General features: G+C 44.5%; 6 protein-coding genes and 1 long non-coding RNA gene across 13 annotated transcripts; 4 read left to right on the plus strand and 3 right to left on the minus strand.

Moving 5' to 3' along the window:
• Window positions 1–1,557: 1,557 nt before the first annotated feature.
• On the plus strand, window positions 1,558–36,530 carry mapre2 (microtubule-associated protein, RP/EB family, member 2). Of its 3 annotated transcripts, XM_049011473.1 has the most exons (9): window positions 1,558–1,633; window positions 9,495–9,551; window positions 9,669–9,795; window positions 28,853–28,980; window positions 30,088–30,233; window positions 30,547–30,763; window positions 33,791–33,948; window positions 34,104–34,262; window positions 35,385–36,530. In XM_049011473.1, the coding sequence occupies exons 4-9, from the start codon at window positions 28,860–28,862 to the stop codon at window positions 35,460–35,462; spliced, it is 879 nt and encodes a 292-aa protein (XP_048867430.1). In that variant the 5' UTR covers window positions 1,558–1,633; window positions 9,495–9,551; window positions 9,669–9,795; window positions 28,853–28,859; the 3' UTR covers window positions 35,463–36,530. The 3 variants fall into 3 exon arrangements, with proteins under 3 accessions (XP_048867430.1, XP_048867429.1, XP_048867428.1); XM_049011472.1 differs by lacking the exon at window positions 9,669–9,795; XM_049011471.1 differs by lacking the exons at window positions 1,558–1,633; window positions 9,495–9,551; window positions 9,669–9,795 and adding an exon at window positions 13,625–13,888.
• Window positions 36,531–39,697: 3,167 nt separating this feature from the next.
• Window positions 39,698–61,775, minus strand: LOC125740407 (ethanolaminephosphotransferase 1-like). The gene is made up of 10 exons (XM_049011414.1): window positions 61,603–61,775; window positions 59,146–59,214; window positions 55,945–56,053; window positions 55,505–55,579; window positions 54,157–54,422; window positions 51,025–51,133; window positions 44,004–44,052; window positions 43,558–43,738; window positions 42,976–43,158; window positions 39,698–42,285 (listed from the first exon to the last, which is right to left on the minus strand). Exons 1-10 carry the CDS (start codon window positions 61,657–61,659, stop codon window positions 42,220–42,222), a joined length of 1,164 nt encoding a protein of 387 aa, XP_048867371.1. The 5' UTR covers window positions 61,660–61,775; the 3' UTR covers window positions 39,698–42,219.
• A 7,212-nt stretch (window positions 61,776–68,987) lies between these two features.
• Window positions 68,988–139,141, plus strand: spidr (scaffold protein involved in DNA repair). Of its 3 annotated transcripts, none has more exons than XM_049010743.1 (20): window positions 68,988–69,141; window positions 69,417–69,554; window positions 70,241–70,304; window positions 72,796–72,990; window positions 73,454–73,575; window positions 87,045–87,274; window positions 93,126–93,226; window positions 103,016–103,217; window positions 110,400–110,589; window positions 110,691–110,908; window positions 126,906–127,067; window positions 128,816–128,903; window positions 129,350–129,493; window positions 129,645–129,704; window positions 131,469–131,661; window positions 133,878–134,003; window positions 134,863–134,956; window positions 135,493–135,610; window positions 137,735–137,788; window positions 138,269–139,141. In XM_049010743.1, the coding sequence occupies exons 1-20, from the start codon at window positions 69,124–69,126 to the stop codon at window positions 138,494–138,496; spliced, it is 2,745 nt and encodes a 914-aa protein (XP_048866700.1). In that variant the 5' UTR covers window positions 68,988–69,123; the 3' UTR covers window positions 138,497–139,141. The 3 variants fall into 3 exon arrangements, with proteins under 3 accessions (XP_048866700.1, XP_048866701.1, XP_048866702.1); XM_049010744.1 differs by having other exon boundaries at window positions 135,496–135,610; XM_049010745.1 differs by having other exon boundaries at window positions 73,457–73,575.
• On the minus strand, window positions 139,064–140,678 carry cebpd (CCAAT enhancer binding protein delta). Its single transcript, XM_049010746.1, has one exon. The coding sequence runs from the start codon at window positions 140,283–140,285 to the stop codon at window positions 139,431–139,433; it is 855 nt and encodes a 284-aa protein (XP_048866703.1). The 5' UTR covers window positions 140,286–140,678; the 3' UTR covers window positions 139,064–139,430.
• A 7,044-nt stretch (window positions 140,679–147,722) lies between these two features.
• mcm4 (minichromosome maintenance complex component 4) lies at window positions 147,723–158,965 on the plus strand. 2 transcript variants are annotated; one of them, XM_049010615.1, is made up of 17 exons: window positions 147,723–147,819; window positions 148,237–148,308; window positions 148,427–148,591; window positions 149,029–149,192; window positions 149,307–149,408; window positions 149,583–149,678; window positions 149,768–149,863; window positions 150,411–150,549; window positions 150,736–150,956; window positions 151,352–151,472; window positions 151,901–152,160; window positions 153,883–154,248; window positions 154,344–154,471; window positions 154,729–154,936; window positions 155,665–155,893; window positions 156,579–156,712; window positions 157,465–158,965. In XM_049010615.1, the coding sequence occupies exons 2-17, from the start codon at window positions 148,245–148,247 to the stop codon at window positions 157,555–157,557; spliced, it is 2,586 nt and encodes an 861-aa protein (XP_048866572.1). In that variant the 5' UTR covers window positions 147,723–147,819; window positions 148,237–148,244; the 3' UTR covers window positions 157,558–158,965. The 2 variants fall into 2 exon arrangements, with proteins under 2 accessions (XP_048866572.1, XP_048866573.1); XM_049010616.1 differs by lacking the exon at window positions 147,723–147,819 and adding an exon at window positions 147,836–147,859.
• A 1,483-nt stretch (window positions 158,966–160,448) lies between these two features.
• ube2v2 (ubiquitin-conjugating enzyme E2 variant 2) lies at window positions 160,449–167,800 on the plus strand. 2 transcript variants are annotated; one of them, XM_049010617.1, is made up of 5 exons: window positions 160,518–160,570; window positions 163,781–163,814; window positions 164,145–164,293; window positions 165,477–165,602; window positions 166,147–167,800. In XM_049010617.1, the coding sequence occupies exons 2-5, from the start codon at window positions 163,787–163,789 to the stop codon at window positions 166,291–166,293; spliced, it is 450 nt and encodes a 149-aa protein (XP_048866574.1). In that variant the 5' UTR covers window positions 160,518–160,570; window positions 163,781–163,786; the 3' UTR covers window positions 166,294–167,800. The 2 variants fall into 2 exon arrangements, with proteins under 2 accessions (XP_048866575.1, XP_048866574.1); XM_049010618.1 differs by lacking the exon at window positions 163,781–163,814 and having other exon boundaries at window positions 160,449–160,570.
• A 76,696-nt stretch (window positions 167,801–244,496) lies between these two features.
• LOC125739809 (uncharacterized) lies at window positions 244,497–249,377 on the minus strand. The gene is made up of 3 exons (XR_007397319.1): window positions 249,220–249,377; window positions 245,200–245,387; window positions 244,497–244,787 (listed from the first exon to the last, which is right to left on the minus strand). It is a non-coding gene; the product is annotated as an uncharacterized LOC125739809 (long non-coding RNA).
• Between the last annotated feature and the right edge of the window lie 35,547 nt (window positions 249,378–284,924).

The raw sequence follows: 284,924 nt of genomic DNA on the forward strand, positions 1-284,924 counted from the left end.
GGAGTATTACGTTACTCTGATTGTGGCAGAGGCAGAGTACTTCCTGTGTCTCAGACATGGCCTTAGTATGGCTTATTCCAGCTGGAGTATTACATTACTCTGATTGGAGCAGAGGCAGGGTACTTCCTGTGTCTCAGACATGGCCTTAGTATGGCTTGTTCCAGCTGGAGTATTACATTACTCTGACTGGAGCAGAGGCAGGGTACTTACTGTGACTCAGACATGGCCTTACTATGGCTTATTCCAGCTGGAGTATTACATTACTCTGACTGGGGCAGAGGCAGGGTACTTACTGTGACTCAGACATGGCCTTAGTATGGCTTATTCCAGCTGGAGTATTACATTACTCTGATTGTGGCAGAGGCAGAGTACTTCCTGTGTCTCAGACATGGCCTTAGTATGGCTTATTCCAGCTGGAGTATTACATTACTCTGATTGGAGCAGAGGCAGGGTACTTCCTGTGTCTCAGACATGGCCTTAGTATGGCTTGTTCCAGCTGGAGTATTACATTACTCTGACTGGAGCAGAGGCAGGGTACTTACTGTGACTCAGACATGGCCTTACTATGGCTTATTCCAGCTGGAGTATTACATTACTCTGACTGGGGCAGAGGCAGGGTACTTACTGTGACTCAGACATGGCCTTAGTATGGCTTATTCCAGCTGGAGTATTACGTTACTCTGACTTCAGCAGAGACTGAGCATTTCCAGTGTCTCAGACATGGCCTTACTATGCCTTATTCCAACTGGAGTATTAAATTCCCCTATAGTTTGGTAGAGTTTGCTGTATGCCAAGACATTAGAAGTAGACATTACAAACAGATTATTTTTGTAAGAGTGATGCACAAAATATTGCGAAGTGCTGAAGTCACACCCAACTATAACCACATCATCAACAGACCAGGGCTCCAGGGACACTGCTATTTCTACAGTAAATTTGCCTCCTGGCAGATATCTTTAATAATAAATGGGAACTACATCAATCCAATGTGCGCTTCTATAAAGCCCATTAGAAAACTGATTTGTGACTTGGTATCTGACATAGAACCCTTTGATCCAGCGATTCAACGCTTTAGTAATAATAACGCTATATCGGTATCAGCGACGTTTATATATGTGACTTTTGTTTGCGTACTATAAATGAATACATTTATTGCAGGTAGTGAAGAAAGCTGATGATGGAGGAACTGGTTTAAGGCATGGTTTTAAAAATGAATAGGGAAAACAATAGCAAGAAAAGAGGCTATGTATTCCATACTGTGTTAATGCCTTGCAAATAATTACAAAAAATGCAAGGCGTTATAAAAATATTAGATGTTCAGCTTTTATCTCTACTTTAAATATTAACAACAGAAAGTGAAACAATCTGGGGTGAAAGATACAATTGTTATACTATGTATGTACACAGTATCAGCGACTCATTCAAATGAACTTACAATCAGCGCTTTGGGCTCTGATACGTCGGAAAAGCACCGATTTTGAAATGAACCAATCAGAGTAAGCAGCGTTTATGATACGCTGAATAAAACGCCGCTCCGTGTTCACGTGATAGAGCGCAGATCGATGGTGAGGGTGGGGTGAGTGGGGAAAACGCCTGTGCAATCGGCATAAAAGGAAGCGCTGGCGACTGCGTGGTGAGTCACCTTCCTTTTCCTATCTATATTTCTAGTTATTTTCCCCGCAGTGTTTTGCTGTCACGTTGAGCCAGTGTGCGGTCCCGGGAACGATTCAGGATCTAAAAGCAGCGAAAGTATGAAAGTGGTGAGGAACTTAAGCAGACCCGTCCGCTGGCTGCTCGCAAATAACTGCGCGATGGTCATGCTTGTGGTTCTGAATCTTAATGCCATACACACTAAGTTACCAGGGGAGGGGGGAAAACTTTGTAACCGTGGGGTATAATGTCGGATTGCCGGACATTAGTTCCCGAGCCGCTGTGCATGTAACCTGCACTGCGTGCCGTTCGGTCTCGCATGCAGCTGCATCGCCGCTTCCGGTTACTGTGAGGCAACTTCGCGTCTTTTACTAACTGTTAAGCCAGTAAAAGCAAAAAAAAAAAACACTTATGTGTTTTAATTTCATATTCTGCGTTCAGCAACACTGACTGGACAGACTCGAACCCATGTCTCACGTAAATATACTACCCTCCGCCCTACCGACTAGGGTCCACAGATATATTTTTGTCATATCGCACAGGTGCTCTTCTCTCATCATTCCTGTTTGTACGAGTTCGTCAGTCAATTTGTTCCTAATGACGTCTCATCGTTGTTTTCTATTTCTGCTTTGATTTTTTTTTAATACAAACGTGTTCAATACGTACAAAGAAGTTCCACCTATGCAGTTTTAATACATTGAATTATTTATTCAGATAATGTTTGCTATGGGTCCTAATGTAAAGGGGGGGACACTCTGTCATTTTGAAGAAGACAGACACAGATGTCGCTCTTTCGACAGCTTGAAATACTGCTGTTCCTAAGGTAAGATATGTCCGGTCAGGAATACAATACATAACTTCATCATGAAATGTTGTATAACTATCGGATTTAGTTTAAGGTTTATGGTCTATTATGCAAGATAAGGTTGTAAAATAGGGGAAAAAAGACAAATGTGAATTTTGGGGAGCGACAGAGGGGGAGGGTGCGAAGGAGGGATATGTAAGGAGGAGTAGGTTTCTCAGTGCACCAAGATATGTTTAAAAAATCCATTCAATAAGTATATAATATAGTTTAACATCAGTGTTTGTTTTTTTAGGCAGAAATGGCAAGCAGATCGAAACAGGTCAGATTTGGCATTGAAGTTTGGAGATAAATTCCAGATGCGGAGAGTGACGATTCAGGGACTGGTTATGAGGATCGTGTTCCAGTGGTTTCTGAATGCAGTGATACTGAAAATGTACCTGAAGCTCACCCAGACGCTGAGACTGGCCCTAACCCTGCCGGATCCTCAAGAGTTCACAGTACCACCTAGGCACTGCTGGTTGAAGGGAGACGAAGAAGGGGATGGGCCAGAACCAGGGGTTATGCTAGGAGTAAGAGCAGAGCTGTAAGCCATGCATGTGGGCAGAATTATGGCATGGAGCATAATGACGCAGTCGGTGCAAGAGAGAATGCCAGTGACGGACCATGTTTTTGCAAAAACGGGACAGTTTGGGAGAAAAATTCTCCATCAGTAGAGTGAAGACTTGCAGCTAGCGCCGTCAGAAATCACCCAGATGTAACAAAGGCAGCAGAGCGCACAAAAGTGGAAGAATCTTAAAAAAACAAATTCCAGACCCCAGAGATGATTAATGTTATTGCAACGTTATTGATAAATGGAAAACGGTAGATGACATGGAAATAAAAGCACCCATTGGCCTTTTGATCATAGCAGGGGATAACCATGAGTCAGTAGATTCCCTTTGGTCATAGATTGAGTGGAAACCTGTCTTTACTGCATCTATATCCAGAACAAAATTCCAACAAATTTTGAGGTGCGGTGGAGGCATGGTGGTGCAGTGGTTAGCACTGTTGCCTCATACCTCTGGGACCCGGGTTCGAGTCTCTGCCTGGGTCACATGTGTGTGGAGTTTGCATGTTCTCCCCATGTCGTCGTGGGGTTTCCTCCGGGTACTCCGGTTTCCCCCCACAGTCCAAAAACATGCTTAGGCTAATTGGAGTTGCTAAATTGCCCGTAGGTGTGCATGTGTGAGTGACTGGTGTGTGAATGTGCCCTGCGATGGGCTGGCCCCCCATCCTGGGTTGTTCCCTGCCTCGTGCCCATTGCTTCCGGGATAGGCCCCGGCCCCCCCCGCGACCCAGTAGGATAAGCGGTTTGGAAAATGGATGGATGGATGGATTTTGAGATGCATGAGATTCGGCAACAAAGTAACAAGAGAGCAAATGGCGACAGACAAGCATGCACCTTTCAGAGATATATGGACAATGTTTGTAGCCCAGCTCCCAAAGTACTTCTTTCCAGGCAGAGACGTGTGTAGATGAGCAACTTGTTGGTTTCAGAGGCTAGTGTAGTTTCCGACAATACATTGCATCCAAGCCTAACAAATGGGATAAAGATCTGGTGGAATTGTGATGCAGAGACCAGCTACCCTCTCAGAGGTGAAGCAGACCTTGGCAGACAATCTGCACGGGAATTAGAAGTAAATCAAAGGTCAAAGAGCTTGCGGGGACTTGATGCAAGAGTGGCAGAAATTTCACAGCCAACAATATCTTCATGCGTGTTCCCTTAAATGAAGCCTTACTAGAAGATGGACTGACACATGTGGCCACCATCAGATCAAACAAGCTAGATATCGCAGAGGAGATGAAGGCTAACAATGAAGGTTTAGTTGTTTCTCATTGAAAGACAAAATAAAGTGTTGAAGATTTAATGACTTCAGGTAGGGCTGCACAATATCACATTGTGACTTAATCGCGATTATATGACACACAAAAAGTCGGCACCCAGGCAAATGTTTCACCTGTCATCTAAAGCCCTGCTGATTATTGAGCACGCATCATATAATAGCGATTAAATTGCAGTGTGATGTTGTGCAGTCCTAACTTCAGCTTTAGTTGCTCCTGTATCGAAAGACAAAATAAGGCAAAGTAAAGAATGAGATTATTTTTCTGTTGAAAGATAAAAGAAAATGAAATTAAAAAAATTGCTGACGTTTGAATGACTGTGGATTGAGCTGGTTTTGTATCAAAAGACAAAAAACGTGTTGGAGTTTGAACGACTGTTTGTTTCAACTATTTTATATTGGGGTCAAAAAGACCCCAAATGGTTTTTTTTTAATCATATACATGCAACACAAATAATGTTATTTGAAATTACTGAAGTGTAAGTGATAACAGAATTAAAGGATGGTAAATAAGCTTTTAGGTAATAATGTGGATTGTACTTGGGATAAGAGCCGCAAGATGTATTAGCCATTAGAACCTGACAAGCGCAAAATGCATTGATCTTTTCAATTAATCTTAGGCTCATAACTTTGGATAAGTATAATGCACAGTCATGAACTGTGTATTGGTGGAATCAAGAGAACTTGATCTAGTCATCCAACATTGTGTGCTAAAGTATTCCGCATACATTTTCTACCAAAACGCACCCCTAATAATCCATAAAACATCGATATTACTCACATTACCCAGACAACAAAGAGCATATTTGCCTCCATAGTGATCCATGTAATACTGTTCTGGGGGGAAAAAAAACTATATCGTAAGCCTATAAATAAATAAATAGAAAAATACTCAAATTAGATGGAGTTCTACTAGAAATAACAGCATTATATTTAATAGGAAGACAATTATTGATGCAGAACTCCGTTAAAACAAATGAAATAGAAGGCACACATTGTGTAAGTGGAACACCTCCCACATGTAAACACAATGACATGCTGCAGCGTTGGTTTGTTGTTTGAGGCTAAAATGCCGACTAAAAGTTTCATTCTAAAATTTCACTTTACCAGTCATAGTGTGTGTATATATGGAGAAAAACAATAGCGGTAAACATTCAGCATTAGACACTAAAACTCTGATATGTCTGTGTTTATCTCATCTATCATAAACTACACAATGCTTTTCTATTTCAGTGTCTTTCAATTGTTATAATGTAATTAAAAATACAGATATAACCATGCATTCCTCTAACCTCCACATTTATAAGATTATATTTGTGGTGCCTCCAAATTTTTATATTATATATAGAAAAATTTGGGATTGCTAAAGTGCAAGTAGTTTTTTTTCCTCATAAAAAAGGATATCATGACTGTCAGCATCCATCCATTTTCCAAACTGCTTATCCTATTGGGTCCGGAGCCTATCCCGGAAGCAATGGGCACGAGGCAGGGAACAACCCAGGATGGGGGGCCAGCCCATCGCAGGGCACACTCACACACCATTCACTCACACATGCACACCTACGGGCAATTTAGCAACTCCAATTAGCCTCAGCATGTTTTTGGACTGTGTGGGGAAACTGGAGTACCCGGAGTAAACCCCACAACGACATGGGGAGAACATGCAAGCTCCACACACATGTGACCCAGGCGGAGACTCGAACCCGGGTCCCAGAGGTATGAGGCAACAGGGCTAACCACTGCACCACCATGCCTCCCCGACTGTTAGCATTTATACATCAAATTATGACGTAACTGAGTAGCCAAGGATGTGCTGAGAACGCAAACATGCAGCATATATGGCTAACTCATGTACATGCCATGTAATAAACACAAAATCAATGGGATTGAAAAATGCTCAAAAAATGGATTAGATTTTTGTTTTACAAATTTTGCAAACTAATTGTAAGTGCAAAAATAATCTCTTTCTTTAGATGCCATCAGTTGCATAACTAATAATGCTTTGATATGAAATATTTTGCCATTATTATTTTGCTATAAAGCCTCCATAGTGATGGCCTTCAGACACTAAATGATTAAATGCCCATGTATATGTTGGTAGAATAAGGGCTAAATGCATAATTATTGGTTCTTGGTGGGGCACTGTTGTTGTTGTTATTATTATTGTTATTATTAGTATTAAATGTTTAAAGCATCAGTGGGTTGGAATTGAGGAGTTTTTTTTAATTGTATTTTAAAATAGTTACGTGGATACAATAAATCCTTAACGGAAAAGGTAAAACTCCTCAAGGCAAAATTCCCGTTTGAGAGAAGAATAATTGATTTGGCAGCTTTGTCAAAAGCTTATGTGCAGGGTGTGTACTGTGTGCTGTAATTTCAGGTTCTTCATACCAGGAAAAAGATCAGTTGCCTGAATGGTGTCTAGTTTAATGGAACCTACCATCTTTTGGTGACAGCAATGATAAAAATCATGGTTTTGTTAAAACGGGTAATTTGCCGATTGACAGACGGACACATTGATATGTTCCTGCAGGTCTTCACAGGTTGTGGCGGTTTTTAAGACGTTCCTTCTCGAAGTTAGTTATTCCAGCTGATTTCAAAACGGTATAGAGGCTTGTGGCATGATTCACTCATTGTAATCCAAATAGAGCACTGTTTATAAGCCGGAGGAGTAATTTATTTGTCTTATTTGGGTTCAGTATCTGGTGTTTTGAATGTGAACCATGTCTGAGACCAGCTAAAGCCATAAGTGCTCCAGGTGTTAAGCCATAAACAAGCAGGAATTGCACATGAACTTAACAGCAGTGTGAATCCCTGTAGTGGAACCATATATGGGATTATTATGGGCAGGTGACATGTATGAATGTGTGCTTGAAGGGTTAGTGTGGGTAGCGGTGTATGCCTCAGTGGGATAAGCCTTTGTATCTGTGATCAGAAGGTCACCGGTTCAAACCCTGCCTTGGGGAAAATAGGTACATGTCAGTGGGCCCTTAACCCCCAGCTTTCCCAAGCCTGCTCTTACCTGTATGGAGAGCAAGATGGAGCAAAGCACAAAAAAGAATTTCCCCATGGGGATTAATGAAGAAGCACTATGCTGTTGTATTCTGTTCTAGAAAACATGGGTGACTTGAATTAACATTTCAATGGCGGTAATTTTAAATTATGCCGGCTGCCTACCACAGGATATGGCCTGCCTGGAATATGCTTTGGATCTATATATATATATATTTTTTTTTTGCTTTTGTCTCATCCTTGTCTCATTAAATGCACGTTTGAATTGCATAGCGCATGCAGCTACGGGGAGTGGAAAAGTGCTAAAGGTTTTGACAATGTGCCTGCCAGGGAAGAACAGGCTGACAGTGATTCATCAACACTTTCACCAGATTGATCGCAAAGCATAAAATAATTGAATAACTAAGATGGTACTACGCGGTGAGTTTGAGCGAGGCTGCGCTGTTTGATAGTGAGGTTCTGTGTCATTCCTCCTGGATACCACGTGAGCGTTGGTTATGTAAGGAATGCCTGGCCTCAGGATGGCGTGCCAAACCATCGCAGGACACACGCACCATTCACACACAGTTAACTTCCTAGTAGCTTCATTTGACACAGAAGAACGGTATGTCATTTGCTAGCCTACCTTTCTGTTTGTTCGATTTCCTGTTTGACCACAAACAGGCATGCGCATGATCAAAGAGAAGGTGTCCGTCAATATGTCATGCACTTTCTAAAAGGTAAAATTAATCGATGCAGACCTTTTTGTATAATTGCGTTGTCTGTGAGAATACAACTGTCTGGTAGACAGAGGCAAACCAACAGTTTACTTCTTTTTCTTTAAACATGTTTGTTAATGAACTTAATGTTTAAGTGAACTTTCTCTTTCATAAGCTGCTTATAGACCAAGGAAAAGGAAAGTAGGCCTCAAAACAGTCAAGTTATTATACAACATGACAAGTGCACAGACCCTTAGCTTGGCAGATGCATGGGGCCCAATGAGTCCCCACAAACACGGGCTTTAGTGCTTCGCTGTGAATTGATAACCAGGTGGTTGGCGTTCTAACGAGGGTGCCAAAGAAACGCCTGGCACTTCCAAATTTACTTAGAATGTGCAAATGTTTTTTGCTGAGCAAATTAACTTTATATATACAGACATTCCTCTACCTCAGAGTTGTGACGACAAAGTCAAGTAGCACGTCAAACCTGGCGAAGCATCTTAAAGATCGACATCCCGGTCTTTATGAGAAATTTTCGCGAGGGTCAGTAAAGCTCGGCTCTAATCTCAACCCAGTCCTTGGGCACCGCCGGACAGTCCGTGTTTATGCTTCCTCCCAACTCCCAGCACACCTGAACCAATCAATCGAGTGATCAAGAACACTAATTACCTAGTAAGGGTTTGTTGGGAACTGGGAGGGAGCAAATATGAGGACTGTCTGGGGGACCTCAAGGGCTGGCCTGAGAAACTCCAGCATCTTCACAGTTTGACACACTGTTGATCACAGATAAAAATTATATATCTACAATAATAAATATATATGCATATTACTACAATAACAAAAAAATACAATAGCGATGAATCATCCAAAAGTCTTCAGCTGTCCCGAAGCAGTCTGACCTATACAAGACTAATAGGCCTAGATATCAGCCATGAAACTCGATCAAGGAATCAAATGGGGATCTAATTGACTGGTTTCTAAATGATCATTTGGTTTTCTGATACACAAAACACTGGATCTGAATAGTGTGTTCCCAGTAGGACTGTGTTTGGCAGATAGGGTTGTAAAGGCTCCTGGTTAAATCCCAGTCAGATGTTAGTCCTCAGCCGTTTGTTCAGTTTCCGCAAACCGCTCACATCTGTCTAAGCACCTTACAGATCCAGAGAACCACAGTTGTACAGATTTGACCACGATGGGGCGGTCCCATAGCTCGTCTGTAGGGCGTCTGTAGTAAATGTGTAGCTGCATGAAGAGAGTGTATCCCGAAGAAGATCACAGTCAATCGTGCTGCTGCCGCAGTGGTACCATCGCATCTGCTGAGCACAGAGATGCCACAACAGATTGCCATTGTGCCCTGTGAATGCAGCTATTGTGTCCCCCTAACACATTCCCATTCGCCCTTACTGTCCTGACGCTCAGCTGAACGAAAGGTCACACCTTGTCTTTCAGATCAGCACAGTGGAGGAGAGGACAGGCTGTGGGGTGGCTGGAGACTGGATGAAAGAGGTGAGTTTTCGAAAACTTTATTATTATTATTATTATTATTATTATTATTTTATTTTTTTATTTTTTTATTTTTTTGTATGTCACTTAAAATCTTACTTAGCAGCGTCTGGCTTATAGATTCTTGTAGAAGTGCATGTGGAAAATGTGGAAATTTTACATCTGGAGTGCAAAACCAGAAGATGCAGGACTTGTTGAAACCAGTTTCAAAACACCACTGCACCTGAATGTGAAATGAGATATGAAGGTCAGTGATGGTCCTTTGACAGTCTTTAGTTTAACATATTAAGCTTTGGTAGCTCATTGCATGCTGGTAACTTGGGCTCTTTCTCGCTTTCTCATTTGTATTAGTGCTTTCCAGAGATTCAATTTCGATTAACAGTGTTGCCAGTGCATGCTACCAATTGTCGTAATGTGACTCTTGTTTTTATAGCTCACTGTTGTTCACTTTTCGTTGAAATGTACCTATGCCTAGACGACGCCTTGACGGCATGCATGTTGATTAACGTACTTTTTGCCTCGGTTGTACATCACTTTGGACAAAGGCGCCTGCTAAATAAAAATGTGTGTAAATGTAAAATGTTAAGCTCATAATCTGGATTAGTCAGCAACAGCAGCTCACTGTAATAATCACTGTATCTGGCTGAATGTAGGCAGCTCTTTTGTAGAACATCCAATGTCCTTTGGTTTTCTATACTGTATGAACAATTTGTTTAAAAAAAAATAATAAAAGTGCACTTTTTCTAGAATAATTAACAAAATGGCTAGTATGCATATTCATTTAAATTTTAATGAGATGTTAATGAAAGCATAAATTTTATATCTTACTTATTTAACTCATAATGCCCTGTAACTTTTCAGCTCTCTACCACCTTTAGTAAAATCTAGTGACCCTAACCCTTTGGTTTTAACCTCCAGTTGCTTTATCCTGGGTAGGATGTTAATCTACATCCAGCCCTGCAAGCAGGTCTTCAAATGTACAGGGGAATTTTGAGAGTTGGTGGCAGGGTTGGCACTCCAGCCACTGGAAAAAACCTCTCACTGGTCCATTTAGACTAGTGTGGTGCTGAGGTATCGCCCACTGCAGAGCTGCACTTGGGTTCTCATCCCTACTAGTAATGCTACCCTTTGGTTTTTGTCCAATATATACATTATATGGGCAAAAGTATTAGAATACCCGTCCATGGCACCTACAGGAACTTTTACGACATCCCATTCTATATCCATAGGCATCAATATGGAGTTTGTAGCTATAACAGCTGCCACTCTTCTGGGAAGGCTTTCCACGAGTTTATGGAGTGTGTCTTGGGTGATTATTGCATTTTCATCCAGAAGAGCATTTGTGAGGTTAGGCACTGATATTGGACATGAAGGCCTGGCTCACAATCTCCATTCTAATTCGTCCCAAAGGTGTTCAATGGGGTTGAGATCAGGGCTCTGTGTGGGGCAGTCAAGTTCTTCAACACCAAATTCACTCAATCAACAAGTTTATTTTGTGCACTGGGGCATAATCATACTGGAACAGAAACAGCCTTCCCCAAAGGTGGAATCATACAATTGTCTAAAATGTCTTGGCATGCCGAAGCATTAAGGGTTCCTACACAACCCCTGAAAAACAACCCCAAACCATTAGCCCTCCTCCACCAAACTTTAGAGTTGGCACAATACAGAGCAGTGTGATTTGTCACGCCAAAGAACACATTTCCGCTGTTCCAGAGTCCAGTGGCAGCATGCTTTACACCACTGCATCCAACACCTGGCATTGCACTTTGTGATGTGAGGCTTGCACGCAGCTGCTCGGCCATGGAAGCCCTTTCCAAGAAGCTCCCAGCATACAGTTTTTGCGTTGGGGTTAATGCCAGGGGAAGTCTGGAACTCTTCAGTTATTGAGTAAACGGACTGCTGGTATCTTTTACGCAGTGGTCTGCCACTTTATATACAGTGGCTGAATTTCTGTTGTTCCTAAATGCTTATACTTAGCAATAATGCTACTTTTGTCCATATAGTGTATGTACTGCAGGGTACCGTACTGTTATATCTAAGTTATTCCATTTTTATATAGAGTTTTTCCTGACATGGTTTGCCAGAGAGCTTAACACGGACTTGAACAACAGTCTGGCACTTCTGTGTCAGGGGGGTGCTGTTTCAGCTTTCCTGTCTCTGACATCCTAGGGATGGACCTTTCCGCTTCCCTGGGATACCGAAATGCAGACTTCTGTCTGATCTGACTCTAGGGTTTACTCTTGTTTTGTTAAGGCTGCTTGGAGTCAAAGTTCATGATTTATTCTCCATTTCCTCCTGTTGCGGGCGGAATGGTGGCTCTGAGGTTAGGGATCTGTACCAGCAGTCGGAAGGTTGCTCGTTCGAATCCTGTGAATTCCAGGAGTGATCCTACTCTGTTGGGCCCTTGAGTAAAGGCCCTTAATCTGCAGTTGCTTTGTCCTGGGTATGATGTTATTCTACATCCAGCCCTGCAAGCAGGTCCTCTGACTTACAGGGGATTTTTGGGAGTTGGTGGCAAGATTGGCATTCCAGCCCCTGGAAAAAACCTCTCACTGGTCCATTTAAACTAGTGTGGTGCTGAGGTATCACCCGCTGCAGTGCTACACTTAGGTTCTCATCCCTGAGGTGGTTCGTATGATGGGTGCAGCAACACATTGTAATTAACTTGTGCTCCTTACCTCTCTGTCTCCCGTTGCATCATAGTGCTTCCTTTAGTTCAATTAATACTGGCAAAAGGAGATGGTGAATAATAATAATAGTTAGTCGGTGGGATGTGTAATTCTGCCTGCAAATCTAAAATCTTCCTAGTAACGACAAAACTTCCAGTCTGACTTGTTTTTCTAAGCTGTAGAAAACTACTGGGACTGCCTGGCATAGGGTGGCAAATGCTGAATTGCTGGATAACCGTATAATGCGATAGTGTTACGTATTTGCGTGCGTGTATTTATGACTTCCACGGATACTTTTAAATAGCATAATTAAGAATTCAATCTGGCATTGAAAGCCTTTTAGTGTGAAGTATTAAATTTGTTCTTTTGGATGGGCCAGGAAGACGTACTATATTGGGTTTGCCTGAAGCGCAATGGAAGTTTCTGAACACTTGGTGGTGCTAATTAACTTAAATTACTAACTTAAATTTTCGTTACTGCATATATAATTTTTGTCTTTCTTAATTTGTAATAGCTTTTACCGTGCTGAATCTGAACTGTAAATTCAAATCCTGAAATTAAGGGTTTAAATATTACTATCACTGTATATAAAGAGCTGGCCGCTAAAACATGCTAAACTAATGTTAAGATAACTATCAGCTCTGTGGACATGATTTTCTATTAATCATTTATAATGAACAGAAATGTATCGTATGCTTACGGTACACAGTGATTACATACAAAGCCATACTTCCTCCTGTGGTCTACAGACCAGCGCAGACTGTATGTTTGTACAATAAAATGTAAATATATCGTACAAACCTAAGTACGTTTTTATCACGGTGGATATAAACGTGTTAGCGAAAAGGGTTTGATTGGGTGTGTATTTCGCGTGACTAAAAGATGTATTTTCGGCCAGAGGTCCGTTAGGTGGCACAGTTATTGACAGGAATGCAATTTGCATTGCTTTATTTTGCATACTTGAATTTTCTTTACACTCAGATATGTACTGTGATGCACTATTGCCTCTGCCGAAAATGAAAATGATATTGTTTTGATTTTTACTACTGCTGGGCCGGATTTTGGTTCCAATGGATTTAGTAAACGCAATCTTTGGGGTCGGGATAATCGGTTTAGCATTTGGCGCTTGTAGGCTTGCCTAAAATTCAACAACTCGGAAATTCTTGTCTTGAACAGGAATTTGTCGTTAACAAAGGTGATGTTAGGACTCTGGATACGCGATGGATTTTTGGCTTATAAGACGGCGAAACTGGACGAGCGCCATTGCTATTTCGGCATATTTGGCGAGTACGATCAGGAAGGGCTGGACTCTCCCTCGCTCTCATTGGCTGGATTCGCCCGTTGCCATGGAGATCCCCACCCCCGCGGTCACATGACCGCTGCTGCGCGTGACGTCGCGGCGCACCGAGCGGCTGTGAGGAGCTGGTGAAGTGGAGAGAGAGAGAGAGCGAACAACAGCAGCAGCAACGGCAGCAGCGGCTGAGGCGCTCATACGTAGCCTGCTTTGCGCACTCACAGGATTCTGTCCCGCTTTTGGAGAGCCCCAATGCCCGGTCCCACCCAAGCATTGTCCCCAAATGGAGAGAATAACAACGACATCATCCAAGATAACGGAACGAACATCATTCCGTACAGGAAGAACACCGTGAGAGGCGAGCGCGCCTACAGGTAATCTGGCGGCTGTGGAGCGGCCGGCCGGCCGGCGGCCAAGCGGGCTGCAGGGAGCGGCGAATGCGGGCGTCGGCGAATGGGGATGCTCGGCGATTACTTGTCACGTTTTATCGCATGCGGCTGGCTGTATTAATAAGCGTGGCTGTAAGGCTCGCCCAGCCCCGTTTTTCTTCCAAAAGCCCGGCTTACGCAATGGGCGTATTTCCTTCTCCTTTCCATCCTTCTCTTCCTCCTCCTTTCCATCCGTCTCTTCCTCCTCCGGCCGTGTTCCCATCATTTCCCACGGAGGTGTCTGCTCCTGCCTTCACATTAATGGCGGTGGTCCTCGAAAAGGCCGCGAATGGCGTGAAATCACTACTGGGCTTTATAACCGTAACCCTATCCCATTTTTAGGAAAAGGAAACCCCCTTTTTGTAACTGCACCGTCGGTATGTAATAACGGGGGGATCAGTAGCATGCGCTCACCCTGAAATGCGTGTTGTAACCGTTTTTTTGTTCTGCATCAATGCAAGTGATTGTTTAATTTCTGTCACTATTTGGTAGATACCTTTTTGATGGGTCATGCATGGCATTGGGTTCCTATATGTGTCAGCTGTTTTAGAAAGGGAAATAAAAACATTATGAAGCGTGCATGCGTTTGATCGCCGCTTTCCCCTGCTGCTGCACTGGAAGACGCGCCTTCATACTTATTTAAATATTTACACTGCCATTTTGTAAACAGTGATGGCGGAAATAAGGCTATCCATCCCCCAAAACGCCAGTCTGTTCATCTGCAGTCGTGGTCAAGCGTATGATTGCAGTGCCTGGAATTAAATGGGAATAGATGAAGCTGTCAGGGGTGTTTGATCTCTTCTTCTTCTTTTTTTTTTTTTGCTTATTGAAATGCGCCAAGGTGCTGAAGAGTGCAGGCTTGTGTTTTTGGCGCATTTCATTGAGCAGTGATTTGCAGAAAATCTCGCCCAAACCAGTATTAAATCGATACATGCACGGTGAATTACCACACGCCATTATTACAATTGAGATGATATTTGCGTTCTTGTGCTGATAGTGGCGCCTTTGCAGTATAATAGGTCTGTCCTAATAGTGTCGCGTCAAAACATAACTCAGCATCGCATGCAATAACGTGTACATCTTTTTTTTATCATATGCACGTCGTTCTCCCTCTGTAGGAAAATAAGCAGTGATTGCTACTTTGTTGTATATAATTCCCTACATTGCAAGTGATACAAATGATACAATGATACAATCAAAATATGTTGAAATTCTTGGCGTTCTGTAACCTTTGTCCATTGACTGCACTGGGATGTTCCCCAGCATATAATCGTTGATTTTTGGAAACCTCCCTTGCAAGTTTTAAGAGCTTTTCTTGTCATTTGCTTTGGATTTAACATTCATATTGCTTGTCTGTGCCTACTGTTTTATTGTAGCATTAGTACATAAATCTGGCTAACCCATATTCTTTATTTAGTCTTGGCCATTAATGAAGTTTGAGAATGAGTAAGAATAAAAGAGGCTGGTAATTCTGGCTGAGGTTGTGTGAGCACTGTAAGCTGAGTAAATAGCTCCTAACGAGGCTGTCTGCCAAGCCATTTAATAATAAATGCACTTTTCTTATTCCTAAGGCTGGCTTTTTGATGCCTTTGCACTGGACTCCCTGTTTGTAGAATGGAATTTACTGTAAACCTCAGTTTTGGCATTGCCACTGGTGTACATGTAAATATTCATTAAAGGAAGGAAGTGAATGCTTAAAATTTGCAACTTTCCAATTATATTTATTGGCTCATTTGTTCTGTTGGTTACTCACAATTATTAGACGAACCACTTCTTTCTAGAATATTTTTTCAAGCTCCGCTTTCTGGGGGAACCAAAATCTGTATTTTGACCTTAAGTTGACACTGATTTTTTTTCATTTTATTTTTTTGCTATTGCCACATTGTGATAATGAATGTACAGGCTTGCATAATGAAATCCGTCCATTCATGTGGAGTTCAGCACACACAGACACACACACATCTGTCACTGATTGCTAGCAGGGGCCCTACTGAAGACAAAGAATAATCCACTAAATTAACGAGCAACCCACGTGCAACTAGTGCAAGTGACAAGATGCTGTGAATTTATGGTTATATGGCCTAGTTTAATATTGCGCACTTTGAATTACAAGGTAGTAACCACGCATATCTGAGCTGCTGCTTTAATGGCAATTTTAATGTGATACCTTCTAATGCCGCAAGTAAAACATACTGATTTCCATGTTTAGACAGGCCTGTACCGTTAATGGATAATTGTAACTTTTGTAACCACAATCCTCATTATTAAATTAAATGCATGTGCATATCTTCAGATTGTAAAAAAAATTTGGTTAAAAATACTTTTAAAGCATAAATTACAATCATTATGCCTGCTCAACACAACAGATTCATTTGTCAAATTAAATGCCAAACTGGCTTGCATAAATCAATTTTTGCTTTTTTGCATTGATCTAAAACTGAATTTTTAAGTTTTTTTTTTTGCCTTGCAAATTCTTTTGGGTTGTTAATTTTTATTATGCCTTATGAATCTTGTTTGAAAGGATCACATATAGAATGTCATCCATCCACTGTAAGTGCATACTTGATCTACCTAGAAAAATGACTACAGAAAAGAACATTAAACATTTTTTTTTTGTACCCATGCATCTCTGCTTCACTCAACATGAATTTCTTTGATTTGTTCAGCGATTTGCTAGCGCGTTTGTTTTTGTTCTTGAGGTTAAGGACTCTCTCCAGCCATCTTCCCTACATGTGGCCCATGCATCCTGCCTGCTGTCACCAGAGCTTAGCTACTTTCATTATCGGTCTTCCCACCTGCGTCTGAGTTGTACTGGGATTCACTTGTCCTTATGGCTTTGTGTAAATGGTAGCTTGTAATTCAGAGCTGATTCTTTTGTTGGTAGCAGTAGTTTAACTGGTTTCCGAAGATACAGCCTACCTTTGTATCTTTTGTCTGTTTAATTTTAAAGCTCATTGTGACATCTTAATTATTAAAGAGGCATGGTTATTTATTTATTTTTTAAATGGAATATAAGTATTACTAAAAGACACCAGTACTAAAACTGTAGTGTAGATCATTTGGGATGACCGTTTGCATTTATTTAGTAGACACATTTGTGTGACTACATTAAGTAACCATGTCTATTGTCTGCATTTTCCATAATTAATGCTTTATATTAAGCTTGCAGTAAATAACTTGTGTTCAGAATCTTTCTTTAAGTAGAGTATGTCTCAATGCAAGTGTAATGCCTTTTCAGGCTCCCACAGGCTTTCCTGTAACTTCTCCTACTTTATTTTCTCTCAAAGGTCCATCACATCTGTAAGACTACATCTGTGTTACTGTCGCTATGAATACCACTCATAGAAGGAGATTCAAAAGGAAGTTAAAGAGCATTCCGTCTTCCAAATGCTTCTCTACTAGAGGGTCATGATTTTAGCCTAGGGCAGTGTTTCTCAACTTAGTCTTTAGGAACTCCCAGACAGTTCGCAGTTCATCTGCACCAGTTATTTGGTGTTCATGATTGCCTGATTGTTTAGGTGTGCTGGGAGGGAGCAGAAATTTGGATCGTTGGGGAGGGGTCCTCAAGGACTCATCTCAGGAAGCATATGCAAGAGAAACAACCAGGGCAGAAAGAAACTCTTTTGCAGGGTACACATGCAGTTGTATTGAAATTAAGTGTCTGCATCTTGATATCTGAAGCACATGTCCCTTAATGCAATGAATATGAGATTTTAAACCTGCAATTATTAGTTTGGCATGCAGTAAGGTATGTCTGAACAAATAAGTGCATCCAGCAAGAAACGAACACAAACATTGCCAAGTGCCCAGCAATGCTCTCCTTGTGAAATATGAGACGTCTCATTGTTTAACTCCAGAATATGGATGCAGAATACTGTTGTAAAATAGTGACAATAGGTGTTTACTCAGTTCATGCCATAGGACAACATTTACAAATGAATACAACACACACAAAAAAAACTTTTAATCAAGAAAGCAATGATACGCCTCTTCTCTCGAATGTAGTGACAAATGTGGCAACAAATAAAGCGATGAAGATTTTGACTCCATCCTTGAAGAGCTGTCCTCAGACTTGAGGGAAGCTCTTTCCACCACAGAGGGGCCAGTGTCATAACTTTCAGTTTCTGTTATGCTGAAGCTTGGATGACACGTTTCTGAACAAGTTAGAGCGGTCTGATCTGGCAGGCCAGAAGCCCAGCTAGGAGGATGGGATTACAAGTAGGGGTAACCTTAGAAAGTGGTCACCATATCCCAGCCTGAGGCTTTTGACACTTGTTAATGACGCTGTTGCATTTTGTGTGTCGGTGTGGATATTGGTTTTATGATGTATCCTGTAGGGATATGGTGGGTCCTTCAGGCATGTTAACTTGGAGGTCAGGGATGAATAGATTGTGTTGTAGTTGCCAGGGCTTCCTGGCTTAGCAGGGGATGTGAGCAGGATCTTAGGATTGGTTGAGCCTTATCTATTTACATGTGTGCGTGTTTGGAATGCCAGGACATTGCAGCTAGTGAAGTGTGGCGCTACATATTCCTGATGTCAGAATGTGTTAAAGTGAGGAAGTCAATAAGTACTGTAAAAATGGAATGTTTTATATGCTTTCATTGTGTCATGGCTGATTCTGAACCTGCTTCTGAGTTTAACCAGTATATTCCATTCACACGTATCATTTTCAGCTCAATAAATGAAGAAGTAAACCTTTGTGCTACTGATTTATCAAAATACGGGAATGAGGTCACATACCTCAGCTGCTTTGTTTTAATAAAATAGAATTAGTTGAGCAATAAATACTGGTAGACTAAAAGTGGTTTTTTTTCAACTAATTATATCTTTCAGTTTAGGATTTATATTTGCAGTTTCAAATGGTCTTTCAAACTCAATTATGACTCAGAAGAATTCAGCTGTATAAGTAGGTATTATTGGCTCTAAATGTGATAATTAGTTTAAGTATTTTATTAAGAATGTGGTGGTGGAAAAACTAGATTGACAAGCGAAAGCTTTCTCCGTTATTCTCTTTGTAAGTATTTTCTGGTCAGCTATGCGTGTGTGTGCGCACATGTTAGCTGGCTCACACATGCTTCCAGACGTGTTTCATTTTGCGAACAGTCTGTGGACAACTTGCAATCCGGCTTGGCCGCGATCATAATTGCTTACAGAGTTCAGACGGCCAATCTGTATAGCTGCGTCTAGGATGCAAAATGCGATATGTAGATACCTCCAGACCTGCCTGCGGTGGTTGTTTCCACTTGGTTTTGTCTTGGAATACTACTTCTGAGAGGTAGCAATCCTCCTCCTTTGTAAAAGCGTCCAATGAAAAGTCCATAGTGAACATGTATTCAGAGAGTACACCTGATCCAGCCTCCCAGGGTTTTGGGTTGTGGCACAAAGTACCTACAAAGATCTCTAAGATCTCTCTCTGTTTGTATTGCTGACATGTTTTCGCTATTGCTTGTCAAGGGACAGGCCTAAACACAAAGGAGAAGAGACAATGTATGACCTTACAATTCAAACTTTTGATGATGCTTTAATGGATTGTCGAGATGCGTGGTAATCCATGGATGGATGGATGAGGTCACAGACAAGAATTTAACAAATACAAATCACTAAATAGATGGTATAATGTATAATCATGTGGGCTGATGTGTGTGTGCAGACTGAAGATTAAAGCAAGGTAACTATATACAAAATAAGTACTGTATAAGCACTGTATACAAAAAACAACAATCTAAGGGCACTTTTCTACTGCACCAGTGACAATACTTTTGGTACGTCAAGAAAATACCAAAAGTATAGTACTTCAAGGTGTTGGTTTCCTACTGGTGTAAAAACTAGTACCTTCGCTGCTTTGCATGATCACTGCATGCAGTGTTTCCCCTAGGTTTACAGCTTTAGGGGGTGGCCAGGAGAGCGAGTGTTGCAATCTTCACCACCCTGGGAGCGTTTAGAAAACGCAGATATTTTTGTCTGCTTTTCAGGTGGTTGACGGGACATATTTTCCGACGCGCGCGCTCTGTCCGCTGGTGGGAGCGTGCTCACCTGAATGTATGTGCACATGTCTGTGTGCGCGCATCGGGACGGAACTCCACCATGCGCCATACAGAGAGCAGAGGAGAATTGTAAACGCGCGACCGTGTAGAGACAAAAATGACAAGCTGTTGTGTAAATAAGATAAATAACATAAGGCTATATTGTTTGTTTAATAAAAGGGCAATGTATAGACCTGTTCTATAGGAAAGGTAACTTTAAATGACTTCTATTGTGATCTGGCGCTATATAGAAAATAACATTTAATAAAATTAACTTGACCGTCAAGGGGGGCCGGGAGGTGCCGTTGGGGGGGGGCGGGGCGCCCCCCTAATATAATGACAGGGGAAACACTGCTGCATGCATTCTCAGGGACAGTCATCATTTTCATCCTTGCTGTTTAAATCACTACTAGACTGGATTATGAGAAATCTATGTATTTCTTGTCATGCCATCCTGATATTTTTGTTTCTGTTCTTCCAACCAGATCGCAATTTAAGCTCGGGTCTTTCATTTGTCTTTGCATCCATTATTATTATTATTATTATTATTATTATTATTATTTCAAATTTTCTTTTAGCTTTTACCTTTTTTTCTGTGTTCATCTTATTTTAAGATGGCAGTTACATTGTGTTTGAGGCAGGCTATTTGCATAACCAATTGACAAGAAAAGCGTTTCAAGTCCCACCCCAAACTACCAAAGTACCAAAAAAGTACCCCAATTGGTTTGACACATTAAATAATGGTCCTTTTTGGTGCTGGTCCTTGACCGGAAGTCAATGAAGTGGAAAAGCGCCCAAACTCTGCTAATGAAACCTGGGAACGGACACTAACTACATTAATGAATGGAGCTCAGCTCTTGCTCATGTGTCACATCACCCTCTTAAAAAGACGACGTGGATGACGTGCACTTCCGAACGCAAGATCCTCAGCGACCGCACCAAGAAGACTAGCATCTGCACAAATAATACAATTGAAGGTCGTACCGGTGTTATAGCAGAACCTTAAAAAAATGTCACGAGAGAGTTGACGATTTTGATTCTGCAGCTATCAAATGCGCCCCTGAATCATTTTGCTCTGAGTAAGCAAACATCTTACTGTCAGTCTTGTGGTGGCTGCATTTAAATCTGTCACTGTTGGAATTAAATATACTCATTTGACAAATAAACCTCGTAATTAGCAGAAAACCTTCTGCCTGGTATGACTGCTTGTAACTTCAGTGACAATTCCAAGCTAACTAGCTAATTTGAAGTAAAGCAAGCAGTGTTTTTCCTGGTCTGGCAGTAGACTAAGGCTTGACACAGGATGCTCTATGTCATTCTGTTTTCTGGCTGCTTTTGAGTGCTCCTCATACAGGGAGGGTAAATAAAAGGAAAATGGCCAGCTGTTTGCCATCCTGGGAGACCTTCCAGTCCAGTATGTAATATAAACTGTCGTTGACCATAGTATTCTGTTCAGCTGTTTCTTAATGCATAACTTGCGTGCCCTGTTAAACTTGGTGATCTGTTTGCAATTACTGTGACCCCGACAGTGTGAGGAAACCACGCTTACCCTAATCTCTCACACTTACGAAATACATTGCTACCCTAGCGTAGATCCCACTTCATTTGAGAATTCTGATTATGAACTTCGCGTTCCAGGCTTCATTATTTCCATGATTAAATTGGTTCAATGTGTGTTCGTTTTAGAAAGTTGTTTGGTTTGACTTGTGAAACGATGGCCTGTGTGTCCTGGTAAGGATTTGTTGACTTCTAATTCTGCCCTCTGGTTAATTTGCCCTGGTGCGTAGGGCCAGAATCTTCTCACAGCACTCTGGTGGTTTCCTCTGTGTTCTTGCCAAACTGAAATTAACTGTGAATTTTGTGTCCTACACAACACTTTGCTGTGGTCTTTTACTAGGTGATGCTGATGCTGCATTCTGTTTTTTTGTAGACCAGTTGGTAGAAGATGATGGTAGACTATGGAGATCGCTACGTCTAAAGTGATTTGTATGTAAAAAAAAAAATAAAAATAAAAAAGCCAACACCTTATGTATGTGTCTAACTTTACTAATAGGAAAAGATTTCGCAAGTACACATCTACTGTGACATTTCCAATGAGATTCACACATTCAGTTCGCACTGTACCTGTTGCACTCTAGGTTTACAGTTTCTCATTTTATGTAGAGTAGTTTAGACACTTTGTAGCCACTAATGTGCTATCATTTAGTCGGTGTAGGTAAATTTGCATAAGTAATCGTAAGTAAATGTCACAACGATCTTGTATTTTTATGAAATCCAGATTCATATTCAGACTTGCAAACTGTGTACCTGTGCCCCCCCGCCTAAGTTTCATCAGTACAGTCCTCATTTTACCATTACAAATCTTTATGAGTTTACGATGGTCTGGCTGTGATAAGTCACTGTTTATGCATTCGCACCAGTACTTTGACGAATCACTAGTTATCTGGGGAAATTTATGTTGCCAATGGGTTTTGACCAAAAAATCTCGCTGTGATTTCGGATCTGCAATTCATTTTTTACTTTAGACATAGATCTTCTTCCCCTTTCAGCCCAGCCCAGCCCCTCAGTTTTCTGGAGCTCTCCATTTGGTTTTTGCTCATCAGAAATTGATGACAGAATTTATTTATTTATTTATTTTTTTGTCAAAACCCATTTGCCACTGGCAGCATAACTTTCCCCACATAACTAGTGATCCGTAGATGTAGCGCTGAAGGTGTATTTTTTAATTATTTTGGCACAACTCCAGGGATTGGCTGCTTAATTTAAATGTTACCCAGTTAAACGTATTGGTATTAGTGCGAGCGTCTGTCCTTTTACTGGTGCATTCAGATTCTAACTTATTTTGACTTGCATGATCTTCTATTAGTCGCTTTACCGCCAACCAATAGCCTTATTTTAAATGACCGATGTCCAGCTTTCCAGAGAAGCCCTCCATTTTTTTTGTGTTGCTATCGCCTAAAAAATCAATTCCTAGAAATGTTTGGGTATAAAGTTCACTCCTGCTTGAATTTATGAATTTATGTACTACGTGAGAGTATGCGTGCATCATAAACCCTTTAATGTTACTAGCTTCTCAGGAGACATGGGGCATTAAGCAGGATGCAACCCAGCACCAAGCAATGCTTCTACACAAAGAACATGCACAGACCCTCATATTTACTCACCCGTTCATCTGAACAGCTTGTCTTGAGGTTGTGGGCGGACCCTAAAGTGGCTGCGGGGAGTCATGTTGAAGGTACTTAAAAAGCTGTTCTTGGCTTACAGGTATGGGGCAACAGCAAGGCAGTGACCCCCCCCCCCCCAATCTGCTTATCCACCAGCGACCTGTTATCTATCAATCATCCCAGCCATGGAGCCGTTTTCTGTTTATGGTGAAGGAGCTGTGTCCAGGGGTTTAATCAGAAATGCATCTCTGGGCCACAGCAAAGCAGCTTAAGAATGTTGGTCTTGAAGCCTTTAGGGACAGATCATGTACAGTGTGTGTGTTTGTGTGTGTGTGTGAGAGAGAGAGAAAGGGGGGGAGAGAGAGAAAAACAGGTCATTTGGCCGGGATGTGCCTTTGTACGTGCACATAGACGACTCAGGCGGGGGTTTAAGTGTGGCTGGGAATGAGCTACTACTGACCTTTGCTCTGTTATCTGAAATGAAGAAAAATAGTGGGGGTGTTTTAAGGTATTGGGCTGTATTGGCTTCCATCTGCTCTGCAGTCCATCACTGATTCACTGCAGCGTAAGTATCTGCTGTCTGTGGCATATCAGGACCTGGCTAATCTCTTTGCCGTGAGTCAGTGCTTCATCTCAAGCAGGGGACTGACCGGCTCTTGTTACTCACACTGGCAAATGGCCAAGGGGACATGAGGATGTTGTGCTCATTCGTCTGACTGACATTAGACCCCAACAATGTCGGACGCTGGATTCAGAAACAGTTACTACCAAGTTTTAGCTTGAATATTTAAAACCACAAGAACTGAGGTCTAGTAAGCAAACAATAATCTAACAGTGAAACAATAGCATCATCTCGCTGAGAAGGGTTTCTGATAATATGGTATGTGGCTCAGCAGGTTAGGGCCCTATTAATGTGATCGTAAGGTCATTGGTTCAAATCCCCTGGCCGTCATATTAATGCTATTGTGGGGCCCTTGAGAGCAAGGGCCCTAATCCACGGTTACTCTAGGGACTGTCTGACCCTGCTTTCTCGATTGTACGTCGTTTTGGGTAAGTGTCTGCTAAACGTTTTCGTCTAAAGTAATGTCTAGGTGTATTGCTTAATGCATGGACTACCTGCTTAATTTCTCTTGCCTCTGCTGGAAAGGCTTTGTATTTTTTCACTGTATATAGATGCATGTTATAAATGGCTGTTAACTGCAAGCACTTTTTAAATTCTTAACATTTTTGGCCCACATTCAGTGCGCCAAAATGGGTCTTTTTTTTTTTTTTTTTCTTGCTTTTTCCATGCCCATCCTCGGAGTGACACTGGAACTTTCCGTTTTTGGCGCCAATCCGGACCAGGAAAGCATAGCTAGAACCTGCCTCCAAGGTCATGTCCTTGCCCTATGGATACGAGTTGTCTGAAGGCTTGTTTTGCACAGTGGTTTTTAATTTCCTCGGTACTATGGCGGTTTTAGATAATTTAATGGAAATACTAATTTGTCCTTGGTTCATGCTCCTTTGGCACAGTACTGGGTACTGTTTTTTTTTTTTCCCAGGAGAGAGAATTGGAATTGTGTACTTCTGTACTGCTTTGGCTTAAAGTACTCACCTGGAAAACATTAGTGTTTAAAATTTGTGAGTAGTACCCACCACTACCTTATAATGTATGGCAAAGCCTGTAATGATCCGGTCGTCAAGTACCCTGTCAGAACCCGGCCTCTGGTGTCCGTCTCCGCTGACTTGGATCTTGGCGATACGGGTCAATGCGCAATGTTCAGTTCCTTTCTGCACGATGTGGCGAAGAGGTTACTTCCCAAATCGGCTTGGATCTGTTGCCTGTTAGCTTTCAGTTAAGATGAGGAGAAAGATTGTCTTCTATTTTTAAGCTGAAGGGGATTTCCTGTCGATTGTCAGTCGTTTTCTTGCTATATTGTCCTTCGCGACTCTGGCTCTAGCTTCTAAGATCCTTACCTTCGGTTTTATTTTGAAGAAAGGGACTGGACAAAGCGAATGTATTGAATTGAAATACGTTTCTGACAACCAAAATGTAAAGGGTACCAGTGTTTACTGGAAAATGTTCACTGTAACCTGGTGCTTCCAGGGCTGTGAATTTGCTTCCTGCCCCCACTCTACGGGTGGGGCTCGTGTGTGTTCTCCTCCTTTTCATGCGTTTCACCTACTCAGGGTTTTCTTACTATTTTATTTTTTTGAGAGCTTGGTGTCTGTTCTCTGTGGTCTCTGCCTGTCTCTGTCTTTCTGTCTCTATCTCTTTACGTCTCTGACTCTCTCTGTCTCCATCTCTTTACGTCTCTGACTCTCTCTGTCTCCATCTCTTTACGTCTCTGACTCTCTCTGTCTCCATCTCTTTACGTCTCTGACTCTCTCTGTCTCCATCTCTTTACGTCTCTGACTCTCTCTGTCTCTCTTTCTGTCCCTCTGTGTCTCTGACTCTGTTTTCCTTCCTTCCTGAACTGGTGTCTTATCCACAGTGTCTTGATTTGTGTCCTGTGCTTCTTGGGATAAGCTCCAGGCTCCCCCCGTAGCCTTGTACTGGAAAAACTATTATGGACGGACGGATGGATGGATGGATGGATGTCCAGATGGCAGTATTTAAAAAAATCGGGGGGTGCTTTGTCCAAACATGATGCACAATTATGAGCATGGCACGGTAAGTTGTGGATGCATTGTGTATCTGGCAGGCTGGCTGTAGAGTAGAGCAGGGTGAGTCTCGAGTGTAGTGAACAGGCAGGTACCTTCAGGGTGAGTCGCGAGTGCAGTAAACAGGTGCCTTGAAAGGAGCTTAAAAGCACTTAATGAAACAAAACACTGTCATATCTGTCTTTGCCAAGGCCCAGGGTAACCGTTAAGACAAACGTCGTTACCTTATAATACATGTATTTGTAACATGGTAACTAACGTCTGCCTCCTCCACATGTCGGTTCTCAATGATGGCTCCCCCCACCTCCCCCCAATGTGAATGTAAGGAGTTCTCTATTGCCATAGGCATGTTAGGCATGCTGTGATTTATAGCCCATTTCATTTTTGTGTGCGAGCGTAGCGTAACCCTGAAATCTGTGTCACATGGTGAACATAAGGGAGAGAATTAACTTCGCATCCAACTGATTATCCTGTTCAGGGTTGCGGTGGAGCCTGGAGTCTCCCGGACAACACAGGGCACAAGACTGGATGAGGGGACACACACACACACACACACACACACACACACACACACGTTGATGTACCTATGTAAATGGGGACTGTCCATTCATTCCTATGGGAAAAACCCTAATCCCAATCACGACACCCTTAACCTCTACCCACCCTAACCTTAACCATAAGTAACCAACCAAAATAAGTTTTTTTTTTTTTTAAACTTTTTTTTTTTTTTTTTTATACACTTTTTTGATTGCATTCACAGATTTTTATAAAACTGAGGTTATCTAAGTGGGGACCTTAAAAGATGTCCCCAAAAGTAGGGAAATTTCAGGTTTTACTACACTTTGGTCCTCAAATGTGATCTTTGCAAACACACGCACAGTGATATATCCATCCATTTCCTATACCCACTTGTCCTATGCAGGGTCGGGGGGGGGGGGGGGGGGGGGGTATTCTGGAAGCTATGGGTATAAGGCAGGAAACAACCCAGGATGGAGCTTACGCCCATCACACACTTAGTAATACGCTATGGGCAGTTTCGAAATCCAGGTGCAAACTCCCCATGTAGAAATTGGAGGAGGGATTTGAACCCCCAACCCTGAGCCACCATACTGCCCCTTCTGGCTGCATGACATGCACTGTATGTCAAAAGCCTGAGGGAGACATGAAGGACCTTAATCCCTGTAATATTATATCGCAGCAGCAATATTCCAGCATCATTCCTGATGGTCGTGTCACAGCCTGCTGCCTCCATGCTCCCATCCAGCATATCGTCATTGTTTTTTACTTTTGTCTTTCTCCAGTATGGCCCTTCTAATTAATGGACTGATTGATGCACATGTGCCGGGGCAGTATGACCTTCATTAAAATACAGGTTTGGTAGATGGCTCTTCAAATGCTGTTCGGGATAATGCTTCAGAGGAATTCCTTTTTATTCGGTACAGTGGTTTAATGCAGTGGTTCTGCATTTGTAAAAGGGATACAGGGCAGTGCTGCTGAATAATTCATTCTTGGCCGTGTTGGATGGCCTTTTGTGTAAATCCCCTTCCAATGGGTAAATCCTGTGCTGTGGTGTAATGTTTGGCTCTGCTGCTAAACCCTTTAATTAGTTCTTATAACGACTTAATGGTGCTTTCAAGGGGGTTAGAAGGAGAATGGGGAATCTGACAAGGGACCAGAGGAACTGCAGCTTTGGACTGATGGGTTCCATGACCGCCGCTTCCACAGACATTTGCCATGTTGAGCAAGCACCCAGGAGCAGAGCTCCAACCTGCAAGCCGCCGTCTTTGGGGAATGATGACGGCTCCGACGGTGACAGCTGTAGATGCTACATGTTTGCTCTCGTGCTTGAATGCATTCCAGCTCTCGCGACATTAGTAAGGTATTAGTAATGTGAGGTTATAATGTACATGTGTGCTTCAGTCTCCCAAGCCTGGTGCAGCAGAGCCTCTAGCTGTTCAGTTTGCTGCACTTGGCTCTGAGGTAGCGGGTGCTGAGCAGTCATTTTTCTGCTATGCATTTTCCTTGCCATCCACCGGCATGTGGGGGTGGTTTGTTTTCATGAGGTTTCATTACATGTCCTGGCAAAATCACTGCAAATCCATGCAGCAATCTTGTTTGTCACGCTCCTTGCGGAGATGACTGTTATTGATTATTTTATTTATTGATTCATTTATTTGATCCATTTTCAATATCGCTGTGTCCTCCGTACTGTCTGTGGGAAATTAATCAAATTTTAATATCAGTATCGATTTTGGCTTCCATCAATTATCAAAACAAAATAATGGAGATAAAACTATTATTGTGCGGCATTTTGTTTCGCAGTGATACTTGTTTTGTCTTGTGTTATAAATCCAGAGCACCCCTTTCAAAGCCCCTTTTTATTTGTTTCTCTCCAAATATAAGAGTTCAAGGAATTCCACTATTAAAAGTCCACTGCTTTTTTTTAAAAAAAGTTCAATAAATGCATATTTTCAAAGTCACTGACTACTCATGTCAAATAATCATGATCTGAGTTCACCAAAATAATCGTGATTCTGATTTTTCCATAATCAAGCAGCCGTACAATCTGTCTTGTGGGTCAGAACATGAAGGAGGTCTTTCCAGATGCAGTACCAGTGCAGCACAATGTATTCTAGGTCTCTGTCAACCCCTGTATTGCTCCTAAGCACTTATGAAGATGGGTGGACATGTTACCATTTGAGTTCTCATTTGCGGTTTTTGCATTTATGTTTCGCTAAGAAGCTGAGCAGTAGGTGGGATGTTACTTCTCTGGGTAAACACATGGGAATGGTGTGATGTGGAAAAGCACGGGGCCGAAAGGCTGCCTGAGGTGCCAGCATGTTTGCTTCATTCTGCCTGTTGTTCTCCTTCCTGAAGCACTATGTATGCCCTTTGCTTTTCCTACATTTTCCCTGTCATTTGATCGGAAGATGATGGCAGGCTTGAGCGCACGTCTGCCATGCCGTTTGTTCTAGAGCAATGGAGGATACCACACAGTCTTTCAGTGTATCTGTTTATTGTCTCTGCCCACACTGGACGCTCTTCTGATCATGGGCTGCTGTGCTGTGCTTGCTTGCAGCTGGGGGATGGCGGTCAACGTGTATTCTACCTCAATAACCCAGGAGACTATGAGCAGACATGACATCACTGCCTGGGTCAACGACATCCTCTGCTTAAACTACACAAAGGTGGAGCAGCTGTCCTCAGGTGAGCCCGTGTATGTGCCTGCGTGTGTCTTTGTCTGCGTGTCTATGTGGGTGTGTCTGTCTGCGATGGTGATGGGAAAGCCAGTAGAACCACCACAGTGACTGTGATTTACCCAGGGCAGGGTCCTGGTGTGAAGCTCAAGATGTATTCACCGCCACTGACACTGCACATCACCCAGCCAGGGAATCTCTGGGCATTATGGATTATAGTACCCCTCATTTATGTATCAGCATGTATTGATACTGTGTAGTACAGGTACTGTGTGTCCAATGTGTTCTTTCATGGGAAAGGACTGTAGGTTTTGGGAATGAGTGTTCAAAAGACTTTTTTTTACATTGACCTCTTAAAAACTAGATTAGTAAGAGTGAAAATAAGATGTAGTCCTGTTCTGTAGTCCCACTATTTAGCCTAGATGCTGCTACCCAAATGATAAGGTCTAATTTGTCATGATGTTCATTGGATATGTACTCGGGCTCGATTGGCTACTTATTATGCTATGTCTGTTCTGATTTGTGTTTGAGGATTAGATGTGTTATTGTAAACGATCCTGGTTTTGGTTGAATAAATCTAAACATGAAGAATTGGTCTTATGAGGAATTAGATTGTTGTCTACATAGAAAGCTTTTTTACAATATAACTTAAGGCAGAATTTTTCAATTTTTTTTTCTTCTGAAAAATTGCCCAGATGAATTCTTTTGTGACTTCACTAACCACCTTATTAAAAGTTCTCATTTAAAAATTTTTATAAATTATTGAATGCAGCATTTTGTATCTACTGATAGCCGAATATTTAGAGCACATTGAAATTGGAGCTCTTGTCCAGTTATACATGCATATTAATAGCTTAGTGAACTCCGCATTAGGCTTTGTTGGACCATTTAGTGATGGCAGTGCAGGTGCTGTGTTAAGGACCCCCCATCGGTGCCCTCAGAGCAGTGACTGATTCCAGCTCCCCTGCAGGCACTCACTGCTCAGGGCTCCCTACTGCCAGTTTATAGATATGCAGTTTTCCTTTTAGTTAAAGCAATGCAGGTGCTGTGTTAGGGACCCCTGATTGGTGCCTGCAGAGCAGTGACTGATTCCAGCTCCCCTGCCCTTGTTCCTCAGGGGCGGCTTACTGCCAGTTCATGGATTTGCTGTTTCCTGGGTGCATCAGCCTGAAAAAGGTGAAGTTTCAGGCGAAGCTGGAGCACGAATACATCCACAATTTCAAACTGCTGCAGGCCTCCTTCAAGAGGATGAACGTGGACAAGGTGAGCGGGCTGGACAGCATCACCACATGGGGCTGGATCCTGCAGTGTTTCCATTTAGAGCAGTGATTCTCATCCCACTCCACAAGGCCCCCTATACAGTCCACATTTTTGCTCCTGTCCAGCATTACTGGTTCTTGATTATCTGGTTTGCTCTTAATTGTTTGGTTCAAATGTGTTGGGAGGAAGCAAAAATGTAGACTGTATAGGGGTTCTTGAGGGAATGGGAACATTCCCCTGACACTGATTATGTACAAAAGAATAATCTGGTGGAATGTGAGAGATCTTTTCAGAGTAGACTTTATGGTCGTTCCAGATTATTCCAGTGGAGAAACTGGTCAAAGGCCGGTTTCAGGACAACCTGGACTTTATCCAGTGGTTCAAGAAATTTTTCGATGCCAACTATGATGGCAAGGAGTACAACCCAGTGCAAGCGCGGCAGGGGCAGGATGCCATCCCTCCACCTGACCCTGGAGAGCAGATCTTCAACCTGCCCAAGAAGTCGCACCATGCCGCCAGCTCACCCACTGCAGGTGAGTTTCCTGCCAGGGCGCCGGGACCCATATGCTGGCTGTATGCTAGCTCTGTGCTCTTTCTGCATATCAGGTAATCGCTGACCATTGTGCCTCTTATCTGTGGTGTCTAATGGGGTTCAGTGTCTCCAGAACCTTCAGGTATCTGCTGCTTATATAAAGTAATGTGAAAAAGAAAGTACGCAGTCTTTTAGTTCTAAGGTTTTATGTGTCATCTGGTCCTTAGCTGGTTCTAAAATTGTATCAGTTTAACCTCAGGTGTAAAACACACAACAGATTCCACCGTGTCGTCATTTAGTTAGCAAAAATGAAGCCAAAATGGAGAAGCCGTGTGTGGAAAAACAAAGTACTCCCCATGATTCAATAGGCTGTAGGCCCACCTTTAGCAACAATAACGTGAAGCATTATTGTCAGTCTCACATGGTTGTGGTGGACTTTTGGCCCAGTCTTCTTTACAATATTGCGTCTGTTCATTGAGGTTTGCAGGCATTTCTTTATGTACAGTCCTCCGCCGCAGCATTTCAGTCGGGTTGAGGTCTGGACTCTGGGCCATTGAAACACAGCGATTCTTTTCTTTTTCAGCAGTTCTGTTGTAGAATTGCTGGTGTGCTTGGGATCATTGTCTTGTTGCGTGACCCAGTTTTGGCCAAGCTTCAGCTGTCGGACAGATGGCCTCTACAATACTTTGGTATACAGAGGAGTTCATGGTCGACTCATTGACTGCAAGGTGCCCAGGGCCCATAGCTGAACTCACCTTGAACCTTAACATTTAGCATGCTAACTGAAGCCTGTAGAGTCTGAGACGTAGCTCGTGCATTTTTTATTTTTTTTTTGCAATTTCTCTGAGCATTGTATAGACCTTAGGGTGAATCCGCTGGGACGTTGCTAGCTGTCTTAAATGTTGTCCGCTTGTGATTAATCTTTCTCACTGTAGAATGATGGGCATTATTTGGAAATGGCCTTATAACCCTTCCCAGACTGACGGACAGCCACAATGTCTTCTCTAAGATCACTGCTGATGTCTTTCCTCCTTGCCATTGTGTTAACACACACCTGAATGCCCCAGACCAGCAAACTGCCAAAACTTCTGCTTTTATAGAGTTGGTCACACTTGCAGATGATCAAGGGCATTTGATTAGCAGCACCTGGCTGCTACCTATCCTCCTAATTCCAATGGAAGCAGTTACTTAATTTTTCACACACTGATTCTGCATTTTTAGCTTAGCTTTGTTAAATAAATAATGACATGGTGTAATATGCCATGTGTTGTTCATCTGAAGTTATATTTACCTAATTGTACGACCTACTAAGGACCATATCATTTTGTATTATGTCCTGATATGTAAAACCCGAGGACGTACCTCTTTTTCATATGACTGAGCTGTGTACAGTCATATGTACTCTGCAAGATCAGTATAGAGTAGATGATAGAGACGGCTTTCGCAGCTATCTGGCAGAAACCCTAATCCTGCTGGATTGGGGATATTCGAGGGATGCTACATCACACCAATATAAACTTGTATCGACATCTAGTTAACCCTTTAATGCATCATCTGTTTCAGTGGATTTAGAATAAACAGGTCCCGTATTTGTTGTCGTGTGGATGGTTTCGTTGGGGTATCGATTTGAGCTGGGCAATCGAATTTTGATTTCAATTACGATTTTTGCTTCCAATGATTATCAAAACAAAAGTGAGAGAAAACAATTATTGTGCCACATTTCAGTAATGCTCCAGTTTTGTGTAATGTTTTAAATCCAGGGGACCCCTTTTCAGCCACTTTTTATGTTTCTCAGATTAATTATATGGAAGAGACCACTTCATACTTCATTTTTTTTTTTTTTTTTTTTGTCTGTCTTAATCCTGGTTCTGCTGCCGAAAAGCTACACTGAATGGCAGGTTGCTTTCAGGCTCATCATTTCTAAGATCGCAGCACACAAGAACAATTTGAAGCAGGAGACACTGGAAACTGGACCAAATACTAGCCAGGTAGAGGGCGGAAGCGACTTTGTAGTAGCAGAGGTGACCGTCAACTTATCCGAGAATCCCTCATGAAAATCACAGGATGACCTCGAGTGACCGTCCGAAAGAATGGGAAACATTAAGCGGTATGACGTGCACTGCTAGGACAGTTCACAACTGGCTCCTGGAAGCAGGACTGCAGATCCATAAAGCAAGGAAGAAGCCCTTCATCAATGAGAAACGGAGAAGAGCCATTTCCTCATTTACACAGAAGCATACCCATAAATCGAGAATTGAATGAAGCTGTGGTTTCTTAATTTTTTTTTCTTACCAGAGCTGTATTTGTGTTCAAATCTTTTTAAAGTTCAAGAAATACATATTTCCAAAGTCAATAAGTAATCATGTTAATTAATCGTGATCTCAATATCAACCAAAATAATTCTGCAGTCCTAGTATTGATGCACTGCACCTGTAACCCTTCTCCTCTTTTGTCAAAGTGCTGATGGAAGCAGATGGGAGGCAGTGTTGTAGACTGAGGGCTCTGTTTTGTGGTCCTTTACACTGCAATGCACGCGAATGATGACCACTGCTTTTTCTCGTTCACATACTAACCAGAGTAGTCCCCCATCAGGGCAGTGATGACCTGCTTATAACCCATCTGCTAGCACAGTCTCAACACCGTAATGGGACGGACTGTCTGACAGGAACATGGACAGTGACCTCCATACCTCATGGACCGTGACCTGTATTACCATTTTGGGTAATTGTGCAAGAGAAGAGAAGGATGCATAATGTTAAGGTGTTTTCCTGGAGTTTGTCAGGGTGATATTAGCAGTGCTGTTTTTTTTTTATAGTATTAATACTGTGCTTTTGTGGCAACGGATTATTTTTGCGGTTATGTTTCGGGAATGAAGCCTGTTAGCTGCAGGTCTGAAAAGTGCTACAGAATGTAGAGAACTGCTGGGAATGAGCCCAGATGCAGGGTAGAAGCTCTGCCGCGTCTCCCGTGGATGCCGCTTACACCCCGCTCCGCTCCACCGACACTTTTCTATTGGACCGTCTTTCAGGTGCCACGCGGGCAGCTGCAGCTCCGAAGCCCTCCACACCGACATCCCGACCATCCTCCGCCAAGAAGATCCCACCGCCAGCAGCAGCAGGGGCGATGGCAGCCCCGGCCAAGGGCGAGAAAGAGCTGGAGGCTCAGGTGGTGCAGCTTAACGAGGAGGTAAGCGTTTGGGTACTAGCAAAAACGTGGACTGTCTGTGGGTCCCCAAGGATCGGATTGGGAAACGGTGTGCTAAATGAAAGTAAAGGAAGCTGAGGGAGGAGCCGCCTGCCTTGCTGCTGGCTGACGCTCACGTCCCACTCCGCTCCTGGCAGGTCAACACGCTGAAGCTCGCCCTGGAAGGCATGGAGAAGGAGAGAGACTTTTACTTTGGCAAGCTGCGAGAGATCGAGCTGCTGTGCCAGGAGCAGGGCCAGGATAGCGCTCAGTTTGTGGACCGGCTAATGGAGGTCCTCTACTCCACGGAAGAGCAGGTGAGCCCGCTGAGTGTTGTCCCACCCCTCGCTTCTCACTGGTTCAAAATGTTCGGTAATGCTTTACTTGAAGCACTCATGTTTTATAGACATTGTAGACACCTTCGTAATGCATTATAATGCAGTCATAAAGTATGATAAACATGGCTGTAACTATATTTTAGTGCACTACAAATATCTTCATGATGCATTATAGTGACTTAGACTTATCCATCCATTTTCCAAACCGCTTATCCTACTGGGTCAGGGGGGGTCTGGAGCCTATCCCGGAAGCAATGGGCACGAGGCAGGGAACAACCCAGGATGGGGGGCCAGCCCATCGCAGGGCACACTCTCACACCATTCACTCACACATGCACTCCTACGGGCAATTTAGTAACTCCAGTTAGCCTCAGCACATCTTTGGAACGTGGGGGGAAACCGGAGTACCCGGAGGAAACTCCCACACATGTAACCCAGGCGGAGACTCGAACCTGGGTCCTCTAAGACAACAGTGCTAACCACTGCACCACCATGCCGCCCTCATGACGATATCTATAGTGCATTATAGATGAGAGCTTCACAGAGCATTCATAATGCATAATAAACATGGCTGTAATGTGTTGCTACAACTCTTTATAAAGAGGTATAACACATTACAGCCATGTTTATTATACTTTATGAATGCATTATAATGCATTATGATGAGTGCTTTAAGTAAAGTCTTACGGAATGTTCTCTCTCTGTTGTTGTTTGAGGCTCTTTGTTGAGGACATTCGTAGTTGGTGTCAGTACAGGTGACCTGGGTTAAATCCCACTCTGCACTGCATTAGTAAGCTGTGCTCCTCAGGCCCCAAGAATGCAGAGTTGGCTGGCTGAACCGCCGTTCTCCTGGACAGCTACGGGCGCTGTGTTCCTCTTTATCATAGCCGTGCAGCATCATCACTCAACTGGACGTCATCTTGGTTATGGATGCAATCTATAGAATGGCGTCTCCCTGCAGGTCTCGCAGAGTGTAGATACCAGTCGCTGCCTGTCAACCAGTCTAGGTGTCGTGAATCAAGGGGGAGACACTTATGAGCGGCTGATTGGGTGCAAAGCAGGAGGAATGAGACTGACATCTGCTGTCGTCTGTGTGTGCAGGAGGGGGCAGCAGATCCTGGGGAGGAAGCTGCCCATGCAGCTCAGGAGGAAGAGGAGCCCCAACAGGAGGAGTACTGACTCCTCCACACCCCCCTCCCCCACCGTCCTTTGTTTTTGTGAGGACTGTTTTAAGCTTTTATTTCACCACCCCTATGCCCCCCCCCCCCCCCATGATCCATCCCCAGCCGATTTTTTTTCCTCTGAGGATTGTACACGTAGAGTGGCTTGTCACGTGTGACCCCCCCCACCCCCCAGTGCAGCGTTTGTGTGCTCTTGTGCCTATCGTTGGAGTACCCCCTGGTGTCCCCCTATCATTGGCCTCCAGGGGACAGAGGACAGTGTGGCTGCGTTCTGACCTGCAGTGCGTCACTCCACCTGTGACCTGTAGGGTTCTCGCGTGTCACAGAGACGTTCCCAGCTCATCCCCATCCTCTCGTTTTCACGACGTCTTGCATAACGGTTCTGTTCATCATGTATGAACGCAATAAGTGTGGCCCTCGAAGGCCCCCTTCCCACCCCCCTCCCTCAGTGTCATCATGTTAGTGTATCTTGTAGAACAATGAGAAATGAATGATTTGACTTTTTTACTTTAAGTATACTGAATGAGGAAGGCTGTGTGTACACTAGGCATGCTCATTTTCATGTAAATGGGGGATTATTTTGCAGCAGTTGAGGTAACAATTCAACTTAGCTCGTAAGTTAGGTTTTGTTTTTTTTTTGTGACAGTTATTACGAATTCCAAGGAATTGAAGTATCAGTGAAGTCAATGTATAAGAGTTGCTTATTTAATTTTTAACAAGTCCAGGGAACGCTCACTGGGTACTGTAATATAAGTACAGTACAGCAGCATGATGCTGTTCCTCCGTACATTTCCTATAATTAAACTCCATTGCTCATGTACCGCTTTATTCATATATTACTTGTAAAATGGAAAGGAATGTAAACAAATGTACTGTTTATAGGTATAAATAGCAAAAGAAAAAAATATTGGGGATTTCCTTAGATGCAAAACATTTTCCTCGCAATGTGCCAGTCATTGCACCTTCCCCGCAATCTGCTGCATGTTAGTATTTTATTTTTTTGTCTTTGTGAATAACGACCTGCTTTTATCTTTTTACATATTTAATAAAAAAACCGTTAAGTGAATTGTGTTTTTGTACGTTTAACCTGCCATTTCAAAGCTAAGGAGATTTGGATGGATTTGCTACAATAAAAAGTACAACTTTGAATGAAAAATAAAGCAGTGGCTTCACATGCTGTACACACGCTCGGCCTGTCTGTCTAGTCCTGTCTGTCTGTCTGTCTGTCTCTCTTCAAAGGCTGTACACACGCTCGGCCTGTCTGTCTAGTCCTGTCTGTCTCTTCACAGGCTGTACACACGCTCGGCCTGTCTGTCTAGTCCTGTCTGTCTCTCTTCAAAGGCTGTACACACGCTCGGCCTGTCTGTCTAGTCCTGTCTGTCTGTCTCTCTTCACATGCTGTACACACACTCGACCTGTGTGTCTAGTCCTGTCTGTCTGTCTCTCTCTTCACATGCTGTACACACACTTGACCTGTCTGTCTAGTCCTGTCTGTCTCTCTTCACATGCTGTAAACACACTTGACCTGTCTAGTCATGTCTGTCTGTGTCTCTTCACAGGCTGTACACATGCTCAGCCTGTCTGTCCTGTTTATCCGGCCCTGTGCATCTCTCTTCACATGCTGTACACATGCTCAGCCTGCCTGACTCTCTCTCCACATTTTGTTTCATCAGCTCTTTCATACTCTGTACCTTCTATGTAAATGACGCTTTCAGTTCATGAAGGATTCCAGCATTGAGTATCCCCTTCATTTTTTATACAAATTACAATGGGGTTACGTTCCGATAAACCTATTGTAAGGGGAAAATACAGTATTGCTAACTTTACAAGCATTATAGCCTAGCCTACCTTAAACATGCTTAGAACACTTACATTAGCCTACAGTTGGGCAAAGTCATTAACACAGTCTATTTTATAATAAAATGTTGAATATCTCATGTAATTTACTGAATAATGTACCGAAAGTCAAGAACCGTCACCCTTCGAAATATCGTAACAGAGACCATTGTAACTCCGGGGAGTGTCTGCATATATTCCCAGATGTCTGGATAGATGCATATAAATGCTGTCTGAGGAGATGGAAAAGAGAATAGAAGCTCCTCAACAGGAATACCAAAATGCAAATGTGAAAGCTAGGTTGGTGGTTGGATGAATACATAGGATAAACAAGTAACAGATGCATTTTCCAGCCCAAAATTGTTAATTCTGGCACCTGACTAATCTACCTGTCTGACTAATAAATGCAGACTAACCTTGCTAACCTGAGGTGCATCATAGAGGTGGAAGTTTTGCCGAGTTGAACTGTGTAGCTATCAAGATAGAAGACAAAGATGGCTACTTCGCCAAATCACTGCCGACTGCTTTGAATTTAGCTATTAGTAATTCTGTCCGTGCTGCTGATTGGATGGGCTGGGGCTCAGTCATTTCTCTGATGCAGCTTTTCCGGTCGATGCAAACTCCATGTTTGTCATGAAGTGGCCCAGACCGGCAGCAAGCAAGAGGAAAAGCAGGAAGCCACAATCCGTCAGCCTGTTCTGTGCTTTGCTGCTTGTCTTGAGACAAAAAGTGGCACATTCTTCTCAAGCATGTTGCAAGTTTATCGTCGCTTCTCAACGAACACTAGCCTGAAGGCATCTTAGCGCTGTGATTATAAAGCCAAATAATGTGATGTTTGGACAAATACGGGAAGACACTGATACCAACCTAAATTTCGCTTCAAATGGAGCATACGGATTAGTGTCTACAGGTCCATCTGCCCTATAAATCACTAGACTTAAATAGTGTGAGCTAAATTAGCTTAACTGCCCTAATAATTTCAATACTCAAACTGGTGACCTGCACATGCTGTAGCATGCCAGGATACTTTTTCAAACCCACTGATAGACCAGTATCAATTGTTTATCACGCTTACTGCTTTCTTGGGGAGCGTAGCAAAAAAGAAACCTCATTTGCAGTACTGTTACGTGGCAGTATTATGCTTTATGTTAAGTGCTAGATGTTGCATTTACCATTTTCTTACTATGTTGTTTTTTCTGTCTTCTGTTGATTATTTTGCATTGAATTCATTTTACAATATGAAGTGTGTGTTTGCACTCTGTGTTGTGCATGGATTGTGTGATTTTTCTCTGAAATGTCATTTAGCTTTCTATTAATATGCTAGATGAGTATTAACCCAGGTATCCTTCGTTATAGTCAACCTCAGCTAAATAATAAAAAAAAGCTAGCCATTTTTTCATGGTAGTAAATTTAGGCCATATGCCATAAATACGGGAAGGTTTAAAGTTAAAATTCCCATGCCGTCTTGAGTGAATTTAGGACATCTTAAACGTGTGCTTCTCTGAACTCCGCCTTCTCTGAAATAACGCAGCGTGTGGCTAATTTGCCCACCCGTGTCAGAAAGCAGCGGTGAGTCTAAGGCAAATGAGAGAATCCCGCTGATTCAAGGTTCACAGGCAGAGGGAAAACGTTTGCAAAATGAGAAAATCACACCAAATGTCAAGCGTATTGCAATATTCTGTAAAGATAAATCTTGAAAACTCCATTGTAACATCCGCCCCCCACAAGTGCTGATCTAGGCCTCCAGCATGGGCTCATAGTAAAGCTGAAGGCGCCAAACTGAGCTGGTACCCCACCCAGGCTGGTCCCCTGCAGCCTGGGCTCAGATCACTGGCACACTGGAGAAGCGCTCAAGGGTGATGCACAACATCTAAAATCTAACTTCTCATTTATGGATTTTAGCATAAAGGTCACAAACAGGTCCTTTTTACATTTGTCCTCTAGCCAAAAAAATAAGAAAGCTCAGCACTGAACTGAATGTTCAGTGACCATTAAATGGTGGAATCACTTCAAATAATGGACATTAAGTCCAGAAAAGGGGGACATTATAGACAGGAAACAAGGTCATCACTGTGTTTCCTGGCCTAAACCGGGTGTTAGTCGTCTGACAGATGATCAGCCTGCACTGTAACGTGTGTGGGGGGGACTTACCGGGGAGCCAGAGCCCCTTCCATAACCCCCATCAATTCACAATAAACTGAAACACTCTCACAGTGTTTCCCAATCCAGTCCTCAGGAACCTACAGTCGGTCCATGTCTTCGCTCCCTCCCAGATCACTTCCTGGTACCCTGGGGGTCCCCGAGCACCAGATTGGGAAATACTGACGTAGATTAATATCCAACGGGCAAAGCTCAAAAAATGTGATACTGACATACAGTGCCCACTGCATCAGTATGTTACACTGCAAACTTTGTTTATTCAATAAGCAATTACAGGGGGATTAAGGCATGGACTTACAAATGCAACGTGTCCATTTTCTCATGCTGATTTTATAAGTTATTAGAATTATTAAAATGTTACAGGATCTGTAATTTTTAAGTATACAAGCCAAAGATCTGCTTTTCAAGTGTAACTTTCTATCTATCCAGACCAGTGTCTCTCAACACAGGCCTTGCGCACCCCCGGACAGTCTACATTTTTGCTACCGGGAACTGGGAGGGAGCAAAAACATGGACTATCTTGGGGTCCCCAAGGATCAGGCTAGGGAACACTGATCTAGACTGTGAAGAAAAGCCAGACAAACATGAAGAGATCATGCAAACTTCACACTCCGACTCTGGGGCAGGAATCGAACCACTATGGCCCTGTCCAAATAAGTGGTGCAGTTGTCCAACCTCAATTCCCATTAATTTATTGAGCTTCATTCTCCATTAATACAAATCTTTCTTTTTATTTTGCATTCTGAGCAAAGAAACTTCTGTAATTAATTTAACATCCAAACATGATGTCCAGCTTCTAGCAGGAACTGTAGTGATCATCTACCGACCAAAACCGAAGTCTGAAGTTTGCTCTTTACACAGTGTTGTTTTTCCAGGAACAACCACGTACAGGGAGAGTTGCACAAATCACCCCACAAATAATATTTGATTCAAGAAAATGGCAACTCTTTAGAAATGCAATATTTATACAAATTTACCATTAGATATTTATGATGAAATAGAACCAAAAAGTGAGACATACTAGGAACAAGTAGTGCATACATAAAAACATGAGAAAGTTCATATGCATACTATATCCATACTGTTCTAAAACAAAATCTAACAATAAATACTTTAATATGATTCATTTTTTTAAAAACTAACATTATGCATCATTAAACCTTTGATACATTCAGAATCATTCAACATTTAGAACAATGTGCTTTGATTTATTCCATTCAGAGCATCTCATTCGTTAGTATATTATAAGAAACTGTCCCAGTTCACATCCAGTGCTTTGATGTCATTAACACAATAAAGCAAGAATCACTGGCAATGCGATTCCAACATTTTCGAAAAAGCTGGAAACTTGCGAGCATCCAGTGTCCTTGTTCTCTGATCCAGAGGTATTAGTGTAGAGTAAAATGCACTGCATTTTGTTCCAGAGGGAGTAGTCTGCTGTACTGATCTCCCTTTGGGTGTTTATGTACCGTGGCAGAGTGCCTCCCGTACCCCCTTAAAAAGAAATGTAGTACTTTTCTGTCCATTTAAGAGACAAAGCTACAAGAATCATTATATAAAAAACACAGGGCTTCATCCTGACAAAGATTAAAAAGATCGCAGTTGAGGGCAGCACTGCGTTTCAGAGACGCTCAGTGATGCCGACACATATTTACACACTTTCATGAGATTAATACCTAACAAAACAAGCTAAGAAACATAGTCGGGTTCTGGGCTAAACCTGTAACTGCTGGGTCAGCCACAGACCTCTGGAAACCGTATGACGTGTAGAAATGAAGGTATGCGAATGCAGTCTAAAGAGTGTCTCTGTCAAAATGCTCCACCCTATTCCTGGGGTCCCTCCTTCCCCCTTGTGTCTTGTTAAGCTGGAATATCAAGCTGCAGTTACATTTCTGCAAAGGGCGATAAACTGCACCAAGGTTGATGAAACCCCCGTTCACTGCTGTAGGTCACGTTTCCATGCTTTATCCTTTCGTTGCTAACAGTTTGCATTATTAAATTGTCAATAATTTCTTTCTATGCGAAAATATGATACTGGAGAAGAACAAATCACTTTCAATGCCTATATGTTTTTATACTTTTTTTTTTTTTGCAAACGGAGTACATCTTCTTAAAACTTCAAAGCTTGTCACATGAGAATGGAAGACGTAAAAAAAAATCGAATTCAAGTTAAAATTCTCGTTTATACGACCCATTTTCATGTTGACTAAAGGAGAATTTTGGGAAAACTATGCTAACACTGCCTGCTAGGATGAAATATGTTGTCTTTAAAGTAATACACCAATGTGCCCCATTTCGGTCTACTCTCTGACACATTCCATAACAGTCCAGTTCATACACAGCAAATAGTAGAAACCTTTAAACTGTAATGCATATAGTATAGTATTGTGGTGAATTAAAATTAAGCAGTTTTTTTTCCCCACACCCTTAAAAGGAGACTTTTCTTGGAATTTCTTGGGTTGCTATGGTTGCAACCCTTGCTCCATGACCATGTGACCGTGTGCCATGGCCTTTAACCACAGGTCCATCTGTAATGCCAGGTTTGCTGCCAGTATCATATACCATGACATATTTACCAGAATGCATTTCTGCAGCTGTCCCATCCCTCCTCCTGATTGGTTACCTGAGAGGGGCTCTAATGCTTTTCTCGGGCAGTGCGTGTCTCTGCCTCTGATTGTCTCCGTCTCTGAGGTGCCGCTCCTCAGCCACACCGTTGGACAGGTCCAGTCTCTGGACAGTCAGCGGCACGGGGGCCTGCGTTAGTGCTGGTGCTTCTTGTCCAGGGAGAATATGTAAATATTCAGATGTTCACTCAGCTGTTTTCCCTGGAGAACAAAACAGGGAAGGGAGCAGACAGATATGAATTTTTTTCAGAGCTTGGAACAGAGATGCGTAAAGATACATCAAGCACAATTTTCTCTTGACATTCTATCGTTCATTTCTGACTGTCAATCCAGGCCCTGCATCATCCTCTGTCATCACAGCCTCTGGGGCCAATCAGGTTTAAGCATGGATGCCTAGGCAACCGTTTCCTTAATTTATTCTTGGTATGAATGTGGTTGCGAAATAGAGCACATGGAAGCGGCCAAACTGAAATTGGGGAGGAGGCACAGACTGGGCGTCAGGAACACAGCCACAGGAAATGCTCAGGCAGTGAAGCCATCTGCTTCCTCCTGTCCCGAGGGCACATTAACCAGGTGAAGCATCACATCTTATGGTACAACAGAAGTTCCCCTGAAGGAATACACAAGCACTGAGCCGTGGCACGTACTCCAAGGTAAGGAAAGGTTTTCAGATATATGACCTGAGACTTTGTACCTCTGTAGGCCGCCAAATGACTCTTCCTGAAAGACTTTACCATCACTGTATATCACATATACCACTACTCTATATCACAAACGTCACTATTCTATTCCCAACTATCGTCTACATTCAGGCAGACCTGCCACATTCACTTCTGACAGAAAAGCGCAGGGGGGGGGGACAATGGGGTGGGGGAGGGCACACACACTCACCACACAGACCCCGTAGTGCAGGTGGGCCAGCGTCACCAGGGCGCAAAAGGCCAGGAGCCCCAGGAACTCGTGGTGGGTCAGAAGCCCAGAGAGGATGGCCCCCACCATGACAGCCAGAGGCAGCAGCAGCCAGTGCAGAGCTTCAGACCGGGTGTTAGTCATCTGGCAGATGATCAGCCTGCACTGTAACGGCAGACAAGGCGTGGGGAGGCTTACTGGGGGGTCAGAGAGCCTTCTGTAACCCCCATCAACTCACAATAAACTGAAACTGACTCACATCCTGTTATGTAGAGCGGTGTTTCCCAATCCGGTCCTCTGGGACCCACAGCCAGTCCATGTTTTTGCTCCCTCCCAGCTCCAAGAGCAAAAACGTAAACTGTATGGTAAGGAGCTGGGAGGGAGCAAAAACATGGACTGGCTGTGGGTCCCCGAGGACTGGATTGGGAAACACTGACATTCAACAGGCAAAGTTAAAAAAAATGTGCTACTGGCATACAGTGCCCACTGCATCAGTACCCTTACACTGGTAAGTGTTAGCGACACAGAAATAGGTAGGAAAAAGGGAGAGGAAAGGCTTCTTACAGACACGTTGGAAAAGGCCACGCCCGTCATCCACAGGAAGGTGCGGGGGTGCTGCGCCAGCACGTTGCTGGGCGAGGCGAGGGCCCAGGTGGTGAGCAAGGCGAACAGGAGGCAGGGGGAGAGAAGCGGGAGGATGCCCTCGTACAGGGAGCTCCTCTGCAGGGTGCCATCGCGGTGCCCCCTACAGGCAGAACAGTAACACTTCACACTTCACACCTACGCCCCAGATGTTAAAAACCTCTAATGATCATTAAAAGTGTGATGTGTTCAGGGATCCATTTGTAAAACATTATATCATCATCCTGATTGTGACAGCTCCACGGTTACTGATTGGTTAACTGAGAGGGGCTCTAATGCTTTTCTTAACTCTGATTGGATGAAACATCTTTGTAGCATCTGGAGTGTGACTGTGGCTTCTGACTGTCAGTGTGAGAGACGCCACTCACTTGTAGATGTTGTAGAGAGTCTGCGGCAGGGACAGAAAGGCAATGCACCCTGGAGAGAGAGACATCATCTAAACACACTCACTCAGTGCTGATTCTGGTGCTGATTCTTATCACAGCAAACGCTATCACACAATGACAATAAGACAATGTTACAGCCCACAATATCCCTCATTATAGTCCTGAATGATCGCATCTTCACTTCATTGATAAATCACACAGTTCTCTTATCTATCGGCACATCACCCGAAATCACACGTGTGTGTGCCTCTTTTGTTCACATGCATTATTCTTCCTTTTTAATATGTTTGCCAAAAGTTCTTTTTTTAATTCTCTCTGTGATTGGATACTAATGCTAAGCTTCCTGTCATGGGACCACAAAAAAAAACTGGCTTCGTTCGTGAGCCTCACTTCCTGATTGTCCATATGACTGCCTGCCTGCTTTCCTTTCCAGCCGTTTCCTCTCTCTCTCTCTCTCTCTCTCTCTCTCTCCTGCGCGGCTTGTTTTCTATTCCATAAATATGAATGAAAAAAAAAATACAGAAGTCATGCACACAAAGCAAACAGATCATTACTTTTCTCCTTTCTGTACACTTACTTCACTTTCCCTTTCTTTAATAATGAATGTTTATATCTATGATTAATTCATATGTAGCACAAGCATTCCCATTCACAGAACAAGCACCTGAACCACAGTGTGTCTCAAACTAGGGGTGTTGGTGATTTTATAACTATGCTTAGACAGACAGACAGACAGACAGACAGACAGACAGAGGCCCATCACTCAATCCTGCACATAAATCCCACTGTCAGTCATTAGGCTCATTCACACTTAATCATGTCAATTCCTGCTTCTAGAGGCACAAAATATACTCAACTCAAGCAACCAGTCTCAAATAAACCAGCACGACACACATCACTGCATACAGGCTCTTCTGATGGGCTTGGGAGTGACCCTAAACGAAACCATCGAGATGATCAGCATGAACTTCACTGCTAATAATAATTACTGAAATGCAGTGTTATGAAAACGCGCTATACAAAAATAAATTTGTTGCTGTTGTTGTTGTTGGAAGGACGTCAAGCGCCTTCAAGCAGCATCAGCCCATACAGAACACGGTACTAAAAATACCTAATGGGCGAAAACCAACGTCATCATATTCCTACATAAAGAGATGGCTTGTGCAAGTCATTATGGGAGCGAAAGGTCTCTGTGAAATGATCATGAGCCTTGACATGCGGGAGCTGAGAACTATAGACACCGTGAAGCAGAAAAGCACTGGCTCTTCATAAGCGGTTTATGTCCTGATATATCAGTCTTCAGCAGTGGGGGAGCCAGATGACGGTTCACAGAAATGCCCACATCAGTCGTATTCAGTTCTATTCTGTTGCCTAATAATAATTTTATCATACAAGCCAAACAATCAGGTATTGTTCTCATTCAGAAAGCTGAAAATAGATGTGCTCTGTCATGTATTGACATTTAAATGCCCATCAATCTGGGTAACTGGCTTACTCAGTCAGTGCGGTGTGCAAAGCTGACAATAGAGAGGAAAATGCATATATTTACGTGGTATATATTGGAATGCAGTCAGGACCATAGACTGGGTGCAGAAAAGAGTGAGGTCTAGGTTCGGGGCGGGAGGTGGGGGGACTCATCAAACACATTTTTATTGGTGCTAATAATCTGAAAAATACCAATTCTGAAAAATGCACCATACATCCTGCATGTGCCAAGAGTAAGAGTAATTTTAAACTTAAACAGTTCACCATGGGTGACCTTGCCAGAGCAAAGAGTAAAAATATACTCTACTAACCCTACAGTGTCCCTAGCTGAGTGAATTAAGGTCTATGCTATAGACCTGTATCAATAGCGTTTGATAGTAAGACACCGTTATAAGCTAACATCAAATACACTTGTTTTGATATCCAAATTTGGCTTTGAAACGGTTCTGTGGACACTGTTATTGATACTGTCATCTGCATAATAAGCCTTTTATTATTATTTTTTATTAATGACGTTAGCCTAATCTAGCTCATCAGGCGCGATGTGAAAGAAACCCAGCCTTTAATATGGGCAGAGTAGCCCAGCCTACACTTGTATTTAACATGCTTCATACAAGTACCTTTACTCCGAATGCCATAGCAGGTTGCAATATTGGAACATTTTTTACAGATAATGGCATCCTCTGTCGTGCTGATACTGAATGCTCTAGCTACCTCGCTCTCTTTCACACACACATACACACACACACACACACACACACACACACACCAGACATTATTAATAACACATTCAAACTGAATTAATGCACTTGGCACGCAGACATTTTCAACTGCTGATTTCTTTTATTCTGTTGAATACTTAGCTTCAAATTGTATTTTTAGCTCTTAAACATATTAGCGTGGTCCGGAGCTCGACGCCATCACAGCTGGCTACGGCCGTGCATTTATTTGACACGGACCAGCACACTATGCTTTTCAATGATCGATTTAGGATTTAGGTATTTAGAGGCTCTCAGCGAACCGCAAAGATGTTTATTCGCTACTGCAGTTTAAATCGTATACGTGACTCAACCATATGACACTCTGCCATCACACACTGAAGCAGAAGAAGGGATTATTACTGCGATTAGCAGCATCTATGTGGCCAACAAAGCAGAAGGATGCTACAGGCCATTTCATGATTATTGATAAGTGGCGCCCTCTGGTGCGCATGAATGTAACTGACCTGCTCTTCGATTGTTTTCTCAATGGTATCCTGAGCTTTTTGATCTTGATAACGAAATGCAGTTTTCACCCATTAGTCATCTTAGATCCATTGATTTAAAAATGACTTTAATTATGGTTAGAATTTTTTCCTGCTTTGAACCAATAGGATCAGAGCACACCGGGGGCCATAATCTTCCACGCTATTTGTAGAACTGAGGAATCCGTGATGAAAAAAAACATCGTGATTTAGCCCTATTAGTGGATGTTATTCGAAATATTAAAACATGCAGACTAACTAGCTGGCCACGATTATCTGAATTTAGCCACTGCATTTAGGCAAATTAAGTTTATCACAAAAAAGAAACTGATACAAGACTGGTGAGTACATGAGCACAGACAACAAAACACGATGTCAGGACCGGATGCTTATTGGATGTTTCTGCGAAAGCTGAAATTCTTGAAAGGAGGGTTAAATTAAAAAAAAAAAAAAAACAAGTCTTCTTTACTTGTTTTACTAGCAGTAATAATTGCAGGGTTAGGACACCACTCCCAGGATCAGGTGCTTACGGGTTCAAATCCCATGCCTGACACAGTGATGTCACCACTGCACCCCTTGGGGAAGCCTCTTAACCCCGACTGCTTCAGGGACACTGTCTCCAACTGCTCTCTGATCCTTACTGCCTGTTGCCTTGGAAAAAGGCATCTGCTAAATAAATGTAAAAGTGTGGATAATGTATAATAATTTAACTTCAACCACTGGATTATTACGAACAATCTTCATAGCTAGCTAACTAAACACCGACAAGCCTCAGCCTGTCTAAAGCAGGTGGCTATAACAGAGCTTTTCTTTAACTGGTCGGTTTTCCTCTGTGCCTAGAGGAGATACGTACCTGAAGACACAGGGTGTGGTTGAGCTAAGACTTAGTCAGCTCCAAAACAAAGGGGTTCGTAAAGGCCTACTTTTACTCATCACTACCCACTGATTCCCCATTTTCCTTAGATGCTTGCATGTCCATCATTTTATAGTATTTAAATGACGTCATCCTTGCGGGAAAAGGAGACGGGAATGGTTCTTAGAAGTAGGTCACAGGGAACAGAGAGGGCCAGACTAGTGGCAGAAGGGCAGCTTAACGTTAATTACTTTGACAAAGCCACATGCGACCAATAAAATAAAGAGTACAAATATAACGGTACCTGATACATCCACCATTCAACCACTTATCGGATACCACCAGGCCAAGGACGCCCGGGATGGGATGTCAGCCCAACGCATGACACACACATCAGACACTATGGACGATTCAAACATGGCAGCTCACCTAATCACATGCCTTTGGACTGCAGGTCTAGAATGCCTGAAGGAGACCCATGCAGACTGCATGCACAGAAAGGGGCTACAATTCAATCCTGCTACCCAATGAAGTGTATCCCCCCCCCTCCCCCCAAAAAAAAGCGTGGTAAAGTCACCATGTTGTTAAAATCGAGGTCACCTTTATCTCCCCTGCATCTGATACACACATATCGGAGATATCGTTACTATTTTGCGTAACTATTATTAATAATTGCTGGCATCACGGCTCGGTGTGTAGCATCCCTTTGTACCTGATAGGTTGTGGGTTCGAATCCCACCTCTGCTCTGTCTGTGTGGATTTGCACACTCTCCCCATGTGCTGCTACTACTGGAGTATGTGCACTATTGTCATCCTCACGCACCAATTATATGCAGTATTTTATATTAACCACACGTCAACCAACACCACTAACTCACTTTCATTCTGTATCTGTGACGGAGCCATACTGCAGCACTGCTGCCGATGATTTCGCAGTACGGTGATTATCTGTGTTTATATATCGCCTGTAAATTGTATTTATTACTCAGAATTTGTACCTTTACAGTACTGTTCTTTTATATTTTGACACCTCTTAATTATTCTTTGTATTGTGTTTTAAATGTAACGTGCCATTTGAGGCTGACAATTGCAATTTCGTTGTGCTTGCGCAGTGACAATAAAGTTCTTCAATCTTGGATGTTTCGCATGTTTTATCTGAGAACTCTGCTTACCATCCTCAGTCTATTAGCGTACAGCAGCGTTCTCCATTTCCGATCTTGGAGGGCCAGACTGCAACACAGTGTGCAGATTTCTCTAGTCACACACACATACTAAGCCTGGTAATTAGCTGGTGAGCAGAATAAGGTGTTTCTATGCAGGCTGGCCCTCCAGGACCGTGACTGGGGAACCCTGACATACCGTTTGACTACTTACAAATGTGTGTGCATGTGGTGTATGTGCATCGTGTCCATGGTGTACTCCAGCCTTGTACCCTGTGGTGTATGTGCATCGTGTCCATGGTGTACCCCAGCCTTGTACCCTGTGGTGTATGTGCATCGTGTCCATGGTGTACCCCAGCCTTGTACCCTGTGGTGTATGTGCATCGTGTCCATGGTGTACCCCAGCCTTGTACCCTGTGGTGTATGTGCATCGTGTCCATGGTGTAACCCAGCCTTGTACCCTGTGGTGTATGTGCATCGTGTCCATGGTGTAACCCAGCCTTGTACCCTGTGGTGTATGTGCATCGTGTCCATGGTGTAACCCAGCCTTGTACCCTGTGGTGTATCTGCATCGTGTCCATGGTGTACCCCAGCCTTGTACCCTGTGGTGTATGTGCATCGTGTCCATGGTGTACTCCAGCCTTGTACCCTGTGGTGTATGTGCATTGTGTCCATGGTGTACCCCAGCCTTGTACCCTGTGGTGTATGTGCATCGTGTCCATGGTGTACCCCAGCCTTGTACCCTGTGGTGTATGTGCATCGTGTCCATGGTGTAACCCAGCCTTGTACCCTGTGGTGTATGTGCATCGTGTCCATGGTGTAACCCAGCCTTGTACCCTGTGGTGTATCTGCATCGTGTCCATGGTGTACCCCAGCCTTGTACCAGCCTTGCCTGTGATGTCTCACATGTCCCAGTCCTGCAAAAGCAGTTGGAAGATGAATGTCTGTAATAATTACAGCAAAAAGAAAAGAATCCCAAATCACTGAGCATTCTGACAGAGAATAAGCATATGATGTCAGCGGCACCATAATGGCCAGTCAAGTATGAGGCTTACAAGATAAATGAGTGCTAATGACTCTACGCAAAGCAGTCAACCCTTTGTTATGTCACTGGAATGAACAGGACAAAAGGTTCCAGAACATGGAACCTCAATCATCTGTCATATTAGACCTTGCTAAGCATAATAAAATATTACCAGTACCAAATCACAGGTCATTTGGTGTGGTAACCTTCAAGCACAGCAAAAAAATAAAAACTCCCTCATTATCTAGTTACACCTCATTAGCAGAGGAGTGACACACAATGCAGGAACATGTTTAAGCTTTAACCCTAGTGAATCATTAAGTGTACGCCTCTAAGTTAAGCCACATGAACTGGGGCAGAGGTGGAAAATTGACATTGGGAAAGTACAAATCTAGACTGCAGTTTTGTTTCAACCAACCAGTTGAGTATAAAGAGTCACAGTCACAGAGTACTCAACTGGTTGGTTGAAACAAAACCATGGTCTGGGTTAATTTTTTCTGGACCAGAACTTTCTACCACTGAACTGGAGTGCATTACATCCCTCATCAAAACCATAGTTCCCCAAAAAACTGCATCCCACTGTACTTGCAGCTGCTAGTACAGCGTCCCAGCTAACAAGGAACGTTCCCACAACTTTAGCTAATGGTAAGTGAGGGTCTTATCGAAGTTGGCAGAGGACGTCCTTAATGTAAATGTTAATTTGCATGTTTTGCATTTTAATAAAGGTTTTGTCGATATCAGCACAACAACATTATTACCTGAATATCCTTTTAACGAGAATAATGTTGAAAAGCATTGTTTTATAATCAAATATCATGTTATAAAAGTGCTACATGCGTATACTGCACAGATGCCATCCAACCTTAAACCACCGACCATTGAGGAGGAAAGCGGCGGTGTTACTCAGTACCCTACCATGCTTTCCTTTGTTTTTATATTATTAGTCTTAATCATGGTAGTAGGCTAAAGTTCTGGGAACATCAGAAAGACTGGACACTTTGAACGTTTCCATACCTTAATCACAACGTTCAGTAAACATTCCTAGAACAAATAGTTGTTAGCGGTGGTTAAGAGTGATTTGTGCTGCATCTAGTAAGCGCACGAAAGCCAAGGAGATCCTTTCAACTGTAGCACAATAATAAAGTGAGGTAGACAGAGAGGTGAGGTGAGGAACGGGATGAGCAGGACAAGGCTTTGGGACAGACATGTGATCCACGTGACGGGTTTAGGACACTTACCGATCGCCACGGCTATTAGAATATCCGTAAAGAAATAACCGAAGGCCACAGGCTGATACCAAACTTCGACTCCCAATACAGCTGTCAGCAGATACACCGCTGTCATTGTCTACAGGTGGAGAAAACAGATTTCACAGAGCGTCACATGCATCTCACTGGTGCATATTTTAGCATTTAAGGTCAGGGGGCACGTATAGTATAAAGATCATTTACACTGCTAACAAAAAAAAGGATTCAAACCTGAAGGATTTTCAGCTAGGAAATGTTATTCCTCTGCTGTTGCAGTGAAGGGGATCGCGTGAGGCTTACTTGCAGCCAGCAGGTTTGGGTTCATAACGAACCCCGTGACTGCAAAAGGCTGCACACTTTCACTCTGATACTGCTGACGAGGAGGAAGAGGAAGGAGCCGAGCTATGCCGAGGCAATGAAAGGGAGCCGTCTAGGCCAGACCGTCCACTATAAACTCGAGAAGACAGCTGACGTGCCACTTTTCCCCACTCCACGCCCCTGCTGATTCGTACTCCGTATCACAGGCAGACTTTCCGGGAGAAGGAGAGAATCCCCCCCCCCCCAGTGCCGAGATCCAGCAACAGAACGGGACAGGCACGCTGAGACACCCCAGCCAATAGAAAATTACCTTCCTGTGGCAGCAATTTGTACCACAAGGGATGACTCATGCTCTCTGCTTTAGAAATGCCATAGAACACGCCTGAGTACAAAGTAAGAGAGAAGCTTGGCTGCAGATTGAATTATACCCCGAAGGTGTCTAAGCAGGTGTAATATCACTAAGGATTTTTTCTGTGAAATTGAACACAGAATAACACTACTACCATTGTATGTGTATTTTACAAAAAGCAAGCTGGAAATTTTACTGAAGTCTTTCTTCTTTCTTTTGTACTATTCTATGAGTTTACCTCGCAGAAGCACGTACTTGTCAAGCACAGCGCTAAATATATAGTGAATAATCGTCATGCACGTGAATTCCTGCACACCGATGTCTGATAGAACGCAGCGTCCGGCCTTATCTACCTCCTCTCCTTCTCCGAGACGCTCAGGATCGCCGAAACGCGCCGCGTTCGGCAGGTCGGACTCCGCCTGGACCCGCGCAGAGATGATAAACCGCGTGAACAATTACAGGCAGCTCAGCCCCGCGTGTTTCTGCTCCCCCCCCACCTCCCAGAGCCGGGTTTCAAGCTGAGAAGCTGTTTTTCCTGCATCGAGGGGGCCAAGATGGTTGAAGAAAGCCCCCCTGCGGTGCACCCATCTATTCCGATTGGAGAACTCCCCCCCCCATTTTGTCATATGCAACTAGGGCAACCTATACATGCTGTGTATAAATAGCCTGCAGAAAACTTACATTTATCATTATCCGTTTCCTAATTACTGCCCCTGAATTTTAAAGCTGGAGATGACAATAAGGACACTATGATTTTCGGCATACTAAACAATAAAAAAAAAATAATACGTCACTGGATCGCTACTCAGATAGTGAACAGGATCCGAAGCTGTTCCCACTATTAGGAAACGTAACGTTTGCCTGAAAAAGCATCTGTGCCATATGTTGGTGGATCCATTACATTACTGCTGAACTGTGCCGTCGTTTGGAGATTCAGACCGACACCACCGGCTGTTTTGCCGAGAGCCAATCTGCTGGGTGACACGGTGAACCGATATAATTTCATGCATTTAACTCTAGACTGAGAAGGACTTGTTCAAACAAGCCAGGCAGTGAAGTACCTGATTTCATCAATCGCCGCAGTGACCGAACTGGTTCAGATGAGTTTGCAGTGCTCTCCCAACAATTCAGAGAGCAGCGCAGTGCCGGCTGTTACGCAGCCCCCCCCCAGCACAGGGGGCTCATTAACCATCCACTCACTATCCCCTTTACACCACCAGCTCCACTGCATATGCATATCGCGCATATACAAAGACCAACTAAAGACCCTCAAAACAGTATTCCGCTTGCATCATTTGATGTTTCACGCTGCTCCTTAAACTTGTAAAAAGGAACAAAAAACGCCCACCAAATAAACAGCGTTCAAACAAGACCCCTGGCAAGCATACAGTGGAAGCACTTAATGCCTTTAAGCTGAATCCTGTGTCTTTAGAGAAGACCGCCTCGACATCCTGTTTACAGACTAGATACCGACTCTGTCCTGCGTATGCTGTAGGGCTCTCTTTGATTCTTCGTGAAGAAGATGAAGAAAGGAGACTTCCAAAGCATACTGTCACTACACCACCCCCAAGAAACAGAACTTCACCATTTTGCCCACCTTTGTTTTATAAAAATCTGTTACTGGGACTTTTCTGTTAAGGTTGCTCAGCGGTGAGCAGCGTCCAGCCAACTCAGGCAGCGCTGCTGAAAAGTACTAAAAGCTTATTGGAGGAGAACAAACCAGAACATTCTAACTCACACTAGCTCCGTTCAATATCTTCTGAGTATCACTGTTGAAACTGTCACACAGCCCAAGCCCCGACCATTCAGCCAGACCCAGGATAGCAAAAAGAAGTGAATGAAAGAGAGAGCACTTACAAAGAAAGCATATCTAATAAAAGACAGAATTACTGATCATTTTATACTTAGAATTTAGTGACTAATCGTCATTGTTGACACACCACAGCGAAATGTGTCCTCTGCATTTAACCCATATGTGACAATGTGACATAGCAGGGGGCAGCTAATTCAGTGCCCAGGGAGCAGTGCTTGGGGGGCGGTACCCTGCTCAGGGTACCTCAGTGGTGCCTTGCTGGTCGGGGACTCGAACCTGCAATCTTTCAATTACAAAGTGCGCTTCCCTAACCATTAAGCCACCACTGCCCACAACACAAATAATTGCAAAGCATGATTGCATTTCATCAGATTTTTTTTTAACAAAATGCATTTAGCGCAATGATCACCATGCTGTTCCGGTGTGGGATTTTCATGGCCTCTGTAATGAATCCTTGCCATGCTAGAAATCGTTTGTCGAAATCTTTATATTGCCCATCATACAACATACTTTTCCAGTCTGAGGGCACTGCAAAGGTTTTGATAACCTGTGCTTGCTATTGAATCGTCAAGCCAATCGACCAGTGTTATTCCTCAGTACATATTTTATCTCACCAGCCCAGTGACAGGATTCCAGTACTGACCACTTGACTGAAGTCATATCCCCAGGGCAGAAACAGGACTCCAGTGTTGTACTTCTCCCAGTGAGAGAGCACAAACGTGACCAGGACGATGCACAGGATGCAGTAGAGGGTGTAGGCTGAAACAGCCCTGGCCTTGCACATGCCGAACACTGAGAAGAATGACAAGCTGAAAATGGAGGTGGCCCAGCTGTCCAGGCCATGGTCAAAGAGCTCCCCTAGAGGGCTGGAGGACTGCGTGCGGCGAGCGTGCTTCCCATCAATGGAGTCTGTGGGGCATCACAACGACAGTCCAAGTCAAGCCCATGTAGTATCTTTGCCATTATAAATAGACAGTCTCAACCTTCAAACAAGCTCAGGATAGATGTACTTGCTGAAGGTTAGTCTATCAGTATATCTCACAGTATATGCAGATGGTATGTAAAGCAGATGCAGGACCCCGGCTCTTAATGGTCAGCATATTATAATATTACATATAGATAGGAGATAAAATAAAAGGTACATTTTTTCATTAATCTCAAATTATGTCAAATAATTCCTCATGCCAATATACAGCCATGGAAAAAAAATAAGAGACCACTCTATATTTTTAAACAAATCTGTATTTTTAAATCCTGGTTTAATCCTGGTTCTACTGTCAGAAGGTTACACTGAGCAGCAGGATGTTTCCAGGTTCAACATTTCTAAAACAGCAGCACACAAGAACAGGGTGAAGCAGGAGACACTGGGAACGACCAGAAACCACCCAGGTAAAGGGCGGAATCGACTTTCTAATGCCAGAGATAACCATCAACATATCAGTCCCTCATGAATAGAAGGATGACATCAAGTGACCTTCACAAGGAAACATTAAGTGGTATGAAGTGCACTGCTAGGACAGTTCACAACTGTCTCCTAGAATCAGGACTGAGTCTCATAAAGCAAGGAAGAAGCCCTTCATTAATGAGAAACTGCATTAATGAGGCTGCATTTTGCAACAAAAAAAAATCTATTCACAGACACACAGCCATAAATTGAGAAATGAGTGGAACAAATATTGTGCTATGGTCTCAATTTTTCCATGGCTGTAGCCTCGCCTATTAACCAGCCACCCAAAACTTTTCTTCTTCCTCCTAAGAGGCATCCTGCCTCTTAACTAGCTGCATTCACCCACACTCGCCCCTCCCTCCCTCTTAAATAAAACCACACCCACTCCAAGCCTCACCCACACCTCCCTCTCACACTTACCCCTCCCTCTTAATGAAAGCCACACCTATACCAAGCCACACCCACACTGCCCTCTCACTTACCCCTCCCTCTTAACCAAAGCCACACCCACCCTAAGCCACACCCACAGCCCTCTTACACTTACCCAGAGCATATGCCGAGAATGTGGCCAGGCCGGACACAGTCCAAACCCAGTTTGGGACATGCTGAGAGCCGGGACCTGCACAGCAGCATTGACAGCACACTCAATTACTTCTTTAAATATGTGCAAACATACCTCTAAATTCTATATAAATTTACAAGTTCATATATAATTATGCATTTATACATTTTCGGACAGAGTGGGCCTGAAACCAATCCCCAAACCAAGTACCCGGAAAAAAACAGTCAGATAAAATAATCTTTTTTCCAAAGGTTTCATGTCTTTCCTGACAGAATGAAAACTTGCTGCTATACACGCAGAGTATACAAACATATATAAATTTACATAAACATCTCAGGGTGCTGACGTGGACTATCAGACAGGTGATCTAACCCATATAGCAGACGGCGGCAGGGGGGCACATGGACCCCTGTGGAAAATACCTGAGGCCGTGTAATCCCAGTCATAGAACGACAACAGGAGGTAGTTCATTAAAATGAGCAGGAAGCCGGTGAATGTCAATAGGTTGGGAGCAACCCACAGAGGCACTACCTGCAAGACAAGGCACACGCAGTACATCAGCGAAGCGTCGCGCCAGGAGCCCGGGGGCGGCTGGGGGGGGGGGGGGAGTGGCGCTAACCTAGACCCTGCCACAAGCACCAGACAACCTCTGTACGGCGCTGGAAATGAGGTTAGTGTAAGGTTACTGAGTGCATAAGAAAGCCTATATGGAACTAAATTTAGCATAGTGGATTATGCCACAAATTCGGTCTGTAATTTTAGAGCATCTACTCCTTATTTGACTTGCAAACACACCTGTGTCATGAGAAAATAAAATAAAATAAAAACGACTATAGGAAGCAGTATTATGCAAGGATCCTGTTTTCTCTTTTTCTCCTGGTGCTGTTTTCTACACATATTACACACATTCGGCCAAGAAAAAAACACTCTGGGGAGCGACCGCAGAGACAAAGACATTGTCTGCTGGGAGAGACAAAAAGAACATGACGTGTGGGTTAGCTTTTTGACGGCGTGCTGAAATTAGACCTGTATTTATTCACAGCAAAAAAAAGTGAAACTGGATCACAGACCTTGAAACGGCCATTTGTTTACAGGAAACAATCACCTGCATTATCGTTTTGATTACTTACTATTCATATTGCAGTTGTGCTTCACACAACGTACCTTACAGGTCTTCCACTTTGGACACGGTCCCTTACAAGCCAAGACAAACAAGCGAAAGGCAGCCTAATGAAGCGTGTTGCCTCTCCTCTGGCTTTATTATTAATAGAGCAGCTGAATTGCTTTGCTGCTGCCTTTCTGACGGCAAACACTCCAAGGAGACTACAGCAAACACCAGAGTGATGTTCAGGGTGACCAAAAATCTGGCCTAAAGCCTGCAAATGTCCTCAATAAAGCCAGCGTGAGATTGAAAATGTGCCCCTAAGGTGTCTCTCCCACGTGAAGGACAGACGCTCCTCTTCTTACGCATGAGATACGTTCCGAATGGCCGTTCATAACTTGAAACGTTCGTAAGTCGTTATTCGACATCATTTTAAGGGTATACGCAAGTACAAAGAACTAGGATGCTGGGAGTTCGCACGCTACGCTGCTGTGCGGCGGGAGTAGCGGCCAGAAGTCGTACGAGGTGGAATTGGCGCGTAGAAAAAAAAAATTGATGTTGCAGACAGGAAACAGGAGCCCAAAGAACACAATTTGAAGATTCGGTCCTTTTCGTTCGTATATCCGAAAGTTCATTAGTTGAGAGTTCGTAAGTTGAGGAGCGTCTATATTTGCTATAACTCAAAATGGCACCATCCAGCCGTTACAGTGGGTTTCAACCGGACAACCAGACAGTGTATCGCGGTGTGATGCACTAAGGAGACAGTACGTGCGGTGTGATGCACTAAGGAGATGAGCCTTCCGAAAAAGCTACGGCCAAGATGAAGATCTTTCCAGTAAATGATGGAGAAATGATGGAGGTGCAGATCCTGAGATACTTAAGCAGTTAATATGCCGCCACTCTCAATATGCCATCATGCTTAATATCCCATCATGCATAAGGGGGTCGTATAAAATCTTCTGGGCAAGCACAGCATCCCAGTTATTTTGAGCACCATAACTTGAAGTGATCTCAAAGACTTCGAAGAGGGGTGATTCTTTAGCTATACGGCCGGGCTAAAATGACAATGTCATTAAAAAAGGATAATTTGGCAAAAAACAATTTGCATGCGTGGTGTCTGCTGATGTTCATGCATCAGTATGAGATACAAGACGAAACATAAAAGTGTCTCCGATTGACATGCGTACTCACTAAGACATACGTTTCAGGCACGTGAGAATGTCACAAAGAGAGATACGATGATGTGGTTGCAGTGCGTAAACCCCTTATTACACCTGAAAAAGCAACCACAGCACGCAGTGCAGGCAGTGTCTGCAGAGCAGCGGAAAAACAAGTCATGTGGTCACACTGACTGCTCCTAAACATGTCGGGAACGTGCCAAGAGTTGCCTAAGTGAAAAGTTCTTGCAGCTCTTTTGTACTAAAGTGCTTTTTCCTGGCCTGACTGTGGTCCACTTAACTCTTGGAGAGCGACGCAGCTGTCAATAAATACAAAGCCGTGCCGAGCGACGTCTTCTCTATTCTGATGGGAGTGGAATTTTCCAGAATGCCTCTGCTCCCATCCACCAGCATGGATGGCCCCAAATGATATGACGAGCGCAAAAGGCAGACAAACCGCATCCCTTCCACATTCACAGATCAGGGTCACCCACTGACCTAAACGTTAGCAGGAGAACTCTCACTAAACTAAAAGCAAAAAAAAGTTTAAACAACAAAAAACCTAAAGCGTTGTTCCGGTGTGAATAAAACGAGCAGGACTATCTCTTATTCTTATTAACAAGAATAAACAAATAGGTGATGTAATAAGAATGAATAAATAACAACGACAATGTCACAATGCAGACACGCTGCACCAGATTTGCCTCCGAAAATGAAATGAAATAAGGAAACAAGCATGTTAAAGACACCTGAGGAAGAGACTTGCTTCAAAAATGATCAGGAACAGTAGAGATGAACAAGAGAAAGATAGCATTTAGTGTAGAAAAATGTCTCCCCAGAAATCTATAATGAGGAATAATTAATTTTGGCAAGTCTTTCAGATTTAAAGGTAGATACTTTGTAATTCCTACAAATGGAGAAAAAATGTCATGCAACGGATCAAAAGATATTAAAATATGATTCACAGCGAAAATGAATATTCTCATCTTTTTCATACTTCCTATGAAAAGCAGAAGAATGAACTTAATTCAGTTAAAATAGTGTAAAGTTATATAGCTTTTATTTGAGTTTTTTGGGCACATTCCTAAACATGTCATTTATTTTCAAGCAGCAGTTCTTCTACTGTTGGCAACTGGTACAGCCCAGTATCTCCCTGTGTTTACTCAGATAGCTCACTACTGCAGTGCCATAAAACACTGCACAATGCAGTGCCCTCTTTTCTGGGAGGGGTCTCCCCAGGGGGTGGCCAGACAGCTTCACACTTACCTGTGGCAGTAAAACTCCAGGCTTATCATTATCTGAGCATTGTTAACTGAGCACGTTGAATTACAATCGGTGGTGATTATTGGCTGACGGGGACCCACCTTGACCAGCTTGTTCCACAGATGCTGCATGACATACACTGAAAGCGGGTTGGTGTCCACTGCACTGTACTGAAATAGAACCAGAGAACAAATGCTAGCTTTGGAGAACCTTATATCATACAGTTATGATATATTCTTTATCATAATTCACATTTAATGCAGAACTGAACACTCAATTCTAATACAGGCAGGCCCGAGGTTACGGACAATTTCTGTTCCTAAGTCGAATTTGTAGATAAGTTGAAAAATAATAATACCGTACATCATAAAAATAAATATAATACAGTAATAATAAAAGTAACTACATAGGGTACTGCGCTGTACCTTGAGCCAACAAATTGTTGCAGCCGTCAAATGTTTTCACGAGCATTAAAAAGTAGTGCGCGCGTTCATTATGAACCATCGTATTTAAGCCAAATTTTTTTTATATAGTACGCTATATGGCAGTCTGCTGGTAAGTATCAGCTGCCCGTAAGTCAGACGTTCTAGGTACTATTTTGTGCTACGCGAATGTGGGTGATTAACTTATCTTGGGGCGCTAGGCTGACACCAGCATGGATGCTAAGGTGCTGCCCATGTAAACAGCTGGTCTGTTTTGCCCAAGGTGGGCCAGGGCCCCAATGTTTGCTAGGTCCCTCGGCTATAGCTTAGGATAGCCTGTGAATAGAGATCCCACCCCCCCTGGAGGGGTGACCAGCCCCTTATTCGTCACCACATCCAGCTGGCTTGATGTTTTCCTCGCAGACAGAAACAGACCAAACCCCGGTACCTGACCCAGACTCCAAGACCTGAGACTCCCTCTGCGCTCTCATCCTCTGTTCATTCCTTTCCTCAGCGCCGGTTGATTTATGCCGACTCCACTCCCTTAACCAAATAACACCACCATGCCTACCCCGCACCCCAAAGGCACATGGGCTCTGACCACCCAGCGCGGGTCCCACAGCCTGTTTACCATTCAAACATGCCTGAACAGCATATATTCAAAGCAAACTGATGCTGCATCATAGTCCACTCTGAGCAAACAGTGAGCAGCGCTGAATGTATGTGAGCATTTATATACCATGCAGACAACGACAATTCCCTAACGACAGGATGAGACCTCTGATCGTAAGTGAAAACCCTACAAATTGTTCCCTGTTTAATGCTATTTAAACGACACAAAGCATATTAGTTTAATTTCAGATGTACGTTTCAGCGCCAGTATTTGAGAGTAAGAGTGTGTCCAGCAATCACGTCATGAGGCAGCAATCGCTACGGCCAGGTTACGAATTAAACCAGTGTCATTCACACTTATAGTAGGGTTCCGACAATGGGAGACTTAAAACAGTGAAAGCAAATGGAAAAATAAATGCTTTTAAAAAGGGATAGATGACCTGAGCCAAAAGTGGCGCAGAAACGGTTCCCTGAGAGGACGGCGAAACAGTATAGAAAAGGCATTTCTGGAGACATAAGCGTTGATTAATGGCATCAGAGAAGGAAATGAAGGAAGATGACAGACAGCAGATCAAGAAAAAAAGAGTTATAAATATTCTGCTCTAATAAATAACGTACATCGGATATTGTATCAATAAAATATCCAGCCAATGGGAAAAATCGAAATCACAGTCGGGATCAGTAAAGGCTTTGAAATGCAAAGCGGGCTGCAGAGGATGACAAAGTATCCAAACGACTACAAAATCAGAAGCATTCCTGCAATTAAGATTTTATCATTTCAATGTTTTTTTGTTTTTTTGCATTTTAAGTAGATAATATGAAAGGCCAAAAGATTTAGTTTAATAACATTGGTATTGATCGTACGGAAAAATGAGCGAGTCTCCGGAGTGTGAGAGGCGCTTCTGGTGGGGAGACATCGCCTAACCGCACGGCGCTGTCTTCATGAAGAAACCGCAACTTTGAAACGCAACATCTCACATAAACCACCGTCATCAAGCTCGCATTTTTAAATATGATTTCATTTTATTTTATTTTATTTTATTTTGACTACTTCATGAAGGCTTTCGTTCGTAGTTAACTAATGCCTTCAAGATATATATTTCATTTTTTTGCAAATCAGTTTACTACAGTTCAGAACAATAGACATGTATTTAATTCACCATGAATCGTTATATCACAGCACGGAAATTAATATATTAATTAAAAAAAAATCTGAATACAAAAAAACCCCTGGAGTGCATTGTACGATCAGCTAAACGTCAGCAGACTCGGAGCACAGGCTGCCTAAATGCACGAGCTTAATATCGATAAATGATAATAAACCTTAACAGGCGTTTGTTTCATATCTGTTTATATTTTACATCCGAGCTGTGCTCTGAATGTTAATTGCATAATCCGAAGCAATAGCTACAATTACACCATTCAGCAGTGTCTGAGCTGCGTGGTTCTTTCAGCACCCACAAATAATGACTTACGGGGCAAAAATAATCTAGCAAAAAATTGCATATAATATTTCCGTTTTACCTTGTAATTGTCGAAGCCCGCAAGCTGCTGCTGCGTAACATAATGGTAGTGAAACATATTGGCCCGCCAGAAGATGTAAGATGTGTGTATTTTTCCCCGGTGCTGGTGGGCTGTGCCATGGGCTGGTGTCAGGACCGCATCTGCCCCGCTCCTCCGCCGCGGCTCGCAGCCTGCGCGGCGGCTGCGTCACTTCCCGCCCAGCCTCGCTCATTCAGCCCCTGGCTAGTAGCATAGAATTAACGGAAAGGCGGCTGGATCCCTTAATCTGCTGGGTGCTGCTAGATATGCGATATGCCTCTCAAATGACTAAATTGCTTGTCTCGGTTTTGGCCTCAGCGCGACATTTGGTGTCTGTATGCATTTATAGCCTTAATTTGCACATACTTTCTTCATAATAGAAACGTATATCGTATTGTTTTAAATCTTACATTCAAATTGCATTTAATATTGGCAATGAGGACAACATGCGTGTTTTAATATGATCAACAATAAATGCTATGATATATTTAAATATATATATATGTATATATATATATGTGTGTATATATGATGTATATATCATATATATGTGTGTGTGTGTGTGTATATATATATATATATATATATATATATATATATATATATATATATATATAATATTCATTTCGCATCAAATTCAGTGGTAAGCTACTACAATGCGCGCCTTGTAAAACGCGCTTTTTTTATTTGCTGTTGACGCATGCAAATGCTTACAGCCTGAGGAATTCACTACCGTTCATGTGCCAGTGTTCATCGCCAATGTATTCTTCGTCTTGTAATTCCAATAGCTTCCCCACTACACTACCTACAGTATAATCCAATGCTTGCAATATATACATGACAATGAGGAATCTTGTTTCTTTATCTTTTTTTTTTTTAAAATCAATTTCTGAAACATACTACATTACAATTATTTTCTTAGCATTCTGACTATATAACTATCCATCCAGCCATCCATCCATTTTCTGAAACCGCTTGCTCTATTCAGGGCAGCAATAACTTAATATGCTAGCCTACTTATAGCCTAGTACATGTTTTGAATGCGCGGTTTGAAGGGATGTGTACGGCATCGGAATTTTTTTTTTTCAGTTTTACGCATTTTGGACCAGGAGAAAATAAAAGAAATACCACGTGATGAAATAATTAAGTCTGAAGTCGCTAAATCAGAATTACAAATGCAGCTGCAAAGGTAAGCCATTTCAGGTTCGATGTTGGCTGTAAAAGCAGACTGACCCTCTGCAGGCTGATATGTGATACACAAATTGCGTATATATACTGGTAACAAAACTGCAAAATTTATTCTATGTCTGGTGGAGTACAGTCTCAAAAAACATCCAACTAATTGCACTAGCAAAGAACAGTCGTTGCTGGTGGAAGTACATCTACGGAGTAGACAGGTACTTCACAAGATATCTGCTAAAAGATTAATATGTGACAATGGCCTAAAACCAGCCACTGCTGAATCTGTTTCATTGTGTTGGGCCAGTGTGCATTACTTGGTGTAAGGACCTCTCAGGAACACTAAAATAGAGTTTTCTCATTCTCCTGCCACTTCTCCTGGTGATGTTCTCGGTGGCAGCATACAGCCCAGACCTCTGTTTTCCATAGTTATTGTGAGGGATCCCTGGATGTTCCCAGGTCAGCTGGGAAATGCAAAGCATCTTGCATGTTCTGGGTCATCCCTGGGGCCTCTGCCTAGTAGGGCGTGCCAGGAACATCTCCCTTGGGAACCATCCAGATGACAGCCTTATGCAGTGTCCAGACCATCTTAACTGGTTCTTCTTGGATCAGTGGAGCAGCAGCAGCATTTCAAAATCCTTTTGGATCTCCGGACTCATCAGGAATCTCTGGTCTCACCTTAAAGGAGAAATCCTTTCTTCTGCTAGAGGACACCATGTAGGTGCTGACTGTCATCCTCTTTACACTCATGGTGGATACAACTTTTACTGCATTCATACAAGGAACAGAATGTATTCAGTAGCTGTTCCTATATTCCATACTACTGCAGCACTTCTTATGGTTTGTGCTGGGGCATTTGGTCACATGCCTTCTCCAAATCCACAAAGCACATGGCGGCTTTGTTAGTGTATGTCCACCAACTCCAGCCAGCCACAATCCACATTGTTCCTTCAGAAGCCTAGATTTGACCATTAGGTTGCGTTATCTCTAGTTCCCTGACATGGAGTTTGACCATATGCTCTGGTATGTTCTTTTTCAGAATAGGGACCACCACTTTTGTTTTCCGTCCAGTGGTATTTTACCCACTTTCCATGCAACACTGAAACGAAGACTCCTTTGCAGGTATTGCACTGAAAACCTCCTTTTTCTTTACTTAATAGCTTCCCTACAGATGTCCACGCTGGGGTTTTTGGGGTCCTGCCATAAATGATGCTGACTGCTTTCTGCCTGTAACAAAGATGGAAACCTCGGTCATGATCCATTCATCCCCAGTTTCCCAGAACTCATTAGGTATTTGTTTGTCTGGGAGCGCCAGTTTACCAGCTCGTCACCGAGTGATAATGATTAGTTCATAGCCCCCTGCTCCCCCGTGTTTGAATGTGGTTTTCACTTTGGACAATCTATATCTTGCATAGGCTTATAATACCTAATCCAGCACTTTGGCTTAGATCCAGGAAGCTGTTCCTCAGATCATGCCCCTTCAGGTATCTCCATCATTCTCTAGGTGAGCGTTGATATCTCCTAGTAGCACCACAGAGCCGGTACACTTCCGAGCACCTTACTCAGGGACCTTTGAATTTTTCAGAGCTTTCTCTTTACAATTCGCCATCCTATAGAGGCAACCGCCAGGTCTACCAGGAAAAACTCAAGCTGGATGGTCCTCAGCATGCAATTTGTGAATATTCCCACATGTCCATGAGATCTTTCACCGTGGGGAACACCAGAGTTGGAGAGACCCCCCCCCCCAAATCATGAGCCCATGCTATATGTAGAGGTAAGGTTAAGTCCATTCAAGTAAAACCTTCCTATCTTCTGTACTAGCTCTGGCCATTTCCCAGCAGAGAGACAACCTTCCATATTTACAAAGGCAGTGTTCACTCCCAATCCACTTGATGAGTCGTCATTCACCATCAGTCAGGTGGGTTTATATTTTGAGAAAGTTAATGGATGCCTTCAACCTGCAATGTCTGTTGGAAAGGGCTGTCGTCTCATTGGCATCATTACTTATGCTAAATGCTTTACGTGACAGCTAAAGAATATTGAGCCATTGTAGAGTATCAAGTGCACCGTTTGGCGCAAACGCTGTTCCCTCATGATGTTCGGATATTTCAAAGTGATGGTGCCCCTCATACTCACTGCTACATGAATTCCAGATTGGCATCATAAACACCAGGATGGATTAAAATGTCTTCCCTGGCCTCCCCAGTCTGTAGAACTAAACATCAGTGAAACTTGGTGGCAGCCTGGTCCTTGGAGACCCCCCCACACAATCCAATTTTTTTTCTCCCTCCCAGCTCCCTACGAGCAGCAGAACATTTCAGTATGATTTGTCTCTTCCGGGAGCTGGGATGGAGCAAAAATCCACAGTCTGGGGGTCCTCAAGGACCGGTCTGAGAAAGACTGCTTTATGGGAACTTGTGGACTGCATATTGTGAGGCTAATCGCCACCTCCTTTGTCCTGTAAAGACTTGGGAGGCTTTTCTCTTTTTTCCCCAGCTTACAGTACGTGCCAGCGTTCCAAGAATGATTGAAGCTCTTCTGCATGCAAAGGATGATCTTACTCCTGCTAGATCCTTCAAACCAACTGAATTTGGAGTTCCTCCATAATCACATCATATTTAAATGTACCGCTGCCTGGACTTATAACCTAAGAACCATTTCACAGCCATCTTGGTGTTTACATCAGCGATGATTTTTCCTGGTTTCACAACACCACTCAACTGATAAAGAGGTTTCATCAGCATCTGAACTACCTGAAAAGGCTGAAGTTGTTTGGCATGTCAGGCAGAATCCCTGGCAACTTCTGTAGGGGTATTTTCAAGAGCCATTCTACCAGTATCATCACGGTCTGGTTTGGAAACTGCTCTTTACTGTATCACAAATCCCTATAGCATGTAGGTAGAACTGCCAAAGACACCTCAGGTGCAACTGTACCAGCTCTGGGGAACATTTAGTAGTAGTTGAAGTAGTAGTAGTAGTAGTAGTAGTACTTTATTGATCCCGAAGTAAATTCCAAAAAAGCTACAGCAACAGACACAAAAGTGACTGCAAACTAAACATATACAGTAGAAAAAGACACGATGCTATATAAAAGATACAATGCAATACGAAATTTTAGTATACACAATGTGTAGTATGCAACATTTAAAAATGCGACGACAATCCAGAGGGCTGGTGACTGTGTGGGGTGAGGGTCACGGGGGATACTTATTGTAGCATTTGATGACTGCTGGGAGAAGACCTCAGATGGCACTCACTGGAGCAGCGCAGCTGTGTGAGTCTGCTGCTGAATGTGCTTCTCTGTTTGACCGGGGTGTGATGTTGAGGCTGTAAGGCATTGTCCAGTATGGAGCAAATCTTCTTAATTATTCTCATTTGGACAGTTGTTTCAAAGGAATCCAGCCTTTTTAATGTGCTTATTGAGCCTCTTCGAGTCCCTACTTGTAGCTTTGTTTCCCCAACACACCCCATGCAGCGGAGAAGATTGGAATCTCACACTGACTTTATTTATCACTCAAATTTATCACTCCAGTTTCGTTAGGAGGGCCCACAGCATCGTAATGGACAGTACCCACCCCCAGTACAGCCTATTTACACTCCTACGATCAGCTAAGTACTACGAGAGTATGAAATAAAGCACCACACACACACAATGGACAATGGTGCACATGAACTTCTGTACACTTTGCACAACAACCTGGTCACTTTCTCACACTTTTGCACAACATCCTGGCAACACAGCACTGGCCAATTATCGAACTCAAACTTATCCAAACCTTTGCAATGCAACTTTTGCATTAGATTTACATTGCACTCTATGTTTACATTGCACTCTATGTTTACATTGCACTCTATGTTTACATTGCACTCTATGTTTACATTGCACAGTGTTCACATATTTATTGTCATGGATGCACTCGTATTTATGTTCTTACCGTAAGAACTTTACTTTCTATTTATGCTTTTGCATTTAATTTGTGTTTACCAGCAGCCAGAAGGGTAAGAGCAAGATTTCCATCACATGGTGTAACTGACCGTTTACTGTTTATTCTTAAATCTTGAGCAAGTGTGGCCGTATCCACTTAAACAGAGGGTTAGCCAGATGGAGGATGGAGGGCTGTATGAGCAATAAGCCATTTTAGTGGCACATTTGATGTATTATTGTGATAGCCTTACCTTGGCCTGAACTCACTAAACCTCTAGGGCTCCACTGCAAGACCCCATGCCACCTGCACACAATAGTAATCTTTCTTTTGTTCCTAATGAAGCATCTTTCACTTGGGTCTAACCACCCCTTCCCACATCTTTCAAGTCTCTCATCCCATCACAAATACCTGTATATTAATAATACTCTCATAAGGACAAAATTCTCCAAAAGTAATTTTCTCTTAATTGTCTTTGTGAGACATCTGGTACTATATACCAAAAGATAATTGAGAGGTGAATTGTACTGTATGGCATCATGCAATATATGACCAAGGCAATGTGAGGATTAGGTAGCAAAAATGCAAGGTGAGGCGTGTTTAGCTGGGGTTCAGAGTATTAATTATGCTGCTCTGAGGTGCTGGGATCTCAAAGAAAACTTAAAAGCCAGAAAAGGTAATGGAAAGATAGATCATGTGCATGCATGGTGCAGATAAGAAACAGGCAAGAGCACCCAGAGATTCGTGGTAGATGAGCAGATGAACATTGAGTTATCCATCCATCCATCCTGGAAAACAAGCAGGGCAGTGGGGCCCGAGGACCGACTTTGAGAACCACTGTGTTAACAACTTGGAGCTGAACACACAAAAAACCGTGGAAATGATCATCGACTTCTGGAACCCTAGTCACCATCCCCACCAATCATACAGAACACCGTATTCAGCAGAACTGAGACCTTCACATTTCTAGGCACCATCATTCAACGAAACCTCAAGTGGGGCACAAACATCACCCATCTCACTAATAAAAAGGCCCGACAGCAACTATACTTCTTGTGACAGCTGAGAAATTCCAGCTGACTTAGATGGCTCAGTTTTACGCAGCTGCAGTAAAATCCAGTGTTACCTCTTTCATTTCTGTTTAGCTCTACATCTTCACACTCTAAGCAGAGATCACAGCGAATTGTGCTATGTGCAGAGGAGATCATAATTGACACTTTTATTGAAATTGTCTTTTACGCCTCCCACAACTTGCTCTTTTTTCATAGAGGAAGTTGTCTGCGAAGGGCTGCCACCCGTAGCGGCGCCCAGGGAGCTGGGGGTTAAGGGCCTTGCTCAAGGACCCACAGGCTGAGGCTGGGTTTGAACCTGCGACCTTCTGATTACAGGCACACAGGCTTAGCCAACTGAGCCCCCTTTTGGGGGATCATTTGGCAGATCATTGGCTACAGAGGAGATCCTTGGCTGCCAACTCCCTGGAAGCCCTGAGGAACAGGGCCGAGGGAATGATATCTGACCTGTCTCTCCCTAGTTTGCCCCTTGTCCAGCATCTCCCTTCTTAGTGAAAACCATGAATGCAAGGACTTGCCATCTGAACAGCTTCTTCCCCCAGGTCATTGCCCTCCTAACCAAGGTCCTGTGAGAAGCATACTAGCCCCTATGGGAATTGAACACTTGTGCTGCCACCAAAACAAACTGAATAGGTGTTGGTGTGGCCAGCAGGTTAGCCAATCCTGTGGTCTGTGTGGCCCCCAGAGCAGCAATGGAGACACAGTGCTGTAAAAATGGTGCAGTCCTTCAGGTGAGACGTAAAACTGAGGTCCAAAACACTCAGAGGTCATAAAACATCCCTGGGCATCTTTCAAAGAGTACCACGACTCAATGTCGTGGATAAAATTGTCCATTGTGGCCATATCAAATCTGGCCTCCTAATCATCCCCGATATCTAACCTGTGAATTTTCTCCTTCCCTTTCTCTACCTTAGCTATCGTGTGGTGAGCATACGGGCGCAGAATAGCTGCCGTCGCGTCATCCAGATGAGTGCTACGCAGTGGTGGTCTTGAAAATTCCTTGAAAATTTCAAATTCCTTGTACTTTTTTGTTCGTGGCGAATAAAAAGACTGATTCTGATTCAGACCATCAGTCGGTGAGTTCCACCCCTTAACGCATGGTGGCAGTAGTCAGTCTCAACAAATGATGGATTAGCCGCAGAGGAAGCCGCTTCAGCCAATCGGAAAGCTGACAGAAAGGCGCGCGGCTCGGCAAACTCAATATATACACAACACTACCGACTCCGCTATGCTATTCATTACTACTCTTCTCGTTATGTTGTAATAATATTATTTAGTGGCTCGTTCTGTCGACAAATTCACATTATTAATCGACCTGCTGCAAGACTGACATGTTACGCTTTAATAAGGTAAGATATAATGCCAATTAGGGGGTGATTTTTAGACGTTCACTTCGCCCGTAATATAGGAAATAAGCCGTAGAGCATTTTCCCACTGACACATAACGTTCACGTTAATGTCCTCAACGCACAGGAACAGATACAACTTTTGTGTTGAACGAACTGTTTAGCTGCTGTAAGAGTCGCTTCAGTGGAGGTGATTTAATGTTGTCTGTCAGTAATATCGGTAATAGGGTGAATGTCTTTGCTTGCTATAGTAATGTAACTGGCGCCTCATCCCGTAGAGAAAGCGAGGCTCCTTGGCCGTGAAGCGCTCCATCCTCCGCGACGAGGGCAGCAGGCAGAGGGAGGACCCGGCCGAGTGTGTGCGCAGGTCGTGGGAGCGCTGCGGGGATGCTTTCGCCGAAACGCCGGCGGTCAAGGTGCGGGGGACGCTACGTTCCGCTCGCCGGCTGCTCTCCCACTCAAGCAGTCGGGATTTCTGGAGGACATCATTCGGCATGAGCTTCTTTTTAAAATAAAAGATGAACGGAGCTGAATTTATAAGTTGGTTAAACTTACGTAGTTAATATAAGGGCCGCCGTCAGAGATTTTGGGCCCCATGAAATTAGATCATATTGGGCCCCTTGGTCACACCAATCCAATTATGTTCCAAGTGACTTAGGGCCCATGTCACACACTTTATTTATTTATTTTTAATCCAAGCATGTTGCTGGGTTGTGAAGACCCATCAATTGTCCCACAACTTTTTACCCACAGAGTAGAGAGAGAGTGTTTTATTAATGACCTATGAGAATTTCCCTTTAAAGGATTATTGAAGTTCTCTTTCTAAAAGGTAGAGTTCTTTAGGTTGATCCAGACTTCACTGCCTGTCATTCAGTGACCTCTTCAGTAGCTGAGGGAAGCCTGGGTGCTATTTTAAATCTGCCAGAATAGCTGTAAAGAGAGCTTGTTTTTACTTAACAATTGTGCTTTCTTACATTTTTACTGCTTGCATGAGTGATGATGGAATGTGTTAAAAGACTTTCAATTCTGACTAGGTGATGTTCCAAAAGAGGGGATTTTCATGGGTTGGTCCTTCATTTTATTTATTCATTTTATTTTTCAGGATGATTTCTCCTCTCTGGAAAAGAAAAGTACAAAGCAGGCAGTTCCTTATGTGTCAAGTGCTGGTGAGTAAAATGGTGTTTTATATAGAAAGGCATATAATCAAAATTGTATCTATTTCCCAAATGAGACATCACTCATTGCTGCAAAATCCATCCATCCATCCATCCATTTTCCAAACCGCTTATCCTACTGGGTCGCGGGAGGTCCGGAGCCTATCCCGGAAGCAATGGGCACGAGGCTGGGAACAACCCAGGATGGGGGGCCAGCCCATCGCAGGGCACACTCACAAACCATTCAGTCACACATGCACACCTACGGGCAATTTAGCAACTCCAATTAGCCTCAGCATGTTTTTGGACTGTGGGGGGAAACCGGAGTTTCCGGAGGAAACCTTGCTGCAAAATAACAATGTTAAAAGTAGCATTGAAACTAGAGTTGAACAGCATTGTTAAAAATCACAAATGAAAAGTAGAGACAAAGCAATTCCAACATATCATGCCTTTGCTCAGTGGTACCTCTGTGGAACTCATGTTTCCATACAGCGAAAGTCAAATGTCTTTTGAGGGTCACTTCTTGCTTGCTTGTTCTCCTCCCTTGTTTTTGTTAAATTTCTCAAAATGTGCCACACTGTGTGAGCAAGGACTTGAATGATTATGATTAGCTAGGAGATTGCATGCAGAAGTGCTTCAGAACGAATAAACCACAAACTTATTAAAGAATGGGCAAAGACAACTAGTTATATTGTTACTAAATCATTTTAAAAAAAGGCTTATTTTTTATTCTATTTCAAGATTTAATTTTAGATTTTGTACACCTCAGATATTCAAATGTTTCACAATACTGACTCATTGCTAGCAGTTTTCCACGTGTTGTCATTGACTTCTACTCTGAGAGTCTGTGCTGCCACCTACTGGAAATGCCTAGTAAATTTTCCTTGCACATGTGCAATTGACATGCATTATGCCCCCCCCCCCCCCCACATAAAAATCTGAGCTGCAGCCAGTGGACAGCTGTAATGATAAAATTTACGTCTCTGTGTGCAGACTATAAATGCATGCAAAAGGTTGAAGCTTGAATTGCTCTTAAGTTGAGTGTGAGCACTTTGAACGGGTTTGTGTTGGTATTTACCCTATCCGTAATTTTTACATAATTATTAAATAGCTGCCGGTCCCCTTCTCATAACCCTCACTGGAATATGTTGCATATGTATGCAAACTGCTTCTTGAGATGCATATGAAGTTTTCCCATCCGTTTTCTAATCGCCTATTCTGGTCTTGGTGGCAAGCATATGAAGCTCTAACCATTACACATTAGATAACTATCTATTCTGTGCACCATTTTACCCACAAATGCACATTTTTAATTGTTAATATAGAATGACCACCATAGTCATTAATTTAACATCCCGTCATGCTTAGAGTCACACACAAATTTAGACAGGTCCAGTCGCATGACTTCAAACGTACCATAGAATCCTGGCTATAACAGCCTCTGCTCTTTCAGGAGAGCTTCCCATTCGATGTTGTGAGGTTTCAGGTGAGATTTACTGCCATTCAGGTTGGGTTCTGATTATGTCATGATTCATGCAGTGAACAGTTCGATTCACAATATTGGCTTCACAATTTGAGCTTCCCATGATATTTAAAGAAATAATTTTATCAAAATGAAAATGTTTATCAAATAAAATATAAAAAAAAAAAAAAAAAAAATGTTTAATTTCTTAACCAATAATTATTTACAAGCATTGTAATGGTTGGAGTGAAATATAGTAGCTGATTAGCTAAAATAGTTCTTTTACTAAACATGAAAAGTTAAGGGGAGGCATGGTGGTGCAGTGGTTAGCACTGTTGCCTCACACCTCTTGGACCCGGGTTCGAGTCTCCGCCTGGGTCTCGTGTGCAGATCCAGCCCAAAGTCACGCTGAGGTTAACTGGGTTTACCAAATAGTGTGTACGTGCACATATACACGCACGCCCTGTGATGGGTTGGTGGCCCATCCTGGGATGTTCCCTGCCATGCGGCCATAGACCCCAGACACCGTGACACTGAACAGGATGAGCAGTCACAGAAAATGGATGGATATCGTAGTTTCTCCTAGCAGTAATTGCTTTGTTTATACAGTTGAAGGCACCCCATATATTTGTCCATATAATGTATATGGTGAACTGCCTGCTCTTGCCTGAATTGTTAAGGTGTTTTTTGTCCACAGTTGTCTTTAGCTAATGATGTCTTTCCCTCAGACTTTCATGCTCACATTATTTTAGCCACTGTTCCGCTCAAAAGCTTAGCAAGTTGTGCCGTGTCCTTTATTAAAGTTTCTGTTAAACGTTTCATAACACTTAAGTCACAGATCTTTTTCTAGTCATGCGGCTGGACCTGTCTAAATTATGTGACTCTAAGCATGATGGGATGTTAAATTAAGGGCACCTGCTTCCAGTTGATTTGATGACCCTCAAAGTCCTTCCTTTTATTTTGGTCCGATCCCTCCTCCCATCCCACACCTGGTCCAATTCCTTTTCACTGGAGTTCTGCTTCTTTCGTAATCCATATCAGCTGAGTGCCACCAGTTGGAGGGACAGGATGTGCACATCGCTTGGAGCTCCAGTGAGAGTGACGTGTCAGACAGTGAAGCCAAACGTCCTGCTGCCAGGGGAGCCTCGGTTGGGGGGGGGCCACGCCTGCAGGCTGTGCGAGACTCCTACAACGCATATCTCCGCATGATCACCACCATCACCCAACCCCAGCAAGGTGTGAGCATGTTCCTCCCCTGAATGCTGTAGCATTATGACTGCAGGATGATGTATGCACAGACTGTGGAATACTGGACTGTTGCGGAGGTCCAGCACCATTGCATTTACTGCATTGTAGCATTCTGGGTGTTATGATTGTTCTGTGTATAACTCACCTGTAAATCTTATAAAGTCTGATGGACGCTTGTGGATGTGTTAATACTGCTTGTGTGTGTTTGTTCCTCTGGGGTTGTGGGAGGGATTGGCATTCTTAAATTGCCCTTTGGCAGTGTATGACACCCAATCCAAGGTGTTCTCTGCCCTGAATGGATGTATTGCATGTATTGTGTATGGAGCTGCCAAGGAGCGGCAGGCTGCATTTCTGCAAACTTTCTAGAAACTTTCCATTCCATTAATGGAAAATTCCTAGAATTTTGTAATCCTAATTGTGTGTGTGTGTGTGTGTGTGTGTGCTTTTCTAGAAGAACAGCAGGAGATTGAGTGGGAGAGCGACTGCACAGAGAAGGGAGGCGACAGCGAGGTGGAAATCTCAGACTGTGAGTCTGTGTCACAGCATGGGGATGATTCTCCGAAAGGCTCTGCGGTAAGTGCACAGATTTCATCCTTCTCCTGAACACATTCAGTGCTGCCTGCTTTTTGCACTAATGGTTTATTACTGGTCTGTTCACTTTTTTTTTTTATTTATAATGAAAGATTTGGGGGCGGCATGGTGGTGCAGTGGTTAGTACTGTCGCCTCACACCTCTGGGACCCGGGTTCGAGTCTCCGCCTGGGTCACATGTGTGCGGAGTTTGCATGTTCTCCCCATGTCGTCCTGGGTTTCCTCCGGGTACTCCGGTTTTCCCCCACAGTCCAAAAACATGCTGAGGCTAACTGGAGTTGCTAAATTGCCCATAGGAGTGCATGCGTGAGTGAATGGTGTGTGAGTGTGCCCTGCGATGGGCTGGCCCCCCCATCCTGGGTTGTTCCCTGCCTCGTGCCCATTGCTTTCGGGGTAGTCTCCGGACCCCCCGCGACCCAGTAGGATAAGTGGTTTGGAAAATGGATGGATGGATAATGAAAGATTTGTGTAGTAATTTGTGCTATCTGAAATTTAATGTCCTGTTTTTAGGGGCCTGTTTTATATATTTAGTAAGACTAGTAATGGTGCCTACTGTGGCATTAATTTATAATTATTATAAAATTATTATAAAACACGTTATTTCTTTGATCATGCCATATGGGAGAGTAGTACGAGCATAGATTTCAATAGAGCTACATTATTTCTTCCTGATTGTATTTATGACGCTGCACAGAATCTGAGAATTCAGAACTAAAGTAGAAACATTCAGTTGGTGTCATGGGGAAGGTGATGTTACCTTGTTTTGTTTTAAAAAATACTAAACAGGACCATGTGAGATTAAGTATCGCAATTTTTGCAGTATCTTTTTTTTATTTTGGCTTATACCTGCTTTTGCCCACTGAGTATATGTACATGCGGTACACGCAATTAATGGCTAAGGTACAAAAAATAATAATAATCATCCCTTGTAATGCAATGTCCCCCTTTTTATTGCTTGTTGAGCCTTTTTGAAAGTATTGAAAGTCAGCTTACGCTTGTTTTTAAACCTTTCAGTTTAATTGCATGTGATCCACGATAAACTCTGTTTGTATGACAAGATGCATATTGTTACTCATGTTTTGTTAGTGGCGCGATCGTCAAGTGAGAGAGCGGGCGATCGTTCGGGCAGGCAACGAGCAGGAAGCAGGCGAGCAGGCAAAAGGGGGATTTATTTTGGACACGGGTTGCGGGGAACATCAGACAAAGACTAACGTCACCAAACCACATTGACGGACAAGGGCAACAGGCAAGACCAGGACTTAAATAGGACAGGACCAATCAAAATAAGCGGACACAGATGGAGATGATCAGGGAATCACACGTGGGAACTTAGGGGGCGTGGCACACACGAGGAGCGTACGAGCCGGGCATGACAGTTAGTGTTTTTTTTTTTCTTCATTTTTTTCTGATCTCAGTAATGCTTGCTCTTACTTTGAAGAAATATTTCTGTTTATTATGGAAATTAATGGTAACAAAACTGCAACTCCCCCGGAGGCAAAATCGACAGTTTAGATAATGATGATGCATGATTTGAAGTCAGACATGAGTTCAAGACAATGACCTATATACTACCCTTCATGTTGATTTTCCATTAATCTCAAGATTAGATATTTATTGTCCTATGCATTAAGTACAGGATGTACTAAGATTCAATGAAATTCTTACGTGCATGTCTCCTCGCAGCCTGACTCACTTAAATGATAATAAAATACAAATGAGAATGTATAAATATTTATGGTAAGTTTTAATATTAATGTGGTATTAATATCACAGCCTTAGTGCCTACAAAAGAATTTGTAATGATGTGGATTTCTGGTCATTGTTGTTTGCTTTCTTCTGTAAGACCAATTTTTGCCAGTAGAGGGAGCCAGTGCTGTGTTTTGTCATGGTGGGCCATGATCCTCAAACAAGTTCTGCTGAAAGAAAGATATTGATGCCCTGCTAGTGGTTTGATCTGGTTGTTATTGGACAGGGCAGCACTTGCTATGAAATCCCGGCTGAAGAGCCGGCTTCCTATTGGAGAGGCTTGTGTGGTAGCTGATGCCTTTTTTATTCTCACATTTAAACAACACACTTAAGGACCTTCTTTTTGTGTTTAGAATCTGATGTGCAGCTTGGCTGACCTGTATTAATCCCGGTTGCTTCAGTAAATTGGCAGCTGTTTAACCATGTAAATAGTTTACTGGTGGTTTTGGGTGGGGGGTAAGTCGGGGCATGCTTAGCGTGATGTCACTGTACCCTCCCGCTATTTTGACTTATAACGACAGCGGAAAGAAAGCGAGCTGTGGGGCCAGGTGTGGGTGAGGTGCGTAGCAGGTATGTGCACGTGCGCAGAGCCTGACCCAGCGGCCTCCTCCCCCTCAACCCCTGTGTCGTTCTGGGCCTCAGGGACACCTGCCCACCTGGCCTTCTGGGGCTGATGGTGATCTTCCTGAAGGCTGCTTGACCCTGTGGTAGTAGTACTGGGGATCAGACCTCAATAAGTCTCTAGTATCCCAGAAATCACACTTTGGTTTCAAGGAATTAAACGGTTCTTTAGGAAATTGACAGAATTGCCTTTTAATGTTTTTTTTTCTTTTCTTTTTTTTCTGGGATATCGATATTTTAATCGATACTTTATTGGTCCCCGTGGGGAAATTGTCTTCACCCCTCCCTCAACTTGTTGCAACTTGTCAATGAGAAGCTGACAATGAAGAAGTGCCTCAAGCGGGTAATGGCATGATGCTGGCTTAATGAGCCTGTGGCTAATGATGGCGCTCTGATTGTGCCGTGATTATAGCCTCACGCTGCGCCATTTCCTACATCTGGCCTGAGTCACCCACTTCCGCCAGCACTGGGCTGCCCGTGCTGTATCCACAAGCCGCACGGGAAGTTTGCTCTGACTCTGCGGTGTTTGAACGGAGAAGGTGCGTCGTGTGACGTCACCACCGTGGAATGTTTGTAGAAGGTAGGGCTGGCCTTCTGGGAATGTACAGAGAGGGAACAAGTAGGTGGGAAGGACAGAGGGAGGGAGGGACCTGGGACTAAGGGACAGAATATTCCATCAGACTCCACGCTGCTCCCTTTACTTGCGTCACAGTTCATTCAAAATTTGATAGCTCAGTCTCGGAATTCATTTTCCGCAATAGTTTTAAAATGCATTTTTTTAAAATGAATAATTAAAAACTGGTTTCAGTGATTAAAAGCTTGTTAGTATTTGTAAAGTTGATTCCTTGTACAGTTGATACGTATTTTGACTAATAAAAAAGTAATTTGTCAGTACATGTGATTTAATTGAGGTTTTTTTTTTTTTTTTTTTTTTTTTTTTTAAAAACATATCTTTGGACGTGGGGAACAGCGCAAATACTTTAAAAGAATGGGAACACCACAAGTCTAAGTACTGAATCATCTGTTAGTGGTTTAATGTTGTTGGTATTTTTATTGACTTTTAATTAGGGGATGTCTTCCACCAAGGTTCCTTAATCAGAGGTTCACTGCATTAAATTCTCTATTTCATGGATGAGGTTGGGCATCTTCCACTGGTGAATGTTTGCCTCTCATGCTGATGGGTAGTACAGTGTTCTGTTGGCGTCAGCCTCTGCCAGCCTCCCACGTGCTATGGCTCCCATCTGACCACTGGTCTGCTCAGGGGCAGTTTGAGTGAATTTGCCCGACATACAAACAGAATGTGGAACTGTGTAAATATTTAGCTTCGTGGGCAGTTTTTCGTGTCTGCTGCAGATGGTGCCCTTCATAAGTTCTCCTGAGTGGTCTCATGGTAGATTGTAGCATTGAGGTCTCCAAAATGGCTCCCTCTGAGTGTTGTGCTAAGCCCATTGGGTGCTGGATTGCAGGAAACAGAACAGTGATGACACCGTTCTTGAGTGGAGATTGTTAGTTTGATTGTAGAAGCTTCTGTTCAGCTGCCGTCAACGTAGTACACATAATAATCGATATGGAAATGACTTGCATCGTTTCACTTCCATCTCATTAAAATCACATTTGAGACCTGAATGCTTTATGCATTGGTTTGTAAAACTAGTATATTATCTGCGAGGTGGGGCTTTGCTGGACATGACATTGGCTCAGCCAGTATGGAAGGTTCACGAAGGCTGCTATCTGAGTGACACATCTTGGTGAAGGTGTTGCTTTGAGGGCCTGGACGTCTTGGGTTTCAGAACACTCTGCAGAGGAACAGCTATCATACAGCTGAAAGCAAATATCCTGTTTGTATGTCGGACGTCTGCACAGAAAGGTCACGGAGCCCCTCACGCCACGGCTGTTGCCCGGCACGGTGAGACACGCCGCTCTTCTCTCAGCGGCGCGCACGCCCTCCAGCCCGTGGGAACTCGGCGACAGGCTCGGTCACGCTTTGGTGGGGGAGACAATGCCGATGCCCTGGCCCCACCCTTGGAGCAGGAAGGTGGAATGGTATTGGCTCCTGGTGCTCCCTGCCGCCTGGCGCGCCGCCTCCACCTCCTCCTACCCCCAGCTGCGAGAACTCCCTTCCCCTTATGACGGGAAAACCTGCACCCAGTGAACTCTGAGTCAAGACAGCCTGTCTGTAAGCTGCAGTGTGGAGCTCGGTTTCCAGAATCATCTCAGGGTAAAAGGGCCCTGCTTCAGTAGTTGGTGCCGTAGTTTGGTGCGTGAAGGTTTCGCAGTGGACCTGTCCGCATACACACAGGACTGAGCATTAGCTAATGATTGGCCGGGTTAAGGATTTACAGCCGACGGCTCGCTATTTGTTTGAACCTTGGTGACCCGTTGTGTGACAGCTGGTCGAGGCTGTTGCTCCGGTTGTTCTTGTACATGGGGCGGAGCGACGTTTCTGGGTGAACCCGCGTGAACCCACACAGGCTCCCCATCCCCCTCCATGCGCAGCGAGTCTGCTCGCATTCGGAGGAATCGCGAAGCGCGCGCTGACCCAGTGTAAACTTCCCCGTACAAACCTTCGAGGTTTAGCTCAAGCTTGTCTTCATTTCCTCCCCGTTAAACGGGCTGCATGTGGTTACTCCCCAGAACTGTAATCATATTCTTTTCAACAGTAAATGTTTGACAGCTGCATCGAAATAATTCGTTATTAATACAAATTACTTATCAATATCTGTTAACCACGCAAATCGTTTCCAGGCAAGCAAGCTTTCAGTATCTTGTGGGTAATCTTGTAAAGTTTGTCCAAAGCAGCCAGATGTTTTTATGATGATTTTCTGGACCATTCTACCAATCCTTCTCATGTTTAAAAAAACAAAAGTTCCTTTTCAGTTCTTGGTTTCTTGCAGCCTGTAAATGTTTGTGACACGGCTGTGTTTTGTAGTTTGATGCAAGTCTTTCAGATGGGTCAGAACTGATGGGTATTAGGCTTGTAACGGTATACAGAAATTCCACTTCGGTACGAACCTCGGTTTTGAAGTCACGGATCGGTACGTTTTCGGTACAGCCGAGGTAAAAGAAACAAAACACACATAGCTTCTTTTCTTTCTTTATTAAGTGGTAGTAGCTTACTAAATAAAGTATGACTGCCAAGTCTCTGTCAATACTGCTGCAAAAAATTAGTTTACTTAGTAAAGTGCATCAATAAGTATATCAAGTAAAGAAAAATAAGAAATATCTGCACATTTAGAAAATTAAATGTACCTGATCTGTACTGTATTCACATTTGCAGCTTTTAGCTTCATATTAGAACGGTGCAACACAAATACTGTCTGAAAAAATACAAAGACTAACAAAATAAATATCCATTATGGTGCTGCGTACTGGTGCTGCATGTGCTGTACTTGTATTCACTTTAACAACTTCCAGCTTCACGTTAGGACGTACAGGCTCATGTGTAGCAGCACGGCTTTATCCGGTCCTTCCCGAATGTTGTTTAGGGGAAACACGCAAACAGCTAAAGGTTTTGCATTTGTTGCATTCGTTCGGTGTCTATTTGTACCGAACCGAAAGACCCATACCGAAATTTTCGGTATGAATACTAGTACCGTTACAATCGCAATGGATATATAGGTTGCTTAACAACTTTTGATCTCTTTTCGGGAGTAACTTCTGCACTGCCATTCAGCAGTCTGTTCTGGGGGTGCTGTAAGGATGTAGGGCATGCCATGTGAATGATTGGGGGTCAGACTCCCTGAGTTTCTTTTCTGCGACCAATGGAGCTCGGTGTCGCATCTCCATGGTTATGATGCCACGACCAATGGAGCTCGGTGTCGCATCTCCATGGTTATGATGCCACGACCAATGGAGCTCGGTGTCGCATCTCCATGGTTATGATGCCACGACCAATGGAGCTCGGTGTCGCATCTCCATGGTTATGATGCCACGACCAATGGAGCTCGGTGACGCATCTCCATGGTTATGATGCCACGACCAATGGAGCTCGGTGTCGCATCTCCATGGTTATGATGCCACGACCAATGGAGCTCGGTGTCGCATCTCCATGGTTATGATGCCACGACCAATGGAGCTCGGTGACGCATCTCCATGGTTATGATGCCACGACCAATGGAGCTCGGTGTCGCATCTCCATGGTTATGATGCCACGACCAATGGAGCTCGGTGACGCATCTCCATGGTTATGATGCCACGACCAATGGAGCTCGGTGTCGCATCTCCATGGTTATGATGCCACGACCAATGGAGCTCGGTGTCGCATCTCCATGGTTATGATGCCACGACCAATGGAGCTCGGTGACGCATCTCCATGGTTATGATGCCACGACCAATGGAGCTCGGTGACGCATCTCCATGGTTATGATGCCACGACCAATGGAGCTCGGTGACGCATCTCCATGGTTATGATGCCACGACCAATGGAGCTCGGTGACGCATCTCCATGGTTATGATGCCACGACCAATGGAGCTCGGTGACGCATCTCCATGGTTATGATGCCACGACCAATGGAGCTCGGTGACGCATCTCCATGGTTATGATGCCACGACCAATGGAGCTCGGTGTCGCATCTCCATGGTTATGATGCCACGACCAATGGAGCTCGGTGTTGCTTGCCCAGGGTAGGCTTTTGATGCAATAGGGCTTTCTGAGATGCTGGCCTGACCTGTTTGCAGCTGCTGATGGGAGCTGTGACCACAGCAGTTTAAAGTACTTGCACGAATTCACGGATCTTGATGATTCTGCTCGGAGCGCAAGCTTGGGAAATGTGAAAACGGCTTGTTCCTGAGTAAGATCGCTCCTGGCCCTCTCATTCCTGAGATAAAGTGGGGAAGGATGCATTCCATGAATGGGACTCACCCACGTAATCTGGCTGCATCCCTCGGCCGCTTGCCAGCTGCTTACTGGAAGAGCCAAATCCGACTGGCCGCTGAGCTCACTCAGAGTTCATCCCGTTCAAACCGCATCTTTGCATTTACATTTATTTGGCAGCTGCTTTTCTCCAGAGTGACTAACAGGTCAGCACAAATACAGTGATGCTAAAGAAAATAGAGCCTCGTTCAATTCAGTGTTTTGTTTTCGTACATCAGGACATTAAAAAATCTGCTCTGTACTAGGTCCTAAAGAGAGGTGTTGAATAACGTTCCACAATGTTATTTAACCAGAAATGTGCAAATATGCAAAACCAATGTATGGAGGAAAACTACAACCTGAATTCCTGGAGCTTGGAGAACCACAGTAATGATGATCATTTTGTCTTTTAGGTCTTTTTGGAGGAATTCTTGCCTACTCTCATATACCAGTGCTGTAGTTCATTGATGTTGTGTATAAACTGATGTCACACATCAGTTCTTAATGGTCTGAGATGTAAATATCAGCTTGGCCATTCTAAATCCTTGCTGCTTTGTCATTTCAGCCATTCGCTTGTAGTTTTGCTTGTGTGCTCAAGATTGTCGTCCTATGGAATGACCCAACTTTTTCAAACTAAACCTAAATAGAGAATTTCGCGGTGAACTTGATGACTTGAAGTTGCCCCTGTCCTTTGGCCTCAAACCAAGCCCCAGTCATCACCCCTCTACCGCCGTGCTTCACGGTCGGCATGAGGTGTTTGTGGTCATAGACTTTGGTCTGTGCCAAACGTTATGAATTATGACAAAACATCTTTTGTGTTGTTTTTCCGAAGGACATTGTTCTAGAAATCCAGTGGTTTGTTCTGGCTAACCTTCCATAAAAGACCTTTTCTCTGTTTTTTTTTTTCCTGAGTTAGCCAAAAGCCGTTTATCCCTAGATATAACTCTTGGGTCCTCTGAGATTTTTCTGAGAGTGTTGTACAGTCTGACCTTGGGGTGAATTTTCTGAGGCACCCACTTCTGGACATGGTCTAGGATATTCCCAATTCGTAAATAACATCTCTCGCTGTCGAATAATGAATTTCAAAGTGTTTAAAATGGCCTTGTAACCCTTCCAAGATTGGTGAGCAACAACAAACCCTTCTCTGAGATCATTGAAGTCTTTCTCCTTGGAATGGTGTTAACACATCCCTTAATGCACCAGACTGCCAAATTGCCAACGATTCTGTTTTTGTAGAGTTGGTCACACTACATGATGACCAACTAATCAACTACATTTGATTAGCAGCACCTGGCTGTAATAAACATTTTAATTCCTTTGGAAGGCGTAAGAGTGTACATACTTTTCTTCCCAAGTGGCTTCTGCCATTTGACTTGCTTTTTGTTTGAATAATGATCTCTTATGCATAACTGTTATCTGAAGCTACATTTGTGTAATTTTAGATGCTGGTAAGGACCAAAAGATTGTGTCCTGATATGTAAAACTGTATAACTGAAAGAGTGTTTACTTTTCAGATTAATATTGACTTGTTACTGTAAAAAGTAACTGAGCTGAAGACGTATATCCACACTGGGAAAACTGCCCCCTGAATGTAGGTAGAAGGTCAGGGCAGGCGTGCAAGTTGTGAGATGGGTATTTTTTGCCCATTCTTGAAGAGCAGAAACAATTCCTAGATCCTGAAGCTCAGGTGAAACTTGTGCAGCCACATGGGGGACAATGTTGAAGATGACTGAGATTGTGATTGTTCAGGTCTGGAACTGCCAGATGGGCGTAGCTGGTGTGAGGTGGTTCCAGTTTTTTCCCTGCAGGATTTATTAGTAAGCTCAATTTTAATTGTATTTTTATTTTTTATCGTGCAGAATTGGCCTGGCCATGGTCGAGAAAATCCTGACACTGCTTTAGGCCCATGAGGCTAAACTTTGAGTAAATTTCAAATTTAAAAAATACTTGCATATTTGGCAGCCTTCAAATTTTTGAAGACTTATATTGACTCCTGTTACTCATCTAACATGCATTTCCTCATTTTTATTTTGCCTAATTGCCTTTATTGCGTAACATAGAGTAAGGAATCTGTCAAAAGGGACTGACTTCCGTAAATTTATTCAAATAGCTGGAATGGCTGAAACTAGTGGAATAATATGTGAATTACAAGAGGAATGTAACGATATAATTTTTATACACACACACACACACACACACAAACGATAGTTTGGATTTTGCTGTATAAAGGGATAGACTTGGCAGTTAGACGTAACCTACACCAAAGCCAGCATTTCACTGCATGATGTTTAAGTTTTACACCGTTAGCTGTGTTGTCAGTCACTTGATATATTTTCCCGTCAGTTTTCACGACGTGTGATGCTGCTGCTGCTTTATTCGACTTGTTTAAAATATGCTATAAATGTCTAATTTCTGCAGATTCGCATGAATCTTGGGATCATAAGCGATAAACTCAGGCTGCCACCTATTGGCTGGTGTTCTTGTGCTGTAGGTGGCTGGAAAAAAAAACATAGTAATTACACTCTCCTTATATTCCTCACTTATGACAGGCTAATATTATAGATTTCACCTTTCACAGTCTTTTACACGCAACGTGCATAGACTGCCGCTCCGTGTTGGGCTGGGCTTGTAGTATAATTTAATAATTAATATTCAAATGAGAAATCCATTATTTTATAAACATTCAAATGCCTTTTTAAAAGTAGATTCCCAACCGACTATGCTTAGAGAAACAACTGAGACTTGGGATGGGATACCAGCTTGCTCATTGCCTCATAATTAATCCCACCGTTCTTGTAAAATATATGTCGTCGTTAAGGGCATTTAAGTACAAGAGAGTTTGTTCGGTATATGATGAATAGTGACAGAAGGCAGTGTTTCCCGTGTGAAGTGCATGGGTTTGAAGCTGGACCTGTGGCATATCTGGAATGTCTCCGTGTGAGTTATTCAGGATGCTGCTATCCAGGCTTCTCCCAGGATTTTTAGGTGACTTTCAGTTAAACTAGTGTGTGCAAACCAGACATGGCGCAAACAACCAGTAATAATTATAAATCTGGTAAATCACTTGTTACAGTGCATGATAATGCTAATAAATACAAATAGATTCGTGTTAAAACACGTAGCCCCATATTAATAAATTATTTGTATTTATTTATTGTAAGCCAGTAGTAGCTGTTTATAGAGAGACCCTTCATTGCAGTACTGATGTAATTTTTTTCCAGTGGCTGCTCTTTATTAGAATCACTTTGGTGTCTAAAGCTGTGCTCTTCTGATTAATGTGAGTGTGACCTTATATATGTTTCATGTGCGTTTTGGAAAGTTTTGTTTCAAAATAATGTCATCACAAAGTCCCACAAATTTTAGTTTCTAAGGTCGCCCGTGTGTCTGTGTTGCGTAAGTGATTCTGGTTCAGCGTAAAGAGCGAGTCCAGCGTAAGCACACAGGTACACGTTTCATCTAGGCTTTCAGAAGGATCTCCCTGGTGGAAAAAGTTCTGCTATTGTGGAACCAGAAGACCGTCCTCATGAACGGCATCCACTCTCTTTCAGCCGTCTGTCCTGTGCTTGGTGGCAGAGGGACCTGAAGCCTACATGCGGACGTACAGGGTACTGGGCAGGACTCCCTGGAAGGGATGCTCTCCATTTAGTAGACACTTTTATCTAGTGCTTAAATTGTGCCGGATTCTGCCGAAACACGATCCGGGACCATTTTAATTTTGAAGACCAATTTTCACACAATTTCTTGTCTTTAGATTTATTCTTAAGAATACATAACGTTCTCAGCACTATGATTCGTACACGTTCCGGGACCAGCGACTGCCTCATTACCCCTCTGCTCTCATGCCTTTCATGTTCCAGTGCCTTCTGCCGCTTTTATCTCATTAAACAGCTGAGAAAGCAGGGTCAGGCAGTGCCTGGAGCTGTTGGGGGTTAAGGGTCTTGCTCAAGGGCCTAGCGGTGGCATCAGTCTGCTGGCCATAGGATTTGAACTGGCGGCCGGTGCGTCCTAACTCATGGAACCACACACCCCTATTATTAACACAAATTTACAGTCTAAAGGCATATCCCCCTATGAGTGGGGGCTGAATCCACGCAGGCATATGTATGTCTCTTGGATCGTATGTCCCTTACGTCTTAACGACTTGCCCATCCCAGGGACATGCACACCTGCTCCCTCAGTCACACAGTCTGCACACGTTAAACCCGGTCCACTCAACCCGGTCCACATTTTTGCTCCTTCCCTGTTCCCTACCAGACAGTCCACACGGACGTTCCTGGGGTCCATGAGGACCAGGTTGGAAAAACCCTGCTTTACAGTCGGCAGCTACGTGGGGGGTGTGGTGGGTCCGTAGGTTAGGATCCTGGCTTTTGCGCTGCGTGCAGTTTGCCTGCTTTCCCCTTGTCTTGTGGCTTTTTTTTTCTCCCACAATCCACAGACATGCAGTTAGGCTAAGTGGCGCCTCTAAATTGCCCATATCGTGTGACTGTCTTCGTGTATGTTCCCTGTGATGGGCTGTCTTCCTGTCCAGGGTGTTCTTGCCTTATGCCCCTCGCTTCCAGGCCGTCTGTGACCCCTGGATAGGTGGTTTGGAGACTGATCCTTAGGAGATCCTGGGAGAGCCATGTACAGTATGGGGAGATGGCAAATTGCACTGACTCTGAGTGCATGAGTCACACTGTGTGAGTCCCAGCAGGCAGAGCGGCCTTACCTGGAATACTGTCGGGAAACTGCAGGGGATCAGAGCAGCGCTGTGACTTGAAGGCGTCCGATTCCTGGGAAACTCCTCCCCTTGCACCTGGCTCGGGGCGGGATGCGCTGTGTGTAAACAGACCCCATGTCTGAAGAGGGCGACCCGCTCGCAGGATCTGCGCGTCTGCACTGCGTGGGAGAGCGCCTCTGGGCGGCTGGGCAAGCTGTAGCCTGCATGTCGCTGGCCCTGTGCGGACGCCTGCGACAGCCCTGCCACTCAGGAATGCCGCTCTCTCTCTATTTCCCATTTCTGCTGAACTGAAAGCACAGCCTGACCCTGCCCTGTAATCACTCACACCACTGTCAGTCACCCCTTCCCCCACGCGCTCGCACTCACTCTTCCCCATAGGGAGCCTCGGTCAGTCCTAGGTGGGGACCGGGACAGGACGGCGACAACTCTACAGAGTGGGTCATCACGATAAGAGAGGGCCATGCCGTCTCCGTGGTGATGCTCGCGTCGTCTCCCGGGGCGCTGTGTGAGTCACGGCTGTGATCAAGTCCGGCGTGACCGATAGACGTTGAAACTGGTTATTTCCACCGCACAGCGCTGATGTCTTACTCGTGCGTCTGGAACCGGACAGGAAGTGGCCTCGGAGAACTAGACAGGCCGGGTTAAAGTGCACCTGTAGATCACACACCACGTCCCCTGCTCCCCCCCCCCCCACCCCCCCGAGCTGGCACGGTGGCACTATCACACCCACAGAACGGTCCATCAGATTTACTACTATTTGTTCAGCGCAGCAGCTAATGAAGAGAGATCGCAGGCAATTGGTTTGGCATTTACAGCTCATCCACTGCAGGGCAAAAGCATTTTTGAGCTTCGGCCAGGAACATAGTGTTCTCTGTAGCTAGTTAGCATGTGACGTCTCCTGGCGCGCGGCCCAGAAGGGTCCAGTTCATTCACATGCGCATGTGGAGTGCAGGCAGAGGAATGCCGATCTTGTCTCCACATGACGGGAAGGCGGTGGCTGGGATTTTTCCACGGGAACAGTTTCCTGGTATCATCAGGGGCTCCATGTGCTATGATGCAGCAGTTCTTGTTTGATTGCCCCCCTCCCCACTTCCATGTGTGTGTGGGGGGAGGGGGGGATGCTCTTTTTACTCTTTTACATTTTTAAGGACAGCTTCTGTAATATAAAATTTGCTGTGTTGCTTATATACAATATTTGTTTTCTGCGAAACACAGAGCAGTTTGATCCAGGGTGTTTCTCTACTGCACTGCTGTAAAATAAGTTTTTAATGCATAAAATTTTGTTTTTCTCAATTTCTTCCCTTCAGAGATGTAAATTGTGTGCCTTACTTAACCCAGTAGTGAAATATCCAGTGTGAATATCTTTTGGTGGGGGGGGGGGGGTATGGAGCTGGTCCACTCCTGGTTCTGGTCCTTAACCTTTGCATGGCCTACAGATCAGTGACATCCACACTAACTCACAATGCTGCAGTCAAATTCCAGTGACAGACACTGATGAGCTGTTTCCCTGTAGGGGGCCGACGTGGATATCTCGGACTGCTCCTCTGGTCCGGGGAGCCCGACAGCCACGACCCATGCTGGTGATTACCGGGGTCCAACCCCCGGCGGCGGCGGTGATGGCGAGAGGTCCGCCAGTCACTGGGCCAGATCTCTGCAGGCACTCCTGAAGACGCCGCAGAAGCAGGAAGATAGGTCATTCAGGACCCCAGAGGACTCTGCAAAAAAGAAAAGGACATTTCTCAGGTTTGGCTTGTTTAATGTTGTAAAACAACATAAGAACTGGAGCTGCATCTCTTGCTGGTAGAGCCACTCTTCCTATTGTCATTTTGCAGCCTGTCTCACTAGCACTGCACATTCCCCAGAAGTACAGTGAAAGTATACTGACAGGCAACCATTATACCTTGACCCTAAGCTATTAAGGCCTCCATTCCATGTTTAGCCAGTAATGTTAAAGGAACAACTGGGAATATGCCTTTGGCTACATTGTGTCCCCAGTTCGCTCTGCTGGTTTGGCCAAAGGGCAGCAGTGGTAGATGCAGTGGTGGTCATGCCTGGTTGGTTTTTTTTCTTACAGAAGGACAAGCGCGCCCTGTGGTAACTGGGAAGCAGGCACTATGTTTCCGGGCTCTGGACAGTCAGCTGTGTGTGTTCATTTCTGCTTTCCGTATCAGTGCAGTATTGCTGGTGCTCTTGTTGGGAGAGTGTGGATAATCAGTTGGGCATCTGCACAATGAGACCCAGGTTTCCAAGCTGAGTTTTGAGTGGCTGTGTATGTGGGGGGGGGGGGGGGTACACAGGGCCAGGCCAGCTGATGAGCACATTCTTCCTCATTACATATTCTCCTGTGTCCCTCATGCCGATTCCAAAGCAGCCAACCCCTCCCTTAACATTTAATCCCTTGCCTGTCCTTCCCTCCCGTCCACCTGTCACATGGCCCTGCCCATCCCTGTCACGTGGCACAACCCGTTCCAGCTCCTCCCACTTGTCCTCCTGTCACGTGGCACAGCCCGTTCCAGCTCCTCCCACTTGTCCTCCTGTCACGTGGCACAGCCCGTCCCAGCTCCTCCCACTTGTCCTCCTGTCACGTGGCACAGCCCGTCCCAGCTCCTCCCACTTGTCCTCCTGTCACGTGGCACAGCCCGTCCCAGCTCCTCCCACCTGTCCCTCCTGTCATGTGGCACAGCCCGTCCCAGCTCCTCCACCTGTCCTCCTGTCACGTGGCATAGCCCGTCCCAGCTCCTCCCACCTGTCCTCCTGTCACGTGGCACAGCCCGTCCCAGCCCCTCCCACCTGTCCTCCTGTCACGTGGCACAGCCCGTCCCAGCTCCTCCCACTTGTCCTCCTGTCACGTGGCACAGCCCGTCCCAGCTCCTCCCACTTGTCCTCCTGTCACGTGGCCCTGCCTCTTCCTGTCCTTTCCTCCTTGTCCCTGCATCATGTAGTTTTGCCTGCCACACAGTGATTTTTTTTATTCAGACACTGATGTCTGTTCTAGGTCACACTCTGCATGTTTGGTGCATTTCTTGTCAACTGTGCCGTGCTCTCTGTGGATGTCAGGAGCTACCAGGGTCTCTCCTCTTCTTGCTACCCCATGATGGATGCTGTGTGGCTCAGCAGCTCAGGACCCTGTAACTGTGACCAGCAGGTCGCTAGTTCAGATCCCGTGGCTTACAGTGTGCCGTCAGCACTGGGGTCTGGTTACTGTGCTGTGACCCCAAAACCTGCTGTTACCTCTATACTAGTGCAACGGATCGCTGTTGATACGTGATCCGAACCGATCCTCTTCCTTCCATTGTATGGTGCGCGTGGTCAATCTGTGAAGCAATAGTCATGCCCAGCGGTAGCAGTCCAAGTGGAGGAGCAGAGGAGCTCGAGAAACCTCCAGCATCACTTAAATCTCATGTGTGGGGAGCATTTTGGCTTCCCCGTTAAATATATTGATGGGAAAAGGGTGGTGGATAAAACCACCGCAGTTTGTCGACAGCGTGTCTCGAGGAAGCCGTATGAGACTAGCAACACGTCGCACACCGCTGCTCGTTTGAAACGACATCACCCTGGTGTGACAGGAGCTAAGTAGCTGCGCAACAACTGCTGATCTCCGCACCATTTAAGCAGCCCTTTGCTGCCCAATCCGACCGGGCTAAAGCTATTACAAAAGCTATTGGGGTGTTTATAGCTGCAGACATGAGGCCATATTCCGTTGTGCAAAACAAGGGGTTTAAAACATATGATGAACGTGCTTGAGCCACGGTATGAGATCCCGTCACGCGCCTACATCAGTGACAAGATCCTTCCAAGCATGTATGAGCAGGAAAGGCCTAAAGTTATGGCTGAAATAATTATTATGCCCTATATTGCACCTTAATTTGTTTTATGTAATTGCGTGGAATCTTGAGCTAAATGTTTTTTAATGGGCAAAAAATAAATAAATGGAGAGTTAAATTTGTCTTTTTTTTTTTTTTCTTTTTTGCTGATCCGTTGCTTCACTACTCCTATACGTACATGTTTCTCATGCAGAGCTTATGTGTGGGACAGCACATAGGAACATGCTTGAGGAGAGTAGAGGTGAAAGTTCAGTGTTTCTCTATCTTATCGTCTTTTTATCGTTTTTTTTTTTTTTTTTTTTTTTTTTTTTTTTTTTTTATGAAGACCTTTGTGAGTAGCCTATCTGCAGTCAGACTGGCGTCCTCTGGAGCTCTGTGTTCCTGGAGCCCTACCATGTGGCGCAGAAAACTTTTTTTTAAAAAAAAAAAAAAAAAAACAGGCTTTACTACCACAAGGGAGTACATTTCTTATCAGGTGTACCTGATGTGCAAACATTTGCTGCTGAGTGAGTCACTGCAACGCGGTACTCCTACACCGCTCTCCCCCGGCACGTATGATGCCGTGCGCATTTTGCCATGTGCCGCGATCTGAATGGCGGTCATGTGGCTCGCATTTACATTCCGCTCTATTGGCTCTATTTGTATTATTGAAATGTGCACCTGAATGGTGAAGGAATGCGTTTGTGCTGTTGCCAGTCAGGTACGAAAGATCCAGATGTTACGAGGAACAAACTGCATACGAGCTCTGCAATTAGCAGGCGGCATCTGTGATTCTGTCATTCAGAAGGACAACAGTGTCTGTGTTCTTTGGCCTCGGAGAAGGTGGCTTACTGTTTCTAGGTTACTGACACTCTCTAAGACTCACTTTGCCTTCCAAGTAGATACTTGTGGGGTATATCTAGGACCCGAGTGTTGGTGTCACGGTGGCGTAGGGCCAAGCTCGGGCCCTCGTTTCCCGCATATGAGCACTGACACCGTCCAGCCCACGCTCAGCCTGACGTAATCCATTGTAAGGATATAGAGCTTGTCGTAAAACACAGCTCCTCTTAGCTTATGCGTGAGTGTTATGGTGTTGCTTGGACTGGGCGTGGCTGTTCTGGCTGGCGAGTCGGGTGTCTGTGGCTCTTTGCGCTGATTTTATCTACCAGCATCAGAATGAACACGTAAATAGATGCTTTTTGTCAGGGCCAAGTGCATTTACTTTATTTGGACAAATAGCACTTTAACAAACATATGGCTATTGATGAATCGACCAGGTATAAGGGCAGCTATGCTGAGATTCGAATGAATGTCCAGATACAAGTGTATGCTGTAAACCGACCCGGGCCGCTGGTTGGATTAGTCTTAACTGATATTTTTTTGCTTGCTGCACATACACACACTCGCATGTTTGTACTCGTGCGCTATATGGACAGAAGTATTGTGATATACCTGTCGGTCATCGAATTCAGGTGTTTCATTCAGACTCTTTGCTCAGGTGTATAAAATCAAGCACCAGGCCATGCAGTCAGGTTTAAAAGGATTTGTGGGAAAAATTGGTCATTATGAAGAGCTCAGTAAATCCACGTGTGGTACAGTTATAGGATGTCAGCTTTGACTTATTGCAGTTTGTGAATTTTCGTCCCTACTGGATATTCCACAGTGAACTGTAAGTAGTATTATTGAAAAGTGTAAGCAGTTAGGAACCACAGAAACGGCCATGAAGTGGCAGACCACATAAAGTAAGAGAGAGGGGTCACCGAGTGCTGAAGCGCAAAGTGTGTAAAAGTCGCCAACATTCTGTTGACTCAATAGCTGCAGAGATCCAAACTTCCTCTGGCATTAACCCCAGCAAAACTCTGCACCGGGAGCTTCATGGAATGGGCTTCCATGGCTGAGCAGCTGTATGCAAGCCTCACATCACCAAGTGCAATGCCAAGCATCGGATGGAGTGGTGTAAAGCACGCTGCTACTGTACTCTGGAGCAATGGAAACATGTTCTGTGGAGTGACGAATCACGCTTCTTTCTCTGCAAGTCTGATGGATGATTCTGGGTTTACTGGAGAACGTTACCTACGTGACTATTGTGCCAGCCGTACAGTTTGTTGAAGGGGGCATAATGGTTTGAGGTTGTTTTTTGTGGGTAGGGATGGCGCTCTTAGTTCCAGTGAAGGGAACTCTTAATGCTTCAGCATACCAAGCATACCATTTTGGACAATTCTATGCTTCCAACTTTGTGGGAACAGTTTGAGGGATGCCCTCTTCTGTTCCAGCATGACAGTGCCCCAGTGCACAAAGCACGGTCCATAAAGGCATGGATGCATGCATTTGGTGTGGAAGAACTTCACTGGCCCACACAGAGCCATCAGCAGCCCTTTCGTTTGCTCTGTCCTGAAATCCTACAGCTAACATTTTTCAAACGCAGTATTTTATAAAATGCTGGATGAATAGACGTAGTTTATTGGTAACTATTGTGCTTGTAAAAGCTGACACTCGGGTGAAACGGAAAACGTACATTTTTAGGGTTGCCATCTCTCACGCATCTGGCGTGACCCGCGCCATTCAAAAGCATTGGAGTTCAATGGCAAACCCTACAGACTATTGACAAGGTAAAAAGAAACTATGTAGATGCATGTGCAGACTGGTTTCGAATTGAAAATCTCACTCCAGCCAGCTGACCTGTTGGTAACCCTGCGTTTTATTTGAAATGACCTGCGAAGTGCACTGATTTTTGGCTGAAGCAGCTTGTTTGTGTTGTTAATCCGACAATCACATGAACATGAGAACATCACCTATGTCACTTTTTTTATACACAACTGTAATAGTGAGTAAAGTGCACTTTATATATACTGTAATTCACTGCAAACCAAATCTACCTACTGCTACAAGCATAGTAACCTGCAGCTGTTGTGTGTCTTTGTAGGGACCGTCTGTTCATTTCTAAGGGCATAACCCCAATCCCGGCTCTGATGGCCTTTAACGAGGTTAGCGCCAGATCCATGCAAATGTGAAAATTTAGGAATAATACCTGCCCTGCCCCCAAACCTTAACCCAGCACAACGTGTGCTAGCCTAAACGATACCATTAAAAACTCTATTACCAATTTCTAAACAAATAGTTCTGTACTGTACACTTTGCATTTCAAATTACTTTGTGATTTCCTATGAAGACCTTTTTATATAACATAAAAACCATGTAAATATGCCCCTGTATGTACAGAATTACTGCAACTTTCTTTGCAACTTTTAGTATGGAACTATTTGTAATGGAAAATTGAATTGGATCCCCCCCCCCCCATTCAGTCCTTTTGCTGGTTTCACCTCGATAATAATAGTGGGTATCAGATTTAGTGCCATCTCAAGTCCCAAAAAAGTAAAAAATGTCAATTTTTTATTAAATAGTGTAATTATACAAAACCACACACACGCACACACAGGCTGACCCCCACACTAAGCTTGTGGCAGTCACTCCCTTTGAAGTGGACCCCCTGCCCCCTTGTGTGGTGATGACCCCCCCGCCCATGAACATGTTGCTCCCCACCCAGTACCTGGGTCTCAGCCGGAGAGAAGTCCAGGCCCAACCATACTGAGAAGCTCTAGGAACATTTTCCAGCTGACAAAAATGTGGACTCGCTCTGACAGCTCGAGTGCTTTTCAGTTTGCACATTTCAAACAGAGAAGCATCCCCAGTATGTATGTTTGTCCTGGCTGGACATGGTGGGTTGTACTGGTGGGGGGAGGGTTGGAGTGATCGGGAGGGTGGTCATGTGACTGACATCTTGTTGCCCACAGGGGTGGCCTGGCAGAGAGGCTGAGCAAGCTGCTGCGCAGGCAGAGGTCGGCCGTCAGCTTCTGGAGGCACCAGACCCTCACTGAGAGCGGGGGCCCCGCAGGTAAGGGTCGGGCGAGTGTGGACAAGTGTGCTGCCGAGTGTGAACTCGGGCATTCCAGATCATTTACGGGTCTGGGAGATGCTCTACAGTGACGAGTCAGCTGGGGGAGAAAAATGTGACAGAAACATTTCCTATAATGAATATTTAGTGTCAGGTGCTAAACTTTTTAAATAACTTTTGTGAATGGCTCGGCTAGTCCAGTGTAGCAGTCACTTGTAAAAGGGGTTTCCCCCAGAAATGGCAGGGAGTCACCAGATGATGTCATTGTGTGACTGGAGCCTCGAACAGAGCCGCTGTTGCGGAGTTTCCACCCTGCCCTTTGCTGTTTGTGCCGTGCTGACCCTGCTTGCATAGGATAATAGTCATACTTCATTCGTCCTCCATGGGGAATTCGCTTTTGCATGCCCCCTCTTGCTCTCCGTGAGGGAGGTGTAAATAGGGGTGTGAGGCACTTTTTGGTTCACAGCCTAGGGTCAGCCAGTGTTTAGCAGCCCTGGAGCGGCTGCAATTAAGACCCAATGATGATAAATGGGCTCTCTGCCAACCACAGGATTTGAATCCACAACCACCTGGACCATGGTATAGTTGCAGAATCTGCTGAGCCATACGGCACCCCAGCGTCCACGCCTGTCTTCACCCCTCACGCTCAGCTTAGAACAGCTTCACTGCAGATTATCTGGCATTTACTTTAAGATACTCCAGTTCAGTGTAGTTCTAGATACTGATTGCCAGCTTTCCAGAAGAAGTGGACATTAAAGAACATCGTCACAGGTGGCAGAATGGGCTGTATTGAACTCCTCTTCTTCATCCGCAGATTCTTATCACTTTTGTAAACAAAATCACCGTTTTTGGTGTAAGTGCCTCCTGAAAGAATAGGGAGGTGTTTGCACTGAGATGATTACCAAACATTGCTGCACATGCTCCCGCTGCGTCTCTATGGAAATGTGCTGGGACATGTAGTTGTCTATCTTGTGTACCCTGGCTTTAAGTACAGGTGTCGCTTTTGAGTGATAATAACCCAGACCTTTGCCTCTCGGTTAATCACACCTTGTAGGGACAGGCTTGCTTGCTTACCTCAAGGATGTAAACAGTTGTTGGCTGGAAGGACATGAGGATGCAGCAAGGCGTGGGAGGTGGGGTGGGTTGATTTTCGGCCAATGGCATTGCATCGTACACACGCCCCCCTGTTTGTGGTTGACTGGGACACTGACAATGGGGCACTCTTCTTTCCAGTACTGTGTCACATGACTCGGCAGCGGGGGCGTGCGGTCGCTGCTTGGCGACTTCTGTCAGTCAACCTCCGACGAGGCTCCGGTCATAAGCGGAGGCCCTGCGAGTTATGATAGCACCGCTTTGCTTTGGGGCTTCTCTCCCAAACAGTCGGCCATGGAGGTTTCAGGTTCTGTTTCTTCCTGCGGTTCCGTTCCGGGGGATTTGGAGCAGTGTGGTTTGGGTGCAGGAGCTTATGTGGCTAACCCAGCCCAAGGTTCGGGTAGCAGGAGGATGAAAGAAGCATTCTCCTGAAATTAGCTCATTTTCTCCGCGATGATCGTAGTAGGAATAATACTTCTCTTGCTTTCTTAGTAAATAAAACAAGCCTTTTCGCCGTGTTTGGTGGGGATAATTCAGAGAGCAGTCATGATATTGGAGATGTAACGGCAGACTTTAGGCATATACTGTATGCAGCTGCTTTTTGACACAGAGATCAGGGAAATGTTGGTGTTTTTTGCCCCAGTTCTAGTCCCTGTATCCGTCCTGCAAACACGGGAACAGCAATACCGCTTTACCGTGGGTGAATATGCAGTTTCCTGGAAAAAATGGGGCCGTCATCAGTTTTCGAGGTACTCGCTTGTCTTCGGGACACGTGAGACGTGCCTGGCGATGAGCTCTGCGTTTTTCTATGGAATTTCCCTGCAGAGGATCATAGGGGATCGGTGTGAGCAGGCTCGCGGCCCCCAGCTACGCAGCTACGCGGCCTCGTGTGATTTATCACGCCGCTGTCAATGTGTTGGCACCCCGCCTGGACTTGGGCACGCCGCTGCGGCCTGGTTTCTCAGACGCCTGGTATACGCTCAGCTCAGCTGGGCGTCCGTTTTCATCCGTCCTTTTCAGAAATGGCAGTAATGTGTGAGTGTTTGTGTGGTGGGAAGTCAAGGCAATTATGCTTCATTAGGCAGCAGGGAGAAGGTCTGAGTTACATAAGACTCTTGGCAGCGCATCCTGTGCGCTGATTGGTTTTTGGCAGTACAGTCTCTGTTTATTGTTTTGTATCTTCAGCTTTTGAGGTGCCCCTGCAAGATGATTAGCCATCATCCAGGGTGAGCTGCCATACTGTTGCAGGGAGGTTTTCAGTAGTGAGTGTGGGGTCGCAGATTTTACTGTGGTACTGCTTCTAAATCTATTTGTGCGTAAGGGGCAGCCATGCAAGCTTTCCTCTTTGCTGGGGAGGTGTTTGTTTGTTTGTTTGTTTGTTTGTGTGTGTGTGTGTGTGTGTGTGTGTGTGTGTGTGTGTGTGTGTGTGTGTGTGTGTGTGTGTGTGGTGTGTGGGGGGGGGGGGGGGGGGGAGGTGGAGTAGGGAAAGTTTGACATGCTCTGCTGTCAGAATTGATACACCATGTGACAGAGGCAGAATTACTCATTTGAAGTGAAGCTCTGCTGTTTGAATACCGTCATGGAGAAACTGGCAGCATATTCAGCAGTTAACATCACTCCATCGTAACCCTGTTTACTGTTGGCCTCGATAAGGGAGTTTGATCGCTTTCTCGGGGATGTACGTCACATCGAAAGGACACGCGTGTGGCGCGTCACGAGAACACATACATCAGCGCGGCATCTTAAACTCGCGCTTTTATTTCAGCGTTTATCTGGTGGCCAAACGGCTCTCAGTCAAGAACATTATTAACTATTATGGACATTTTATTTACTTCACCTTGTCTCGCTTCAGCCAAAGACATTTGAATCAAAGGTTTCCTGAGAATGAGAATGAGAAACACATTTCTGTGTCCCAGAAACAGATGGTGTGAGCGCTGTTTACAGGAAGCTATAAATAAGGACTTTTTCCTTTGAAAAGGAAGCAGTGCCACAAAAACATGAAGTCGGCGGAGGGCTGCGCGTAATCTGCCCTGTCACATTACCCAGAAACCCCTGCGGCCGCGCCTAGAGGCGACATTGGAAAGCAGTCTCTGTACAGCGTCCCCTGTTACCCTCTGCTGCATGAGCGGTTATAGAAAAATACACAGATTTTTTGCGGTTCACAATTTCGGTGATATTAATAAATCTATATAAATAATATAAATAAACCTAGAGATTTTATAACTGAATGACTGTTACATTTATACAGTGGTCTTCGAAACATCCAATGTGCTTTACAGAACCAAAGGGGAGTCACTTCAACAAAGGTTTCAACCGACCAGTTGAGCATAGTCAGAGTACTCGGCTGATTGGTTGAAGCAAAATCCTGGTTTGGATTTTTACTTTCTGGACCTGAAATGTCCACCTCTGCGTTTCAGCCACCACCACAGTGTAGCACTCACTCGGATGATGTAACGGGAGCCATTCTGCACCAGCATGCTCGCCGCTTGTGACTGACTCAGGCTCAAGTAACAAATTTGTGACTCAACTCTGCAAAACTGATGGAAAGACTTGGACTTGACTTGGACTTAGGGTTCAAGTCATTTGTCCTCATGACTCAAATCTGAGGTTAAAGTCCCCCCTCTGGATGCTACAACCATTCATTTTATAATTTTTTGTGTGTATTAATTCTCTGCCGTCTGCATGTTCAATTGGCTGAGATGCATCACTCTCTGCAAATTCATGAATGTAAAAACTATGTGAGGACAACCAAAACTGAAGAGTCTCTATTCAGTCCATCTCTGCCTATAAAGAACGTGTCCTACAGCCATACTATGGTGGGTTTTTGCTGCAGCAAGTTTTAATCACTGAGAGTCAGGACCTCAGGCTGGGCTGGGCTGGAGGACCACAATGGGCAGGGGGGACCACAGCAGGTGTAAGGTGAGGACCCAGAGTTTCTGGGGGGGGCGGGGCAGAGTCCCAGAGTCCTTGAGCGGCCGCCCTGGCTGTCAGGCAGGTGTGTGTGTGGCGCCGTCTGTGCGTGACGTGCGTCATCCTGTCACCCTGGAGCCGACCTGTAACCAGCAGGATTCTGCTCCCTCCCATCACACGTGGGGAAACTGACCTAATTATGCCTGATGAATATGAGCAATGCTACCAGCAAAAGAAACGTCCCACTGTTTTGTGTAACTGTGTGTTAGTTGCACTTGTGTGGACGCCCGCCCCCGCCAGTTACCGTGTGCTCTTCCCAGTGTGCGCGTTGGCTAGGTAGGTGGGCGTGCCCAGCCGCAAGGGGTTGTGCTGGCCTGTCCCAGAGCTCCTCGGGCAAAGCCAGCTATAAAAGGAGTTGTAAATCGTGGCAGAGTGATTTATAACTTCGCTGATACAATCTCCGTTGCTCTCAGCGCTCCCAGTGGTCCCGTCTTGCCGGGGCCCCATTGTGGGATCCTGGCTGTGGTACAGGCATTGTTTAACTATAAGTCGGCTTTATTAGTGCTGTCAGGGGTCCAGGACAGTCATGTGCAGACGCATGTTTGACTCGCATGGAAGAGCCTTGGAACAAACGCACTGAAACGCTCCAGAAGGATCTCTGAGGTTTTGCTTCATGGAGGAAGATACAGATGTTAATGAAAGGCATTTGGTGCCTAAATAGGGGTGAAGTGATATATTAGTAAGTGAGAAAAGGAAAATGTGTGTGTGGGTTTATTGTGTAATGCCTTTGTACCTCCCCTGTCACTGTGCTAGTGACTGTCTGCATAAAGGCATCTTTGTCTTCACGTTGGTTCCCCGTTTGTTACGGCTCAGCTCTATGCACTGACAGTTTCCTCCTCCAGCAGAGCACGCCCCCCCCCCCCCCCCCCCCCCCCGCCCCCCGCAAACCTTCCTCCTGCGAGCCTCTTGACAGTCTCTCCCTCCTTGGGGCCTCTTCCTGTACTCGAACACAGCTGATACTCATTAGCTGGGAGCTCATTGTTGCCCCCATGGAGGAAAACACTGCTTCTCTGTGAGTCCCCCCCCCCTTTAGAAAAAGAATGCACCATGGACAGGAGCTGCCATTTGTTTGTGGCATCAGTTAATGTGCATGGGCTGCTTTTACCGAGTTGCCTTCTTGCACGGTGTTGTCTGTGTGAGATCTTGCTTCACACTGGTGTAGTAAGCAGCTGTGCTGCATGCCTGACTGCCACACTAGCTGTGCTGAAGCAGTAAGCAGCTGTGCTGCAGGCCAACGCTGACATGCCTGACTGCCACACTGGCTGTGCTGAAGCAGTAAGCAGCTGTGCTGCAGGCCAACACTGACATGCCTGACTGCCACACTGGCTGTGCTGAAGCAGTAAGCAGCTGTTGCTGCAGGCTGACGCTGACTGCCTGACTGCCACACTAGCTGTGCTGAAGCAGTAAGCAGCTGTGCTGCACGCCAACGCTGACATGCCTGACTGCCACACTGGCTGTGCTGAAGCAGTAAGGAGCTGTGCTGCAGGCCAACGCTGACATGCCTGACTGCCACACTGGCTGTGCTGAAGCAGTAAGGAGCTGTGCTTCAGGCCGCCGCTGACATGCCTGACTGCCACACTGGCTGTGCCGAAGCAGTAAGGAGCTGTGCTGCAGGCTGACTGCCTGACTGCCACACTGGCTGTGCTGAAGCAGTAAGGAGCTGTGCTGCAGGCTGACTGCCTGACTGCCACACTAGCTGTGCTGAAGCAGTAAGGAGCTGTGCTGCAGGCCGACGCTGACATGCCTGACTGCCACACTGGCTGTGCCGAAGCAGTAAGGAGCTGTGCTTCAGGCCGACGCTGACATGCCTGACTGCCACACTGGCTGTGCCGAAGCAGTAAGGAGCTGTGCTGCAGGCTAACACTGACATGCCTGACTGCCACACTGGCTGTGCTGCAGCAGTAAGGAGCTGTGCTGCAGGCCTTTGGGCTGCCACTGATTGCCTGACTACTGCCTCAGCAGTCTCTCAGAAGTTTATAAATGACACTTTAAAGTTTCAGCTTTAAGATGCTTGATTAAAGGGTCCCTTCAGCGCCTATCACGTCTGTCGCTGCATGCCCTGCCGGCCAGCTTTTTTTCATAGTGATGCGTGGGGGGAGCCGTGCCCAGCTCCGATCGCTCGCGTGGGTAACAGGAAGCGCCCCCCCCCCCCACGTCTTTCACCCAAGCAGCTTGCAATTCGCCGCTCCGCATACACAGGTCATGCTCTTGCCCGGGGCCCCTCGTCGCGCTGAATGGAAAGCGGCCCCCTACCCTATTTCTAGCTTCCTCCTCTGGCTCGCTGAGGTCACTCGCCATAATCTGTAATCTGTAACCTTCATTTTCGTCACTTCTGACGAGCGTGACATCATCCCTTTAGTACGACTGGTAGCACGTGTCGCCACCTGAACATTGTCTTGTTTATTCCTGTGACTGGTTTGTTTCTTGGGTTTCTGGTTCGTGGTTTGTGCGACACTCTGAGTGGATTAGACCCAGCTTCTCTGCATATTGTGCCCTGTGGGTCTTTAGTTCCTGCTCCCCATCCAGCCACTCATTCCCTGCTGCTCTCTGTCTTCTCATTCTGCTTTATTAACAATCTATGAAAGTGACCTTTATTTTATTTTATTTTTTTCATTTTGGTATGGAAAGACTGTTCTTTTGTGAGATCTGTGAAGGATATACACTCTGAATCAGAGATCATCATTGTGCAAACAGAGATCTTGAGTTTATTTTTCACACAAGTAGGAAATATGAATAATGCAGTTCGGTGGTCACTCATTGTAGGCCTTCAGGTAGGTTGATGTTTGGGTAACCGGCTGTGGGAGAGGCGTTAATATTATGGTCGGCTATAGTTGTGTCACAGTTCAAGTATCACAGTGACGCAGGAAGCTAGCAGACATCCTGGCCATCATCCATTAATTTAGGTCTTTTGAACACCATCTCTCCCTCCATACCACGGAGCTGGGGGAGTCACTCACACACTCCAGGTACCTGCCTGTGTGCCAGTTCCACCTGTACGTTAACTGACCTGAAAAATGGCTGACCCTGTATGAGCGAGCACCCCGTTGTTCGGGCGCTTCAGAGAGAACAGTGTGATCTGTGCTCGGCTTGCAGGCATAGCTGGCTGGCAGTGGCTGGGCGAGGAATGAGGCGGCACCAACGCAGCCTGGGCGAACCGCTGCAAACCTCCCTTTGCCCTGGCCCTGGGGGGTCGGCCTGTTCTTTCTGCACTGTTAATTCGTCACTTAATTATGCTCCCCTCATGTTGGAGAGATTTCCTTTGAATTAAGGCTTGTTGATTTAATCAGGAGAACATTCTGTTACTGGCTACTCCGACATCGCGGTGTTTTTAATGATTTTCACAGGCCTTAGGCACTTATGCCCTATTGGTCTAGGCTGTCCGGAGGATGGTGGGGCTCTCTCATGGTGCCACGCAGGGCACTCTAACAAATATATTTATGTGGTTTTGCATGTACTACATTCTGGGGACCCAGAGTTCCTATTATGCAATAAACACCTTTTTCTAGTCCCCACAAGGATAACCTCAATTTTATAAAAAAAAAAAAGTTAGGGCTGGGTGGGGGTTAAGGTTGTCGCTTTTGGTATTCGGATTCATTTCCCATTGAAATGAATGGAGAGTCCCCACAAAGATATATACAGGGGTTGGTCCTTGAAACTGAAACACCTGGTTTTAGACCACAATAATTTATTAGTATGGTGTGGGGCCTCCTTTTGCAGCCAATACAGCATCAGTTTGTTTTGGGAATGAAAGACACAAGTCCTGCCCAGTGGCCAGAGAGATTTGGAGCCGTTCCTCTTGCAGAACGGTGGCCAGGTCACTGTGCTGCTGGTGGAAGAAAATATTTCTTGCTCACTCTCATCCAAAACACCCCAAAGTGGCTCAATAATAATTCAGATCTGGTGACTGTGCAGACCATGGGAGATGTTCAACTTCATGTTCATCAAACCACACTGTTACCAGTCTTGTGTGGCTTGGTGATTATCATCCTGATACATGGCACCATTTTCAGGGTATAACGTTTTGAACCATTGGGTGAACGTTCCTCCAGAATGGTTCAGTAGTCCTTGCAGTGATGTGCCTATGTACTGTAGAAGAAGTAGTGCGCCTGGGGGATGTCATGTATTGCAGCTGAACCTATCATTGATTCACCCCTGTGCTGCACTCTAGGTACGCAGCAGTCCAGGTGGAAGCCTCATTCCACTTTGGGGTTTCCCCACCCTGGAACTCTCCTGGATGTGGGGAAAAACAGTGAAGGTGGACTCAACAAACAGTAGATGGTTCACATTGTCCACAGCCCAAGATTTAGGCTGCAGGCACCACTGAAACCGATGTTTGGCATTGACATGTGTGACCAACGGTTTGAATATAGAAGCTCAACCATTAACGTTGACCCTGTGCAGCTCCCGATGACCTGTGTTGGTGGAAACGAGTCGAGGTACATACTTAATCCTGCATCGAGTTGGGCAGCTGTGTTCTTGTGTTTTTTGGGTACAATCCGGGTTAGTACAGACAGCTACCTCTTGCAGCCACAGTTACTCCTGTTGGATGTGGTTCGTGGCAGTAAGCCAACATTATCCTAGGCTCCGCGGCTCTCGATTATACCTTAAAAAAAAAAAAACTTGCTGTCCTGGTCACAGATGCATCAGCATGATGTGTACCAACAATTTGTTCTCTATTGAGCTCTGATATGTCTCCCATTCTGTTGGGTGGATAGCAATATTTTATGTACGGCTGTGCTATTACTCTGCTGATTCAACTTTCACACACTTACTGATGGAATGTGCGATCAGTGAAGATTGGCCATCTGACCCTGCATATATAGTTGTGAAACCTCAAATGCTATTGACCCGGTAGCTTTGTGTTGCTGTTAGATTTAGAAGAACCGCTTTTGTAAATGTGAGCCAGGTCTGTCCCACATTTTAATGCATTTACAATGAGCTTGGATGATTTCAGGTTTCTTCAAAAGCAGAGTGTGGTGGGTTTTAATGCCTGGGATTCATGCCCCCACCGTTCACTGTGCTACCGCTAATGGATATGTGGACTGCTGCTCAGAGGGTTAGGACTCGGTGTATGTGATATGAAGGTTGCCTGTTCCAATCCCATGCCTGACAGAGTGATTTCACCATTGGGCCCTTGAGCAAGGCCCTTAACCCCAACTGTTCCAGGGACTGGCTGAACCTGCTCACGGGAAAAACGTTTGCCGAGTAAATGATGCATGCATTTCCACAGGCTAACGCTAATGGGTATGTTGCCAGCCACTTCCATAGGAACATCTTCATCCAACCTACAGCTTGTCATTGAGCCAAACAGCCCTCTGGATGTCTGCAGTCAGTTTCTCCGGGCTCTGAAATCACAGTTGCTTCTTTTCCTATGCCTGGCCCTTCATAGTGGAACATTTTCGCCCCCTCACAAAAAAAAAAACCAAATGATTTCCTTCCACTCTTCAAGAAAAACATACAACCCACCTCTTCAGGCAACATTTCACCCATGATTTACTGAGGCTGTGACCAACCGATTAACCTGGCCTGCCAATGACATGCATTGTTATATCCGCAGAGCATAGCTGTGTATTCATGGTCACTCTTCGATGACTGTCTTTACATTGTTGAGATGCTGTAGGGTGCTGTAAACATAGAGCACTTGGCACTGAATACACAAACTGTTAACATACTACATCAGTGCCTGTTTATCTGTAGTCCCTCAGGCTAACGTAGTCTATCCCCTAGATGCCAAACCTGGTGGCCTGGTCCTGGAGCTCCAAGCCGTGTGGGAGGAGTGTGGCCTGCGGCTGGCACTGTGCCGGCCCTCGGAGCCCCAGCCCCCACAGGAAGGTGGGCCTAGCGGCCAGCTGCTGGTCCTGTTTGACAGGGACACGGCCGCCCACCTCCTGGCAGCCCCTGGGGACAGGGTCCACGTGCGCGCCCCATGGTAAGCTCAGGCACAGCCAGACATGAGCAGAGTGCTTCAGGGTGGGGTGCAGCCTTGAACATTCCCCGTTTAGCTGCCTGAACTAACATTTATAAATCTGACATTTGTTATCATGGAATAAATCTCTGGCGAGTTCCGCTCCCACTGCGTGAACAGACGCCTCTCAGAAAATCTTCATTAACTGTAGTTTAGTAGACAGATTTGTGTTGGATGGAAAATGTTGCCCTGTTTCCGTTCCACAGCAGAGGCCTCCGCGTCATCACTGTGACGTGACCCGACACGCCGCTAGTGAGTAGTGAGCCTCGGTGTGTGAGAGTGGCCCATGTCTCCTGTGTTTCACCAGGCGCTGTAATCCCACGCTGCCTCTGATTCGAGAGATACTGGGCATGCGGGAGCGATAAATGCACCTTTTCCCGGCAGTGCCGTTTTCCAGAATTTAAAACTTACTTTTTGTGAATTTCAGCAGCACCCTGGAATATTTGATTAAAGAAACAAGATAATTGACTTAATATTTACCCAAGAGCTTAATAACATTTTTTTTTCTCAGCTGCAGCACTAGCTAGCTAGTCATGGGAAATGCTCAGAACAATTCCTTAATTTCATTAAAGCGTTAAAAAGGCACAGTGGTTTGTTGGATATTTTGCTCAATTATACTCTTGTTTATTACTTCAAGAAGTGTAAAAAATGTGAATTTTTAGGTGCTGAAAGGGTTTAGTAGGGGTGCGTAATAGTTGCTAGGAGTAATGACCCCGTTGAACAGACTCCTTTATAATGTTTGATATCTTGAGGCAATACATTATTCAGTTTTTCCTTTGACTTATTTGATTTATGTAGCATATGAAATAATCGTTAGGTATTTAATTTGATGTGTTCTCTCTGTAGGTAAATGGATTGACTGGTAGGTGTCTGCATGTAATCAGATGCATAGGAGGCATGTTTTCACTGTCGGATTCAGACTTCGTTGTGTCTGCACAAGTGCAGAATACCGCAGAAAACTATAAAAACAATATGATTCAAGTTACCAAAAGTAAGTGCTAAGCTGCAGGTCGACGGCAGCAAAATCTGTGCTTTGCAGGACAGATTGTCTAGATTTGATTTTTGAGAATCTGTAATGTTCTACTTGCAGGAATAGTGGGGCAGCTTCATGACAGCTGCCGTTTGTCTGTGCGAATCGGATCTTTTGGTAGGATATCTTTCTACTACAAAGGCAAAATGGTTAGATGCAGATGAGAAGCGGTGATGAATTGGCAATTAAAAGCTACTAAATGAATGTACACCTGAGTCTGGGCAGACAGTGTGGGCCAAAGGTCAGCAAGTGCACCGATAAGGGCATGAAGTTTAAACTGAGCCCCAACACTGAGGTAGGTAATCATTATATTCAGGTACATAGGCCTGTTGATACTGGTTATAAGGTCCGAGCTGCTCTGTGCTGGCTGCTTTGTTTACGATTGCATTTCCCTGTGATTGAGGCCTGGTTTGTGCACTTAGTATGTATGGTGGTTTTTATCTCTTAAAAGATGGGTCACAGTTAATGGGAGCAAAGGTAGCTGGCTTTTCAGTTCTGGGCCCAGGTTAACAGACAGCCTCTGCCATCCCATCTGCATCCCCCTAAACAGAACTTTGGCTCTTCTGGCCGTACTGCTCCGTCAACAAAGGGCAGCGGTAATTCTGTTGTTATGATGATTCATTTGTAGTTGCCTTAATCTGTGATTCATGGAGCAAAGAGCCAGTTCAAAGAGGAAGTATTTTGGGCTGAAAAGAAAGATGGTCAGTCCATGGTTCAATCCCTTTAGTACTCTGTAGAGATGCAAGTGACTCTGCCTGTGAAAGCACTCCTTATGGACAATCCCTTCCTGGCCGTGATGCCGACTCTCAGGAGTCCTGCCCTGTCCTACGCGCCAGCCAAGGAGATGTAGTCAACATCATTATTAGTAGTGACAAATTAGACATGGGCTGTTCAGCTCATCTCGCATAGCAAATGCGTTAAGTGGCACCTCTCGGGATTAAGCTGAAGGTCCAGCAAGTGCCTTAACGTGTGCCGAGCGCACACACGCCGCCGGCCGGCTCCGTGCTGAGGCTTCCTGGGCAGGGTGGCTCGAATGCTCCCACTGTGCTGAAATGCTGGAAAGGCACGCCAATAGATAATCTACCGCAGAATTACAGCAAGCGTGTCGGGACTTGAACAGAGGCGCAGCATATCAACTTTGCTCAGGGGCTGTGTCACATATAGCGTTATCTATGTATTCTGGTACTGTGACTGATGCGTATATCTGGTGTATCTGCACTTCCCTGTGCTGTGTCGTCATGTTCCTGTGTAGCTCTGCACTCTGGCTGTGCTATGTAGTAGGATCCTCTTGTTTCTGTGTAGCTCTGGGCTTTGGCTCTAACTGTGCTGTGTAATAATGCTGTGTCACTCCTTGTGGCTGTTTTAGTTATGCTGTGTAATGGTCTTTGCATATTTTATTTGGGTAAATTACTGTGCGACAGCTGTGTGATTCCTTTGTGGCTGCCTAAGTGCTTTGTATTTCCTTTATAACTGAATAACTCTGTGCTCTGGCTGTGTAGGTCCTGTGTATTTGGCTGTCTTTTGTGTACTGACTCTCGCTCCAGAGAGATCCTGCTCCAGATGGCCTGTATGTCCGGCCTTCGCTGGAATTTCCAAGCTGGGGTAGGGTGGGGGGGGGGGGGGGGGGGGGCTGCTGTGTGTGCAGAGCGATGTGGAACTCTGACGTCAGCCTCCCCTCCTGGGAAAGGCTCGCATTCCTCTTCCTGGCAGTGGTCAGGTGGCTTCCAGCAAGAGAGAGGGGGAAAACACATTGGGATTATTTTCAGCGGCAATAAGGAACAATTCGTAATCGCTGTGGGGACTCGCCGGACGACGCCAGGAGACTCAATTGAAAACACATTCGGCACAGTACATTACTGGCATGACATTTGGATTCCCGTGTTTGTTTTTTTTTTTTGTTTTTTTTGTTTTTTGTTGTTTTTTGTTTCTGTTTGTTTAAAGCTGCGGTGTCCAGTCGTTCTGACCACGGGACTGCATTGGGCCTGAGGGCACACATGCATGCACCACCATAAACAAGCAGGATGCGTGTTGCGATCTGCTGCACTCCTCTGCACCACTCAGAGGTCAGAGGTCAGGCGGCCGCTAACGTGCCCCGCTCTGTTCGTGGCCTGGACCCCTCTGCCTTCGTAACCCCCTAGCCCCAGGGGCACCCGGCGTCCGGGCCCGGACCGTGCAGGCGCGTCAGAGGTGGCCCCCTTATGGTCTCCTTCCAAGAGCACAGGCATTCCTGGAATTCCAGTCTTGTGCGCGTCACCCCTGTAATTCAGTTACGGTGGGCAGCCCCGCACCACTAACGTGACGTTTATTTCAGTCACATCAGTTACTCAGCCGCTGCAGATCTGATAAAGAAATTTTAGGTTGGCGGTTTGATTTGAATAATTAAACGGTTTCTTATTTCACATTGAATAATATATGTGTTACATAGACGCTGCAGAGGGGTGATGGAGCTTGTTTTCCGTCCCGTCAGCTGAGAGGTGCAATGCATCCCTTCGCCTCGTATCTGAGAGGCACGCCGGTCCTACCCACATGCTCCTCCTCGGAGCAGCTTCCCCAGTTCTTGCGAAGGAGTGGCAGGAAATTCCAGGTTGCCTCAGCCATATTTGGGCACGGATCAGCCTTACCTTTGGGTGTATCATTCTGACATCACCACAACCGCCGGCCCCCTTGTTTACGTCAAGATTCCCGTAAAGCAGGAGAAAAAAAAACAAACCCTTTTGAAACTTTGATGGTTTTCCCTCTTTCCGCCGGATAACATCCAGATGAAATGGCAGTATGGAATCCCTGCTCTCCCTCCCTCTGCTTGTTTACATGTGAGGTGAACTTTGTTCACTTTTGTCAGACCCGTCAGACTGTGCGGTTCTGGCTGGATGGGAACGTAGGTGTGTTGGACTGGATAAATAGACTCGTGGGAGGGGTTGGGGTGAGAATGTCAGTGTGCAGGATCAAATGGTTAGGGTGCGCAGCTCTGGGCTCCAGATGGAACACAAAATTATGTAACCTTTTCGTTTGTTGACCAGCAAGGATGGTAGTAATTTGTCCCCCCTTAAGGGACATGTTTTAGGTCACTGTAGTTTGAGACTTTACTTAAATGTATAAAAAAAAAAAAAAAACACACGCATATTTCAAATTTTGATTCATTAGTCCTTAAGACAGAATTCCACTCACATTAATAGAGAAATATATAAAGTGTAAAACACAGAATTATGGTGTCATGCTGGTTTTATTCAAACATTTCACTGACACTGAGCCTTTGGCTGAATTTTTAAAGAAAAAAGTTTCAACGAACCCATTTTGCTAGCTTGGTATATACATGTAAACAAAATGCCACAAGGAAAATAATGATGGCAGAACATTTGAACAAATGAAATAAGCCTAACAGAGATGGAATAGGTGTTTCTGCGTCCCCTTGGTGTGCTGTATGAGTTTGTGAGAGTGGCTGAACTGCGACTTGCCCTCAACGAGAAGCTGTGGGTGCACTCGGGTTATATTCTGCTTTACCTCTGCTGCTTTTCTGGACTGGCTCTTCTGATATTAATAGATTTGTATGCATGATACTTCCTAAAAGCTGTGGTTACGACCGTGATTGCCTTAATTACAAAAATTACTTTTTGATTTTAGCAGGATGTTAGTCTCATGTAAATCCCATGTGTTCCTTCAGAAACGTCAGTGTGGGTTCATCGGCCTCTCATTAACTGCTCCTGACTTGCAATTCCGTAAAAACTAAATTAACTTCGGAGGTTAAGTTGTATTTATACTCAAACACTAGCAGAAGTGAGAACACACATCGTACCAGTTCGTACTCAATCCTAGTGGCATGAATCCAGCCAGATCCCACTGATATTCGACCCCAGTGGAACGAATACAAATAGTATCAGAGTCTATGCTCCTCTCCGGCGGCAGAGGTGGTCATTTCAGGTCCAGAAAGTAAAAATTCAGACCAGGATTTTGTTTCAACCAACTATATAGCATAACGAGTTAGTCGTATAGTACACAAGTGGTTGGTTGAAACAAAATCCTTCTCTGGATTTTTTACTTTCTAGACCTGAAATATCCACCTCTGCCCTGCGGAACAAATACAGCTGGTACCCAACCCTGGCAGAACAAATATGTCCAGTACCCGACTCCAGTGGAAGAAATGCATCCGGAACCTGACCCCGACGGTGAGAATACACCCCAGCACAACCAATGCAGTCAGTACCCGACCCCGGCGTAACCAATGCAGTCAGTACCCGACCCCGGCGTAACCAATGCAGTCAGTACCCGACCCCGGCGTCACGAATTCAGTTGGTACCCAACCTGGGCAGAGGGATTACAGATGGTACACGACCCCGGTACCTGCACCTGCACAGTAGGAGTTTAACGCAACTAAAATTAACACTAAACTAAAGGTGATAAAAATGTCTCCTTCAAACACGAAGAGCAGAAACACTGTATGCCGTCCTCCATTGTCACTGGAAAATCTTCAACACCATTACGTAACTATAATAGTCATAGTAATTAAGTAGCTTATGCAGCCAGTCATAAAACTGAATATGCTTTTGTTATCGTTTAACTGATGCTGTACTAATCCATTGTGATTTTTTAATTTTTTTTTTAATTGTCCGTGCAATACTGTTTTCATGGATCTTATGTTTCATTTCACATTGAGCGGTGGCCGCAGGTCGGTCGCTCTGTCACTTTTGGGTCCTGCTCCTTTGTCTCTCAGTTGGTGGGCTTATAGTAAACGCGTCTCTGCCCACGTCGTACCTCTCAGTGGTCCAGTGACTCCAGCCTGACACCATACATTTGATCCCATGCCGTTTAAAAAGGGGTTCATCTGCCGTAATGAGGTCACGCGAGTGCGATGTTTACTGTGCGGTCGGTCTTTGGTGCTGTCGATTGCCCCCCCCCCCCCCATGGCGGTGCAGTAGAGCGGGGGAGGTTATCTCTAAGATATCGGCCCTGTTTTCTTCTGTAGTCATCAAAGCCGGTAGACGAGCCTTGGCCTCTCATTCATGCTGCTGCTGTTTCCACGCCGCTGCCGGGGGCTGCGTGCTCCGGGCCCCCCAGAGCCGCCCGCTCTTTCCACAGGACCTTTCTGTACTTCTGATTTCTCTGTGGAGTGCAGTCATCCGTCACACTTTCTGTTATCTGGAGGCCTAACCCACATGTGGGGTATGCGTTGGAGATGCGCGTGAGGAACAGGGAGCAAATAATTTTTTAATGGGGTAGCCAGCTACCCCCCCCCCCCCCATTTGCAGTCAGCTATTTTGATGGTTTAATGTCCTGCTTGCTGTGAGGTTGACCTGCCTGTGCGGTTCCCCCAGTACCAGCCCTTCCCTCCGCCTGCAACCGTATGCTGGCTCGTGCCAGACCTCGGAAGGTCCACTCATTTCCTTCCTCTCTGATGTCCGTGACGTCCCATTTTACGAGGCAGCTACACCCTGGTTTCTAATGATGACGGAAAACTGATGATTGCATCACGAGTTTCATGTTTTCTTCTATTTTTTCTAAAAAAAAATAAAAATTCTTGGGCCTGTGTTTATCACGGCGTGTCGGGTGTCTCGGTTCGGGGCCGTCCTTGCTGGCTTGGTGGTTTCTCCTATGCTTCCGCATGTGGGGAGGGTGCAGAGAGTGCGGGGTGCGATGCGATGTTTCTGCTGATGCCCTCTGACCACTGCGGCGTGGGGGTGTGAGGAGAGGTTCATCTGAGGAGCTGGAGCGACGCCGTGCACGGCGAGGGTGGGGCAGGCGGCACCCGAAAACCACACGCCCTGCTCATTTATCTGACCTTTTCCACTCCACACAGACATCTGCTGCTTTGAGAGATGGAGCGTTGCGTGATTGGTGATGGGGGCAGGCGCCGTCTACGGGTGATTTATATCTCGGCACTGGCAGAGAGAGCTGCACAAATGGGCGTCTTTTCAGGGTTCTGTTCAACATCGGCTACCGTAGCCGCTTGGAAAGTAACTCTTTCACAAAGCATCGCGTCTATGCTGGTAGCGTTCATCACTGTCGCATGGCGGTAGTCCCTGTGCCTCTCCTGTGGGAGTGTGGAGCCGGACGTGTGCAGCCTTGGGAGTGATGGTGCTCCGTAGTGCACCGCCTCACACGGCCTCCTTCCTGTCTCACTCCAGGCAGAAGCTGACCATTGAGGGCCAGAGCACCACCGTCATCCTTAACACACACTTCAGCCTGAAGGCACCACCGCGTGAGGGCGATGTGGGCACAGCCCACGCCTGGCCTGCAGTGGCTGCCCGCTTCCCGTGCCCTCTGGCTCGCGCGTTCAGCCTGGCGCACAGGAGCCAGCTCCTCCATTGCAAGGAGGTGAGTGGCCATGGTATGGTCCGAGCGCTAAATCTGCATGCCACTCACAGATCAAACACGATTGGGTGGGCTGGGCCTCTCAGGACCTGCTCGTCTTGCAGGCCGCAGGCTCGTCCTGCCAGCCCCCTGCCCGGGATCCAGAGACCTGCGACTCCCTCCTGGACCTGATGGAAGCTCGGGGCCGGGCCGGCTGCTTGGACCTCCAGGTCGAAGTTGTGGTGCAGAGGGTATACTGCCTGCCTCTTCCCGAGCCCCGCCTCCGAGCATCGCTTCCGTGCCTGGGCCCTGAGGCCGTGCCGTCTGCACCCACCCTCAGCAGGTACCCCCCCACCATCACGAGGGCAGCTTCATTGCAGCCATGGCCAAAAGTATTGAGAATGACACAAGTATTTGGGTTTTACAATGTTTGCCACTTCAGTGTTTGTAGATCTTTTTGTCAGGTGTTTCCATAATATACTGACATATATTTACAAGCATTTTATAAGCGTCAAAGGCTTTTTTATTGACAGTTACATTAAGTTTATGCAAAGAGTCAGTATTTGCAGTGTTGGCCTTTCTCTTTCAAGACCTCTGCAATTCACCCTGGCTGCTGTTAATCAACTTCTGGGCCAAATTCTGACTACTGGCAGCCCATTCTTGCATAATCATTGCTTGGAATTTATCAGAATTTGTGGGTTTTTGTTTGTCCATCAAATGGGATTAAGGTCTAGGGAGTTTCCTGGCCAGGGACCCAAAATGTTGATGTTTTTGTTCCCCGAGCAATTTAGTTATCAGTTTTGCCTTATGACACGATGCTCCATCATGGTGGAAAAGGCCTTGTTCATCACTAAACTGTTCATGGATGGTTAGGAGAAGTTGGTACCATTTTTATTCATGACTGTGTTCTTAGGTAAAATTGTGAGTGAGTCACTCCCTTGGCAGAGAAGCAGCCCGACACATAAATGGTCTCCGAATGCTTTACTATTGGCATGACACAGGACTGATGGTAGCGCTCACCTTTTATGTGGATGATCCTTTTTGCCCCAAACAATCGGATTCAAAGAGGGATTCATCAGAGAAAATGACTTTACCCCAGTCCCCAGCAGTCCGATCCCTGTACCTTTTGCAGAATATCAGTCTGTCCCTGATGTTTTTCTGGGAGAGAAGTGTCTGCTTTGCTGCCCTTCTTGACACCAGGCCAACCTCCAGAAGTCTTGGCTTCACTGGGCGTGCAGATGCCCTCACACCTGCCTGCTGCCTTTCCTGAGCGAGCCCTGCACTGGTGGTGCCCCGATCCTGCAGCTGAATCAACCTTAGGAGAAGGTCCTGGCGCTTGGTGGACTTGGGCGCCCTGAAGCCGCCTTCACAACAATTAAACTTCTGTCCTTGAAATTCTTGATGATCTGATAAGTAGTTGATTTAGGTGCAATCTTACTAGCAGCAATATCCTTGCCTGTGAAGCCCTTTTTGTGCAAAACAGTGATGACTGTATCCCTGCAGGTAACCATGGGTAACAGAGGAAGAACAATGATTTCAAGCACCACCCTCCTTTTAAAGCATCCAGTCTGCTATTCTAACTCAATCAGCATAACTGTCACCTGTGTTAACGAGAGAGTCACTGAAATGATGTCAGCGAGTCCTTTTGTGGCAGGGCTGAAATGCAGTGGAAATGGGGTTTTTTTGGGATTAAGTTAATTTTTATTGCGAAGAGGGTCTCTGTCTGATCACTCTTCATAACATTCTGGAGCATTTGCAAATTGCCATCATAAAAACTAAGGCAGCAGACTTTGTGAAAATGAATATTTGTCATTCTCAAAACTTTTGGCCACGGTTGTAAGCATGTGCCAGTGTGAGGCGGTCACCAGGTGAACTGAATCACTGCAGTGAGGCTTCTCAGACCCTTTAAGGTACGAGGTGTCAGTATTGCAACCTGGAAGGAAATCACAGGCCACAACAGGGGCTGCGGTATGTGGGTGGTTATGTGAGAAAACTCTGATAATGAATTGTAGTGGAAAGATTTCCAGGCTATAGGGAAATCATGTTCTGTTGCACACTATAAATCCACAGTGATCTGCCTGCAGTGTACCATCAACTTGCACTGTAATTGCGCTGCGCTGTGCTATGCTGTGAAAGGGTCGGTGGGCTGATCAGGGACCCCACCTGGCCGCTCCTCCCCCACCAGCAGTGCCCGGTAATTTGAGTCCCTTGCAGCTTGGCTGGGTTGCGCTGTGCTATCCTTGTCCTGTGCTCTAGACATGCTTTTTCATTATATATATCCATGCTGACCTTGGGCCTGTTTGCGGTTCTCCTGTTTCACTGGCAGTTCCAGCTGGTGCACCCCACTGACCTCACCTCCTCTTGCATGACATCACGCTCTCCCCACGTGCCTCAATCCCTGGCTGCCTCACAGGATCCCTGTGTGCCATCTTTACATGCTTTCGGACACTGATATTTTAGATTTCCCCTGCGGTGGGTGGCAGGCAGGCTGTAGGAGACCTGTGTTCAGGCCTGTCTGTTTATATCGGCATTCACACACAGCGTGTTCTGCCTGTGCTGTTTATATCGGCATTCACACACAGCGTGTTCTGCCGGCGCTGTTTATATCGGCATTCACACGCTGCGTGTTCTGCCTGTGCTGTTTATATCGGCATTCACACGCTGCGTGTTCTGCCTGTGCTGTTTATATCGGCATTCACACGCTGCGTGTTTTGCCTGCGCTGTGTATATCGGCATTCACACGCTGTGTGTTTTGCTGCGCTGTGTATATCGGCATTCACACGCTGTGTGTTTTGCCTGCGCTGTGTATATCGGCATTCACACGCTGTGTGTTTTGCCTGCGCTGTGTATATCGGCATTCACACGCTGTGTGTTTTGCCTGTGCTGTGTATATCGGCATTCACACGCTGCGTGTTCCGCCTGCGCTGTGTATATCGGCATTCACACGCTGCGTGTTCCGCCTGTGCTGTGTATATCGGAATATAAACACATTGCATGTTTATGTTGCCATTCTTTTGCTGTATATTCTGATTGACTGATAATGAATGACATTGATTATCTCATTACAATGGCACCCGTCAGGGGTGCCATTATATATTAGGCAAGTGAACATCCCGTTCTTGAAGTTGGAAGCAGGTAAAATGGGCAAGTGAAAAGATCTGAGGAACTTTGACAAGGGCCAAACTGTGATGGCTAGATGACTGGGTTTGAGCATATCTACAATGGCAGGTCTTGTGGCATGTTCCCTGTATGTAGTGGTCAGTACCTACCAAAAGTAGTCCAAGGAGGACTAACCAGTTAGCCGGTTATGGGGTCATGGGCACTCAAGGCTCATTGATGGGCTTGGGGGCAAAGGGTATGCTAGTCTGGTGTGATTCCACAGTTGAGTTATTGTAGCACAGATTGCTGAAAATGTTAATGTTGGTTATGATAGAAAGGCTTCAGATGACGTAGTCCGTCGCAGCTTGCTGCGTATGGGGGCCCCCTAGCCGCAGACTGGTCAGAGTGCCCATGCTAACCCCTGTCCACCGCCAGAAGCTCCTACGATGGGCATGTGAGCGTCAGAACTGGACTGTGGAGCAGTGGATGGCGGCCTGATCTGATGTCACGTTTTCTGTAGACGACTGAGTGTATTGTTTGCCACCACGATGTACTATGGGAAGAAGGTAAGCTGGCGGAGGCAGCGTGTTCTTTTTGGAAACCTTGGGTCCTGACCTTCATGTGGATGTTACTTTGACAAGTACTATCTACCTAAACATTGTTGCAGACCAAGGTTACCCCTTCACGGCAATGGACCTCCCCAATGGCAGTGGCCACATTCAGCAGGCCACTGTGCCCGGTCAAACTGCAAAAGATGTTCAGGAATGGTTTGAGAAACATGAAAAAAGAGTTCATGGGTGTTGACTTGGCCTCCAGATTCCCCAGATCTCAATCTGATCGAACATCTGTGGGATGTGCTGGACAAACGAGTCCCACTTCGATTTAAGAATCTCCTGCTAACGTCTTGGTGCCAGATTCCGCAGGACACCTTCAGAGGTCTCCTGGAGTCCATGAATCGAAGGGTCGACGGCTGTGCACAAAAGGGACTTGGGCAAAGTGTTACGCTATATTTTTATATATAATATACGCGCACACACACAAACACAGACACACCTGTTACTTTGTGCCATGAGAAACACCAGAATGTGCAAGTTTTTGACATAAGTAGTATTTTCATTCCCAAAAAAGACATTTGAGGAGGGGTAGCATTTTTTCCCTCAAATTGTGTTCAAAGGTGTAGGAGTTCGCGTTGATTTATTAGTGAAACTACTTTTTAATTCATCTATAATATAAAGTGGTCTGCCTGAAGCGTAGCCTTGTGTTTTGGGGGTTGTGTGATGTTTGACCATGCTACGAAATGTTTTTTTGTTTTTCTTATTTGAATTTTTTACGCTTTCCGACAAGCTATACAGTCCAATAAGCAATGTAGTTTTAATAGCAAAATATTTACGTGTGGTGCAGAAAAGATCCTATGTCTTTATATATAAAAATAAAGTAAACTCTGAGCTCCAGAAGATATGCGTGATTCGCATATCAAAATTTAATTGAAATCAAAAGTGGCGATGCCGAATTTTTGGAAATGGGTAGAATTAAAAAAAAATAATAATTAAATGGAATGACCTGCTGATGAGTTAACTGTCTAGGAGTGTGACTGCTGCCTGTCACTGAATGCAGAAGGTAAAGTTTTATTTCAAGGTACATCCTGGAGATCATTTCTATGGTTGACATCTTCAGATACTTTACAGACTTATTCTGCTCTCTACTAAGCAGAAGATGGAGCCTTAATTTTCATTATGGTTAATATATGACTAATGATATTACTTCTGGTAGGTTTTAATAACTCTCCGTCGTGACACAAAAAATAGTTGGCTTGTTTTGTTGTGGGTTTGGTTTTCTTGTTTGCTGGATGCTGGATGGGGGCATTTTTTGGTAAATCGGCTTTGCAGGGAGGGGGATTCCGAGCCGTGGTCCGGATGGTCCATCTCCAGTCACCTGAGCAGGGCAAGTCCAGACAAATCAGATGAGTTGGGCTTTACTCTCACGCTGTCTGTATACAGTACGTATATAATGAGAGGTTTCCCCCCGGACCACCTTGCGACATATGGACAGAGTCACAAAGGGAGGGATTCGGTATAATTTTTGGAAATTAATCATAGTAAAAATATTGTACACTCTGGATTACTACCTGTTGCTCTCTGTAGCCCTTCATCCCACAGGGAGAAGGTGAAATGTCCACAAAAGACGGTGCTATAGTGTGCAGAGAAGCTGCATTTGTAAAAACATGGTGAAAAGTGTGTGAAAGGTCTCATTGGTGAAGCAGCCAGGGAATCCTTGTTGACCAGCAGCTTCTTGTCATGTGAAGCTAACTTGTGAGGGCGGATAAAGGGAGGGTAAGGCGGGTGCCATGACTGCCTTCGGCTGGAAAGGGAAAGCAGGCTCTTGTTGGTGAGCAGGAGGAGCTTGCTGGTGAGCAGAGCCGCGTGTGAATCATACTTTCTGGGGAAAAAAGGGTCCGCTTTCAGCAGTAGCCTGAAAGGCCCAACTGAAGCAGTTGAATGTAGTGAGATCATGTGTACGAGAAGTGAAGGGGTCTACCCTCCCCCCATCCCTTGGTTAATACTGGTTTGAGGAATCCTGCAATACTGGAAATGGAGCCAGTACCTGTTTCAAAGGAATCAACAAGCCAGTTTGGCTCTCCAGCACTAAATGCAAATAACCGTCATCTGTCATCTGGTTATTCAGTGATTGTCTACCGTAACGGCACACCTGGTGTCTTGCTGTCATGAGGGTTAACTTTGGGGTGGGCGACTGTGGCGTTAGGCATAACGTCAGGGCGGGTGACTGTGTTTTCAGGGGAAACGTCAGCGAGGGGGACTGTGCTGTGAGGGACCACTGTGTTTCCAGGGGAAATGTCAGGGAGGGGGACTGTGCTGAGAGGGACCACTGCGTTTTCAGGGGGAACGTCGGCGAGGGGGACTGTGCTGTGAGGACCACTGTGTTTTCAGGGGAAATGTCAGGGAGGGGGACTGTGCTGTGAGGGACCACTGTGTTTTCAGGGGAAACGTCGGCGAGGGGGACTGTGCTGTGTGGGACCACTGTGTTTTCAGGGGAAACGTCGGCGAGGGGGACTGTGCTGTGAGGGACCACTGTGTTTTCAGGGGAAACGTCGGCGAGGGGGACTGTGCTGTGAGGGACCACTGTGTTTTCAGGGGAAACGTCGGTGAGGGGGACTGTGCTGTGAGGGACCACTGTGTTTCCAGGGGAAACGTCGGCGAGGGGGACTGTGCTGTGAGGGACCACTGTGTTTCCAGGGGAAATGTCGGCGAGGGGGACTGTGCTGTGAGGGACCACTGTGTTTCCAGGGGAAATGTCAGGGAGGGGGACTGTGCTGTGTGGGACCACTGTGTTTTCAGGGGAAACATCGGTGAGGGGGACTGTGCTGTGAGGGACCACTGTGTTTTCAGGGGAAACGTCGGTGAGGGGGACTGTGCTGTGAGGGACCACTGTGTTTTCAGGGGAAACGTCGGTGAGGGGGACTGTGCTGTGAGGGACCACTGTGTTTCCAGGGGAAACGTCGGTGAGGGGGACTGTGCTGTGAGGGACCACTGTGTTTTCAGGGGAAATGTCGGCGAGGGGGACTGTGCTGTGAGGGACCACTGTGTTTCCAGGGGAAATGTCGGCGAGGGGGACTATGCTGTGAGGGACCACTGTGTTTCCAGGGGAAATGTCAGGGAGGGGGACTGTGCTGTGTGGGACCACTGTGTTTTCAGGGGAAACGTCGGTGAGGGGGACTGTGCTGTGAGGGACCACTGTGTTTTCAGGGGAAACGTTGGCGAGGGGGACTGTGCTGTGAGGGACCACTGTGTTTTCAGGGGAAACGTTGGCGAGGGGGACTGTGCTGTGAGGGACCACTGTGTTTTCAGGGGAAACGTTGGCGAGGGGGACTGTGCTGTGAGGGACCACTGTGTTTTCAGGGGAAACGTCGGCGAGGGGGACTGTGCTGTGAGGGACCACTGTGTTTTCAGGGGAAACGTCGGTGAGGGGGACCGTGCTGTGAGGGACCACTGTGTTTTCAGGGGAAACGTTGGCGAGGGGGACTGTGCTGTGATGGACCACTGTGTTTTCAGGGGAAACGTTGGCGAGGGGGACTGTGCTGTGAGGGACCACTGTGTTTTCAGGGGAAATGTCAGGGAGGGGGACTGTGCTGTGAGGGACCACTGTGTTTTCAGGGGAAACGTCGGTGAGGGGGACTGTGCTGTGAGGGACCACTGTGTTTTCAGGGGAAACGTCGGTGAGGGGGACTGTGCTGTGAGGGACCACTGTGTTTTCAGGGGAAACGTCGGTGAGGGGGACTGTGCTGTGAGGGACCACTGTGTTTCCAGGGGAAATGTCGGTGAGGGGGACTGTGCTGTGAGGGACCACTGTGTTTTCAGGGGAAATGTCGGCGAGGGGGACTGTGCTGTGAGGGACCACTGTGTTTCCAGGGGAAATGTCGGCGAGGGGGACTATGCTGTGAGGGACCACTGTGTTTCCAGGGGAAATGTCAGGGAGGGGGACTGTGCTGTGTGGGACCACTGTGTTTTCAGGGGAAACGTCGGTGAGGGGGACTGTGCTGTGAGGGACCACTGTGTTTTCAGGGGAAACGTTGGCGAGGGGGACTGTGCTGTGAGGGACCACTGTGTTTTCAGGGGAAACGTTGGCGAGGGGGACTGTGCTGTGAGGGACCACTGTGTTTTCAGGGGAAACGTTGGCGAGGGGGACTGTGCTGTGAGGGACCACTGTGTTTTCAGGGGAAACGTCGGCGAGGGGGACTGTGCTGTGAGGGACCACTGTGTTTTCAGGGGAAACGTCGGTGAGGGGGACCGTGCTGTGAGGGACCACTGTGTTTTCAGGGGAAACGTTGGCGAGGGGGACCGTGCTGTGAGGGACCACTGTGTTTTCAGGGGAAACGTTGGCGAGGGGGACTGTGCTGTGAGGGACCACTGTGTTTTCAGGGGAAACGTTGGCGAGGGGGACTGTGCTGTGAGGGACCACTGTGTTTTCAGGGGAAACGTCGGCGAGGGGGACTGTGCTGTGAGGGACCACTGTGTTTTCAGGGGAAACGTCGGTGAGGGGGACCGTGCTGTGAGGGACCACTGTTTTCAGGGGAAACGTCGGCGAGGGGGACCGTGCTGTGAGGGACCACTGTGTTTTCAGGGGAAACGTTGGCGAGGGGGACTGTGCTGTGATGGACCACTGTGTTTTCAGGGGAAACGTTGGCGAGGGGGACTGTGCTGTGAGGGACCACTGTGTTTTCAGGGGAAATGTCAGGGAGGGGGACTGTGCTGTGAGGGACCACTGTGTTTTCAGGGGAAACGTCGGTGAGGGGGACTGTGCTGTGAGGGACCACTGTGTTTTCAGGGGAAACGTCGGTGAGGGGGACTGTGCTGTGAGGGACCACTGTGTTTTCAGGGGAAACGTCGGCGAGGGGGACTGTGCTGTGAGGGACCACTGTGTTTTCAGGGGAAACGTAGGCGAGGGGGACTGTGCTGTGAGGGACCACTGTGTTTTCAGGGGAACCGTCGGCGAGGGGGACTGTGCTGTGAGGGACCACTGTGTTTCCAGGGGAAACGTAGGCGAGGGGGACTGTGCTGTGAGGGACCACTGTGTTTTCAGGGGAACCGTCGGCGAGGGGGACAGCTGTCATGAGGGTCAACATTTGGGTGAGCGTCTGTGCCATTAGACTTAACGTCGGGACGCGTAACTGCTGTGACAGGTAGGCCTAACGTGTACAAGTTGTCGTTTGGACAGGCCACTGGGCGGTAAGGGGTAACGTTGAGGGGAGTGACTGTGCCACCATTACCTCATTTCCACCAACACGGAGCCGGCACTGGTGTAGGTGCTCGACTCCTTCTTGCTTGGTGCCTTTTGAGAACCTGCCTGCATTTCCACTGGTTTCAAAAAAGAATGGAAGAGAAATGTTACACAGGCATAAGTGAGTAAAATAAAGGTTTGTCTGAATTCTATTTTTATAATTGTTGTTATTATTATTATTTGTTTTGATCTGTTGTGGATTTTAAGTTTTTATAAACAAAAAAATGGGCCTTTAAGTAGTTTTCAGAGTATGACTTGCGCTCTGTCTCTATTGCCTGTATCCACTTCTGTCTCGTTAAAGGCTGTAATTCTCCCCAGTCTTTACAAAGACGTTACAAACAAAAGTCCGTCTTTTCATGATCTCTTCGCCACTTGAGCGCCGCAATAGTTTATTTATTACACCTGCAACATCTTTATAATTTACTAAATCTTCCCAGCAGATTTATATTTTGTTTTCCACAGTTAAAAAAAGAAAAGAAAAAAGAAACGACGTAATGCTATTCTGCTATTAAGCTGGCAAGTTATTTCACTGCTGGCACTGGTGATAATCGACAAAACTATTGTAGTTATAAATTGATTTTTCTGGATATGGTGAAGGTTTGGACACAATAGCCTGGCCCAGTTTTGCTGACGTTATTTATTCAGATTCTGAAACCAGCTTGTCTGTGGTGCCTTGCCGGAGCTGTTTTTACTGGCCCAGGGCCAGTTTTTTTTGTGATGGAAATGCAGGGAACCAGTTCCAGATTGGGGAAAAAGCCCGGCACTGGCTCCGGCTCTGAGTTGGTGGAAATGAGGCACGTGCTGGTTGATATCAGGCTGGGCGATTGTGCCGTAAGGGTTAACCCTCAAGGAAGCACAGTCGCCTGCCCCCCTGATGACTGATGCCCATCCTGTCATTAACCCCCATGGCACAGTTGCCCACCCCGACATTATCCCTCAGGGTGGCACAATCGTCCATCCATACATTACTCCTTACACTACAGTTGCCAGCCCTCCCTTACAGCCTTATATTAATATCATTGTGGGCCACTATTCTGTGAAGGTTAATGTTGCGATAGGCGACTGCTGTAAGGGGGAACAGGCAACTCTGCCATGGTGAGTAACGTCGGGATGGGCCACTGTGCTTTGCAAGGTGAGTGCAGGTGACAGGGTTAAACAGGGTAAATATATTACGTTTGTCCCCATTGACCAGTCTGTTTGTGATGTCTCTTCTCTGCACTGTAAAGTTCTCCAGACCCTGTTGGCTGTGGCCGTGTACTTAAACACAGCATCGTCCTGGCCTGGTGCGAGGGGAGGGGAGCACAAGCAGGGCTGTTTGTTCTGTGAATAATAACAGTGTGGAGATGGCCCTTAGAGGCGCCAAGCTTTTACTTCAACGGTTTACTAGAAAAGCTCTTGCCTGAAGTGATAAATGATATGTGTTTGTTACTTTTAATGAAAAAGTACATCGTAAACAGTCTTTGTTAGGAGCAGAGTGTGTGCTTTTGTAGGGGAATCAAAGCAGAGCAAACGCACATGACCTTTATCACCGGCGTGCCTGCACAGCGCTCTATATCACATCTGCTTTGACAGCGCTGAGGCGGCCCGGTCAGGTGACTGCTATCGCGTGACGGCCTGCCCCGGCAGACTTGCTGACGTCAGGCCCGCATCGCGGCTGCGCGTGACATAGACGTGGGATCGGCCCCGGAGTGTGTCGCGGCCTGCCTGCCTGCCAGCAGTGAGCTCAGAAATGGGCTTCCTCTCCCCTTTGCCTCCACCCCCCCCCCCCCCCCCCCCCCCACAAAAAAAAAAAACCCACATAGAGAGGTCCAGCTGCAACTGGTTAGGGAACAGCACTGGCTCCAGCCAGATCTGACACGGGACGGGGTCTGCGGATGGGAAATCAGGAAATCAGAAATGGGAAATCAGGTTTGGGGGGATGACGCTGCTGCGCTTTCTGCCATCCACGCCTGTCCTCAAAGGTCTCCAGCCTTTCTTCTTTGACTTTGTCATCGGCATTGACATCAAGCTGCGGCCGCCTGCCTGGCTCTCCCAGGAACTCGCAGGCTGACAGGCAGCCCTGTCACCTGGGTACGGCCTGTAGTCAGACACGTCTGCGTCTGCTTTCGGCACGCACTGACACAGGCTCGGGCAGAAATAAGCTCCGTGAGCGCGGCCGCCGAACCGTGATACTGCACGTCAGGTAAACACGCGTGAATAGAGGGCCTGGCCGCTGCCTGAATGGAGTGGGCGTGGCCTCGCCAGGCGCTTCCACTTCCTGTCAGTTGTATTTTCCTCCGCCAGCTGGTTCGCGAGGTTCCCGAGTGCGGTTTTCCTGCGGTTTGCGACAACCCTGAGTGGTCGGCGGGCTGTCGGTTGGGCGGGAGATGAGCCGGGTGGGTGGGGTGGGGGGGAGTGACCTGCACCTGTTAGTGACAAATCCTCAGATCCCTAAGTCCGCTGTGGCTTTCTCAGTAATCCCATGCGGAGGTGCCCCTGCCGGTCAGGTTATGGGGAAATGGGGGGTCTGTATGAGTTTTTTTTTCTTATTCTTGTTTTGTTTTTTGTGACCACCCGTTATCCCAGCCAGGCCTGTTCGTCTTTCTTGGGATCACCAGTTTCAGAATGAAGGCACAAATCTGTCAGAGCGAAGCCAGTGACCGGAAAGGATCCTTTACCCCCCCCAGCGAGCAACATGGAGTGATTCTAGCCTCAGGCCCCCACACTGATTTTTGGTTTTGGTCATGGTGACTTAGCAGTTCTGCTGAAGGGGGTGGGTGCCTCAGAGTACAGACCCCACTCTCGCCCCCCCTTCCAGCTGGGCCCGTACCCCCTGCCGCGTCTCGCCCAGGTACAAGTGGCCTGGGGGGGGGGGGGGGGGGGATGGCGGCTGGGCTGCAGGCTCTGAAGTCTCTGAGCGAGGCCCGGATTGGATAAACAGCAGGATTAAGTGTTTACTCAAAGCAGAACGGGGCTGCGTGTTTTTATGTGGGAGAGGGAACACAATGTGCCGGGGGATCTGGTTTCAGCACCATGTTTATCGGCTGCCCCGCTCGAGACTGCATCCCGCCCACGGCGCAGCGAGCGTGTGTGTGTGTGTGTGTGTGTGTCAGAGTCGGGGGGGCGGTCCTCCGGCTGCACTGCCCACAGTTCCTGGAAGTGGCGTGAAGCCGCTGCAGATTCCTACGATTACTCACAATAACAAACTCCCAGAGTGTCCTGGCGTCCGAGCGGAGTGAAGCGGGGCAGAGAGAGGGGGAGAGAGAGGGAGGGTGGGAGAGAGAGAGAGTGACTGAGCGCTCCGCTGGGGGGTGGAGCTGCTCTCTTCCCTGAAACAGTGTGCTGTTTCTTTGGTGAAGCACCTTACTCGATAGCAGCCCGCATGTAACCCCTCATATCCGCTTTCATTAAGGCTCCCAAACAAACACAGCCGCACTCAGTGTTTGTTTACAATCTCACCGCAGACGACGACGATGATCGCTCGGCTCACCCACCCCCCAGCGTTTTCGTAGAACGCCCCCCCCCCAACCCTGAGCTGCTTCCCAGACTCCCAGGAAACTGCAGTTTTTTTCCCCCACTAACCATTAGGGCTTCATGAATAGAGTTACTCAGGCATATTCTAATCATACCAGCCTGTAAGGGGAACCATATGTTTACAGCCCTATATTTAGGCTTAGTGTAAACAATTTAATTTTAGAAAGCTTCTCTTGGTCACTCAGGGTTTCAGCTTAATTTACAAACAACTAAAAGAAATATCAATTGTGTAGGAAAGTGAACAGGCTTGGAGGATCCAGGTCTGAGCCTGAGCCTGGATCCTGCTTTCTGTCAAAATATCCCTCCTCGAGGTCAAGGCCTGGCCTGTGCTTTCGAGCACCTGTAAGGTGCCTTCTGTTTCAGGGTGTGTGCATCTGCTCTCATGGCCCTGCCTCTTCCTCATGACAGTTGCTTCTGCCTCATGCCCCGTCACACTTGTCATGCACACACATACTCTCAATGTAGCTGTGCTTCCACCTCATCACGGCTCACAAGTCCTGTGTCTCTCACGCACATGCCGGCCAGGGCGAGTATGGTGTATTCCCATCTGATTGGCCCTTTGTGAGCATCCTCTTGTGATTCTCCCGTGTGAGAACCCCTGCACTCATATGAGCCTGTGATCCCCTCTGTGATTATCCCTATATGATTGCTCTCTGTGAGAGCACCCTATCTCCGTGCGAGCGTCCCCACGTGATTGTCCCCCGTGCGAGCGCGCCCGTGCGTGATTGTCCCCCGTGCGAGCGCGCCCGTGCGTGATTGTCCCCCGTGCGAGCGCGCCCGTGCGTGATTGTCCCCCGTGCGAGCGCGCCCGTGCGTGATTGTCCCCCGTGCGAGCGCGCCCGTGCGTGATTGTCCCCCGTGCGAGCGCGCCCGTGCGTGATTGTCCCCCGTGCGAGCGCGCCCGTGCGTGATTGTCCCCCGTGCGAGCGCGCCCGTGCGTGATTGTCCCCCGTGCGAGCGCGCCCGTGCATGCATCTCCATGTGATTGGCCCTCACGTGAGCGTCCCCGCCACTGTGCAGGCGTCCTTGTGTGAAGACCGTTAGACCCCTTTTCCAGTTTGCAGTGTCACTGCTCAGCCTACCATCGGTCAGCCAAATATAGGGCCCCACACTCACCTGCTTTCAATACAGCCATGGCGTCCAATCATACTGCAGGTGGATGCTGGGTGCAGCTTTTAACAGGAAGGGTGTGGTACATTCAGAAGCTGTGTGCTCCTATTTACACACCCAGGGTTGTTTGTGTGTGTCTGTCTGTCTGTATTTGTAATTATCCCCGCAATGTAGTAAAATCTATTACTCTTTAGCTTAGGGTTTTTTTCCATAGAAACGAATGGAGAGTCTCCACAAAGATACACTATATTGCCAAAAGTATTGGGACACCTGCCTTTACACACACATGAACTTTAATGACATCAGATTCTGAATACATAGGCTTTAATATGGAGTTTGCAGCTATAACAGCTTCAACTCTTTTGGGAAAGCTGTCCACAAGGTTTAGTAGTGTGTTTATGGGAATTTTTGACCATTCTTCCAGGACATCATTTGTGAGGTCAGGCACTGATGTTGGACGAGAAGGTCTGGCTCGCATTCTCCACTCTAATTCATTTCAAAGGTGTCTTATCGGGTGGAAGTCAGGGCTCTGTGCAGGCCAGTTAAGTTCCTCCACACCAGACTCACTCACCCATGTCCTTATGGACTTTGCTCTGTACACTGGTGCTCAGTCATGTTGGAACAGGAAGGGTCCATCCCCTAACTGATCCCACAAAGCTGGGAGCATGAAATTGTCCAAAATGGGTTCGAATGTTGCAGCATTAAGAGTTCCTTTCACTGGAACTAAGGGGCCAAGCCCAACCCCTGAAAAACAACCCCACACCATGATCCCCCTCCACCAAACTTTACACAGTGCAGTCAGTTAAGTACCGTTCTCCTGGCAACCGCCAAACCCAGACTCGTCCATCGGATTGCCAGCCAGAGAAGCGTGATTGGTCACTCCAGAGAACACGTCTCCACTGCTCTATGATCTGGTGGTGGTGTGCTTTACACCACTGCATCCAACGCCTTGCTTTGCACTTGGCGATGAAAGACTTCGATGCAGCTACCCTGCGATGAATCCCATTCCATGAACTTCTCTACGCGCTGTTCTTGAGCTAATCTGAAGGCCACATGAAGTTTGGAGGTCTGTAGCTACTGACTGCAGACAGTTGGCGACTTCTGCACACTGTGCGCCTCAGCATGCGTTGTCCCCGCTCTGTGATTTTACATGGGCTGTTGCTGTTGTTCCCAGTTGCTTCCACTTTGTCATACTGTAGTACCACTAACAGTTGACTGTGGAATATTTAGTAGCAAGGAAATTCAACGAATGGACTTGCTGCACAGGTGGCATCCTGTCATGGTACTACGCTTGCATTCACTGAACTCCTGAGAGTGACCCATTCATTCGCAAATATTTATAGAAGCAGTCTGCATGGCTAGGTGCCTGATTTTATACACCTGTGGTTATGGAAGTAATTGGAACACCTGAATTCAATGATTTGGAGAGAGGTCCCAATACTTTTGGCAGTATAGAGTATAATTACAAACCTGTGTGTGTTTGTCTGTCTGTGTGTGTGGCTATGGGTTTTTGTTTGTCAGTCTCTGTCCATATGTCAGCTCAAGCATATTTGTGTGTGAGTCCTTGATTTTGGCTCGGTGTGTACCCACAGATGTGCGTGTGTGTTTTAGAAAAACTTCAAACACTTCAGGATCTGTCCACACAAGATGCTCCTTTTTTATAGCTTAAAAACAACACTTGAAAAACCTTATCAGTTTTTATCTGCTTGAGTATTTGTGGTTTAGGGTTGGGAATTAATTTCATTAGAACCCGAGGGAAATCCCCCACGTGTGTTTAGCTATGCATAGCCTGTGGCGTAGGCTTAGGGTTTGCTCTACATTTACATCCCGCGGGTACATCTTGCAAGACATCGCTGGCCTCAAACGCGAGTGCCTTAATTATTGCTATTTCCTCCAGCTCCCACCATAATGAGCTGTTTGTTCCTCTGCTCTTCACTTTCCAGAAGCTATATTTGCATAATATGCTGATTAAATTAAATTGTAATAACATCAAGGACCCTGACATCTGAATAGTCTGTTCTCTGATTAACAAAATAAAATAACCTAATCACTGGTGATAGTACCGTCTTGGCTGCCCAATTGCATTTGCAAACAGTTGTGTGCTCGCTTTGTATCACAGGGTAGCTCTTCTCCTACGCTTGTTTGCACAAACTCATTGCCAGATCTCCTGTTTCTGCCTAATACTCAGGTTAAGCTTCCAGAAGTCCTGCGTACATCTTCTCAACGCTGGGCTCCAGCGTTGGTCAGCAAGGCTGGGAGATGTGGTGGCTCAAGCGGGAAGTGGGGTTCCCAGTCCTGGCAAGGGAGTTAGCACCTATGGACCCAAGTTGGGCTGCTGCGTCTGCGATTGGAAGCTGGCCAGTTCGCAGAATGATGTCACTATTGAGACCAAGGTCCTCAATCCCAGTTGTTCTATGGACTGACTGACCCTGCTTTCTAAAAAATGTACATCACTCTGGATGAAAGCATCTGTTAAATAAATAAATTGTAAATTTGACTACAGAGGGATGTATTTTCTCCCAAGGGCATGACTCACCACACCGAACCTTTTGCTAAAGGCGCTTTTGCCAGGAAATTCAGATGCGTCTCTGAGGTACGCAACCTCTTGTGTCCTCCTACACTTCAGCTGCCTCTACAGGGATTGACGGTGGCCCCTGTATAAGGATAAGCAGCCTCAGACACGGTCTATTGTGTGCTCTCTGCTCCCAGACTGTCTCTCCTGCTCGGAGGGTTAGTCTGTGCCTGTGCTGTTTGTTCCCAGACTGTGTCTCCTAGTCTGAAGGTTTGTCTCTGTGTGTGTGTGTGTGTGTGCTCTTTGGTCTCAGGTTGTGCCTCCTGGTGCAGGACGTTTACGGTGTCTTCTGTGAAGTTCAGCTGCACACAGTGTCCCCGGAGGTGGACGATGTACCACGCTGCACCCGCGAGTGGGAGGGCCGGCTGTGCGTGCTGAGAGGCGTCAAGACAGTGCAGAGGCTGACACGGGCAAGGTGAGAGGGAGAGCCTGCATGGAGGAGCACAGCATGCTGCAGGGAGCCTCTCGCCTCGCATGGGCCCCAAAGAATGTCAGTCTGACCAATCAGAAATTCCGGAGGACCGGCCTGTCCAATAGGCTTCCTCGGATCACCTTCGTGTGTCTCTGTGCTCATTTGTCCCAGAAATAGACGGTGCCTGTTGCCAAAGCAGTGTTCTCGGTTTAGCAGCAAAAGAATAGACACAGGCCCAGAGTTAAACCCAGTGAACACAGCCATGTGACCACAGTCATGTCATCCCTGGTAACTTGAACTACCGCTTTATGTCCTTTTATAAATAGTCAGTGCTTTGCAGCCTTCATGAATCCCCTGTCGGCTCAGATTTGGGCGCCCCCTGCCCGTCTTTTGATCGACACATGTTCTCAAGCTGCCTGACCATACTGGTCCGTCCACATCAGCTTTACGTTAGCCGAGTGTTGCACATTTGGACTTTATTGCAGCTGCATTCTGCTGAATCATTTGCATGTTCCTTTACCAATGTGATCTATAGTCCTCTGCACTGTGTCTGTGTACAGTCTTACACCACTATCAGCACTATATCTGCATCTTCACTGTCTGCTGTCTTTTGGGCCCCTGATGCTTTTTGATTGGGCACACTGTTGCCCCCCCCCCACCACTTTATACTCTCTGGTTGTTTTGTGTGTGTTTTTTACACCCCCCTACCCTCTGGGTACTGTGACAGCCCTGCTCCCTCTCTCTCCTCTGACTCCCCTGCTACTTTCACTGAACACTTGGCTTGGCTATCAGCTTTGCGATCTGGCCTCTGGTCACAGCTCTTCCTGTTCCACCTACTCAATCAAGGCACCCCCACCCCCCACCGGACACGCGCGAGGCATTACCCCCCCCTCCCCCCGCTGGTCAGGTTGTTGCAGCCTCTCTCGCATTTTATGGCCAAGCACATGTAGTTCTTGACATGTAACCTTGACTGGCAGTGACGCGGGGAGTGTAGGTGCATCATTTTCAGTTAGGTACATGCAATGAAACTAAAGAATCCATTTATTTATTCGGATGCAACCTAAATTCACAAGTTCGTGTTTAACACTGAAAACACTACGCTAATTGTGAGTTAGTTTGCTACGGCTAATGCTGGTCAGTTATAATTGGGAGTTTGCAGACATTTTGGTTTACTAATAAAGTACATTACCACTGCAGTGAGAGTAGCTTATAACACCTAGACTGTCAGCTCTGTTATACCGAACTCTGTCTATGTCACTGGAAACGTATCCAGCGTAGCAACTCATCTGAGACGACGAATTTCAAAATAGCCTCTGCCGGTCAGTCTCCCAGTCGCATTTAAAGCATTTTTGCCAGGATATTGCAACCGTTAAGGCTATAGGGGTGATTATCACTACGGATATGCAACTATATTCAGTAGTTGAGAACATGGGATTTAATTCATTATGATTGTTATGATGACATGTTATTTGTTTATTTAACAATTATTGTTGGAATAACAAAACGTAAGAGAGACTTATTTGCACATTCTGACACATTGACAGAAACATTACAAACTCAAGGTTCAAGTGTAACACTGTCTTCCCTGTGCCCTCCCCATCTGTGCCCTCCCCATCTGTGCCCTCCCCATCTGTGCCCTCCCCTTGCTGTCGTCTGTGCTGCCTCCCCTGCGTGTGAACAGGGCAGGCCCCAGCTTGTCGCCTGTGCATCGCCTGGTCTCAGCATGCCTGCTGTTTGTGTCCCCGCCCCAGGTCCACCTGGCTATTCAGCTTGATCGACAGCCTGTGGCCCCCAGCCGTAGCCCCCCGAGGGCCCGGAGCCAGCCAAGCCTGCTTGCAGGTGTGTGTCTCCTTCGTTGATCTTGCTCTGAATGGGAATCACTCTAGTTTACAAGGACATTTCTAAGGCACCTGCTCAAAGGTAGCTGTGTTACTGTAGCACTGTTGTGATTGGCTCTTTAGGCAGCCAATGAGCACGTGTTGATCCGAGCTTACAGTCCAGTCCGGGTCGTGCACACATTTAACAGAGAAGGAAGCTGCTGAATCGACTTCTATATCTCACTTCCTGTCTCTTTATCAGTAGGTAAAATAGGCAATGCTTTACCACAAGTGTCAGAGTGCTGATCAGCCTTGTAAGTCAGGCGATCTTGATCAAAAAGGGGAAATATGGTAGATTGGAGAATATACCCTAAGGATTTGGTGGGGTCTGCTTGGCATGGGGCCCCTCTCCTTGAAGGCTGCTCTGTGCTGTCTCTTGGTACAGTTGTGATGGTGTCTGTGTTGCAGGAACCGGCCAGGCTGCAGCCCCCCAACTTCTGCTACCTGCTAAAAGGGGGCTGTGGCCAGGGGGCCGTGCAGGTACTGCGGGGGGGGTCCAGCCATGAGCTGTACTTGCCAGCCGTGCCACGCAGCCTGAGCAACGTCCTGCAGGTGATGCACGCACACACACAAGCACACATACGTACACGTACCCCTGTCCCCTCAGTCACAGAGTGTGCTAGACGCAGTCTTACAGCCATATAATCTGCTCAGTTTATGGTAATGGCCTGGGGGTCAAATCCTCATGAATCTCTCATTTCAGGGTGTTTCACAAGGCCAGCGCTGCACCTTCACTGCCAGCGTAGTATATCATAGGCAGAAGGTGAGTTTGCTGTATGTGTGTATGTGTGTATGTGTGTGTGTGTGCGTGCGTGCGTGCGTGCGTGCGTGCGTGCGTGCGTGTGGGGGGTGTTACATTGTAGGGACCAAATGTACCCCACAATGCGATTAAAAACCTGTTATTTTAACATTGTAGGAAGCATTTTTCAGGTCCCTACAAAGATCTGTGAATGCAATAATAAAAAATATTTCATATCTCGCAAAACTGTTGTATTTAGTTTGGTTACTTTTTGGCTAAGGTTCGGGCTGGGTAGGGGTTAAGGTCATCATGTTAGGATTAGAGTTTTCCCTATAGAAATGAAAGGAGAGTTACATTAAGATATAGTCACAAACGCGTGCGCGTGTGTGTGTGTGTGTGTGTGTGCGCGCGCGCGCGCACAATCAGTGGAGCTGGGTGTGTCCCTCCCCACCCAGACCATATCAAACCACAGGTTTGCTAAGCAGTAATACTAACATGCGTTTATATGTTCTGTGTTACTTTCAAAAGGGAGATGCATGCAAAACAAGACGAGCCAAGCCTCTGAGACTCACACCTGAATATCACTGTCTGCAAGCTATTCACAATCATTTCACTAGTGTTCAAACACACCACACAAACAATAGATACAACTATGTAGAAATCGTGCTATCGTAGTGGCTAACAGCTGATGCATTCACTACTAAGGCCCAGCATAAGTCATACTAAGCTATGACTGACTTAGCTTGGCTGATTGGACCGTTGGTCCACAGGAGGGTGCATTTTGTCTCTGCACACGCACACATTTCACTCATGGTATAATGCAGGGGTGTCAAACTCCAGTCCTGGGGAGCTGGAGCCCTGTGTAGCTTAGCTCTTTCCTTGTTCTACCACAAATGATTCAGCACAAGAGCTGCTTGGTAATTAGCACAAGGAGGTGCAAGGAGTTGAATCAGGTGTGTTAAATGAGGGGAGACCCAAAAATGTGCAGGGCTCCGGCCCCCCAGGACTGGAGTTTGACATGCCTGGTCTAATGGCACCTTAGGGTCACTCAGGATCATTGGGTATGACTTGGAGCAGCTCCTACTGTAAGCTCTGCACACTGGGATGGGCTGCAATTCAGGCCCATGGCCCCTAAGGTATAAGGGGGGAGGGTTTTTATCACCAGACTTGTATGTTTACAATGGAATCTGCATTTCAGCTGAATTTGCTGAAAGTCAGAAGCTAATCAAGGCCTAAGGTCAGTCTTGGAGGGGAGGGAGGGGCTTGGTGCCGGGGGGAGGACCTCAAGGACAGGACCCCCCCTCCCGCCATGGAGACAGACGTTGATCAGCCTGACCTTTGTCTTCTCTGACGACGACAGACGATACAGCATGGCATATCTCCATGCTTAGCACACTGTACCATTCATTGCTGCATTATTGCTCATGGATGAATGCACAATACATGGAAAAAAGTAATAAACGGATCTGTGTCTGCAAATCCTGGTTATGCGCCAAATTCTTATTGGATGTCTCTGAACCATGGGAAAATAAACTGGATTTTTTTTTGACACGCAGTTGTGTGAACATGACTCGATCTTATCATGGTATTGTTTATCATGGTATGATAATTGCTTTTAGAGGAGCAGCTAGTAAATATTATTCACTGTAGGACCTGCCTACTACTGGAGTAATAGATGATTTAGTAGAGTGGATGGATGAAGTGCAAATGTGGATCTTGCATGGTCTTTGCTACCTTGGGCTTTGTGAGTAAAGGCCACTGACTGCAGGGCATTGTGGGATTTTTCAGAGTGCGACTGAGGGCCCCTGCGAGTTCTGGCTTTTTGTCACAGACTCCAGCCTGCAAGATGGTGAGCTACAGAGAACCGTACCTGTGTACATCAGCGGCTCCTGTTCGCTTCTGCCAGATGCGGCCCGAGCTCTGCAGGCACCTTCACCTACCACCTGCTGCCTGACCTTCAGGGACGCCATTAGGGAGCACGGTAACCCAATGGTACTCCGCCGTTAGGAAGCGTGGTAGCCCAGCCGCACTCCACCTTTAGGGAGCGTGGTAGCTCAGCTGCACTCCATTATTAGGAAGCGTGATAGCCCGGCCACACACTACCTTTAGGGAGCACTGTAGCCCAGCCATACTCCACCTTTAGGGAGCACCATAGCTCAGCCATACTCCACCTTTAGGGAGCGTGGTAGCTCAGCTGCACTCCACCTTTAGGGAGCGTGGTAGCTCAGCTGCACTCCACCTTTAGGGAGCGTGGTAGCTCAGCTGCACTCCACCTTTAGGGAGCGTGGTAGCTCAGCTGCACTCCATTATTAGGAAGCGTGATAGCCCGGCCACACACTACCTTTAGGGAGCACCGTAGCCCAGCCATACTCCACCTTTAGGGAGCACCGTAGCCCAGCTGCACTCTGCCATTACAGAACGCAGTAGCCCAGCCGCACTCTGCCATTACAGAACGCCGTAGCCCAGCTGCACTCCACCTTTAGGGAGCACCGTAGCCCAGCCGCACTCCACCTTTAGGGAGCACCGTAGCCCAGCCGCACTCCACCTATTGGGAGCACCGTAGCCCAGCCGCACTCCACCTATTGGGAGCACCGTAGCCCAGCCGCACTCCACCTTTAGGGAGCACTGTAGCCCAGCCGCACTCCACCTATTGGGAGCACCGTAGCCCAGCCGCACTCCACCTTTAGGGAGCACCGTAGCCCAGCCGCACTCCACCTTTAGGGAGCACCGTAGCCCAGCCGCACTCCACCTTTAGGGAGCACCGTAGCCCAGCCACACTCCACCTATTGGGAGCACCGTAGCCCAGCCGCACTCCACCTATTCGGAGCACTGTAGCCCAGCCGCACTCCACCTATTCGGAGCACCGTAGCCCAGCCACACTCCACCTATTCGGAGCACCGTAGCCCAGCCACACTCCACCTATTCGGAGCACCGTAGCCCAGCCGCACTCCACCTTTAGGGAGCACCGTAGCCCAGCCGCACTCCACCTATTCGGAGCACCGTAGCCCAGCCGCACTCCACCTTTAGGGAGCACCGTAGCCCAGCCGCACTCCACCTTTAGGGAGCACCGTAGCCCAGCCGCACTCCACCTTTAGGGAGCACCGTAGCCCAGCCACACTCCACCTATTCGGAGCACCGTAGCCCAGCCACACTCCACCTATTCGGAGCACCGTAGCCCAGCCACACTCCACCTATTCGGAGCACCGTAGCCCAGCCACACTCCACCTATTCGGAGCACCGTAGCCCAGCCACACTCTTCCATTACTGAACACAGTAGCCCAGCCACACTTCACCTATTGGGAGCACCATAGCCCAGCCATCCTCTGCCATTACAGAGCACAGTAGCCCAGCCACACTCTACCTTAGGGAGCATCATAGCCCAGCTGCACTTCGATTATTAGGGTCTGCCATTACTGCACATTTTCCTGGGTCTTAGCTTTTTTTGATCATAGTTTCTGTGCATTTCATTTAAAGTGGAATTAAGAATTTAATGGTGGAATGCTACAGGTGGTCATTGCAGATGTTTTCATCTGTATTGCGAAATATTCATTCACATCAGGGGCATCGTTACAGTGCTTCCTCTGTGTGAGCCTTTACTGCCAATCTCTGATTCTGCACTGTTGTAAATGACATGCCTTTACAACTGTGAATTTGGTAAGGACATGGGAAGAGTCAGCGGCATACATAACTCCAACTGTAAGATATACCACTTTCGAGTATTAGCGATATGCGGCTTTATAAACTGGATTTCGTACATCAAATTTCAGGCTTTGTAGTCTGTAGTTATAGAAAGTGACGTGGAGCTTGTTCCACATGCCATGTGCCCAAAAATGTATGTGTTCGCACATACAGAGAAATATGTTTTGGCACTTGACTGGATAGAGTGGGGCCGCTTGGGGCAGCTTGTTTGTACATAGTTTGCTTGCAGATGGGTGTTTGTTTATTATTGTCTTGGTGGGGACAAATTTCGAGGATGTGAGTGTATGACTGCGCAGATTGTGGTTTTGGGTGTTTCAGTGTATGTGCCTGTGTGTGTTTGTCTCTCTTTGTATGTTGCTACGCATATTTTATGTCTCACTCTGTACGTGTGTGTGTGTGTGTGTGTGTGTGTGTGTGTGTGTGTGTGTGTGTGTGTGTGTGTGTGTGTGTGTGTGTGTGTGTGTGTGTGTGTGTGTGTGTGTGTGTGTGCATACGCAGGTGCAGTGCTGTGTGCCGAGCGATCCTTGGTCCAGCTGCATGCTCTGCAGGATTCAGCCCCTGTCCTGGCCTGGCTTGACCCCCTGGGGCCCGACGTGGCCGTGAACACGCTGTGCTCTGTCCGAGGTATGTCCCAGTGCCATCACTCTCTCTCAGGCCGGGGGAGTGTTTGTTTTTCTGTGAATCCCCCCCCCCCTCTGAGGCTGGTCCGCCCTGTTGCTGCGTGCGCGGCCTGACTGTGGTCGCTGCAGACAAAGCTATTGTCTTTCTGAAAGGCAAAACGTTCCAGAGTTCATAGGCCTCCTTGGGGTTTTAAGGCACGATGGTCCCTGCTAAGTCACTCAGACCCCCCCAGCACCTCCAAAGAAGCAGCAGCAGGGCAGCTGCCTCACGCATCCCGTCGCACATCCCGTACAGGCCATCTCATACCTGGAATAATCTCTAACCTGTCCAGGATAGGGGGCGGGACTGTGGCACACTGGTTAGACCTCTGGGATCAGGGTTCGAGTCTGCACTGTGGCTCCCGGTGTGAGAAGTATGCATGTTCTCCCCATGTCGTCATGGGGCTTCCTCTGAGTACTCAGTCCAAAAACATGCTGCAGTCAGTGTTGCCACATTTGCCGTAAGTGTGCATGTGTGAGTGAGCCCTGTGATGGGTTGGTGCTCCATTCTAGGTTGTTCCCTGCCTTGCGTCTGTAGCTCCAGACACCGTCCCCCAAAACCCTGCATATGACAAGCAGGGGCAGAAAATGGATGGATGGCTGTTCGGGATAGATAGATGGATGAATTGCTTTGTTACTTTATTCCAAAATATCTCATTTATGTCTAATTATAACCGTATTGTTCGCTCTTTTAGTAAATGATTGAATCACTGCAGTGTAGCAGTTTTAGAATGACCAACTGCAAACTATTCTGACACCAGAAAAACCACTTGAACTGAAAAGTGGGAAGAGGGTTTAATAATAAATGGTGTGTGTATCTGCAGGTGTCATTGTTGGTGTGGATGAGAATACGGCCTATTCCTGGCCAACCTGTAACCTGTGTGGCAGTGAGCAGTTGGAGGCAGATCCTGCTGGACAGTAAGTTTTGATTGAGCAGCCCAGGAAAGAGCTGAATATATCAATCTGAATATGTAGAACAATGTATAATACTGCAGTGTACAGTTGAAAATTACTTTGTGCATTGTGGTGTAGCTGTACTATACCATTAAATGTTAACGTTTTGATTAGCCGCATTATGATAAGCATTATTGAAATCTGTAATAAAAACAATTTACTTATTTATTGATAAAATGTGGCTGACGCCCTGGCTCATTACTGGTTGAGATCCCACCCCCACTCTGGGTGTGTGTAGAGTTTGCATGTTCTCCCTTTGCGGGTTTCCTCTCGCAGTCCAACGTCGTGCCCTGAGGTGATTTGGCATCTCTAAGCTGCCTGCAGTGTGTGTTTGTGTGTGCGCCCTTTGGACTGGCATCCTGTCAGGATCCGCGATGACCTGCTTTCATACTTGGCCTGTGATTGGTTCCAGGGCCCCCATGACCCTGTACTGGAAGAGGGATGGATAAAATGTTCTTAAGAGACGACATATTAAGTTCTAAACTGCTTTCTTGCCCTAGCAGCCCCGGGTTCTTCTGCCGTCTCTGTGACGTGCCACTGAAGGAGCCCGTGCTGAAGATGCAGCTGGAGGTCTTCCTGAGCTGTCCCTCGCTGAGCCAGTGCACAGTAAAGATGAAGGTGCTGTGACTTTGGCGTGGATTAGCATGTGAAGAAGAAAAAAAAAAAAGCAGAGATGCCTATCAGCTTTCAGGATGTGAGGCCGGGGGCCAATCGAGAGAGAGAGAGAGAAAGAGAGAGCGCTACGGCTGAAGTTCTTTGCCAGTCCTCGAGAGATGGTGGGAGATCTTTCACTCTGGGGGGGATCATGCAGCACGGAAACACTGCCAGGATTTAACTGCGTTTTTAGCATGAATAACCATAACAGCCTGCAAAAGAATTGTGTAGCAAGGGATGGGAATGGACTTTAGTACTGATAACCATAACCTGCATGGGATGGGAATGCACTGTAGCATGGATAACTGTAACAGCCTGCATGGCAGCTGCAGAGTAAGGGATGGGAATGCACTGTAGCATGGATAACCATGGCAGCTGCAGAGTAAGGGATGGGAATGCACTGTAGCATGGATAACCATGGCAGCTGCAGAGTAAGGGATGGGAATGCACTGTAGCATGGATAACTGTAACAGCCTGCATGGCAGCTGCAGAGTAAGGGATGGGAATGCACTGTAGCATGGATAACCATGGCAGCTGCAGAGTAAGGGATGGGAATGCACTGTAGCATGGATAACCATGGCAGCTGCAGAGTAAGGGATGGGAATGCACTGTAGCATGGATAACTGTAACAGCCTGCATGGCAGCTGCAGAGTAAGGGATGGGAATGCACTGTAGCATGGATAACCATGGCAGCTGCAGAGTAAGGGATGGGAATGCACTGTAGCATGGATAACCATGGCAGCTGCAGAGTAAGGGATGGGAATGCACTGTAGCATGGATAACCATGGCAGCTGCAGAGTAAGGGATGGGAATGCACTGTAGCATGGATAACCATGGCAGCTGCAGAGTAAGGGATGGGAATGCACTGTAGCATGGATAACCATGGCAGCTGCAGAGTAAGGGATGGGAATGCACTGTAGCATGGATAACCATGGCAGCTGCAGAGTAAGGGATGGGAATGCATTCCCATCCCTTACTCTGCAGCTGCCATGGTTAAGGGATGGGAATGCACTGTAGCTTGGATAACCATGGCAGCTGCAGAGTAAGGGATGGGAATGCACTGTAGCTTGGATAACTATGGCAGCTGCAGAGTAAGGGATGGGAATGCACTGTAGCTCGGATAACCATGGCAGCTGCAGAGTAAGGGATGGAAATGCACTGTAGCTTGGATAACCATGGCAGCTGCAGAGTAAGGGATGGGAATGCACTGTAGCTTGGATAACCATGGCAGCTGCAGAGTAAGGGATGGGAATGCACTGTAGCTTGGATAACCATAACAGCCTGCATGGCAGCTGCAGAGTAACTGGAACAAGGTCATCTGAGCATGTGTGATTTGGAGAGCAGGACAGGATCTTCTTCAACTGCTGAATCCACAAAATAGTGACCCCCCATCTGTTAATTTTCAAGTATGAAATATGAAATAGTATCTAGAGTATCACATTTCTTTTATTATAGCTGCTAAACCAAAAACATCATATTACTCGTGCATGAGTGCCAACTCGCTTATCTAGCAGAAATAATTCTACTACAGGCAGAAATTAGATTACAAGACTCATGTTTTGGAAAACCAGCCGACAAAATGTGTCCTCAGCTTTTTTTTCTTTTAATAACTAGTTATATGTTATCTGTATCGAGAAAGACGATGAGAATCTGAGAGATGACACTGGGTTTCCGACTAGCTGCATTAAGACATTTAATATTTACTGAACTGATTATTCTTGCAGAAGTTTAGAATAACAGTAATGACTGCCTAGCAACTGGGCTGGAGGTTAAAGACTGAATGGGAATAGATTTAGAGATTACTGATAATAAAGTTGCTCTTATCCTCTTTCGGCAGACCTTTGAGTAAATTTGAGGGCGCGCTGTCAGCTAATGTCAAGGAACGGCAATGCAGCCAGTTATATCATCAAGGATATCTGGGATTTGATTGGATCATAGCAGTTGTAGTGCTATTTACGTAAAATAGGAAAATGTTAAGGACTTTAAATTGACATTTATGTATCCAGTATATTGAGCTTTAGTTAAATGCTAATTTCCAGAACCACCAATGCTAACTGTAAGCAAACATTGTATTCTCTCTGCAAACAGTTGATACAAGAAACCATCCAGGCCATCCTGAGCTGGGCGGATTGCGGCCATGAGGTGGGTCACCGGGCGCAGTCCTTCTGCGACAGCACGTTTATGGGTGCAAATGTCGCACGTGGGGAATGAGTGCTGTGTGGGAGAGATCTTTACCGTCAATCATAAGCATGAGGGTTCCTCATAGGCTGGGCGTGTGAGAGGGAGGGGCCCTCAGCCATAGTGGGAAAAGGCTTGTTTACCTTTTTGGTAGAACCTGTCGAACTGGTCTTGTTAATCCAGGGAGAAAGGTATTATTTGTGGCTGTTAAATATGTGACTGTCATCATCATTCAGTCTCTTATCTCTGGTCGGCAATCACAACAGCCATGTCTAAGCGCGATGAAAGCTATATGGTGAGGAGCTGTGCTGGGTTGGCGGGCTCCCCGTGGGCACGTCCAGCCAGATAGTTCCTCCTCGTCAGTCAGACGGGAGCTGCGGGTTCAGCTAAGCTAATCACCGTCACCGTTTAACCAGAGCCGTCTGCGTTTGTATCCTCTTCCAGGGCTACCAGGTGGAGGGAGTTCTAGGGGCGGAGGTGGGCCCCCTCTCCGCTTACGTCCGCGTGGTGATGGGCCGGCCAGCAACCTGGATTGGCCTGGAAGAAATCAGCATATGCAGCAGAGTGTCACACCAGGAGGGGGGGCCGAGCCTGAGCACGGTCACCTGCAATAGAGGAGAGAGACACACGGCATGCGGCCAACACCCTCCCCAACCTGCTGTCCCCCGCTAAAGTTCAGAGGGGTCTAGCCGTGGCCTGCTGTACCCTGCCGACACTGGGACCTTTGACCCACACTCTCCTGTCTCCAGTAATAGATAGCTTCACTTTTCTGCCTTTGGCTGTTTCGCAGGGGGTCTGCACATAGTGTAATTGCAGCAGTTTGTTTCAGAAGAGACATGGCTTTCAATCAGGCCTGCATCAATACACACTTTTATTTTTTCTTGAGTGATCTTGCCAGTGGCTGTGAATCTGATAAATGTCCATGTTGCTGTGCTAAAAAACACACCTGACTCTCATACATGCCTGCTATACCATTTCTGTACCCTGTGTTAATGTTCCAGGTTTACAATGTAAAGACATGAAAGTATGACCCACACAAGCATATCTGATAGAGTGATTTACTGGGGTCTTGCAGTCATTTACAAGAAGCCTTTTCTCAGAGGGCAGCAGGACATATTCAAGCCACTGGTCACCCCAAGGCCCTGGTGACCTTTGATCCCACTGTTTTCACACCTTGCCGTGGTTTGCATTTATTGCAACTTTTCCCTCAGCCACCCAAATCACCATCCCATGTACAGATGACATGAAAGCAGTTTTATTTAGATTTTACTTACAAAAAGTCAAAATTATGTACAAACAATAAAAAAACCAAACATGCTTTCTTTCGTTCCTGACAAACATACAAAGGTTTTTTGGAATTGTAAAAGGTGTATCATGACTACAAATTTAAGTCGTAAAATAATTTAAAATAGAAAACATCTGCCTGAAAAAAGTGATTATGACAGCTATATCACAGGCATCAGCTGATATAGAAAAATACTCGGTACTCTGATCAGTGCTATACTGTCTCGAGTAACTTTACAGTACATCTGCTACAGATGGTTTATTGGTAGTCGGCTTGAGGTATCTTTCGGGAGGTGGGGGTAGGGGTCGGCTTTGCTGGGTGTCACCGAATATCCGCGGCGGCAGAGTCCGGGAAGGTCGAGCCGGGGACCTGTTTGAAGAAGTTCCTCAGGCTGCTTAGCTCCCGGCTCAACTGCTCGATGGTCTTGTGCAGCCGCTCGTTCTCGTTGCTCAGCTCCACCATCTTCTGCTGCATGTCCAGGTTGCGCTGCTTCGCCTTGTCCCTGCTTTTCCGCACCGCGATGTTATTCCTCTCTCGCCTCTGACGGTACTCCAGGCTATAGCGGTCCACCGACTTCTTGCCCTTCTCCTTGCCGACCTTGCGAGCCGCCGGCTGGGTGGCGCTGGGCTCCGGGGTGGCCGGCGGCGTGGGCTGCCCGGTCTGCAGGGTCACCGTGGTCTGCGCACAGGTCTCGATTTGCGACGGCAACGAGGCGGGCGTGTCGCTGTCACTCCAGTCAGGCTCCTGCTTCACGGGAGCGTTGAAGGATCCCCTCACAAAATTGTCATCAGTGTTCCTAAGGGGCTCCTTCAGGCCGCCGTCCAGGACGCCCGGATGCTGCACTGCACTGGCCAGATGGCCGAACTCGCTCTTCTCTTGCTTCACGGTGCTGAACAGGTCGGCGAAAAACTCGTCGTTGCACAGCTCCAGGTTTGGCACCGAGGACATGGAGTCGATGTAGGAAGTGAAGTCGATGGCGCTCTCGTCGTCGTACATGGCTGGAGCGGTGCTCAGCTCAGTCAGGCTGCTGTCCTCCTGCAGGACGGCGCCCCGGCCGGGCTTGTAGACGCCCTGCAGCGCGCTCGGTCTGCTCTCGTAGAAGTTGGCAGGTTCATTCCCCCAGCCGATACTGCATGGTGGCGAGACGCACTCCGATTCCAGCATGGACACACTCATGAATGGAGATGACTCTTCCACGGTGCGCGGCAAATAAACCTCGTATCTGCAACAGGTATATAACCGCTTAAAGGTCCTTAAGCGGTAACCATGGGATTCTGCGCAGGCTGTTCGCGAAACACCTGTACCAGTAAAAAACAAACACGAATGCTCCCTTTTTTAATTCCCACTTTGAGCAAACGCTTGATGATCAGCTGCTATTCACGGCTCGTTTAGTGTGTATGCCCCGATCACAGGCTGTGTATGCAGAAAAGCTTTATAAAAGTTACACATTTGCCCTAACTTCTGAAGTCTCTGAAGGTCTTGGAGTGCGTGGAGTATTTATGCGCGTCTTGGGCTGACGTCAGAGGCTCGCCTCCCCTTCTACGAAGCCAGTAATGTCCAGCTCCAGCCTGACTCCCTCTGCCGGCTCCTATTTGAGGAGAGAAGGGTGGGCTCCCTCCTCCCCGCCCACCACGGCGCTCAAACACGCTGCCTGCCAAACTGACGCCAAGTTAAACCTCAACTTTTTCTCCAAGTTGTTAGAGTCGTCACGGAGCCGATCGCCCGGTGCCCCCCTCCCTCTACCACCACCTCTCCTCCTCCTCCTCCTTCCAAGGAGAATCAGTCCCTGTTTTGAATTTCACTGGTTTGTATGACAGCTCGTGTAAACAGTCAAACTGCAAAAACATGTTACTAACTTTAGGAAAGTGACATGCTAAGGTGGGTGCCATCAGATTGTTTTTCTTCTCCCTTCAACCCCTGAACAATATGAAAATGTACTGCACCGACAATGTGTGCTTTTACATTTTTATATTATAGTCAATATACATAGCTGCAGACTCAAAACTACTGTCAGTTATTATACAGCGCTAACACTATTTAACCTACTTAACGTGCGCCACTGATAATATACTTTGTTTACCTCCAGAATTCGTTGTGACTAAAATAATGACATGTACAGCAAACTAAATATTATTCAAAGCTGCGCCCCAGGAACGTAACGTGTGAAGTATTTTTATGTATATTATTGTCGGCGCACTATGTCCAGTCACGTTTTGCCTCTGCAAGGAATGCAGCTTGTACTTTTCCAGGCGGAAAATGTTAAAGGATTAAACTATGTTTCCGATTTTACCTTCGCCCTCTTGTGGTTGTTTGAGATGAGGCGCCTAGCAAGCATCCCACGTCTGGATATAAAACCGCAGTAGCCTATGAATATTAAATTGCAGTGTTTATCACCGTTGCAATGTAAGTACATCAAAAGATGTAATCGGAACTGGCGATGGAACTGCTGGACTTATTCCTGCTGGGTAAGTCGGTGTTATGAGGCTCATTCGGACAATGTCACAATGAGGTTTTGTTGATACGTTGGTGGCTTATTCCGGGTATCCGGCGTAGGGCAGTCAGATCACATTACAGCCACCACATTCGGTCATCTTCAGAATAATGTGTGCTCTCCTTTGCTAAGAGGAGCACACTTTCACCTCCTCGAGAGTGCAGGGCTTCAGGTAAAAAAAAATGGCCCTCAGGTCTTCCCGGGTCAATGAATGTGCCCATTTAGATTCTATCAGCGCTCTGAGGCTCTCACCTCTCCGCCAAGGGGTGTGATCACCAGTATCCCCCCCCCCCCCCCCCCCACCAGAGAATTTCCCCTAGGGGGCTCCAACTGGATCAGACATTGTCCAAAATATCACAGACTGGTCAAACTCGCTGAGGGGGGTGGGTGGGGTGAGAGTGGGGTGCTGGTGGTAAAACTTGTCTACCTGGAGGGGTTGGTAGTTTTTTTTTTTCTAGGTGTGATCAGAAGGCGTGTTCGCCTGGGGTCGGGAAAAAAGGCGTGGCTTGAAAATTATACTTTTTTTTTTTTTTTTTTACTGACCAACCCCTCCCCCAAAGGCCCAGCATTCCCAGCATTCCCAGCACCAGCCATAATATTAAGACTATCTGCCTGGTGCTGTGTAGCTATAGCAGGGCCAGAAATCATAGCATGCATCGGCCAGATCATAGTTAATCATTCGAATCAGCACTTCGAACTCTTTGTTCAGGAGCGGTCTGAGGAGCATGACAATCTTTGCAGCGTGACAGGGTACATTATCCTGCTGAAAAAAGCCACTATCATCGAGGAAGGGATGTGCCCGGTCTGCAACAATGTTTAAGTAGGTGGCATATGCCAAAATAAGATCTACATGAAGGCCAGGACCCAAGGTTTCCCTGCAGAACGTTGCCCAGAGCATCACACTGCCTCCGCCGGCTTGCCTTCCTCCCATAGTGCATCCTGGCTCCATCCCCAGGTAAACAAGAGAGGTCAGCAAGGTCAGACCTGGGCCACAGCCCACCTAATTAGTAAAATATAATAAAAGCTGCTCAATTCCATGAAGACGAATTGATTTTCCCACAAATCTTTTTGTGAATTTGCAATAACTATGTAGTAAAATCTAACAAGTCTATTTCTGTATCATCACATGGGACCAGAAAATAATCATTTCAAATGATCAATCATTTCAATAATCAAATCAAGATTCGCCCGGGTCTGGTCAATATCCCTGATATCTAAACCAATGTCCTGCCATGTGGGACAGCAAGGCAGGAGAATCTGAAGTCAAATGACTTCAGATGGAATCGTAGAATTTCCATTTGTCTGTTTTCTGTGGTATGTGTTCATGGAAGTGAGGTATGCCTATGTGTGTTTCTGAATAAGGCAAAGGCAGTTGGATGCGCTTGTGTGCGTATCCATGAAGATAATAATGAAAATGTGTTTCTGTACCAATAAGCTGTATATGTTTACGTTTGCAGCAGTTTGCGTGATTTCTGTGTCTGTACACACAAGGTAATGGTCTGTGTGTGTGTGTGTACGGGGGGGGGGATCATTTTTCAGGTCCACACAAAAATCTGTGATTGCAGTCGAAAAACTAAAAATTGGAATAACCTCAATTTTATATAAAAATATATATATATATATATGTATATATATATATATATATATATATATATATATATATATATATATATATATATATCTGTTAGGGCTGGGTAAGGCTGTCATGATTTGGATTAGGGCTTTTCTCATAGAAATGAATGGAAGGTCCCAGTTTAGATAGGCATACCAACATGTATGTGTGTGTATATGTGTGTGTGAGAGGGAGAGTCTGTTGTAGCGCTGAGAGGATAACAGCCATGTGCAGCTTTGCAGTCCTTTAAAAACATCAAAAAGCTCATATTTTATAGAACACCAGCCTTTGGGGCATTTTCTGTGGAAGGATCACCAATCACTGCATAGAGTGCCGTTTTGGGGGGAGGTAACTGCTTGGAATGCTCCTGGATCTCTGTGCAGTGTGGGAGGGATCCGGCGAAGAGGGCTGTGTTATGTAACAGCCAATCCAGACTGCAGGTCTAGTGGATTCCTTTGGGTCAGAGAGAGGTGGGCGCTGAGGCTCTCACCAATGGAGCGGAGAGCTGTGGTGTCCAACATAAACGCATGACAGCTTGGTCACAATATTCTGGAATCTTCCCAAACAAGTAAACAGAAAATTCTACACAACAATAGTTTCGCTGAGCAATCTTGAAGAGTGTACACTTGGAGGATTTTCTATACCTATATTTACCCAGGCAAATCACAGACCTCAATGGTCTTAATTTGGTCTTTTATCCACAGAGTGAAAACAGACGGGTGATAATTGTACATTTATGACTTCATTTTTGGTGTAAATGGTGTTAAAGTTGTGATAATGTTGTGATGATGACATGATACAAAATTCCAGTAGTTGGCCAGCAACCTGAATTTAGCAAGACTTGCAGCAGAACTAATAAAATAATTCAGCCAAGTAACGAAATGTCTTGGCACACGAAATCTGGTGTAAGAGGTAAGGTTGTTTTTATATTTATTATTTTTAAAAAATGCAAGTGTTTTAAATATGCAGTAGGTTTAAATATAAATATAATACTTTCAATATCAATGTGTCATGTATGTATAAATGACAAACACAGTATATCTGCTCGTTGAATGCAGTTTCACACCCCATAACCTGCAGGAGTCTGAGAAAAAACCTTGAGGTCCTGCCCTCACCTCTGAGAGAAGACAGTACAGAACTTCACCTTCACCTCAGTCTGCCTGCCTCAGGCTATGGCACGCGGTCAGCTTCACTGACCCTTGTAAGCTTACTTATTATGCAGTCAGTGGCCGAGAACCAGAAAAATTCACAAGAAATGTGGCCATATTTATAAAGCCTCTTAGAGCATGAAATAGCTAAGTGCCTGGAAATTCCATTCCAGAGTTATCAATGGGGGCGCTATTTTTAAACCCGCGAATGAATGCAAACTGTCCATACTGTGCTTCAAGCATGGTTTACATTCAGAAGCATATTTCTACACCTGTCAAAGAGTGTATGTTCCAACAGAAATCATTGTCAGCCTTAGGAGTGATGATCATGAATACTGGCTCATCCGTGATTGCGCATATGCATCTAACAAAAAAATACATTTCATTGCACGTATGAGTCAAACAGCAAACACAGCTGTATGCAGATCAATTATGCCTATCAAACAGATCATGGCAATTCTTTTCATATCACACACCATTACGGTAACTGAATCCACCATGACACCTTTTAATGCAATAGGGAATATAAAATCTAGTCATACTTTAAAACTTTACTGTGCTCCACAAACACTCAGCACTCATATACGTCTTAATCACAGCAATAATGGAATCACCTTCAGCCTATCGAGCGCGGGCAGTTCACTCGTTTTCAAACAAGCAAACAGTGACATCTGCAGGAGTGAAGACGTAGTGCAGTGACGTCCTTAAAATTGAAATCAATTGGTGGTATATGAAAAGTAACATCACCCGTAACTTTATTCAATCAGCTGAATCTGCCTTTTTTTGTTTAAAGGCTAGTGGTTAATTTTCTTTATTAATTACACACGTGTTTATCCATATAAGCATTACACTTATTGCGCTGGCAACAGTATGCATAATAATCTGTAGCCTCGAGGCACGTAACTGATTCGTTATTAGCGAAATGCGCAGCCTGACCACACACAGACTATCTTCATTACACGCGCTGTATTTCATTTGTATTCGCTTCTTCTTTCAAAATTTTTTATCTGAGAGTAAGTGTTCAATCTTCCATGACCTATTTTACACTGTGGTTTGCCAGTCCTACCTGTATGGGACACAATAGCACGAGATATGGGTGCCCTGGGTAGGTGCCAGGCAACACTGCTGACCATGGAGACTCTGCATCACCGAAAATGATACATATGACCAGTTATACCCAAGCAACTAACAATCATTTACCAGCATTTTCAATCTCTCCCCACATTGAGCTGCTTTCGCCACCTGTCTGTAATCTACCACCATTGTTCATGTGCACAAAGAGTCAACAGTAGACTGCCTGAATGACTGCCGCCCAGTAGCCTTAACCCCAGTTGCCATGAAGTGCTTTGAGAGACTCACACATTAAGACCATCATCCCGATCAATCTGGATAGTCATACTTCGATCAGCCATAACATTAAAACCACTGACAGGTGAAGTGAGTAACATTGGTTATCTTGTTACAAAGGCACCTGTCAAGGGTGCCTTTATTTATTAGGCAAGTGGACAGTCAGTGCTTGAAGTTGATGTGTTGGACGCTGGAAAAATGGGAAAGAGTAAGGATCTGAGCGACTTTGATGAAGGCCAAATTGCGATGGCTAGACGACTGGGTCAGACCACCTTCAAAATGGCAGGTCTTGTGGGGTGTTCCCAGTATGCAGTGGTCAGTACCTACCAAAAGTGGTCCAAGGAAGGCCACCTGGTGAACCGGTGATGGGGTAATGAGCGCCCAAGGCTCATTGATGCACGTGGGGAGTGAAGGTTAGCCTGCCTGGTCCAGTCCCACAGGAGAGCTACTGTAGTACAGATTGCTGAAAGGTGTCAGAACACACAGTGCATAACAGCTTGCTGCGTATGCGGCTGTGTTGCTGCAGATTAGTCAGCCATGCTGATCCCTGTCTATTGCCAAAAGCGCCTACAAAGGGCACATGAGTGTGTGTGTGTGTGTGTGTTGTTTACCTGGGGAAGAGATGGAACCAGGATGCACTATGTGAAGAAGGCAGTGTCCAAGGCAACTCCACCTCACAACTTACAGGACTTAAAGGATCTGCTGCTAACATCTTAAGGTCGCCTTTGGCTGGTATGTCCAGGTAGCGCTCAGAGGAGACAGCACCATGGAAGCACTGGCTATTCACCTCATAGCACCACCCACGCAGTGAAGAGGATCACTGCTTCAGTGGGGAGCACGGAGCAGCGCATTCAACGGTAGAGCGCCAGGTGACTGTGTTTGGACACGTCGGGTGGCATTCTGTTATACCACCAGGCAAAGGTGTGCAGATCAGACTATAGCATGCTGTATCCTGCGCGACATAGCCTAGCGACACAAGCCGCCTCCCCCTGAATCGCTAAACGCTGAAGCGGAGGGAGAATGCGTGCAGACGAATGTAACACAGACACAGCTATGCTCTTCGACTGATTCTTTTAACACATAGCAAAACTCGTCCAAAGTCCCTCTGATTCCCTCCAAGCCTTCATTCAAGGTCCTGAACTCATCGACAGTCTTAATCTGTAGGTTCATTACGGCCTCTGTGAGGATGCGCCCCCTAGTGGTAATGTGCTTCGTATGACGGGAGTCGCAGGGGCGGATGGTGTCCTGATGGTCCGATGTCACCCTCCCGCACCTCGGTTACTGCATATATCTGACTCAGTTGTGTTTTTATTCCTGTCATTGTCCGGCTTGTCCAGCTGACCCCCTTATCAGAGGCTGCGACACAACGCCATTCTACTTTTTTTGTCGCACCGATAGATCGAAGTACTACTACAAAAAAATCTCTTGGCGATCCTCGGACAGTAAAGCTCGAACAGTTACTCTGTGGAAGAATTCTTGTGTAATGAAGAACTAACAGCCAAACTTTAAGGAACAGGACTTCTCGTGCAATACCTCGGTGATTATCTCTGTGTCATCTTTATTGCTAAAAAATAAATCACAAACCACAAAACAGTACATAAAATATATCGAAAATGAATGAGAAACAGTCGAAATTCCGAAAGCCCCGACCAATATAAAAGACAATAGTACTAGTCTATACATTCATATTAGGGCAACCAGGTAATCCATGTCAGTGAGAACACTACGAGCTACTTCTGGTTTTTCGAACTACTTTAAGACTGCTTGGCTCATTACACCGGGCTTCCGGTTTTTGCCGCGAACTTTTGGAGTAAACCAAAAGCATATGGGGGTTATTTAAATAAACGTATCAATAAGCACACTCATAATAAAATGTTGCATGATTTTGAAACAAAAATACAAAATAACACCTTGATATGTTCACTAATATCTTATCTCTTGTTGAAGTACGTTAGTCTTTTTTTTAAGAAAAAATCTTATTTTTCGGGAATCACCCTGTGGGACGCATAACAAAGCAGTATCGTCTATTGTCAAAACCCCGCGAAATCTACGTCACGGCCACATTTCGCGCGCTTTTTTTAGTAGTTTCTGTGCAGACTTGAGGATAGGAAGGTATGGATTGCGTTTTGTTTTTCCCCTCACTAATATAAGTGTACGTTAGTTTTTATATATATACCGCCGCGGTATGATTTAGAACTGGTCGCTGAAATCAGCAGTTTAATCTAGGCGTTCAATTTTGGTATCTTAATGTCAATACAATATGTTAATACAAGTTCATTTACGGCGCTTAAGTTTCATTGTGTGATTGTTTAGTTTTAGATCGTGTCGATTTTTACTTTTACTTGTAAGTTTTCAGCACTGATGAGCGTGATAAGCCGTTATTTGAAGTGTAGTTCATTACAGAATGTATACTGCGACTGCACTAATACTTTGTCTGGGGCGCTGATGTGAAAGTACATATTTGTTTTATGCTTCCTGTATTATGTATTTGACCATTATGTAGCACGATTTCTGATTTTATTTTGGCAGTGATCATAATGTCTTCACCTTCTTCAACGCCGAGTAAGGGTAAACGCGGGCGACGCAGCAACCCGCAGACTCGTAAGTGGCGGTGTTTCTGTTTAGAAACTTTGAAAAAAAAATGGCAGCTTCGATTTATGAACATGTGGAATCGATATTGTGGTGAGCCAGGCCAGTAAGCGCCCACTTGCATCTGCAGCCAGGAGCGACGATGTCCGATCTCCCCCGTCCCAGCGCCGCCGGACCGATGACACCTCCACGGGCGACCTGCCGCCCATGCCCACCTCCCCGGCCACCGACATGCGCAGTCCCGCCCGACACGACACCTCGCTGTTCTCCAGCCCTGCCCGCTCTCGGCGCTCGGGTGCGTTTTATTCGGCCGGCTTTACTTATACTGCCCGTTAATATACAGACATTTAACAGCGTTTGCTGCGTGCTGATCTGTTTTACATGCTAAACTTTGACGCATAACTGTGTAGACCGTGGGGATTGAATAATTCAGAACTTAATCTCTTAATTAAGAATGTCTTTAATATGGGCTTTTATGTGGTCTTAAGTAATCATATTTTTTGTTTTCTAGTTAAACTTTATGCTGAGCCTAACAATGTGTGGGAATGGTGACAGTAAAAGTTGAACTGGGGGTGGCCAGATGGTCTGTTTGGGTGGGCGCCGTCCACTTGTTGTCAGGCCTTTGACTAGCATAGTACATATTTTAGCTGTATGGTTCATCACTGTTTTTGTCTGTAGTTTTCATGTCAGTTATGAGTCTGTCAGTGACCTTGGCTACCTGTGTGTTTACAGCCCCCCCCAGTGAGATTGACATCAGCTCCCCCCTCACGTACGGCACCCCTAGCTCCAGGGTCGAGGGCACGCCCCGCAGTGGCATCCGCGGTACTCAGGCCCGGCAGCGACCCGATCTGGGCTCCGTCCGCAAGGCCCGCCAGGTGGACCTGCACTCAGACCGGGTGGGTGGATGCGCCGCGGGGGGGGCAGGGACATTGTGAAAACTGCTGCGGTGAAACGGGCTCCTGCTGGGGTGCGAGCGTCGAAGACAGATCTGTGAACATCTCGTCCTTCAGGCTGCTGGAGAGGAGGCTCCTGCCAGTGAGCAGTCTGTGGGTCAGAAGCTGGTCATCTGGGGCACAGACGTCAATGTGGGGACCTGCAAGGAGAAGTTCCAGGTAATTCATCAAGCTTGATGTCTGTCAGAAGGAAAAAGCGTGTGTCTTAAGTGGCCAGTAAAGCCATTACAGCTTTATCCAGAGAGTGTATTACCAGATTAGGTGAATCACTTGTGAAGTTGGACCAAGTTGGTACTTGTCTCCTGTGGTGATAATCTGCTTGTTGGTCTGCAGCGGTTCCTCCAGCGGTTCATCGACCCCACATCCACCGAGGACGAGAATGCCGGCTTGGACCTCAACGAGCCCCTGTACATGCAGAAGCTGGAGGAGGTAGGGGCTGTCATTCGGCCCCGACTGTAGCTGCCGCCTGGCCACGTATCCGTATGCGTGACCCTTTCGTCTCTTGTGATCCCTCACAGATCAACGTGGTCGGGGAGCCCGTGCTGAACGTGAACTGTGGCCACCTGCAGGCTTTCGACGCTGATCTCTACAGGCAGCTCATCAGCTACCCCCAGGTACACTGGCTTTTTGCCTTATCTGCTGTGTCGCAGTGACATAGGACTGCAGTCCAGCAGGGTTATTTGGTCTGGGTTGCGTGGGTGGGGTGGGACAGTTAATACCAACAGTCTGATAGACTTTGACTACCACTGCTGAATTGCTGTAAATTACTGCAGCATAAAGACTGACGTTTTTATGCGCAAGATGGCCATAAATGTTTACTTTCCATGAAAAATAAGTGTTTTAGACCACCTTAATCATGGTTTGACATAATGCAAAATAACTTGAATTGGTAGGGTTGTAAATCACTTCTAGATGGCTCTATTGGGCAAGTATATATCAGGGCTGAAATTAAATTTTGGAATTAAGGTAGTCCTGGCTTCTTTTTTATATATATATATATATATATATATATATATATATATATATATATATATAAATAAATAAATATAAAAAAGCTGGGGTACCTTAAATCCGACAAGTTATCTGGCTAAGTAAGAAATCCTGCTTTGTGAATCTTGATTATACTTCCTGTAACTTTTCATGGGATTTGTTGCGTCACAGGAAGTTATTCCAACCTTCGACATGGCCGTGAACGAGCTCTTCTTTGAGCGATTCCCTGACTCCATCTTGGAGCACCAGATCCAGGTGCGGCCCTACAGTGCCCTCAAGACCAGGAACATGAGGAACCTGAACCCTGAGGGTGAGTGATGACCATGATGTCACATGGTATCGTGACGAAAGCTTGGATGAAGGTGGCTTTCGACCTTATTTCGGAGTCGGGTTCCTCGGGAGCTCTGAAGGTGGGCATTAGATGCAGGTTCATGCTGAGGATGGTGCCGCGGGTTGGAGCTCGTGCCCTGACCTGGCTCGTCGCCCACTTCCTCAGATATCGACCAGCTGATCACCATCAGCGGCATGGTCATCCGCACCTCGCAGCTCATCCCCGAGATGCAGGAGGCCTTCTTCCGCTGCCAGGTGTGCGCCTTCACAACGCGCGTGGAGGTCGACCGCGGGCGCATCGCCGAGCCGGCCGTGTGCCGCGGCTGCAACACCACCCACAGCCTGGCGCTCATCCACAACCGTTCGGCCTTCTCTGACAAGCAGATGGTGAGATGGAGGGGGGGGGAGTAGGGCCTGGGCACCTGTGGTCAAAGTTCTGGCTTTAGTGCAGGGATTGATCTAAAGATTTAAACCAGGGGTCTCCAACTTCCATCCTGGAGAACTATTTACCTGATAACAGGTGTGGCTCATCAGAAGCCAGGTAGGATAGAAAACCTACCCGATAATAGCTCTCCAGGACCGGAGTTGGAGACTCCTGGTTTTAACTTAACATGATTAGAAAGCAGCTGTAAGACTGAACGGTTCTGCTTGTGGCACTTGTCACTTTTACCATTGTGTGGCCTAAAACAAATATTCCTGGGAAAAGCATAGAATTATAGTTCCTTTGTGGATTTATGGAGCCTCCTGTGCTTCACTAACGTCCAGGCCGTCTTCATCCCCAGATCAAGCTGCAGGAGTCCCCCGAGGACATGCCGGCCGGACAGACGCCCCACACCACCGTGGTGTACGCCCACAATGACCTGGTGGACAAGGTTCAACCTGGGGACAGAGTGAACATCACAGGTGAGACCTTCCCTCTTCGGTTGAAGGGATTTGTTGATCAGCTCTGAAGATGGTGGTGTTTGAATGAAGACTGCCAGTTTGTACTCCCTCAGCTGATAGATTTAATATTATGCAATGGATTAAGGGTATATGTCCATATCTTATAGGTTGTTGGTTCAAATCCCTTGGGTGGCAGAATAATCTAACTTCTGGGCCCTTGAATCCAACTGCCTCAGGGACGTTGGCTGACCTACTCTCTGATCATTGCTTGCTTTTGTCCAAATTGTCATCTCTCTGCTAGATAAATACATAAATTACGTGTTTATATATATATATTTGTCTGTGTATTACATGGTGTGTGTGTGTGTATAGGCATGCATATATAAGTGAACATGAAAGTATAATGTATAATATTTATGCATGCCCCCCTCTCCCCCCTGATTTTGTAGGTATCTACAGGGCAATGCCCACGAGGCTGAACCCTCGGCAGAGCAACGTGAAGTCCGTCTACAGAACCCACATAGACGCCATCCACTTCCGCAAGACGGACGAGAAGAGGCTGCACGACCTGGATGAGGAGGCCGAGGAGAAGCTCTTCACTGAGGAGCGGGTGCGGATCCTGCGAGAGCTGGCTGCCAAGCCCGACGTCTACGAGCGCTTGTCCTCCGCCCTCGCGCCCAGCATCTACGAGCACGAGGACATCAAGAAGGTGAGCCCCCGCTCGCTCGCGCTCTCTCCCTTGCTCACTCGCATTCAGGAAGGGTTATTCCGCAGTTAATCATACCATGCCGAAAATCTGAAAGTTTGGCAGATGGTTTTGGATATGCTGAGGCAGTAACGGCCAGGAGTGTTTACAGTAGTGCTCATTTTGGGTAAAAATTCAGCCTGAATTCAGAGATTCATTTCTGACTCATCTGCGTGTCGTGTTAATAAGGCAGAGGGGTGTAGGGCAATCTCGCTGAAGAGGAAGAATGAATTTTAAACTCCCCATAGTGTGCTTCTATTTTATTTTTCCTCCATTTATGTGATGTCTGTTTTGAGTCAGATCAAATGGTAAAACAGCTTTCAAGCGTTACAGCTTTGGGTTTGCTGCAGGCTAATGTGTAGCGTTTGTACATAGAGAGATTTGTACTTCTATACAAGGACCTATCCTTCCAGTATTCATTATTTACATATGTTGGGAGTAATGTAGGGGGCGGCATGGTGGTGCAGTAGTTAGCTCTGTTGCCTCACACCTCTGGGACCCGGGTTCGAGTCTCCGCATGGGTCGCATATGTGCAGAGTTTGCATATTCTCCCCATGTCGTCTCCTCCAGGTACTCCGGTTTCCCCCCCACAGTCCAAAGACATGCTGAGGCTAATTGGACTTGTTAAATTGCCCGTAGGAGTGCATGTGTGTGTGAATGGTGTGTGGCCCCCCATCCTGGGTTTTTCCCTGCCTCGTGCCCATTGCTTCCGGGATAGGCTCCGGACCCCCAGCGATCCAGTAGGATAAGCAGTTTGGAAAATGGATGGATGGGAGTAATGTAACATGTTTTATATGTGAGGTTTTTTTGGGTGCCCTGTACAGTCCCTGTGTTATTGGTATTAATATGTTCTATTTAAGCCAAACAGGACTTTATTTATATGGGCATGTCTGGCGTCTTTAGTTTTCGCTGTACTTCGATGTACCTTTACTTAATGCTCCCACATACTGCATGAATTTCCCTTTATCTATCTGCCCACGCTTCTTTCCTCTTTCGTACTCTGCTCTGCCACCTAATTTTGTCACTCAGTAGTTTAATCTTTTCTCTGCAGTAGTCGGTAAAATATGTGTTACCCACACATATACTGTTCGACTCTGGGTCTTTCAGTCTAATAAGCAGGCTGGGTATCGAGTGCATGTTGCCTCTTGCTGTTGCTGGCAAGCGTACAACCGGGGATTCCAGAGATCTTAGAAGCTAGATGGGATCTGCCTTTAAATTGATCTATTTGTTGAAGTGGTTCAATAAATGTGCGCTTGAGAGGTAACGTGGGCTATCCCACATGTCAGTCAAAAATGAGTTTAGTGTCCAATATTGAGGGTCTGTCTGTCTTCCTATAATGCAAGTTCATCTGTAACCCTTTTTCATTTAAACGTTACCCTTGATGTTAAACCCCTTACATTTTGGCTTCCTCAAAACTGCTCCATTAAATTGCCTCCTGTTAGTGTTTCACTATATTCCAACATAATGTCGAAGTATTCTTGACACTTCCTGGTGTCGCCACCATCTTGACCTGCAGTGCACCATCTTGACCTGCAGTGCACCATCTTGACCTGCAGTGCACCATCTTGACCTGCAGTGCACCATCTTGACCTGCAGTGCACCATCTTGACCTGCAGTGCACCATCTTGACCTGCAGTGGTCTCTTGGCGACGTTCTGCTTGTCATCTCCTGTGGTTCTGTTTCCAGGGCATCCTGCTCCAGCTCTTCGGCGGCACGCGGAAGGACTTCAGCCAAACGGGCCGCGGAGGCTTCCGGGCCGAGATCAATATCCTCCTGTGCGGCGACCCCGGCACCAGCAAGTCGCAGCTGCTCCAGTACGTGCATAACCTGGTGCCGCGCGGCCAGTACACGTCGGGCAAGGGCTCGAGCGCCGTCGGCCTCACCGCCTACGTCATGAAGGACCCCGAGACGCGGCAGCTGGTCCTGCAGACTGGCGCACTCGTGCTCAGTGACAACGGCATCTGCTGTATCGACGAGTTCGATAAGATGAGCGACAGCACTCGCTCCGTGCTGCATGAGGTTATGGAGCAACAAACCCTGTCCATCGCCAAGGTAGGCCCATGGCGGGGGGTTGCATCACAGCTGGAGCCTACAAGGGAAAATGTGACCTTTTGTCAGCTTCTAACAAATGCATTTTGGCTCCTCAGGCAGGGATCATTTGCCAGCTGAATGCCCGGACGTCCATCTTGGCTGCAGCTAATCCGGTGGAGTCTCAATGGAATCCCAAAAAGACCACCATAGAAAACATCCAGCTCCCCCACACTCTGCTGTCCAGGTCAGGGTCTCCTGCCAGCACCTTCTGCGTACTTCATGCTCCGACTTGTGTACTAAACCTGTTCATTGCCTCGTGTTAGTGATGCTTCGTGAACCAATTGCTGTATTTTCTGACGCCACTAGATGGTGCTCTCTGTTCAAAAAAGGGCTCAATTCATGCACTAAAGCAAACCTAGAGTGTCATCTTGAGGGGTCACAAAATACAGAAAATGTTTCATGAAGCTTCATTCAGCCGTCACTACCATGTGCTCCTCGCAGGTTCGATCTGATCTTCCTGATGCTGGATCCTCAAGACGAAGCCTACGACCGGCGCCTGGCCCACCACTTGGTGTCCTTGTATTACCAGAGCGAGGAGCAGCTGGAGGAGGAGTTCTTGGATATGGCTGTGCTGAAGGACTACATTGCTTATGCTCGCACTTACATCAGCCCCCGTTTGAGCGAGGAGGCCAGCCAGGCACTTATTGAGGTATTTCACGCTAATTTCTCTGTCTATACCCTGGCAAAACTCGTGCGGAGGTGGTTCCGCAGGATAGGATCCAGTGTCTGTGATCTGTAGATGGCTGGTTCGAGTCCCAGCCTCAACAGACTGATATCACCGTTGGGGCCTTGAGCAAGACACTTAACCTCCTACTGCTCCAGGGACACACTGACACAGTGCCCTTACCCCAAACCTTGTTCTCACCTTTATATGTCTGTCTCAGAGAGCATATGATGGGATCAGTGATAACTACACAATTTCCCCATAGGGAGTGTTAGGAAAGTTACTCACAAAAAATAATCCATTATAGACAGAGGTGGAAAGTTCGGGTTCGGAGGCACAAATGCAGACCAAGATTTTGTTTCAACCATCCAGTCACAATCACAGAGAACTCAACTGATTGGTTGAAGCAAAACTCTGGTCCGGATTTGTGCTTTCCGGACCTGAACTTTCCAGCTCTGTAATCGATTACTTTTTCGAGTAACTTCCCCAGCACTGCCCACAGGGAAGTATGAAGTATCACAGTTGTTCTGTACATTTTTCTATTGTAAACAGCCAAAGATGCAGCAAAGATACAGGCAACATGATGCTTGTAGTGAACCATAGCATGTTGGTCTCTAAATAATGCCCTCGATTAGTGATATTGCAGCATACGAGTATCTGCTCGACATGAGTTGATCGGTCGATGCATTAAAGTGCCCCTCTTGCTGTTATAGGCCTATGTGGATATGAGGAAGATTGGCAGTGGGCGTGGCATGGTGTCAGCCTATCCCCGGCAGCTGGAGTCCCTCATCAGGCTGGCCGAGTCTCACGCCAAGGTGCGCTTCTCTGAGAAAGTGGAAAGCATCGATGTGGAGGAGGCCAAAAGGCTGCACCGGGAAGCCCTGAAGCAGTCTGCCACCGATCCCCGCACCGGCTTCGTGGACATATCCATCCTGACCACAGGTATGCTGACAGCAGGCTGCCGCGAGTTTGCACTGTCTGTCAGAGGTGGCAACCTGTTCCATGGAGGGCCGGTGCAGGTTCTTGGAAAGACCTCGCAATCAGACAATGATAAAACAGTGGTTCTTAACTCCGGTCCTGCGGACCCACTGTTATTGGCTGGTTGAGGGTTCATCCCAAAAACCAACACCCACACCGGCCCTCCATGGAACAGGTTCCCCATCCCTGGTCTGTGTGCACCAACTGTTGCAGTGTTTCCCAATTTGGTCCTCGGGGACCCACAAACAGTCCATGTTTTTGCTACCCTATCGAGAACTAGGAGGGAGCAAAAATGTGGACTGTCTGGCAGGGAGCTCAGAAGGAGCAAAAACATGGACCGGCTGTGGGTCCCTGAGGGGTCGGATTGAGAAACAGTGCACTATAGTAATGGTTAGGGTTTGCACTGCACCAGAATGTTTACAGTGTCAGTTGCATTTACTCGGTAGAATAAATTATTTGTACAGATAGATATTTGAGGTGATTTGTTGATTGTATTATGATATTTGAAGTGAACTGCAGGCCCTTGTGGGAATTTCTGTAAAGCTGTTGTAGACTCCTTCAGCAGATCAGACCAACTATAAATCCATCATTGACCCTTGGTTGAGGTGCTCTAAGTGCCCCTGCTCTTGCCATCTGTCCCTCCTGCCAGGAATGAGTGCCACGGCGCGTAAACGCAAAGAGGAGCTTGCAGTGGCCCTGAAGAAGCTCATCCAGTCCAAGGGCAAAACCCCTGCCATGAAGTACCAGCAGCTGTTCGATGACATCCGGGGCCAATCGGATGTGGTACGTATCAAACGCTGCACTGCCGCCTGCTGTGTTTGTAAGGGAATTGCGCTCAGAAAGGCTAATCGTGGGAATCTGCTACAGCTGTCACCATTGCTTGAACTTCTCATTTACTTGGCAATATGGTGGAGGGAAGACTGACTCAGAAGATGTGTCCAGATAAAGAGCAAAAGCCTCAGTTGTGTGGAAGCACTCCAGGTTCAGAATGAACGAAAATGCAGTCGTCTGTCAGTATTGCAAAGCAGAACTTAAACATTTTATCACCACAACATGACTGCAATGCAAATGCACCTTAAAAGAAGACATTCAGGTTTGATGGACTCGCCCAATAATGCCAAGTTAGCCGTGAATAACTAAGCTATATACCCTTCAGCCTACTTGGAGTAGTTTTGGCTTGTCATTACTTTGCTATAAATCATTTTGCTTAGTTTACTTTGTACAATCTCCAGATAATCGCTGCTAAAACTGAGGTTAGCCCAGTTGCATGGCCACTTCATCTTGCATAATACCGCATATAATAACCATATTTTTTTTTTATGAATGCATTGAGTAGGGCTAATTCATACTAGGAAGAAGTTGAGGTTCATACGTGAATTTTTTTGATAAATAATGCGATATTTCTAAAACGGTGCGTTGAAAATTTACACAAGGTTAATTGCAGCCAAACATAACTCGCCTATCATTAGTCTCATAAGCTGGCCGTGTTGCTGTGAGTCGTGCCATAAGAAGCACACCTGTTCGTTTCTCCTCAGGCCATAACGAAGGACATGTTTGACGAGGCCCTCCGTGCCCTGAGCGACGAGGACTACCTGACTGTGACTGGGAAGACTGTCCGCCTGCTTTAATTCATTGAAGATGAATCCTGCAGCTCTTGTTCATTGAATCTCCTGCTTTGTGTCACTGCGTTTTATTCCCTGTGTTAATGTTATTTGCTAAACATAGTATGAGATTTGTGCTTTCAACTGGAAATGTATGTGTTTTGTGATAAAGGTCTGGGGTCACTCGTCACATGGAGGCGTCTTGCCCGTTTGTTCTTTTGTCCGTAGTACAGGTAGATCCACACCTTTGCACCACTCCGTAGTTTCATTCTTAATCTACAGATAATCGATTTGTGCTTGTGATATGAATGTTGCCAGTTCAAATCCCATATCTGGTAGACTGATTTCACTGCTGAGTCCCTGAGCAAGGTTCTGAACCCCCAGTTGCTTCAGTTGGCTGTCCGGCTTTATCAAAAATGTATGCAGCTGCAGATAAAAGCGTGCTCATGTATATTTGTAGCAGAATATGCTTACTTTCCAGAAGCCTTTTCTCGGATTAAACTACTTATAAACCTATGCACCATATGGTGTACGGATATGGTACAAATGCGAATGATTGTTGAGCACATTGCAGGATCTCCGTACCCCATGAAGAGTAACTAGATTGATCGCAGTCCCTTTCTGTGCTGTGTAGTAGTATGTTGAGTCAAGTCCTTTCTTGTATGAAAGTGGAATGCAATAGTGTCTGTGAATGACAATGTTGTTCTGCCAGTATTGCGATTTGAATGAAACAATAGAGGAGTGTTATTGCCGTTGTGGGGCATTTGAAAAGGTAAATAAAGCCATTTATTAATGGCCATCAAATTGTCAGCTGCTTAGCCAAGCGAATCCTTGGTGTAGGATGTGGCATGGGGTAGTGAGCGCCCTCTGTGGAATGCCAGTCCAGCATTGGAGCTGCTCTGGGTGTGATTTTCTACTCGGGGTGTGATTCTGCAGCTGCACGTCAATCCATGTTCTGGAAATATGCAAAAAAGGAAGGACTACTGAAGCAGCATTTGCAAATGTTTACCGAGAGGAGTGCCAACAGTCCCGGCTGGGGCGAGGGCGGGCTGAGGGTTTAGGGTTCGTTGATTGGTATTTTTCTTTCATCTCAGGTTATCCTAGTCTGACCAAATGCAAGGTATAGTTCATGTATATTTTAAAAGACACAATCTGTGTAATGGCGATCCTCATTGCCGCAAGAGGAAAACTTAAGTGAATATCGCAGTCAACTTCATGAAATCTTGATTTTGAAATATGAAGCTTAACTACCTAATATGGCTGCTGCAGATTCCTCAATGCAAGTTGTTCAAAGTTAACAGAGGCTTTACAAACTAATATAACAATGTGTGGTAAGAAAATCACTGTATAAAACCCGGAACGTAACATACGGGCACTCGGTTTAAGGAACATGTAGCAGCCCATATTAATAAAAGCTGTTCGTCATCCATTTAAATGCCTCCAGATTCTGTCCTGCATTGCAAACCAAGTCAAATCTCACACAATCACATCTCATGGAAACAGGTCACGTATAACTAACTAGTGGTTGTTGTGCTTTGGCCTCCTACAAGGACAAAACAGGTATAAAAAATAACATGAATTATAAGAATCTGGAAATTGTGATTACACACTGCGCAGTGCACAACTACACAAAAAGATAAAAAACAGACAACACATGTACAACACCACATACAACAATTATGTAACATACAAATGGTAATGGGTGAATATGACAATTAGTACAAGAAATATTACAGAGAGATAGTTGAAAACTGACCTGAAAGATTCATTGGTTGTACATCTGATGTTGATTTGTGAAAATAAAGCTATAGCTTTGATTAGTGCAGATATGTGGTTCGCAGAAAAGTGGAAAAAAATCGGACATGATACAATATAGGCTAAGCATAAATAACATCTACTTAGATTGGACAAGATATTGTGCTGATTTTTACTTTATATTATTGCTATTCATTTATGTCATGGATTATTTAGCTCTTCTGTTTCATTTTAGGTCTACCAGTGCAGGTATTGATAATTTGTTTCTCGTAACCAGTTATTTCAGAGATACTTGCTTTTCACTCACTTTTGGCAGGATTCTGGGCTTTGTAAAGCAGTGTAGAAGCTGTATATGATCAACCTCGAATAATCGTTCATTGTCTTGATAAGTCCATGTTTCATTTACATCTCTGTCATTTACATATGTAATGTGCATATGGAGATGGACAGGCTGAAATAAATAACAATGTATGTTATTGCAACTTTCATTTCAATGTATTTCAAACATGTACTCACAATATTCCTTAAACCAGCCCTCACTTCCAGAGTTCACATGCAGTCAACTTGAATTTTTATGTAGAATTAGTAGATGTCACATTTTCGTTTTGGTTCCCGTGTTCTTGTAATGCAAATGTGAAAGGTTGCTATTCACAGTATCAGCTATGGTTTGTTTTAAGTCAAGTTTGTCTGAGGCTTGTGAAGGAAGATTGGCATGAGGACTAAAATTCTCGGGGCCAAGCTTAAAATATAACCCACCGATGGGATGAACACGGGATACACACGGCCGCACAATGCGGACGGTTCACAGATGGCAAATAATGAACTACGAAAGGAAATCTGGAAATATGATTAACTCCATCGATTCCAATGGGATTTTTCTTTACTCGATCAAATAATAATAATTATATATTATAAACAAATTATCCAAACTACTTGACGAAAACATTTTAAAACGCTTAATGTCTCATTCCGCTTCAATGTTTTATAACGCCTGCTTATGCATTCACTTTTAAGGACTATATAATCGCTTTTCATTACATGTCTACGCCGGCCTATGTGGCACCAGAAGGAACGCCATCCCAAACTCTTTCCACAATGCCGGCTGTGACGCGCTTGTCACATGACCTCTCAGGCCCTACGCGCTTACGTAGAGCACCGTACGCAGTCATCCCGCTCGTTCCACTCCGCTGCTTGTGTTGCAGCGAAGACGCGCTGGTCATGTGACCACCGTGTCAGAGCTCCGTTTGGTTCTGGATTCGGCTGGACAAGATGGCGGCCTCCTCAGGTCTGTCTAACAATCAGTGAGACAAATAATCTCCTTTAATGCTGTTTGGGCGTGCCACAGTCATAAGAACGAATGCGCTGGCTTGTATATTTAGCTTAAGCGAGTAGGAACTTGGCTACTGTCTGGCAGTCAAATACATCTACCGCTTCTTAGCTAGTTGTCGAACAGGAGGAAGGTCTTCTGTGCTTCTTCACTTATTAATTATGCTGTGAATGTTGCTGATCGGAATCCGACTGTTATTATTTAGAGGGCAGCTTTGGGTGCGAGCGAGCCAAACGTAGGTGTGCGGATGCGAGCCGCGTTGCGGCCGTTCGTTAAACTGCGTAGACACCTTGTTATTGAGGACTTTACATGTTAAATTTAAAGAAGACGGCGCGCACACGGCAGCACGAGACGCGCCGCAGAGCTCCTCTCTTCAGTCAGGAAGTGCCCGAGTTCCGACTCTCCTACCTTTAATTTCTATCGCAAATGTTATCGACCTCTATTTGTAACGATTGAAAAGCGGGCATATCTTTACAGGCTCGGTGACTAGTTATAATGGCATCCCCTAAAGAGTGCTTTTCGTGATTACTCCATTGTGAGGTCGCTGGCTTGCTAAGCTAGCAGTCGCGAGCCGTTTCCGCAGAATGTTACGCCGCTCGCGCGTAGGCCTCGCCGAAATTAAACATGCGTACTGCAGGTTCACGATCAAAACGATATTTTTATTTTGCGCCTCGGTCTGATTGCTGACAGTTGAAGCAGAAAAGTTTTAATGCGTGTTTTTTTAGCTGGTTTGATGGCTAACTGCGCAGAAACGTGCTTTGTTCTAGCTGGCCTTCCATTCTGCTGGGTGTGCCTTGGTAGCGCACATTGGATAACCCTAAATATCGAGGTGGGGGAGATACTGATCCCATTTCTTTTGGCTGTTGCGTATTCCTTAAAAAGCAGGAGGAAAAAAAGTCAAGTAATGCAAACCCTCTGCTTTCGACAAAATCGTGCATGTCGAGTAAACAGGGTGTCAGATTTGTTCGTTTCACGCACGATGGAGTAAAATGCCATAGAGGCCACATTTAACTATATTAAGCAACGACATTTAAACTCTGGTCCTGGGGTCCCTCTGGCTGTGCAGATCCTCATTAGGTTGGTCTGGCGGAAGCCATCACAATTTTTGTAATCTTATGAATCCGGGAAGTTGGTAGGATTGTTTTTTGCTAGTAAATCTACTTGTTCCTCTTATAATTGCTGTAACTGATAAACTTTAGCTGGATTGTATAACTGTATACTTAAAGTTCTCTTGAACAATTGGTGATTTAATAACCGAGTAATTCGTTTTGGTGTTGTCCTTGTATTGCTCTTCACATGTATGCACCAATTGACTGAAAGTAACTAATTATTAAAAAACAACACAAATGCGCCAATGCAATTTAAAACATTTTTAGGTTGCAGCTATTATTAGATGCCATATATAGGTTGCCAGGACTCTGACCTGAATCACCCCATCAGTTTGCATTTCGCATCACTGTTTGGAAGACAGATCTGTCCATTGACTTTGTAAATAGTTGAGAGATGCTTTTGGAATAATTTAATTTTGTTCTCTGGAGTTCCAGATTGCCTGGTTACATACTGTAATTAAAAGAAGATGGCTAATAATTAGTTCATAAGACTCATTTGAAAAAGGGGGGGGGTTAAAAATACGCTTACTTAGTTTGCCTTGTGTCTGATATTAATATTTTCCCAGTGCCGTTCATCATAACTAGCTATTTGATGGTGTTTCATTTTTGAACAGCTGTAATAATATTCATAACTTTGAGGCTATTAGACTATGGGTAGAACAGAGTAAATTTATTTCAAATGTTCTAAGTAACATACTTTGGTTAAATCTGTGATGTGTGGTGTGATCTTTCTCTGGATTTTGTACCAAAAACATCAGACAGCTTGGAACTCGTGCTTAATTTTCCTCAAGATTTGATTTTGATTTTCCTCACTTGAGGAAAATATCGTTACAGGAAGGCATTGCTGCACCTTTCTGGCAAATGTAGCAATCATCAAACCATTTCTCCCGATATAACGGGCTAACTGGCTGATGTGTGACTACATTGGTGGATGGTTAAGTTTAGTTTTTCACTAAACATAAAAATGCACGTAGTTTGGTTTTAATCATATGCACGCATACTTTGTATTCGAACTTCATAATATGATGGTTATAGCCAGTTGTCACGGTATCATTTACTCCTGGCAAATGGTGACATTGAAGTCATTCGTTATGGTAGTGATTTTTGCCAAGTTGTAGTCAGCAGTGACAAATGTCAGTGCTTGTCCTCAAGAAAACTCATATCAAGGCAATGCAAGGATGTCACCTGGACAACATTTTATTGTGGATAGGCTGTGAAAATCATTAAACACTTATTATTTTTAGCAATGCAATAAAATATATATTGTCTTGTTTTATTAGTATGTTTTAGCTATAAACCGCATAATGAATGGAAGGGGCTTGTATAAAGTCTTGGGTACATTTGTGGATGGCTGCCTAAGGTATGAAGTAATTCACTGCTATGAAATCTTGGTGGCTCTGCAACACCAGTGATCTCATCAGCATAATCAATGGTTGTGCAATTTTGCTTCAAATATAAGCATTTGCTAGTTGGTCAGTATAGCTTGATTTTAATGATCTTCTGCCTCAACTTTTTTTTTCCCTTTTGACCCGAGTTAGATGTTTTGGAAATATAACATTGTACGTAGCTAGATACTGGATTATTTGCTTTCGAATGGGAACATTATCATTCACAGTTTATTGGAGATTGTACCTTGTTGCTTTGTTGAACTGTTTATCTTAGTTGAAACATTTGCTTTATAGTTTTAAGTACAGCATAAAAATTGACCCATAGTTAGAACTGTTACAGTAGAACATACAGACAGTTGGTTTTCTGTGTAATTCATGCATGTTAGGTATTTACATTTGGGAAGTGGTGAAAGATTTGCCTCATTTTTCTCATGATAATTTTTGCCTTTTGCCTGTCTTTTTCAAATGTTTTGGATGAAAGCAGATCTTTCCACATGCAGCTTAATCCTGTGATGTATTTTATTTGATATTTGTAGAAGGTGAGTTAACATAGCTTTTGCAGGAATCACTAATTTCCTGCAGCAATCTGTGCATTCCATTGCTGGCTGTGCCTACACCCTCCCCCACCCCCCATGCAGGGCCTGAATAGGGGTTGTTTTTTTCTCCTAAAGTTGTAAATGAACAATGGGCCGCCTGTCTTTTATGGTACGTGCACATTTGTTTGTCATTACAAATACAAAAATTTATTTTGAGAAATGCATTTTCGACAATTTTAAGATGCTTTCTGCAATTCTGCAGAGTTATAAAATAACACCATTGCCCTTTTAAATTGCCTAATTGTAAGCATAGTTGCACTCAAGCACTGTTTTGCAGTCATTGAGAAGGTGCAATGTAGGGAGAAATACATCCCTGTGCTAAGTGCACATTTTCATGACATTGTTGAATGTCAACTCATGTTTATCTAGATTAATGTATAAATTATGCCTTTTATTTAATCCAGTTTACTGTTTGCTTTTGAATTGTTTATTATTGCAGGAGTCAAAGTTCCCCGCAATTTTCGTTTGCTGGAAGAGCTTGAAGAAGGCCAGAAGGGAGTAGGTGATGGTACGGTCAGCTGGGGCCTGGAGGACGACGAAGATATGACTCTCACAAGATGGACAGGCATGATCATTGGACCTGCGCGGGTGAGCTTGCAGTGCAGGAGTGCAGCTTCCTTTAGTCTACCATAAGCTCTTCATATTATGCATGCAAAGAGCTCCCTCTTCATCTGTTAGCTGATCTGTGTTGTAACATTATTCATGTCCCATAAAAATGGCTGCTGAAAAATGATCAACAAAAAAAACTACCATTTCAGATACCTACCTACCTACCTACCTATGGGGCAGGTGCATCAAATAATGTACCAGCCATTCAACAATAGTAGCAAATGCTAGTGTTGATCCAAAATTCCTGCTTAGAATTTAAAGGGTAAGGGTACTATAGAGTTATAAGGTCATGAAATCAGATGGTTTTGCTGCATTGGCCATTAAATAATTGCAGTTATACACATCTGGCACCCTTTTCAGAACGTGATACATTTCATAGATAAAATGGAGGTGGCTTTTTGAATAAGGGTGATTTTTTGAAGTGACAATTCATTATGATTTTGTCTGCCCTCCCATCCTATTACTGGATTTAATGTAGCTTGACTGTACTTGAGTTTTGTTATGCTTTGAGTAAACCCCCCTTTAATTTCTTTCTCACATGTCTTAAGATGTCATTAGTATAATTGCTGTGATGTAGCTGCAGAACATGAGATTGCTGCGGTATTTAATTTTCGCAGCGGTATTGAATGCTTTACTTAAGGTTGGCAGTATTCACGGCAGCTAATTTTGGCCCCGTTAGAATTATTTAAAGATTGTCATGAATGCATTTCTATATCAGTATATCTAGATCTGTGCATTTTGGCTTCAGGCTTGCTTCATTAATCTGCTTTTCATATTTTTCTGATATCGGAACTAACTGCTTCTGTGGTAACACACAGGAAGTATACAAATCTCTAACCCTTCTTATAAAAGGAAAGGACAGAAGTACCATTTCTCCATTCTTTTTTTTTCTCTGATGTAAATAGATGAGCCATTTCCAATACGTTTTGTGGTTGAACCTAAAAACATTGGAATGGTATGCTTCCGAAATCGCTCCCATGGCTTGGTGTAAAGTGAACGTTACTTAGCTGTAAGATGTAGGCGATTCCTAGGTCTTATAAGGGTAGCTTAGGTCTTATCAGTTACCTGGTGTCTGATGACGACGTGCTTGGTGGGATCGTTTTGCAAAATTTGCCGAGCAGCGACTCAAGGATTAAATAACAGTCCTGTGTTTCTTTTCTAGACTAACTATGAAAACCGAATATACAGCCTCAAAGTAGAATGTGGACCTAAATACCCAGAAGTACCACCGTCTGTTAGATTTGTAACGAAAATTAGTATGAATGGCATAAATAATTCCAACGGAACGGTAAGTTGAAGCTATGATGGTTTTTGGGGCACGTTCTTAGTTTGCATGCTTGCAATAGTTACAGTACAATTAAGTGTTTTTAAACACTGAAAATGCATTTTTTAGACTTAAATTGGCATACTAGTTTATTGCTGTTTATAACTACCCTTGCGTTATATCATTGTTATATTGTCTTAGTTGTCACTAGTTTAAAGCAGTTGTTCAAAGCAGGATGCTGTATATGTGTTTAAATGATTGTGCAGCAATGTAGATGCATTTGTATTCCCTTGCTTTTCCTGATGGCATAAATTATGCTGCATTGTGCCACTGCCATCCATCCAGGTCAAAGTTGCTGATTGTTATAGATCTGACCCCGGCCCAGTCTGTTGCTCTCTGTGTAGGTCAGCACTTTTACTAGCTGAACCAGGTCTATGTAATGTTGCATCTGCATCTTTACGATCCTTTCCCTTTGAAAGGTGTCCTTGGCTACTGGAAGATGCTGGATTTGTGGCATTTGTAATTAGCATCAGTTCTTGCTGATTAATCCCAGTTTTTGTCCTTGCAGGTCGATGCACGTAGCATACCAATTCTAGCAAAATGGCAAAATTCTTATAGCATTAAAGTTGTTCTTCAAGAGCTGCGGCGTCTAATGATGTCCAAAGAGAATATGAAGCTTCCACAACCACCAGAAGGACAGACCTACAGCAATTAATCCTAATAGATCCTTTTGACCCTCTGTCTTAAATCTTCTCTTAAATGTCTTGTAAATTTTCACAATGCTCACCAACCATGCAAAGGATTTCATCTTAAGGTCAGGATTGGGACATTTTTGTTCATTAAATCAAAACATCCAGTAAAATTGCCTGTTCTTTGTGGCAGTTAAAAGATTAAAACGAGAACCGCTCCGAGTAATTCGTTCTTTTTCAAGGCACTCAGAATATGAACGTGGGAACTTAAGACGGCTTTCTGCTTAGAGAAAAGCATGACACAAACGGTCGTTGCTGCAAACCTAAACGTATGTTAAGATGACTGGTCACCATAAAACATAGAATGTGTATATAGAGGCATGCTTTAAATGACATTAATAATGAGCTGCATATTAAGTTGTATGTTAGTGAAACCTAGCGGGTACACTAAACTATGTTGCAGAATCTGTTCATAAGTATTAAAGTGTGGCTGTAGACTACTAGTAGTATCACAGAGTGTTAAGGGTTGTTTTTCATATCTGTATTTATGACACAATACCAGCTGATTTCTGTTAAGCAGCTCTGTGTATGTACCAGTAATTGCAGATTTGTCTTTGTTCTAAACAACATGCATTTAACTTTAGTGAAAATAAGACAATAGGTGTATGGAAATGTCATTTTCTGAGATTAAAATCGGTCTGCAATTTAAATATGGACTTTCTTTTTTCCTTGGCAAACTATGTATGCCCTCATGGTACATTCTTCCATATACAAAAATGATTGGTAATGTTTTATTGCAGTGCATGCTGGGAAGGAGTAAGTCACGAATCATAAAGGGAATCATGATGATCGACTGCCAGTTTAGTTTTCGCTGTTTGCTCCTGGTTGGTTTGGTGTTTGTTTGCTTTTGTTTTAAACACAAGCTGGCCAGATCCGCACATGTCCCAGTCTTATGATGCCTATTTCTGAGCCACGTGCTCTTCTGTATAAACCATGCATTGGCCTTAAACATCTAGTGGTTGAACCCAGGGAGCTTAGCCTTTAAAAAAAAAAATGGCTGCCTAGCATCTACAAATGGATGATTGTTTTAATAGTTTTTTTTTTTTTTTTTTTGGTCCAGTTATACTGTTGAGAAACTCAGTTTTGTTACATGTATGATGGTGTCTCCCCTGAAGCAGAGCGTAGGTTAAAGTGTGACCTGTTGGAGACTTAAAAATTGGCCACTTAAAATGCTCTTTGTTGAGTGGAATTGACAATATCGCTTTAAATGACTTTGTAAACCTACATCCTTTTGGGTTTCCGACATGTTTATTTTTCTGTACTTTGTTTTTGTTTTTTATTTTTCCTGGTTAAGCTTTAACCATTAAGGTGCCAAGACAGACACAGTAGGCACAAATGTTGGAGAGAAGGTGAGCGATTCTTGTACCTGCAATGATTTAGCTGTTAATAAAGATTCTCTGTATCTTACGATACAGTGGACCAGAATCCACTGGGTTGGAATGTTTGATCAATAAAGCTTCAAGTCAAACCGCTGCATTGCTGTGGAGGTCCATTGAGCTGTGATTTGGGAGGTGTGTTATGTGACGCAAAGCCCACTGGCCTTTTATTCCCCGAAAAGTTTTGAACCTTCTTTAACAATCCGGTCTGCCAAGTTTATCTTTAAACGTCTCTCACAACTTCAGTGAAGGTATTTATGAATTCAGGCCACTTCGCAAGTAGCTTCCAGTGCATTGTTTTGGTGGCAGCTAGGTGGATGTGATATGATTTTGACGTCAGGTGGCCTATTCCCATTCCGCATAGAGACTGTCCTTCCTGCAAGCATGTTGTCGTCATCACATGGGCCATGAGGTAGCATCACCTGTTGATTCCCAGCTGACCGCTCTATGTAAAGCTAACACTCATGTGATACCTTGTTGAAGTACCTCTATCTGGATTTGTCTTCTCAGGGGGAGGAGTCACAAGAGTACTGCGTATAAATGCATCAATTAAACGATGAAATTCAACTCAAATCGTGTAAGACATGCAGGATATGTTTTCAGAATCTAATGCTAGTATGTTATTTGTCAGTCCAGACCAGCATCCCTTAATTTAAGGCAGTAATTCCCAATCTGGGCCTTGGGGACTGTCTGACAGAGATCTTGGAGGGAGCAGAAAGCTCCCTGAGGACCGGATTGGAAAACACTGTTGTGCTGAGTTCTCTAAGAGCAACATACCTTCAGTAGTCTGTAATGGTCGATAGCATTTTGATTAAAAACAAAAACGTTGGGGGTTTTCGGGATGGATGTGATAATGTAACACTTCTCAAATGATGAATTTGCAGACTAGGTTTCGTTATTTGATTACTTTTGTCTTAAGTATGACTGACAAACCTGTGGATTGTGTTTTGTCCATCTGCTTAATGGGGGCAGTGAGTTAAAAGGGGCTTTATGCAGGCATTCTGTAGACTGGATTAGACTTTTGTGGATGCTTCAGAATTTTGTGAATTTTGAAGATAGTTGGAAGGAAGCAGAACTTGGGGTTCACAGCTGTGAAGTCTGTCGTATTAAGCTTATTAAACTAGAAGAACATAAAATAAAAATTTTAATATGGTTAGTCATATTAAGGCCTATTGCAGCGTCATCATGTGCCAGATGGAAGTGTGTTATTGGTTTAGCTTGATTCAGCACAATAACCTTGAAGTTCTGAGAGTGTTTCAGCCACACGCCTGTAGGTGCCTTTCAGTCGCTTTATATTCCTGCAGAGCAGTTGCGTAGGATCTGCATCTACACAGGTGCTCTTTTTTTCTAACCGTTCTTGCCTTGACTGTTTGTCAAACCTTGAAGCATTTTGGTTTGCCGCTGGAAAGGCTTTGTGACAGCTAGTATATATTAACCTTTTCTTTCCCAGAGAATTGGGAATGAGGCAATACATCGACACAATGGCAATTTAGTATAGCACACTGGGGCTGGCACCTGTGCACGTCTAGGGGAATTTAGAAAGACCGGCTTACCTAAACGCATGCTTTTCAACTGTGGGAGGACAGTGGAGGAAACCTGGTGGCACATGTAAGCTGAAATATTTCAAAATGTGCTTTGAAATACTGTTTTGCACATAAACTCATTATTAGCATGTTCTTTTTTTCTTGTTCTTCCATTTTAACTGTATACCACTTATACTTTTTTGAAAGCATCGATATGGGGGCGTACCAGGCTGGTTCGCATCGCATGCTTTTATCCAGCCGCATGTCACACTCCTTTAACCGTTAAGCATATTCTGCTGTATCTCCCTCAAGCAGACTAACTGTCTTACTGACCCGTTAGAAGACATTTCAGAAAAGTTTAGCCTGTTAAAAAAAGTTACGCTTTTTTAAAATTTATCAAATGCTAATCTTAAGCTTCTTCACTGTAAAATGTTACAAGACGTTATTTATTGAGTTTCTGCCTTTTCTTTTCTTCAGTCAGTATTGAAACAAATTCCCTTTCACCATAAATATAGCCCTAGTTGCTGGCATGGCATTAAGCATCAATGTAAGTAACTAATGCAGCAATATGACCAGCCTTGTTCCCAGGAATAGAAGCAGCAGATGTTCATTCCTACATTAGACTTGCAAGTCGACTAGACTTTCAATAAACTTAAATGTCTCCAGTGCCTTCAGCTGCTGAGTTTTTATTTTTTATTTTTTTAGTTCAGGAAAAACAAAAACTTCATTTTCATATAACGCAGAGTCTTTTGTAGGGCTGGGCGATATATCGGGTTTTTACGAAAAGTTTCATACAAGATATATGATGAGATAGTATTTTTTATATCGATGTAGTTTGTTGCTTTAAAATTATATTCATGGCCCCACCACTTCCATACCTATTTCTCCTCACTCTGTCTGTCTCTTACAAAACTGCGCCCTGCCCCACCCCTCTCCCAACACAACCCACCCCTCCCACTCACTCACTCACTCAAGTCCAGCATGCAGAGACAACATGGAGACAGGAACAGACACGAGGCAAGCTAGCGAAGAGGAGCTGGGGGGTATTTCACGAAGTAGGATTTCTTGTTTAAAGATGACATTTTTGAGCAACTTTTCATGTACATGTACAGCTGTCTGTAAATAAGTTCCTGCATGACATTGAGGCCATTTGGCTTTGACTTGGAACTGTCTATTTGTTATTACTTAATGAGAAAACAATATTGAGATATACATCGTATATCGCGATTCAGCTAAAAATATCGAGATATGATTTTTCGGTCCATATCGCCCAGCCCTAGTCCTTTGTATACATATAATTGACCTGTCACTGGATAAGTAAGGAAGGGAAATGTGGTATTGGTGCCCAGATACCATCAGTGGAAGATTCTCGATTAGGAGATGACACTGACCATTAGGCTCCAGTGTTTAGAGGAGGCAGACCGCTTTGATTTTTCCATAAGTTTATGCAGTGTCAGGTCACTGTAACAGACTGTATATATTTTTTTTCTGTAATCATGGTGTGTGGCTCTGTGGGACAAGCTTCTGTACCCATGATCAGAAGGTCACCAGTTCAAGCCTAGCCTCAGCAGAATAGTCACCTCTGTGGGCCGCCGTGTGACGTCTATAACTCCCAAGCTGCTGATGGCTACTGTTTACTACCAAGCTTGCTCTCCTCTGTGCCATGGAGAGCGGTTTCTCGGCGTACATAACAACTGTGACCATTATTATATTAACAGAATGCATCAAGTATGTAAATGTATCAAGTATGTTTAAATGTACACTAATGAGGCACCTTTGTTAGGAATTTTCATCAAATTCCCAGCAGCTCTAAGAAGCAGGAACTGTTACTTTTACTCAGGACTCCAGGCTTCCTGCCCACTGTAATAAATCATGCAGGTCACAAGGACTCAATCCCAAAAAGAAAACTTCATCTTAATGCTTAGCCGCTCCATGGGACCTTAAAGCTCTCATTTAAGCTTAGTTTGATTTCTAGAATATACTATAAGTATCTCCGAAAGCGACGCAGGAGCATCTCCCCACCCTGAGCAGAGATGGAAGGCTGCTTTGAGGGGTTAATAATAAGTGAGGAGCAAACAGCAGGTCTCGCTGGCCCTGCGCAGAGGAGTGTTTTGCGAGTAGAAGATGATGCACCTCCATGCCGTGTTGCACTCAGAACCTTGGGTCTTTACCCACAGCTGTATGACATGTTCTTCTAGACATAGGTGACGAGGCCTTCAGCTCCTATGAGTACCTTAAGACATACTCTACTATTGAGTTCCCACACTGTTACCAATTTTAAAAGTGCATGCTAATATGCACCCATTTTTATGCTCATGGAGCCTTGAGCCTACCATCGGCCCGCGCATGGCAGGGCATACTCTCAGCTCACCTTCCAGCCATTTAACCTGTACATTTTCACAGGGATTGACATTCCACCTTTGCCCTGTGTGTGGAGTTTGCATGGTTTCACTATGCCACGCGGGTTTAGGGTTAGGCTAATTGGCACCTGTAAATAGCCTGTAGTGTATGAGTGTGTGTGCTCTGTGGTGGACTTGAATTCCATTCCAATTGTACCTATAGATTCCAGATCCAGGATTAACGATTGGAAAATGGATGGGATTACGTTGCAATTTCGAAGTTTAACCACGAGGTGCCGCTATTGCTCTCTGTTTTGTAGCATGTTCTATGTCACCATCATATCCATTTAAAAAGAAAAGAAATATTGCTTTTGTTGCCGGTTCTCACAATTTGTTTCACAAATAAATAAATGAACAGCTACCTTGGGATTTTTGGAAATGCAAACAATAAGAAAAACTGCAAATTTAATATAGCATCAACAGTTATAATGTATGTGTCTTAGCAAATAAATAATGCAAATAAATGTGACATAAATGTTATGGGTATGAGTTGCTGAAATATGGATGAATGTTGCAAGCAAAAGAGTGCATCTGAACAGTGAGGCAGCGATGCGAATGTGATGTACAGCACAGACAAGAACCCAGATACAAGGCGAAAAGAACACCCTTCAAAATGATATGAACAGATACACCTGCAGTTCCTTTTGCCACCACTGTGGGGTGTTAGCAAACCAGAGTGGAAATTAGCAGACATCTCCCAGGGACATTCTCCCTGCCTGTTGTTTTCGTTCGAGGCTATGTGGTGTTACTGCCACATAGCCCCGTTCATCCCAGAAAATCCCCCCCCCCTTCCCAGTAACAGAGTGCAATAGTCATATCAACAACTGACTGCCTACTCACTGGGTGTCCTTACTCTATTCTGTGGGTGAAACTGCAGTTAATAAGCAGTAAAGATGGTGCGATTTATACCTCATGTACTTTATGCTGTGGTATGAATAAAATCAAGATTAGCCAGAATTATTTACCATTTAGGCGAGATATAGAATAGATTATACATACACGCATCGGCCACATTATTTGGTAGCCCTATGTGACACCAGGTACAACTCTTGTTCTCAAAACCACTTTAAAGGTTTGATGAGTTGTGTGTTCAGAGTTGCCTTTCTGCATGGGACTGTTCTTTTGCACTTGTAGGCTCCCTGATCGTTTCAACAAGTCTGGCCATTCTCATCTGACCTCTCTCATTACCTAGATGTTTTTGGCAACAGAAATGCTGCTGACTGGATGTTTTTTTTTTGTTTATTGCACCATTCTCTGTAAACACTAGAGAATGTAGTATGTAAAAAATCCCCATGCGGGTGTGTGTTTCTGAGATGCTGTAACCACTGTGTCTGGCATCAACAATCACAGCATGCTTAAAATCGCTTAGATCACATGTTTTAGCCGGTCTAACTCTTGGCCACACAGTAAGTCAGCTTTTTTTTGACTCTGCCTGCATGTTGTATGTATTTAGTTGCAGCCACGTGACTGGCTGTCCGAAGGAGCAGTCTGTCTGTGTTAATGAGCAGGTGTACCTAATAAAGTGGCCGCAGAGTGTAGGTCTGCAGACGAGCGGCGACTTTATTTTGTGTCGATGATAAATGGCAGCAGGGTACCAGTGACGTTACTCTGCATAAGATGAAGCTCGGTCCCAGTTGTTGGAGGGGGTCCGTAAGGGAACGCCGCTGTCAGTCTTGGAACCCCTGCTCGCATTCCAGTTCTGTGCTCTCGCATTAATGAAGAGACACGTCTTCGCATTTCTCTGACACGCAGAGTATGAGCTCTGCGCCCTGGTCCGCAAACCAGAATGCTAGCTCTGTGTGGAGGCCAGTAGGCCTTCATTTAAAGTGGTTAAGATTAACAGTCTTATTTTTATAGACCTGTTAATGTAAGGACTGAAAATCCCAAATGGTTCAAGGTTATGGGCTATGAATTAACGAGCGCTTCTGGTCTTGCGTTGCCTTGACTTCAGTGCTTGCACGTCTAGTGTAGATAACACAGGAAAATTCTGTGTGTTTTCATGCTTGAAAATCTGAATGCTCTTTTGGGTGTTTTATGATGTATTTACTGGGATGCATGAATGGATGGATGCATGAATGGATGGGCAGACAGACTGACTTCGTCCCATGGAGAAATTCAGTTAAATGAAACAAAATAGCTGTAAGCTCAGTCGCGCAGTTTCCAGATTCCTCCATACCCATATGCGACTGGCAATTTACATAAAAATCCATTTGTAAAAACACAGGAACCTATGTGTGCTGTGAACTGTCTCCGTTTTATACATTATATTATTATATTGGTATTGCGGGTATTATTTTAGCATACCTTCCAGTTATCCCTCTCTAATAATTGGTCAGACATTCCTACATGGGTGCAGACCAGTATCCATACTGGTATTCTAATTGTTAACAAGGCAAACTTCTATATTAATACTCTGCTCGGCAGTGGTTGGTCCTGAAACCCATCTGGCCCCACTATGCCACTATGGTATCTTACCCATATTATTGGGTGGAGATCAGTGGAGTATGAATCTAGATAGATAGATAGAACTTTATTAATCCCTCGGGAAGGTTCCTCTGGGAAATTCTAGTGAATCTGTGCTATACCCAGAAGGTTGCTGGTTTGAATCCGCTGGCTGGCAAACTATTCATATCACTGTTAGGACTGAGCAAGGCTGCGAACCCCAGTTGCTTTAGTGGAACTGGATGCTGGCTCTTTGGCCCCAAACTTTCCTCACTTGCGCACTGCTTATGACAAAAACATCTGCTAATTAAATATAGGTGTACTTCATTGCTTAAATATGTCAGATTCTTGTGGCACTTGCATGTATTTCACCGGTGGCATATTGGTATGAACGGAGAGACACAATCTGCAATCCAGTGAGCTTTTGTTCATCTGATTTTTCACCATGTTTTCCAGGTAAAAGTAAAGAGGCGCCTCACAGTGACAGTGCTAAACATGTTCTGACTCCTGTAACAACAGCAACAGTCATTGGCTGTGTGTCTAGTCTAATCTCCTTTCTTGAAATGCATTATATAGATGGCTCAGGACTTGGTTGACTCTGTTGCTGAGGAAGAATAAGCATCCTTTCTTGCTAAAAGACCTTTATGAAGGCAAGGTTTGCCTGAGCCCATCCATGCCCTCCCCCAATGTGGTTCAGCCCTGCCTGTCCCCCCAAGTTCTTTGCACTGAGGGAAAAAAATATAGTGACTTCAATACTCCTATTGTTTCTGGATTTGGACTGGATATGTGTTGTTAAAGTTGTATTTAATGGCTTTCAGAAGCTGCTATTTTGTGGACTGAGAATGAAACCATTGTATCTTGGACTGCGCGTTGCCATGCGGTAATAAAGCAATGTGCCGAGAGTCGATCTCACCGTCAACAAAAGGGATTTTTACTAATCTTCTCTGCATGTCTGAACAATTAAGCAGGGCATAGCTTAAACCAAACAACTGACAGCCGACAGCTGGGAACAGTTAAATCAATGTAGCAAAAGCAAGCGATTTCACAATATTGTCCTGAAACAGAGAATTAAACAGAGAGCACATGAGCCCCGCTATGCCTGCAAAGGACGCGAGAACGAGCGAAAGACGTGGTCTCTCTTATCAAGTGGCATTCTTCCGGGTCGGATGAGCTGGCCAAAATAAACACTGTTCCTCTAAGCAGAGCCAGTATCTTGTTGACTGATATGTAAAGAAGGGATTTCAATACGCGTAATCAAAAAAGAATAACTGTCAAAGTGTTTAATTTTGTGTTACGTGTAATGGACTCATGTTGGAAATGGGACTTTGGTTAGGGGTCGTCATCCACTGGTTAGAGAAGTTAAAACATAATCAGCCAATTAGGGGATCGGTAAATACATTTTTCTCAGTGTGAAATTTCCACATGCATTCCACATACTCTGCCGTTTGATACTAAATTTAATGAGTTTTCTAGAGGGATGCTACATCTAAGTAGAGTCTGTAGACTGATTAATTAAAACAGAAATACAGAGGACAAGAGCTGTAAAACTATAATAATCTCTATAAGCAAAATTTGAATATGTTTATTGGAAATTCTAAAAAGATGGTAAAGACAGTAAGCAAAGTCATTAATCAAGCAAGGTGATCATATAATTTATCAGTGATTTGTCACGTAATTATAATCTAGTGAAGTTAATGTAGATATTGATTTAATAAAACTTATGCTGCACAACTTTTAAAGACCAAGGAAATGGGGAGGAAATCTCCAGTGCAGCGCTAATAACTGCATTATGACCGAGCTTCACTGGGGGCGATGATGGAAGTGAGGCTAGTAGATAGGGATTTAGAGAGAGCAGGTTTTCACATGGAATCCTGGGATAGTTCACCTCCAGTGTCGATGCAAACAGGGGATCAATGGGTGTATGTAGATATACAAGACATAGACATATACAGTACTGTGCAAAAGTCTTAGGCGGCCAAAGAAAGTGATCTTTATGTTGGTGTAAAACTATGATATTTTGCCTGTCAAAGTGTGTTAGCTTAGCCGTTTCTAAACCTCTACTAAAATCACCCTATTATTTCCGGTAACCTTCAATACGCCCATGTATTTTTGACCACTAGCACACCTCATATGGCTAACCAACATCTCATTCACTTTTGAACTAATTAAGTTAATTAATAAAGTCAGCTGGTTGGTGAAATTTTATAAACACATGGAACGGCTGAGGTGCCCCTGAGGAGAGGTTTGGGAACTGAAGCGGCGTTCATCTAGCCGTCCAACTAGATTGCAGTGACTTTTTCAAGAATGTAAAAAAGTCTTACTAGTTTTTATTGTGTTACTCTTAATCTGCATATGTTCTGATGTTAAATTGCATTTTTCGTTCTGAGCAACAGCGCACTTACAACCCAGATAAATAGCTTGAAACATTTCTTTTGACTTCCTGAGACTTTCACACAGTACGTAAGTATATAAAATAGAAGTGTCATAATTACAGTATACATATCCAGTAATTAAACACTGATTCCAAATTGAAAACTTTCACGTTTTTTTAAATATTTTTTTTGGAAGAGATGTCTTTTTTTAGAATAATACTAATACTGATACTAAGACTGTGTCAGTTGTGGCCTATTTCTTGACAGTGTGACCTCGGAGAGGATGGCTGGAGAGCGGATTACATACGCAGGCGTCATGCACTTTCAAAGCAAATGAGCAAAAGGAACCTCGTCAGCTTGCTGTCAGATGCTGGAGGTGTTTTCCATATAATGTGGAAATGCTGTCCGTGGCACCACTGCAGAACAGTGCTGCCTTTGTGCATTGAGAAACAAATATTCCCTTGGGGAACTGGATTTTATAGAATGCCATTGATTACAGACTTTCTTGGTTTGGTCCATCTCAGCTGCCATAGATCAGCAGTGACCCGGGGTGATGCATGTGTCATCTATGAAGGCTGCTCACACAATTTCATTTTGGCTGCTCCTTCTGTGTGCAAAAAGGCACGGAAGCAAGTTCACTAGGCACTTCCTTCAGTCAGATTCTTTAGTTTAGTTCTAACTGTCATATGCACTGATTATTACATTTCTTTGTTTTTACCCTGGTGCTTTAAAAATTTTTTCTCAGTGTTGACGATGTTCCTAATTTCTCAAACATGTTAATGTAATCATGCATAGATGGTGCTTTTGATATGTTTCCCTGATATAAATAGATATTAAAATCTACAGAATATTTCACTTCTCTTTTGCACCTTGCAAAAGAGGATTAATGAATATCCAGAGCTTGCATGCATTTTTTTGTAACTCTACAATACCTTGTACATCTTTAAATATTAGAAGGAAAAAAGTGTAGCATATGTAATGTTGCTTGAAATTTAATAATAGATTTTTTTTATTATGAAATGAGTTTGCAATGAAGCAATTTTTTGGATCAGAGGGAGTAGATCCACCACAAAGATGATTTTGCGGTACCCACTCACAATTGCTGCTGTCACGTTTGGTGGCCCCTAGAGTATGCTCTTCAGAGACAGTCCCTGAAGGGGCCATTGGGTAATAGCGAGTTGTATACGCTTGTATATTCAGAATGCTACATGTGTTTACATTCCAGCTCACTTGCATTTTTCGCTGAAGGACCGGCGAATGCGCTCTCTGTTCTGCGCTCTGTGTTCTGCGCTCTGTTTATCTCTCCCGGGCCAAGTGCTGGAGTCCCGGGACCATCTGCAGAAGCGAAGCCCCTCTTCCAAAGTCCTCGGGCTGGAGATGCAGCCGCCGCAGGGTGGTCTTTGAGGGCAGGACCTGTTTACAGAGCCTGGTGACCACCTCTTCCTGTTTCGGCACAAGGATTCACTCGTCCACAGCCGAGGGCCCGCCTGTCACCCCACAATGGTCCTGTCACCCTTATTTATATTATTTACACTACATAATTGTGCCGGGCTTACTATTTATATAAATAGTTTATAGATACAGACAATTCCAGAAACAGGACGCAACTGGTTCCTGAATTTTCTGCTTTTACGCTAAAAAAAAAAAAAAAAATCTGTCCAGAATCTCAGAGCCATAAACTTTGAAGCTGTAACCTTTACAACTTATTAAATCGGCCATAATTTTCTGCGAGTAAAGCCCACAGACCATGGGTGTAATTAGGTTCGATTGCCTGGGGCTATCGCCTATAGCTATAGCTATAGCCCCGAGTATTTTACCCTCAATGCCAATCTCCCTTTAAAATAATAATAAAAAAAAGTCAAGCCCCGGGTAAAATAGACTTACCGCCTATTTTGTTTTTTCAATAACTATTAATGCCCCTAGCCGAGACTGTAATGTATCCTGGCAAGAGGAATTAGAATTTCAATAAACTCAGTAGCCACTTCATTATGCATGACTAGCTAATACCAGATAGGAGCCGCGTTTGCCCCCCCCGAACCTACAAGGGCTGCTGCGTCGTGTGGCTGGTGGTGCCTGTGTTCTACTGAGCTGTCATTTTTGCACCTATGGCCTCCATGTTGGCTTTAATGGCTTTGGCCACTTTCCTCCAGCCTCTCTCATTAACAAGGTGTTTTTGGCAGCAGGACCGCCGCTGTCTGCGTGTGTTTTGTTTATTGTAGCCTTCTCTCTCAACTCTAGACACTGCAGTATGTGAAAATCCCAGGAGGGTGACTCCGCTGGAACCGCCACATCTGGCACCAAGAAACACGCCGCATTTTAAGATCACTTCCAAGCCACACAGTAACTGAAATTGTCCCATAAGCGGGATAAGAAACTGGATGATCGAGAGACGCGTGGATATCTGTAATGTTTCACACGTTGTCTGTTTAGCCATGGCTATGAAGGCTATGCTAATTGTAACAACTTTAATGATGATACTATATTAACCCCTATTGGGAAATTCTCTTTGCACCGAACCCATCCTCCTATTAAGACACACACGAGTGCAAGCTTAGGAATCAGCCACTTATGGGGCGAATGGAGCCGGGGGTTAAGGGCCTTGCTCAAGGGCCCACGGACATGTGAGTATTCTGACTTTTGGCTCACGGGCATAGAACCTTAGCCCATTGCCCTGTGCGATCATTACACTGGTATGCAGTGGTTTTGGTGCCAGCGATGTTTGAACGGTTTTATATTAAGTTTATGGTGCTGTTTAAGAATATGATTTCGGTTTTGCCAGATTGGCTCTAGTTTGTGAGATATTTAATAGTTAATTAATTAATTAACACAACATGTTTGAAAAGCATTCAGAATTGCAAGAATATTTTTATTTTAGTTACAACTAGTAAGTAAACAGTCTAATGTCATACAAAAAAGAAATTAAAAATATCTAACAGTGACAGTTATGTATGATTTGATTAATTAACACAATATTAATTAGTTATTAATTGTTTTTCATGTCAATTCTTCAAAAAACACTGTTTATGCAATTTCCATTTATGTCTGTCATCAGCACAATCACGTTGTCATCATGTGTATGTCCCCTCTGCCTTGATATCTCTCCTCCATCACCTTCATATCCTGGTGGAACCTCTCGCCTGGTTCCTCACTGAAGTCTCCAAGGTTATCTGGAAATCTGATTAAATGGCTATGGAGAGTGTATCTTCATGCCCATATTACTGTAACTCCCAAATTTCTGAAGTTAGCAAGCATATCTTGCACCAATTCGTCATAATTGTCTGCTCTGTGATTACCCAAGTAGTTGTACACAACAGAGACAAAACTCTTCCAGGCCGAAACCTCAGTGTCATTCATGCATTTGGTAAAACTGGAATCGTTCATGAGTTTACGAATCCGAGGGCCATCAAAGATTCCGGCTTTTAGTTTTTCCATGCTCAGTCCAGGGAATGATCTACAAATGTACTTAGCAATTACTTGTTTTGTTGGTTTTCAGCCATGTTCTCTCCACAGATGTAGCAGAATACAGCAGGAGTGCTGATGCAGGCTCTTCTTGATGAAGTCATACTGTAATTTTTACATGTATTTATATGCTTCTTAAGACAGAACTTTTTGGGTATAAACCAAGACTGGGTTGAAAAGTTATACTGTAGCCGACTTCTTTCCTCTGCAAATTCACAGTTGAATTCTTTCTCCAAAAATAAGTTTCACAGCATTGTAGGCCTACAAATTGAAATAGAAAATAATTACAGTATATGGGATATTTCATTACCAAAGACACTGTTAAGGAGTCAAAAGACAGAAAAGCTATTGCATTTGTTATCGCACACAAGTCGCATTGGGGTAATGCATTATTTTCATGGATGTCCATTATCTCAAAAACTACAACCAATTCAGCAAAAGTAATGGAATTTTTGAATTCAGCACCCTCAAAATACCCTAATACCCTATCCATTAAAAAACCTTGGCACCTGAAAAAAAATTTTTTTTTTGTACACCTGTGTCATTATCGTCACGTAATTTGATTTTTAACTTGTTGGAATTTACATCTAATGGACTAATTCAGGGGCGGCATGGTGGTGCAGTGGTTAGCATTGTCGCCTCACACCTCTGGGACCCAGGTTTGAGTCTCTGCCTGGGTTACATGTGTGTGGAGTTTGCATGTTCTCCCCATGTCGTCGTGGGGTTTCCTCCGGGTACTCTGGTTTCCCCCCACAGTCCAAAAACATGCTGAGGCTAATTGGAGTTACTAAATTGCCCGTAGGTGTGCATGTGTGAGTGAATGGTGTGTGAGAGTGCCCTACGATCGGCTAGCCCCCCCATCCTGGGTTGTTCCCTGCCTCGTGCCCATTGCTTCCGGGATAGGCTCCGGACCCCCCGCGACCCAGTAGGATAAGCGGTTTGGAAAATGGATGGATGGACTAATTCATAGTCATGCTTCCAATCAAGCGCACATTATGATTTTTTTCTAGATAGATTACCTAAGCTACCTATAATCAATGACAGCGATAGTAGGGTGAAGCTCCAAGGGACACTAGGCATTTTAATGCAACGTTCTGTCAACTGGAAATGAGAGTAACAGCTTTCATTTGCTTGGCACCTAAAGACGCGTGTCAGAGTGGAACTGGAAAAGTGCTGCTTCACCCACTGAGACGCAGAGCAGTGCTAATGCGCCATTAAAAATGCTGTCCAACACTGTCAGCCCTGACATTGTTTTATTACAATGTAAATAGCATCCTTTGTAAGTGTTTATTCACTACATAATTTGTGGATACTTAATGGGATTAGAATGTGAAAACAATGCCCTTTTCTGCAGTGATTCACTTATTGGACGGTTTTAAACAACCTAACACACATTTATGTTGTTGTCTGCTCTTTCAAAGTCATTCCTGTCAAATTAGTTCAGTTTGGTAGATTCCCATGATGTGGTGTGCTGGTGAGAATGAGAGGGCAGTGTCAAGCACCTAGATGGTGGACTTGTGAACATTCTGGTGCAAATGAATCATTCTGTACGACTGAATATCACACGGATATTGGCTTGCTCTGCTTGTTTAAACAAGGCAGTGGTCTGAACTATGGTATATGGCCTTAATGTGACTGGAATTTTAGTTCTCTTTATCTTGTTTAAATGTGCCTTGTTAAAGATATCTTTGTGTTTTATTTACCTTTGCGATGCAGTTGAATATTGAAATCAGTGGTTAGTCCACTTAATGGGGGGTAGCTATGCTGCAGTGGAGGAACCCCAGCCCACATGTTTGAAGGTAGATAGACCCCCCCCCTCCCCACCAGACAACATGTTTATTATTATTGTTAGTGTTTTTGCAACATGCAACAGCATTTGTGTCAGCCATGTAAGCAACGGCTCTCCACACCGCTACAGCGTCAACAAACAGCGTGGAGAGTAAATAGATTCTGCGTCTCTCCCAAGTTCCTTTAGCATAAATACAACAATCCTGCGAGTCAGACAATCTCAGCCACATACGGGAGTAGATTTCTGCACAAGGTCTGCCTGCCTATATTGCAGAAAATACATTGGATTGTATTAAAAATGAGAAGAAATCTCAGGGGTGTATGAAGCGGGTCAACACTGTGTCAGTCATCAGGCATGTGAGGGGCAGAGAACCTTCCAGAAATGAAGGGTTGTAGACCTTCATAACTTAATCAGGAGTTTGGGGAAAAAAAGTCATGAAACTGAAATTTATTCTGTTCTACAGAAATGAAGGCCGTTAAAGTAAAGCTGTAAACTTCATTGAAACAGGGAAATTTTAGCCAGAAAAAGTAAGGATGCAAAATATGTGGGTGGAAAAACATGCGGGAATCTCTGCAATATTTTCAAAACCACTATTAAATGTTACCCCCTCTCAGGAAAATGAAAGGGTTGCAAGAAGAAAAACATATTTTGAGGACAATGCACTAAACGCTGATTTGACCTCACTGAACAGAATTTGTATTACAATTGTAACTGTGTCTTATGGTCTTAAAACACAAAATTGCCTTCTGTATTTGTACAACAGTTTCCTAAGAGTGATCCTTATGTCAGATGAAGCCTCCTCTTTCTGTGAAATACAGCTCTGGGGCTTATTTTGCCATTGTTTTGCATCTGTAATTCCTGGAATCATGTGAGTCTAGCAAGTATGAAACCAACAGCAATGCTACATTAGCCATGAAGATGTTTAAAGCTAACATCTGTGCTTTGTGCTGCATTATAAAGGTATCCACCATGCTTCATAGAGCATTCATGATGCATTATAAACATGGCTATAATGTGTTATGCCTTTTTTATAAATATTTATAGCCATGTTTATAATGCCTTATGAATGCATTATGTTGTATTATGAATGTCTTTATAAATCACTAAAAAGCAGGCTTTAAGTAAAGTGTTAGCTGTCATTTTTGTAGGTGATCGATGGCACTTCTTCGTTGTATATTGCTAGCTGAGGAAATGAGCCCTCAACGTACGGTAGTGACTGTCTCAGGTGACTGTCACGGCCTCTGCCCCTGCTTCCCCTCTCTTTTCTGTGCTGCAATTTCTTTGTCCACTGGTGCTGTAGAATATTGCATAATCTATACCTTTGCGGCTATTGACATATTGACATAATCACCTGCATCAGTGAAGGCCCAGGATCACTCGCAACTGTCATCTGTAATTAAATGTTGCGCGTTATATTATTTGTAACTGTATTCGTCATTTGTAATTTGTAGCTGTTGTTCAGTCAGTCTTACATTTAACAGAATCGGGAATCATTTTCCCAAGTTTGTAATTTTCCCCAATGTTTTCATTTAGTTTCTGAGCTGCTTCAATGGTCATTAATATATCTTACAATAGGAAGTTTTAGAAATAACACAGCGAAGGAAATCCAGTCCAAAGTTATACTCTTCTGTATGTAACATGTCAAATGCAGGGCTGACAGACTACTTATCCCTGCTGTTTGAAATATGTTGGGGCTTTTATTTTATTTAGGGAAGTGGGTGGAAGCTGCCTGACCACACAGGCTGTGCAGAGACATAGGGATTCTGGGAGTATTAGCAGGTGGTTGCTGTATGCAGGCTAATGATCAGATCTCACACTCTTTCCTGAACGGAGTTACTTTACGGGACAGTCTGCATCAACAAAGCACCTCCGCTCATCGAAGGCCTCGCTCTTCCCCTGCAGCTGCTGCCAGGTGTTAAACTCCTCATTCGCTAGGCCTCCTTATCCTTTCTGGGGGCTCTTACTCATTTGTATACAGAGGGCTGTACAGAGAAGCCGGGCGCTGCATCTCCTTTTGATGTCCTGCTCTTTCTTCTCCTCCCTCCTCGGCCAGGCGATGTTTAGTTTGTCTCTTTACTCCTTCGTCGGTTTTGCATGCCTTTCATCCCTGTTTTGGTTAGTTAGTTTGTGTCGATAGTTAGAGGCATAAAAATTAGTTTCTTAGTAATGGAGGAACGATGACTCTACTAATTCGACAGAAAATATGTGAAGTAGATTAAGTGCATTTTTTTGTCGATATTAGTTGAGTTAGATGTTTTTCATCTGTTCCAATGATTCAATCAAATCACCAGGCTATGTTTTAGGTCAAAATTATATTCTGAAAGGCTCCCCAAACTATCGTCACTGTATTTACTCCGATATGTCTGGTAACTGGTGGTCAGTTGATCTTTAGAACATCAGTAAACTGCAGTCTTGTTTTTGAATGTGCATATCTTTGTGGTTAGACCATGGGGTCTAAACGTCTCTGAAACTGCAAGGCTTGTTGGGTGTTTACAGTCGATGATGGTGAGAGTGGGCCAAGGAGGGAAAAAATACCATCTACTGATAAGGTGATTGGTGGCCAGGATTCATTGATGTGGGATGTGATTGAAAGATATTCTGTCTGAAACAAACCAACTGAAGAGTTACAGTGGTGCAAATTGCAAATAATTCCATTGCTGATTATAGAAATGATGCATCATGACATACATCGAGCATCGAACCCTGTTCATAATGTTTCGACTCATCGGTGTATGTATATAATTCACATTTTATAAATATTGTACCATGTTTTCCACAGTGTCTCCTATCTTGTGCCTTGTGTTTCCTGGATTAGGCCCCTGACTCCCTGTGATGGTGCCCTGGATAAGCAGTTAAGACAGATGAATGGATGGTTGTGTGGATGATGGATAGGCACATAGTACTATATATATATATATATATATATATATATAGACGCTCCTCGACTTACGAATAAGATATGTTCCAAACGGCTGTTCGTAACTTGAAATGTTCGTAAGTCATTATTCAACATTATCCATCCATCCATTTTCCAAACCGCTTATCCTACTGGGTTGCGGGGGGTCCGGAGGTCCGGAGCCTATCCCGGAAGCTATGGGCACAAGGCAGGGAACAGCCCAGGATGGGGGGCCAGCCCATCGCAGGGCACACTCACACACCATGCACTCACACATGCACACCTATGGGCAATTTAGCAAGTCCAATTAGCCTCAGCATGTTTTTGGACTGTGGGGGGAAACCGGAGTACCTGGAGGAAACCCCACGACAACATGGGGAGTATTCAACATTATTTAAAGGTTATACACAAGTACAAAGAACTAAGATGTTGGGAGTACGCACGCTACGCTGCCGCGCGGTGGGAGTAGCGGTCAGAAGTCGTACTGGGCGGAACTGGCATGCAGGCCATTCCGGAATTGTTGCGGACAGGAAATGGGAGCCTAATGAACACAATTTGGACTTACAGTCCTCTCCGTTCGTATGTCTGAAAGTTCGTAAGTTGAAAGTTCGTAAGTAGAGGAGGGTCTGTATTGATATCATTGTTCAATAATTGTTTCCTAGTTTTATATATCTATCCTTGGCTTCAGCTGCAATATTTACATCTCTGCTGAAACACAGCTTTGTACCCAATACAATAGGTACAAATAAAAGAAGTTGTGTGGATTACAGTCAATTTTTGAATACTACTGGAGCATCTGGTGCATTTAAATGCATTAGACTGTCAGAAAAAAAGAGTACCAATTTGTACCTTTGCTTGTCATTGGGGCTGTACCCTCAAGGGTCTGCCAATTGTACCCTAACCGCAGGTAAAATGTACCTGTTAAGGTACAGAAATGGACTCTGAGGAACATCACCAGGGTACAAACAACATTAATGTACCCCGAATGGTACAAAAATGTTCCTCATAGTCCATTTCTGTGCCCTTACATACAGTACATACAGCTAAAGGTACGCGTGGCAGACCCTTGAGGGTACAAGCGAAGGTACAAATTGGTACCCCTTTTCTGACATTGTATATGAGGTTGCTTGGCTGTCTTGATGGACCCCCTATAATGATCCTTGCGTGTGGTGCCAGGGTGTGCGAACTGGAAGAGTAGCTTTCTGTAATCCGCTGTGATACTGACAACGGAAAACTATAATTATATAATTATGATCCTTCCTAGTGATTCTGTACAAGGCACAAGCCTGGAGAGAACAAGAAAGCATAATGAGTGTAGAGAGAAAATTCAGACGAGAGCCTAAACACCATAACCGATCAGAACCATGTTGACTTCAAAGCTCTGCTAGATGTGCAACTCAGTGCTGGAAGCCTGGAAACAGGAACCTGCTGTCCATGTAGTCGAGTGCATGTTATCAGAGGAATACCACAGCATTCTGTAATGGCGTAGGCGTTCATTAGACCTAATGAGGAATATTTTACCAGTTAATATAAAACTGGCTGGTATAGCCACAGTAGTGAATCGTTACACTTCGAGGGGACATGAATAATGTAGCAGTACATGCTTAATGCATTAATGCATTAATTAACCAGTAACTAAGTGTTAGTTATGTACGACAAAATGTAGCATTAGCAAAACATGAATGAGACGTTCATGAATAAATTACTTTTGGCAGCGTTTTGTTTTGACTGCATGTCACTGGGAAATATAATGAAATGCAAGAACAAGTCACATGATAGGATAAATATTTAATTTTTTTGGCCATTTATGTTCCATTTTCCTTAAGTTCTATATTTTTGGCTGCTTTAATACAATCCGATTAGATGCTAGTCCTGCCATTAGCCGTCAGCTTTTGTTATGTGTGAAGTTATCTACACCTCTCTGCCAGTTAATAAACTCTTGTCTGGCTGGACCTCTGGCACCCTCATGTCATGCTGTTTAAGAATGTGTCTGCCCACCATGTTCCCATCTTCGCTTGGCACCCTCTGCCGATCATTCCATACTGGCCTGCTCCACGTAAAGCTCATTTCAAGACCCTGCTTCTGACCGACAGAACCATAAAAAGGACTCTGACGCCATTATCCGCAGGCTCCATCGCTTCTTTTTGAGACTTTTCCACTCAGAAATGACTTGGCACTAAAACTGTGCCTTTCTAGAACTTGCTGTCCATATCTCTGTCCTTCTCTATTAATGGCTCTGACATGTGGAATGAGCCCCTGAAATCCACCAGAATTGCCCAAGCACTTCCCTATTGTCTCAAACCAACAGTGAAAGATTTTTACCCAAATATAACAGACCGTACCTCGAAATTAATACATCGCTTTTGTGTTTTGGTTTTACCAGTAACCCACTATGCCCTGTGTTAATTAGCATTAATATTATCAGTGTTAGCAATATTGATGCTTATTTTTTTTGCACAGGATTAACGACAGTAATATGGGTAACACTTTACCTGAGGGAGCACAAATAATACAGTATTTTGCTCTTATGTAGTAATTAACCACATACGAAGTCTTAGTTACATACTGATCTTATATTATTTCATTATTAACGAATCATGACACTTCCTTTATGCCAATAAATTACTATACTTGTTACTATATCTGATATTTATGTCAACCTTTGTAAACTATTGAAGGAACAAGTAATGAATAAGACAAATGAGATATTAAGCTCATGGAGGTTCATCGTTACTGAATTGTGACACATATTTCATTGCAAGTAGCTACTATATTTATTCATGATTTGTACTTCGGTAGTAATTGAGTTATTACTAAGTGTGATTGCCTCATCAAGTAAAGTGCTACCATGATATGTAAAATATTATGTGTATATTTTAGAATTTTCTAGTATTTCCACTATGGGGACCAATAAAGTTCAATCTTATTTTTATCTTTATCTTATCATATCTTATCTTACATCTTATCTCATGTTGTCTTGTCTTGTCTTATCCTATCTTATCTAGCCTTGTCTTGTGGAACAGCGCAGCTCTGCAGCAGAGAATTCCTTTGTTAATAAATATAGCTTGGACATACATCGACTCTTATAGAGTTCATTTAAATACCACGTCCCAAGATATATTATTATTCAAAAAGTTACGTGCTGAGTCGCTCCTGTATATTCTTACACAAGTAGTCCATATTGACAGTGACTTGTAGTTATTTACTTTATTCATATTCAGATTGAAGTCCTTGTCAAGTCACACGCATTGAAATGTGTCCTGGTATGTTGCATGCTTCATCCACCAATTTTATACTCTATTAGATGTTGCATTTTATAGCCATTTGCTCTCTGTTAATAATTACGTATACTTTCATCTCACAAAGTGGAACCATCAGAACAGGCTCAGGATCTTCTAGCATATCCTGGTCCGGGCCCCCATTTCGGACCATTTCATGGGGGCTGCTTACCCCACACAGCCTCATTGTCCCGTTGCTAGAAATGCACGTTTTTATGAAGATGCTTCAAAAATAAAAAAATAAAATACAAGTGACCTCAGGAAATAAGGGCAAGCGTAGGAAAGTGTCCACTAGATGGCGGTGTATTCATTTGTTTTTGCAATATCCGCTCTCGCTGATGCTGACTTGGGACTCTACCTCATTACACTGCTCTTATGCCTGAACCTCATTCATGTATATATGGTGAGTTACTTATCACAGAGTTCACATCTGAACATAATTATTTTGTGCTTGAAAAGGAATGACACGCTCCATTGACTTTCCCAGGGAAAGGTTGGTAGCGTTATAGTAGCGAAAAGCGTGTTACCTTATTGTCAGTTATTACACCCTACATCTGCACACTTCCTTTCTTTTTAATTTCATAACCAATACAAAGCCTCTTTGAGACAGTTGGAAGTAATTTATTACTGTCTAAGTCTCTCTTTTATGTCGTCTCGGTAAAAGTTAACAAGGTATCTGAAGATTAAGGCAAACCAAATTAAAGTCATAATTACACGTCTTTACAGAAATTGCATGTGAATGCTTTTTCCGACATGTGGACTATGTCGACTGCCTGAGCAGACCTTGCGCCTGAGCGCAGTGAGAGAAGCCAGTTTCCCAACAAAGGCTTGGCCTGATGGCTGAGAATGAGCGTGATTTATGCATCCTGTTACTATAAATACAGCTACACAAGAGTCAGCCACTATTAATTGTTTTTATATTTGATTGAATGGCATTCATGCAACTGATATACAAAACGCATACTGTCCTAAGCTGCCCCGCCAAACCAGAACTTGCCACAGCAGTTTGACCTTAGTGTTTAAGTGTTCAAACAGAAATAACCAAGAGCAAAATGAAAACACGGATCCCTTTGAATCCCTTTAAAATGCTACAGTGGGTGTTGCTTTTAGTGCTGACAAGATACCAGCAGCCCTGCCTGGGTTTAATTTCTACGCCGCTTATTTAGTCGCTGGAAATCTCATCAATCTCCAATACGTCTGACAGATGCTTGCTGATTTCCTCTGCTGCCTTCCTCTGATTTTTATTAATTTATCATAAATGTGCGTGAAGCGCTTACTTTTCCTGTCCCGTGAGCACTTCCCTACTCTGATAGTTGCACAGAAATGGAAAAAGAAAACTTTTAGGGAGAACAATGCCTGAGCAGAGCAGAGTGAAATTGGTTCAAAGACGGAAATGAGTAATGCACCCTAATGAGACTGTTCTTTTTGTGGTATTTACTATAACTCTTTATTGGAGCAAATTAATCTGCCGGCACCAAATGTAAATTACAGCCACATTTGGGGCAATCAGAGCTTATTAGTGGGACAGGAGGAGGACATGGACCGACTGAGTTTAGCCAGAGCTACAAGGTGCCTGTTTTCCTTAAATCAGATCAGCAATAATAGGCCTGAAGTTATCAGGGTGCTGAAACGTGCCCTACAGAATTTGCCGATGGTCACGTCCAGTATCTATCCATTGATATAACTTCTGTTATGTTTGGTGGTTATGCAAACCCTGCTTAAGGTTATAAAATAATTGCTTTTTGCCCATGAAAACTCGAAATATAGACCAAGCAAATGAGAACCAATTCATTCTCAATTGTCATCCTTCTCCTTCTGGCATTGGCTGATGTAAGAATGGACTGACTGTCCGCTGGGGCACGTGCTGCAGGATGATGGCTCTTTGGGGCTGCCCCCCCCACACCCCCCCCCCCCCACCTTTACTCCGTGGACTTAAAGGAACTTCAGCCATAGGCTCCATATTAAACTTATTTACAAACACATTCCTATAATATACATAGTTTATATTATATAATTAGTATTGCTTACGTATAGTGATCTTGCCAAAGAATTAAGTTCTTAATAAATTTCAGCATCTCGTTCCCTCTGGATTTTGTTCCCTCTGAACTGCAAACATGTCTTGTCCAACAGGCGGTAGCTGACTTAAGGCTGTCGATGAGGTCATTTATTTTGTCACCAAGGCTTATCCCCAGTGTGTCACCTACAGCCTCCGATGACGTCTCTCCCGCTCGGCGAGGTTATCATGCTCTCATGGAGTTGACCTGAGGCCACACCGTTCCAGATCCAAAACAGAGCACTCCTGAGCTGAAACAGAGCTCTCCAAGGGGTACCTAACGCAGGAGAAGCCCACATGTCTGCCATGCATACAGGCACTTGGATGAAGGGGAATTTAAACAAGCAAACAAAAAAATTCCGGAAAAAAATCCCAGGGCTGCTTTCTGCTTTCTCGTATCTCTGTACCTGTGCCCCATATCTCTTCTTCAGGAATTTATTCAGAAATGTATTCTGTCCAGTGATTTATAAAAGTACACAAATGTTCCTGTAAGACTCTTGTAGCCAGATAAGTGTTAAGAGTATGATGCTTATATCACTTCATAGAGCCATTCAGTCACCACAAGAGTTTAGTTCAGGAGAATTTCTTCAGAGTAACGGTGCAATCCTCTGCTATTTCAGTCTGAGGTTTTTAAACGTTCCTAATGCCTCATCTTCTAACAGCTCCACCTGCTCCTCTAGGGGAAAAACACAGCAAATTAATTCCACAAAAGGTATGAATTATAACAATGACAACCAAGCAAGAGGAATCGATGTTCCTGAAATCTGTTTTCCATTTATTTTTAGTGACATTTGGTGTGCAAGTAGCAGAGATTCACCCCAGTCCTTTGCTGGGATTTCACTAGGTCCTTACTGGCAGCTGGTGGGATTGGGAGCACCAGGCCCCCATCCTTAGCGGTGTTGACTGTGATGGAATGCGTCAGGGACACATGGCGTGAGTCTGCCGCCTGGACGCTGGTGCCAGCCCTACTTAGTAAGCTCCCAGAGCAGTAACCTTTAACCCTGGGGTGAGACGCCCTTCTCAGAGTCCCGTTCCCCTGCGGAAGTCACCTTGCCTGCTCTGGGCTGCGCTTCCTGGATACTCGTGGCAACTTTATAACAACAGTTTCATGGCCAAAAAAGCCCTACTTTAGCTTTTCACTAGCTGGAAATATAATAATCAAGATTTTCAGAACCATTCAGGTTTTTCATCGGCAGTCTCACAAGTAGTGAAAGGTGATTTGCATTTCTCCTCAAAAACTGGCATAAAATAATCTGCGTGCTGGCTACCAACTGAAAAATGCTAATGGTTGTTCAAATGTCGTCGACAATATATTATCTGCTCACTCTGGGAGCGAGCGAGGTAAACATTGCAAGCACGGTTGTATACTCATGGGCATCTTATGGGTGTCTACTTGTTTCGCGAGGACCTGACAGCGTGCGTTACGTGTTTGGTTTGTAAATTTACAGTGTGGTATGGAGGTGACCTCCTTTCTCAGCGTGAGGGCGGCTGATTGGAAGCACATGGTTCCTCGGCTGATTAGGAGTGCAGGGACGGCCTGCGAGGTCTTCCTGAAGCAGCGCTTACCCCTGCCGGAGGGTGATTACACTGACACATCATCAGGTGAGCCACAGTGGGCAAAAACAAGTGAAAATAAAGTACAATAAAAGTTCACCAGCGATCCTGGGGTGTGTTTGCGGTTCCCCCGCCTGACTCCATTGGCCTTATGTCTGATAGAGGGGGCCACACATGGAATGTGAAAGTGCACAAAAAACACAGAGTAGAAAAACAAATAATCTCTGTGTTCACTGTGTTCTGAGTTATTCACACAGAGCAAAAAGGCAGTAGACTTAATGTCTCTGCTCAGCGGGAACTATTAAATTACTGGTGGATGTTTTTAATTACACCACACATAAACGTCGGAACGGGGGCGCTGCAGTGTTGGGGAGGGCCCCATTTATTTTTTTCCCTGCGTGTTGAGGGCAGCATAGGCTGCCCTTGGAGGGCCAGTTTCTGTGGATCGGGGCTCTCTCCCCTCTCCCTCTGTGGGCTGGCGCGGGGAAGGGGGGAGGAGGAAATGGGTAATAAAACAGGCCGAGCAGCTCGCTGGAGCCAGGGATTCTGGGATCCACTTAATTGCTCTTAAATGAAAAAGATTTTGGGTTCCCGTTCTCAGTATTTAAAGAAGAAAAAGTCGAATCCCAAATGTACAGCAGCCAAGCCTCAAATTTTATCCAGTGCTTGCAGTGCTAACCCCCCCCCCCCCCCCCCCCCCCCCATCTTGTCCACCGGTGCCATAAGTAATATTATTATTAATTTTGGGAGGACTCGACAAAGCGTCTTCATGCAGTCGGACTCCTGATGAGTCAGACCACTGACACTCTCCCTCCGGTACCCCCCTCCCCCATCCACGGAGTGCTGCTTTTCTCATCCACGCTGGGCGGGATTCCCGTCGTCCAACGGGATGCCATTCCCAGCCCATTCGTTAAAAACCGCCCGTCCCCGGTCCGGCATTCGGCATTTTACCGCACGCTTTGGCGATGCTGGGCTAGAGGCGCTCAGCTAACGGCTTCCCCTGCTGGTGTGTGTGTGTGTGTGTGTGTGTGTGTGAGTGTGTGTGTCTCCGCCTGTCATTCCGTAACTAAAGCGCATCAAGCTGCAAAACACAGCCTTCCATTATGCCAGTCACATCCCCGCAGCAGCCGAATAGTAGATTAGTGTCAGGGCACTCCAAATAATACCACTATGTCACTATTAAGCACTCCAGAGCCAGAGAGCTAACATCCAAACGGTTTGGCTAAAGTCTGCCGGGTGCAGCTATGCTGACTGCCAGCCATGCAGCTTATAGCTGTGGACCCACTAAACGTTTGTGACTCTCCCACAATCCTCCTGGGTTATTCACTTGGAGTGGAATGTAAGATGCCATCATAGAGTCGCTCTCTGGCCCCCCGCAGTGAAGCCTGCTGTCTGTTTATACCCACAACGGGGACAGGAACATGACAGGGGTTCATCCCACCCAACAGCCAGCCTCTCAGCTGTGTGAAAGACCCACTGCCGTGTTTCCTGACGTCTGTGCAGGCAAGTAACCGACTGATTCATCTTGGAATGCCAAAGAGATAGTTTTATACTTTCCCACCATAAATGGACCAGGCAGACGAACAAAGAAATCTGGTTTGCTTCACTCCCAATAAAAAGACGTAATTTGTAGGATTACAGGGGACCTAGATATGTTTTGAATAAACGAATTGGAACCAGAATCCTGATCCAAAAGCTGCATGTACCAAGTGCCTAATACATTTATCAAGTAAATATATTTAAATCTGATACTAATTAAGTCTGACAACTCCATAGAATACTCTGTATTTAACATATCACTCACTAGGGGGCGCTGCAGAGTGAATCATTTGATTTAATTAACTTCAAGAGAGCTAACTCTTTATTGTGTGCCACTTCTTAATAGTTTTTAAATTGAGTTTAAATATAAGCAGTACAGCTAAATCCGCTACATAAAAGCCTTGTTAAGTACAGCTACCAGTGAGTCTGTAGGACTTGATGTGCCATTGCTTCAAAGTAATTAAAAAAGAGGTCTGAGCACTGTACATCCATCCATCCATCCATCCATCTTCCAGCCATTTACGCTGCACAGGGTGGGACCTGGAGACAAAAGAGGGGCCGCATGTGATAAATGGTGGGTATAACACCCTGCGTGGGATGCCAGTCCAAAACATGGCGGCAAGAAAAAAAACAAATTTATTAACATATGTCGCAATATGGTAACAGTACGATACAAGATATAGGTATTTTGCAAGTAAATTCTCTGTAAATCAATACATTCCCAAAGCTTTACCAAACATTGGATTGTTAGTAATACAAAGGTGTAATGAACATCCAGTACTCTAAACTGTACAGCAGAGGCGGAAATTTCAGGTCCAGAAAGTACAAATCCAGACCAGGATTTGTCTCAACCAACCAGCTGAGTGCTCTGTGACTGTGACTCTTTATACTCAACTGGTTGGTTGAAACAAAATCATGGTCTGGATTTTTACTTTCTGGACCTGAAATGTCCACCTCTACTGTACAGTGTCTCCTCCATCCTACACCTAATTAGGCATTTAATACAGTATGAATTTTAAAAGGTAAAGGATGGACCGCATATATGACAGTGATTCCATAAGGTTATAATAATTAATAATAATAATGTTACTAAATTATTGGTTTTATTTACTATACTGTACTTTTTGTTGTTGTTTTAGAGTGTACTCTTTCTACTTATAAAAAGTTTGCTGTAAATCTGTTGTCTGTGTTATGCATAGTGTGCAAGTACACTCTATGATATTTACACAACAACAAGATAGGCTAATGATGCATTTCTCAGAACTTATCCCTGTCCTTAATTGATGCATGACTATACAAGTCAAATAAGTTTCAATGACAGTTGTACACTCTGACAGAGAGTTACGGTCTATGCTCGACATTGTATACTGTGAGAGAGAGCTATGATCTATGCTCAACATTGTATACTCTGAGAGAGAGCTATGGTCTATGCTCGACATTGTACACTCTGAGAGAGAGTTATGGTCTATGCTCGACATTGTACACTCTGAGAGAGAGCTATGGTCTATGCTCGACATTGTACACTCTGAGAGAGTTATGGTCTATGCTCGACATTGTACACTCTGAGAGAGAGCTATGGTCTATGTTCGACATTGTACACTCTGAGAGAAAGTTATGGTCTATGCTCGACATAGTACACTCTGAGAGAGAGCTATGGTCTATGCTCGACATTGTACACTCTGAGAGAGAGCTATGATCTATATTCAACATTGTACACTCTGAGAGAGAGTTACGGTCTACGCTCAACATTGTATACTCTGAGAGAGTCACAATTGTAGCTCCATGTTGTGTTCTCTAAGAGTCAGAGTCCTTGCTCCACATTGTGCACTCTGACAGTTACAGTCCTTGCTTCATGTTGAGTACTCTGAAAGAGAGAGTCATAGGTCTTGAAGTTCAGTCATTTACGACCAGAAAAGGGAGTGCGATCAAATCAGTTTCAGCAAAAACCTTGTACACATATTGACCTCATTTTACTTTCAAGTTAATATCCATGCAATCTGGAAAGAGCAATTTGGAAATGGTCTTTTCTTACATCCATCTTTATTGTTTTTTTTTTTTAAATACAGATTTTAGCTTAATGAATCGTAACGTTGAGTTTTGCCAATGGAACTGCTCTTGGAAACGACATCGTGCTTTCATTTATCTCGAATTAGTGAAGAATTAGGAGTGGTGCACCCACTCATGTTCCATGGGAATTTTTGACAAATCTCTTTAAAAGCATTTCCCTATATTCCCATTGATCACCAGACATCTCCAAGCGCCCTTGTAGACAACCCCCCCCCCCCAAACTGATGCTATTTTAGCTGTCTTTGCAGTACTCTTCTTTTAAATTGATTATAGACTCCACATGTACTTTGGTGTGAAAGACTTGTAATTCCGGAGGTTGACAGAATGTACTGTGTTTGATTTATTTACAGTTTCATGGAAATTTTTTCATGCACCACTTCGTTTTTTTGGCTGGGCTTGTAAATCCACCCCTCTGCTTCCTGAATGATGTAACTTGTTTTATTTCATTGATGAATCCATCCCATGTAGATAGCACTTGGCTTCAATAGTTTTTATTAGTTTTACTTTTTAGACATTATTTGGAACACTAGAGATCTGATCGATGTAAACACTGACTGCCCGTCTACAAAGGGAAAACATGAGGCTTGGGGTCTCCCATTCACATCATCTCACATGGGAGAGGCGTCCATATTTTTTCACATCCTCATGCTAAGTGATCACTCCGAACTCTGCACACGCTGGATGTATCACGTACTTTGGCCCTCCAATGAAGGTCCATTGGAGTCCTAAGGGTGCCGATGACACCCCTCGCTTCCGGATCCTTCTTGGGTCATTGGGGGTTTCTAAAAGACACCGCACCTACGCCACCACACCCTGCTCTATTAATAAGAATTGCAGCCGCACCACATACACCGCCTCCCTCACAGGGGCCAGAATACGACACGCGAGGCGTCCGCGAGGGGTGTCTGGGCTTTCCTGCCCCCTCCTCTCCTCCCAGGCTATCTACAATCGGGTCGTGCAATGGCGGCTTGACAGGCGGCGGTCCCTGCGGCGCAGCATTGTGCCTGCTGCCGGAGGCGCTATTGCAGCCGCATCAACGAGGCCGGGCAGCAGCCGGCAGGAAGCAGGACAATATGGGGAAGGAAGGGGAGGGACCCCTGGACCTTGAGCTGGAGCCTGGCGGCCGCACTGCTTAACCTTGCGTCTGCACACGCTCTGCAGCATGCGGCCTCGTCAGACCCCGGGGTCACCGGCCGAGACTATTTCTGGCCAACAGAAACAAATGGAAAAACTCGGACACGAAGTCTTAATTAGAAACGCTAATGCTAACGCTAACTACCTGGGACGGAACATCCAGGGTTGTTCACAAGCTCGCGCTCGTACGTCTGATATACGAAATTCCTATTGTGATTGGAAGACCCAGAATGGAGCTGCGGCGGGCAGGCATCGGCTTCTTCTGTGTGAGTGACTGATTGGCCCTCCCCTGGCGACCTCCGCAGATCGCCCGTAAGACTGCCTAGATCAATGATTGATTTTAATTTCCCTTTTCTGGCATCTGGAATGGAATAAAGCAGTTTGTTCAGGTGCTGAGAGACAGATTGTCTGCAGCCTAATGATTCATGGAAGCCCCCAATACTCGGGAACCTTGTGACTGCCAATAATGGTAATAACTACATCTAAAAATTCTCACTTGTTGTGGGAATTTCCCAGGAACAACATTGATGCATGAATGCATGAAGCACGGAGTAACACAACATATGCTCCAGAATAACAAAATACTTCTGAGCTCTCTTGAATCACTTAATAAGTCTACTGGTTCCACTGCATGCTTTAATAACTATCTGTTTTATTTCATCTAATTTTGTACACTTATGGATATTTCGAGTGTGCTGTCCAGTGTTGTCTAACATACATTACAGCTGGGGATGACATCACTGCGGATTCCTCAAACGGAGATGTAATTTCCTGTCGTACAGCAGTAGGTCAAGTTAAATCCTACCACATGTTCACAGAACATACACAGGTACTACAACCCAGAGCAGACGTCACTACAGGGGCATGGGAGAGACTTTTGAAGTGGGGGGGGGGGGGGGGGGGGGGAGACCAGACAGTGAGCAAAAGGTATTTTAAGCTTATTCAGCCCTGCCTGATGAGGCCTTTGGCGTGATTTTGGGCTAATGGTTTAATACACTGAGCATTTTGATTGACGCTGACAAACATACATACACTGTTACTTTGCAGTCACCCACAAATGGCCAATTGGATTACAGCATGAACAACAGGTAACCGTCTTTACATTGTGCTGCAAGCTTATATTTACTACGCTCCAGTATATTGCGATGCCATGCAATATGTGAGGACACGATTCATTCTAACAGCCATAATTTCATGTCACGTCAAACAGAAGAAGTTATTAGCTTTGTTGCAGTAACATAAATCAGCCTATTTGAGATAAGGGAAAAATTATGTTGAAGCTTGCATTCAGCACGGTGTTGATATCGGTTATATTAAACTTAAATCTACTTGCCTCACATGCTCTGTGAAAGAACGTCATGATAGATCTTTGCTTTTTTTCAGATTGCTCTTTTTTCACTATTGCATGCTGCTTTGGTCAAAGTGACCAAAAATGCACGCAGGACAACTTAGGCAGTTCAGTTATGAACCTGCTCAGGACCCAAACCCACAACGGCAGAATACAAACAGAATGCACAAGGTCAGCACTAATATGAGTAGATGTTTTTGAATAAAATGTTTTAGAAGGGAAATCAGTGTTTGAGTTATTTGTCTTTGGTTAAATGGTTGGGTTACATTGGGCTATATCCTCTGTTAAATTGGTATAGTGGAAAATCTTAAAGGTTTATAGGAATGCGTGTATTTTACTATGTCTACCGACAAACGGCGATAAAGGGAGGCAGTGGGATCGCGCGTGTGTGTGTGAGTGCACTCCTACCTGCAGTAACCACACGCTGTGAGTAGTTTGTGATAGCTAACACAGTTTGACGAGTTCAGACATTTTGAACCAACCCTACTTAGGGATGTTACTTATCATAGTTTTATATTTTTCCCTCAAAAATGGTAGTGGTTAGGGAGATGCAGATCAGGGCACCTATATAACTAGGGGGGGGGGATGTCCCACCCACCATATGCGTCCCTGCACGCTGATAGTTTGACATGCACATAGGCTCATGCCACATCTGCATTTTGACACATTTGTTGTGAAAATCTTTACCCTAAAACAGTCTCAAGATTAATATGTCTTGGCATCCGGAAAAGGTGATTGCAAATTTCCAGTCTGCTTGACCCTCTTGGTACATGGGAGGATTTTCTTGAAATCCGATGGAAGTGAGTCAGGCTCTTAGACAGACTGGAGCTGATGACCCCTGAACCTAGACCCTGTCAATATGGCATCTTAGGGCACCAGCAACATCAGCTTTTCATGTGTCATGCAGTAAAGCCCAAAATGCTGATTTCTTCATTTCCACTGACCTTTCACAACAATTCAGAATTACACAGCAGCCCCCCCCCCCAAAAAAAAGACCTGTAAATGATCTAAATTTTGCCCCGCAGAGTAGTTGAAATAACAATACTCACAAAAGAAAAAGCTGAGATTCTAAGCAAACTTTCCAAGTGACCACATGAAGATGTGGCTTTCTCAACCATAAATGATGATGCGCTGGATTAAATTTAAGGCGAGGAGGGGGGAGAAAGAAAGAAAGCCCGTGTTCGCATATTTCCACGGCTCCTGTGGGCCTCGGCGGCGTGGTTCTGGCATGAGCTCATGCGTGTGGCTACTTTGTGCTCGCCTCAGCGCGGCTCCCAGCCCACGAGCATCACCGTGAGAGCCGGCCAAGCCACCCCCCCCCCCCCCCCCCACTGGCACGGCTCTCTGGAAAGCTCAGAGGAGCCCGGCCTCCTCTCAAGTCCAGGGAGGTGTGTGAGGCGCGCGGAGCCAGCTCGGGGTGATGGTCTGCACAGTGTCGGCGTACTGCGGTCCTCGCAGTAACGGGGCCGCTAGTCGCGGACGGCAGCGATGACTCAGCAATAGGCGTACGGCTGAATCCTTGCAGGGATTGCTAGGCCACTCGGTCGGCAACATAGACAGCTGCTTATGGTGCCACCCTCGGAGGGGTACTGACTCAGCAATCACTACCGCCACCCCTTCCCACCGCAGTCAAGGCTGGACTTATGCATGGGCTATCCTGGGTGGTAACCCAGGGCCCTATGTTGGGTCCCATTTTTTTTTGGTTGTTCCGGCTTTAGGGTGGTTCCCAGCATTTGGGCCTGAATTCAGCCCTGGGCACAGTGAAATAGGTGGGTGAAGTTTGCCTAGGGTGCCACATAGGCAGCCTGGACGCACATGGGGACACCTGCATTAGTTCATGATTTGTTCTTGAATAGTAAATGACTTAATAAGTCATTTTTGCCCCCTCGTGTCTTACCATTATTAACTAATTAGTTAACTGTTAACTAATAAAGTAACTAGTATAAGTAAGCATGTACTACTACAGTATTCATGTTCCCTGAAGTAAAATGTGACCGTTCAGTAAATATTTCAGGAACCTAAAGTTGAGTACACACGCGAGTTACACTGGCTGGTTTGTCGAGACATTGCCTTCTTCACTGTTTATTTTAATGAGAAGGTGATAGTGAAAAGCAGCGAGAGATTTGGTTGAATAAAATGTAAATTAGATTTATGCTCCTGGTTTGGGATGCAATAGTCACATTACACGAACATGAACACGATGATGGTTGTCAAATACATCTCCTACATGTGCTTCCTTGGAGCGTGTAACACATATTCTGTATAAGCTCTTAAGTTTTGGGTTAAATATTTGCAAACGATGGCCAAAAATCCAGTATTTACCTACTCCGTTTTACGATACCCCGTAGGGCTGTACTCTTTACATGTGAAGCTCCAAATCTTACAAATCCATATGCTCATAAAAGGGATGCTTATTCAAAACCCCCCATTATTTGCCATATATTCATTTATTGCTGTGGCTTAAAAATAAATCTCGTAGTTCCTCACACATCTAGGCCGTATAATGTTACTGTTGAACTAGAAGGAGATTTGTTTTGATAGTTCGCTTAAAAGTTTCGGTTTACTTTCACAAACACTGGACACTTCTGTCTAATAGAAGTAGAGACAACCAAATCTAATCAATTAAATAAAGCCAGCCAGCATAAAATTAAATGAAATGCAAGAAATCCGTCTGTCCATCCATCCATCCATCCATCCATCCATCACTTTTCCAGTACATGGCTGCATGTGTCCGAATCGTCTAACAGGAAACAAGGGCACAAAGTAGAGGGCCCTCTGGATGGGATGCCAGCCCATTGTAGGGCAAACAATCACACGACGAGAGCGATGAAGAGGCATCAGTTCACATGTTTTTGGACAGTGTGCAGAAACTCACACGACGTGGGCGATCATGGAAAATCCGCACATGCACGGCCATGGGTGGGAGGTGTGAGGCTGTCCTCCGAGCCATCGTGGCAACCCGCCATTAAAACAAGTGTGTCCCTTCGATTCGTATTCAAGATGTTGGCTGACTCGGATCACTGAGATCGATTCCGCCAAGCGGGTTTTTGAGGGCAAAGAAGTAACTGCCCAAGTTCTCTGATAGCACGTGATGCTCCAGGCCCTATCCGCGATCAATAGAATCAGCTAACACTGAGTACGGGGATATTTTGGTTCGGATAGTGCTAAAGAGTTCGGAGTGATGCATAAAGCATCATGCGCCCTTTGAAAAAAATAAAGTTTTGTCATAGAAATGAAATCTCTCGAAACCAAGGAAATGTGTGTGTCTGTGTGTACAATGTAAGTACAATGCATAATTATATCGTGTGTTTATATATATATATATATATATATATATATATATACACACACTGCATACATATATCATTGTCCCATTTATCGATGGCTGTATGTTTGCATCTGGGCGTTAAAAAGCTGTATATCCCATGCAGCTACAACAGCAGATAAAGACAGATGACTGTTGGAAAATCAAACTTTACAGTTTATAAGGCAGTGAGTGCGTAGCACCACGCAGAAACCAAACTAAATCTCAGCGTGAAAGTGTCCCAGGCTCGTGAACCCTGAGCGCTATAAATCGCCATTAAATTCAGCTCTAATAATGCAAACATTTCGGCTGCAGAAGCCAGAAATAGCTCTTTCCTGCAAGATGTGGAATAGATTAGAGTTGGGGGGGGGGGGGTGAGGGAGATGGGGGGTGGGATTGCTGTGTGAGGGTTAGGGGGGGTTTTGTGAAAAGGAACTCATAAAAGTCACATTTGTTGGGGATGCATAAGGAAGTGAAGGCAGGGTTGGCACACGTGCCTGTAGTGCTAAATTAACTGTTAACACAAATAATCAAAGTGCAGGGCCCATACAGCACTGGCGCCAGCAAGGTGGGGGGGGAGTTGCGGGGGGGTGGGGGGTGACTGGTTCACAGAGGAGGGGTGTCAGCCAGGACAGAGCTGTGGGTGGGGTGGCAATTGGGACAGAGGAGGAGAGGAGGGGGGTGTGGGTGCTGGGGTAGAGACTGGGTAATTTGGAGGGGGGGTGGTGGTGTTCGAGAGATATGGCGGTGATGTCAGAGGGGGCGAGGACAGAGCTGGCGGCGACATGTGGGGGGGGCTGGGGGGGGCTGGCCAGTCATCATGGTGGGCAGCAGGTGGAGGCCTCCCAGGGACTTTCACAGGATGGAAGTGCTTACAAAACAGGCTGACGCCCCCTCCCCTCCCCTCCCCTGCACCCCCCACCCCCACCCCACCAGCCATTGTGTGCTCAGACTCTGCTTTTAGCCCAGGCTCAGAGCCCGGAATCGGACCCCACGGCACGGTACCGCTCCGGGGAGCTCAGCCAGGCTGCTTGGGCCTGGGCCGCCACATCCAGGCCTGTTTGTGTTTGTGTCTGAGGGGGTGGAGCCTGAAGGGGGAGGGGGGGGGTGGCAGTAGGACAATTACAGAGGGTTGGAGGGCAAACCGCGGCTGCAGCGCAGTTTCCTGTGTTGAAAATGGCCCACACTTCATTAGCTAATGGTCTGTCTAGAGCGGTTCCACAAACACAGACTGGGTGAGAGTTCAGTAATACTGTGACCTCCTTGGTGGGGTGCGAGGTCCCCCCAGATTCTCACATTACAGCACATGTGCGCTGGATCCCTGAGCTCAAGGGCAATATTATCTACATATAACTCACTTCTGCACTCAGCCTGCGCCATGCTCCCACAGGATGTGGTATCGGCATTAGCGTAAAATATACTCCTAATCCGTAATGCTGGCTTTACATAAAAAGTAGGAAGTAGATTAACCTATTAAAGCTCAGGATTCCTCTCTAATAAAATAAGCAATGTTTGTTTCAGTTTGTTTGCTGCGGGGTAGACAAAATATCCCGTAGACTATATAGAATATACAGAACATTTAAAGATTGCTATTTTATTATTGTGTTTGTAGCCTAGTAGCAGTGACATAATGACTAATGGGATATAATGGCTCTTTTTAAATGATTAATTCTTCCTACCAGCTGAATCATATTTATGTTCACTATGACTTGTACGGGGGGTAAACTTAATTACATTAAATGGATTAAATTTAATGAAGGGATCCTTTGCTATGAATTTCTGGAAGAGGATAACTTTTCTGGGGAAGTTCGGTCAGCCATACTGTTGCTTAACGGCCCCAGAGCCCAGATCCTGAACTCAGCGGTGCTTTTTCCGATGTCCTCACAGTCTCCTTCAATTTCACATCTTAAATATGTGCCAATCAAGTGAATTAGCATCTGTAAATTGGTGTTAGAATCAGGAGCAGAGCTGGACTGCAAAGCTACTAGATGAGAATTGCAGACATGGGTACCATAGACTCATAATTTTGTCAGTTAGAGCTATTTCAATAATTGAAGGTGTTTGTCATGTTATTAAATTATACATAAATAACATATAGTGACATCCTTGGGGTTGTGGGTTCGAATCCCACCTTCACTCTGCGTGTGGGAATTCAGCATGTTCTCCCTATGTCAGTTTACTCCACAGGCAAAGACTTGCACTTAGACTAACTATTGTCTCTACATATGATTATGTGTGTGTGTGTGCCCTGCAGTGGACTGGCATCCCATCCAGGGTGTACCACTCCCTTGTAGGAATTTTAAGTTAAATAGGTGAACCTGTTAGTTACTAACTTGTAGTAATTGAAACAACTTCTCTTTCTTTCATGTTTTCCTTATTAGATTGCTATGGACACATTCCCAGTCATATTACCATGTTGAAATGTGCTGAAAAAATCAAAACCAATCGGCTGGAAAAGACTTCATCGTGGAAAAGAACAGCGACTTTCAGCCTGGGAGATGCTCGTGTGTCTAACAAGGTGTTAATATGTGTTGTGGGAGCCATCGCTCTGATTGGACCAAAGGCATCCATTTCAATGACAATGAGGCAGTTTCCATACTGACAACATTATGGGCTGTTGGTCTTGTTTCTGGCACTAAGACATCAGCACAGATACCGCATTGGTGTTATCTAAATGATATAATCACTTGCAAACCCAAAACTGAGGAAAATGGAGAACAGTACTTAGCTCATGCGGGTGGTTGACACACATGTATGTCTCTTCTGAGAGTTCTGAAGATGAGGATTATTTTTCTGCGTGCGAACAAGTTTAATGGGTTGCTGAGCTGTATTTCAGTGTGGTGGGGTTTTACAGCAGTGCGGAAAAGGAAAATAGCAAAAGTTCAAGGGACGCTTTCCCCCTTGATGTACACTGTAACTTATACACCAGCATCTTTAAGCTATTTCAAATTATTTTTTCGCGTATGTGTAATAGATATTTTTGCAAGATTGCGATCAACCAACAGAGAACTGGCCAAAGGACTGGGGAACAGGGAAAAATTTAAGTCCTGGCATCAGATTACATTCCGCATTTTCTGGAAATGTAAAAATAGAGTAATCACAGAATGTGGAACAGTCACAGAGAGACGGCCAATGACCTAAAGTGGGTACACACCTCAGGTAGCATTGTGTTCTATAGGCTACTGGAGCTCCTCAAGAAACACTTTCTTTGAAGATAAAGTTAATGAATGCTGTACCTTAAATTGTACTTTTCCCTGTACAAATATAGGAAAGAAGTATTTTTCTATTGGTATACATTATTTATGTAATTTAGAACCAGTGAGTTGTCCTGCGTCACAATACAGTGGACGATGTGCGACTATTGGAGTTATATAATGAGATGGACTTGGAGTGTCCATAACATGCCAAACTGGAAATTGCTTTGCTTTGAAATTAAACTAAGGTTACTGATGTGATGCCTAAAGATAAGTTTGTCTACTTTATAGTGGTTGTGTAACAGCTTGACCTATGTTATGTAAATGCTGAATAGCACAGGACCAAGAATGGGACCTTGTGGGACTCCTTTTCTTACCTTTTTACGATCCAGTCATCCATGCACACTTGGTTCTGTTGGAGAAAATCTGCCTGAACTAAGAGAAAATGTGGTATTAATGAATACCCAGTGCATCGTTTCAGATTAGTTAAACCTTTCTTGTTGTTTGGTGCTTGACAAAAATGATGCAGTAGACGTTGTAACATTACCCAACCAGCTGAACCGTACTCAGCATATCATTTTCATTAAATGCCTTGGTCAAAGTAATGTAGGGGATACCCATCAAAAAAAATAAATCAATTCTTTTCGCCAGATAATGGTAGTTAATGACACTACTTGCAATATCTTACACATAGACATTGACTGTGCTTTTCTGTTACCGATTACACTAATCTGCGTTTGGAAAACAGCCAGTCCTGCCTGCTCGCTCTGTCTCTATGACAGAATATGGTGATAATCCATTCAACATATGCATCAGTCATATACAGATCAAATAACTGATTTGATTCTTATAAATACAATATTTATTTACTTGTTGAGGACAGCTCAGACCAGTTCTAACTCTTGCTGGTGTGGAGTCTAATGTAATTAATGTTACTATTTTATCAGTTTTGGCTAGTTTTAAGACACAGTACTCCTCCAATACGATACTTGCCAGGCAGATTACTTTCTTTGCGTACACTGAGTCACGGAGCTCCCTGTAGAGAAAAACACGTCTAGAGAAACTGCCTATTTATGACTTTTTTATACGTAGTTCAGTGCGTTGAACTTATAAAACGTATTATGTCTTTACAGATTTTGTACAATTTCTGCCCATATTTTTTTTTACAAGCATTTAAGGATTCTGAAGCTTTATTGTGCGAGTAAAATGAAATACTTGCTTGCGTACCTCCTTGCAGACTTAAGGAACCTATAATGATAAAGAAAAATAAATAAATTGCTAAAGCAACTTTGTCACGATCAGGGCTATAAAAGGCCATTAAAATACTTCTAATAATCAGTCACATTTCATCATCAATTGCATAAGTGTTTTTAAAGCCTTTGGTGCATCGCAAATCAGAATCAGATCTGGAAAACTACTCCGAAAGTAACACATGGCTCCCGGCCCGCGTTCGGCGAATGAGATGCAGCCTGTTTCCCTTTCCCTCTCATTGGACGGCAGTCAGTGTAACAGCGAGAGGCTTATCTGTGATGCGTTGCAGCCCAGTGTTGCTAAATCCCGTTTAATGATCCTCTTGGCCGCGGCCGCCGCTGGGTTTGACTGAGCTCACGGGGGAAATGGCTCGATGGAAAAAAAGAATACCACAGGGCGGCCTTGTGACGGCAGAACCGCTGCCGCCGCCGCTTCCCAGGCCAGTCCAATTGCACTGCAGCCGGGGAGACTGGCGCCTCAGTCATCAAGCAGGTCAGCCACTTGCAAAACTTACTGTTTTCCTTAGAGGATGAGCTAAGCTGCCCCCTTAGCTCTAACGATTTATTTTAGACTTTCGCATCCTGGAGCCCTTTCTTCAAATCTCAGTTTATCTTGGACATGTTGTTTCAATATGAACCAATCAGCTCTGCCCTCAGTGGAATGTCCCTAGGGACTCAGCTGGGCTTCCCAAAAGGGCCATTCAGTTCGAGGACACGTTTAACATCTGGTTTTCATTAAAACCTCTGCAACAGCTCTGATCGGGATCGAGCCCCTCGTACTGACACACGGACAAGAAAGCAAACATTCTTAGCGAGACCCTTTCTGTTTGCGAATCCTAGAACAAAAAATAGGGGCATGAATATTGTCATTCCTATTGTTATTGTTGCAGAAGGTGAGCTGGGGTAAACTTTTAGTCGACAGTGAAATCCTAGTTACTTAGTGTCGTCTCTGGCTCCGATAGCTGACAGCTGCAGAAAGATTAATTGAGTAGCATGTCATCAATCACAACTGCAAGTTTGCCTAAATTTAACAAGAGGCTTCTTGTCAACTTCCTGTGGATGGAGAATACACTCATATAAAAGTACCCAGTTCTTACTGTAACTTCTGTTTTTTTCCCCACTCAAAACTAGTTTCCACCTGGATTTTATATCAGCATGAAACTGGGGAAGAAAGCTGGTCATCACTGGAAGAATATAAGAGGCTGAGTATGAGCTGGTTAGAGTTGGCAGAGACTTTAGGTACTTGAAAAAGTTTGGAAAATTAGGACCGCATACCGCATCAGAATTACCCTCTTGTGTTTCATTCTTGCAATTCTGCTATCGACCAAACTTCAGCATGTGTAAAGCTTGTAATCCCACTGAGCGGAAAAAAAACAAAAAAAAAAAACAAAATCTTGAGAGGTTTTCAGGAGGGCGGTTTGAATGTACAGAATCCTCGGCGCAAGGCTGACCACAAAAAGATTCTTGCGTAGCTTCAGATGGATGAGTGCACTGGATTCAGCGTCTCTGTGGTCATGTCAGAAGGAACCATGAGGCGTATAAACACAGCAGTCAGATTATTGTGATTTGGTAATTGTGGAAGGACTCTTTCTTCTGAGAGGTTCGGAGCTGCAGCCTTGTTTTTAAAAACCCATTTATGATTCTAAGAATTCCATTTATGCTCCCCTTTGAAATACATAATATATACTTTTTACAAGTGATTGATTTTTGCTGATCAGCCTTTCTTATTGTTTTCATAATCTGCGAGCTATTAAAAAGCCTCATGCCGATCTCATGTACTGTAGCAGTCATTCTGTCTGACTGGGTGGTGTTGGTAGGTGAGGAAGACCAGTAAGTGCAGTGATGATCCATACGCTGGAGCTCATTGCTTCACGTTGGCTATGGAAAAGAGCGAAACTCTCTCTGACCTGCGCCTACGTGATGACATCGCAGAACCCATAATGGAAATACTAACAAAAGCGAGGCAATAGAATGAACAAAGTGCATGTGATTCACAGGGGAACTCTTAGTAGGGGTAAAGACCACAGTGAATGGAGTAAATGGAATCATGGCAGATAGATCAAACAGGCTCATTATGATGTCATACACAGAGTCAGTAGGAATCAGAGATTTAAAACCGTGGTCATTTCTCTGTCACATTTCATTGCACGGTATTCAAGAACTATATTGTACGTACAAAACAATGCAAGAAGTGTACACAGTACATAAGCGGCATAAAATGCATCAAAAGCCACAAATCTGTTAGGGTGTAAATTAAAATTTTGAGAAGCGATTCTGTAATTCTGAGCGGTAGAAACTGGCTTCACTGAAGATGGACGAGGCCAGAAAACAGCGAAATGTACTGTATCGTTTCTCAAATGGGCGAATACAACATGCGCAAAACAAACTTCTCAAAAGGGAAAGAATACATCTTTCTGTTGTTTCCCGTTGCAGAAGTTCACCGTCTACTTATGTGTGGGAGAGTAATTCAGAAAAAAGGAAGAAATTCAACACAGTTTCACCCTGTTCATACAATATCCTACTAATTTTCTTGTGGCAGTAAACTACTCCCCCTTTGGGGGTTGTCTGCTCCATCATCTGAGGGGCACGGGGGGGCTCTAAATTACATAATTTTATTTTTGCTTGTTATGGCTATACTGTTTCAACAATACTTATACTTAAGAATTTGGGAAAACAAAGCAAGTTAATAAGAATGATAACACTGGACACATCTGTGAATTCAGAAAAAGAAAAGGGATTTTTCCTGGTCATTAAACAACAATAAAATGAAATAAAACCCTCACAGCGTGTATGTAAAACTATATACAGATTAACATGTAAATGCTTCACTGAGGCTTCACTGATGGTTCTTCAAAAGGTAAAATGCCTGGTGGACAGTCTCACATAGGAATCTAGATTCACTCGACCACATTGAATCACTACAATTTGACCTGACAAGCAATATGAAATGCATACATAAACAAACACAACTTAATGTGAGGTCACTAACATTGATAAGACTATAATTCTGTAGTTTAACCCATGAAATATGTAAGCATAATACAGACTACTCATAAAGAAAGGCACAAGCTAAAGATCTTGTACTAAGAAATGAATGAAAATATCTGTATTAATTTTAACAGAATCTCCAGCCCCGTGGGGGGAGAAAAATCACCATTGGGCTCTTAAGTGAGGCCCTCAAGCCCCAGAACTGCTCCAGGGCTCTGGATAAATGACAGACCCTGCTCTCTGACCTCTAGCTTTGCTCTCACCTGTATATGTGCGTGTTAAGTTTCTCACAGTAGAGCAAGATGATTTTCATTGTGATTGTGACCTATACGACAGCAGTAAAAGGCGGTCTCTTCTATCCACTTGCCTTTGGTCAAGTAAAGACAGGTTTAGTGTTCGAAGCGGTAGCTTGTTTATCAACAATCCGTATGACGAATGTCGGTCTTGCCCAGGTTCCCTTGGGTTCCACAGGCTTCATGTTTTGACTTATCGAGCATATTTTGATCCTGAGTAATATTACCCCCCCCATTTTTAAACACTGCCACTTAATGGCTTGGTGGGGGGGCTGGTGGAGTGACTCAGGGATAGGGGTGGACTTTGGAGATGTCTAAAAAAGGACAGATGAGCGCCTGGCCCCGCATCCCTGGTCCGTCACGCCATTGCCAATTACTCCTAATTTCCGTGATCGCCTAATTTTATCTGTCGCCTCATTTGACCACCATTAGCCCGCCTGCTTTCTTGCTCTGTGTTTTTGAGTCTTTTATCTTTCTGCAGCGTTACAGGACTCCGCTTCGTGATGGTAATGGAGCTGGAGACTCGGCGACGTGCTTTTCAGCCGTAGTGTCATTCTTCAGGCAGGTGGAACGCAGCCTTACCCTCCACAGCTGACATAGGCCATACAGCTTTCATTTTTATATCTGTCCAAGTCCCATAACCACTAATGCAGTGCAGGTTCACAGTTGGCCAGGAGCCAACCTCAAGCAGCACAGGGCACCGGGTTGGACTCCGGATGCAATCCCAGCCCGTCGCAGTACACAATGGGGAACTCAGAGACCCCACTTCACCTAAACCTCGATCCTCTGGGTTTTGGGCACGGGGCCAAAGAAGGGAATCAAATCCTGCCCACGTGAGGCCATGGAACTACCACACTGCTTGTTATAGTTGTATCAGCTTGTAAAGTGTAATGGCTTTCGGGAGCTTTCTCTAAAATCCATCCAACTGTTTTCAGTCGGTATGTTACGATTATTCGGTAGTTTTGGGCATAATACCATCTTCATATATTTCACTATTTTAGTAACTTGTCTTTTTGACCGTGAAAACAGAATGGCAACACTTTCTATGAATGCCATGTGTATAAGAATCTGTGAATACATTCATAACGCACTATAATGCATTCATAAAACATTATAAACACGCCTATAAATATTAAGAAATACACACTTTATAAGCATGTTTATTATGCATTATTATGCTTTATCAAGCTCTCGTCTATAATGCAGCACAAAGCATCCTTAATTCTTACACGGACCATTACAGTGCATTATGAAGGTATCTATAGTGCATTATGGATGACAGCATCATTGGAACTTATGAAATATTATAGTCAACAAACAGTATATAGTGATAGCCCGCCTATCGTAGAATATGTGATCCAGACCCATCAGCGATAGGTGAAAATCCGCGATATAGAAAGACCATATAAATAAATATATTTTTTTATAGTTTAAACCTTAAAGTACCCCTGCCACCTAAACACACACACACACACACACACACACACACACATATATATATATATATATATATATATATATATATATCCTGAAAGGTCAAGGTCTTCCTCTGGCGCTTAGGCTCACTACTTCCAGTAGGCTTAGAAGATGCAGGACGCTTGGGAGCCATTATAGGGCTTAAAGCAAAACAAAAACAGTCGGACCACAAGCAAGGTATGCCATACGCAGAGAACTGTGACGCGTCGGGGAAAAATCCACGATATAGCGGGGGCGCAATAGCTGAGCCGCGATATAGCGGGGGATCACTGTAATGCCTTGTGAATTTCAGTGGAAGAAATGGTGTAATGCTTTATTAATTCTTATACAGACCATTATGATGCATTACGAGGGTATCTATAATATAGATTATATTATGATTATATAGACGTCAGATTTAAGTGTTACTGAAGGCGCATGTTCTATATGGTTCTAAAAGCTATTCATGCAGAAAAAGTAAATACCTTAAATATAGTAACAACCTGCGCGTGACAGATATATTATTGCTGTGGACAAATTGGCAGCCTGCTCAGCCTCATCCTGCCTGCTCTCGGAACAATCCGGAACAATCCCACTACTGCAGCTGGAGCCTCTCTCTGAGGCCTAGGAATGGATGTGTTGAGTAGAGCTGCTAGGTCATTCTTCATCGAGGCACTTGGGAGTCCTCACTGACGCTGTGCATTTCGGCGGGCAGTATGGTGCCGTAACATGCCAGGGTAGTGATGGACGGGATCAGCGACTGCCGACGGGGGTTAGGCAGGGGCAAGCGGCGCTAAAACCGCTACCTTCTCCAGGGGTCTGACAGATCCAGCACCTGCTCTAATAACTCAGGCCCAACAGGTAGCATTCTGCTTAAAAATCAGGCCTGAAAGCTACAGCGTGTTAGATTATAGTACGTTTGGAATGGTTTACTCCATAGTTTGGTTTAGCCCTTTTTCATCTGAACGTGATCAATTCCTGCCTGCTCTATAGGCAACACAGGTGCCATTTGATTGGGGGGGCGCAAGAGAGTGATTGAATATAATCAGAAGAAATATGAGACATTACAGTTATTTACACTAGTTTTAATATTTCACTATTTGCGAATGAGAATTAAGCTAGGCATTTAGCGTTCAGATACCCAGTGCAAATGAAACGTTTTTAACATAAATGAACTGACATTTGTTTTATGCTGCTTGGTGGCGGGGGGGATGGTGCTCAGCAGAGTCTCGTCTAAGGTGCCAAGACATCCAGGACCGGCTCTACTCCAAACAAAACTCACACAGGTATTGGTTTGTAGGCAGTAATCCCATCTACAGTGGTTTCTGAAATCTGATTTTCCCATTTCTTGTTTGAATGTCTTCTGGTTGAGTGGCCTGTTTTGATTGTAGATATACTGGTTTCTCAATATTTAAATAACTTGGTAACTCACACTTCTTCGGTGTCCTGACATGAACGCTGACCCTACACTCTGATTACTGCAGAGGGTGAGCAAGAGTTTGCCCAGTAATTCAATTTACAAATAAAGAGGAGCACTACAATTGCATAGCCATAAAAGCATTAGAACTACATTATTCTGCTCGTTACTTTTAAAATATTAATTTTACTGCATTTAGAAAAATGAAAAGGAATGAAACAGAGACCACATTATAATATTGGCAAATTGTGTAATTTGGGAAGTGGTCATTTACAGTTAAATGTCCTTGTATGCATAGTTTCAACTCAGTTACGCAAAGTCAATCGTGCAAAGACTGTTTGAATGAGTCAGACACTGGTAAGTTGGGTTTTTCCTGGCGATTTCTGTCTGCCTGCTTTGATATTGTTTGTGTCTTGAATTTGCGTGCTAAACTTCATAGCGAAAGATTTTAACTCACAGTACTGCTGTTTGTACGGTTATGGCTACTGAATAGCTTCAGTGTATATTAATAATGATTAGCCCACATGATAATAATGATGATTATTACTGACTGAACTGAAGTGACCTGACAGTGTTTGAAGAAAACTTGGTAACACTTTACTTAAAGCTGTGATTTCTAAAGATACCTTCATACTGAATTAAAATTATGGGTGTAAGAACTAATAATGAATTACAGCCTCTTCTATTCACAGTCATAAGGCATTATAGCATTGATTATAATACTTCATAAGCGCCAATGAAGCTCTCGTGTCAAATGGACTATAGATAACGTCATAATGCATTATAATGGCCGGTATAAGAATTAAGGATGCTTTGTATTGCGTTATGAAAGCATTTATAGTGAATTATAGAGCTTCAAAGATCATAATGCATAATACACATGGGTTATAAAGCTTTATGAATGCATTAAAATGTGTTATGAATGTGTTCATAGATTCTTATAGATTTGGCATTCATAGAAAGTGTTAATGAAAACAAATTTGTCCTTCTGTTTTCTAGCCAACTATCCTGGTCAAAATCCTGGGGGGTCTGGGGTCTATCCCAGAGGGATGCAGTCTGCCACAATGCACATGTACACAAACACTATGAGCAGTTTGAAGACCTCAGTTACCCAAAATGTGGCTTAGACTATGGGAGGAAACCCACATGACAGAGGCAGAGCATGCAGACTCCACATACACGCAGAGCGAAGGCAGGATTTCAGTCCCCAACCCTGTGGCTGCCCCATTGCAGTGGTACCCACCGAACTTCCCTAGAACAAGTCAGTTGAAGATCATTTAGCTTCTTTTAGTTGGTTTAGTATTTCTGTTATCTTGTTTTATTTAATAAGGCTCTGTATTTCAAATGTGTAAAGAATATAAATCTAAATAATAATGCAATTGACAAAAAAATAAACATTAAAAAGTGGGTCTCCCGTGATCATCACTAAACCAGCACGTGAACCAGCAAGCTTCAGACTGAGAGGAAAAAAACCCTAAAATTTTGAGTCTATTGACAAGGAGGAAAGCACAATCGCTAAGGTTCCCTCTCCATCTCTCCCTTTGTCCGTCTCTTTGTCTCTATCTATTGTAAGGGGCATCTCAGCTAAAGCACATAGCAATGCTTTCTGCACACACTGAGCCCTCAGGCCTCTCTCTGTAAGACTGAAACAGCCCAACAGCGTTTCAGGTCCAGAAAGTACAAATCCAGACCAAGATTTTGTTTAAACCAAAGAGTCACAGTCACAGAGTACTCAGCTGGTTGGTAGAAACAAAATCTTAGTCTCGATTTCTAGTATCTGGACCTGAATTGCCCAACACTGCCGCCCAAATGCATTTTCTGACATGTTGTACTAACTGCTTTCTTAAAATGTAAAAATTCCATGGTCGTAACTCTCTTTGATTGTCCAGCTTATTAGAGTTTCATTAAAGCTGCGAAGTGGAGTTTCTGTGGAGCAGAGGAACAGCCCTCAGATTCAGATGGAACACAGTTCATTTGAAATTATGCTGGTTCCAAAGTTAACAGCTTAAATACTTTTAAGACGTAGTTAATAAGTATACCTGACTAAATAAGCAGCACATCACTTCCTTTTATTTATTAGTATAGCTAGGAAATAGTCTGTTATGTAATGACTGTTAGCTGATGTAATTATGGCAGATTCTTTCCCATTTTAGCACGGTGGAGCAGAAACAGAATCAGACGACCTACAATGGATCCCGAATGTAAGTCATGTGACCAGACACCATTGTCACGGGGAACATTTTTTCCTCCTATGTAGAACAATTGCAGCATGTCTCTTAAATTTCACAGGATATGGGTCTGATTTAGCTTTATGGAAAATGCAAGGGAGGGTGCCAAATCGCACCGCCGGGTGCCTTTGCCACACACCGTGCCCTGCCTCCTCTGTCACTGTGCCAGGCGGGCTGCCCTCTACAGCACCGGGAGGCATTGCAGCTGGGGCCAGATCCTCTTTGCTGTTAATTAGCTCACACAAGTGCACAGGATGTTCCCAGCACGTCATGCTAGTTTGTGGGTATTTTAAATTTATGCTGAAAAACATAGAAACAGGGAAAAAAATCCTTCAAATGCAACAATAACTGAATTTGAATGTTCAGTTTTTTATTTATCAGAAATGCATAATCAACACACAGACAGACTTGTATCAGTCCATTCATTTCTGTAGGCAAAATCCTAATCCCAGAAATGACAAACTTAACCCCTACCCAGCCCTAACCTTAACCATAACCTTAGCCTTAACCAAACAAAATTCAAGTCTTGAGGCATTTTTAGTTTTTTGATTGCAGTCACAGATTTTTATAAAATTGAATTTCCCCTTGTGGAGACTGAAAAACTGAAAAAATGGTCCCAACAGCGTCAAAATAACAGGTTTTTATCAGAATGTAACGTATATCTGACCCACACACACACACACACACACACACACACTAGTAATTAAACATACACCTAAAAAAAAACAACGTTGTTTTTTTAAAGATTTCATTGACAGGAAGGGACAGTCACTCAGGTGACAGTTTTGAGTGGGAGGAGTTTGCAAATCAGCACGAAAAATCCTCCTGTTGTTGTCATTTCGCTGTATTATATTCCCTGATAAAGATCTCCATTTGTGTCAACAGAGTTTCACACCAGCGGGCCCCTCCTGGCACTGCATGGTCAGTCTCCAGCCCATAATGAGTGCTGGAGCCAGCAGCAGTCGCACAGGCTGTGCCGTGGCACGGTCTTCATCAACTCAAAGGTCAAAGGTCACATGGTGGGAAGCAGTCAGGCCCAATCAGATAAATGAAAGAGTACTTTACATTTCACCTACGAGAAGCTTGGAACTTCTGGTCTGACTTTTTTTTATTATTATTTCAGAATTGAAGGTTGATAAAGTTATAGTGATATATAAACTTTTGGTACATTACATTCACATTACATAATTTTTCTTTTAACAGACACTTATGTCCAAAGAGATGTTTAAGTGCGACAAAGAGCATGTTACAAACATACAGCCGTCAAAGAGTTGAGGGATAATTGCAGTATTGGAGGAGAAGCTACACACCATCGGCCAGCAGAACGTTTACAAGAACCGGATAAAACAATTCAATGGCCAGAAATGCAAAGTTAAAAACATTCAGGGAACAGAGAGCAACATCGGGCTAATGGGGGAATTCCCGAATAGATGGGTCATGAGGCGTTTTTTTGTAGTTGGGGAGGGAATCCGATGACCGGATGTGGTTAGGCAGCTGATGTACCCTAAGGGCTTTCACAAGTTTATCATCAGAATGGTTTAATGTATTCTTTGTTAAGTTTAATAGCTGCAGAATAAATCAAATCAAAATAGTTTATATGCAGCTGAAAAACTTGAAAGGTTGGCATGTAAAAATGAGGGCACTCAATGGGTGCCCGGTCTATGCTGTGATTGGTGGGTATTTGTGATAGGGATTAGCGAAATCATATGTCGCTGGTCAGCATCAGTAGCAGAGCATGGCTTTTGCTTTGGGGGAGGGGGTGGGGGGGTGGGGGGTGGTTGTTATCCAATATTCCATTACTGTCAGTTTTGGTGTGTTATTGCACTGATGAGGCTGCTATATTAACAAGATATTAATGCCATTATCCATACATATTATAGCCTGAAGTAAATATGCGAACATTTATTTTGTGGCTTGTTTACTATCAGTTATAGCAACAGCAATTAGGGTCATTCAGACTGTCAGCACATAGATAACATATTTATTCATGCATATTTATTGAGTTTCCACAAAGTTGCAAGATTATGAAGGGGATTTTGAATAAGCTGTACAAATGAAGAAGTTTTATCGTAGTTTAACACTTAATTTACTTAGTTTATCTTTATCTGATGCTTTTATGCAAAGGAACATACAGTAGAGGGAGAGGTTATGATGTGTATGCTTCCTGGGATTTGAACCCATGGCATTGTTATCACAATGCTCAACTTGTTGAGCTTAGTATCATTATGTTGCATATTCCCATAACATTTTAGTTCCTAGTTCTACAGTAAAAAAAAAAAGTTGTAGAATGAACTGAATTTTCTTTCTGAAAATATCTTTAACGTGCTGGACAGTGTTTCTGGGTCCATTTTTCATAGCTTTTGATTAACCTTCTTGCTTACTTGCACTTGGCTTAATTTCAAGTGCAGAGGACACGTGTTGCTTCTCAGTGTGTGTTGATGTATCTTAAGCAGAGCCCAGTATTCAACCATTTATGTTTATTATTTAAGACGTCGGAAATCAAAATGCCTGCACTGAAAAATGGCCGACAGGTCTGTAGAACGTCAGAGAAATGAGCAGAGCTTTTGCAGGTACAGTTTCTATGCCATTCAATTTGCACCATGTGGTCCTTTGCTATCCAGCATTAGCCATGGTTTCCCCAGGATACAGAATGTTAGCGTGTAGAACAGGGCGGGGTTGGGTAAGGCAGGGCAGGAGAGAGACGAGGGCAGATCTTGCTGATTATTATCCCGCATTTATATCAGAGCATGAATTCATGACGGTCATATCAAGCTGACCGGCCAAACAAACCGTGTCTATACATGTATGCTCCCTACAGTGCTCCCCTGCTCAGATGAAGACCAGAACGTATTCATGCTGGAAATCCAATGTTCATTGTCAACTCTCATCAACGTCCGGGTGGGAAGCATGAGCATCTGTTCCCTGTAAGGCGAACAGGAGGGGGGGCAATCCGCTTAAATTTATTGGTAGAAATTTCCCATTCAGCACCTCATCCTTTCAAGCTGGTCTCAAAATACACTGATACATCACCTGTATATGCAGATATTTACACTCCCAAATATACAATCAATTACAGGCATTTAAGGTTACCCAGTATAATTCTTATTTGCATATCAGTTTTCTCTCTTTAAATATTTGTTCTATCCTTTATTCAGTACTTAATCCAAGAGAAGTAATATAGTAAACGTATTCTTCATTGGAGTCAAACTATATGCTGATATATACTGTTTACATATAGTGCTTAAATATCTGAAGATATAAACACATTATTGTGCAAATCTCTGTGGGGTGCATTTTTTTTAACTATGACTGAGATGCTGAAGCTGAGTTGCTTCAATAAGCTTCCTGATGTACAAGAATGATGGAGCTAAATAATCCGAAGGAAATTCGTTCGAATGCCCCACCTTTATATCACACTGTGAATGCATCCTTTTATGCCTGGCCGAACCTCCCGATAATCACGATCGGAACACCGTGACGTCATCCCACCCGCTTAAATCACCTTCAACACCACTTTGCCTCCCTATCCTCAACAGCAGTGGTGTTAAGCTGCACAAGACGGGTCTTGTCGCACTGGGGACACAGCTCAGCATTAATGCTATGAAATGCACATATATCAGTGGTAGTGAAATCCCCCCCCCCAACGGGCTAACGTGTAAATCCCAGTCACCGCGTACACTGGGGAGCTGTTGGCAAAGGTCGCTCTGCATGGTTTAGATTATCGCCTCTTTTGTGTACTGCCCTACAAAGGCGAAACACAAACATTACAAGGACACTGAAACAGATAAAAAAATAGCTGTGAAGTTTTTGACCGTCCACCTGAATGTATGGGAGATAGGTAAATGATAGTGTTTTCTTCAAAATGGACAAAATTGAGCATAGCTGGACTGAGATACTTTGCCGCAATAAACAGAACCTAAAGCACTCAATTTCGATCATAGCTCAAATCTCAGAAAACGCGCAGTTGCCGTGCTTTGCCTTTGTACGAAAGTGTATCATCCGTTATATCTGATGCACCGTGTGCTCCAAATGACATTCAAAGTCAGTAAAGGGAGGAAAAGACAGTACAGCTATTAGGTAACATGAGAAAGCCAGCGTGACTATAAACATTTAAACAGCGTAACCACTGGGGTCACACTGCTTGCTTTTTAAATGAACCTATAAGCCCTAGTTTCTGTAAATTCAAGCCGTCTTTTTTTTTGACTTGTGTTATGTTTATGACAGATGTTCTGCGAAATGCAAATGGCTGATTTCCTGGAGCTCAGAGCGCAGCTAGGAGACTGAGGGATGCAGGATCCCATGTGGATGGAATGTCTGAGTAGGTCTGTGTGTGGTGTGATGGGACACGAGGTGAGAAACTGGTGCTAAGTAGTCAATTAATAACTCCCTCCGTAACCACACAAGCTGGTCCAGCTCTTGTAAATAGAGGCAAATTTGATTTATTGTTTGATTAATAGGCCAACATGCTTGACATGGATAATGGATTCAGAAAAACGCCATTTGAACATTAAGTTGCAGATTTATAAAGTCTATACGGAATGTAAATTAGTGTATATACTTCTGACCAAAGCTCATTCTATAATATAAATGAGGCTCTTGCATGTTATCAAGAGCATGAAGATGTTCTTGAAACACAACCTGATTTTCAGGGTATCAAGTCTTTCCACAATAAATGCAATTCCTTCTTTCCACCGTGAAAGTAATCTCTCAAGACTTAATATAAAAACCTTAATGGAATAAGGTAGCTTTATTGCCAGGAATGAAAATATAATTCAGTCATGTTTAATTCAATATAGTGCTCTTTACACAAGTACTGACACAAAGAACTCTGTGTCTGGAGGAACAGAATCGTTTTTTTTTGTATATCTTACATGGGCTGGTAATGTCCTGCAGGATGGAATGAAAGGAATTCCAGAGAATTCACTAGAAAATGTACAATGGAAAAGTGAACATTCTGACATCGCTCACTATTTGCTTTTAAAATGATTGCTGTTGTTCCCAAACTGAAACTGTTTGTATGTTTAGGGAATAGCAATTCTCTCAGCTTAGCGATTTACCTTATATTGACCACAGGTTGACATTCACATCCATAATACAGAATTCCTGACGAGCTGGGAGGAGTCTTTTCCAGTACCCTAGCGGATGCAGAGCCTGGACGATCACTTACTCACTCTTCCCTATACTTCCTAAGCTTGCTGTTCCCAGATCCCCTTCGCGTAGTTACTGTGAGAATCTAGACCCGCCCTATCGTCATAGTAACCGCCTCCCTTCATTCTTCTACCAGTAGAAAGACATTGCTGTTCCAGATCCACGTCCTTCTTGACTCCTTGCCAAAGGATGTGCATGCCAACCTTCCCTACACAAAGCCAGCCGCTCTTCTTAGTAACTCTGCTATTTTTGTCCCGCCGCTGATTATTTACTTAGATGAGGAAGGGTAGTGAAAAAATAGATTTTTGTAAAGATCTGTAAAGATGGAGCAAGGTGCTGTTAGACAGGAAAACATAAAGCCTGGTTTTTATGAAGAAAGAATTTATAAATATTTATGTAGTGTATCTGAGTTATAGCTTATATATGGTGGTTCGAAGGGCCTTCTCATTTCTGCAGCTCTTTTTGTTTGTACATAAAAGCAGTCATATTTTTTAGTAGTTTCGGATATGCCTGTTTTATTAACGATAAAATGAACATAAAACACCTTAACTTAGAAGTATAAATTTGATATTTTGATCCAAAAAATGCAGTTTCTTATTTATGGAGATTCTTGTTTCTGTGGTTGAAATAATACAGAGGGACGTACAGGAAATGAGAGTTTTGGTTTTTATGTTGTTAGTGGGAATTGATCTTCTGAAGATCTGAGGTCGACAATGTCAACCAGGCAGGTCTCACATCCCATTTGGCCAGATGGAGCCTCTTTGGGAAATAAGTGAACCTTTTATCGGAAAATGTTTTTTGTCTTTTCCAGGCAGATTATTGATAATGAAAATAAAATGCAAAAAAAAAACAAAAAATCTGCGATGTACGACACTCAAAAATAAAGCATTGCTTAAAATGACTTCTGTATCCACTCAAAAATATTTATTTTTATATGTGTCTCTAAATTTAGATAAGATCCCGCATCCAGCAAAAGGTCCTGCTCCAAACCATTCATCCTGTCCACCGACTCACATAATATGGAAATTAGAATGTAAAGCTTGCAAACAGGGAACCTTCATCTAAACTATTTTGAAAGCTTGAAAGCACTGCGAATATGTTTCTCATTTTGTATGGAGCCTTACCTCACTCTATGTTAAACATAAAATCCCTTCAAACATTTTTTTTTTTCTGTTTACTTTTTGTTTTTTGTTTTTTTTGCGTTGCCATAGCACAAGCGAATCAGTGAGCTGCAATGGACTCCATGAGGAACCCCAGACGGTGAGTGATAACAATCTGAAGTAACAGCCAGACTGCTCCGCTGCTGCATCCCACAAACGGCTGCGAGTTCTATTCCCAGGGCTTGCTTGTCTGGTCATCCTAAATGGCTGACACTCAGCCCAGGAACTTGTTTAACCTAAACCCTTGAGTTCTTAGTCACCCGGCTTTAGGAAATCAACAGTTGGTATGAGCTGTGGGTGTGTTTAGTCTTCTACTGGAAATGTAATCAAGCATCTAGCCTCCAAGATTATACTGTACACTATCCATTTCGCTGAGGTAATATTCTCAGCTGCGTTCCACAATTAAATCATTCATTAATTTGCCTGCCTCTCTTGGAGGTGCCATGGAACCTGAAGCGAAAAAGCATTTACCCACCAATGCGGGTCTGTGTCAGCCGGGACCCAACTGGAATTCGACAAATAAATAGCAAACCAGTCATTTTACATTTCGGTTATACAAAAGTTCAGGCACGAAGGACCAAAGTGAGACATAAAGGAAGTACAGAAGAATTAAGGTAAACTAGCCTAGATCAGGTTCAGTATGAGCTATCCAAGAATTATAAGATTATTATTATTATTATTACTACTAGCACTACTTCAACTACTAGTAGTTTAGAATATATTATTATTATTATATATATATATATACAGAATATTTTCTGAATAAGAAAAATCCATAGAAACCCATAAAAACATCTAATGACCCAACTAAACATCTACATTATCCATGCTTAGAAGAAAGAACTTAGATCTTCAGCTTTAAAATTCTACTTCTTTTTGATTGAGCGGCAGATGACTATGACACTGTAAGATTATAGTTCTTTGCCAGTACTTGTATGTGTCAAATATTGCTTTACTCATAACATTTATCAAAATATTCATCTCAATGAAAATAATCCTGTTGGCAAACAGCACCGTGGTGAGTATTAAAGGGATGTTTGCTTTCATCTGTGACAAAATAAAATACAAGTACTACATGCCTGTATGTAATTAAAGGTGCGGCGACATGCGGCCTGCGACAGCGGCCTGTCCTCCTGAAAGCTGACCTCACTCACCGCTGCATAAGTCAAACACTGCTTGTTTGTAGTACCTATTTACTCTGTGCTGTTTTGCAGTTTATTTGCAGTTCCAATTGAACTACCATGACTGGGAACAAAAAAAAAAAAAAAAACTGAAAATGTAGGTTCAAGCTGGAATGTGGTTGCAGTGAGAGTATCACTGATTCCTGTGAAATAGGCAGAGTTCAACTCAAATTAATGACATTGGAAGTTCTTTAATTTGGTACAGTTATTAAAACAAAATCTTAAACAGGATTGTGACAAATTGATTATCCTGGCTGCAAAGAAGAGAGAATATAATGTAATATAATATCCATCCATCCATCCATCCATCCATCCATCCATCCATCCATCCATCCATCCATCCATCAATTTTCTGTAACCAATTGTCCTCTTCAGGGTGGCGGGGGGTCCGGAGTCTATTCTGGAAGCTATGAGTGCAAGTCAGGGAACAACCCAGGATGGGGTGCCAACCCATTGCAGGGCACACTCACACACACCATTCACTTAATATACTACAATTTCTCTAGTGACTAATACCAGCAAAACAGAAGAGCCAGTTTGAATCAGTTGACGGAAAGTGTAAATCTATCGCGTCAGCAGGTCATTTCACTTCAGTCTACCAAGAACTTCAGAGATGAATATTTAAATTCAGCTTTAGTGTGTGAAGCCTGTTATTATAACTACAGGTGCACTATTATGAAAACAGTGAAGCACTAGGCAAAGGAAACAGTTCAGTCACCAGTGAGAAAAGTCATGTGGCTGGATGATTCATTCTTAACCCTGTTCTCCACAAGTAGATACTGACAATGCTTGCCAAATGAAGCCCGCAGAGTGCATTTTCCACAGCGAAGAGATTTGGTGGCCCTGTTATGGTGTGAGTGTACTTTTCTGGTATGGTTTAGGTCAACGCAACCCCTTTGAAAAGAGAGTAAACGCCAATAAATACAAAGTCATTGTGAGTAATCGCATTTGAACCATTTCTGTCGTAATGGGGGTCAGGATCTTCCAGGGACAGACTGTTCCCATACATAGAGCATGAGTGGTCACTCGATGGTTTGATGAGCATGAGAATGACATAAAAATGTGCCGACAGTGTCTCGAGTTAACTGCACATGTGTGGGACATCCTGGAGTCTGAACCGTCGGCAAAGCACGGAGTAATGAGGTTGAGGAAGGATGGTGTCAGGAACATTCCGGACACTTGTAAAATCTGTGTCAGCATTCATTGAAACTGCGTTGGTGAATCAGCATGATCAAGAAGCCGGTTAAACTTATGTTATTATTTATTGCAGTTGCTACTTGTGTGTTTTCATTCAGTCATTATCCTATATAACAGCTGACAAACCCATGGGTTGTATAAAGACATCTATTTAGTGTTTCCCTAAAATCTTTTTGAGGCACATTTTTCCTTGCCTCTAAGTCTGATGCAAAGTGAGTCACTCAAAACAATGAGGCAAGTGTCCCATCTGTCACCATGATGGAAAGAGTCGTTATTGTGGGGAAAAAAATGTATATGATTAAGTCACTTAGTAATGAATGAGTGGTTCGGTGATTGCCTCAGATTTGATATTTACATGTAAAGCAGTTGCAAAATCCACTTCAAGATGACAATGAAGTGACGAGGGAGAGAAAATGGCCAATCAGCTTATCAGCAGCACTGGGGGGGGGGGGGGGGATGTGAGAGCTTTCAGAAGGTTACCTACGAGCCCTGCTGTGTGAACTCCATCATCTCCCTGTCGAAGTGCCATTAAATTCACCGCGGAAACCCAGCACTTTTCAAAGGCATCTTTGAGAAACACAAGTATGAAAAGTATGAATACAATAGATACGGATGTAAAAACAAAAAAAAGACCGAAATCTCACATCATTGCTTCATGATGAGTAAAAAAAAAATAAAAGCAACATGACTGCCATTAAACAAGTAAATTAAAAAAGGGAGAAATTCTCCTTTAATAAAATAACAGAGACTTCAGTTCACTGAGAACATCTGAATGGCATTCTCATTAAAGTCATTATGTGGTACTGCGACCGCACACTTAAAGATGTATTACACATCTTTAGCGCACTGTGGCTGGAAACAGAATAAAGGTATTCAGAAATGTTCCGGGGGGGAAAACTTGTTTACTTGAAACTAGGAGAGCGAATGTTACTTGGAGTGCTTCACAGAGTGAGCATGAATCCATGGCACCTCTGGGAAGATCTCCGGTGTTTGAGCGCTGGCCATATTTCCTGCTTGTGATTGCACACTGCTCGTACTGCTGACTCATGTCAAGGTAGGAGGAAGGGAAGGTGATGTTCACAATGGCCTAATAAGCACTAATGGGGAATTAAAAATAATTTAGCAGTGTAACCACGGCTCCTTAGCTCACTCTCAGTAATACAGCGTTCCGTTGCATCTGTGATGACATGGAGGGACACTCAGACGATACCTAGTTTCTATTGGATGGGGTCCAAATGAGAATTCAGGAAACCAGTGGGATGAAACATATAGAGAAAAAGTCAAACAGGGTTGGGTTTGATTGTTTTTGCGGAGCATTATATAACAAAAAAAAAGATTAGCTTGTTTTTGTGGACTTTTGAATTAAGAATATATTTAAGTCGCATGATTTGCATCTAAATCCGGATACCTTCACTGTCAGACTGGTTTGTGCCCTGCGGCAATGCTGTGCAATGCTCAGGGCTGCCCTCTGTCTGCCTGTGCAGCCCCCCCCCCCAGAGAGGAGTGCCACATCACGGTCGCGGTGGGGGGGCTGTAAGCCGAGCTTCCTGTGGGAGCCCTCCGTGCTCCCGGCCGCGGCGTCAGCACCGCGATTATTTGCACTGACCGGAGTGTGTCTCCTTGGGGCTCTCGCGTTTGGATCACGCTGACATGCTGGGGGGGGGGGGGTGGCGTGGCGGCGGGGAGGGGGTGGGGGGGCTGGCTCCAGCCAGGCGGCTCCGCTCGGCAGGTTGATGAATGTCCAGGCCTCCAGGATCCTCGCCACCCAGGTCCACAGAGTCCAGCTACAATGAGTTACAGTCTGGAGGCCCCCGCCCTGCCTGGTCGGCCCCCTCTGCACAAACACTGCAAGTCTATGCTCTGGCCGGGCCTGCTGCCACCGCCCAGCCCACCGCCTGCCTGGCCGCGCGCTTCCTCAATGACACTCTCTCACTCAGCATCACCCAAGCTTCTCCCTTTCACTCAATTCAGTCCTTTTATGACATCTTTTCACTGGTGGTTGTTGCGCCCCCCCCCCCCCTCTTTTCCTGACTCTGTGTGGATAAACTATCACCAGCAATCTGCTTTTACACTCACTCATTCTCTCTATCTCTCTCTCTTTCTCTCTCTCTCTATTACCTCTCTCTCAACTACTCCCAGGGCTGCAGATAGACCTCAAAAGAGCATTTTAAAAATAAAACAGAGTTTCCTCTGAGAAAATATCGAACAATAAAGTTCACAGCTCACTTCTGGAAAATGTGACACCGTAATGACGGTTTTGTTGATTTATCTATAAAGAGGCAGAAAATCCCGAACTCTGTACAGTATAATGTGAAGAAAGCAGGCAGCCTCGTGCTTTTATGTCACGCTGAGATGTAACAGCGTCTGTCAAACATTCTCGACAGCCCTTAAATGCAGGCTAAGAAGTCCAGAGTAGCAGTTCTTAGTGGGTGCTCCAGGGGGGTCCGGCAGTGAGTGAAGTCCTTCATCAGTGGCTCTGTCCACCGCCACCCCCCCAGTTGGCCCCCCCACCAGGCCGACGCCTGCCCAGGGCTGCACTGCCTGCAGCCACTGACTGGAAAAACACTGGCTGCACTTATGCGAGCATGTACACAGAGCGTAGACATCGCCTTCCCATGGATATAAAGTCAGCACACTGGGGGAAGAGAGGAAATAGGCCAGAAGTAGCGGCAATGTAGTCACTAGCGAGGTGGAAAATGTCTGTAAAGCAGGTGTTTATATTAAACAATGCCTATAAGGTGCTGTTTCACTCCCTTTCAGCATAAAGGCTTATGCCACTTAAAGTGGATCAATAAAAAATCTCAAAAGAGATCAACTACTTATATTTCCAGTTGATATAGGGGAATAGAGGTGTGAATCAGGTTTGACTTCAGGTTTCCCCTACACTGTGTGTAGGGTGTATGTGTGTCATCGTGTCCGTCTGGGTTTTCTGCAGCACTGTAAGGACACTCTGAGGAATAGAGGTGTGAATCAGGTTTGACTCCAGGTTTCCCCTACACTCTGTGTGTAGGGTGTATGTGTGTCATCGTGTCTGTCTGGGTTTTCTGCAGCACTGTAAGGACACTCTGAGGAATAGAGGTGTGAATCAGGTTTGATTCCAGGTTTCCCCTACACTCCGTGTGTAGGGTATATGTGTGTCATCGTGTCCGTCTGGGTTTTCTGCAGCACTGTAAGGACACTCTGAGGAATAGAGGTGTGAATCAGGTTTGACTCCAGGTTCCCCCTGTGCTCCGTATGTAGATGTTTATGTTGTCGTGCATGTGCGCGTTTCCCGTGGCACTCAGTGGAAGCACTGTTCAGCTTAAGTGGTGACTCTAAATCACCTTTTACTGTGAAACTATGTGTGAATGAATAGCTTGCGAAACTATGTGCATTTCTGCATGGATCTTGTCAGACCCCTCGTAATGATGCGTTTCTGGATCACCCTAACCTAACCAAATCTGTGGCTGCAGAAAATCAATGCTTCTTGAAGATGGACAATGATAAACTGTTCAACAAGAGAGGCGAAGTATTTTTTTCTCCATCCCCTGCTACAGTGTGCTGACATACTGCAATACATCAGGTGGTAGCTTGGAAATCATGTGGTGGCTTCAGTGGTAACTTCACTGAAATGTTCTCAGCCAAATAAGTTAGAGTTTAGTCATTTATTTTTTTAAACCAACCGTTTATTCCTTGTTTTAGTTGTTTTATTAGTTGTTTTTCTGCTGCAAATGAAAGTCAAGCCAACTTAAATTTTTTAATCTGAACTGCAGAATAGGTATTTAAATAGCTGGGCCCACAAGTCTCCAGGCAGAGAAACACCTTTGGGTGTGATTTCTGGAGTGCCAGCAGGAAATAAGATGTAATCCCTTTAGTATGACATCAGGAGGCAGATATACAGGTAGCTGGCAGTCATTGTGCGTGTAAGGTTACGTATGATTGGATGACATAAGTGGTAACGTGGCGCTGACATCACAGAGGCTGAGATTACGCCCAGTGGAAACTCACACCTCATCCGGCGGGCCTGGGACGTCTCTGCGGAATTCTGGGCTTTCTCCCAGAGCCTGAACTGCCCTCTCCGGTCGGGAATGACCCTGCAGTCAGGCTGCACGGAATCAACAAAGGCGTGGATCCCTGCGGAACTTGCATCATTCCAAAAGTCACGGCGTCCTTCAGCGTGGCCAGAGGAGCAGGATTACGGAAGCTGGCTGGGATGCTGATGAGAAGCTGAGCGGCGCAGGCCTGACGTTTCTCAGCACTGGCTCTCGGGGAGCTAAATGGATGTGTTGTAACAGAGGTCAGAGCTCGTCAGAGCGGCCCTGGAAATGCGGTAACCAGATGATACTGCAATACAGATACACTGCATTGAAAATGTAACAGAGTGTACAGCAGTCATTTGCACTCAGTACAATTCTATGAAGAAACATCAATAACAGGCAGAGACAGGCTGAAAAGAGAGTCGGCATTCTGTCATGTATGTCGTGGCACAGTGTTTACCGCTGTGTATATAGAGGGCTTAATGCACATGCGGACAACAGAGAGTTAATATACACTGACTTCATAAAATTATTGTCATGGCATGCAGAGCGGAGACTATAACCTCAAGTCTTCTCAAGTGATAGGGTCCTAGGTGGTGTCCAAGTCTCGAGTCATCTCCCCTTTAGTCAAAGCTGAGTCTAAGTCTTTCCATGAGTTTTGCTGAGTCAAGTGACAAGTCATAAAATTTATGACGTGAGTCTGACTTCAGTTGAGAGTCAGTGATTTGAGTCCCCACCTCTGCTATCTATCTATCTATCTATCTATCTATCTATCTATCTATCTATCTATCTATCTATCTATCTATCTATCTATCTATCTATCTATCTATCTATCTATCTATCTATCTATCTATCTATCTATCTATCTATCTATCTATCTATCTGCCTGCCTTCCTGCATGCCTGTCTGTCTATCTATCTATTTGAGGTACTTCATGCAGAACCATCAATACAGTGATAGTAATTATCAATATTCTTGTGAGAATGACAGAATCTTTTGCCGTCTGACTGGATTTGTCCATCCACTGATACGAGGGGGGGTCGCGCTTCTCCCTCTTTCCCTGGCTGACAGATTATCCACCAACACCAGAACGGTCCCCATGACTGCTCTGCATACCCCCCCCCCCCCCAGGCCCCCTCCCTCATCACACGCTTTAGGGATGACAAAACTAACCTCCCTCTGGTACCTGTTTGGCCATTAACGTCGTAGCGAGAAGACAGCAGGAGTTCTGGGGGCTTTTTACAGCTTTGGCGCCCTAGCTGGCCTTCACCCCCCCCCCCCCACCCAGGGTCTGCTGCTCCTGTTCTTTCCCATGCTGCCCTCAAACGAAAGGAGTGTCAACTGGCGGAGAGGAGCAAGTGAGGAGACCATCTGACACACATCCAGGGAGAACATGGGAACAAAAGCCCCAGAGAAGCCGCAGATCTGGAAACACTTCCTGTGAAAACCTCCCCATTCCCTCCCAGGCCAAAAATAATAAGTACTTAAGGATTTTCTAATCATTCGTAAGGGCTCGGGCTGCCCTGTGCAGTCACAGGGACGGAGACAGAATGCAGGCAAAAACACACCAACAAACACGATTTGTTTCACCCGTGTTGGTAATTATCATCAGCATCTACAGCTGCTAAGATATGGTTCCTGGAACCTTATTATGTTTTGGGTGACATTAAAGTATTTAAAGAGGAAATGCTTTTTAAAGAGAATATCAAAAAAAATCCAAATAAGAAAGGACAAAATATTGGGGTTGTATGAAATGTTAAGCAGGCAGTGTGACACGTCACCCTTAAATCACCTAAGAACAGATCGTCCTTATTAAAAGCCAGACAGCCCCGGTCTATAATAATGGCTCTTTACCCTAAACAAAAGTGTTAATCAGCACACATGCAAGTCCCAGTTCCACCCCGTTAATGGGTATAAATCATGATAGGAATTACTGCGGGAAAATAGCGTGGTAGTAAAGCTGGACACCCTGGTGTTCAGGCAAATTGGATACTATTCATACTCAGCACCTTTATGAGCAGATGCAAACAAAGCAGCCATTGTTAATTCATGCATAAATCCATATACGTGTGTGAAAAACAGCCCCCCCCGAAGCTGGCGGTTAGGGGGCAGTCTGTGGGTAACTTCACTATACTGACTAAAGTAATTCCCCAAAGTAATCCGGCTCAAAATATTTGCATATCTCTCATGTTGAAGTGATCTTGCGCATAACAGTGGCTGTCTCGGTCCTACAGGGATCGTACGGCTTAGATCGATGCTAGTGATTCTTCAGAAATTAAGAAGAGTTCCATATATCTTACACTCAGCCATGTGGGCTGCGAGCCTCTGCCATCTCAGAAGTCACGTCCAGTTTCCTGGTTCCTCAGTATGAGGTTAACAGATGTCGAGCTGTCGGTTAAACCTATAGTGGTGTGCAGATATCATCCTTCGGAAGCGCTTTAGCACAAGCGTAAAGCATTGAACGTTCTCAAACACTATAGGCCAACTGCCGTTTTCATTTTGGATCTGCCTGTCGGTGTTGACTTTGTCATTAACGCAAATGCTCATTTCACCTGACATATATGTGTAGCACATTAATAAAATTATAACTATATTTGTTAATAACAATATATAATAAGGAGGAATTAGCATTTGAGACCAGCACTGAAATTATGTCACTATATTAAAGCAGGTAATTTATTGCTTGGTTATGTTTTGCACTTTCATTTTCCCTGTAAGAACTGCATGTGACTGAGACATTACTTTGAGTAAAGTATTACAGAAATGTTTGGGAAAACCCAAAAGAAATTGGAATAAGCTTTTTATCACAGGCTTGTGTGACAGGACACTACAGCCTCCTGCATGTTCAACATGTTTTGTTAGCATGTTGGCATCGCAGTTGATTTAGCAATGGTTGAAAAAAAAAATAAGCTTGAGCATAGATATTAAGTTACTGGTAGCTCAGGGACACTCACTGTGTTAGCCCTAACGGTGTGGTATTTGCGGTCTGCAAGCACTGGGTCAGTCACTGTGTTAGCTCTGGTGGTGTGGTACCGGCAGTTATAAGTACAGGGTCAGTCGTTGTATTAGCTCTGGTGGAGTGGCACCAGCGGTCTGCAAGCACAGGGTCAGTCGCTGTTTTAGCTCTGGTGATGTGGTACCAGCAGTTTGGAAGTACAGGGTCAGTTGTTGTATTAGCTCTGGTGGAGTGGCACCAGCGGTCTGCAAGCACAGGGTCAGTCGCTTTGTTATCTCTGGCGCTATGGCAGCGGCAGGTTGGAAGCACAGGGTCAGGCGCTGTGTTAGCTCTGGTGATGTGGTACCGGCAGTCTGGAAGCACAGGGTCAGTCGCTGTGTTAGCTCTGGTGATGTGGTACCGGCAGTCTGGAAGCACAGGGTCAGTCGCTATGTTAGCTCTGGTGATGTGGTACCGGCAGTTTGTAAGCACAGGGTCAGTCGTTGTGTTAGCTCTGGTGATGTGGTACCGGCAGTTTGTAAGCACAGGGTCAGTTGTTGTGTTAGCTTTGGTGATGTGGTACCGGCAGTCTGGAAGCACAGGGTCAGTCGCTGTGTTAGCTCTGGTGATGTGGTACCGGCAGTTTGTAAGCACAGGGTCAGTCGTTGTGTTAGCTCTGGTGATGTGGTACCGGCAGTTTGTAAGCACAGGGTCAGTCGTTGTGTTAGCTTTGGTGATGTGGTACCGGCAGTTTGTAAGCACAGGGTCAGTCGTTGTGTTATCTCTGGCGCTATGGTAGCGGCAGTTTGTAAGCACAGGGTCAGTTGTTGTGTTAGCTTTGGTGATGTGGTATCGGCAGTCTGGAAGTACAGGGTCAGTTGCTGTGTTGGCTCTGGTGGCTTAGCTAACTAGTTTCTGCTAGCATTTATGTTGACGGGACCTAAAGATGACGCCTTGAACAAGATCCTGGCAGGACCAGCAGTTTATGAAAAGCGTTAGAGTGCTGGCTCCCCCCTTGGCAGCACATTTAGAGGGGGCCCGATTAGCAGCCTTCAGGGGACACAACAGCAGAACAAAAATCCTCATAGCTAAGGATTTCAGAATGACCAGGGGCCATGCAGAAGGGCCAGGATCATGCGTGACCACTTTGGGAAGATAACAGCACGGATCACACTCCCTCATGACGCTTCAGGCTCCAGTTGGGGGGGGTGGGGGCTCTGTGCCCCCCAGCATGGGGCTTCCCCGCATCAGCTCCCGCAAAAGCCACGGGAAGGGCGCTTTCAAAGCCGCCTCTGTCCCAGCTAGGTGCATCCTACTGTTCACTTTAAACCAGATCTGAGGCCCACCCCCCGTCGCTGTCCAGCTGAATGGCTGCCCTGTTACAGGATGGGCCGTGGCAGAGGGAACCGGCCCGTTACAAGGCACCCTGCAGAGACAGACTGTGACCCGGCCTCAGGGCCCACGTCCCAGGTGACAAATAAAAGTGTCATTTATGACTGCATGCGGTGACGGGCCGCAAAGCATGCCTAACTGGATCACAGGGCGCCTATCAGTGGTCTTTGTGTGTCTGCCCGCAATACAATGTCTCCGCTTAGGGCAGTTAAGTGAGAATTACCCCTTTCTTTGTCAAAAGGAGAGTGAATTTGTGCAGTTATATATTACAAATTCTTAAGTATTTTGGACAAAAAAACCCAATCATTTACTGAATTATTTGCACTCCATATTACCAGATATCTAAAATGTGATTAAAATCATCAGTTAAGAGCAATGATGTTGCAATGATATTGGCACATCTATATATTAATGAAAATAAGAAACTACACAGCATTAAACACTAGCAAAATATTTTTTAATAGTGAATGAGAGTCAGAAGTTTTCAGGTGAAAATTCCCAGAGCATATAATATGTTACATTAATGTCAGGACCTGGCAGTATTCAGTGTTGGGGAGTTTTGTTGTGGCCGAAAGCGAAGATGGCTTTTTGACTTCAAATAGACTTTACTACTTTCGGAGGAGTCGAGCCTGTAGAGACAGTCTACTCACTGATACATCTCTGTAGAGCCCCGGTCAGTCTCACAGGTCAGGGCGGCTGGCTTTCTGACTCGCTATCAAAGTTGTTAACGCTCCGATTATAACGAATTGCCCGGTAGGTCATAGGTTTAACTGTCGGGGCTTCAGAGAGACGCCAGTGAAGAGTGCCACCGGGATTTACAATGTCGAACGGCACGCACAGTTACTGCCCATAAATTAGTGACCCCGCCGACCCAGGGCTCAGGGTCCGCATCGGCGTGCAATACTGGTGAACAACGCATGAACCCGGCAGGCCACAGATGGAGGCCAAGCCACATAGTACTGGGGGTTGGGGGGGGGAGGGGCAGTGATATTTAATATGAGGTGGCCTTGGAGTTGGCGACATGTGGAAACACCTGTCGCTATACATGAGAATGTTCCGGAAGCACAGGTGAACCTTCCGATTTTAAAGATGGCCAGCCAAAGACCTCTCACCAATTGACTGCTTCTGCGTATTTTTAGTTAATTGTGAATTAAAGTTGTAATAATTGCATTATACATTTATATTCTTGCCCCCGCGTTGAAGGACAGATGACACTGTGTCCCATGAGACAACAGTGTAGTTCAAAGATGGGATATATGCTATTTAAGACAGCAAGAGAGTTTTCGTCTAGAAATATAACGGATGTTACTTTGTCATCTTAATGTAATTTATCAAAGGGATGTTACCATAGCTTTGTGTCCAAATGTGGACACAATACAGATTGTATTTTATATCTCTTTATTCTGCTACATACAGTTTTTATAGTCTCCAGGGGGATTTTGTGATCATTGTTTCGTTTTCCGTAAAATACACTAAGACCATGTTTTCAGATCAGAGTCTGAAAGTTAGTAGGTTCAAACAAAACCCTGAAACCAACATGATAACAAAGCACAAGAAACACAACAAAAACAAGATGGAACTGAATTAAATGCGATTTCGTGGAAAAAAAAAATCAAAAAATCAAAAACTATGAGACAATGCAAGAATAACTGCAACAGCAAATGAATAGTCTGCTCTAACAGAATGAAATGCTATGACGGAGACCATAAAGAAGTGGATTCTGCGGGAACGATGTTTATTTCTGCCAGCTGGAAGTGGAGAACATAAATGATTTTGCCCGAGAGTAGCGAGGTGAGCCTTGAAGACGGCCACTGGCAGGGACCTGGGCCGCATGCAATCCCTTGGGAATGGTGCAGCTGACTGTGAAAACCTGCTACCCATCAGCCTGAGCTCCAGCTGACAGGAATTCCCTCTGTCTGATTGACTGCAGCTCAGCGTGGGAGCAGGAACAGTCAGCGCTGCCTCCGCGACCTGTATGGAGGGCCCGGTCTGTGACACAGAACTGGTGCTGTGATGTGGTTATTACTGGGGGAGGGGGGGTGTTGAGGCAGAGCGACTGGTGGCTCACTCACACGGTGAAGATGAGGAGGGCTGAGCAAACAGCGTGTCATTACCGACTGGGTCACTTCATTGTGTGTTATTACAGAAGGCCTACTTGTTGGATTTATTCGCTTATGATTATTGGTTTCCGTGCATTAGTTTTTTTTTTTCCGTCCACGGCGTACAAATTTAATCAGATTCCTGTGGAAATTAATTTTCTGCCCGTTGCCAGAAAGTTGCAAAATAACCCTTACACAACAAACTATTGAATTATGAGTTTAAGAAGGGCCAGATTATACAGCGATTTTTGGAAGTTTCCTTATGTTGTAACAGCCTTCCTGTGAAATACCTGAAGTTATGAAGGAATGGGCCTGAACTGGCTGGGATGAGCCGGGTTGGTGTTTGTCTCAGTGAGCTCAAGTTGCTTGCTGAGACAGTGTCAGGGAACCAGTAGGGGGCACTATTCTCTGTGGGCCAGATGGGGAAAACCCAGAACTGTGGCCATGACACATCTTTCAGATGCTAAATAAAGGTCCCTGTTGTTAAAGTTACCATGGCTAAATAAAACTGTTTCTCTTTCTGTCCGCCTTGTGCTTTCTTTAGTAAAACATGACAACACATATTGCGAATGCCATCCTTTTATGCTGCGTTTTCCGCTTGTTACAAGTCACAGCAATTAGTAAATATGTAGACTTTCATGAGTAGCTGGTGAACTAAATAATTTTATTTAAACTTTTTTTTTTTTTTAAATAGGTCCTTCACAGAAAGTTAAAGGTCTTTTCATGATGCCGATCAATGAACCAGTCTGTTATGTCAGAATCTCTCACCAAAAACCCAACATTGCTTTGGTGTTAATGAAAATGCAAAAATCACACATATTAGCATCTCTGATGATCGTGCCATTTAATACCTATAGACATACGAGCATCACATAGCTCTCAATTCTCAAGAACCAACGAAGAGTTTAACATCACTTGTTATTATTGCTTAAATGTTGCATTGAACATGCATCCCAAAACAAGAATATGGGCCTATATTCCAAGCCCGCTCCTGCATCCTGCCTGTGTCATTCCTGCCCCTCCACTTCAGCGCCGAGATTACCTGTAATTATATTCACGATATAAACGACTTAAACATACCAGTCACAGAACTAAATTATTTTCTTCTAGTTCTATGTCATTATGTTGTGTCCTGACCTCCGACAGACAGAAACCCAGGTTTAAAGGTATTTGTGCCGCAGAAAGGGATGATGTTGGCAGTGCAGTACTGGGTGGCTTGGTTGTGGCTATGGACATACTAGACTCAGCCCTTTATGGTGAATGATATCCGCTTGTTAGCATCCACCAATATTTTGTCTTTTGGGCCAATGATTAAAAAACCTACAAAACGTTTGTAGTTGCAGTCAAAAAATAAAGCTGTTAAATTTTTAAAAGATGAAATGAATAGTCCTGCATCAAGCACGCAAAATGTTTCCTCGTGATGGCCTGTAACAGTGTCATGCAGTTCTGCAATGTACACAGTACAATGAGCGAACTCTCAGATTTTACAAAAGCGGAGCATCATGCTTGATCTTTAAGGAGAGGTTTTGTCTTTGTTTGTGTTGGGTGTCTGCGACTTTAAAAGTGCAGCTGGCACTGACATCGCAGAGCCAGAATTAATGCATTTCCAACCACAGGCTCGCCGAAGGAACCAGAATGAAACGTTCAAGTTCGCAGCATATTCTCCCCTCCCTCTGCCGTGCATCACACGCTGTATCAGTAATGCAGAAAGAGGACCTTATCGCTGGAAGTCGTAGCTCATTTTTATTTTGCTTAGCGTTTCAGCGCCTTTACGGACGGGCTCCGTTTGCCAGAAACTGTTTCGTTTCCCCGCATTTTCACGCCCTTCCACGTTATTAATGCGACCCTTTTCTTCTTATCTCGCCTGAGAAGCGAGGCTTTGGCAGGGAGAGCCAGGAAGAGCACGTGCACATCTTCGAACGTTTAGCGGCAGTTTTATAAATGTTTCTCCTCAGACTTATTTTGGCATTAGTCGTCCCCCAACCCCCCCCCCCCCATGAAAGGCCCCTCCCCCTCTTCCTCCCCAGCCTCCGGGGGCCCGGCGGCGGTGCACATTTCCGCCGATGCCAGTGGCTGGGCCTGACGACAGCATGGCTCTACCCCACAGATTGACGAGCCCTCCGCTGGAGCTTTACTGTACGGGGCAGCCACAGTGGAGCCGAGCTACATCTGGACTCGAGTAAACTTACTGGGAAACGGGGGCCGGCCTTGGCCCGCGACCGCCAAAGGGAGGGGAGGGGGGAGCAGCTGATGAAAGGAGCCCCCACGCCCCCGCTCTCCCCACCACCCCCGTTACCAAAATCCCTGGGAGGATTTTATTCTGTAAACACTCCTAAGCTTGGAAGAAGCCAGCGGCTGCTAACGCTGCTGCATGCGAGCAATGCGGCGGACACCAGACGGCCCAATCGCATCTGCTGCGCCTGGTTCGAAGGCCAGTGATGTTTTTGCGTGTTGTGGGGCGCAAGCGCTAACAGGATCGCCATCGAAACCTCAGGAATCGATTAAAGAAAGCAGGAGTTCAGGCTTTGATGTGCGGCCCTTAACTTGGTGAAGGTAGCGCGGGGATGTGTCTAAGACAGCGCCGTCCCTGGTGAAATCTGAGGAATCCTTGGACCGAAGCAAGTGGCCGGACGAGCAGAAATGTGAGGCATTTTTTTTTTTTTTGACAGGGGGTTAGAAAAACAAGGCTCCCGCCGTCCGTCTGCCTCGCTGTGTCCGGCTCCTCTGCCTGGAGAATCCTTAGCGGTCTTCACAGCTGCCGGTGGCTCCGGAGCCGATCCATTAGTCACACGGGGTCATGTGACAGTGCCAATGAAATGGCAACCTCAGACTGGCCTGCTCAACCCCCCCACCCCCACCCCCACCACACACAGATAATTAAAGAAAACGAGATTATAAAAAGGTAATGATGGAATAGCAATGATAAAGTGGCGGGCAACACACTCAGGTTTCAAATCTCACCTCAGCCACAGAGCGTCATTAAACATAATCTCTTCCTTATGGTACTTTGAATCCCCCCCTGCCCCACCACCACCACCCCCCTGGTCACACTGACACAGCGGGGGATGATTTTTGACATCACTTAAAGCAGTCCCTTCCTCTGTCTGAGTACCGGGGTCAGTAAAAGCTCAAGTCTGACTGTATCCCCCACACAGTGTGACAAGAGCCTCCTGGCTTGATTGCTGAGCTGTCAGGTGGGGGCCAGGAGGATGGAAACACATAGAAGCCTATCTACAGTATAAACGGTGCACCCTCTTCCTGCAGGGATGACATATAGCGCTCGCCTTTGAAGGAGGAATTAAAGGGAAACTCAATGCTGATTCCCTTTTCAGACATGCCTGTTTTATTATTGTCTCTTACCAAGAGACTCTTGTGACTTTTGGATCTATTTGGGCTGAGCGCCCAGTTAACAGACGTCTTTATTCCCCCGCGTGTGTAAATCATACGGTACCTCGCAGCATCTCTGCGCTCTGCTTCCAATCAGTCCTGTTGGCTTTTGGGTCTTCTCTACTAGCACCCCTTAATTAATTTTCAAATCTATTCACTTTGTCATCTTTCAAAGATATTCTGTAAGAAGTTCCATCCATTCTTGCAGGCCTGTCTTTCTTCTGCTTCCTCTTTTTTTTTTTTTTACATATTTGGGGTGGAAATGTTCTCAGGAGAACCTGCCAAGCACCAGTCCCTACATAAGAGAAGCCAAAATGGCTGTTCCAGGCTTATCTCAAGAGGGGCCTTCCTGCCCCCTACAGCCACCCCCACCCCCCCCCCCCCCCATGCTCGTAGGACCTGGCCAGCTCTCCTCTGTGAGGGATCTTTTTTCATCTTTACTCCTCCTTCTGTCCTAATCCCTCCATCTTCATCCTGGTCGCATTCCATCGAGATCTGTAGCTTTTACTGCTCCTTTACAGTCTCTTATCCACGAATGCAAATGCGACGGAGACAGCGCTGGCCCCCTTGTTTATTTTTCAGGCCCACATGACGTCAGCGGTGCTACGACGTGACTGGGCCAGATCCCCTGCGCATCATATAAACCCTCATCATTCGAGGCACTTACTGGAGGCAAGCTTCTGCAGGAGTGAAATATATGCGCGTGCGAAAGCATCATGGAAAACCGACTCTTGTTAACTCGGCAGAACAAATGAGATTGGCTGGGGGATATCATAAAAAGGGCATGGCGGGCTGAGAAAGGGCCGCGCTCCATCCCGCCATTCCGCTGGCTGCTCTAACTGTCTCCTAAATGAGCGTAATTGCTGCCATTACAGAGCCCACTTAATATGTGCTGTGCTTAGAGGTGTCCGCTAATTCCCCCAACGACTCAGGCAACCGGCGCTGTGAGACGTGCCTGCTTCAGGGTTCAGGGAGGAAGCGTGAGACGGCATAGCAGGCTATTAAAAACATAAAATTAACCCTGCTGGCAAGAATTTGCCTGTTATAGTGAAATTACATGGTGACACCTTCCATGAGCAGATACATTGTGAATTATTACTCATGGGAGGGATGTATACTAAACTGCTGCATACTAGTTACACTGCTACTATAGTTAACATACTAAAGTTAAAGCAGATGAATACATAGTGTACCGGTAGCTTCATATTGCAAGACCCTCCTATTTTATGACCCCCTTGTGCATATCTTTTGGTCTTTATTACACAACACGTGCTGTCAGGATTGCATAGGTAAGAAATCTCCAGGATATTGCAACTACGAACTAATTATATTTCGTAAAAAGTTTGGAAAACGTGCCCCTCTCTTCCAGAAAATTCCAGGAGGAGAACATGGCCCCAGAATTGAGAGTGAAGAGTGACGTTTATACAGTTATTAATTTTCCCCAGTAATCCGTCCTATTGGTCAGTTTATGTTCTAGATCTGGAATCTTGCCCAAATGCCTTAACGTTTTTTGCTGATAATTTCCCCTTTGCACTATAAAAGCCTGGATCTGAGGAGTGAATTCAAATTGGATCTGGCAGATAAAGTCCTGAATAAGTTATGCTCAGACTGAGTGTCTCTGGGCCAAGAGGAATAAAGAACAAACACAAACAGATGGAATCGGGGGCTGTTTAGCTCATATGCGAGTGTGGAACCATCCTGTAGCCACCTCATTCTCTGGCAATCACACTCATCCACTATTATGATAAAGTCTTGAGAAACCAGAGTTGCTCAATCTGGGAGTTTTGCTCAAAGTGACGCTTAACCCATAGACACGACACCCTCTCTACTTGTAAGCCCACTGCAGTGAAATGTGTACTTTTTCCCCAGGAAGGATAAACTCCGGAGCAGAGATTTTGGCAGCAGAAACAATGGTGCCCCCCCCTTCCCCCCCCGGGGGGGGAATGAGGTCCAGAGAGATATCATGCAGGGCCTCGATGGCGGCAGTCTTCAGCACCATAAATTATCTGAAAGTGGTCTAAACAGGCCCTGTATCCCAGCCAGATCCCAACCAGAACTTAATTGGGGGAATTCGCTGGTTCCAGACTGCAGCTCTGATATGAAAACAGAAACCATATGTAAGAAAAGAAGGTGAAACGAAGAGCCATGTAAGACATAAGTTTTAAACTGCGCAAATGGCAGTAGACGGCATTCAAGGAAATTATAACGTCACGTACGTCTCACATGCTCACCGCCTCCTGCTGGGACGGGGCCCAAGGGGACCCCAAGGCTAAACGACTCATAGAAAGTGCATTACGTTTAATACAATAGCTTAACATTAAACTAAACGTAATACACCACATAAAAAATACATAATGTATTTAGAAACAATTTTATGGCATGGTAGCTCTGTTGGTTGCAGAGTATTTTTTTAATAAGAGACCTACATGCTTAGGATGGACAAAATAATGGAAACACCATATTAATACCAAGGACCTCATGAGGAGTAGGACAAACCAGCGGCTTGAGAATAGCTTTAATCCTTCTTGAAATGCTATCATACAAAATGTATTGGACTATTCCTCAAGAAAAAATGCTTTTCAAGATTCAGGATTATTTGTCACATTGCAGTTATACAATTATAACGTACAGTGAGATTCAGTCCTATATATATATATATATATATATATATATATATATATATATATATATATATATATAGAATATATCGGGATAACATTACAGTTAAAGGCAATATCTGTACAATGTGCAATATTATAGAATAGACTATATATATTTGTGTTGTAAAGAGCAGTGTGCTAGTTGCTGTTGATGTAAATGGACCTCACTAAGAACAGTTGAGAAGTTGTGGCAGCATGTTCTGCTCCAGGAGTCTTACGGCCTGAGGGTAGAAGCTCTTCCTAAACTTTTCTGTTTTTGCCATAATACTCCTGAAGCATTTGTCCAACTTCAACAGATCTAACAGGCAGTTTCTGGGGTGAGATGGGTCTTTGATGGTCCTGCATCTCCTTTTGAGTGATGAGGTAGAAATCTACTTGGCACCCAGAAGTTCTCATGAAGGTTAAATGACTGACTGGTGAGCCTACGGAATGTTAGTGCTCAGGAAAGCATTCTGGAGTTTTAGCAGTCCGTGTGGGGGCATCATCATCTTGGAATATGGGAACACCATTGGGGAATGGTGCTTACACCATGGGGTGCACCTGGTCCAGTAAGATGGTCTCATTTTTCATGACTGTTAAAAGACCACGTAGAGCAATTATCAGACCAAATGACTCCGGTGAGACACCATACCATCACAGATCCCCCACTGCGTTTCATGTTTGGCAACATATTGTGGGCTGAAGGTATTCTCCAAATATGGGTTGAAGGCATCCTCCCATCTCCAGAAGCAAAGCTCTTTGGATGTGGGTTAAAGCTGACACATCAGACTATTATATTATTTTCCCAGTGGGGGTGTTAAGATTTTGTTCTTCTTATACTAGGTTTTGCATCGTGGTCCTTTGGTCTTCAACATAAGCAAATTCCAAGCAACAGTCGTACCACAAATTGCAGAATTGTGAAAATCTCAATGCACAGTTCGTTTTTAATAACCAGAGGCGCTCATTTCTGTGGTCGTTTTTCAGGCTTTACTGTGTCAGTTTTTAGCAACTATCTTGGCAAGCAACTGTGTTTCCACTGTAGGTAAACTTCAACTCGCGTCCAATGCAGTTTGTCCCTGTTTGGCTGCCATTATTTTTTGGGCCTATTCTTGTAGACTCATTAAATAATTTGAAGTTTTCATGAACGGATGATGCCTGAGATTCAGGGCCTTCTGGCCTCTTCAGAACTCTGACAGCTGTCAAATGTTTCTCTGAAAACTGACATATCAAACGTTGATTTTCAGACATCTAAAGGCTGGTTCATACTTCTCCACACGTGTACTAGCGGACGTTCGGACGAACGCCTGCCGTACTCCAAAGGTGTGTGCATGCAGCTGTGTGTGCGGAGCCCTGGACACACTGCGCCTGATTGATTCAGTAGCGTCCACTTTAAATATCAATATGGACGCTTTTGGCGCACGTTGGGGTAGGTTACAAACCCTACAGAAAATGTACAAGGTATTGTCTCGAATTGAAAATCTCACGCCAGCCAGTTGACCAAAGTTGGCAACCTTGTGAGCTGGCTCTCTGAATTCGTATGACATAGAGAAACAGACGTAAACCTCAATGCTGTCCCATGTGTGCAGGGAACATCTGAATAATAACTGACATTATCATTATTAATAATTTTAAAAAGTTTAAATACAACATGTTGTACGCATGTGCAAAGTATGACGCTTGACCAAAGAATTATGAGCGTTTGCGTGTACACTTCGCAGAGTGGATACACAAGTGTCGCGCTTTTGCGGAGAAGTATAAACCAGCCTTGATACAGTCTCGAGTGACATCCAGGGTAACGTGACTCGTTTGTAGCTGAATTGTATTTGAGATTTTGTTACTTCAAAGTAAATGTTTTTATGTGGCATTTCCGTTATTTAGTTTACCCTCTATGTATATCCTTGACTATGCCTTTGAAATGTGAATTAAATCTTTTCAAATGATTCTCTTATTACTGGGGGAAGAAAATTGTGTTTTATGCTTCATCCTGTATGTCAAAATATGGTGAATGAGCACGATAAAGTGCCGGATCATTCAGTAAAGATAGGGGGTGAGGACCACTAACATTCAGGACAATGAATATCACACGTTTCAGTAAAATCCACAAGTTTAAAAAGTATGTTATGATGTCGGACTCCTTCCCATATCTGGCTTTTTGCTTTCAATCCACGGCACGCTGGAAACATGAATGAAATCCAGTCCCTTAGAATAATATCCAATGGCTTTTCAGCTACAGTCTGATGTTTTGACACCTCGGAGACTGCAGGGAATTAAACTGCATTTCACACATGCTCTGAAACCACCATCTTCACAGGCCCCGCATCGGCACAGAGCAACTGCCCGGCGGTGTTTCATCACTGTCGCGGGACGTACAGTGGTTTCTTTTATGTCTCCCACTCAGGGACGTGGCTGTGGCTGCTTCGGTGAGAGCTGGTGCCCCAGTGACATGCGGTTCAGTGACCCCCCCCCCTCCCGCCTCTCCCACGCGCCCTCTTCAAACACAATGAAATAACAGCCATATCAATCTGGCCTGCCTGACAGCAGGCATGTAGATCTGGCAGTCACCAGAAAGCAAGCTAAAGCAATATATGTAGGATGTCTGCACCGGGGTGGTGTGCACAATGTTATCTAGGGTTCATGATGATCGCTGGAGGGTAGGGTGTCCACTGAGGTGCTGCAGAATTGTTCAGGATGATCATCAGAGGGTACGATGAATTATGAGGTGGTGAGGATTGGCATCTGAGGTTCATGGTGATTGCTGGAGGATGGGATGTCCACTGCAGAACTGTAGGTGAGGATCAGGATGATCATCAGAGGGTAGGATGAAGAATGAGGTAGTCATTCTTTGGTGGTAATCACTAGATGTTCGCTGGACTGCGGATGTTCATTATAATTGACCTGATTGTGTAGGCCTCCATATTATCAAACGATTTTTAATGATATTCTTCATTTTAAGACTCTCTCTGAACAACTTGGAGATGGGCCATCTACCCAGTAGACTGTTGGGTTTCGCATGGGTTACCTTGAAGAATTCTCATTCATTCAGTCTAGGCAGAAAGTTATTATGCTTTTCAGAGAAAAATAGCAGCAATTCTTACTGGTCAAATTTTCAGTTGAGAGATTTTATTGGTTATAGCGAGTAAAGCTGCAGGTGAATCCAAATGCACGAAACCCTGTAGAATGCCACGTACATTGTATTTAGAGCAGGCGTCTCAAATAAATGCTCATTATTAATGATGATTAACATTAATAATATGAATTCAATGTGATTGACCGACGTCCCACACAGGCTGCTTCCATCATGCTCTACGATTCCTGCCGGAGGCCAAACTGGAAGATTGGCGAGTGGATATATTGATAGATGATATACAGTCAGTTCTCGACTGACATAAGCAATCTGTCCCATAAACCATTACATAAGTAAGATTTTACATATTCCAGATTTGCCTTCCCATACCATTCAGGATCTCTTGCAGCAAAAAACACTTGCACCAAAAATACGCTACCAATACGTAGTAATGAACATATATAAATGAAAAGATAAAGTGCAAATTTACTTCCGTTTCCATAAATTGTATGTATCTCAGACATTTTTTGCACAGCGGACTTAAGTCTGTTTCATGCATGCTGCATTTCACATTTGTCCCACATTATTTACTTAAGAAACAACAAAAATGGACACACGCCCAGTCTCACACGTTGCCCCCATAACTCTTGACGTATCTACAGAGGACCTGGCCAGTCGCATCCTTATCCATTCCTTCATGTAAGAAGCTCCACCTAACTTCAGTTTCCAGCTCCGTCGAGAAGTTATTCATGCATCAGACCACATATAAAACTGCAGAGTCTTTCTGAAAACAGGTTTAAAGCTAAGCCTGTAAACAGCAGCCTGAAATAGACTTTCCACAGTCCGCAAATGCAGGAAATATTGCTCTTTCTAGGACTCATGCTTTCACATAACACCATTCTACAGTTTCCCTCTAGAGCCATAGCCTCAGCTCCCCATAGAAGGAGGAACAGCCTGTATAACCGCTTACACAGTTCTGGGAATGCTATTTGCCCTTTTGTTCTGGATAAAAGTACAGCATTTCACCACTGGTGTTAGCGGTATCTGTGGTTTAGGAGAATACGGCAGGGTGTCGGTGTGCTGTGTGTGTGTTTGCGCGCACGAGCGCGTGTGTGTGTGTCAGCGAGTGTGCGCGCACAAGGGAGGTGAAAAAGTGTCAAGGAATCCATTGTCTGCTCTCCACCTGTTATTATTCTGGTCCCAATCAACCTGCTAGCCAGGCTGGAGCCAGTGGCCATCTGGAAACACTGCTCTGTTTATAAACTTGGCATGGAGCAGCACTCCGGGGCCTGACCTCCCACACAAATCTGGAAACAATTAGAGCAAGACAGGCAGGCTGATTGCTGAGCGAGAGAGAGAGAGCGAGAGAGAGAGAGAGAGTCTGGTGCGGGTCCCGCTGATGGCTGTGGGGACGCCAGGGCCTCGTTAGACCCGGCCGGCTCTGCCATGTCCCGCCCCCCACGCACCCCACGCTGACTCTGCTCTTAAAGCTGCAGTTTTCCATCCTCCTCAAGAGCGACGTCAAGACCCGCGAGAGGCGCCTTTGGTCTCAACTAAAAGGGAGGGGAGGGGGGATTGGCGGTGTGGGGGGGGCTGTTTCTTGTTGCGTTTCGGGGACGCATTACCGCCGAGTCACCCGGGGGCTCAGGAACCACGGTGCCTTGCGTGATATGAATGGGATATACTGTAGATGAAGGATATTCATCATCTCATACATTAAACATCCCGCAGCGTCTACAGAGTCTGAGATGATGCCATGGAGGGTCCCCATCTGCCTCTTTCTTTTGTCTCCAGTTAGACGGTCACTCCGAATTCTCCAGGTAGTCTGCACTGCCCGGGCTGGCTTGTGCCACCTCCTAGCCCGGCGTCTGGTACGGCAGCCCGGCTGAGTGAATGCACAGATGTGCTGGGAACTGCCACAGACATACTCCCCCCCCCCCCCCCCCCCCCGCCACCCCCCACTGACCCTGCAGGGAATTTATGGCCCCCAGCGTAAAGGAGGTTCGGCACCAGCCGAGCATGGCTGAGCAAACCCCAATGCCACACGGGGGGTGGGGGGGCGCTGTGTGTGTGACTGTGTGTGTGACTGTGTGTGTGTGGGGGGGGGGGGTGGGTGGACCGGAGATACAAAGGGGGGAACATAGGAAACTTACTGTGAAAGCAAATATTTCAAAAATGTACCTTTACGCTCATGTTTGACCTCTTGGGAATCCTGATTCATTCTTTCAGGCTCCACTCTGAAGGGCAAAGGGCAGAATGTTTTGAAACATCTCATTTGGGTCCTGCCTGTAAACACCTAATGACTGCAGCTGTATGAATTTCAGGCAAGAACATTTGTATGCATTACACACATCCATCAATAGCTTTACAGCTGGACTTTTAACTGGGGCAAACGTAATTCGCCGAGATCCGTCTGAAGTTCGCATACGTCAGTGGCCTCAAAGCCAAAATGTCTAAATCACCTCTTCGTCAGTACCACTGACGTCACTCGCTGGTCCGGGAAAAAAAAACCCATAGTGAAGTGGAATGCATTAGGTATCGCAAGGGGTTTCACCAGAGCCATGCTTAAGTTCATTATTCCTGGGAACCCTGAAGTAGGCTAAAAGACAGTTTGACAGTGTATTCCCCAAATAATTTTAATACTGAACAGACGTGGATCTTTGGTGACGTCAATGCATGATGAAGAGTTTTCGAAGCCATTCTTCTGTGATTAAGAGCAGAACCTATGTTCGCGCTGTGAACACACTGGCCCTGAGAATGGAGTTACTCATGGGGGTCTCACACAGTCATGCTGGGAAGCCTGGCCTGCATTCCTCCATCCGGGGCTGGGAACCAGGAAGGATTCTGCCTGATTGGTTAAGAAATCAGGCCAGTAGATGAGTTCCTGAGGAAACATTGTCTCAAGTTACATTTGCTTTACATTTTTACCCATAATGCTTCTACACAGTGCACTATTACCTGAAAGGTTTCAAAATATAAGCTAGAAGTACTGTGTTAGCAACAATACTATTAAAATGAAGATTACGTTATAAATGTCATGAAAAGTAACACAAACATTTCTAGGCCTCTTATAATGGGCTACACTGAACTATACTTAAAGTGTCTGTGGTTTGTACATACTGTCAAGTGTTTAAATGCACATTAAAAATTAATTTTAAATGGTATCTCGTTACATTACATTATCATTGCCCCAGAGTTCATGATAGGGAATATATTCTCATTAATGGCAAGCCAAGAATAATTGAATGGGCTAAAGGCATAAGGTAAATTAAACATGATCCAGAAGAAACTATTACTCTGTAGCCCAGTAGGGGGTACTGAACATCCATAGATAGCTGGGTGATACCACTCTGGGGAGAAGGAGGGGTGTATTCCTCAGGGAGTATTAAACATGGCTGACGGGGGTGACACCGTGGAGCGGTGCGGGGGTGGGTTAGGACACTGGCATCCTCTTCCTGTATTATCTCATTCAGCGCTGGTTCACCTTCCAGATTTCCAGTGGGAGGAAAAGTTTGTCGTAAAACAAACGAAAAAAAAATAGCAAGCAAACTGCATTTATCCACTGCACACATGTGGCAGCCCGTGGCTGCGGGCCGATTAAGCATTACATACAGCTCCTCTCTAAGTCATACATCCCGTCTGCTTACACAATCACACACAAACACAAACCTTCTCACACACTTTCGCACTGGAATGTAAAATCCTCCCCGGGCACGGATCAGTCATACATCCTCTTGGTCAACCGCCAGTTAGCTATTTTGTTCTGTCTGTTCCCACTGGAAATATCACAATCAGTGCACAGTGCTAATTTATCTTATTTGACTATGTGATATGCTACTAGGTACCAATATTTACACAATAACGATATAATTTCTTTTTGTCTCATTACTAATTTCACCTCTATTGACAACTTGGATACGACAGACACACAGAGATAATGTTCTTTTAAACGAATATCACTCTATTTCCATGTGTCATCACACCAACGCTGTCATTAGACGAAAAATAATGAAATGTCCCCTTTACAAATGGTACAGAATAGATTTTGCTTCTTTCACATTGATCACTTCTTTCATTATGCTTCCTTACGATCATCGTACCCCAGTGTCTGCCCTCTCAGTTACACCGGGGTTGTCCAGCCCCTGATTATTATCTCGGCGTGAAGCTGCATGTGAGTTGAGTTAGTGCCCTGATGAGTGGATCTATAAAGGGAACGCGCTGTACTAGTTGCCCCGTTTCGGCTTGCACAATGGAAGGCCGAGGTAGTGGAAAACAGGATCTGTGCCGTGTCGTCCGAAGGAGCCAGGCAGAGGGGCCGGTCAACGGAAGAGCTAGGGCAGTGTCCTTCCTGGCTTGCCACGGCTTCCTGTCCGCTGCCTCCCACACCATTGTCTGCCGGGCCGCTGTTTGATCTGTGGGACTGCTCTTTCTTCCTCTCTGCCGCCAGTCCTGAACAGTCCTCCCCGCCTGATCCCGAGTTCGCCGGTGCCAGGGGAACCCTCCGCAGTTGACTCACGGAGTCCGCGTTTGCCGGCCTTGAGAGTCGCCCATCCCGCTGTGCCTCGCGGCACCTGCCTCACAGGCGCCGGGTTTGACTCAAGCATTGTGATTAAGTCCCCCCCCCCCCACAAACAAACATCCTGTACCGCTCAGCGCAATGCCAAGCCTCCGCTGTCGCCAGGGTTACAACACAGCCGCTAGCTCAGGGATGACAGTCTGCATGGTACCTATCAGATAAATCCAAACATTCAATCTGAACCACGCATGAGAAACAGCTCTTACGGCTCCTTGACGTCATTGACTACAAGTTAAATTATTAGTTTGTACTGCGAAGGCATCTGTGAACACATACTAGAAAAGCCTATGATGAAATACTTTCTCAAGGGGTGATAAATGTGCACGTCCTCCCGAAAAACGTATAGCTACTGTCGACAGCTACCTAATTCCTCTTTGCATTCTGCATGCTGAATTTATTTTTATTTATCGTAGCATTTTAAAGGTTGTTCGGCGAGTTGGATTTAGTAAATCAAAGGTTACTTCTGACCCAGAACGATAAGCGGTTTGGAAAATGGATGGATGGATGGAAGGTTACTGGTAAGCGTCAATGAGCCAGCTCTCAAGCTGCGGTGGCTGGTGCGTCACCTGCTGTAATGCCCGGGCCCGGAGCTTACGCCATGCAAGCTGCACTCCCCCCCTGCTAGCTATGAATATTGACGAGGACAGATGCTTCCCCTCCTCGTGTTCGCGTCTTCCTCGGAGCACATGTTAACAGAAAACGAGCGTGTGAGCTAAAGTTCCCGAGCAGGTGGTTCGTGGGTGGGTCCGTGGCATGCGGACGGGTGAAGGGAGCGAGGAGGAATGCCTAATTGCTGAACAAATGATCGGATATTCACGCCTGCTCATTACGCACCAGTGCCGTTCACACACAGAAAAATGAACCTGTAGCATATCGCTAGAATTCAGCTTAGCGGACAACAGGAAGTTCTCAATCTCATAGCTGGATGAGGGGTTACAACATGCACAATATGACTCAGATTGGGAGAGTTGGTCCGACTAAGGTTTATACTTGATAACATGTCATGAACCTTAACAGCAAACATGCACTAGCCTCTGCAGGGCCCAGTCATCAATGACATCAATGCTTACACCCTCAAGAAAATATTTTTGTGGCTAAAGGAGCTGCTTTCCACTGGAGAACTGACTTTGGAGAAAAGGATTCATTCAAAGCCTCTTTGCGCAGATAGGTGCGGTTTCTGTGGAGATGTAGACATTGTAAGGGCACTGAAAAGTTTGTTCCACTTGCAGATTATGTGGAATGATTATGAGGAAAGGTGCTGCAGGGATAAGGAATGGAAAATTAAAAGATTTTAAAAACAAGTGCTAAAGATGACAAGGCTACTCTGAGCAGCTGAGTACGGCAATGGTCAGGAGTCTCCGGAATTATGAAGAATAAACCTCATGCGAGACAGAAAATGACTAAAACTACTAACACTGTTTAAAGGGGGCGATACATTAGATCGATATTCCCATTCTGACCAAGGTGAATGTGTCAGTAACACTTACCAGTGCATGGTTTTTGATGGGAATTATTGGATTTGACAACATCAGCTCAGCTAATTCAGTCATGAGCACGTTATGTCCTGACAATAATACCTCTCTGTATCCTTTATTTATAACATTAAATCTCGCATTGGTATTTTGACCGTTACCTGCAGCAGAGTAGTACATATGATAATAAACACTCAGGAGAAAACACCATAATGTTTAAACATTTCAAACATTCATTCATTTTCTATACCGGTTGTCCTATGCAGGATCAAGGGAGTCTGGAGCCTACCCTGGAAATAATGGGTGCACGACAGAGAATAACCCATCACAGGGCACACGCACACACAATTCACACACACGCACATTCACACCTTCGGGCAATTCGGCAATTTAGCATGTTTAAGACTGTGGATGGACAACCAGAGAACCCGATTCAAAAACTTCACGATGACACGGGGAGAACATGCAAACTCGAGCAGTGTCTGGCAACTGCAGTAACTGCAGCAAGCCTACATTTCAGATATATTGTTTTTTAAAATACGCCATATACAGTCAGGCATGTTAGCGTAAAACCTCCCAGGTAACTTGGTGCAGAATTCCATGCCTCAGGCCACGGTTACATCCTATTCATGTCATCTGCTGCGGAAGCCACGAGCTGTATATTAAATTAACGCGATGTTTTGACCCTTTGAAATTTACAGTGAACTGGCAAATTAATACATAAATAGTACCACATTGGGTCTGGCAATCACTGCTCAGCTAATTTGATAAAGCATCATACTAAATTAAAACAGCCTTCAAGAGCTTCATGACGTAAACCTGCAGGATCGTACCACAACTTGGGCTGATTTACACCCCAACACTTCTGCCGTATCCAATTTAGCAGTCCATGAATTTGCTGATTTACTAAAAACAAACGTCGAGACACAGATATCCATCAGTTCAATAAATGAACAAAGATCCATCCGTCCATCATTACCGTTTATACAGTGCAGGGTCATCGCCAAATATATTAATGTTAAACAATTTGACTGCTGCGTCCCGTTTTTTAAAACAGCACTGCTTAATTAATTATGCTTCATTTTAATCAATTCAAAACATCCAATTAAAGACCCTTATTATTAGACTATGCTAAATAAAAACATGCAAAAACTTAATTGTATTACTACTATGCTCCTGGGTACAGATAGCGCCCCATTTCTCTAATTCTTATCATTTGTAATAGCACTCCCCTCCCTGAGATTAGCCCTATAAAATGCGCCACTAACCTGCACGGTACTGGCAGCATATACGTCAGCTCTGAGGGCTACTGGGAATAAGTAAACCTGATTTTGAGAAATAGAAGACCACTGCTCTATATACGTTGATTAATTGCAGTCGTATCTCTTTGGTGATTAAAACTGATTACGTTTTAAAACGGACTTTAATGTGGCTTCACTTTGGGCATGCTTTCAGTATATTAAAGAAAAAAGAAAAAAAAACATTCCACACGCTATTAAGCTGTAGGCATTAGTCATTTCATTTAAGTCTGAAAACAGGTCCTAGAGCTTTCCCATGAAGATAAAATACCCTCTTTGCTCTCATAACATTAAGTCGGACAAATTCTCGCCAGCGAGCACTAGAATCGTTCTGACGTCACGGCCGTAAAAACAAACCTCGCTGAAACGATTTTAAATTGGTGCTTAAAAGGCGAAGGCTGGGGGGAGGGGGGTGAGTTTGGCTTCATGGTGGGTGCTACCGTGGAGCCAGCAGTAATTTGAATAAATTGGCACTGCATCCCGGAGCTCTTGCTGTGGGCGACTGGAGACCTCAGACGTGCCGCACTAGCTGGACGCCGGCGTAGCCGAATGGGAAAGCAAATCACATTTTCCATAATTGCTTCATTTAAATCTTGAAATAGTAACTCCGTATGACAGGCGGCGGTACGTGCATGCTTTATGTCGCAGCTCGCTTTTATGCAAAGAATACCGGGTGTTTAAAGAACCCTCCGCAGCGTGGGTGTAAACACGGAGCCTCTGCATCTCCTGCGTTCCCGTGTAAACGCTCCGGTCAGCCTGCGTCGCTGGGCAGCTGCCAAAGCCATGGGTTTTAAAGGGGGATTCCTGTATTTGATACGCTCTATAGTTCGCGTATTTGTGTATGGTTACAGGTCTGCTCCTTTCTGTAAAACGCTGTCCTTGATCCGAATCCTCTGATCCGGACGCTTATCATTTTCATATAAGCAAAACCTACAAACTGCAAAACAATTTAATATATGCAAAAATACAATTACGCATGCGGAATATTTAGAGTACCGCATGACTCCTCCGGATATAAAAAAAGGGAAAAACTAAGAGTCATGTTGCGGAACCTTTTTTTTTCTTTAAGAGTGACGTCTTCATCTATTTGCAGGATATCTTTTAAATTCAGATGCCAGCTTTTGGCAATTCAGACTGGTATTTAAGGCAAGTGTCAGCAGGTATTATAGTTAAATAAATACTCTCTGAGACGCTCTCAAGAAGATGATCAAATAGTAACAGCATGTACAGCTGAACAGAGTCACCTGTGTCTCTGAAATACGTTTGTACTTTTGCTTAAAGGGTCTTCATACTCAATTAATAACGAATGCATAGTTATTTAATTCCCTGTCTGTCTCTCAAAGGGGCAGTTTTCACCTATGAAATAGTCTGCCGAAATTTGTCCAAAAATGTGCCAAATGTAGGGCAGAACAAAAAGCATCCCTCCTGAAACTCATCGGTACAGCTTCCAAAAACAAGCACAGAATTTAAGATGCAATCTCAAAGCCGTTCTGCTTGTCTGCTATTCCTTAAGTACCCACACAGACGCAGATAACGTCGCAAACACAAATTATTAGCAATGACTCAAATGTCCTTATCGGAATTATTATTAAAAAGCTTTACACTTTGTACATTTTCATAAAAAACAACGACACAAGTGGCATATTAATATAGGGGCGCAGTACTTACAATACATAACTTCATTACGCTGAGCAATTTCAGAGTGTCTTTTTGGAATTTTAACTAGCGTCCTTAGAAAACTCGCACTTTAAAATGTCTAGAGGCACTAGGGTGAAGCTACTGTTTATTTCCTTAATATGTCAAAGTTTAGCTTGTGAAGAGACTTAGCTGTTGGCGTGAGGCACTTTGATTTAAAGGATACTTTTTTTGGGCACATTGGCCCATAAAAGAGGTATGAACCCTAAATGTCACTGCCAAAGATTCTCCGCCACAGGGCAAAGTACTGCATAAAGCTATACAGTTTCTTGTGGAAGAATACCTCTCGAGTGTTATCAGGGTAGTATGATGGCCTGACACCTAAGGGGCTATGGGTTGACTTCCTGCTCCCAGGTTGTTGTTTGTTGTCACAGTTGCATGCTCTTCCTGTGCTCGTGTTCCTCCCACTGTCCAAAATCACTGGCAGTGGTTCGATATCTCTGAATCACCAGTAGCATATGATTGTGTGACTTTCTCCAATCCCCCCCCCCCCAATAATCTTCCATCCATCTGTCCAGTCAACTCCCAACTGCTTATCTCGGTCACTGCCGGTGGGCGAGAATGAAGAAAACAAGCAAACATAAAAATTCAATTAAACGGAAATGTCTATTTCAAGTAATCTTGGAATGTAAACAAGACAGGTTAACATATTGGGTACATAGGGATACGTACAATTTGCTATTCCTATAAGGGTATTGTGTTAAGCACAGGCTCTGTGGAGACGGTTAGGATCTTTCGAAGGGATCTATCCGAAGCAGAATATGTAGCGTATGATTTTATACTTTACAGCTGGATATTTTATTGAAGCGGTTTATGGTGAGTACTATGAGTCTGTTAAGGGAAATAAGGGCCAGCTGGGCTAACGACAGGAAGATGACAGGAACAAGCCTCTTACGGGCTTCAGAAGTGGTGCTGGGCCAAACTCTCTTCTCATTTTGTGTTGTTCACCTCCTTATAAAATCCCACCAGAAAGTTTGCCTCTTTGACGGAAGATTGACATCAGGGCTAAAATACTCAAGATTAGGTTTAAGATACTCAGGGTTATAGTGATCGGACCTAACATTGCGTTGATGATCTGTGAATAATAGTGCGTAACTGTGTCTGTTACATACATACTGTGACACATGCAACATGGTCACGTTAATTGTAGAGAGAAACAGATACAGTATCTTGTACTGACTATTGTGTTACTCCCAAGTTCGGCACTAGCCTCCCTTTCAGGCTTTATTAAAAAATCCAGTCCAGGCCCAAACAGTCTCCATTTTTCATTATAATTACGTAGGAGGGATAAAGATAAATAAAACCATGTGGAAAGTATTTTTTCTGTACATTTTTATGTTAATTTGAGCACATAAATAGAATCTTTAGAGTCACTTCCTGTTTAAATAACCGGGTGAAAGGACCGGAGTTTAAAATGATGTCATTCTCCTCCCAGTAGTGTGAATGTGGCTTGAACCGGACAGGGGACCAATCAGTGTTTCGAACTTGCCTACGTTTAACTTTTAACCAATCACAGAGCTAAGATTAGTGACGAACATATTCAACATTACTTTATGCATTGCTTTTCAAATAGGCAACATTCAAGACCTTATCTTAAAGCAATATTTTGTTTTAATCATATAAATCAAAAAATGTGTGTATTTAACCCAAAGACAAATGACACAGTTCTGTTTAAGATGATTTTTTTATAATGGTATATTATCTATAATTTGATGATGGCATCAGTTTTGCTGAAAACTTTGCAACTAAATTAACTACGTATTTGAAGATCAGGATTGTTACCGCACGGTTTTGGCACCCTATTAATATGCTTTTCCTGTAACGTGATTTCATTCCATTTCATCTCGTTTCATTTATCCACCATAAGCACCTTTACTTACAAGTATCTTTCACTTTCAAAACTCATCCACCGCACAATCATAAGTAAACATTCACAGAGTTCAAACCGTCGTGTCCAATGTGGTCCGAATCAGCCAGCACCAAAGCAGAAGTGGCAGCTAAGGACATCCCCGGACTGCATGTGATTCTGCGGAGCCTGGCGAGTGTTCACAGCCACTTATAACAGGGTAAATAATTATGCTGTCAGGTGGTCTTCTCCCTGCAGCCCCCCTACAAATGCTTCCTCCGTCCAATAGCAGAGAGCTGGGTTGAATTAAACTTTTTTTTTTTTTTTGAAAACAAGAGATGAAGCGTTTTGTTTTGCTTTTTTTTTCCTTTTCTCTTCCCCCCATCCAGCTGGCTGCCATCCCCTTGAGGAGACAGGTGGTTTCGATTCCCCTGACAGGTGCTATCTGCTTCCTCTGTCAGCTTTGTGCACTCGCCATTTCTTCCAACACTCCATCTGAAAAAGTAAGCCTTGCTTTTTTTTCAGTCTAAAAGGAAATGCTACGAGCCAAATTCTATTTTTTTTTTCCTCATTTATGTTGTGGTGAATGAGAATAGTTCCCAATTACATGGTCTAACTGAGGTTTTGGACCACGGACCAGCACTAGGAAGACTTCTACCTTGAACTTGTAAAATAAATGAATTATTCTGGCTGCATCAAAGACATGTTTCTGTAAGATGAAAGCGACCGGGATTTAGAAAGCTTCAGTGCTTGACCTTGTTCTTTATTCTGAATAGCAAGCCATTAAATCAAGAAGCGATTAAAAATATATATACTCATACATTGATATAGATGGATAATTACTTCATATAGCCTTATTATATTTATATAGCAGGCTGATTATATTACTTGATGTATGAAATCCAGCCAGGCTTCTACCTCTATTACATATTAGATATTAGAGCAGAGTTATTCATTCTCTGTATTCATTTAGACCTCAATTCCAAATCCAGGCCGCGTTTCAGTTCTTCCAGGTAGCAAGGATAATTCCTGATACTGATTGGCCACAGAGGTTTCACACTTGGCTTATAGGTGAAGGAATGCTGGAAAATCAGCAGGGCTCAGACCTTGATGACCTGAGTAAAGCAGAGTTAGAGCACAGCAGCGGATGTAGCTGGTTGACAGTTGTGTTCATCCTTAGTTATAATGACCAGCACATACTGCCAAGCTTCAGGTCTGGGAGCAGTTAAGGGGTTGATTGGTTGAGAGTCACCATGACCAACGTTCTCCTTTGCTGCCCCACGTCCAGGTTACTGTCGTGCAGGAGTGTGAGGCTGTAGGAGGCGCCGATGTGAACTGACCCACTGTGTGATCATGAGTTTATGCATATATTTAAATTATAGGCTGTCTATAAATAACCCTGTCACGGATCCGGACAGGTCTGGAGCGCGAGTGTGGCATGGTGCGGTCAAAAACTAAAAAGATAACCAACAAGAAAGACTACAAAGGATCGGGGACCAGGAACAGGTTGGCAGACAGGGAAAGAACTAAACACAACTAACATACATTATCTTCTGGTATCATACAAACTTCATAGACATCCAACAATCAGCAAACCACTGGGAAACTGAACAGCGGCAGGGACTTAAATACTAAAGGGTAATGAGACTAACACAGGACAGGTGAGACTAATTAACAAAGGTTGGAAAAACAGGTCACAGGTGAAACTAATTAACTCAAAGGAACTAAACAGGGAAACTACGATCTAAGCAAGAAACGGGGAAAACAGAATCTAACACTGGGAGTAACAAAACCAGTAAAACATTCACTAAAACTAAGACTCAATACAAGAACCCAAAACGGAATACAAAAATCACCAGACACAGGAACTAGAAAAACTCATACGAATGAAACACTAGGGAACAAAATACAAAAATGTAGGAGGTGGGATTCAAACACAAGACAGAGGGATTCATAAGCAACCACATGCTCAGCGAGTTGAGCCATGCAGCCAATAGAGAGCAGGGGAAAACACAAAGACTGACAATACAAGGGACGGGATGGCCAGCAACGCCTGCTGGCCAAATGGGGCAGTGACAAAGAGTAGAACAACAGGAGCTGACCCTGACACACCCATCATGTGTGACTGTGTGTGTGATTGCGAGATGTCCCCCCTGTACGTCTTGGGATTGGCTCCAGGCTGACTGTGCCCCCCCGCATCCTGATTGGTGGATGCATTGTAGTATGCTATCATATGATTTCTTTTTTTTTTGTCATGTGATGTTCATCACAAGCCTGAAAGCGGCGGCAGTGTCCTAGTTAGCCTGTTAAATTTCACTGAAGCCCTAGGGGTTCATTTTGGTACCGCTGATTCTGAATGAGATAAACGTCAACTGTGCTGAGAGCATGAGGGGACAGATAACGAGAGATCAGAGCGGGGAACTCAGACGGGGGGGGGGTATGGTGGAGGCCTTCATATGGGACGGAGTCAGGTGTACAGTCCATTCGTTCACTTCACCTGTGCCTTATTGCCATCAGGCTGGATTCTGTGTTTTTTCTCGACGACCCAGAACACGTGGCAGGCCTGTAGTAGCAGCGCAATGTAGTGCAGGCATGGGCAGGTTCTAGGTTTGATTATCTATGTGATCTATTTGATTAATCCAGGTCCCCCCCCCCCCAGTCCTGACAAGCTTCTCTGCCTCTATTTAAGGGGGGGGGGGGGGCACCATCACGACCACCATTTATGCGCTAAAGCCCCAGATTTTACAGTATGTGTAGGTGTTGGGAAAGCTGGGGGAATTCTTGACTGATTATTTCCATCTATTTGTTGATGTTGCCTGTTTCCCTCAGTCTGTCTTTCTCAGTTTGACGATAAAAGCCCCCGTAACTAATGACTGATCTTTTTTCTTCCCCAAAAACCAAACTGATTAAACTTCTCTCTCCTCATTTTGGAGGGACATTTATGTGTTTCCGTTCATCTGAATTAATTAAAATATTTCAAAGCATAGTTGATTATTTGCTAAAATCATTATTTGTCTCTTTTTGGCTTGACTCATTTATTAGAATGCATACCCTTTTGAAGACATCCGTTCAATTTATATTCTTCGAACAAGTCAGTTATATGGCTAAGAAAAACCAATTTCATTTTTAAGCAAATCATTAATCTTTGCTCAGGAGCAGAGTGGTGAAAACCGTCTTAGGCGGTATATATTTTCCTTCTTCCTACGTATTTTTTCTATGTTTATTTAGTGAAAGTCGTACCTTTAGGTGGAATCATTTGGGCATTCAGTCTTTGCGAAGAAAGCAGCTCTTGAAAGCTTTTACCTGATGTAACAACACATTAAACCTCATCTCCTTAACTTAGAGAAATATACTGTGTGCATTATACAGGAGAGCAATTAGAAGATACAAATATCAAATATTGTTCAATAACAAAGTACATCTGCGAACAATAAGTACAGTCACATTTGTTCTTTTATACTTATTCAGATATTACAGATCATTATATGTGGATGCTGGCTAGGAATTACATCTCTCAACAATGGTTTGGATTTTAGTGTGATAATCAACGCAAGCTGCAGTTGCTTAAGCAGGAACACTAAACTGCTTCAAAATATAATGATAAAAAATCCAGTCTAAGAGCCCATAAATGTGTTTAGATGAATCCATAAAATTTTGCTTAGTAGTTCAGGCTTTTGGTATTTGTGGTCTTTATTAAGATATATAGTGCATAATGTTTGTGAATAAATGTGAATAAATGCTTGTGAAGCAGCAGACAGGGGTGGCAAATTCGCAGTGTGCCCCTCCTGCACGCCGTGGTGGTTCACTCCGGGGGTATGTGCATGCAAGATGTAAACAGGTGTACTGTTTGTCTGACTTTTTCATTTCCTTGCGCCAGCTGAACCTGCGCAAACATGTCAGCCGCGGCTGGTGCAGTTGGGTCCGGGCTGCTTGGCAGTGGTGTCGTCAGTAGTGGGAGACTGGCCCAGCCTCTGCGCACGCCCCAGACCCAACCCAAGAGCCCGCTGGAGGTATTTACCGTGGCCTACCGCGCAAACAGCAGGTCGTCACTTGTTCTCGGGGCTTCTGCCGTTTTCAGCTCGAAGCTCAGGAATGCAGGCCCTTTCTTTCGCTGGAGGGCGTGGCTGGTTGCCCCTCATGGAAGTCGGTGATTAGACATGTGCACTCAGGGATGCATGCAGCGAAGCCTCGCAAAAATCTGCTTCCCTCTTTCATTCCAGAATCCAATCTCATAAAAGGGACCCATGTACTGTTCTTGCAAGACTTTTCTTTTCTTTACAGGAAAACAAATAGCATTCCTTGGCGTCTGTGTTAATTTTAGCGACGGAATTAATGGAATTAATTGCCACGCGTTCATATGAAGAACGGGCAAAATAATTTCTGTAATTTCCGTTGAGAATTTATCAGATATATATATAGCAGAAGAATGACTCTCTGACCCTTCGTTAAATAGAGATGCTTATAATGGTATAAATATTTATTGGATTGGCTCGATGGTGGGGTTGTTGAGTGCTGACCACATTAAGCTGACCAGCTAGCTGGAGTGTTCATGTATAAAGCTGGGCTTGTCTCAAAAATCTCACCACCATGTCCTACCTGGAGTCTGTGTGGTCAGGCGTGCTAGCTGCATTTTGATGGAAATGTGGCCAACCTCACATAGGTGAGGACATCCTAGTCATTCTCAATGAGCACGCTGTTGTGGCCACAGAGGCTGAAGCTCTGTTATGTCAAGTAAATCCCACCTCCATACCTCTTCTTCCCTTCCTGTTGGCGAATACACAAATAGTGTCTTTACGCAGCCATCAGTGAAGGTTTCAATTTTTAAACGGACATACATGGATTGCTGTCTGCAAGGTAAACATGTCAAGAAGATCTTGCGTTATATTCACAGTAAGCAATGATGTTAGTTTGTTAGTTAACTAGCTATCTAGCTATCAGCGTTAAGTTGTTAAAGTTAGCGGTATAAGTTAATTCATACGAATGAATAAATACAAATGTTAACCAGTACAAGCATAAATATTGGTTAAATATGACTCCATAAAACATCTTTTCATTGGGTTTCCTGGATCACAAACATTGCCAGCAGACTAAGGAGAAAGGCTGTATCCCATCTATAGTTAAAAGCCACAATCATCAAAAAAGTAGAAACTTACAGTTTTCATTGGACAGCAACAATATATAACTTCACTGATAGCTTAATTATTGTGACTGTAACTCACATGAAGATATCGGATTTCACGATAAATGCCTGTAATTGCATGAAAAGGATGAAAGTTGATGCATAAGAGCAAGTATATTGGCGATAATTATCCAGCAATTCCGATTCTAAAAGCTTCAGCAAGTCGACTTTTACGTGATTCACAAATTTCCCATCACAAGGCAGAGAGAACCATTCCAGTCTTTATACAGTACATTATCACTTAGTGTACGCCATCATCACCCACATAAGAATATTCGCAAGGAAGGGCCTCGTATCTCTAAACATCATTTATCTGCCTGTACATGAAGACAGAAATCAGTGGCATGCTGGAAGCTTAGAGCAAGTGTGGCTCCAGTGGAAATTCATATTAATAAGCTTTGAACCATTCGGACATTACAGGGAAGTCTCCCTAGGTGCTTCATGCAGTACAGGCCAATGCACCAGTTACAGTATATGATTCCTCAATGATGTAGGCCTTAATCCATTTTAATCCAAGATTCTGGAAATTGTCTAGCAATCCTAGTAGTTCTAGCAGACAAATTTCCTTGATATTTGATCTGTTTTATTTTTCAGTTATTTCATTATATGTTACCGTTTGCTGTACGCTAAAATTTCGAAACGATCCCTTGCACAATGCAGTCCGCACTATAACAAAACCTATAAATACAACTGTCACGATCAGGGGTGAGCAGAGCGGCGATCGTGTGGGTAGGCGGGCAAGGAACAGGCAAACGGGTCGCAGTCAGGGGTTTATTTCGGGAATCAGGGAACACCAGACGGGAAGGAACATCACCATACCACAATGACGAACGAGGGATACAAGTAAGACCAGGACTTAAATGGACGAGACTGATCAAAATAATCTGACACAGCTGAGGACGATCAGGGAAGCACACGTGGGTAATCAGGGGGCGTGGCACACACGAGGAGCGTACGAGCCGGGCATGACAACAACGGAAAAGGACAGAGTTTGCCAAAGTTTTTTACATTTCCTTTATATATATATTTTTTTTAATCTCACTGACAATAAAATAACATTTAAAAGGGATTCTATTATACGGATTCTGTTCTATTATAACGGCTTCAGATTAGGTAGAAAACTGACTATATTATATGATTGTGTATCGTTAAAAAAAGCAGTTATGTATTGGAATTAAGACACCATTGACGTGATATCACAAAATGTTTTGCAGTTTTACTAGAGGTCCATTTCGTGCTTTGTTGTTTTTTTGTGGTTTATAGCTGCCTAAAATAGAGGCAGCAAGCATAAGTAGATCTCAAGATTCTACGTCAGTCAGCTCTTACTAACTCATGCTCTGGTGTGTACAAAACCTCTTCCCATTTTGTCCCATTTTCCTACAGAGCAAGAACTCGCTCCTTTTTGTAAAAAAATAATCCATGCCTTCTCTGTACCTCCAGGCTATCATTCTGAAACAATAGTTTGCTGAAGGCTATGTTCAAAAGCCAGCAAGATAAGGACCAGTCAAACCTGTCCTTCTTAAAGCCCTACAAACTGCATTACAGTACATTTGGCATGCGTGTGCTGTTAAGACATGGGCTTCGTTGACGGTTTATTTTTCTGATTTTCTAAGTTTAAAATGAATCATGAATACAAGCATTTGCCAGGAAGAACTGAGCGAATTAATTGTTGCGGGAAGTATCGCAAAATCTCGGTGGGAATTTCACACTGTGACAAAAATAAGTGTGCGAAATTGAAAGTGAAGTTGTTTAGTCATTCATTAAAATCATCCTCAGCTTTAGGATTTTGCTTTATTTTTTTCCTTATACCTCTGTAATCTTGCTAGTTATTACTAGCACTTTAGCTATTCTACTCTCCGATCTTATCTACAGCCTAATAAGAATTTATCTTATATAATTAGTATAATTGCTATTGTTTTATCGTTATCTGTGTTGCCTTTTGGAAATTGGCCAGCTTATTTCCCATCTAAAAAGATATTTCTGTAAAGCAAATATTTAATTTATTGGCAAGTAATTCATGCATTGACCGAAAATTGCTGATGGTTTCTAAAAAAAAAAAAAAAAAACGACGCGTTATTGTCAAAGCTAATTCTCTCAAAATGAAGAAATACAATGGCGGCGGCTGATCGTACTTGTCAGGGATAAGAAGCTGTAAAAACACCTTTCCGCTGCTTATTCTGTTTCAGTTCAAACACCATGTGTTTGCACAAGCGCACTCCAGCTGCCAGAAGCTTAAATCCACAGTGCAGGTACCAGTCCTGAGCCTCTGTGATGGCCTTCCCCTGCAGCGCGGGCTTATTCATGGAAGGGGGGGCCGAGAAGACTGCTGATTCAGCCAGGTGGGGAGCCTGGGACGTCCCGGGGAAGGTAAACAGAGCGAGGAAGCCCTGGCGTGGTGGGCAGTCGGCCGGGGGGGTCACATCCGCGCAAAGGCCCGCTTTTCCCTCGCTGTCGGGCAGATCGGCTTTCATCGCTCGCTGCCCTGTGGAGAGCAGGGGCTGCTGGGGTTTTGCTCAAAGCATCATTGTAGGCCACAAGAAAACAAATACTGTCAAGTGTCACACGACCTTTGACCTAAAATAAGATCAAGATGTATGCAACATCCAGAGAAATGGCTATTGTTTAGCTCAGGGGTGTCAAACTCCAGTCCTGGGGGGCCGGAGCCCTGCGCATTTTTGGGTTTCCCCTCATTTAACACACCTGATTCACCTCCCGGTGCTAATTACCGCACCGCACTTGAGCTGAATCATTTTTGGTGGAACAGGAAGAGAGCTAAGCTACACGAGGCTCCAGCCCCCCAGGACTGGAGTATGACACCAGTGGTTTAGGTAGTTAGAATTGTTACCTAGGTTACTAGCTAATTCTTCAACCTCAAATTATCAGCATTATTTATCGATAAATTGCTGCTGTTATTCATGGGTTTTGTGTGACTCTTCTGGGTGTTTAACTTCATGAGCGGTCACTGCCTTAGGAGACAATCCATTCTCTGCTGTGAAATGTTACCACAGCAACAAGTGCACGAGGTAAAAAAGCGCGGACGGAACAGTTTCCTTTGTCTCCGAGTTTTAGAACATGAAGCTCAGGAATCCAAGCGCTCGTCTGCTATGAAATGCAGCCTCGGAAACAACTTAGTACAGGTTGGAGCAAGTTCTTTACATCTGATTGTTGATGGCTGCATTTCAGTGGTTGCTGGCAACAGACAGCATATATGCAGTGGTAAATTAATAGATTATCAAAAATAACTGGAACATTACTACATGCTATTGTATTATTTACTTATTACATAAATAGGCTGCCAAATAAATAAGAAACCTAATTAGTACTGTCTACTTCTATCCATCAGCTGTATCATTTTTTTGCAAACCAATCAAATTCTTATAGGACCTCACTGGAAACAGTGTGTGTGTGTGTGTGTGTGTGTGTGTGTCATCATATATATTCTATGATGTCTCCATGAACAGAAGCAGTTTTCTGGAGGGTGTTCCACAAAGCAGGATTTCTTGCTTAGCTGGATAACTTGTTGGATTTAAGGTAGTCTTGGTTAAACTGCCTTTACCTTTGTCCACTTACATATAGTTCAGACTACCTTAAATATATAAACAAGTTATCCAGCTAAACAAGAAATCCTGCTTTGTGGTACACCCCCAGGTGACCATCTCCATTAACTCTATTAATTCAGAATGCTGGCATGGAAATGTACATTTCATCCGGTCACAAATAATTATTTGGACTGAATTTTACAAGAATAAACCTTGGTTTTCCCTCCAAGTCTATAAAATCAGAAAAAGACCTTCACATCTGTGTTTGTTTACTGGGAAAACTGCACTTATCAATGGCACCAATAGTTCTTTCCTAGGAGGAAGTTAAAGTTAAGGAATCTCTGGATTTTTTGAATTTGTCTAGATTAGTGACTCAAACATATAGTAAAAATGAGATTAACTGCTGTGACATATATTTATAATGTGCTCAAATGAAATCATTGCTGAAACGCTCAAAAAGGGCTCAGTCAAATCTAAGAAGTTCTTTCCAGGGTCTGGTAGAAGTCTGGCCCAAATAGGCCGAACCCAATAGGATTTATTAGCATTAGACAATGATGTTAACCGCAAAGTGATGATAGAAATTGGTTGCTCACAGAGCTACCCCAGCTAAATGCACTAACTCTGATATAAATGATTGGACTCTATTATCTAATTTCTACAATATTTATAGAAAACCAGCATTCCAAAGACAATGGAAAACCTTTTTGGATTGTTATCGATTGACACGATTTAGTAATTGAAAAATGAGCCTTCACGTTTAACAATGGAAGTAACTTAGGACATCGTTAATTAGGAAATTAACTCATTGTAACATTGTAAAAGCTTTATCTGCTGACCTCCATTAACCAAAGGTTCTAGAAGAATAAAATGTTCATTTTGATAAGTAAACAAGCACTTACATGAAGTACTAACACAAAGTTTTTGGAACGCTTGCTTAATTCAGTAAAAATATTGCAAATTTATTGATTATATAACAAAGATCATTTTATTAATTTGTTTTCAAAAATATATATCACATTAGACACAACCAGCAGTATTAAATAAAATTTCATTTCAAGTAGTGGAATTTAAATAAATTGAAACCCAAATGAAAGTTCTAAAAGAGCTTTAAAATTTTAAAGTTCATCAACAAAGAAGCCTGACAGGATGCTTTTTAATTACTAATTCCTTTGCAGTAATATACAAAACGGAATATTTGTGTTTAGTATCCCTTTGATAGCCAATGAGTACACATGCAATTAATAGCAAAATGGCAAGAATAGAATTGAATGAGTCAGTCAAAAAAATCATGCCACTTGATAAAAAGAAAACATCTGTGTGGAAGATATGTGCAGATTTGTTAAACGTTGCTTGTCAGTGGAGTTTTGTTCTGGAACTGATAAATTCGCAGCATTTTTATAGAATTAAAAAAGTGTCTCAAGACTTCCTTTGAATGATGTATATACCGACATACCCAGTAACATTGTACTGGATAAGTGGATGGAGACTTAAAGTACAGTTAGATCCAGGCCTTTGCACTGTTTACTTTCAATTATTTATTTGCTTTCGTAATTTGCAGGCACTTACAATATCGCTGTATTTATATTCTACTGGACAGTTTTAATGAGATATTTATGCTGTGGTACTTTGCCTGAAAGCACAGATCTTTCATTAGGCTTTGAAATAGGATGGAACTCTCATAGGACCCCCTTTGGGTCACATGTCTGGGTGGTCATGTGGTCATTTTAAATATAAGTGACAGTGTTTGACGTGCCGTGATCTTTACACTTTATTTATCACAAATATTTATAGATTCAGGTATAGACATCTCATGGGTAAAGCAAGATCCTGTGGACTGAAATCTGTTCCTGGTGGAAACTCCCTGAGAAGTCAGCTAAGAAGCTGTACCTGATACTGATTCCACAGATGAATATGTCTGGTTACTGATTATTAATGTTAAACAAACCAGTGCAGGATGAAGCTTTTTACATTATGACACTGCAGTAAAGCTCAGCGACCATCAATGAATTCAGAGCGCAATAAAGTAAAAAAATTAATTAAACCAAATGTGCTTTTTTTTTTTTTTTTGCGGGTTTTCATAAAATATACTAGGGTCTGCCGTGACAGCTCATAAACGTGAGGATATTTTGATACTGGCTGCACTAGTGTGAGACAGGCTTCTGGCATTGCTGCAGAATAAGCCTAATAAGACGCCAGTGCCGATGTCAGTGTCCGGTTCAGACTGCTCTCCTGTGTCCGCAGTTTCTGCACTTTAACAGGCATTGCTTTTTGAAATAGCATCTGACAAGATGGTGCTGGATGTAACCATGGATCTTCCATTGCAAATGCAGCTTCTTTCTCCTTCTTGAGTTTTATTATCCATCGGTTAACTTCTGTCAAGAGGAGGAATTCGGCATATTCTTGTAATGCAAGATCATATGGGTAAAAAGAAAAGTTAAATTGTCAATGGATTTGCGTTTATATAGCGCATTTTTCCACCCCTTTGGGACTCAGTGTCTTGCTCAATGATGCTTCAAGGAGTCAGGAGGAGTCAAAGTTCAAACCTACAGCTCTGTAGTTGTTGAACGGTAGCACTACCCCTGCACCACCATTACCCTAATTATTATCCCCTTTAAATAAAAAAAAATAAACATCATTATAGCACATCCCATAAGCGCTATTGTTCTCTGGTTGTCTGTTAAACTCCCCATTTGCAACTTTGAATGTAGAAAACATCCACACAACAATAAAACCATCCATTCTCTATGACAAACAAGAGTTATGGTGTAAAACTTTGTTTACCGTACATGGCCTATGCCGAACGAAGCTGAAAATGTCACAAGGGATGTAAAACATTATCTTTCTATACAATTAGATATTATTCTCAATCAGCGGCAGTATCAGCTGTTACATTTTCACTCAAGGCGAAAGGAAGGGATAGAAAGAAAAACATTCTTGTATAGGCTTGTTATATATCAGTATTAAATGTGCCCATTCAGCATGCTAATAAACTTTTGTCAGATATTATTTGCAAAGCAAAAAAAAAATATTATAAATCGTTTCAAACAATGACCCTTAGAATATTGATAAATTCTGTGGATTTTAAAAATGGGCGAACTGGAGGAAGCCCAGTAAAAGCTGGAAATTCTGAGCCAATGATTTATGCATCGCTAACCCACATTTATGATCTGGAAAATGCTTAGTGTGCCAACATCAACCCTCAGCCACACTGAAATACTTATGACATTGTTTATGAATGACTACCATTCTGTCCAATGAAATAAATCAGGAAAAAAAGAGAGGTGTGTCATAGTCAGCCATTATTGATTTTATAGGATAACACTGAGTAATAATAGATCAGGCTTTTCAGTATAAAATATCTATGATGCAGCCAGCTCAGCCAAATTAACATTTCCATATAAAACAATTTACAACCCATCCGATTTTTTCACCATGAGATTTTAAAGATCTATCTCATTTACATACAATTAAAAAGATATTTTGAATATATAATCAATGGATCAGTTAAAGTGCAATTGACCTTCATAATATTTAGATGTTTTAAGATACCTTCTATCTATAAGTGAAATAAATAATATATGATATTCCCCATTCTATGTATATAAAACAAGACCTGTCTTAGATGTTCTTCATAAATTATTCAAGGAATTTCTTGGTCTGCTCCATGGATCCTGGAGAACATTCTTTTTGTGGAGCATTTTGGGCATTTCCTTCTCACAGACCTCTACGCAGATCATCATGGCCGGGCTGTGATTACAGGAATCCTCTCGACACGACTCGACACGCTTGTTTACATAGCTTTTGGCTGACGGCCATGTGTCAGCAATTGCAGGTGCCACTTTCGTGGCTCTCTGTATCAGGTCATATTACCCTTGGACCCTAGTTATAGCGATAGAGGCGGTAAGAAAACATTCAAATAAAGCTATACTTGGTATATTCAAAAAGAACAAAGTTATGTATGTTGTTGGAATTGCAACAAAGGATCGACCCATAGAAGAAGCTGCAGAGAATTCTCCCCCAGTCTCCAACGAGGATAATTACACAAAAGCTGATCATTACGGCATTATCATCCAGAGTCTCCCGACAGCTGACTGTCTCCTGACTGCTCTGGAGAAGCAACGTTTGCCTCTGTAGTTGTTCCTTACATTCTGGCAGCCGGTGAGACTCAACTTATTAGTTTCTCTGCCCCCTGGACACATTTTTACTGCTTTAGTGCTGAGGGGATGTTTGATTTACTCATATCGGATATGTGCTACAGTCTATTTACACAGCTTTTTCTTGCAAAAGTTGCTGAAAGCAAAGATCATCAGCTTGACGGCCTTTTAATATACAATATTCATGACGGTTTCGGCCCGTGCTAACATCAAGGCCCAAAGTTAGTACAACAATTGGGTAGGGAGCTGTTTAAGCTGAAGTACAACATATGACACATTCTGCTAAAGTTAATTTGTCAAGAAATGCCACAGACTTCATAAGATATATAATATATACAAATTGCCTTTATTTAACACCAGTAGGTATGTGATTTCTAATGGGAAGGGTAACAAGCATTTAATTTCCTGAAATGCTGCCCAGATGTGTGGGTTTTAGCGTATAGGAGAAGTTTCTAGGGGTATTGTTTCTGCTGATCTGCCAGCTAGCCTGACCAGGCTTGCCGCGGTGTAGTCTTACGGCGTACAATAAAGTACAGCTAAAGTATTTTTCAATCGAGTGGTTACCGAATCTCCGACTTGTCTTGACAGCGCTGCAGGTTGGGCATTGCGGCTCGGAGCTGTTCGGCGTCGTCGTGCCCTGCACCTGCCACAGGCAAGTGCTTTCCGTCGTCGGATCACGGGGCAGGTCCTGGCCTGCACGGCGTGCTGACCTCCCCTGTGCTCCCTCCGGGGGCCCTCCTACTCGCACGCCCTTCAGTGTCCCGTAGTCGACGGGCTCAGATGCAGAGGCGACACGCGATCCTTCCTTGGCACCTAGGTGGCGATGATTTCGAGAAGCCAGTAACCCTGGGAGGAAAGCGTCTGTCATGTTTTTCATTTTTTTTTTTTCCTGGTTTGGAGTTTTGCAGGAAGTCATACACTAGGTGGTCAGGCTTGCTGATGAGCTCATAGCATCCGGCCATTCGCTTGAAAAGAAACCTCTGTTTTCAGTTTTGCTCTTCCGTGTGTCCCTGCTTTGAGGATTTGTAGTCTCTTTCGTTTGGCAAAAAAAAAATCCACCGTGTTTTTACACTCTGAACACAGTTTCGGGGGCAATCAGAAATGTCGGTTTGACATTTTACGTTATATTATTGCTTGTTCGAAACACGACGAATTTCCAAATGTAGATTATGCAGATTATTTGAAAGCGAGGGGTTAGAGTTTAATTGGCCCACTAGGAACCTGGCTGCTGGTGAATGCCGCTTGGAGTGGGCCGGCATAGCTGGCAGCTGCACTAACCTGGGGAGGTATGCACCGTCTGAGTGGCTCCGCCCAGCAGCTACACCTGTGGCTACAGAACAAGTGTATCAGTGTCTGGGAGCGCTGCCCCGACCTGCCGCCGCTGCTGGTGGAATGTGCCGGGAAGCCCATCAGGTGCATGGGCGCGTGGCGGCTTGCTGGGGGTGGGGGGTGGGGGGGGCTCCCTGGAGACAGGGAGTGGGGCTGACTCATAGCCCCATGTGCCAAATCCATACCTGCCCTCCCCTTGTTTTAATGCACTTTGAAACAAAACAAAGAATAGGGCCGATTATGTGTGTTTGTGTTTTTTATTCGGTACTTTCCTTCCGCGCCTATTCTCTTCTTCCCTTCGCTGCCTGTTTACAGGCGGAGCCTCCGTGACTCAACTCTCCCGGAGTGCAGGTTCAGGTTTTTTCGTAGCTCCAGGGGTTGAAAATTTCCCCTTCCTGTTGAGGGATCACGCCGACCTGGTTTGACAGGCTGCGGCATCCGCATAATAGGCCAAGGCGGCCTCTACCTGTTTGGGCTTCTGCTGTTCTTCTGAGGAATAAAAGAATTAAAACCCAATGTGAACTTATAGGCTTACCGCGTACCAATTATTAACTTAACCAATGCGGCGCCTGCGACGAAAAAATTCAAATGACCCACTCTAATCTGGAGTTTTTGCCTTGTCTTACTTATGGTTTATGTCTCGAATTCTTCCTCCTGTTTAGATTATACTGTCGTTTAAGCATGTTGCGTGTTTTATATGTCTAGTATATTTATATTTTATTTCATTTTTTTTTTGCACTATGACCAAGAGGAAGGAAATATCATCTCACTGTATGACCCATGCATCACAGAGCTGAGACAACAACACAGATACTTTGACTTGACTTGACAGTGTGCCCATCTTCCTTCCTGTAACAAGAGCGACGATTCGGAACACCCAGACTGCCTCTGTTAGGAGTTTCATAATCCGCGTCTTAAAACGCAGACCTTCCCCAGAAACGTGGCCCCCATTTCTTGGTCGTTCATCCGATAATGAAAACCGGTGTTTGCCAAACTGTGTCCTCTCTGCCAGTTTAATCCTGGAAGAATGTTTCTGTGTCATACCTGAAGTCAACACCCCTGCAAACATATATTAAAATGATTACTGCAGTGTCTGGTTGGGACTTGCCGCTTTGCTCTGGGAGACACATATTTACTAGGATATGATATGTGTGGTCCTGGGACAATGATACTGGCAATGGTTTTTCCTTTAGTAAGTTAGCTGTAACAAATGTATAAAATAACCTGTGTCTGTGAATGTAAAGTGTCCCTCTAAATGTAAAGGTTTTCCTATAGCCATCTGCAACTTTTCATTTATTTAAACAAAAAAAAAATGTAGTTTAAAGCCTTCAGATGGCATAGAGGGAAGTAGGAAGAGGAATGTATGGAGCCAAGTAAATAATGACCAGAAATGCAGGTGGAATCTTGTGCAACTTTTTCCATTCCAGTATAATAAATGCTTTAATTTAGAACAGCAGACATTGTTACAGTAATATAAACCTAACAATACATTTATTCCTTGATTCGTAGCAATTTTTTTGATCCAATCAGAAGCATCCCACTTAACCATCCCTGTAGCATGTCGTCACATCTGACCATACATTGGAGATGTAGCAATGCAAACAGGAACACAAGGGTTTTCTCAGCTCCAGCATTACTTTTCATTTTTATGTATCTTGCAGTTATAATATTGCTGTGATTTGTAGAAACTTGCTTACTCTGTTTCTTCCCCAGTGGCAGAAACGTCGCCACACCTTGTTCCTACAAGACGGCCACTCAGCTATCAGGACCAGCCGGCATATGAACAGAATATGGCCACCTGACACCTTCCACTACAGCAAGCAGCAAAGGACAAACATAACAGATGTGAGGGGGAAAAAAGGCACTATTCTATGACCGGATTTGACATGTTTTTCAAAAGAGCTCAACGTGACCATACTTTTCCAAACGTTTGACATCATACCTGATAGCACAAACTATGTCTATCTTGTATATGAAAAACGCAAAAAGAGTTTGCGGTACCCTCTTCTAATCGGTCAGAAACACCCCTGTCTAATTTTCGGAACACAGCAGAGTAAGTCCACAGGGGACAAACTCTCTTGCAGCAGCGTTGTTGGAACTGTATGGTCTGTATCTGGGTGAATGAATTTATTCTATGTGGGGCGTGGCATGTGCTTGTGCGTTTCGGAGAATGTGTTTATCTGTGGGGGGGGGTGGGGGTGGGGGAGGGGGTTGGGGTGCACATACCAGCTGCATTATGTATTTGCTGTTTTGGGAGGTGTTTATTTTCTTTGAGAGCATACAAGTCAGGCCACTGCATTACATTTATGACTACATGCTTTAGGTGAAATAACATTAAATAATATAAGATCAACATACCTTAGCAACCCCAAATGGCCCTGCATTGGTCAAACAGGTACGAGAAATGCATGGAGACCTTAGTGGTTTTTCATTAATGATGAGGGTACGATTGGCAGACCCTTAAGGGTACACAGCCCCAGGGACATGCAATCGTGTCAAAGGTACAAATTGGTATTGTTTTTTTTCTGACAGTGTATGGAATTATTTTATAAATTTTCTCATAATTTAATTTCTGTTTGTTAAAGCTTACTTATTGTCAAGATAGGTAAGTTTGCCATCTATTTATGGAAATTTATGTACTATACGGGACTGGAATCTGAAGGTTGGTGTGTGAGTTACGTTCTCATTTGAGATGACGTCTACAAGGTCCAGACCAGGTCCAAATTTCAGATAAAAGCCCTAATGAATGATACAATTTCAATTTATCTGTGGTTTTTACAATGAGAAAGTACCCTGAAAATGAGGAACATGTCACATAAAAGTCTCCCAAAAAGTCTAGGACTGACCTTGGTCAAATTAAACTTCCCTCCCTGACAAAACGACTAAACAAATGTTCCCTTTCAGGATAACATTCCATCCCAAGCGACACCCATAAAATGCTGCTTCCTCTCTGACTGAATAATGACACTTGTGTTCCACTGCCTTGGAACTCCTAGTGACTCCTTCTGACCTAACTGTAGTCTGACCTATAGGGATTGATATCGGAAATAAAGGATGCTGTGTAATTGTTTTTATATTGTTGAAAAAGCTGAAACACCTCACCATTCAAAGAACACACCCACATTGCTATCTTAAGCTTGCAAAGCATGCTGTACTGTGCAGGGTTAGAGGTGTGTATTACTGCCCTACCTTGGGACAGGGCTTGGCCACCTAGGAAATGCAGTGGTTATGGCCTTGGGCTAATAGAGCTGAATGTGGGAGTTAGTTATCAGTGTAACCCTAACCACAGTGACGTGAAAGATCTCCATGCCTTTCAAGAGATGGCGAGACAACGACACCGTGTACCTGGGCAGCAAGGTCTTCCGAAATGATCGTCAACAGGGCCGACCTTCATCAGAGGTACGAGGGCGAGTTGCTTCGCTTTTAAAGCCCTTCTGTCTTTCTACCTACCATCAAATCTGAACATTAGCCATCGACGAACGCGTTGTAGTAGGGTCCGCTTCCAGGAGATACACGTGAGCCTTAATCACTTAGGAGCAACATGTAGCCCTTGGGGAAACTGGCCCGCACGTCTCAGTGATCACAGAGGAGTGGAGTGTTTTCACCCGGGGACCACTTCGAGCAGCCCGTGTGTGAATGTACAGTCTTTCAGTGAGCATGCTGTTGTGTAAACCCTACCACACTCTCGTAACTGCATAATGAGCTGCACGAGAGGAGCCCTTGAATTCTGCCCCCAGGTACTGACTGCTCATGGAGCCCAGGGGAGAGACACTTTGTACTGCTTCACTGCTGTATCACCATCCCAGCGGAGACCTCATGCTGTTTACATTGATATCCATTCTGGGTGACTAACACTCCGCCATTCAGGCTACCGCTTATCACTCCCCAGTATAACTCTCCATGAAATCCTTCTCAGGCAGTGAATTTTACAGTGTCCCGACAGCTTGATTTACAGTGAGCATGTTATTGCCCACTTCTCTGTGTAGGTGCCGTTTAAGAGAGAAAAAGTCTGCGCTCGATAAGTGTCACGTGTCACACTGAGGTTGATGAAAACTAAATCTTTCGTGACTTTTGCGTTCACCCTTGCAAAACTCATGCAGCATAATGACCCTGCTAAGCTAACATAAAAATTTACGAAAACTTATTAACCAATTTAGTCCTTTTCACACTCAGCTTAAAATAAGAAAAGATCAGACCTCTAGAATGCATTTTAAATATGGTATATGAGTTTACATGCATCATATGAGATGTTTTTTGCTTCGTATTTTATCGTATACTTAATGAAGGTTACATTGGTCTTCACAGAAACATACATTGGGCAATACATCTGTATGCAAGCTTCTGTTTTTTCTCTGGCCTGTCCTTCAGTGCTTAGAAACACACAATCTCAACAGTTAACTGTTGCTCCAGTTACTTATTTAATCACCCAGTGTATGATATTTCTGAAATCATACACTGGACGATTAAATAAGTAACTAGAGCAACGGTTGAATAAAGTTCTGCAATCTCTAAAAGTTAGAAGTGCTTCCACAATTGTGGCCACTATTGCACCTTCAAATTGCTCATAATTAAATATTTTATTGGTTGTTTTTTAGGAAGGTTATGATAGTATTGCACAATTGCCTCTCGCCGCCATCTTGGTGCATTGTTAGTAATGGTAATTGAGAACTCCAAGCATATCAATGCAAACAAGTCAAGCAGGGCTTTATTCTCACATGAGTCATTTTCAGTACATTGCATACAGAGACACAAAATGACATTATATAAAACAGTGTAAAAAAGCAAAATAAATAAACTGAAATAAAAGCAAAAGTTATAAAGTGAAAATGGATATTACTGGCTGTGACCCATGCACAAATACGCAAAAAATAGAGCAGCGTTTTATACAAAGCACTAACTAAAGCACTGCTACCCTCTTCTCCATATTTGCTGTTTTTTGTGCTTTAGTGGAGTGGAGTTAACAGTAGTATTTTGATTAAATACGGCTCCTAACTTCCATTGTCAAACTATTAAGTTACTGCATTTAAAACGCGTATTATAAAATATAACATATTTAACCACATATCTAATTTATTCTGTGGAAAAAAAGCAAAATTCAGGTAATACTATATTTATTGATGGATACTGGGGTTAGACACTAGGATTAGAACTAATGTGTTTAGCAATAGGACAGTTTATGGAAGGAAGATTAACAAGAAAAAGTCCTGGTTTTAGGACTCGTCAGCAAAGCAGCACAAGTGTGCCAGAACTATGGACTGATAACGATCTTTAAAGATGAGTTTGTTAGAACAGAAAAGCTTATTAATCTTCAGTAAAGACGTGGGAGGCAAAAAAAATCCAACCCGAAAAAGCTCAGACGTTGGCAGCTGGGCTACATTTCATCCAGCAAAGACTGAACCAGTTTATAGTCAATCCCTGCCCTCAGTATGAATGCTGGCTGGGGAGGGGGGTCTGATGAGCCTTCTTATGTGTACCTGAAGGTAATAAAAACTGCAAGGGGGGTAAGAGGTAAACAATGTGGCCTGTGAGAGATTAGTGTGGCTGACAGAGAGGAGTTGACCTGCTGAGAGCTCATCGGCACCCTCAGAGGAAGGTTGATTTTCTGTCTTTGTAGGTGAAACAAAGCCAATCACCTGCCAAGCTACCTCCATCTGAGGGAAAACTAGCCAATCACCTGGCAAGTTACCTCCATGTCAGGGAAAACTAGCCAATCACCTGGCAAGTTACCTCCATCTGAGGAGAAACTAGCCAGTCACATCTTAAATGATCCCCCTTGGGGAAAATTGAGGCAGTCAGTGTACACTTTATCCCCCATCTGGTCACCAGAAGCTGTGGTCACTGTACCCAGCCCTAGCTTTTAGTTGTGGCTCTCATGATGCATGTCATGTTGACGTCCTCCGGGAGGGCTGGGGGGGGGGGCATATCACTCAAAGCCTTTCTGTTTTCATCCCAATGGGGATTCATCCTCCCCCCTCAGATGTGCTTTCTAGGTGCATCTTGGGTTGCAGGGGTAGAAAACAAATAAACTTTAATTCTCAATCTGATTGGGGGCACCACCCCCCCCGGGAAAACACATTGCCATCCTCAGCAGAATTCATTGGAATTTAGCAACAGTCCTGATTCACCAAAAATTGTGGCAGGCTGACTCTTTGAAACATTTCCCGACTTGTTTAAAGATAGACTTGTGACTCCTTATAGCAAACCGAATTGGCCTGAATCTCGACTATCTTCAAATTTGAAGGAGTGCTCGGTGAATGTCAGCCTTTCATCATTCACCACGCCTTTCACATTCCCCACATTGGACCCACTCACTCCTGAATACGGCCAAGCAAAATGAATGTACAGTATAATGTTGCAAAGCTTTAAAGGAATTTTCAAATATTTATTTTTTAATAGTACAAAACTGTTCCACAAGCATGTTAAAGTTTCTGCGGTGGTAGGAAGCAGCTACACAATGCCGTCGATACTTTCAATGAGCTGGAAGTTCTAGAATCTTCCAATGGATTCCCCAAAGGGGCGCGGTCTGAGGAGGATCGCTTCTTCGCGGTTGGCCACTGAGTGTGGCTGTGCATTGCAGAGCAGAGCTAAAAGGTTTCTCTACTCAACACGGCCAGCGCTTCCAGACAGAGATTGCAGACTCCAAGTCGGAGGTTAACATGTCACCTGTTTGATATGAGACAGAATCCCCAGCTGACATGGAAATAAATCACCTGGTGTGTTGTGTATACCCCCCCCCTCTCTCTAGACAAATAATTAAGGTTAGGAGGCTAAATGGAATCTAGATAATGGCTCATATATTAAACTATAAACACAAAAATATTCATCCTCATGTTGCAAGAGGTCTTTCATATTTTCAGAAAATATATGATCCAAGTCAATTCCGGTTATAGTAACTACATTCAGATACATTTTTTGGAGATAATCAAAACAATTCTGCATAGCATTTAACTTATATCGAGGATTACTCTCCTATCTATATATTGCTTCATCTCTCTTAAGCTCTCAGAAAATCTCTCGGAAATAAATTCCAAAGGTTTCCTTTTTCTTTCTTTTTTTTCTGAAATGTCTGTTGTTCTTTCTTTTTCTTTTATTCGAAAGGCTGACATTATAAAAGATAAGTAACTTGGGGAGCACTGACTTATGACTCAGAGCCAATAGGCAATATGTTATCTTCAGGCTTTGTGCTTCTTGAATTCTAGTTAATATTTCTCCCTCGGAAGGAAATACTATATTATTTACCACTGAAATCCAAGCATGTTTTTTGGGTGGTGGGGGGGGGGGGGGGGTGCACCTCTCAAATGTTCATTTTTCCAGTGTGCATGTTTTTGTTGTCCAGGTTTTCCTTGGTGGTAGTGAACAAAGTGTTCTACTGTGAAGCAGGCCCTGCTCTCGCAGACACAGTGTCTGTACTGGGAGTTCCTGTCCCAGGCCCAAAACCCACAGCCCCACAGCGGCGAAGGACAAGGTCAGGCCTTAGCGCTGCGCTTGCCTTTACGCGGCTGGAGCAACGGGGTAACAGAGCGGCTAGACGGGCCGCCGCACTTACGGAACAGGGCGTTGCGGAGCCCAGAGATACATTTTACCGAGATGCTATTCGGATGAAATATTTCCAGGCAAGAACTCAATCTGTCAATGCAAATGTGACTGGGGGATTCATATTTCACGGCCCAAATGCCGAATTACATCTCATTCTATAAAAGTATTGTTGATCAATGGAGTAAACGTTTGGAAGATGGATGCTTGGATAGATGGATAGATGAAAGTATGGATGGATGTGTGGGAATGTTTACTTTCAAGAGTTAAATTAAACAATATTTCTAATATTTTTGGCTGGTACAGGTAAAGCCGTATAGATGCATTTAACAGCACTGCAGGGCCAAAGAGTCAAAGCAAGTACAGCTGGTTAACTAATGGGTGAAATTAGCTAAAAGTGATTATTATTATATAATACTCTGTTATTATACTATAATAATGTTTAATTATAATATATCATTATAGACGATTTTGACAGTTCTTGTTGTTCTAGGCTTTTTCTTACACTAAGAAAAAAAACTAAAAATGAGGTCCATGTTAGAAAGAATAATTAAAACCCCTTCCACTGAAAATCGGCAAAGTTGTCATCTGGGGTCAGTTCTCCTGTAAAAACCACTATATTGGCTATTTACACTGGGGTACAATATGAAACCAGAAAATTCCACTGTACTTATAGGATGTTTGAAGCTAGCTCTTCTAAGAAATCCTTCACTTTGAGTGAAAACACACAAAGCATGAATTATTCTACAGTAATTTTGGTAATTCGATGATAAGAGACACTCATGTTCTTGACTATATGCAAACTTCCCAGTCCACACTGATGAAACCTTAACCTTATTGCAGTGCTTTCCAATCCGGTCCTTGGGGAGCCACAGGCAGTCCATGTTTTTGCTCCCACTCAGCTCCCTGTAGGGGAGCAAAAATGTGGACTGTCTGGCAGGGAGCTAGGAGGGAACAAAAACATGTAGCGACTGTGGGTCCCAGAAGACCGGGTTGGGAAACACTGCCTTATTGCACTAGGCTCCCACAACACTTGGCTTTTTTTTTTTTGGGGGGGGGGGGGGGTGTTAAGTGGGTGGTGTGCTGGGTTCATGCCAGGACTAATGCTTTTTTTAAACCTTACCTCAAAACCACTGGTCACATGTTTGCCGGATCATTGAAATGCACTGGTTTCTTATTTCTTGCACAAATTCTGACATCATTCATCTATTTCAGCAAATTCATAAACCCAAACTATACATTTGCCATAGTGAAGGGCTGCAATTATTATATAATCGTATATCATTAAACAACCATAATGACCTGACGATTGTTTGGAGTAGTTTCACTATTCCCACACTGATTTAACAGGTGTGCTTATATATACTACCGAATGTGATTCACAGGTATTCTGTATATACAATGTGAAATATGCTTAGCAGGTGATGCATAAAGTATATATACAGTGCTGTGCAAAGGTCTTAGGCCGCCAAAGAAAATGTTTAAAGCCATATATCTGTTTGCTCAAAATACAGCACACTTCATCTTTAGAACATAGTCAAATTAACAGTAACACAGTGAAAACACCATAATGACTCCAAAAGGAAACTGTCTATAAAAGGACACTGATATCTAGTTGGATGGATAGATGAGCAGCACTTTGGTTCCCAAGCATCCATCGGGGACACCGCAGCCATTCCGTGTATTTGCTACATTTCGCCAGCAGCTTGCCTACTTAATTAACTTAATTAGTTAAATATTTGGATGAGGTATTGATTAGCCAAACATGGTACGTTAGTGGCTGGGTGAGTAAATCCATGAGTATATTGGACGTGTACTACAAAGTACATTGGTAAACAGTGTCATCTTGTCATTCTAGTAAATTAACTTCAGATCCATCCATCCATCCATCCATCCATCCATCCATCCATCCATCCATCCATCCATCCATCCATCCATCCATCCATCCCCTGTCTGTCACTTATCTGGTTCCACCTGTAGGACTTTAGCAGTTACTAACAACTTGCTACACAAAGAAAAGTTACCATCAAAAATGCCCAATAACAAAATCAAAATTAAATTACGCAGTTGGTAGGATGGTGTCCCATGCCTGGGTCTTGTATTTCCCAGGATAGCCTCCAGGCTTATTGTAACCCTATACTGAATACGCAGCTATGGAAGATGGATGGATGGATGGATGGGAAGAATCAGGCAGCAGAGCATCTACAAATAAGTTCAGAAACATAGAAATGAGTAAAATAAATCACTAATAATTATTTAGTTACCCACAATTCTTTTGGTCCAAGTATTAGCTAGAGAACAAAATTTGTGACTCCGGTCCAGCAGCGCATACATTAAAAGTAATTCAAAAATAAAAAACTCAATAGCTTAATAAAATAATAATAAGGGCAGAATAGTCAAGGCTACAGGGGTCCTTTTTTTCTAACAGAAGCATGGCAGGTATCTTCAGATTGGACGTGGCAGCTAATCAATGAACCCGACGCAGCTCACACAGCTTATCTGTCTTTATCCATCACTATTTCATATAGCTTCGCACTCTAATTAAGGATTCCAAGTCACCGCGGCAGGAGCCTACTGCTTTGGGGCCCCAAAGTCCCACCTTAACTAATATGCCACCTGCTGTCTGAATTAAGGATATGCGATTCTCTTCCCGGACAGAACTGCTGAAAATACCATAAGCAACACATTAAAGGATAGAATTATTAGGAACATTTTAGGCATGTCATGGGTGACCTGTCGACTTCAGGAGCTGATATGATCAGCAAATGCTTTAGTGCTTCCTGCATTTGTAATGTTTCCTGGAGTACCAGTGTCTCAACTGAAGCTGCCCCTCTTCTAAGTCTACCTTTAATAAAATAACCGGTTGCACACATGGCATTTCAGACTACAAAAAGTGCAAACGTTAGAAATAGCTTTTCTTCAGCTTCTACACAGGATACGGCAGAGTCATGTAGCTTGTGATGTGTCCCTTCTCTCTTACCGTAGACATGTAAATATATTAACCTCCTCAAGAAACAAGGAATAAGGTTTAAGCAGCGTTTTAGAACATAACTGCGATTTACATTCCTCTTTTGATAAATGAGGCAACTGCTAAACACTACTATCTTCACCCTATTTAGGCCAAAAAATACATTGATATATAATGTAGTGTATGGATTTATATGTACTGTAAGGCTCAGGTTATTCATTGAGTACTTGATTATAGTACAGAACAGTATCTGTTGTCCCATCTAATTTCCCATAATTCCTGTAGTTTCTCTGTCCTTAGGCAGTAGTAAAGTGTAGGAAAATAAAGTAAGCCTCTGCTTCCTGCTGTGCTTTTGATTAGGATTTAAGGTCCTGATACTCTGGTATGCCTCATGTATAGTTTAGCAAAAAAAAGAAAAAAATCATACAAATTGCTGATGCAAAAAAAGAGACATTATAGTTTAATGATCGCGCGTTTTTTTGCTTGCTAGATCTGCTCCTTAAGCATATCGCCTCAGGTTGCAGCATGCAACACTCACGCTGTGATTTATTTAATAACCCGCATTGCAGCTTCCCGCAGGTTATCATGCAACATACCTCTGCATGCCCAGATAAAGGAATGTGGCGTGACAACATTTAAAAGTCCATCAAGCCTTTGAACCTTGCTGTTCTGCCATCATCAGTCGAGGCAGCTTCTTGTGATGTTCGGGTGAGTGTTCTCTGTCTTTGTCACTCGTCAGTGTAGCATTAACGCAGACGTCTGTGCATGTCTGCTTCTGGATGTGCGACATATGCGGCAGGCCTGTACTCCTCCACGTTCGCCCACCTTTTTCGGGAGCCGGCCTGTTTCCGCTGCATGTTCTGACCTCGCTGGAGGTCAGCGCCTCTGTGAACTGTAAAATCACCAGGTTATAGCGGATTTGAGTCTAGAACGCCAGCACCTAGAGAAACATAACGGTTCTCTTGCCCATTAATGTCCTTTGACGACGGTGCGTGAGTAACACCCTTGACTTTCTGTCGGAGGTTTGGAGCTCACTCGGAGTGCATAGCCAGCAAAACCGAGCTTGAGCACTGCTGAGAGCAGGTGAGGGATCTGCGGACGCCGAGCAGGGAGCTGCCTCCCGAAGGCTGTCTGTGCCACATCCTTGTGAGTAAGCTACGCTCCAGACGCCACGTGGCACCCTTCCGCCCACGCGGGCTAACTTCGATGACCTCATTCACTTCGATGACCTCATTTTCCTCTCCCAGAGATGCCTTCGAGTCATGGCGGCCCTCGGCCTCCTGGGGCTCACTTCAAAGGCCTTGCCAGCTGATAGTGAGTCCCCACATCTGGGGGGGGGGGAGGGGGCGCTTAAGGCCAGAGGCACAAATGGTCATTTGACAGCAGGGCACCTGCTGCTTACCAGGCGGCTTGACCATTTGTCCTGGCCCACTGTTGGAGATAGCAGGGTTCAGGGATTAGACCGAGGTTCAGGCATCTCCGGGGGAGGGGGTCGGGGGAGCGGGGGGGTGGGGGGGGGGTGGGGAACAAAGGCGGCCTCTGCTTTCCGTCACACTGGTGTCACATTCCGGCTCTCCCAGGCAGGTAGCGGGACAAAGCTCAGACGTACCTACAAGGGAGGCGTGCCAACCTTCTGCGTAGGAACACAGATCCGCTATTTCAGATGGAGCCATAAGCTATTAAAGAACATTCATTTAAAAGAAAGTTTTTACAGAAAAAGTAATGGCTTCAATTTTGCTTTCATTTGAAGTTTTTTTATGCTTTCACACTGCATTTCTCTTAAAACAGCCTAACTGTGTTTATATTATACAGTAACCTAATAATGGATAAGTACTTATAGAAGATTCCTCATCCATCCATCCATCCATCCATCCATCCATCATTATTTCATCCATCCATCCATTCATGCATCAATCCATCCATCCATCCATGCATCAATCCATCCATCCATCCATCCATCCATCCATCCATCCATCCATCCATCCATCCATCCATCCATCCATCTTCCAACCACTTATCCTACTCTGAGTCACAGGGGGGGTCTAAAACTCATCCAAAGCAGCACAGGGCATAAGGCAGGGGGACACCCTGGACAGGATGTCAGTCCATCACGGGGCATAAGGCAGGGGGACACCCTGGACAGGATGTCAGTCCATCACGGGGCATAAGGCAGGGGGACACCCTGGACAGGATGTCAGTCCATCACGGGGCATAAGGCAGGGGGACACCCTGGACAGGATGTCAGTCCATCACGGGGCATAAGGCAGGGGGACACCCTGGACAGGATGTCAGTCCATCACGGGGCATAAGGCAGGGGGACACCCTGGACAGGATGTCAGTCCATCACGGGGCATAAGGCAGGGGGACACCCTGGACAGGATGTCAGTCCATCACGGGGCATAAGGCAGGGGGACACCCTGGACAGGATGTCAGTCCATCACGGGGCATAAGGCAGGGGGACACCCTGGACAGGATGTCAGTCCATCACGGGGCATAAGGCAGGGGGACACCCTGGACAGGATGTCAGTCCATCGCGGGGCATAAGGCAGGGGGACACCCTGGACAGGATGTCAGTCCATCGCGGGGCATAAGGCAGGGGGACACCCTGGACAGGATGTCAGTCCATCGCGGGGCATAAGGCAGGGGGACACCCTGGACAGGATGTCAGTCCATCACGGGGCATAAGGCAGGGGGACACCCTGGACAGGATGTCAGTCCATCACGGGGCATAAGGCAGGGGGACACCCTGGACAGGATGTCAGTCCATCACGGGGCATAAGGCAGGGGGACACCCTGGACAGGATGTCAGTCCATCGCGGGGCATAAGGCAGGGGGACACCCTGGACAGGATGTCAGTCCATCGCGGGGCATAAGGCAGGGGGACACCATGGACAGGATGTCAGTCTATCATGGGGCACATACACGCACACATTACAAGCAATTTAGAGAACCTGGAAGAACCTGTGTGACATGGGGAGAACATGCAAGCTGCAGGCACCTGGAGGCAGGTGAAACATGCACGGCCTCAATGCTCTACGATGATCCCAATGCCAGCCCACAATAAGAAGACATGTGCTTAATATCCAGTATTAGTATTAATATCATTATCATCATTTCTGTGATCCAGCCAATAAGATGCACTGTCCCTGGGGTGATGTAAAACCTCTTTGATCTACCAATGATTTAATCTTGACAAGAAAGGTGAACGAATTAAACTACGTGGGAGAACCAGGAAAAGCCTTCAGTAGTCCCATTGAATGTGAGAAATCAACATGGCTGCGATTTTTCCGGAGAGAGCGACCACAAATAGACAAACGTGGCTGCCGGACAACAATGGCATTTTTAAGATGTGGTGTTGGGAGTCATTCCTGTCATGTGACATGTCATGTGATTAAAGGCTGCCCATCTGCTGATGCGAGGAATCCACGGGAATCCCAGACAGACTCGGTACATCAGGCTCCTCTAATAGGTCCCCACAGCTGAATCACACTTGCGCAAATTCCAATAGGCTGAATTTCTAATAGCTGTGGAAAATTCATTTCAAGGGGAAGACCAAAAGCCTCGCTGGACTTTCATCATGTTTGGTTACATTACTAAACTGCTTATAGTTTACTACTTAAATTTAATCAGGTGCCTGAGTATCACATTTCTTTCAGTAGCATACATTATATTTGTAAAATATTGTTTCCTTATTAATAAAATTTAATGTAATGGTGAACGTAACACAACATATCACAAAGAAAGAAAGAAAGAAACAAACTAATACATAAAATACTAACAGAACATAACCTTTTGGGGATATATTTTTCGCCCATCACTGTCATGGAGTTGGGAAACTTAATTGTTCTTTGTAACACCAGATATTTTCCAGTCATTCAAACGCCAGTGAGAATGTAACTTCAGTAAACAGTGCTGCACCACGGGTTGACTTTTAAGTCGGTGACCCCAGACAGTGCGAGGCTGCATGTGGCATCTGCAGCACTGGCTGCCTCCCTCTCCCAGCATGCTGTTATCTCTTCATTACCCCAAAACGACCCCCACCCCCCCCACAGTATAAGCCAGCAGACTCCGTTACTGATCCCACATCACTCAGTGTCTTACCTCCGAGCCCTGCAGAGACTGCTCATGTAGGCCGTGATAGAGACTATCTGGCGTTTCCTCTGATCCTGCCTGAGGAATGAGCGCGGCGCAGGCAAATAAAGCGGCCGGCTGTGCCTGCGACCCATCACGCCGTGCCGCAGATACCATGATAAAACGGCAGTTTATGGCGCGGCTGACTCACTGCAGATATGACAGAGGACAGCAGCCTCATAAAAAGCATTTTTCTAAACCGCCTGTAGAGGGGAATCCCTATTTGTGCTGATGCAGGCAGCCCGGTGACGGCGTGATGCAAGGAGTGAGCAGACCGTTGCCATGACGAAAATGGCTTATGTCAGGCGATTTGCAGCTTTTCCCACATTGACACAGCTTCTCTTATTGGACCAATTTTGGTTAAATGAAAGATGCTACTGTAAGCCTTCCAAACACATACATTTTGGATTACAATTCCTTTTACAAGTCTTTAACAGCTACCCAACCCTTTTTTTTACAAGTCTGCAGTTTGTATGGCTTAATACAATTTTATTATTGGATTTATTTTTACATATTTTAGGGAAGGGTTTGCTTATACAGTATCTGTTTACTGTGTTGTACAGCACTTTGGATAAGAAATGTTTTTAAATGTGCTTTACAAATAAATTACCTGACTTCACATGACATATTGTAACATCCGAACCAGGCCTGAAGTTGCTGTGCAGCTGTAAAGTTGCCAGTTTTTACCTCTACCTGCACCCTGCCTCAGCCTAAAACCAGAAATAGAGTAAGTCCTGTTTTATGCCATGGCCTCCTGTCCGACCTTTTAGTTTTCAGAATAGATAACGATAATGAAGGACATGCTAGTGTCCTGAACCTGACATCAGCCCAGCAGGAATGTTAACGTGAGCGGTGAAGAAAGCCGCCCATCCTGGAGGATGAGGAGAGCGTGGCGCTTGGTAGGTAATGCTCCTGAACTGTTTTCAGGTTTATATTTGGTGGTGAGGGGTGGTGTCGTGAGAACAATGACATTCAAGGACAGGCTTAAAGGTGTTAAAGACTGATCTCTCCTGCAATGCACATATACTGTACGCTCCCTCTCTCTGCTTCTCATTCGACACCTTCGATTGGCAGTTCGCTTCCAGATGGCTTCTGGATTTGGGGGGGGGGGGGGGGGGGGGGGGGGCATCGGAATCAAAACTCGACGAAGGACAAGAAACGCTGAAGCTGCTTTCCGATACCTCGCCGGCTGCTCTGTATACGGAAGGCAATTGTGTGAATGCCCTTTGTTATGATTAAGATGGAGTTTAGATGTAGGGAGTCATTGCTAAGATACCGTCCTCATACACAAACATCCCGTATTGTGTGACAGCGGCTATTTGAGACGTGGGTCTCAGTAATGCAATCCAGTAATTGCAGGCTACAGTGGGAAAAAGACCACTTGGAAACATAACAAGATGTTACATATCTTTGGGGAGGTATGTGATGAGACAAGTGGCAACATTGATACTCTAGTATAGTTTCCTTTGAAAGTGACACACAATCACTTGAAGGACCCTTACAAGCAGCAACATAACCTACATAAAGTTACCAGATGACAAAGAACTCAACGCTGGAATGTTTTAATGTTACGTTAATGTCTTTCCTTTTATAATTATAATGGAAATATCTAGCTGTTAGAGCAATGGAAAGTAACTTCATTGGTTCACTGTATCTATTTGTCTATCTGCATTTGTTACATTCTATTGCCAAAATAACTAAAACCTGGATAATATGAATGTGATGTTTCATGGGGTAGCAGCCCAGTGGGCTAGGGGACTGCGTCCATGATCAGAAAGTCCTGTGATCCGCAGAGTGATGTTACTGTTGGGCCCCTGAGCAAGGCCCTTAAAACCAGCTGCTCCAAGGACTAGTTGATCCTGCTTTCTCAGTTGTACGTTGCTTTGGATAACAGTGCCTGCTATATTAATTATTTCTGAAAGGTAGCATTTGCCCAGTGCTAGCTGCTTATCTGGAATAGGTTCCCTGGGAGCCAATCTTAGGCAGCAGGGTCACTGGGAGCCAATCACAGACAGCAGAGTCAATAGGAACCAATCACAGGCAACAGGGTCACTGGGAACCAATACCAGGCAACAGAGTCACTGGGACCCAATCACAAGCAACAGGCTCCCTGGGAGCCAATCTTAGGCAGCAGGGTCACTGGGAGCCGATCCCAGGCAGCAGGGTCACTGGGAACCGATCCCAGGCAGCAGGGTCACTGGGAGCCAATCACAAGCAACAGGCTCCCTGGGAGCCAATCTTAGGCAGCAGGGTCACTGGGAGCCGATCCCAGGCAGCAGGGTCACTGGGAGCCAATCACAAGCAACAGGCTCCCTGGGAGCCAATCTTAGGCAGCAGGGTCACTGGGAGCTGATCACAGGCAGCTTATAAATGCAATGCAATGCAATTATATTTATATAGCGCATTATCACAACATTACATTGTCTCAATGCGCTTTACATTTCTGCCACGTAAAGACCCCCCAGTGAGTAAGCCAAAGGCAACAGGCGCCCTGGGAGCCAATAAAGTTGATGAGTACAATGTGTGTCGTACTGTATGATGTTTATACAAAGAAAAAAATAAATAGCTGTTATTCCATAAAATAAAGAAAACAGCTAAATAATTGACTTAGTATAATAAGACTGTATTTCACATGGAAGTGGAAGAGGGCTATTCAATGGCTATTTAAATAAGGTTTATTTAACCCAACACAGAAATAGAAAACATTTCTATTTAAGGAGAATCGACTAAATTGCTGCGATTGAAATAAATATCTATACATCTATGTTATAGAAATATACACAATGGTGATTTTTGCAATTTAGGCATTAACCAATTAGTCCTGGCAATTAACATCTATTCTTCTGTATGTGGTATATATACACATTCAACATACCGTATATGCATGTGTACAGAAATACACATTCGGACACCTATCATACACTGATCGTCCATAATTACTTACCCAGTAGAAGGTCATGGTGAGTTTGCAGCCAAGCTGTGCCAGGACGCACAGGAACACACACACTACAGGTGACTCAGCTAAACTCACGTTGTTCGACTGCGATGATAAACTGGAGTACTAGGCAACACCCACGAAAGAAAATCTTACTGGGGCAGGACACTGAGCCAGCGTGCCTGTCACATACTTTCCAGAATGATGAACACATATGTTTGTGACTAGGCTTACAAAATTCATCAAACCACCCGTCATAAAACCAGAGAGCATCATGGGTGCGTGGGGCGGGGGGTGGGTGAGGGCTTGTGGGTGATGCCAGTTATGTTTAAAAAATATAGAAAAAATGCTTATTTGGGAAAATGA

This window comes from Brienomyrus brachyistius, chromosome 4 (genome assembly GCF_023856365.1).
Source record: "Brienomyrus brachyistius isolate T26 chromosome 4, BBRACH_0.4, whole genome shotgun sequence".
Taxonomy (NCBI): domain Eukaryota; kingdom Metazoa; phylum Chordata; class Actinopteri; order Osteoglossiformes; family Mormyridae; genus Brienomyrus; species Brienomyrus brachyistius.

Excerpts from the sequence above, each read along its gene's own strand:
- mcm4 (XM_049010615.1), top strand. The coding sequence starts at position 148,245 with ATGTCTTCACCTTCTTCAACGCCGAGTAAGGGTAAACGCGGGCGACGC. Across the intron at positions 151,473-151,900 it reads GGACAGAGTGAACATCACAG|GTATCTACAGGGCAATGCCC; the intron begins GTGAGACCTTCC and ends CTGATTTTGTAG. Across the intron at positions 154,472-154,728 it reads CCCCACACTCTGCTGTCCAG|GTTCGATCTGATCTTCCTGA; the intron begins GTCAGGGTCTCC and ends TGCTCCTCGCAG.
- mapre2 (XM_049011471.1), top strand. The coding sequence starts at position 13,767 with ATGCCCGGTCCCACCCAAGCATTGTCCCCAAATGGAGAGAATAACAAC. Across the intron at positions 13,889-28,852 it reads AGAGGCGAGCGCGCCTACAG|CTGGGGGATGGCGGTCAACG; the intron begins GTAATCTGGCGG and ends GCTTGCTTGCAG. Across the intron at positions 30,764-33,790 it reads CGCCAGCTCACCCACTGCAG|GTGCCACGCGGGCAGCTGCA; the intron begins GTGAGTTTCCTG and ends ACCGTCTTTCAG.
- cebpd (XM_049010746.1), bottom strand. The coding sequence starts at position 140,285 with ATGAGTGTGTCCATGCTGGAATCGGAGTGCGTCTCGCCACCATGCAGT.
- ube2v2 (XM_049010617.1), top strand. The coding sequence starts at position 163,787 with ATGAACAATGGGCCGCCTGTCTTTTATG. Across the intron at positions 163,815-164,144 it reads TGGGCCGCCTGTCTTTTATG|GAGTCAAAGTTCCCCGCAAT; the intron begins GTACGTGCACAT and ends TTATTATTGCAG. Across the intron at positions 165,603-166,146 it reads TAAATAATTCCAACGGAACG|GTCGATGCACGTAGCATACC; the intron begins GTAAGTTGAAGC and ends TTGTCCTTGCAG.
- LOC125740407 (XM_049011414.1), bottom strand. The coding sequence starts at position 61,659 with ATGTTTCACTACCATTATGTTACGCAGCAGCAGCTTGCGGGCTTCGAC. Across the intron at positions 51,134-54,156 it reads GATATGACTTCAGTCAAGTG|ACAATGACAGCGGTGTATCT; the intron begins GTCAGTACTGGA and ends CTCCACCTGTAG. Across the intron at positions 43,739-44,003 it reads ACTCTCTACAACATCTACAA|GGGGCACCGCGATGGCACCC; the intron begins GTGAGTGGCGTC and ends TTCTGCCTGTAG.
- spidr (XM_049010743.1), top strand. Across the intron at positions 128,904-129,349 it reads CCAGCCAAGCCTGCTTGCAG|GAACCGGCCAGGCTGCAGCC; the intron begins GTGTGTGTCTCC and ends TCTGTGTTGCAG. Across the intron at positions 131,662-133,877 it reads GGACGCCATTAGGGAGCACG|GTGCAGTGCTGTGTGCCGAG; the intron begins GTAACCCAATGG and ends GTGCATACGCAG.